Source organism: Chlorocebus sabaeus, chromosome 12, assembly GCF_047675955.1.
Source record: "Chlorocebus sabaeus isolate Y175 chromosome 12, mChlSab1.0.hap1, whole genome shotgun sequence".
NCBI lineage: Eukaryota > Metazoa > Chordata > Mammalia > Primates > Cercopithecidae > Chlorocebus > Chlorocebus sabaeus.
In genome coordinates, this window is record NC_132915.1 from 31165672 (window position 1) to 31454029 (window position 288358).

The 288358-nt window shown below is 40.1% G+C and overlaps 1 protein-coding gene and 1 non-coding gene across 15 annotated transcripts; one reads left to right on the plus strand and one right to left on the minus strand.

Moving 5' to 3' along the window:
• The first annotated feature begins 28175 nt into the window (after positions 1-28175).
• On the plus strand, positions 28176-210225 carry SMARCA2 (SWI/SNF related BAF chromatin remodeling complex subunit ATPase 2). 14 transcript variants are annotated; one of them, XM_037998454.2, is made up of 34 exons: positions 28176-28300; positions 42500-42760; positions 46712-46841; positions 53910-54329; positions 61803-62058; positions 69150-69276; positions 71200-71373; positions 72825-72998; positions 75326-75496; positions 84633-84686; positions 87419-87549; positions 87773-87830; positions 90501-90601; positions 91903-92050; positions 96139-96302; positions 97623-97689; positions 98354-98464; positions 101083-101325; positions 102765-102878; positions 111998-112105; positions 112713-112799; positions 117237-117283; positions 119675-119841; positions 125969-126132; positions 131505-131732; positions 135194-135271; positions 139807-140025; positions 177848-178065; positions 186639-186692; positions 198517-198622; positions 199082-199183; positions 202647-202779; positions 207883-208025; positions 209346-210225. In XM_037998454.2, the coding sequence occupies exons 2-34, from the start codon at positions 42536-42538 to the stop codon at positions 209379-209381; spliced, it is 4758 nt and encodes a 1585-aa protein (XP_037854382.1). In that variant the 5' UTR covers positions 28176-28300; positions 42500-42535; the 3' UTR covers positions 209382-210225. The 14 variants fall into 14 exon arrangements, with proteins under 14 accessions (XP_037854382.1, XP_007967571.2, XP_037854385.1 ...); XM_037998457.2 differs by lacking the exon at positions 28176-28300 and adding an exon at positions 29018-29038; XM_073021544.1 differs by lacking the exon at positions 28176-28300 and adding an exon at positions 29094-29108.
• Positions 178931-179121, minus strand: LOC119624505 (U2 spliceosomal RNA). Its single transcript, XR_005240680.1, has one exon. It is a non-coding gene; the product is annotated as a U2 spliceosomal RNA (small nuclear RNA).
• Positions 210226-288358: the final 78133 nt, after the last annotated feature.

Below are 288358 nucleotides of genomic sequence, written 5' to 3' on the forward strand. Positions count from 1 at the left end.
CATATCTATTCACAATACCATCCCTAAATTCCCCCATCATCAATGTAAATATCTTTAATCTGTCTTTACTTGTGACTGTCCTCAAATATTCAATGAAATATGTTGATGGGCTGTCTTCATTTCTTCTATCACATTCCCTTTTCTCTAAGAAGAGACATCAATATGTACCATTAAACACCATGTATTTTTATCCTTTCGCCCTTCCTCCTTCCCTTTATCCCTCCTTTTCTTCTTTCCAATATCTACGTCGTGCAATGCATGGTATATTCCATAGACTCCATCTTAACTACACTAAAAAAAATAATTATTGAACAGGTACTGCTAGAAGCACTGAAAAGAAGAGTGTGGAAAGTGACTCAAGGTGAAGGGAGGATATATCATTTTCTTCTGTCTTTTGTCACCGATGTTGAGGATGGCAGCTACTACCCATCATATTTCCTAGAGGGGAATAGTGATTACCAAACTCCTCCTGGTTTTAAGGGTGAAGTTAAAGTAACTGGGATAAAATAAAATAAATTAATTATTGAACAGGTACTGCTAGAAGCACTGAAAAGAAGAATAAAAGGATGTGAAAGTCAATAGTGTTATATATTAGAGAAAATATGTAACACTACTGACTTTCACATCCTTTCATTCTAAATTGAATACTGCATGTGAATACTGCTATTAATGACATTCTCTTCTACCTGTTGTGCCCAAGAGTCTACAAGTCCTTTTTACATGTATAATATCTCATACAATCCTCTAAACCTTTGCTTCTCAAATGTGGTCCTCAAACCAGCAGCACTAGCATCTCCTGGGAGTTACTAGAAATGCAGAATCTCAGGCTCCGCTGCAAGCCTCCTGAACCAGACTGCATTACAACAAGGTCTTCGGGTGCTTTGTGCACACGCAGAAGTTTGAGAATCCCTGCTTCAAATCATCCTGAGAGGCAATTAAAAATTCCCTTTCACATTTTACAGATTAAACACACACACACAAAAACTCAGTTTCAGAGATGTTTAATTAGCAAGTAGGCAGCAGGACGTGCAAAGGCCAATATTCTTTCCACTACACTATGCTCCCTCTTTGGATGCTACTGGAAAAAAACTACCGCATACCTCTTTTGGCGTCTGACGTCACCGAGGCCAGTATTTCATAAGGAGCATTTACACAATAATTATAGCCTGATATTGTCCCCTGGTGGTAAGTGGGCCGATGCTAATCTCTTGCTGGATCATACATTCCTTATATAGGCTATTCTTCCCTTCTGTTGCCTAAAAGGCCTCAGGTTAATTACATGAAACAACTTCGTATTTAGAACGCTATCCAATTTTCTGTAATTACTTACCAAAGAACTGTTTCACTGGTTAACAATTTTTGAGTTTTCCATTGCAAATTTTCTTTCCAAAGCAGACTTTTAAGTGATATATCTGACCACCTTAAAATGAAAGGGAAAGGCAACTAACATGTAGCAAGCATTTCCTTGTTTACCCAGCTTGGTGCTTTGTATGTGTTATCTCTTGATCTTTACAGAGACTTATCCATTTTACAGATGTGGAAGTCGAGATTCAAAGATGACACAGGTAGCAATGCTGGGCATCAAGCTAAAGTGTCATCCACGCTGGCCTCTTCCTAAAAGTAAGTCTTGCCTGAATTAGCATGGAAAATGACTCAAGGTGAAGGGAGGATATATCATTTCCTTCTGTCTTTTGTCACCATTGTTGAGATGGCAGCTACTACCCATCATATTTGCTAAAGAGGAAAAGTGACTTTTTAAAACCTCCTGGTTTTAAGGGTGAAGTTAAGTAACTGGAATAAAGTAAAAACAGAGAAGAACCAACTAGAAGGACACAAACTGAATATGCAGAATCACCCAAAAAAGATTAATCAGCAGAGGAATGTTGCTGGGTAATATACTTTGAAAATGCCATATCAACACCATATACATTGGCTAAAATCCAGACATATAATCTAAGCAAGACCCTCTAAACTGGTGAGTTTTAAATTCTTTATGTTTAACAGAGAAGCAGCAGGAGGCCGCTTTATTCTTTAAGAAAGAGGAGGAATGAATAGATTTCTCCCTGATAGAGCTGAGAAAGGCATCTCCTAGGCTCTTGCATCACTTGTGTTAATATGCAGGTCCTCAGAGCTGCAGCTTTCTCATGAACATTGTACTGGAACGTTCTCCTCTGTTACTCTCTGGGAATCTGCAGACAGTTCATGTGGAAGTCTCTCTCCCAGTCTGAAAGAATTAAATAGAATATTATAATTACTCAGAGTTTAATATATGCTACAACTGTTTTTGCTGGCTTGGCGTTTAAAGATGCAAATGTTCCAATCGCTTCTAGAAACATGACATTATAAAAGGGACTACTGTAATTAGGAATAAAACTGTTCAGTCCTCATTAACCAGAAAAGCAGTTTCTAAACCCAGGGAGGCTCTACTTTTATTCCAAGAAAAGTCAGGAAGATGGCGCCGCAAGAGCCTAATAAAGATTTTGGGTCAACTTGTGTTCACTGCAATTGACTAGGATCCATGTGAAATGATTTTTAAAAGGCAATGAACAACAAATACTTCTAACAGAAGAAAACTAATCAGAGAAAAGCCTGAAGAATCATCTTAAGCACACTCTTCTTTAAAGTTTCACTATTATTTTATTCTTGATTGCCCAGATTCATTCAGCCTTAATGCATTGTTAAAGAGTCTGTCTTATTAGACAAGGATGTTATGGTAACTGGTTGTAAGGCTACTGTTCTCCTGGTTACAACATGTGACTAGAAAAATGCTTTCTTAATTGAGGCTTAGAGTGATAAGTCCCTGGTGACTCAAAACAGTTAAGGAGTGTGTATAAAACTGAGCACAGGCTAACCTTGAAAATGATGGCAGCCTTTACTTTGGTTCTTTAATCTCCACATCCATTTCTGTCCTGCCAGAACTGTCTACACTGACGACTCACTGTGGCATTAGTCATGGTAAGAGCCAAATGTGTTCTAAGCCTATGCCTTTTTATACCTGTCGAAGGGAATTTGGTCACTGAAATCACAAGTGAGCCATGTTATAAGGTGTTTAACTGTGAGGTAGTCTCCCACATAGGACGAAGGCAAGAACATTTGGAAGGAACGTGATTTATTTATGTTTTCTGCATAGATACTTGCAACGTGTCTGCTTCTGAGAAAAGCAACATCCATAGATTGCAGATAGCGCATTATCTAGGCCTCATTCTTTCTTTTAGCTGAAGTTCTTATCACCCATGTTTCAAAACCTAATTAAGCGATGGTTCATTCATAACTAAAGGACACTGGACAGGAATTAGGCTCCAGTCTCTTCTTTGTCACTAACCAGCTCTGTGGCTCTCAGCAAATTAGCTCTCCAGTGGGACTCTGTTGCTTTGTCTTGTAATAATAACAGCTCTATTTATTAAACACTTTTTCTGCAGTAGGGCTTTAATAAGCACTTTAACTGGATTATTTCATTTAAACCTCATAATAACCCAATGGGTAGGTTCTATTTTAACCTACATTCTGCAGATGAGGGAGTTGAGGCATAGAAAGCCGAAGAATTTGTCTAAGGTGACACAACTTGGATGTGAAAGAGCCAGGATTTGGTTACGTTTCTGCTGAACCTACAGACTACATGTTTATTTTATTACCAGACTACTCCACCCAAGAATTGATGGAGCAGGGAGATTTTCCTGCTCCACAAATTCTTAATTGTACTTAGAAATGAGTTGGCTTAGGCTGGGCGCAGTGGCTCAAGCCTGTAATCCCAGCACTTTGGGAGGCTGAGACGGGCGGATCACGAGGTCAGGAGATCGAGACCATCCTGGCTAACACGGTTGAAACCCCGTCTCTACTCAAAAATACAAAAAACTAGCCAGGTGAGGTGGTGGGTGCCTGAAGTCCCAGCTACTCAGGAGGCTGAGGCAGGAGAATGGCATAAACCCGGGAGGTGGAGCTTGCAGTGAGCTGAGATCGGGCCACTGCACTCCAGCCTGGGTAACAGAGCGAGACTCCGTCTCAAAAAAAAAAAAAAGAAAAGAAAAGAAAGAAATGAGTTGGCTTAACTCATGTAGCATGTCTGTGCTGCTATATGTAATTTGATTTTTTCATTTTTTAAATGTTTTCGTCTTGTTTTCCCAGCCAGAGTAAAATGTCCAGATGAGTTAGTAGAAAGACTACTTTCTATAGGATAATGAGTGAGGTTATCTGCCCTTATAAATTCCTTCCTTTATTAATAGAGATAATACTGCCTGGCTTATAATGTTTCGATACTTTAAGTACAAAATGGCTATAAGGTGGATAGCAGCACTATATAAAGAGAAATCGTTTCTAGTATTTTAAAATATTAGCTCTCTCTCAGGAAAGACTCCTTCTTAAACAATGTATTTGCCAGGTCATGTCATGTTGTGAGATGCTAAAGTAGACGCGTTGATCATTACTTTGTGTTTTTTTCAATTTAGAAAAGAATTCTTAAACACACTGTTATTTATCTTCGCACTATTAATTAACGTAACAGGAAGAACAGTTTAATGGTGAATGTGAAACCTTTATTGAGTACCTGAATTTGTCTTAAATGTTATCTCACTGAATTCTCACCATTGCTCTATGAGAAAAATGTGAGAAAACCGAGACTCAGAGATGTTAGGTAACTTCCCTAGGACATACAGCCTTTTGTTGAGAACTGGCACTGAGTCAGAGCTTTAGCTCTCTCCAGAGACCAGAGTTTCCACCATGTCATACTGAAGATATGAATATTCATTAAGATTTTTGTGCTTAAATATCTGTGTGTGTATTGTTCATGTACCATTTTATTAAAATATCCAACTGAATAGCCAACATTTTCATAATAAATATTATGGTGATAGAACATTATAACTTAAAATCATGAAAGTACATATTGGAAAAGACCTTAAAATCAGCAAGCTCAACAAGTGATTCATTGCTTTTCCAGCTGCTGCTTGAACATTGCCTGCAATGTGGAACTCACTGCCTCAGGGGCAAACAATTTCGTCTTTAACGCGTAGAAAGTGTTACCACTAGACTGTCCATCAGGCATCTCAAATCTAACATGTCCAATACTTAATTCATAAAGTTGTTTCATAATTTTGTTTATAGTCAATTGAGGAGCGGGGCTTACCAGAGAAGAGCGGGCGCTAATGAGGATAACATTATTCCATCAATAATTAACCACAGATGATATGTTAAGCATTCATTTTTATTTTATTACTAAGACCAAAGAAAGAGGTCAGTAAAAATTGTTACCTTATCTCCTTGGGATTTTCCAAGATCACCTTGTTACAGCTTAATGCTCCATTTATGTTAGAAGACAATTGCGTCAGTCAGAGTTCCAAGCAAAAAGCAGCCGGTACATTCAAAAGGGTTTGAGGCATGTTAATGAAGGGACATTTACAAAGGTATGGGCAGAGTTCAAGGAAATCAACAGAGTAGTCCTTCACCACTGCAAGCATTTCAAGGATAGCAATAGTAAAGAACCATTCGCAGCTGTAGGCATGAGAGAGTGAGGAAGGAGCAGGTTTCACGGGGCAAGTGACGATACAAGATGACACCCCTTCCCCTACCTCCAGAGAAACTGTGGCCTCAGGTGGAGGCATGCTGCCTGGAAGCTCAACCAGGAGAACCGATGCCCTGACCCCACTGTCTCTACCACCCGCAGAGCTCCTGTTGGTGGCTGAGTTCTCGCTCCTACTAATTGGAAGACAGAAGACAAGATTCCTTACTAACACGGCCCAGGACACAATATTACATGTCGTCCAATACATTACCTGAGTCTTTTCTCTTCCTACTCCTCTCTGGACACTTATCCTTACCATATTCTCCCACTTCTATCTCCTAAATCAGCAACAGGAAGGCCAACTAGTAGATCATGAAGGGAAATGATAATCCTACAGCTCTAGGAGGTTTTGCCATGTGACACTGTTAGCATGTATCTCTTGGATTGTACAAATTAATTCTAAAAGAAATTTTATGACCTTTCTTCCATATTTTTGTATCATAGTTAGCAGACCAAACTGGCTGATAGGCATGTATAAATTTTATACGCATACCGATGTATATTTAGAGACTATTTAGTGTTCACATATCAAATAAACTTTTTTCTTTTGCTCTGATTCCTTTCTGAGACTTATCTAACCGCTCTTTGTTAAAGCCTTTATTAAGCTTTAGACACTGGTAATGTAAGTTCTAATCTCTGAATTACTATTCTAATTGCTTTAACCCTATCCCCAATATCTTCAAAGCCTTGCCTTTCGGGAATTATGTCTTAGCTAAAAGTTTTCTGAGACCAAAATTTTCTGAGCAAGCAGTCTCAGAACCAGATTTTCCAATGGGATCTGCTTACATCATTGAAGATAGGAGGTCTGATAAATATAATTTATATCAGACAAGCCAGGTACATTGCGAGAAAAAAGGCCATCCTTTATTTTATTGTAGAACTCTTGAGCTGGAGTTGACACACTTGAAAGACAAGTTCAAATAAACTTTTGGACCCATTTTTCTTGAATATTGATGTGACAGTCTCTTCATAGGTATTTTGAGCTTGAGATAGCTTTTTAAATTCATTTAAATCACATATTGGTTTACCCCACTGTGCACATTACAACAGATCTGACAGTGGAACATCAGTCAAAACCGACACATCTTAGTGATAAGAATGACAGATTTTTGGCTGGGCGCGGTGACTCATGCCTGTAATCCCAGCACTTTGGGAGGCTGAGGCAGGCGGATCACGAGGTCGGGGGATTGATACCATCCTCGCTAACACGGTGAAACCCCGTCTCTACTAAAAATACAAAAAAAAAAAAAAAAAAATTAGCTGGGTATGGTGGCGGGCACCTCTAGTCCCAGCTACTCAGGAGGCTGAGGCAGGAGAATGGCGAGAACCCGGGAGGCGGAGCTTGCAGTGAGCCGAGATCGTGCCACTGCACTCTAGCCTGTGCAACAGAGCAAGACTCCGTTTCAAAAAAAAAAAAAAAAAGAGTGACAGATTTTTATGCGCATGAGCAGAATGAGGGCAATAGTTTGTCTTAAAAAATAGCTAAGACATCAGCAAGTTAGGCAGTGAGGTCTTCAGAGTTCCATAATTCTGTAACATGTGTTTATTTTTACCCCTTGATGTTAGTAGTGTGGCGGGTACACTGAGAAGTAAGCCTTTTAAAGTCATATACTTTATTCAAGTATTTATTGAACCTCTTCTTTGAGGTAAACATGGCAACAGAGGTGGGACATGAAATAAGAAATAAAACATCATCCCTCTCCTTAAAGAACTTGTAGTTTAGATGGGTGACAGTGTCACAACAAAATGAGGGGAACTTCTGGAAGCAGAATGTTGTCAGAGGCTCTGTTCCAAAGGCGTCTTTTCATTTGTTTAGTGCCATAGTCACTAAGCAGGCAAGTACCCATGAGACATTAGGTAAGAAGATACTGGGGTTATACATGTACCATGGGCTTAATAAATCACGACTATTGTGATTACCAATTGGTCCTGTCTCAAAAGTAGTATCACATGCATCTCATTCTCCCATCCTCATGACACTGTGTTGTCCAGATCCTCATTAGTTCTGAGGTTGAGCAGTTGCAACCGACCCCTATCCAGCTTCCTGGTTTAATATTCAAGATTACTTTCTATTTACTCTTCTTAAATCTATTCTCTGCCACCTTTGTAAAATGTGAATCTGGTAGTTACATTTCCCTTCTTAAATGGCTTTACAATTTCCCACGTCCACGAAGATAAGGTCCAAACTTGCCAATGAGCTCCACGGTGATCTGATTCCTGTCGATTGCTCCAACGCCTTCCCACGGCCTTTCCATGGATCCGGCTGTAGTGACCTAAGGGTTCGCCAAACTCAACTTCTGCTTCATGCTCTAATGCCTCCATGTCTCTGTGCATGGTGTTGGTTTGCCTGGGCCAGTCTTCCCCTTTCCTTCTTTAACTCTACTCCTGTTCTAGAGGTCTAGCTCAATTTCTCCCCATCTCTATCACCACCTCTCAAACACCATCATCTATTTCTGCAAAAGCTTCCTAACTTCTACTTCACTCCACAACCACTCTTGCCCCTTCCAGTCCATTCTTGACTGCTAGGATAAAGATAACCATTATCCATCCCTAATCCTATCATCCATAGGATAAAGAGCAATATTCTTATCAGGGCCTATGTAGGGGGCCCTACCAGGCCCTGCTTGTCTCTCCAGTCTCATCTCCTCTTTATGCAGCTTGCTCCAACCACAACTACCTTATTGCATGTGCTTGAATGCCGTTGAATGTCATGTTTCCTCTGCCATAGGCTTTGCACATGCTGGTCTCTCTTCTTAGATTGCTTGCCCACCTCTCCTACCCATTCCACAGATCTCAGCTCAAAAATTGCTCTGAGAAGCAAGCCTTCTCTGAACCTTAGTCTAGATTAAGTTTCTTTATTCTGCGTTTTCATAGAAAAGTGTTTCTTTACTTCATAGAATTCACCTCAGTCTGCAGTTGGGTGATGACTTGGTTAGTGTCTATCTCCATCCCAAAGTCAAGTTTCACGAAAGACGAACAGCATCTGTTTTTGTCCGTCATTGAATTCCTAGCCTAGCACAGTGCCAGTCACAAAAGGGGCACTCAAAAAAAATTTAAACAGTGAATCAATCAATCCACTAAGGCTCTTCCTCAGTTGCTTCATTTGAAAAGCCTTGATACCATCATCACCACTATTATCTTACATATCTTCTTTGGAAAAATGTCTATTCAATTTCTTTACATATTTTTTAAGTGGATTGTTTTTATCTTTTTGCTGTTGAGTAGTAAGAGTTCTTTTATATTCTGGATACTGGGCTCTTACCAAATAAATGATTTGCAAATATTATCTCCTATTCCATGGACTGTCTTTTCACTTTCTTGATAATATCCTTTGAAGCATAAAAATGTTTAATTTTGATGAAGTCCCACTTACTCCTTTTTTCTTTTCTTGTTTGTGTTTTTTGTGTCGTATCTAAGAAACCATTGCCAAATTCAAGATCATGAAAATTTACCCCAATGTTTTTGATCCATAAAGTTCTTTTGACTTTTAAAATTCTATAAGATAAGTCATTACTGGTCACCTATTACACACAAAGAACTATTGGGATTTCAGGGGAAACTGGATATTGGAGACTCAAGCATCAGAATGGATAGGGCATCATTTTAGTGTTAGAATTAGGTCCCAAGATTGAAACTTCAGAAGTGCCAGGATGTGACTGAGTTATATGTAGACAGAGATTTGGGATAGAAGTCTTTAAATATAGATTCCAAGGTAACTTAAGAGGACCTCTAATTAAAACAGTTAAAGCAGCATTCCAAAATACATAAAGGCAAATAATAAGCTCTGAAGAAAACTGGAAAAAAATCTGACAAATTCTAAGCCTTGCTTGAACTAAAGAACACAATGCTATTTGTGTAGAGGGAAAATGTTAACAAATGCTACATAAAGTTGTGGCCTGAATATAGAAAAAGTCATCCTAGATAGTGCAGGAAAAGGAAAAAACTTAGTTTCTAATTTAGCTCTAAGCAAGATAAGAAAAAGACTTGTCTGATACATATTAAATGCTAAGTAAAGAGTTTGTTGGATGTAAAATAAAATTGCTGAAAGAATAATGGAATATCCTGTGAAGAAGAAATGCTCAATAATGTATTTGTTGAATTAAAAAAACTACTCATAGAAAATAAGTGAATTTGATGTGACCAATATAAATGCTCTTCCACTGAGAAATGACATTTTAAAGTAAATTGTTAATCAAGAATAAGTAAATAACCACATTTCAGAGAGTAGCATCTCTGAAAAGAAACAAAAAGAAAGGAAGGAAGAAAGCAAGCAAGTAACTAATCTATAGACACGATATTAGCAAAAAAAAAAAAAAAAGACAAAAAAGAAAACTGTCTCGTAAAAGATAAATTATTCAGACCACAGGGATATAGCCATTTACTATAGGAGGAGGAAAAAACAAAATCATAATAATAGTCTAGTGTTATTCTTATTTAAATATGTTAATTTAAAATAAACATACTATTTCCTCCTTGCTTCCCTGCTCTCCTGTCCTCTCCTATGGGCTCCTCTCCACACCTTTTCTATCTCCCTTTTGTACTCTAAATAATCTTTTAGCAATAACAGGACAAGGATACAGATATGGGAGTGATATTGTTTATTACCTGTGAACAGTAGTTTATACTACTGTTAATAATAGTGTATATATACCAGGTTTCTGTTTTGTTGAAATTAATTAAGACAGAGAAGTCAAATAATAACCCCTTAAAACATTCTATACCATAACTATGGTGGTGGTTTCAATACTCCATACATTGTCAGAACTCATCAAATTTTACACTTAATTACATATTATACCTCAATAAAGCTGACAAAAAGGAAATAGAAAGGTCAACCATAAGCAGTTTAATTGTGCAGGGGAAGTGGCCTACTGCCCTCCAGCTGGAGAAGTGTTACCAAGCCTAGACGGTCCAGCAGGATGGCATTTACCGTGGAAAAAGTAGAGAGATGTTATTAACAAGTACATCACAGAATTCAAATAGATTTTATAGTCTCTGATTTGGTCTTGGAAACCAAGTCATGTGCCTTAGCACAAAAATGAAAATGGCAGTAACAACCAGAATTCAAGGGATTTTGAAAATTATGAGCATAGGATCAACATGGTAAATGATAGAATTTTGACATTTAGCTTTCTGCTTAAAAACATTCTGGTTTTTAACGAAGATCAGTAATATAAAAATGGTAGATGATACCATCTCATACCCAATAGAATGGCTACTATCAATTAAAAAAATAAAAACCAGAAACCAGAAAATAACAAGTGCTGAAAGGATGTGGAGAAATTGGGAACCCTTGTGTACTGGAGGTAGGAATATATAGTGGTATGACCATTATGAAAAACAGTATGGCAGTTCCTCAAAACATTAAAAATAGAATTATGATACGATCCAGAGATTTCACTTCCAGGTTTACACCCAAAAGAATTGATAGCAGGAAGCAGAACAGATATCTGTATACCTATGTTCATAGCAGCAGTATTATGTGCAATTGCCAAAAAATAAAAGCAACCCAGTATTTATTAACAGATGAAGAGGTAAGCACAAGGTTGTATATACATAGAATGGAATGTTATTCAGCCTTAAAAAGGAAGAAAACCCTGTCATATGCTACAATATACAAGAAACTTGAAGGGATTATGCTCAGGGAAATAATCCACTCACAGAAAGACAAATACTCTATGATTCCACTTACATGACATACCTAGAGTAGTCAAAATCACAGAGACGGAAAATGGAAAGGTGATTGCCAGTGTTGCTGTAGGGGAGGGGGAGACATGGGAGACAGAAGATTGGAAGAGACTTCTGTTTTCTCTAGAGAGGGAGGAGTCAAGCAGGTGGCTTGCATGGGATTGCAGACTCAACTTTTCAGTGTCTCTTCCATTCCTCCAATGATAAAAGGAGGCGCTTGGTAATTAAAAGACTCCCTAGCTGTTGAACAGAAGTAACAAATAGCAACATGAGGAAAGGAACAATGAGGAAAGTGGCTGAGAACAGCGGAAGTTCACAAAAGCAAAGTTGCAAACCATTTTATAAGTGGGAGAAGGAAATGGTGAATTCGAAAGTTGTAAAACAAAGGAGTGACAAAACACCTGAGCAAGAAAGAGCAAGATACTCTACAGAAATGTGCTAGGGTCTGGGGTTTTTAGCTGATGAGCAGAGCTATTGACTGGCCAACATTTGGTTGAAAAACACCATGTTTTCCATAGGTATCCAATGTTTATTGCCTAAGTGTTAGTTCTGAGGAAACACCCAGCAAATTATAATATTCATAAGCAGATATTTTATAAGTAGAAGTCATGGATATGCCCACAGAAATAAAAAAAACAGAAAGCCACACTGTTCAGATTAATATATTTTGAGATTCTTTTTAATGAAAATTCTTATTTATTTTGTGTCAGAAGAACACCGGGGAATAAAATTATTTTGAGAAGAGGCTAAGTGGAGTATAATTCATAGTCTCCCTCAAAATGGGGAAAAAAGTAATTGTATCCAAAAAAATTTTTATATCTAGTTATTTGAGGTGGTACTTAAGTCTTTCCTAAAATGATTATTCAGGGAAAATTACTCGGTTGGGATTATCCTTACTTTCTATAACTCCTTTATTTTTTTTCCTGGTACGTGGCTTTAAGCCAGTACTCTGATTCTTAGAATGCTCAAAAAAAAAAAAAGAATTAAGGAAAAGGAAAGAAAATTCAAATAAGTCAATGGGGCTGCTTGGCAGTAGTGAACATAAAGCATGTGATGAGGAAGGGGCTGAAATGAACTAAAAGCAAGGCAACTGCTTTTTTCAATAATACTATTTCTATCCTCCATTTCCATAGAAGAAAGCAAGCTAAAATGGTATGACAAAAATAGTGAATATTTATCAGACTGAGTATATGGTGTGCCAAGGCCAGTCCTAAGTGCTTTGTATGTACAAACTCATGTAATATTCACAGCAACCCTGTAAGGAAGATATCAGTAAGAGCCGATTGTTACACTTTCAGGAATTTGGTGAGCCTGTTGGTAGCTTGAAATCAGCCATTGCGGCAATACTTACATCATGGAAATTAAAAATATGCTACAAATCAGAGACTTCAGGGTGAGAGCCGTTTGTTAAACATTTTCCAGAAGAAAACTGCGACTGTCTTCGTTCACAGATGGGTAAACTGGGGCACAGAAAAATGGAGTGATTTGCCCATAATCATGCAACTAGTAGTTGGTGGAGTTGAAATTTTATCCCAGGCAACACCACCTGGGAGCCCAAGCTTTCAGTCATCATGTTATACTGCTTATGATTTGACTAAAATGCATTGGCTGGATTTACAAAGCCTGGGTCCCAATTTGGATTCGTCTGCTACTCACTGTTAAAGCTGTCTGAGTCTGAAGACATTTCATAATAGAATGCTTCACATTTATCTTTGCTATATCATAAATAAAATATATTATGTGAAAATGCAAAATAAGCCTTCTTTTCATTCCTTTCTTTCTTCCCTTTTCCTTTCTTCTTCTTTCTCCTTCCCTTCCCTTCTCTTTCTTTCCCTCCCTCCCTCTCTCCTACCCTCCCTCTTTTCTTTCCTTCTTTTCTTTCCTTTTCCTCCCTCCCTCCCTCCCTCCCTTCTTTCCTTTCTCCCTCCCTCCCTCCCTCCCTCCCTCCCTTCCTTCCTTCCTTCCTTCCTTCCTTCCTTCCTTCCTTCCTTCCTTCCTTCCTTCCTTCCTCCCTTCCTTCCTTCCTTCCTCCCTTCCTCCATGGATGATGTCTAAGGTATTGAGTAGGATGTATGTGAATCTTATGGGACTTTTGGCAGCATTTAAGGAGGACTGGAGTGTTTTTTTCTCCCTAATGCTTTCTCATTATCATAGAAAGCAGAACAGCTGTGCTGACAATGGGCACCATCATCATCATTAATAAATATTTATTGAGCACTCCCTTTGTCCTGAACTCTGAGGACATATTAAGGTAGAAGATATGGTCTTGGAGCTTGTCAAATGAGTATCTCAGGTATTAAAACAAGTGGAAATTGTTCAAAAGAGAGAAGAGAGTAACTACAATGGGTGGGGCAGCTGGGGAAGCCTCGGGGAGTGTGAGGGGGAGGAATAGAACAGCACCTGTACTAAAAGAAGCATAAAAGGGGAAGTGGGCATTACAGGTGGGAGGAATGGTTTGAAGGAAAGCACTAAGGCAATTAACATTTTGGTGTTTGGAATAAATCGGTAGTAGAGTTTGGCCTACATAGAAGAAGAGGCTAAAAAGAATGGATTCCTGTTTGAGGAGGTCCTCTGGTGCTTGACTAAGGAGCCGAGTCTTCATTTTCTGAGCAGTAAAGAATCACCCAAGGTTCTTGGCTGGGTGTGGTGGCTCATGCCTATAATGCCAGCACTTCGGGAGGCTGAGGTGGGTGGATCATTTGAGGTCATGAGTTTGAGACTAGCCTGGCCAACATGGTGAAACCCCATCTCTACTAAAAATACAAAAATTAACTGGGTGTGGTGGCACATGCCTGTAATCCCAGCTACTCAGGAGGCTGAGGTGGGAGGATTGCTTGAACTCGGGAGGCAAGGGCTGCAGTGAGCCAAGACTGTGCCACTGCACTCCAGCCTGGGTGACAGAGATGCCCCTGAAAAAAAAAAAATCCCCCAAGGTTCTTGAGTACATGAAAGATGCATAAAACAATGCTGTGAATAAGATTAAAGTTAGTCAGACATGTAGATTGAACTGGGGGACAGAATTACTAGAAACAGAGAGAATAGTTATACAATAATCTATTATGAAGGCTTTAACAATGAAAATCCTTAGGGAATACTTAGAATTATAAGCAAGATACAATGGAAATTGTAAACTGTGATTATGGTACAAAAAATACATGATGAAAAAGATTGGAAAGAACTACAATTAAATTAGCACAGTGATTAGGTTGAGCCCGTGGAATTTAGGATGATTTTTTTCTTTAATCAAATATTTGGTAATATAATTTGTCAGTACAAAAAATACATGCAAATAATAAGAGTTATTGACAACAAAAGAGATGCTTGCACAAGACACTAAATTTTAGGTAAAATGAGGAATTATGCTTTAGACATGGTAAAATGAAGGAAAAGCATTCAAACATGCATGACTTCGGGCAGTTGGAGATATTGAACTAAAATCTGGGGGGAGTAGTGAAGATTTGACACCTTGTTTTCTGAGCATGGGAGTGACCAAGAGTTCTGAAAGGGCATTCAAAGGAAGATGGACTGAGCAAGAAGGCCTAAAATGTGGGGATTTGGCCAAGAAGGTGCAGAAGGGCAAGTGGAAGTGAAGTCCATGGAAGGAACTGATCATAATTTACCTTAGAAAAAGGAGAAGTATTAAGTTAGGACAAAAAGACCAATGCAATTTAGTAGATTAAAAAGTAATTGACTTCTAAGAGTTAAAAAAAATTAGAACAGATAATAATCATTCTTTGTAACTTCTTAGACAGATGGAACTAAAAAAAAAGAAAATAGTAGCTTGATTTACTGAGTGTTTCCCTGTGTTGGAAGCGTAATATGTGCATTAAATCTATTGTCTTATGGCCGGGCGGGGTGGCTCAAGCCTGTAATCCCAGCACTTTGGGAGGCCGAGACGGGCGGATCACAAGGTCAGGAGATCGAGACCATCCTGGCTAACACAGTGAAACCCAGTCTCTACTAAAAAATGCAAAAAAACTAGCCCGGCGGGTTGGCGGGCGCCTGTAGTCCCAGCTACTCAGGGGGCTGAGGTAGGAGAATGGCATAAACCCGGGAGGCGGAGCTTGCAGTGAGCTGAGATCTGGCCACTGCACCCCAGCCTGGGCGACAGAGCAAGACTCCGTCTCAAAAAAAAAAAAATCGATTGTCTTTTATAATCCTCATAACAATGCATTGTGTTAGGTGCCATTGTAATAACCCCCATCTTCAGATGAGGAAACTGAGACAGAGTTTAAGATAGCCAGAAAGTTAGAAATGTTTTGGAGCACATTCTCTCATGTTATGAATGAAGATAAAAGGGTTCACAGGTGATCTGCCATGTCCAAGGTCACTTGACTTGCCCAAGATGGAACTTCATTTGATGAAATGGAGTTCACATTCTCTTTTGTTGATGGTCAACCCATCTCCTAGTGTTGCTGAGCCCTGCCATCAATAAGCATGTTATGGATTATTTCCAAAATTGATATGGAAAGGACTTCAGCAGTATTTCCTCATACATACTTTCCACATTTTCTCAATATATACGTTGTCAAAGGTGCAAAGGTTTTTTTTTTTTAAATGAGCTTTTTGAAAACTATTTATTTAAGAGACAAGGCCTTGCTCTGTTGCCTAAGCTGGAGTGCAGTGGTGCAGTCGTAATCTAGACTGAAGCCTAGAACTCATGAACTCAAGCAATCTTCTTGTCTCAGCCTCCCAAAGTGTTAAGATTACAAGCGTGAGCCACTGCACCAAACTTAAATGTGCAAATGTTGATGCTTACATCACTCAGTGTTCTTTGGTTTTTCCAAGTAGCTTTCCTTTTTCATTATTGGCAACATTATTTCAGATGCCACATATGGCAACTCTTTTTAAGCCTAGCAGTGCATCCATCACTAAAGTGAATTTTCTTTTTTCCTGGAGAAAGGGCATGGTGGATGTTATTCAGGAAAGAGGAACAGTTGTGATGACTCAGAACACTGATTAAAAGTTTAATTAAGTCCTAGCTAATGCAATAAGACAAGAAAAAGAAGTAAAAGGTATACAGATTGAGAAGGAAGTAATAAAATGGTCTTTGTTCACAGATGACATAATCATCTATATAGAAAATCTGAAAGAATCACAAAAATCCTCCTGGAACTGACAAGCAATTACAGCAAAATTGCAGGATACAGGTTAATATACAAAAGTTAATTACTTTACTATACACCAGCAATGAATAAGTAAAATTTTAAATTAAAAAGACAATACCATTTACATTAACACACCCCAAAATGAAATACTTAAGTATAAATCTAACAAAATAGGTACAAAATATATGTGAAGAAAATTATAAAATTCTGATGAAAGAATTCAAAAAGGAATTAAATAAATGGAGATATATTGTATGTTCATAAATAGGATGACTCAATATTATCAAGATGTCAGTTCTTCTCAACTTGGTCTATATATTTAATGTAATGCTAACAAAAAGCTCAGCAAGTTGTTTTGTAGGTAATGACAAACTGATTCTAAGGTTTATGTGAAGAAGCAAAAGACTCAGAATAGCCAATACAATATTGAAGGAGAAGAACACAGTTGGAAGACTGACACTACCTGACCTCAAGATTTACCATAAAGTTATGGTAATCAAGACAGTACGATATTAGTGCAACAGTAAACAAATAGATCAAAGGAACGCAATAAAGAGCCCAGAAGTGAATCCATATAAGTATAGACAACTGATCATAAAAAAAATAAATAAAAATAAAGGAATCTGGGCACAGAGCTTCACAAAAATTAACTCAAAATATACCATACACCTAAATGTAAAACACAAAACTATAAAACTCTTGAAAGATAACATAGGATAAAATCTAAATGATGTTGGGTTTGGCTCTTTAGATATAGAGGTACAATCCATAAAAGAAATAATTGATAAGCTGAATTTATTAAAATTGAAAACTTCTGGTCTGCGAAAAGACAATGTCAAGAGAATGAGAAGACAAGCCACAGACTGGGAGAAAAATTTGCAAAAGCCCTGATAAAGGAGTGTTATCCAAAATATACAGAGAACTCTTTTTTTTTTTTTTTTTTTTTCCCGAGACGGAGTCTTGCTGTGTCGCCCAGGCTGGAGTGCAGTGGCCAGATCTCAGCTCACTGCAAGCTCCGCCTCCCGGGTTTACACCATTCTCCTGCCTCAGCCTCCAGAGTAGCTGGGACTACAGGTGCCCGCCACCACGCCCGGCTAATTTTTTGTATTTTTAGTAGAGACTGGGTTTCACCATGTTAGCCAGGATGGTCTTGATCTCCTGACCTTGTGATCCGCCCGTCTCGGCCTCCCAAAGTCCTGGGATTACAAGCTTGAGCCACCACGCCCGGCCTACAGAGAACTCTTAAAACTCAACAAGAAGACACAAACAACCCAATTTAAAAATGGCCCAAAGAACTTAACAGACACCTCACTAAAGAAGATATACAGATGGCAAATAAACATATGAAAACATATGCCACATCATATTTCACAGGGAAATGCAAATTAAAACAACAGTGAGATACTGCTACATACCTATTAGAATGACCAGAATCCAGAACACTGACAGTAGCAAATGCTGGTGAAGCTGTGGAGCAATGGGAACACCCATTCACTGCTGGTGGAAATGCAAAATGTTACAGCCACTTTGAAACATAGTTGGTGATTTCTAGCAAAACGAAATATATTCTTACCATACAATCCAGCAATCACACTTCCTGGTATTTACTTAAAGGAGTTGAAAACTACTGTTCACACAAAAATGTGCACACCAGAAGTTTATTGGAACCTTATTCGTAACTGTCAAAACTTGGAAGCAACCAAGATGTCCTTCAGTTAAGTGAAGGACATCTTGGACATATATAAACCATTGTCTGGATATACATAAACTATGGTATATCCAGACAGTGGAATATTATTCAGCACTAAAAGTAAATGAGTTAGGAAGCCATGAAAAAACATGGAGGGAACTTAAATGCATATTACTTAGTAAAAGAAGCCAATCTGAAAAAGCTGCTTTATTTTTTCTGAAATACCTACTGTATTATTCCAACTATATGACATTCTGGAAAAGGCAAAATTATGAAGAAAATAAAAGATCACTGGTTACCAATGGTTGAGGCAAAGGGGATGAATATACAGAGCACAGAGGATTTTTAGGGCAGTGAAAATACTCTGTATGATACTATACTGGTAGATAAATGTAATTATACGTTTGTCCAAACCCATAGAATGCATAGCACTAACTGTGAATATTAATTAAACTATGAACTTTGGATGATAATGATGTGTCAGTGGAGGTTCATCAGTTGTAAAAAATGTACCACTTTGGTATGGGATGTTAATAATGGGGGAAGCTAAGCATGTGTTGGGGAACAGACGGTATATAGGAAATCACTGTACCTTCCTTTCCTTTCAATTCCACTGTAAACCTAAAACTGCTCTGAAAAAGTCTTAAAAAGAGTGTCATTAATGTCATGAATTGACAATTCAACCCTACAAAAGAAGCTGTTTAGGTTATAAGTTGCCTAAGTGGTCTTACCTTTCAATGTTTATGCAATACTTTAAGTCTCAGATGGAGACAGTTTCTAGATATTTTTTCCTGGTTTTCAAAAATGCCCTGAATACTATATTGCAAATCAGCAAAGACCAGATACTGTACCTTTGACTATGACCAGAAACTAACAAATCCATCATGACACTACTAAAACATTAGGCCCTATAAGTGTTAAGAGCAAATTTCACAGTCGAAACTCTCACCAAGGTGGGGAATTTTATAAATTTTGCTGTTAGCATATGTGACATAAAAATGAAAATATAATTATTAACAAAAATTTTCACTGTCATTAATTTGAATTAGGTAAGTGTGTCCACTTTACTACATTTCCAAAAGTCTGAAATTATTGCATATGCAATTTTAGATATTCATTGTTAATTTGCTTTCAATTTTTGTTAAATTGTTACATTTAATATATTTGCATAGTCGTGGGGGCATGTTCACATATGCTAATTGTGGTTTGTATATTACCAGTATCCTTGTAAAAATGACTTACAAAGAATGATTCTATTAGAAAGTCGTAACTACTATTGAATTATTTTGATGTCCATGGATTCAAAATAGAAATAATTGATAGATATTCATAATATCTGGCTATTTGTCGATTGTGGAAAAAGAAGAACCAAGACTGGCTTGTATGTTTTATTGTCATCCATCATTAACTGTTACTCATTTATCAAAAAAGATAGTTCAAATACAGGAACCCATTAGAAATTTTTATTTGAATAAGAATCATGGAATATGACCCATAAACTCCTGATCATAAGACCCATGTTTTAATAACCTGCTCTAAAAGCAGAATATTTAGGTGAGGGCAAGAAATTTCTAACCTGTGTATCCCCTGTTGGCTCAAAGAATGTTTTTTTAACTCATTATGAGTTAAAAGCCATGGTGAGTTGTGTCCAAAAAAAGAAGAAGAAATAGAATAGAAAATATTAACTTCAGAGGGCATTGTATTTAGTCAGGATAAGTATTGTTTTAGAAAACCTCATTTTAGTTACTGCGTGTTGGCTCTCAGATTCATACCTCATTTTTCCTTCGGCTCTGCTCTATAAGGCAGAGGGAGGGTGACGCTTGTGGGCTACACTTCCCATCTTCCTGTGTCAGCTGCAGTCAGGGCTGACTTCTAAGAGATGCTTACAAGCAAGAGATGGGACAGCTGGAACACAGGAAGAAGGCAGAAGGCGGAGTGTTCTCCTCTTCTCTTTCTGCCTCTAGCTGCATCTCTACCAACAGTTGTACCTCCATCGCCCTAACTCCGAGAATCATCATGGTTTCAGGTTTCACTAGGCTACTCCGGTCTCTGGGCTTCATTAATTATCTCTTGGTTTCTCAAAGCCTAGAGGGGATAACTGATTTCTTACTGTTGCTACTCAATTCTTTATTTAAGTTCTTAGCTCTTTCATCATCTATGTAACCAATTCCCTGAATTAAATTCCTTCTGTTTTCCTGGTCGGACCCTGACTAATACAATTCACTGTGTGAGTATGTTGAGTATGTGTATAACAGGTCATGATACATAATACATTTCTTACTGCGAGCAGTTTTGCACGTTAGCATGCAATGGATGGTGCTGAGGTATTTCTTTAGTTGGTCACTGATGGTTATCATTGAGTTGCAGAACATGATCTTGGAGCATTTTTCCTCTTCTTTTAAGGGTGACTATTGTATAGTAGATGATCTACTGACTGGGAATGTGGACACTACCATTCTAATCTTAGTGGGTGATCTTGGGTAATCCATTCAAACATGTGTTCTAGTGTATTATGTTTACTTTATGCATGGAACCAGAGGTTCTGAGATTGATATATATTTTTTAAACCAGTGGTTATTTTAAGTTTCAATGGTACCATTTTAAGTAAGACTGATACATAGTCTGTAATAGCTTAAAGACCAGTGATGATAGCATTTGAAGACTGTTTAAAAGAATAGTCATTTATTTAGAACATTAAATTATGCTTTCACTATTATTTTCCTCAATTAGTAAGTAGTTTTTTATTATATTAGCATTAGAAATAATAGCTCAACATTCTGGTCTTAAGTTCTTGGGAACATAATTGACATTGATATGGGCCAAGAGAACTGCAGACTATTAGGTAACTGTGGTTACAGGTAATGTCAGTTGATAAATCATACCATAAAATCCACCCCGATAAGTGGATATATTTTTAAAGTATTTTAATAAAATATAGGTAAAGGGTGAGATCAACCTCTTTAAGATTCAAATATACCCTCAAACCTAAGTCCTAAGTATTAAACAACCACCAAACAGTTGTATATTGTGATGTTTTTAATCTGATCAGAGAATTCCTTGTTTTCCCCCATATTTAAGGAAAGTCTGCTATTGAAAGGTACCAAGTAGTCTTCTTAATAGTAAAATTCCAACAGGTATCACAATGTCTCTGGTAAGATGAGCAATTGAATATGCACAGTTCCAGATCAAATGTGAGCTTTTCCTTTAGGCCCAACACTCAGTGAAGTCAGTGACTGTTCAGTTGAGTTTATCTGGAGGGGAGATAAAAGCTTCCTGCCCAGCATTAAACTTGCCCCATGCAGAATCCAGATGCTTGCAACTCTTTCCTGAAACTTCTTGTATTTGTTTTATATATTCATCACTTTCTGGCTGGTAACACCATTGAAAACTAAAATAAAGTCATACCATTGTGGAATGTATTTTGTCCCTACCTGTGGAGAAACTAACTTTATTTTTCTCTAAAGCAGAATATTTATTTTGGGTTTCTAAAGAGTCATCTAATGTAATTTCAATAGTTGTATCCGCTTTGATATATTCCTGGCTTATTTTCTACTCATCTCTTGAATTTACATAGAACTTCAAGTGTAGAAAACAGGATTGAAAAAAGACAATAGTGAATTGTGCTTTTGTGTACTGAACTTGAAGTAAGAATCTGGTGAGTGACACAACATAAGCCAAGCTGGAAAAGGGTCACACACCAACAAAAAGCAATGAATAGTAACCGAAAAGATAAGCCCAATAATAGCTGAAGGTGGTCAAAAAGTAAAATACTGTAATAAAATCTCACATAACAGCATGGGAGAGGAATACACGGATTTAGCTGACGGGCTTAGAGGTAAGCTACAGTGTTACATTGGTACCAAAGCACATTATCAATCAGAGAAGCACAGTACAGAACAAAGGGTAGCAGGTGCAATGGCTGGCCAAACAAAAGTGAAAATAGCTGAACAATTTACAACAGAAAATTTGAGAACCTGAATTCATGTTCTGATTTCCTCATGTACAACTGCCCCCAAAGATGTGTCAAAACCTCAAAGACATATTGATGACAACACAAAAAAATCTTTCTAGTCTAGTCAACAATATATAATGCAGTACTATTGAGAAAATGCTTTAGAATAAACTTATCCTCAGAAAGCCCATCTCTAGAGACAAATGGAGTCCTTCTTTGGGCAGTTAGAGTGCATTTGGTTTATCTAAAAACACTGAGTTAGGATTTTAAAGGGTAGATATGTTTGGATATATAAAATGTGCACACTTAGTTTTATAAAAGTTATGGAGAGGATTAATTTCTTATCAGAAAATTATCCTAGGTTACTGAGGCTGCTGATACCTCTGGGTCAGTGATTCTTACCCCTTTCGGGGAAGATCCCCTTGAGAATCTGATGAAATGTAGAGACTCTGTCTGCAGAAAGCGTACATTAACATGATCCTAGAATTTTGAACACAGTTTCAGGGAATTCTTAGAAGCCCCAAAGATCATTTGTATTCCACCCCCATCAACCCTCCATCATGGATTAAGAACCCTGTACTGATGACAAATTCTGGGGCAGTTTTTACATGAGCAACACAGATTACTCTGAGTCTTGAGTTCTACCAAGCTTAGTTAAAAATTCTGATTTCATCATTTAGTCATCTCCAAGCTGTTTAATCACATCCCCCTTACAGTTAAAAAGCAAAAAAAAAAAAAAAAAGAGCATGATTTATGTATATTTATTCATAACACATGTATTCAATATTAATATATTATATACATTAAAAACATACACAAAATAGAAATTATAAAATAATAAGATGAATATAATAGAAAATTTTCAATTATCTTGCTAATCATGCTATCATACAATCAATAGTATCTCATGGAAAAATACATGCTTAGATCAGAATTCATCATTCATGAAAGTTAATATAAATCCAAATTTCAAATAGTCCTGGAAAATTGTGAATGTTTTTGACCTATTTCTTGTTAGATCTAATTAGGCTGTCATTGTTTTACTCCTCAACTTGACTGGAAAAGAGTTCTTAGAGGTTAAACTGGCAAATTTGATCCTGATTTTCACCTGTGCTTATATTACTGGTATTATCTCAATCTTCTCTTTCTTCACAGAAATTGTTTTTTAAGCCACTTGCTCTCCAAATAAGAGAGTTGATTGGTTAAAACTACATGATATAATCTTATGAATTTATTTAACGTGGAACCTGCAAACTTGAGGCAATATCAATGCTTAAAAAGATGTCAATGACAATGAAAGAACCAGAAGGTGCCAGTATCACCCCTCTGCCTGTGGCGCTTTTTGTTTTTCAGTACTCTTCAGCTGCACTACATGACACATGACCAGTTTACTTAGGGACCATGTAAAGACTCTAGGGTCAAGGGTCAATCAGTATAATAAATACACATAAAGCTCTTTTTTTTTTTTTGTCCTGGCATCATTACTTTTTTTAATTATCAAAGAAAAAAAGAAACAATTTCTTCTGCTCTTCCTATATCACAATGAATTGTCTTGGTCACTCCACTTTGGAGATCCTTGCCTTAGACAAATTACTTCCTGATTCTCAGTTTCCTCACCTGTAAAATGGAGATGAAGTCATAGATCTCATAGGGTTAAATGGATTAAACAACATATGTACAAGTCTCTGCACAACTTCAGGCATGTAATTTAAAACAGAAATGAAAAGGAGCTGCAATTATAATTATTATTACTGTATTAAACAATTGCCATGTATGCATTCATGTTACTCCTATCCTAATTTAAAAACAAACAAACAAAACCACTTGTCAGTGCTCTTTCTATGACTATAAGAGCTGTAGCTTCTCCTCATCTTCCCACATCCGCCCTCCCCAAAACAAAATAAAACAAAAACCAAAAACATTTTCCAAGCCTTTTCAAGCCTTGGCAGAGAATGTAAAGATTCGGAACACTTATTGATGTTGTTCATTAGCATGATAATTACTAATAGTGAAGACCTGCTAAATTTTCTATGTCAGGTAATTTTATTATCTATCTCTCATCCTTTCCTTCAACAAAGTTGTTTTTTTTTTTTTTTTTTTTTTTTTAAATACAATGTCCTAGGTATCAGGCTAATTGCTGAGGTTTCAAAGATGAATCGAAACACCCTTCAGGCACTAACCATCTAGAGGACAACACCAAACGAATAATTGCATCCAAGTGATAAGTGCTATAATGGAGGTGCACACTGGTTGCTATGGGAGCAGAGTAGGACAAGCAGCTTCCTCTGCCTGGGGAGAACAGGGAAGACCACTAGAAAGATTCTGGGTCACAGTTGAGTCTTGAGGATGTGGGTTGAGGACCTGCACTTTAGTCAGAGGGGAAAATGTCCAATGTGGTCACTTAGGAACCAAACGGTAGACAGGTTTTCCCTGAGCCCAAGCATTTTGGCAGCGGGGTCTACAACGCTGGTAGAGACCTGTCCATGCACAGCCTAGGATTAACATGTGAAGGAGTTTGAAACTTATCGTAAAATGGATTGGGGACAAAGGATTTTAAGCTAAAGAACGATATAATCATAAAGAGAATTGGGGGTGGTATCTTAGGGGAATGATTGTGAAAAACATAATTTATTGAACATGCCCATTAGAAAAAAAGAGATAGCGGGGTGTGGTGGCTCACACCTGTAATCCTAGCACTTTGGGAGGCAGAGGCAGATAGATCACTTGAGGTCAGGAGTTCCAGATCAGCCTGGCCAACATGGTGAAACCCTGTCTCTACAAAAATTACAAAAATTAGCTGGGTGTGGTGGTGGGCACCTGTAATCCTAGCTAATTGGGAAGCTGAGGTTCGAGATTCCCTTGAACCTGGGAGGCGGAGGTTGCAGTGAGCCAAGATCCCGCCACTGCACTCCAGCCTGGGCAACAGAGCGAGACTCTGACTCAAAAAGAAAAAAAAGAAAAAAGGAGAGAGAGGAGTGTTGATTTCTGTAATAAATTTACTTGCTAATTCTAAACTATTCTTTAAATTAAATGTCAGCTGATTCAATTTGTCAAAGCTTGGTTTCCATTACTGAAGATGAAATACTCACTGCCTAAATGGTCTTACCTGCTTATGTTTGAAGCTAGGCAACATTTCAGGCAGCATTAGCAGTTTGTCTGTTGGGACTAGAAGCTTCCTAACGTTGTGCATGGAATTATTCTTTATGAGGGTGTTGTATCCAGATATCAAGTTTGAAACCCAATATCTCCTCTATACAGAATGCCAACCAAAGCAGACTTACATAACAAGTGAACGTGGCCATACAGACATGAAAAAGTGACTTCTATCTTTTGATACCAAACTAGAAAGAGAAAAGCAAGTTCAGAGAACACATTATGACTCATCAAAGTCCAAAAAGAAAAGCTTCGTGTGAATGTAGCACTCTGTGCAGCCTCCTGGAGTCCTTTTACCCTCCAACCACATTTGCTTTTGTATGATTTTCTGCAAAACAAAACAAAAAACCCCATCATTTTCCTCCTTAACTTCAATTGTTAAATTTCGTTTTACCTCAGAGGTGAAACTCATGCTATATGTTCTACAATCTTCTTTTTGTACCAAGTGAATGATGCTGCCTTTTCATTTCTCCTGAGTTTAGGCCTTATTTTATAAAATTCCTAACTGCTGGGGTACAAACTACAAACAAGATGAATTTTTAGAGGAAAGACTTGAAGGGTGATGGGGGAAGATGGTGCTTTCTTAGACCAATGTGAAGGAAGAGGGAGATGCAATATCTATATTTAATCTCTGTTCCCAATGATATATTTTATTTTCAATTCCCATAGCTGTGCATATACAATACATGGACACCAACGCCTCCAAGGACAACATCAAAATTTTGTATGAGCTGAAGAATATACACATATAACAAAGGGAATGTTTTCTTCTTTACTTTCCCTCTGACAAAATGCCAGAAGGAATGGACAGTTTCTTCTCCAGGGACTTACTAATTGATTGGGTTTTGTTTTTGTTTTTTGAGGATTTGCATGGCAAGTGGAGGTAGAATCTTAAGGAGATAAAGGGCATTTATTCACAAGGGAATGAAAGTGAAGTTATCAATTTCTGAAAATTGGCATGTGAGGTTGGCATGCCAGGGAAACAAATTAAGACCCTAAAAAATTAAAACCTAATACTCTCAATGTAATAAGCATTGCTATTAGGTTAAATCTCTTTATTAGAGACAGCTAGGTCATCCGGTTATATTATTAGTTGCGACTTATTAGGCAGTTAGAAGTTAGTATTTATGTTACACTTTTACTACACTACTAATTTTGCTTAAAATTTCTCACTATATATTTCTCAGTTAATAGTTACACCGGCATATCCTCAGGCAGAAAAGCAAGTTCTTACAACGGATCCTTCAGGGCGCACTATATTCTATTTCTCTTAGCCGTATTATCTTTTGTTGTCTTGAGGTTCACTTCAAGATAGACAGAAAATGATGAAGCTAAAGTTAACAAGCAAGTAACAAGACCTTAGAAAGCTATAGGGTGGGTGATCACCAACACTCCTAGCCATCATGAAAATGGTGCCCTGGTGGGCTCTCCTTCAGCCAGCAGTGGACTAGTGATATAAACAATTCTTGCTTCTTAATTACTACATGGCAGCATTTGGCGTTCTTTCCATTACTTCTTGTCTTCAACTTATCCAGCTTGAAGTTTTAAGCATCCTAGAACTGCATTTCAGACCCAGTTGCTCAAATGGAGTCAATTTTGCAACAGTAAAATGGTCTTAAAATAGGATTTTACTCTAGGGGGAAAAATCCTCAACCAGATAGTCACAGTGCACTTTGAATGACTAATTTAAGCCATTACATTACGAAATAAGGGATAAATCATACTTTTCATAACACTACTGCATAGGAACAGTTTTAATTTTAAGAGTCAAGCACCTACATTAATCTGAGTCTAAAATAATAGGGCCCTGATTTAAAATCTCCTAACATTCTTTCACACTTCATAAAACTAAAAATAAAATTGTCTCACCAAACACTGACCTACTGGTCCGGCCAAAGTACTGTATTTCAAGGAAAATTGGAGCAAAGAGGTCTCAAAACTGCGACTTGCCAGCAGATTACAATTTGTAGCCTTAATTGGTCTTAAATGCGGGGTGAGAGGGAAGAGACTACGGTCTGCAGAGAATGAGAGATTTATTCCTCTTTTTAAATCAAAACCAGATTCCATGCTTCAGCCACCCCCTAACCCGCCAGCCCCGCCCCCAGGGATTGTTTTTCCGTAATTTTGTAAATATTTTAGCGAAGATGGCAGGTGAGGGGAGGTTATAGTGCTGTGTCTAGTCCACGAGGTAAACAGAGAGGTTAGGGTGGGTTTACTTATTTATAAGGCGTTCAGCCTCTCAGCTGTTTCTCCCTCGTTGGCATTTGGAAGCTTGCAGTCCTTCAGGGAAGAGACAGATTTGGCAGGAATGTTCTTTGTGCCCGCCTCCTTTTTTTATTTTATTTTATTTTATTTTTTTTTTTACGGGGAATAGGGGGCAGATTTATAATGACAGCCTTGGGGAAGGAGGAGAAAAAGTTTCAGCCGGCACGACAATGCCCGTTTTTTCCACAGTCAACACTGTGCCACAAACAGCTTTGGTGCCACTCGGAGCCCTCCCCCCCATCCCCTCCCTTTCTCTCTGCAGGCTCGCACTGGCAGGCGGAGGCACAGTTAAATTCCAGCACCTTCTCCACATACCCCCAAACTACTACGCGCTATTACTACGGCTGCCCTCCCTTTTTGCTTCGCTTCCTCCCCTTCCCCAGTCTCCCTGGAGGAGCCCCGCAGCGCCCGCAGAAGAGGACTCCCAGGGAAGGGATAGCGGGCGCCCAACTCCAGCAGGGCTTGGGGCTTTCTGCATCCTGCGCAGTTTCTCTGCTCCAGGCACAAACACCGCCCGAGAGCCGGCGCCTTGCAGACACACACGGATCCACGCATACAGTAGAGCTGTCTCGATCCACATTCTTGCACACCGCCCACTCCTCCCCCCGCGCTCCCGGAGTCGCTGAGCTGGGCGAGTGACAGGCGCGTCCCGCCAACCGGCGCCCGGGGGGGCAGGGAGGAGCGGCGCGCGGAGCCAACTGCGGCGCGTCTTCCGGCGCCCGCGGAGGAGGCGAGGGTGGGACGCTGGGCGGAGCCCGAGTTTAGGAAGAGGAGGGGACGGCTGTCATCAATGAAGTCATATTCATAATCTAGTCTTCTCTCCCTCGTTTCTGTACTCTGGGTGACTCAGAGAGGGAAGAGATTCAGCCAGCACACTCCTCGCGAGCAAGGTAAATATAACTTACAACTCTTTTCTCCTCTTTCCCCTCCCTTCGGCCGCCCAGCTGCAGCCGCCGCGCAAACCCCTCCAGCACCGCGCCGCCTTCGCCCGGGATTATTCATTATTATCCTAATTATTATTTATTGTGCATGCAAGGAGACCAAAACAAACAGGCGGGCCAACCGCCACAACAAAAAAAGCCCGCCTCCTCCCCGCGGGCCTCAGGTGGAATGCTGTAACGACAGCTCCCAGGCGGCCGTGGAAGAAACGAGAAAGTTTCATCCGAACCTTGCTGTTCTAATAATAACAGTAATAATTACTACTTCAAGGGGGCAAAGGAGGAAAAAAATCCCAACAAACCACAGCCTTGATCCTGAGTAGGCAGTCAGATGCGCTGCCAACTCAAGGTTGCAACACACACATTCGGCCAGGTTGCAATACCCCCCATCCCCTTAAAAGCGAGGCGGGGGGAGGGGGGTGGCAGCTGGAGGGGGAAGGCCTGGGGTACAGGGGAGGAGGATGGAAACGCTTCTGTTCATCCCGAGGTACCCTCCCCGGAAGAGTTGGAAGGGGAATGGGAAAGGAGGGCGAGCAGCCCAGGCTGGCGGCGAGGCGCCAGCGAACACTGCTGCCACCCGCTTCCCAGGGACTTGTTTAAAGGGCTCCGGCTGCGGAGACGTGAGCGGATCGCAGCGGGAGAAGCCCGAGCTGACGCGCAGAGGAGGCGGCGGCCACTGCCGCGGGGCCGGTGCGTGCCTGATCGGAGGTGTCACCTCCACTTTCCGCGTTTCCTCCGGCGTGGATGGGGACGCTGATTGGTAGGCAGGCCTTTAGGCAAAGGGGCTGACAGGGGGCTGCGCCCCGGGCGCTGCGGACGTCCCTGCCCCTGTACCTGGCGGCAGCGCAGGCTCGGGTGTTGAAGTTCGGGATGTCCGGCCCGGGCCGCACTGCTGGAGGGGAGGGAGGAGGCCCCCAAGGAGGTCGGGCACGGAGGTGCCCGCCAGGCTCCGTTACCCTGCCCTTCCTCTCCCTGGGTCTGTGTTCTTTTGCTTCGCGTCTTCCCCTTGCTAGCGCCGCGGGAGCTGCGGGCGTGGGGCGCCTGCGATCGTCCGGGTGCTAGAGGCGCGCCGGGACCGGGGAGAGCCACGGCGGCTGCGGGCCAGGGAGGCCATGATCCGGATAATCTTCTCTGCCTGACTGTCACAAACAGGACCCGCGCACCATCGGGCAGCGGCGGTGTCATTCGCCCGGGAAGGGGAAGGGCTGCGGTGGGGAGGGAATAGGGGGGTGGCGAGGGCGGGAGGCGGGGAGACCGAGTAGGAGCCTCCTCTTAACGATGACACGCACTCCTTCCTTCTCGCTCCCTGCTCAGGAGTTTGCTTTATTCCCATCCCAATCTGGTTTACCCCTTCCTTTGCTCTCCCCCTCCACCCGGCCGTCCTCCCTCCTCCCGTTTGCGTTGCAAAACACGGCCATGCCATCTGCAAAGGTGTCGCGATGCACTTCCCTAAATAACCGGTCCGGCGCGCCAGCCCCTCGGCGCCCTCCGGTCGCAGGGCTCACACGGAGCTCCGTGCTCTCAGTGCCCCGCACCAGGCCTCGCAGCCTGGGCGCAGTTACACCGCGCAGGGCGGGGCTCGGCAGTGCGGGCTCCAGGGGACACCCGCGCCTTGGCCGGGGCACTTGGGCCGGTTTCCGGTACACGCGGGGAAATCGCCTCCTGCCAGTGTCTGATCGCTCGCCTCCGCCTCCGCCGCCTGGATTGCATTATTATTTTTATCCGGGTTGCCGTTTGCTGCGGATGGTGGTGAGCGCGGGGCTGGCTGGGCTGCTTGGGGGGTGGGGTGGAGGGAAGTTGGACGTGGATCAGGCAGGAAAAAAAAAGTTTGGCAGGGCGGCTAAGTAGGGTGGAGGGGTGGGAGGGGGCGGCGAGCTCCCGCGGCTCGAGCCTCCGCGCCCTCCCGGCCGGCGCGAGTGTGTCTACTGGTGAGTGTGAGTGTGAGTGTGTGTTGTGCGCGCAGGAGCCAGTGCGTCGGGAGCAGCGGCTCGGGCAGCTGCTCCTGCCCGCACCCTCCCCTGGAGCCCGGGAAGGACTAGGCGAGGTTTGGTGGCGAGGGCTGGTGGGGGTGGCGTGTGCGTGTGGTTGTGAATGTGTGTGTGTGCGCGCGCGAGCGGCGGAGAATCAGGAAGTCACAGCAACGAAGCGCACACAGCACACAGACATGTTTGATTGCCGTGACATGACGCGCGCGAGGGAGGAAGCGGCGGCGGCGGGGGCCGGGCCGCGGGCTGTGGCGCGGGCCTAGAGCTGCGGCTCGGAGACCGGTTCCTGTCCGCCGGCCGCGCCGCCACCCCAAGCTCCGCGAACCCCGCGCCCCTTTTTGTTCCGCGTTCTCCAGGTAAGGAGCCTGCGCAGCCCTGCCGCCGGCTGTGTGCGGAGCTTTCCAGTTTTTTCCCTGCCAGCCCCCTCCGGTCTCCCGGCTCGCCTTTCCTGCAAAGTCAGGCAGGCGGGGGAAATGGGCTCCTTGTCCTCGGATCGATTGCGTGGAAAACTTTCCAGCGGGAGGCACCATGAGGGGGAAGAAGGCCTTGCTGGCTGCTGTTGCTTGTCAGTTCTTTCTCCTCCGGGTCCGGAGAGTGTGAGTCGCTGCGCCCCGGGGCTGTTGCACATTCAAACTTCGGGCCTAAACGTACCTCCAACTCTCGCAGGATTTACTCCAGCAATAAAATAAATATTCAAAGTCGTCCACTAGCTCTTGCCAGGCGTTTGGATTTTTTAAGGGAATGAGGAAAGCTTGGGAGCCGAGGGAGTGGGGGTGTTGTGCAGAATCCATTCCTTATTCAATGTCTGCACCGGGTGTTATGTAATTTTAGTAGCACATGGGTGCAAAGCCTAGACTGGGCTTCTCCCCTCCTTTGTTTATATAACTTTTGGGTGAGTTTTGCAAGGTTGTCTCTTTTTTTTTTTTCCTCCTCCCTAACCTGATGGAGGTTGGTGCTTTGGAAAAAGCAAAGCGACTTGGGCTAGTAATTTTTTGGAGAGGTGTCATCATTGTCTCCTTTCTGGTCGTCATGTAGGCATGTATGACTTTATAGGTGTACTCTTAGAGCACAAGGAAGACCTTAAGGATACACAGTTTGTTTACTGCATTGAGTGGTTATTTTTAACATTTCTGCCTTACCAATAGCGAGTTAAATTTCAAACTTCCATTTCAAAAGACTTAAAATTTACACCTGGTTCTGTGCCTTGCTTGTCTGAAGAGAGAATGCTTGCATAAATAATGAGATTGTTGCTTGGGTGTTGAGTAGCAGAAAATTTCTATCTAACCACCAAAGACTCAGAAACCATTGAGAACCCTAATAATAATTTAAAAAGCCATACCCAATGTTATGTATGTGTATACTTACATATTAACATTCAAATACTTTCAGTAATATTTTCCATCTGCTATCTGGGGGGCCACTACCAGAAGCTTGTTGGCCAGCATTGGCGTTTTAGGCTTCCAGGCTACCTCTAGCACACTGGTGAAGTGTTAAGAGGCGTGGCAGATTTGAATCCTAGTTGCTGCATTGTTATGCAAAATGAGACACACTTTTTCTTTTAGGAATCTAATTGCTCTTTTATTCTCCTGGACTTGCTTTCTTTTTTTCCTCAAATGCTTCTTTACAATGCAAATGTTTGCTATTGTAAAGAGGGGATTTAGAGACACCTGTTAGGTCCAAAAGATACTTATTGCGGTAGACTGAGGGGAAAAAATAAAATAAAAACAACCCAGTAGATCAGAGGTCCATCTACCTTGGGGGCATCAGAGAGATGCCATTTTTGTAAAGAACATTTAAAATGAATGAGGAATGTGGGGTATCAGAACCCTTGAAGAGGGTGTGGGGAGGGAGGGCTTCCTTCAATGCAGCCTTTCTCTTATGACTTATATCAGTTACAGCCCAGCATCAGGACTAGCTGCACTGTGGTGTTTCACAGAAAATATTCACCACAAGAGCATGTTCAAAGCAGCCTTAGATCTTTTCTTTTGTTCGTTTGTAAAGTGGTTTTTGAGCATTTCTCGTCAAGTTTCTTGAAAAGTGCTTTGACCAACACCTGAGGCTTAGAATTGATAAAAAAAAAAAAAAAAAAAAGAAGAAGTGCCTCGGCTTGTATTATATTGTTAATGCTTGAATTCTGTTTAAAGTATTCCTGACATGGTATAACTAGAAAGTAACACTTTTGCAGATAAGTATTTAAAATATTTTTCTTTGATTAAGTTTAAGATAAATCATTCTACAGGCCAGTATAAAAGCATATCACATCCTTTTCTAAAAGTTAATTGTGATGCTTCTTCTATTACTGTAATATTTTGACATTTATTATTATGCATTACAGCAAGAGCATAAAAAAAGAAGACTTTTATAAATTATAAAAGTGGTGCTGTCCTCCAGTGTTTTCTTGTTTTTTTTTTTTCTCCTTTAGAAGTCTTCCTTTGTAAACAAGGCCTTTGTCAAACTCTCTTAGGTCAGCAGCTTTTTGATACCCCAGAGAAATAATAAATCACTATTTATGACATCTTGACATGCTGCCATGAGGACAACCGAATTGTCACAAATGTAATACTAAGAACTATTTCCCAGTATTTGCAAGTGGAAGGAGTATTGGTAGGACCTGATTTAACCACTTTAAGATTTGATTCTTATTGTTTCTGGTCAAGACGATTTTAAGGGACAGTAGGGACAAATTCTTTGGTTAACGTGAGTGACCTTAGAAAACTATATGAGTTACATTTCTCTTCTGCTGTATTTCTTGTGAGCAGATGAGAACATTTCCGTAGTATGAAAACAACATTTGGGGGCTATTTCTGATTTCTCCTTTTTAATGTAAAATAATTATCTTCTAAATTGTTTTTTTCCCCTTAAATGTTGTGTTTTGGAGATGTTTTTGGCCAATAGAGGATGTGAATTTTCTGTCACTTTTGGAAGGGTTCTTATTAGGGGACTCTGACCTTTAGCCGGTTAATAAAGTCATGGGTCATTCCCTAAGTAGTTGTGGGTAGAAAATACACATGGTGGTAATTTATTTGATAGCATATTTAGGAAGGCCTGGAGTGATTATTTTTTCTATATAGAATCTTACGACTTTATACTTACAAGGGAGTATAGGAGTCTAAAACTATGTTCTGCCAGAGTCATTATGAAAGAGAACATATTTATTTACATAAGATATTTATCATTAAGTTAAATGGGATCTTGCAACCTGGATTTGTACAACTGCAGCTTTCTTACTGTTTATTATGACTTTATTATTACCCATGTTAATATAGCACTTTTTCTTGAAAGTGTAGGATATGTGAGAGAGAGAGCTTTTAAGTAGTAAAAGTTGTAAAGATATCGTTAAAGATGCTTGAAAAATTATACCTCAGAAAAACATAGACTAGAGTCAGTGAAATTCAGGAACAAAATAGCTGGTCTTTTGAATGTTTGATATAACCACCTCATTAATTTACACATTTGGAATGATGCTTTAGATACGGAATACAAGATTTTGGCCTGAAACTCTGACATAATGTCCTTTTGGATTTCTGGGTTTGTAATACATTATTATATAATTGAAGCCTAGTATGAATTAGGATATTTTGTTAGATAGCTAGGACTTCCAGAATATTTGAACAATTATAATCTGGCTATATACCTGTAAGATTTAAAACATTTTTAAAAATCACAATATTCTATAGTATTTTTAGGTGGATTAGTATCAATTTAAGTATCAATCTTTTTTTTTTTTTTTTTGAGATGGAGTCTAGCTCTGTCGCCCAGGCTGGAGTGCAGTGGCCGGATCTCAGCTCACTGCAAGCTCCGCCTCCAGGGTTCACTCCATTCTCCTGCCTCAGCCTCCCGAGTAGCTGGGACTACAGGCGCCCGCCACCTCGCCCGGCTAGTTTTTTGTATTTTTAGTAGAGACAGGGTTTCACCGTGTTAGCCAGGATAGTCTCGATCTCCTGACCTCGTGATCCGCCCGTCTCGGCCTCCCAAAGTGCTGGGATTACAGGCTTGAGCTACTGCGCCTGGCCTTAAGTATCAATCTTTTGCCAATATATCATCTACATCTGTGCAAGCACTAATATTTTAGAAACTTTTTAGAAACCGGCCTAATTTAAATATGGGCTGGCCGTTTTGTAAGTTGATGAATGGGGCCCACAGAAGTTGAAATAATATTTAAAGTTCGAAAACCGTTAAATATAATTGAAACTCCCTCCTTTAAAAAAAAACAAAAACAAAAACGACTAAATTCAGAATTTGGAATTCAAAATTCCTTAAAAATGGTAAAAATCTCTAACCAAAAAGAAACATCATATATTGGCTTACAGGTTATCCAAGGGAAATTCTATACCAGTTTTCACTTAAAATGCGTTTTTCTGGTTCAGGATGATTCTACATTTCTTTACCTACTTGATGTGGTATATTTCAGTTTTTACCATCCCACTGGGAGATGCGTTATCACACATGGAAACTGGATGTCCTGAAGGAAAGCCCTCTCCCGTCTTCCCCCTCTGCTTTGTTGAACTGGGCGTGTAATAAATGGCTTCGCAAATATTCACAATTATTTTGTGGCTTGCTGTTGTGCTATACTAAAAGACCATTAGGCAAAGTCCAAAATTCTGTAAAAAACAGATGATCTGTAATTGATAATTTATGTGTTTTGAAGAATGTACCTGAACATTTAATATTGTATTTATAATAGCATGTTGAATACAAATAACAAATGGTAAAGTGCATGGGCCGTGTGATACACAGAGAGAGAGATCAGGATGAGCTTTCTTGAGTTGATGGGGTAGATAAGGTCTTTGAGATGGGATAAGGTTGCTGTAGGGGGAGGGCAGAGGTGGGGGTGGTGGCATCTGAGCATCCCAGATCAGAAGAAAGCCCTGAGATCACAGAGACCCGGCCTGAAGGAACGTGGAAAGACCAATGTACCTGTTTTGACCTGGTTGCCTGGAGCAAGAAGTTCCAGTTGGGGAGAATTTTCAGAAGATAAAGTCGGAGATTGTGGAAAGACTTGACTTGCAGGCTAAAGCATGAATCTTTTATCCAATCTGTATTGGAGGCTTGTCTCAGAAGTTTTGAGCAAGGGAATACATGAACAAAGCAATATTTTAGATTAATCTGGCAAATTGTGGATTCAAGTCCGGAGTGGGAATTAAGCTGTTAGAAGGATCCTGGCAATAATGCGAGCATATGATAGCTCACAAGGCATCTTTATATCTCACATTTTATTTGATTCGTATCAAAATTGAAGTTGTAGTCAACTACTATTATCTCTATTTTATAGGTAAGGAGCTTGAAACTCAAGTTAAATGAACTCATTTGTTGATTTTTTAAAAGGCATATTAACATCATTAATGGCTGTTACCTATTTTAACTGCAATGAACTTGGAGTTCATTGTTGAATTGTTGCTACTATGAAAGTCAGGGCCAGTTGACATTTAATGAGTGCCTATCATATAACTTTATTTCATTCAACATATGATGGTTGAGTTTTACTCTTCAATAAAAATGTGCCATTTCAACCAGAGGTTTTTAAAGTATGTATTTCAGACTCTTCTTTTTATATGTTTAAAGTATAAATAAACTTATCTTGGCAGACAGAAAAGGAAGTGGCTATTGTTGATTCTTATCAACATCCAGAATGAGGTTGCTTTGCAAAAGGGCCTAACCTAGGAGAGAGAGGCATATGTGTAAACGTACATGACCTACTACCTTTCAGAGTGTCATGATTTGAAACTTTTTTTTTTTAGTTTGTTAGGTTTTGTTTTGACCAGTTTGCCCAGCAGTTTGGGTTCCACTGAATTTTAAAAGTGATAGTCATCTGTGATTACCTTTATAACTATTAATGGACATGAGTCTTAGAGTAGAGGATGCTTTGCTAAAGGGTTTCTAACACTTTGGGTTTTCTCGTAAATTCCCTTTTTAAAACAATTTTTCCTTTGTGGGACCATTGTCAGTCCTCATGGAAAGACCATGAAATTGCATCACAGGTAGACTCTTTTGAGATGGCAACTCATGGTATCTATAGGGGTGGTAATGTTAAGAGGCAGGATCCTATTAAGGCAGTGTCTGAGGTTCATGGGGGACTAATTAGCTGCTGCCCGAGTTTGTTGTTATCTTCTGTTGTGCACAGAGCTGCCTCACAGCCTTTGCCAGGTCTGACTCTGGGCAAGGACGGTTCCCAAGGCAGTTTATTTAAAGTGAGGGCAGCACTCACACACATCCTAATTTGTTTCCCTGATTGAAAGATGAAGGAAAGTTCACAGAAGCCCAAGGAACAGAGGAAAGTTTTAATCCAACAACTTTTAAAAAACATATTTGACTTTGAAACGAATGGGAAAGTGTCGTGAATAACCACAAAAATGCTGAAGAAATGTTTTCAATGATTTTCTAGGGTCTTGATGGAGGAACTTATAATGTTAACTTTAAAACCAAGTGCGATTTTTATCTGTGGTACAAATCACATTATGCATTGTTTAAAGTTGCACAGCTCAGACCAAGAAGCAGTGTGGGCCTTGGTAATGTTTCACCGCTTATCCCGACAACCTTGGCCTCTAAAAAAGAAACTTCGGGTAGATTTATTTCCTTTATCTGCATTGCTGTTCTCCTTACCCCCGCACTGCTTCCCCATTAAGAATAGCAGTGCTTGAGGCCCAGTTCTAAAGATGTTGCTACTTCTTGTGGGTGTATTATCAATTCCTTTATAGAGAAAGCCACATAGAAAACAAGAGGCAGCCCTTCAGGTCAGGGGAGATGTTCTGAATCAGCAAACAGACATAAAAAGAACTCTTATCTTAACTATCTCCTGAACCTTGCAGTTCTCCTGTAACAGCCAGAACGCTAATAAGACTGGGATCTTCTTAGAGATGTGGACTGGGCCTAACTTTTATTTCTGATATTCCACCTTTAACCTGGACCTCAAAGTTTTTCTGTAACGTGAGCAGTGAAAAAAGACAGGCTGGAGATCCAAGATTTCCTTGTGCTTTCTTATGAAGTTTGGTGAAGAGCAATTTAAGAGATATTGTCAAGGTTGCTGTGCTTCCCTAAACTCTGTGACTAGAAACTAAAAGTTTCTAGGGAACTTTTTTTTTTTTAACGTAAAGGCCTTGCTGAAATGCTACCTTCTCCATTACACTTTACCTAATTCCTTTCTCTCCTCTACCCTCTGAGCTAAAAGTAACATCTCCCACTCTATGGCTATGTTGGATAGTTTAGCTGTGCCCCTCCGTGTCCTATAGGATCTTTCAATATTTTTCTCTTGTTGCTACTTATACACAAGTCTCATTTCCCTATCAGACTTCCAGAGTTGTGGGGTAAGCCTTCTCTTCATTTTTGTACCCCCTGCATGCCTTGTACCTGGTAGATACTCGGTATAGTAGGGAATAAGTAACTAAAACATCATCGACCTTTTCAGTTTATGACATTGTCTTCATTTCACATTTCAGGGCTTCTCTTTACTTCTCTAGCCTGTGATAAGTTAATATATGATTACAGCCAAAGCCTAGTCCTTGCAAGATATCCTTCCCATTGTTTCTGACATCTTTTTCTTTGTCTTCTACTTTCTAACCCTGCACATCGCTCTGGCCTGGTGAAAACTCTGGTGGAAACATTTCTTGCTTGATCCGTGTAATAGCTCAGTGTTGGACTGGGAGTCAAGAGATAAAAGGTTCTGCCTGAGATTTCTCTCCTGTTGCAGATGTTACTTTGGGGAAGCTATGTTTTCCCTTTCTGCCTTACTGCTCTCATCTTTTCAATGGGGGTGTGGCGAAATGTCTCTTCAAGTCACCAGAATTATTAGGAAACACACATAGGTGTGTTCAAATATTACTCTACATGTGGGGGTCTTTGGAGTTTCTGTTGATTACAATTAGACTGTAAGACACAAGTTTTGGAGTGGTGACCCTTAAAATTCCATGAAGTCGAACTTTTAATATGCGGATGACTGTGCTGAGCCTTTCAGCTAAGGGCAGAGGATGGAGATTTGACCGAGGGAGGATGACTGTGGTGTTTGGAGCTCTGGAGAGTTCCTCTGGGGCCTCTTCTTTTTAAAAACACACAGTCTCTAGTTGTGAATGTGGGAAAGTGGGAAGTAAGGATGAAATCAAGACAGAGTATACTGCTGAGAAATTCTTGCCTAAGAACATAGTGGTTTGGCCCTTGGGGAGTCCTGGTCTAGGGGAAGATGGGGACCAGCAATGCATGTGTATGGGGAGGTTGCTGTGTCCCCCTCTCCCCAGATACATTTTTGTCATTATGTTGTTAGCCACATACAGATACTTGTGGAGCAGGTTGTTCTTTTCTGTGACAATGTGAAACTCCCTCCTTCTCCCAACACAAAATAAAAATAGATTTTGTGTGTTATTATGTGAGTAGACCTACCACTGCCCTGTGAAGTCCATCTGGGCCCTCTCCTCCAGCCTACCCTACTATGCTTACTGCTCTCATCACCACCCTATCTCTATTGTCTCATTAGTGCTTTGGAGAAGAAAGGGGCAGAGAGTCCAGGGGATACCAGCAGGGCTGGTGAGGGAGAAGCGGAGTTGACTAATACTGGACTTTAAACCTTAATCATACTAACTTAGTAATGATGTGCTGCTTGAGACTAGCACCTCTTTCTAATTTATTTCCCCAGGTTTCTTCATACTGTGGGAAAGTTTAATTATATACTTGAACTGTAAAATAAAGTTGCCACCTGAAATGAAGAGGAAGAATAAGAGGCCAGGATTATAGACCTCATCTTTGAGAGTCCTCCCCTTGGGTATACTTGGGTGATGGTAGCCACAGCAGATCCTAGGGCAGCCCTGATTTTGCCTTGGGAGTCCATTAATGGACTTTCCAACACACAGATTTGGATGAAGTCTTCAAGATGCTCTGGAGGCAGCAGGCATCAAGTCATGGATGGACAGCTGGAAGGGTCCTTTGAGATACTCCTATCCTCAGCCTAGAGGAAGTCAAGACCCCAGAGGAAAGGCACTTTTCCCAGGGCCCCAGAGTTGGTGGTGACCCTGAGACCAGAACCCAGGTCTCTCAGCTCCCAGTGGGACATCAGTGAATATCACATCAAGTTCTATGAGAGTCCAGATCTCTGCCATTCATTAGTTATATGGCACAGGCTAAGTTTCTTCATTTGTTAAACTTTACTGTTAGTCTGAGCCACACACATTCATTGAAGTCCAGGCATCTGAGGTTCTCTTCTTATTAGTTTCCATATAACATGTTTCTATATTAACATTCCAATTATATGCCCGTAATTTTCCACTTCCCTTGTAACATGTTCTCCCTCTAAGACATTTTTAATAGTTTCCTTCAACAAAAAAATGAGAAGCATTTTTATGGGACTATATATGAGTAATTACAGCATTCTCTGAGATTCCCAGGTGGAAATGATAATGCAAGCGGAAAGTAGCATTATGGGCTAATATATATTAGAATTTCATATTTAATACGCATCACTTATATTAAAAGTAGGAATATCAGCCTAACTTACTTCAGTATTTGTATCTTCATTGTTCAAACTCTTGGTATATTACTGTAATACCTATTGAAGCTGATTTCAGTGTAAACCGTAACAGGAAGTAAGCAATTTCCTTTTATTCACTAAAAAATAAAAGGGTGTATTAACATGCTGATATACATGAAAGAATATTATATCTTGTAGTAGCACTGAATTGACGTCAGCTTCCTAAATTTAAAATGCTGACTGAACCTGTGTGAGGTGGTGGAAAGCAAAAAAAAAAAAAAAAAAAAGTTACTTCCGTCTGCTTTGTTCATCACAAAGAATAAATAATAACATGGGGCTCTCTAGTGAATTCAAGGCTGTAATTCACTGTTGAGGCTCCTCTGTTGTTTAGAAGCCACTTGTACTGGGTTCCCTTTGTCCTGTTTTGATACCCTGCTTATGATCACTCTGAAGTAGCCTTTGACTGCTTTGCGTTTTAGCTCTAATTTATTTGTCAAAATGGCCTAAATTCTTGCCTACACTTTAAGGATATCTTTATGGGAACACAACTCAAACACTGACCGCTCTGTGGTTTTTATTTATAAAATTAACTGAAGCCGGCTGCAGTGGCTCACACCTGTAATCCCAGTGGTTTGGGAGGCCAAGGTGGGAGGATCACTTGAGGCCAGGAGTTCAGGACCAGCCTGGGCAATATAGTGAGACTCTGTCTTTACAAAAGATAAAAAAAATTAGCTTGGCATGGTGGTGCCGCCTGTAGTCCTAGCTACTTGGGAGGCTGGTGGGGGAGGATCACTTGAACCTAGGAGTTTTGAGGCTGCAGTGAGCCATGAGCTCTCCACTGTCCTCCAGCCTGGGCAATAGAGAGAAGCCCTGTCTCTAAAAATATGAAAAATTAAGGTTAAAATTAAGGAGTTGATTTTATTAATAGTTGGCCCTTGAAATTTCCTCTGCAGTGGATTCATCAGATAATTTTTGAGCTATGACTGTATGCTGGTTGAGGTGCTGGGAATGCGGAAGGGAAACCACACATGCCCTGCCTTCATGGCCCTCATACTCTAGAGATTCAGTGCGAGCGATGGGTCGCTAGGAATGGAAAGAATGTGTTTTTTGTACTGCCCCTCCAGCCCGTCATTCCCCTGTGGGTAAAGAGCCCTGCTGTGGTGACTAGGCCACCACAGTCTCATTCCATCTCTGCCACTAAATAATGGGTAAGCAAATCACTTAGGGTATGTATTCTGTACTTTGTGAGGTTGACAGCAAGAACTTTCTCCATGTATAGGTGTGTGCCTCCAAGGTAACATCATAATATAGAAGGATTACTGTTGCTAGTGGTATTCAGCTATCTTGCTGGCATCATTGATCTCTATCAGAATGTGAAAAACAGCTTATTTACTCATTCTGGCTCATATCCAAGATGCAGTTGTACCCACTCTATGAGGCATTTCCAATGGGGATGCCAAGAAGCCTTAGAGTGTGGGTGGTGGAATATAGTTTTGCTGAAATTGTAGAACCAGAATTTCCACACCTCATCTGTGGTGAGCTCTGATCCAGTAGTCATGGATGACTTCTCTCAAGATTCTTGACCAGGGCCAGGTCTGGGACAAATCCCTGTTTTTTTTTTGTTTTTTTTTTTTTTTTTGAGATGGAGTCTCGCTCTGTTGCCCAGGCTGGAGTGCCGTGGTGTGATCTCAGCTCACTGCGTTCTTGCCATTCTCCTGCCTCAGCCTCCCAAGTAACTGGGACTACAGGCGCCCGCCACCACTCCTGGCTAATTTTTTTGTATTTTTAGTAGAGACGGGGTTTCACCATGTTAGCCAGGATGATCTCGAACTCCTGACCTTGTGATCCACCTGCCTCAGCCTCCCAAACTGCTGGGATTACAGGCGTGAGCCACTGCACCCAGCCAAATCCCTGGTTTTAACTGTCCGAGGGGTCTCTGCTTCAATTAATTAGCTGGCAAGAGGATCACATCTTAAACTGTCCCTCCTGATCACTTCTGGTAGAGTGGAGTTGGTGGGGAAAGCAGTGCTAAGTAAGGGTGGCCATTTGTTGTGCTGAGACTACAGCTGGGTTTTTCACACGTGTCATTGCATTGAAATCTCAAAAGAAGAACCATTAAATAAAGTAGCTAGTAGTTATATATATGAGTATTTGAACCCATATTTGTCTGATTCCTGTAGCCTTTGCTTTTTTCATGATTGGGACTTCTCTTTCATTCTCAGATTAGAAGATTGTATTTTTCCCCGTTTAACTATCTTGAAGTTTTGAATGCCCACTCACTTATGAAAATGAGTCTTGGTTGGATACTTTTGAAAGGGTTCTGTATTTTAATGGGTTTGTGGGGGTTAATGACTTGTAAGGTGTCCAAGGCAGTAAGTAATGGAGAGCATCTGTTGACTTCAGTAATAAATTTCAAACTTGTTTAGAATTCTGCTTATGTGTTAAATTTGAGTTTCTCCAGTGAGTCTTTTTGTATCTTAGATGATTTATATTTTTCTGGGGAATCATTTAGTGTGTGCGTTTTTTTAAACAAGTGGTCTTCATAAAGACTAGGGCAGACGGATGTATATCATACTCACTCAAACATCTGGAATAGACAGGGCAGCTCTGTTTGATGTTTGTTACAGAAATGGCACCATCAAATGCTAACAACTGTTTTATTCTGATCTTAACATCATGTTTAAAACATGCCTTCCTTTTTTCTGCTTTTCAACTTAGCATTACTCTACTGACTGGCAGAGACAGGAGAAGTAGATGTCCACGCCCACAGACCCTGGTGCGATGCCCCACCCAGGGCCTTCGCCAGGGCCTGGGCCTTCCCCTGGGCCAATTCTTGGGCCCAGTCCAGGACCTGGACCTTCCCCAGGTTCCGTCCACAGCATGATGGGGCCAAGTCCTGGACCTCCGAGTGTCTCCCATCCTATGCCGACGATGGGGTCCACAGACTTCCCACAGGAAAGCATGCATCAAATGCATAAGGTAAGAGTTTGTTCTCCCATTCAAACTCGACTTCTGATAAGTGGATGGCTAATATTTCTGATAACCCCATCCCCCTTTCTACTGTTGTTGACAAGAAAATCAAGCAAGATCTTTGTCTTATATATCTCATATATTATTAAAAACGCATATTGTGAGGTACTTTTGTTGTTACAGATGTTGCACCAGTTACGAAGATCAGATGTTGACTTTTTAAAATACTGAGATAGACTATGCAGTTCTGACAAGTAGATCCTGTGATTTGTGGGTTGAAGGTATTTTTGTCTTGGCGAATTAGTGTATTAGTCTATAAGTCTTATTTTTTCCTATCTGTGTTAAGTAACTTATCCACTAATGAACATACTGAAAATTATTCTTTCCTAAAAAGGTTGACATTTATTAACAAAAATTAGATCCCAAAGAGTAAAAGGAAAAAGTCTTTATCTAAAGGATTTTTGGAAAAGGACTTTATTGAAATTAAATAGTTTCTAGGGAATCCTTAAAATGCACATTGCTGTCTCTCTGGGAAGCAGTTTTATTCTGGTTTTGGAAGAATGTTCTGATTTTTGCAGAGCTCACGTCCAGCTGTTTGTTTCTGGACTAAGGTTATAATTATCCTTTATTTATGAGGCTTGGATTGTTGCTGTGGGGATGATCATATCTGTACCATTTGGCATTATGCCTTCACAGGAGATGCAAAGAAGAGAGAACAGCCTTTTGAGAAAGTAAACAAGATCCTCTGTGACAGTTTGCTTTGAAAGTAAGCAGTAGCCAGGAAAAATCTATGAGGACATTACATACTATCTGAAGGTTTTGTCTAATGAGACACATAGAGGTTTTACACTCCTTGGGATGATATCACAGGTGTATAGGGTGGCAGGGCTGCTTCTTGACATTAAGTAGGTGTATTCATTAGGATTCTCCAGAGAAACAGAACCAATAGGAGATAGAGATATATGTAACAAGAGACTTATTATGAGGAATTGGCTTACACAGTTATGGAAGCCGAGAGTCTATTATCTGCAGTCACCGAGCTGGAGACCCAGCAGAACCTGTGGTATATTTCCAGTCTGAGTGTACAGGCCTAAGAACCAGGAGAACTGATGATGTGCATTCCAGTCTGAGTCCAAAGAGCCCGAAGAGTCAATGTAGTAAGTTCAAGTCTGAGGGCAGGAGAAGACCCAGCTTAAGCAGTCAGGCAGAGAGAAAGCTTCTCCTTTCCTCTAGCTTTTTTTTTTTTTTTTTTTTCCCCCCCTATTCAGGCCCTCCATGGATTTTGGATGAGGCCCACGACATTGCTGGAGGCAATCTGATTTATTCAGTCTAAGAATTCAAATGATAATCTCATCCAGGAATACCCTGACAGACATACCCAGAAATAATGTTTAATCGAATATCTAGGCACCTGAGGCCCAGTCAAGTTGACACATAAAATGAACCATTACAGTAGACAAGCTGTGGAAGATCCTGGCTTAAAAGGAAAAGATTACCACAGAAAAGAGCAAGTCTTTCCTCTAGTTACGTAGGACTTCAGGTCAGTTTTAGGGTGGGCCATCAGAGCCCAAAAGGGAAGATCCTTTTGTTAAAAATGTTGTAATTTGATGATTTTCAAATCAGGAAAGTAATATATGATTATTTTGAAAAGGAAAACAATACTGACATAAACAGATAATCCTACCTTTACTCCAAGTAATAGCTTGTTGTACATGCTTTTTCTATCTTACTTTTCTGTATGTTCATTAAAAATACTGTATAAGCACAGATATGTATATATTGGTGTAATTTTTTTGTTACTTTTACTATTATAGAATCATATTGTCAATGTTACTTACTCTGAAACTTCCTTTTTGTCATTTAACAATGTATTATGGGTATCCCTATAACACTTCCTAGTTTCTGTCTCCTTTTTTAACAGATAAATTTGTTAGCTTGTCAGAGCTCTAGAGAAATAAAGCTGCTTGTTTTCCGTGTCATATTTTTCAGGGAACCTATTGAACGTATTGACATATGCAAGTCCTGAAATTGTTTTGTGTTGAGATTAAATTAATTTGGGAGCTATATTCTAGATCTGATCAATGACTTGTAAACCTTCCTCTAAGTGGCTTACGTAATTTCAGAATAATTTGAAGATATCTCACCTTCAAAATGAAAGATAAAATGTGAGGGAAATACTTAGCTAAATTTTATTGTTCTTTAGCACTTAAAAATTCATTGTGTGAGTGTTGGGTCAGTTTTGTGTTTTTCTCCTGGATCGTTTGTATTTATTTATTTATTTTTGAGACGGAGTCTTGCTCTGTCTCCCAGGCTGGAGTGCAGTGGAGCGATCTCAGCTCACTGCACGCTCCACCTCCTGGGTTCACGCCATTCTCCTGCCTCAGCCTCCAGAGGAGCTGGGACTACAGGTACCTGCCACCACGTCCGGCTAATTTTTTGTATTTTTAGTAGAGACGGGGTTTCACCATATTAGCCTGGATGGTTTCGATCTCCTGACCTCATGATCCACCGGCCTCGGCCTCCCAAAGTTTTGGGATTACAGGCCTGAGCCACCGCGCCCGGCCTCTCCTGGATCGTTTTTATTGTTATCTCTTTTGATCCCTTCATTTTATGTCCTAGCATTTTTATTACACTTTCTTATATTCTCTCTACCCTCTTAAATACTCCCTTTTTTTGTATTGCTTTGCTCGCATTCTGTGAGGTTTGCATTTTTTGCCATCCTGCTTCTTAGCCCCAGCCCCTCAGATAGTTCCCTGCATGAGGATCTGGGTGAGGGTGTAGAGCTCACACCTGCTGACCAGATGCCTTCACTTTTTTCCATTCTTTTTATAGGCAGCTTTATTTCTTCTCTTATTCTTCCTTCTCCCTCTGAGGCTTCAGCTTTTTGCTTTTCAACATTACTGGAAATAAATAAACAAGTGGCCTAAATACATCTGCTGTGTTGCTTTGATTTCCTCTCTATTATTACTATTTAACAGACTCAGTGACACTCTTTATACCAGATTCTTCCCATTTTTCTTCTGAAATCCTCTTTATGATACATTTTTCTTCTTTTCAAGTGCATACTTTTGACTCTGCAGAAATTAACTTTCTTTTCTCCAAAACTGCAAACACTCGTACTTTCTTGCTTGAAGTCATTTGGTTTCTATAAACTCCTGGAAATATTTCTTTCAGGCTGTTTTGAAAATTGCTATTACAGTTTGAGGAGGAATAGACTTTTCCTTTTTCAAACACATGCTCCATTGCCCAATTCTGGATTGGATTCGATTCAATAGCTGTTTATTGCATGTCTGTCACATATTATGCCTCAAGTTTTGGGTCCAGCCCGTGTGTTCATTATTTATTTCCAAACCGTGCCTTTAACCTTTTCCATTCCTCTTCCCTCTGTAGTATAGCTTTATCTGTTGCACACTCTTTCCCTTTCAGTATTCACCTCCGTTCACAGCTCTGTCCTGTCTGTTCCTCTCTTTCCAACTGCCATGGAACCCTGTGGTTTCAACTTTTAAACTTTCCATCGTTCCTTTCCTTCCAATGGAGAAAAATTACCAAAAACTGGATCATCACAGATGTGTCCAACAGCCTTCCTTCAGACTTCAGACTAACTTCAACATATAACAGGTTTCAAGATTACTTACCAGGGTATGGAAAAATAGCCTATATTTGTCTACCTTGTGACCAGGGCTTCATTTTCATTGCCCGTTTCGATATTACAAAACAAAACAAAACAAAACAAAACAAAACAAAACAAAAGAAAAAAAATCCACTGTTTAAAGACTTAACATTTGACTTACAGATAGTTTGCTGATCCTTTTGGTCTAGTCTCCTTCTTTTTTTAACTCTAGAACAGGTAGTAAATGATTGTGCCACACTTTTGAAGAACTTAGGAAGGGGTCTGAAAACTCCAAATAGAAATGTTTTCCCTTATAGAGGTGTCTAACTGATGTCCTTTAAATGTTTCAGCCCATCGATGGGATACACGACAAGGGGATTGTAGAAGACATCCATTGTGGATCCATGAAGGGCACTGGTATGCGACCACCTCACCCAGGCATGGGCCCTCCCCAGAGTCCAATGGATCAACACAGCCAAGGTTTGTGTCAGCTACACACCTGATACTGGTTCCCCAGCATAGTCTTTCGGTCTTTCCTGTTGGATGTTTTAATTATGACTTCCAAAGAATGTGTCTAAGGAAGATCAAATCCAGCAGGGTTTCTTTTCCTTATAGAAATCTACCTCCATCCTCACCAATACAATCTGATGATTTGTATGGGAAATTTTATTTCTGAAGTCCTAGTAATTTTACTAGCCATCATGTGTGCAAGCAGTCTGCAACGTGCTCTGTGTACTTTATCCAGAATCTTTATCGTAATCTTTTAAGGTGAATTATGTTATCCCAGTTTTATAGATGGAGAAGATAAAGCTGGACAATTTACTTTGTTTTGCTAAGTTTACATGTCCAGTCGGTGAGAGGGCCAGAAAGAGAATCTAGGCCTGCTTCCCAGCAACAGTGTAGATGTGAAGGTAAGGTGAACCACCTGTGTCCCTTAAATTGCATGCTTATCCATTGTCTATAAGGCAGCTTTATCTGGCAGTGAAATTACGTGTCATTTCTGGTGGGTGGCTAGGCCTGTCATAGCAAATTACCACAAACAGAAATGTATTCTCTTATATAATTCTGGAGGCTAAGTCTGAAATCGAAGCATCAGCAGGGCCATGCTCTCTCTGAAGGCTTTGGAGAAGAATCCTTCCTTGCTTCTTCCTGGTTTCTGGTGGTTGCCAACAATCCTTGGCATTCCTGGACTTGCAGATGCATCACTGCAATCTCTGCCTTAGTATCCACATGATTTTTTTCCTGTGTGTCTGTCCGTGTCCAGATTTTCTTCTTTTTTTTGAGACGGAGTCTTGCTCTGTCGCCCATGTTGGAGTACAGTGGCACATCTCTGCTCACTGCAAGCTCTGCCTCCCGGGTTCACACCATTCTCCTGCCTTAGCCTCCCGTGTAGCTGGGACTACTGGCGCCCGCCACCACGCTCGGCTTCTCTTGCCTTAGCCTCCCATGTAGCTGGGACTACAGGCTCCTGCCACCACGCTTGGCTAATTTTTTGTATTTTTTTTAGTAGAGATGGGGTTTCACTGTGTTAGCCAGGATGGTCTCGATCTCCTGACCTCTTCATCCGCCTACCTCGGCCTCCCAAAGTGCTGGGATTATAGGTGTGAGCCACTGTGCCCGACCCAGATTTTCTTCTTTTTATGGGGACCATTCATTGGATTAGGGCCTTCCCTAATGCAGTATGGCCTCATCTTAACGTGATTACAGCTACAAAAATACTGTTTCAGGCCGGGCCTGGTGGCTCAAGCCTGTAATCCTAGCGCTTTGGGAGGCTGAAGTGGGCAGATCACGAGATCAAGAGATTGAGACCATCCTGGTCAACATGGTGAAACCCCGTCTCTACTAAACATACAAAAATTAGCTGGGCGTGGTGGTGCGTGCCTGTAGTCCCAGCTACTCGGGAGGCTGAGGCACGAGAATCGCTTGAACCCGGGGGCAGAGGTTGCAGTGAGCCGATGATATTGCACCATTGCACTCCAGCCTGGCGACAGAGCAAGACTCCATCTCAAAAAAAAAAAAAAAAAAAAAAAAAGAAACAGAATACTATTTCAAAGTAAGGCACATTCCCAGGTACTAGGGGTTAGGACTTCAACATATTTGGAGGAGGGGGAACACAATTCAATTCAACTCACAACAATGGCTAAAAGAAATACGGCATATTTCTTTTCTTCTTCATACGTAACAAGTCCTCTTTCTTTTCCTCACTGTTGAAAACTATTCAGGTACCTCAAAGCCTTTTAATACAATGTAGCCTGATTTCAGAGTCATTATGTAGTCATTTCAACATGTGACGGGCATGAGTTAATCTAGCACTAATTGACATTAATATGTAGATATTCTAATTCAAGGTTTATGGTTTATGTGTTGCTATATATAATCTTGTGTAATTAATGTGTGTGTTTCCTCCATCCATGATCAGATATCCATCTACCTGAGGGAAGACTTTTGGCTGTGAGGATTTAGAGAAGTCTAAGCACAGTTGTTTTCTTTTTGAAATATAAATAGTCAAGTCGTGGAGGCATAGGAGTGCCTCCCCACTAATATTTGAACAGGCTTTTGAACATCCCAGACTCTTATCTGAATTTTAGTGGCAGGCAGGCATAATTGTTGCAGATAACTCATAGAATCTTGACCATGTCAGAAGAGCAGCCTAAAGCTCTGGGACTTTTTGCTGTATAAGAAGAAAAAATTTGACTCATTCACTGTTATGAGTGAAGTAAGACAGTATTTCCAGGCTTATCATTTAAATTTGAAGGGGCCAAGTATATTCATGGAGCTAATATAAACCTTTATATATATATATATATATATATATATATATATATATATATATATTTTTTTTTTTTTTTTTTTTTTTTTTTGAGGCACAGTCTCCCTCTGTTGCCCAGGCTGCAGTGCAGTGGCGTGATCTCAGCTCACTGCAACCTCTGCCTCCCAGGTTCAAGCGATTCTTCTGCCTCAGCCTCCTGAGTAGCTGGAACTACAGGCGTGTGCCACCACACCCAGCTAATTTTTGTATTTTTAATAGAGACAGGGTTTCACCATGTTGCCCAGGCTGGTCTTGAACTCCTGACCTCAAGTGATCCACCCTCCTCAGCCTCCCAAAGTGCTGGGATTACAAGCATGAGCCACCATGCCTGGACTTAAACCTTTATTTTTAATACCTGGGAGGTATAGATGAGTAATATTTAGTGATTCTTAAAGCCAGGTGCTTACTTTTTCTGCTCCAGTCATTGCAGTAACTCTTAATAGTGGAGTCCTAGGAAAACCTGAAAACTAAAACCACTTCAAATGCACAAATCGTAATTGAGAGCATTTTTACTTTTATTTCTGTGATCACTTGGCTCCTCTCTTCAACACAAGAATGATGTCTTATTTATCTTGGAATCCACAACACTTGACATGATATCTAGCACATGGCTATATAGATATTAGTAAATTTTGTTCAATTAGGTGTGGAAGTTTGTGTATTAAAGAGTCAACAGTTTAAAATGATCTCAACTTTTATGTAATTTCAATGAAGTATAATAACTTTAAATGCAAAGGTCTGTATTAAAGGGAATCAGAATTAACGTGTAATATTCTCTAAAATAGTAAAGTGCATTGTAGGCTGAGGAATGAGTTATTTTAGGGTATATTTTTGAATAAAGCAGTATTAGTATAATGCAGTCCTATTTTATATAATGATCTAAAAAGAATTTAGACTTGGTAATAGCACGTGTCTTTAAAAAACTCATTGTGAAAAGCCACTTATTAATATAAAAACACAGGAACAGAGAGATGTGGTATTGATTGGAAGGCTGCGAGCTTTAACTACCTAGCAACCTATTAGGTTATTTTAGGGTGTTGGTCAAGAAGCAAAGCCATTTCCTTCAATAAATACCGAATTGTGTACCTTATGGTCCCAATGATAACACTGTTTATTTTTAGTCCATTGGATAGAAACCTTTCAAAGGCAGTTATATATTTAAGTTTTGTGTGTGTGTGCATGTGTGTAGAGAAAATTCATATAATATTGGCACGTAGAAGTTCTAGATCATTAATAGGAGAAAGGTTATTGCATCTCTCTGAGGCAAGGTGAAACTGGGGAGATAATAGCCCTTGAAAACTAGGGAAAGAAAATTGCCACTTTTGACTACTTCCAAACAAGCAAATCATACAGGATTCCAAAAAGAGCGGAATCTGCATCAACATTGTCATCCTACTGACAAATGTATATTCACTCTCGGGCAATTTCTTCACTCTGTTTTCTCAACTAAAGATAATTACCAAAATATGTGATGTTGTTGTATCACTTAGATTCTGTTTTTCTTCAAGTTTTATGGAATGCTATTCATGTAGAAATAAAAATCTCTATTTTTAATAAAATACTGTGACAGAATGATTCCATTCACATCCCTACAAATTCTGGGAAATAACTCTCACTTCCGTTTTCTTCTGATCAAATTTGAGGTGAAATTTTGTTGTACTGACTAACTCAAAAATAATTTTTATTTCACTCTCAATTTTTTTGATCAAATTTGAGGTAAGTTTTTTTTTTTTTGTATTGATTTTCCAGTGACCAGGTTCTTTTTTTCAGAGTTTATTTTTGTTGTTGTTGTTGTTTTTTTTTTTTTTTTTTTTTTTTGAGACGGAGTCTCGCTCTGTCGCCCAGGCTGGAGTGCAGTGGCAAGATCTCGGCTCACTGCAAGCTCCGCCTCCCGGGTTCACGCCATTCTCCTGCCTCAGCCTCCCGAGTAGCTGGGACTACAGGCGCCCGCCACTGCACCCAGCTAATTTTTTGTATTTTTAGTAGAGACGGGGTTTCACCATGGTCTCGATCTCCTGACCTTGTGATCCGCCCGCCTCGGCCTCCCAAAGTGCTGGGATTACAGGCGTGAGCCACCGCGCCCGGCCAGAGTTTAAATTGTTATGTTTAATGTAACTGTCTCACCTTCATAATGTTGCCTTGTTCATAGTTTCGAAGAGTAATGTAAGACATAGTGTTACACATGAATTTAGACTAGATTGCCTAATATTTTGGTTCATTGTATTAGGCATCTTGTGATTTGCCATGAGTGAGATTCTAATTGATGACCCTGGGAAATAGGAAAGACCGGAAATCAGGAAACGTATGACTAATTTTAATTTTCACTCTTCTACTGTGAAAATGTTAGCAGGTTTGGTAGGAAGATTTTCCTCCTGTGGTAAACTCAGGGCTGGCCAGAAAGACATCATAATGAATAGACTACCAGTTTGTACTAGCATTACAATTAAGGGGCTAATGTAAGCCTTCTTAAAGAAGCATGTTAATGCTGAAGTTAAGTGTCTGTTATTGATATTCTCTAAGTGTTTATTGTTGTAATAACAACATGTTGGGATTTAAATTTCTGCTAGTCTTGCAGGCTTTCAAGGGAATTTTCTTGGCTATTTTATATAACCAACTCAAACCCTAAACTGCATGGTGTGTGTGCTTCCTCACGGAGTAGGGATTTGTGGAATGAAATTTAGCAATTCTTCTATTTACCTTTAGGGCAGGATTTCCCTGAATAGAGTTCTACTTTTCATCACTTGGTGGAGTAAAACCCATTCTTGGTTTAGGGGATCACGCTAAATTTGCCTCCCTCTCCAAATGACAGTTGGAGATAAAAGTAACTGAATCTTTTATTGTCTTTGGGCTTGTGAATTATGAGGGTGAATCCCCAGTTGGGGGCAGTCATATATTCTCGGGCCTCTGTGATTCTGCAGATGCACAGAGCTCTTTCAGTTCAAACTTTTCTTAGGTTTGAGCATGCAGCAGGAATTTAATAAACACTTATGTGATGACCTTTGTGAGAACTGTGACACGATTACATTTATTAAAGGGCAGAGACTTTTCATCCATCTATGTATGTAATGCTGTGTTCTGGGACACCTTTGACTTGATTAATTGGTACTTTGTTTCAGCTCAAGGACACGTTTTGGATTGCTTTAGGCCACTTTGTTCTCTCCTTCATCTTGGATCTCCCTCCAGCAATGTTCAGTCATGCTTTTCAAGGAATTCTATGGCCAAGCTATGCAGATCATCTCCTGAAATAAGTCCCTTGAGGTTTTTTAGTGCATTTTGATTTTTCTTCCCCAGAAAAGTGTTCTTAAATTTCCCATTTAGATGTCTTAGAAACCAAACAGTTTACTCTCATTTGTATGTTATATCACAAGTGGTTCTAGAAGGTTTTTGAAACTTTCAAATCCCTGACTTATTTTCATATAACCAAATTTATATGAGATCATGGAAAGGGCATACCTTGGTTTAAATCTTGAAGCTGCCAAGAGTTAATTGTGTGACTTTGGGTAACTGGTTTACTCTCTGAGCCTCATTTTCCTCATTTTAAAAAATGTGGTAACAGTATATATCTTTTAGGGTTGTTGTAAGGCTTGAAGAAATAATGTATGTTCTACCCATATCTTCTTGATTCCCGTTACCATTTCTATACTCCCACCAGCCTGATTTCCTGTGCCCACAATCAGTGTCTTGCTTCACTTCCATCTACCTTTCCCACATATGGCAAAGTCTCTGAAGAACAATAATCTTTAGAGCATTAGTCATGACCAGTGACTTAACCAGTGACTGCTGATTGCAGGAGTGTAAATACCCTAGCTTCTTTACCCCTTTCCTGGAATAATTTGGAGGCAAGTTATTTACCATATATTCCAAAGTTTCTGCACTGAATTAATCTTCAGATACCCACTGCAGCAGCTGGCTTGATAATACTCCCCCTTATTGGCTGCCTTCCCTTCCTTATATTACCTTTTCATACCCCTATTAGTGTCCACGCACCTTCCCAGTAAATTGCCGGTACTCAATCCTTAAATAAGGCTCTGCTACTAGGGAGAACCCAACTGTGATAGTTGAGTGCAAGTCAACTCCTTGCATAGTACCCACAACATGTAGGCACTCAATAATTGCAAGTTATTCATAACATGCATAACAATAAACCAAGTGTTCGCTCTCCACCTGAGACATTCTTTATTCCCCATTGAGATGTATCAGGTGCCATCAGGTTTTGTTCTCGCAGTTGGAGCTACTTTTACCATTCAGTACTGTCCCTTGGTGCCTTTCCTTTAGGTGAACAACAACCACTAACAGTTTACCTTCTAGGACTATTGATGTGTCTATTGATCACTTGAAGTGTGGTTAGTTCGAATTGAGATGTGCTTTAAGTATAAAATATTTAGCAGATTTCAAAGTCTTAGTATGAAAAAAAAGAACGTAGAATATCTCACTAACAATTTTTATGTTTTAAAATGATGTTTTGGATATGTCGGTTTAAATAAAATACATTTAAATTAACTTCATCTGCTTTTTTTTTTTAACATTTTTAAAGTGGCTACCAGAAAATTTTAAATTTTACATATATATAAAGCACATATTACTATATTAAAATCTTAAACTACATATAATTAATAAATGATATGTCATTTAAATTTCTATCAGACAGTTGCTGCAGACAATTATTAGAGTATTCAGGGATATCTCTCTTTCAGGGTTGTCAGGGGCAGCCTGTGATTTTCTTTTGTGCTTTCTTTTAGGTTATATGTCACCACATCCATCTCCATTAGGAGCCCCAGAGCACGTCTCCAGCCCTATGTCTGGAGGAGGCCCAACTCCACCTCAGATGCCACCAAGCCAGCCAGGGGCCCTCATCCCAGGTGATCCGCAGGCCATGAGCCAGCCCAACAGAGGTCCCTCACCTTTCAGTCCCGTCCAGCTGCATCAGCTTCGAGCTCAGATTTTAGCTTATAAAATGCTGGCCCGGGGCCAGCCCCTTCCCGAAACGCTGCAGCTTGCAGTCCAGGGGAAAAGGACGTTGCCTGGCATGCAGCAACAACAGCAGCAGCAACAGCCGCCGCCGCAGCAGCAGCAGCAACAGCCGCCGCAGCAGCAGCCACCGCAACCACAGACGCAGCAACAACAGCAGCCGGCCCTTGTTAACTACAACAGACCATCTGGTAGGTTAATACGCAACCAAATGAATAATGCCATGGTCCAACTCGGATAAGAAAGACTGCTCACACACCAAAACACTGGGTTGGTACAAGCCCAGGGCTGACATAGCCTTTTGTTATACCCCACTGGCTCTCTATCCTTGCTCCACTCAGATGGCCAAGATTCTTGGTCTTCCTCTGCTGTTGAGACCTAGGGCAGTGTTTCTTAACCTTAAGAGGTGCTTGTGCAAGCTGGAGACCCGGGGAAAAAGCACCCGTGATTTTGCATTCTCTTTCAAGAGGTTCAAGGTTTCTTGGAAGCGCGTCCACACACCCAAGGTTAAGAACCTCTGGACTTAGTGCATTTCATCCCCAAAACTCACTGCTCAAATCAGTCCCACTAGAGCCATTTTATAATTTGTTGATTTGTTTATTTCTATCCCTTTTTGTTATGAAGAACATCTGGAGAGGCTTACAAGAAGCATGCCTGTTGTAAAATAATTATGAGTAGAAAAATCAGAAACAAGGGAAAATAGAAAAAAAAGTAAGAAATGGAGGTAAGCAAGTAGGGCTGCAAAAGCTCTCACAGTTGCTATATTTGCTTCAAAGATGACTTGAGTTTCTTAACAATCAGAGCCAAAAGGAGACAAAATCCTGTGTCTAAGTCTCACCATTTGGAAGGAAGTTCTTAACAATTTCTCAGAAAAAGGCATTTTTAGCATGAGAGTATAGAATTGATTTCCCACATGGGATTTTTAAAAAATTATTATCATAATCATTATTGTAAGAGGCACTGCATGATAGAAACATCAATAGCATTTGTTCATAATAGACTAACAGATTCAACATGGCCTATTTCTTATACACCTTGGGATGAAATCTGAAGCTATGACATTATACAATGGGTAGAAATGATATAATCCTTTGGCCTCTTGGTCCTCTGTCCTGATCCCATTGATAGACTTCAGAGGTGCAGGGGACTGTGGACTGTGGACTGTGGAGTAATCTTCCATGAAGGTTGTTTTCTCTAGGAAGCGTTTTGTTAAAGAACTGGAAAAGCAGAGAGTTTATGGGTCTATTCTAATGAAAGCTTTGGATTCTAGGGAATGAAGTACTTCCTTGACATTGATACCATTTCCTCTGAGTGGTTTCCATTCATTTAGGCAAGTTCTGACACGCAGGTTGTTGCAAACAATTAGTTTGGGATATTGGTACTCTTCCTGGGTTTTGGGCCTTATACCATGGGAGAGAGTTCAGATTAGTATTTTTTTTATTAATATTCTGCCTATTGAGTTTGTATATGTTTATTTTCTGGTAGAGGCAGCTCCAAGAGTAGGCTTACCTAAGAGATACTCATCTTATTAATTGTTATAGCTTTAAGAATGGATGTCTTAGTAAGTCTGAGCTGCTATAATGAAAGGTCATCAACTGGGTGGCTGATAAACAGCGAATTTATTTCTTACAGTTCTGAATGCTGGGAATTCCAACTTCAAAACACCAGCAGATTCAGTGTCTGGTGAGGGCCTGCTTCCTGATTTATAGATGGCTTCCTTCTCACTGTGTCCTCACATGGCAGAAGAGACAAGGCAGCTCTCTGGAGCCTCTTTTATAAGGGCACGAATCCCAATTATGAGGACTCTACCCTCATCAAGTACTCACCTCCCAAAGGCCTCACCTTCTAATATCATCTCCCTGGGAATTAGGATTTTAACATATGAATTTTGAGGGGACCATAAACTTTCATACCATGGCAGTAGGTTTTAAAAGGGCAAGAAAATATTTCATCTCCAGATTTCTGTGTGGCTACCATGGAGGCATTTGGTAGGTGGAGGATCATAGAGGACTGAGCTTTGGGAACTGGAAAATTTATACAGGAAACTGCAGAAAAAGGCAGTTTGAACCCTAAAAGTATTTAGAGGTTTTAAAACTGCAAAACTCCAGCTCTTGAGAATGCAGCCAGATAGAAGAAAAAAGCACATATGTATATGTGTGTGTGTGGCTTATCCTCACTGAGTGCCTGCTGGCCTACTCGTGCCGTTCTCAGTGATAAGTCCTTTGCATGTGTCACACAACTAATGATGGAGAGTCGGGATTCAGACCCCAGCAATTTGACTTGAGAACTAATGTTCTTAACCACTTTCCCATATTGGCTCCTTCGTGGCAAAAAGGCTCATGACAAGGGAAAAAACCTATCACAAAGTCTGGGTACCAAGATGCATTTTACTTCTGTGTGTAAAGAGACAGTATCTGTACACCTTACTTCAAGGCTGTGAGCCTTTTCCCTCTTACTCTGGGACACAGTATCAACAAAATTAGTAATCTTTTACCGGCCCAAGCATTGGTATTTTAAAGGATGATCTAGACTCAGTAGTAAAAGATTCCAAGATATCATTTAAGAATGTAGGAAGTGGGCCGAGAACAGTGGCTCACGCCTGTAATCCTAGCACTTTGGGAGGCTGAGGCGGGCAGATCACGAGGTCAGGAGATCGAGACCATCCTGGCTAACAAGGTGAAACCCCATCTCTACTAAAAATACAAAAAAATCAGCTGGGCGTGGTGGCGGATACCTGTAGTCCCAGCTACTCTGGAGGCTGAGGCAGGAGAATGGTGTGAACCCGGGAGGCGGAGCTTGCAGTGAGCCGAGATCTTGCCACTGCACTCCAGCCTGGGTGACAGAGCAAGACTCTGTCTCAAAAAAAAAAAAAAAGAATATAGGAAGCAGAATGATTTGTTTGAGAAACCTTTTTAATCCAAGGTTAAAATAATATGACTGAACAAAGTAGTAAAATTTAAAGGATGAAGTTCCATTTATCTGGATACTTATACACAATAAATGCTTCATGTCCTAATAAACCCAATCCTGAGTTCATTTTCTGGATAATTTTCAGAAGAGAGGGCTCTATTCCTTTTTTTTTTTTTTTTTTTTTTTTTAACCTGGCTCCAGAACCTATGTCTTCCGTCATCAGGTACCTGTCATTAAAGGGAATTCATTTTATTACTCACTGCTCATGTCTTTTTAAATTGTCAACAGTCGGAGCTTCGTTAGAAATGACAATATTTGGGCAGGTAGGGTTTTATGGAAGAGTGGAAAGGAGACACGAATGAAGGAGGAAAGAAGATATCTCCTTCAAGTAGAATGAGCCCATTCTGTCACTGAGAGGGCACTTCCATTTGACAGCATTGCTGAACTTGTCCCCACATCACAGGTTTCATGAGGGAAACAGATAACCTTACTTGCAAAAAATAATTGTTTTTTTAGATTGGCTTTTAGAAAAGTAAAAATAAGGCATGACTTTCTTTTTAAAGTTAATATTAGTTTATTTATTATTTATCTCCTTTTTATAAAATAATTACTTTTAAACACCCCTGCTAATATTTCAGGGTGTTATTCACTTATGTAGAGGTAGTTGTGTTCCCATTTTGCTTCTGTTCCATTTCCTAGTGTTATTCATGTGTGAAGAGAATCTTTTTGGCTGGGGTGGTCTGCCTCAAATCTACTCCAAAGTTATAATTCACCAAAAGTGACATCATCCTAGCGAACACCAAAGAATTATGGTTGGAGTTGAGGCATTGCACATGGAACACATAACTCTGCAGTGGTTTCTCCTACAAAATGTCAGCCACTGTTATGATGGAATGTGCCCTTGCCTGCTGTGGGCACCACTCAAATCTAACCCATCATTTTTCTTTTCATTTTGATTCACTTTTCCTTTCAGAGATTCAAGTGAAAAGAAAAATGGGAACTGAAAAAATTTGGTGTTTTTGAGGGGTGAGGGAGAGACCTTCTGGTAGAAAATAAAGTGTTTTGATATCTGAAATTTTATATGCTCAATTTAAATATGTTTTATTGCATTTGTTTTTTCCAACCTGTGGAAACCACTTAAATTCCTATTGAATGCATAGATCTTTTATTTGCATGAATGTCCTGTATGCTGGAAACTAAGTGGGAGCTCTGAATGCTTAGAAGTTCTGTGCCTGTGAGACTTGGGTATTTTAATACCTTTGTTGCCCTATTGCTTCAAATTAGGCATAGGGATGCATGCAGTAAAGACTGTCTCCCTCCCTGCTTAGCGGCCCGGGACTCCCTTCTGGAGGGCCAGAGTTTCTACTTTGTTTCTACTTTGACTCCTAAAGTGAGGACTGAAGGGAAAGCAGATGGCATTTTGTACTTCTGACAATGAAGCCTAAATTGTTTATGTTGGAGAGGGAGCAAGAGATAAACTAAAGAATGTGATTTGTCTTCCATTTGAAGATACCAGAGAAAAGTCTTGTCAAGTAGCAGACCACCAGTGTCTGGTGTAGAGGAGATAATTTCTGTGGATAGAGAGCAAAGTCAGCCAGGCAAACGAACCCGTAAGCCGCCTGAGGGACAGACAGGCATACAACCTAATGAATAGGTAGTTAGACTTTGGGCAAGGCTAATTGCAGGAAGCTGTGTTAGTTCCCCAGCCTCTGTAAGTAGTCGTTTTTATACAATCTGTCAGAGGGAGGAGGAAATAGACCCACACAGTAAATGGACTTGTGGTGTTTAGCTAGGAAGTGGAGTTTGATCTAAGTCGCTCTGGTAGCAGACTCCCAAGGAGCACATGGCAGGCGGACTCATCTGAATATCTGTGCTGAGGAGTTGTATGAAACTGTTGAAACACTTTGAAATTGCTTTAGAAAAAGAGTACTCCCAAAGTTGCCAGCTAATATGGTATCGAATTTCCTGAAAGACTTTTCTTTTGCCGTGTGGTTTTTTTTATAAAGCTGAGTCAATTAGGCTTCTTTACCTCCTTATCCTTGGTGGCAATAAAACGACAAGAGCTGAGGATTGAGGGTTGAGCATGTAGACACTATTATCTCATTGGATGTTTACCACTGCCCTATGAGGTGGCTGTTGTTACTCTCCGCATTCTATAGATGAGCACACTGAGCCACAGATTGGTTGAGTAACTTGCTCAGGCTCACACAAACAGCAGGTGATACAGCTGAGGTGAAAGAGCATTTTTTCTGGAAAGATACAGGGTGTTTAAATGTACCTGTTTAGTGCACAGCAAGTTGTAGTACTTTTAAATTGGAGACTGGAATATATAAGTAGATGTTTGAATCTCTCTGTGTCTCTCAGTGTTACGGGTGAATCAACAAAATTAGAATGTCTTTCTATTTAGTGACTGAAGAAGGCTGTCCATGCATGTATCAGGTCTAGTTTGGAGTCACAGACTAGATTCTGGACCAGAGAAGACACATAAGCTTTGGGTACCTTTCTTTGATTAAATGTAGTTTTAAAAATAATGACTTGACTATATCTCAGGGAGTCTTCATAGTCTTCTGCATGGGTATTTCTAGACAATAATGCTAAAGAGGAGAGTGCCAGTACAAGTGAAATTATAACACGATTGTAGTGTTATGGCTTTTGTTGATGAATTATTTGAACTGGGAAGAAAAACTTTGAGAACTAAATTTAAAGTAATTCTTCCGATATTATCAGTAAGACCTAAAGGTATTTGCTTTTAGAGGACCTAATTGTATTAAATTCCTGATTTAGCGTGCTTATACCAAGTCTTCAAATACGTTAAATTCTACCAGCTTCTTGAGCTTCTTAAGGAGAGTCATAGAATCATAGGGAATTAAAATAAATGTTAGATCTGTATCTCTTCTTACTTGACTGGATCACATCTAGAGCAACCCAAATGAAAAATGTGCCTTGTTTTAAAGATCTCCAGGGAAAAATATTCTAAAACTTCCCCCAATAATTTATTCCAATGCATAGTAACCCTGAGACTTAATATTTAGAAATTGGTTTCTTATATATGGATGAAAGGAACTCTAAGAAGGTATGCATTACATAAAAGACCTTTTATACAGGAAAAAAAAGTACTCAGATGAAAAAACTTCTTAATTATGGGGGTACAATACCTAAAATTAAAAATAAAACGAAGTGCATTTTCCACCTCAGATTTTTTCATCAACCCCTAGAACCACTGCTGGAAATTACCTCATGAAGAAATCTTACCTAGCTCTGTATCTTTTGGAAATGTTTTACCTAATTTTAGAAAGAGGGGAAAAGAACAGTAACATCACACACACACCCACACACACACACACACACACACACACACACACGACATGAACACAGACACACACTGTAGTTTCCTAAGCAGTTTGTTCTAATTCTTCACATTCCCCCTGTCAAAATGTTTGCTTATAACTTTCTTTGTATTGTCATTTAAGCCCATTTCTAATTGGTGATTGTTGGAAATTGAATAAATGTGTTCAGTTTTTCATAATGTATGTCGTTGTATGGTTAATTATTAAATCGCTCTGAAGTATATATACTATTATTTTTGTTACCATTTAATAGCTATTTTTTCTTAGAAAGGATATAGAAAAATTTGGAAGAATGCTCTGGACTTTAACATCTGCTTACTGAGATTCTTTTAAAAAAATTTACTAACTCATCTGGTATCATCACTAAAATTATTTATAATTTTAAGGCAACTAAAAATTCATCTAGGAGGAGAAGTGGAACATTTAAAAATTTAAGTCTGTACCTAGTAATTAACTTAAACTCCTGAAGTTCAATGTGGAAAATTATTTTAAATTAACTTATTCAATGCACTTTGACAAGCTTGCAGATTACATATTATTTTATTCTGATAACATGGGATAATGATCCCTTGAATCCTAATATTTGCTAATTTTTATTAGGTGGAATGAGCAGATTTTTTTTTTTTTTTTGGCTAACAACGAATGTTTTAAGAAATATTTTCTAATAGGTAGTAAGAAAAAATTTAAGTTCCCAAAATTCACTGATTAAACCTGAAATATGCTTTATAGGCCTTAAAAGAAAAAGTGTGTGCAGCTTGTAGTTCACATCAGAAGACTGATAAACTCGTTGCTCTGTTTGTAAAGCATGGGTTCTAACAGCAGGGCTATTCCAGACTGGGATAGAGGTCTGTCCTAAAAGGGCTTGAGGTGCAATTTGCAAGATGTGATTTTAGGACCATACCGAAATTGCATCTGACTGTTGCGTGACTCCCCTTCTTTTTTGAACTCTGCGTGCACCTGTAATTAAAAAAAAGAAAGAAAGGAAAAGAAGGAAAGAAAGAAAGAAAAAAAAGAGAAAGCAAGCAACCCATTGTAGAGTTACATTAAAAGCTGGCGGTAGTTTCCTTAATCAATTGTATTAAGTCGCAGTCATTTTCGGATCATTTGCACCCGTGTTCGTTAGTGAATGCTATTTCCCTATGGGGATAGATGCCAGATTCTTTTTTCTTTCTGTGTCTTTTTCCTTCTCCGTTTTCTTTTTCCTTTTACCCCGTTCCCTGCCTTGCCCTCCTCTCCCTCCCTCCTCCTCTTCCTTCTTGCCCTCCTTTTTTTTTTTCTTCTCTTCCCTTAGGTGTTTAAGACACTTAATGGTCCCCAGCACTGGGCCCCGGGGGGCGGCGGGCAGGCCGGGTGTGGCCCGCGGGGCGCCGTCCCGCCCGAGCTGCCCATGTCGCTCTTGTCCCGCAGGCCCGGGGCCGGAGCTGAGCGGCCCGAGCACCCCGCAGAAGCTGCCGGTGCCCGCGCCCAGCGGCCGGCCCTCGCCCGCGCCCCCCGCAGCCGCGCAGCCGCCCGCGGCCGCAGTGCCCGGGCCCTCGGTGCCGCAGCCGGCCCCGGGGCAGCCCTCGCCCATCCTTCAGCTGCAGCAGAAGCAGAGCCGTATCAGCCCCATCCAGAAACCGCAAGGCCTGGACCCCGTGGAAATTCTGCAGGAGCGGGAATACAGGTAATGCATCCCACCAGAAAGGGGCTCACCTCCTATGTTCTAGCAAGTGCCACCAAGCCTAGGGGGGTGAGGTGCCTGCCCATTGGTTGGCCAAACTGTGATTTTCACCCATTCAGTCAGAAAACTTTTATCCACCCCTGTGGCCTGCCAGGTGCCGAGGTAGGCACTGGGGTTTTGAAGATCAAAAGCCGCCGGGGACTTCCTGTAGACCCAAGAAAGTGATCATCTCACACTTCGATTATGGAATACATTGTCATTGTTTGTACTTGTGTCGTTGAATAATGACTGAGGTGGTGGGATGTTGAGTGTGTTGTGCTGGCCTGACTTTCATGTTAATTCTACATTTCTACTCAAACATACTTTGGTAGCTTTGTATAAACTTTGTTTTAATTCACGTGTGTCTATGGTGTGATCCAGCCTTATGGGTACACCCTGTGCAAGTGTCTTTATACAAAGTACTTATTTAAATTATTACTCCAGAAATTTAATTTTTACCTGATTCAGCCCATTTATCAGAATCAGGGGTTGGCAAACCCTTTCTGTAAAGAGCCAGATGGTCAATATTTTATGCATTGTGGGGCCATACGATCTCTGTCACAACTCACCCCTACCCTTGTAGTGCGAAAACAGGAAAACAGCCGTGGACAATAATGGGCTGGTTGCCTTTCAGTAAACTTTACAAAAACAGGCTGGAGGCAGGATTTGGCCTGCAGGCTGTAGTTAGAAGACCCTTGATGTAAATGGTTAATGTCAACCCAAAAGGGAGTCCAGCAAGTATTAAGTCAAGATAAAATAAAGCTAAGATTGTGGATTCTGGAGTCTGCCAGAAAGCATACTGTGTCATTAGTAACTTCTTAACCATGGTCAAGTTATGTCTCTTTTCTGTGACTCAGTTTCCTCCTAGGCTAAAAGAAGGTACCTCTCATAGTGTTGGGAAGATAAAATGATACTGAAACATTCAATAAATAATAGCTATTATTATTTCCCAAATACTTCTTAATTTTAAGGAAAATTAAAGTTTAAAAATATAGAGAACGTTGGTAAACCATGTCTGGGCTCCCTTTTAAAACATTACCTTAATCTTTATCGAAAAGCACATCACTCATTTGTTGTTACACTAAGTTACCAGCTTTGAGAGGTACTCTGAAAGAAATCAGGATTACTTGCTATTAGATGTGTTTATTTTTTTGGATGAAGAGTGTAACTTTACTCTCATTACTGTTAATAATCATCTGTTAAGATATTTTATCTTGCTATTTCCAACATTTCATGTATTCCCAGAGAACTAGATACTCATTGTCAATTGATATTTCAGTGCTGATAGGCAGATTCTGCTGGGTGAATAATTGCTGTGTGTTATAAAGTCAAATGCTAGCATATTCCTCTGTTCATGTGCAGTAGACTAATGTGCAGTACATTCTGTATGTTGCTGTTGAATTTTTAAAAAACTAAAAGTATTAGAAAAAGTCAGTAATAGAATGGAGAAATACAATGTGGATGCTCTAAAATTCTGACTTCCTAAGAGCTAGTATTTTTTTTCCTACCCTCGTAAAGGAAAAAGCTCTGTACAAGCTCCCTAGTTAAAACATTTTTTTCCCATTTGAATTACCAGTACCTTTGTTAAACTATGTGAACTACCCTTAGAAGAGAGATGCTTTCTATAGCTAGAAATTTTTACATATGTCTAGACTTTTTGCCTTTTTCAGCCTTGTATGTGTGTATGCACAAGTGTGTTTTAACTTTTTATTTTGCTAGCTCCTAAATGTTCTTGATCACTTTTTCTGGAATTTTCATTGCAGGACTTTCTTGTAATAAGTTTATTTTAGGAACTTTTTTGGAGATTACCTTAATGGATGGTCTTCCAAAGTACACAGTATTAAGTAGTACTATTTCCAATGTATAAAAAGATTTTGTTCTGCACTCCTATGTCAATAAAAAATGCTGTCAGTATCTTTTAACTTATGTGCATTGCAAAATGTGGAGAATGGCTGTTTTTCATAGTATTATTATTGCTTTATAAATGCCTACTCCTTTGTAAAGCCATGTGGCTTTTGAAATGACTGATCTGGACAACCCTGAATCCGGAAAGGTTGTGGGTCCCTTGGCCTGAATTTCCCCATGGCCACCTGGAGAAGAAGCATAGTTTTGTAGTGACAACATTATGGGGCATGTTTTGTATTCTTTGGTTACAGAGCAGTAACTGTCTTCTGCCTATATGAAGATAAGTTGTTCAACTGCAGAGATTACATTTATCCCTTAAAAGGGTGAAATTAGGTCCCTTAGGCACTTGCAAAGGACAACAAATAAACTTTTTTTTTTTTCTTCTTTTGACCCTTTGTGATAGAATGGCTTATCAGCCTTTAGCATTGATAACTGTTAGGATCCAGTGCATCTTTATCATCTGATCAAAGATTAGAGAAAGGTCTAAAAAACCTCTTTTACAATTTGATAAACTTAGTTTGAGCAAAAATCATCTGTCAAATTCTTGAACAGATGTTAATTTCTTTGGGTCTTGTAATATCATTTACCTTGTCTATGAAATTTGACAGGAAATTTTCAGAATCTTACATTTTTTTAACATTTAAGTCAGTTGGCTGCTTTTCCTTGTTCATCATAAAAGCAGAACGTTGACAAATTGACCTTCCTTTTCATTCATAGCATAAATAGATGTCTGCCTATGAGCACTTTGCTGCAGCTTTGTACGAACTCTCTAGTTGAAACATTTTTCCCGCTTAAATTGGATCCTTTCCTTTTGACCATCTTTCTCTTGTAATGGAACTTTATTACTTCCATAGTAAGTGTCAGAGAGATATTTCCCTGGACTGCTTTTTTTTCTTTTTTTCTTTTTGGCACACTTTTGTTGGCTTCTCATTGTGCCTAACTTCGCTTTCTTCTATTTAGAATTAGATGTCTTGTCAAAAGTACCTCAGGAATCATCACATTGGCATGTAAACTAATTCCGCAGATGTTTGCATGGAAGATGTATTTCACACTTGAAGGAGTTTATTTGGGAAGAACATCTCTGAATTACATCAGCCCTCTTTGGAATAAAGTCAGAATTTAGTATGAAAAGAGCGGTATACACTGCTTATCAGGAAGCAGACATAGGCTGCTTACCTGTGATTTTTTTTTTTTTGTCCTGCCCTTGTCGCCATTGCAGTCCTGAAAATTCCTTCTCAAAAATTACCAATAGCTGCTTTACCTGCAGAGTTACAAAAAGTCACACACACTCTCTTTTTAAAGTGTCACTCAGTTCCTTGAAGGAACAAAATGTACCAGTGTCATTTTCTGTTCAAATAACTCTCCTACAGGAATCATAAACTTCTCCTCTGGACCTGAACAAATATCTGTTGCCTTTAATGGAACTCTTTTTCTTGCCAGAACAGTAACCCCTCTTGATTTACTGTTCAATCTGTATGAAAAACCTGTGTGACCTAATTCTGCATCAATTTTCTGTACTCGTGAGGACACTAAATGAGTCTCCTGCAGTTATGCAGTATGACATCTTGTTGTTGTTTCAGGAAGTTTAGAATCCTGAATCTCTTTATCGGACTACCTGCTGAATCTCACTGATGGGGATATGAAATTGTCTGGAGAGGAGCATTATTTAAAATGAAGATTTCTATTAACAACAACAACAACAAAGATACAATCTTCTGTGTTAAAGAAGCCCCTCCTATACCTTTGCTACTCACCCCCCATGTGCTGAATCAAATGCATATAATTTTACTATGGAATCTCCCTTTCCTCTTCTCCTAGAGTTTGCACTTTGTACTTCTTGCCTCCTTTCCATGAAGAGGGATTCTTTTGTGCCAGGGAATCAGATTCACTGACAAATACTAGGCTTCTTGGAGAAGTAGTCATTTCAGGGAGAAGTGCAACCCCCTCGCTCCTACCCTGTCTCGCCAGTGCCTTAGTCACACAGTGCCCCATCTACCCAGGGTTCCCACTCCCCACCTCCTCATTTTCCCTACACTTCCCTACTTTCCGCCGTCCAGTTCAGTGTGATGTAATCTCTACCCTATCAACCCAGTTGTCCTACGATTATTTATTTAGTCCTAGTTCCATGGTTGTTTGGAAGATTAAGTAGGAATTCCTCTAATTTAGCATCTGACCCACTTTGTCAAAGAGAGTAAATCAGAATACCAAGGGATAGTTTGAGTTCTAGGACATTCAAATAAGAAAGATCTGCAAGGAATCTAGAACCAAGGAATTGGAGTAACCAAATCATTGGCCATGATCTCACGCCACTATAATATTTAACTTTCCTTTGGTATGACCTTAACCTGTAAAAGCAAAGTTGTCTCAGTTTTATTTTTTCCCTTTAAATTCTATATTTCAAAAAAATCAATAGTGGATTTTTTTCTTTACATCTTAATTGTTAAGATGCAACATCTGTTGCTGTATCCAGATATTTGGGGCTATGTAGATGTTTTAGAAAATGAGTAAATGAAGTAGATGTCTGTTTCATATAGTGAAAAGTAATAATCTCATGCGTATCACTAGTAAAAGGAATGTGGAAGAAAGTTGGGAGAATTTGAACAATTTTGCCAAAAGAGTAAAATGATGAATTTATTATTGTGCATGAAATACAAAACTTTCGGTCTTTTGAATGATTAAACCATTTTAAAATGCTGTTGTTTGTGTTGGTATGCACAGTTAAAACAGCAGCATGGGCCAGGCATGGTGGCTCACGCCTGTCATCCCAGCACTTTGGGAGGCTGATGCCTGCGGATCACCTGAGGTGAGGAATTTGAGACCAGCCTGGCCAACATGGCAAAACCCCATCTCTACTAAAAATACAAAAAGTAGCCAGGCGTGGTGGCACGTGCCTGTAGCCCCAGCTACATGGGAGACTGAGGCAGGAGACTTGCTTGAACCCAGGAGGCGGAGATTGCAGTGAGCCGAGATAGTGCCACTGCACTCCAGCCTGGCCAACAGAGTGAGACTCCCTCTCAAACAAACAAATAAACAAAAAATAACAACAGCATGGTAGCAGTGATAATATTAACACATTATAATGACAAATCATTTAATAAATTAGAATGAATAACATGTATATAGCAAATAAAATAAGAATCAGTCGTAGATATTATTTTTAGTGAAGTCCCTGAAAAATAGTTTTCCTTACCACCATTTAAAAATTTTTAAAAATGATGACATTTTATTTCCCTTCCAAACTAAGCAACTGTAGGTTTTTAAAAAAATCACTCATTTTGATATTTGGCTATATGAAGTATTAGATCTTCTACAGCATTTAGGTCCAGGAGGTTTTACTTTTTCATGTTAATGAAAATGATGGCTGTCATCATCAGCATCTTGGCAAGGAAGACAAATGGCCTGGTTGCCTTAGGACAGAACTAGAAGTTAGAAAGAAAAAAAGTCTGTCCTCTCAGCTCTGTACTCTGGCAACACCATCATGTTTGGAAAAAACTATAATATTCATTTTTTAAGATAATTTTGACTTTTATTTTAGATTCAGGGGATGCATGAATAGGTTTTTTAACATGGGTGTATTGCATGATGCTGAGGTTTGGGGTGCAATGGATCCCATCATTCAGCTAATGAGCATAGTACCTAAAAGTTTTTCAACCCTTGCTGCCCTCCCTCCCTCCCCCGTTTAGTAGTCGCCAGTGTGTATTGTTGCCATCTTTATGTCCATGAATACCCAATGTTTAGCAGCCACTTAAAAGTGAGAACATGCGGTATTTGGTTTTCTGTTCCTGCATTAATTTGCTTAGGATAATGGCCTCCAGCTGCATCCATGTTGCTGCAAAGGACATGATTTGGTTGTTTTTTTTTTTAATGGCTGTGCATAATTTTAAACAGAATTCTTAATTTTCAACTTTTATAGTTGAGGTCCAGGAAGGTTCTCAGAAAGTATATTTTAATTATCTACCGTTTCATTGCAGTGGTTTTGGTATCAGGAAAATTGAGGTTCCAGTCTTGGCCCCCTTCTTTACTAGCTCTGTGGTATCCCCAGGTGTCTTCAGTTTTCCTCATCACTAACATGGGACCATTATAACATTTACCTTATAGAGAGAGGTGTGTCTGTGTGTGTAAGAGAGAGACAATTAAATAAAATTATGCATTAAAGGCACTTAGTGCTGTTAATATTAACCTAGTTTAACTTATTACTCATTTTATTATTTTTCTTTCTTTGTTGAAATCTAGTTCAGTACAGTTTGCCTCAAATTTAGGGGATGTAGTTCTAAAAACAGGCTTAAATGGCATATAATTATTTGTCAGAATAGGATTCACGTGAACTCTAAAACCAGCCGTTTATATATCTAACAGTAATAGTATCCCAAGTGAATGGCTAAAGTGAGAGGTCTTTTATTTTCTACTCTGCCTTTATTATGTGGAAGTACATGCAGTTATATTTTTGATGGTGTGTAAAACGAGAATCCTCAACATCCTTTTCTAGAAACTCTTGGTTTTTGAGTACTATTTACTGCTGGCCCTGATTTTTTAAAAACAGCCTCATTTGTATTTTCTTTTCTCAAGCAAGCTCTGCTCACGGAGGAAGTGGCTGTGGCTGGCAGAGCGCTTTCTGAATGTTTAGGGTTGGCTGATTTCTGTGGCATCAGCACCTAAAACCGTTCTTGCTCTCTCCGCTTTAATGGCTGTTCGTCATCAGCATCTTGGCAAAGAAGACAAATGGTCCGGTTGCCTTAGGACAGAACTAGAAGTTAGAAAAAAGTCTGTCCTCTCAGCTCTGCGTTCTGTCCGGCTGGGAGTTAGGAAGCGAGTCAGTTGTTTCTGTCTCTCATTTTCTCTCTCTGCTAAGAGCGAGCAAGGACATTTGACTTCCCCACTAGATACAGGGTGAACCTTCTTTCCCTGGTGTTAGATAGGGGTTATGGAGGAAGCCACATTGTTAAGTTAACATATACCTGTCTGCATTAATACAAAGGTAGCTTTTCTCTGCTTAACATCAAAAATTCTAGTTGGGTGTCAGAAACCAACTATCAGTATCTGGAATATGTTTTGCCCTGAACTTAAACCTGATGTCATTGTTTATCATGTAAGATTAAATTGTAATGTGTTTTTCCACTGCCCCCTTTTCCCCGTTTTATTGTTTCCTTCAGACTTCAGGCCCGCATAGCTCATAGGATACAAGAACTGGAAAATCTGCCTGGCTCTTTGCCACCAGATTTACGAACCAAAGCAACCGTGGAACTAAAAGCACTTCGGTTACTCAATTTCCAGCGTCAGGTAATACCTTTTCCCCAGTGAATCTGAGATGTAGGAAATAAATGTAATTGTTCCTAAAGTGTTATCTGTGTTGCCTTTAGTCTATTCGATATTGTTATAAAGATAGAAACATAGTAAAATAGTGAATCTTTTAGACCAACAGCTTACAACTAAAAATAATGAAAATGAACTGCTTATTATTCTGGTTTTCTCTTCTGTATATGGGAAAGAGTTTTTCCTCCTGTACTATGGTTTACAAAGTCAAGAGTTACGGCATTTTGTTACCATGGATGAAAAACCTTGGGAACAAGTGGGGTAGCTCATGTTTGCCTTTATGACTCCAGGGAAAAACCAGAAGGTAGTAGATTGGAGCTTCTTTGTAAGCACAGATGTTAAGTGCTAGCCACGACTGTGAAAAGAATTTTAACAAATATGATAGCCACTCTACTGAATTAGTAGTTCATCATTTGTAGAAATACATAAAACAGTGTCTTATAGCTTATTTATTCACCAATATCTAAGTTTGGAGTGTTTGATCATATTAGGCTCATACAGTGACTAATCTGTAAATTATCTGTTCTTGTCATTACAGTAGTTATTAAAAGCCAGTATAATGACCTATTTTCTGATTTCTAAATTAGTAAGAGACTAGTGGAATGAGTTAGAGCTAATTTTCACTTTGGTGAGTTTTGCCTTGTGGACTCAGAATGTTCAAGTTTGCTAGTCCACAGATTGCCTCACTAAGCCAAAGGGGATAAGGAGCCTTTCATTGTTAGTCAGATGGGTTTGTTTTGTTAAAGCCTGGAACATGCAAAATGAATGATTAATGAGTAAAAGTAGTTTGGAAGTATTGACTTGGTCTGTTGGAGGATGTGAGTAAAATCACAGGCCATTCCCCTTGCTATTGTAGGAATTTGGGTGTATATTGCCTTACTGGCTATAATATCACAGATGGACATTAGTGGTGAGTAGGTGCTACTTGGCCCTTGGTTTGTGAGAGTGATTTCAGCTTAAATTTTAAAAAGGAGGGAAAATTCTCTGAGTTCTGTTTACTTCTTTCTTATTGGTGACCTCACAAGATGAATTAATAAAGTGCTGGATAAAATCTCACTAAATGTATATTTTCAGGAATAAGTTTATGTTCAAATTAGCATTGCTGTGCTGGATTCTTATTGGTTTCTGATTTTTGTTTGATATTATTTTAAAAATCTGTTATTTATGAAGCTTCCCAATTAAATTAACTGTAACTAATGATGATTTCAGATTCAGTGGAATGATTATTTAATGTGTATTCTCCAGTCCCTACCCCCTACCACCACATAGCATGCAATACAGATAAAAGTATTACATTTGTGATGATCTAAAATAAGTTCATGATATAATACAAAATGTAGCTCTCTTGGAAAGAATATTATTATTGGAGTGGGAAGAAGCCAAAACTCATATTTCCCATCCTTTGTATGAGACTGTGAATTAACGTTGGTGGAGTACCTGCTGCTACCATACGTGAAAGTAATTCTTTTATTCTTTTTTTGGAGCATCATTAAAATTAATCTTTAAACACAAAGAGAATGTTAACATGACATTTAAAACAAAGTGAAAAATTTAAAAAGCTTATTAGCTAATTAGTATCATTAGAATAATTAGATAAAATGAAGTTATTTAAAAGGCAAGACAACATCTTTTCTTTCTTTTACTGTTACAGTACTATAATTGCTTTTGATTTGAATTATTTGGGGGAAAAAATCTTGTACCATCCTTGAAAATATTGCATACATTTGGCGTGATTTCAGTTCCTTCATTTAATACAAACCAAAGATGATTGAGAAGCTTGTAGAGATTCCCTGCCCCACTCTGTTCCATTAAGTGCAACCTAGAGAAGGCCAGGGTTCGGGAACCTAGCTTCTGTTTGAGAAGGCTCTCTAACTGCTCTCGTCTTGACAGCTGAGACAGGAGGTGGTGGCCTGCATGCGCAGGGACACAACCCTGGAGACGGCTCTCAACTCCAAAGCATACAAACGGAGCAAGCGCCAGACTCTGAGAGAAGCTCGCATGACTGAGAAGCTGGAGAAGCAGCAGAAGATTGAGCAGGAGAGGAAACGCCGTCAGAAACACCAGGTTCTTAGACCCTGGGCTTTGCTCACCCTCACTTTGACAGAGCTGTCCAATAAGTCATTGAATGGGGTCAGAATGACTGAAAAATGGACCCTTGTAGGTGGTGGGTACATCACAGAACAGAACGGTTCCTTGACATTTACATAATCCAGCCACATCATTTTATAGGCAAGGACGCTTAGGCCAGGACATATAAATGACCTGCCCAAGGTCATACAATTGCTCAGCAGCAGAATGAGGTTTAGTACTGTCTTAGTGTGTTTGGGCTGCTATAAAAAAAAATAGCATAAACTGGATGGTTGATGAGCAACAGAAATTTATTTTTCTCCGTTCTGGAAACTGGAAGCCCAAGATCAGGGTACTAGCATAGCCGGGGTCTGGTGAGGGTCTTCTGCTGGGTTGCAAACTGCTAACTTCTTGTTTTCTTATGTAGTGGAAGCAGACCAAGAAAGTTCTCTGGGGTTCCTTTATAAGGGGACTAATCCCATTCATAAGGGCTCCACCCTCATGACCTTATCACCTCCCAAAGGCCCCACCTCCTAATACCATTACATTGGGAGTTAGCATTTCAATATATACATTTTGGGAGGACACAAACGTTCAGTCCATAAAAGGTGTCATGTTCATAATCCCATGGAAAGTTTTTGAATGGGTGGGCATAGGTGGGTTTCCTAGAGCAAAATTCTGGGAGCAGGAACTTGGAAAAGGAAAGTAGAGAGCAAAAAGTTATTTTCATAACAAATATAATAGTATCCTGGCCTCTTTGAAGGGACTAGTTGAATATTTCACAGAGGCAAATATTTAAAAACATTCCTTTCTGGGGGTTTGGAAATATTTTGATGTAGAATTTGATTTCCTGTCATAGTCCTATAAATTGTATTTGTTTTCCTGTGCTTAATTTAGTGCTTAGCTTAGTTTCCTTTTGAAAAAAATGTGGGATTTTAGTGTAAATAGAGATATATTTAAAAAGTGGATACAAATTCTGCATGGCAATTTTAACTTTGTATCAGCTTACTTTGGGTCATAATCTAGGGTAGTTAAATTAGAGCAGAAAAACATTACTTTTATGACATACTTTTTGCTAGAACTGCCCATGTTTCTCAGGTTTATTTTGGAGTGAATGAGTGGTTTGCAGCACATTTTATCATTGCCGTTTTGTAGGTCTCCTTCAGTCTTTGATCTTTCCCTTCTCATGTGGCCACACCCTCAAGGCTGAGGAGGCTTCTCCTGCAAAAGCTTGCAACAAAAGGAACCTAAAGAGGCCATCTTTCCCACTAGCCCCATGGCCCACACCTCAACTGCGGAGACATACTAGGGCATCTATCCCCAAACAGATTCTAGTCTTCCCATGCTATTAAACACACACTAAGAGTTTTCTTGGACACATTGATAGCTCAGAGGACATTGGGCAATGGATTTTAAGTATCCTTTTCTTCCCGTTTTGGATCCTCTAGGAATACCTGAACAGTATTTTGCAACATGCAAAAGATTTTAAGGAATATCATCGGTCTGTGGCCGGAAAGATCCAGAAGCTCTCCAAAGCAGTGGCAACTTGGCATGCCAACACTGAAAGAGAGCAGAAGAAGGAGACAGAGCGGATTGAAAAGGAGAGAATGCGGCGACTGATGGTAAGGAACTCCCTGCAGGAGCCCGGGAAACCACTCAACCCACATCCGTCTGCAATGAGACCATTAAATATGGTGGTAGTAGAAGGAAAAAGTGAAAACTGCTTATCAAAAATTTTAATAAATTTATTCAAACCTTAGGGAGATGAAGTAAAAACTTTTTCTCTTTCCTGGACAGCATATGCCAAAAATCTAGGGGGATGACTGATGAGTATAGTATTTCTGTGTCCTGGGGTGGCATTGCAGTACAGATTACAGCTTCTCTCATAAAAGCAGGTACTATATTTTGCATGCGTTTGATAACCAAATCTGGATGGATGGCAAATGCAGTTCTTTAAAAAATATGGCCTCTTTGAGATGAATGACCATGTTTTTTGGAATGAATAACACATTAAGTCGTGTCTTCAAATCTAAGGAGGTCTGTATTTTGAAGCTTCTGGTGCTTATCTTTCTTTTTTAATGGGAGAAATTATTCTGTAACAGTGTAATAAGTGATTTTAAGTTGATTTTGAAATGTTGCCTTTTTTGTGATAGCCATGTTATGGTCAAAGGTTATTCATGGATCATTACATTTGCACTATTATTTTTTAATGGGTATATAAATATAAGCACAGAAGAGATAGGTTTATATCATTGGCCTGAGTATTTGTTTTTATTGACCATTTATTTTTGGAATTGGACCTCAGAGCACACTGTGGATTTTAGAAAAACGTGTGCTGATGTTATAATTATAGGAGACTTGCAGGTTCTATCTAGGACATAATGCCTGCGTAGATGAAGATAAGGTCATTAGTCTTAGCCCATAATTATGTTCCTGAAAAATTCTAAGTGACACTGTCTTCCTTGCTGGTATTGCAGTTTGCATTTTTTTCATTTTTTGAATTCCAGAGAGTAAACACCATGTTTTAAAAGCCTCTGTGTCCAGGTACTACCACATCTTACTGCCCTATCCTGCCTCCCTCTCCATGGTGGGGAGAGAGGGGACTGTCCAAGAGGTTTCTGACGACCATTTTTATAGTAATTTGATCACTAAGCAGTCAAATTTGTCTGACTCAACTGAAGTGAAACTATATTAGAACTTCAGTAACAGATTGGTTTGACACTAATGATTAGGCATTTGCAAATCATTAATTTTTGCAATTAAATGATGGAATATACAGATAATAGAGAAACTGAAGTTTTTTATCACTCTTTCTTCAAGTGAGTTCAACCATAACCAAAAGCAATTAGAGTTATAATAGCATTTGAGGCTCTTGCTCATCCACAGGGCAGACGGCAGCTAGACTGAGTGATGAAGCTGCTGTCACTCAGGCAGATGCTAGAGTGACACCCCTGGACAGAAGATCCCAAGTTTTTGTTTTTGTTTTTGCAATGGAGTTGCCGCTTAAAGATTTTGCAGCTTGTTCCTTTTATCGTGGCATTACATGATAAAAATAATTTGGAGTGTCCTTTTATTGGGATACACAAAGACATTTCTCTCAGAATGGCTCAGAGTACATCAGAATTTTATTCCGTTTAACCTCATCATGTTGCTTAATGGGAGGTGGAAGTGGAAATTACTGTATCTGTTTTATTGCTCAGCAGTACCAGACTTCAGGTGCTAAGTGACTTGTCTCCAGTCACCTGGGCCCATTACTCAGTTCAGATCTGTGTGGGAAAAAAAAAATCCCCCAAATTTGATCTTTCCTATCAACCACAAAGTTTGTAAGGCCAAAAAGAAAAACTTTTTAAAATACAAGACATTATTTGTTAAAAGCCCATTTGATTCATTGCCTTTAGTAGTACTTATTGAAATATTTATGAATGAAAGGATATTATGTCTGGAATTTGCTTCAAGACAATTCAGTTTGGGTTTAGGGGAAGAGTAGTAATGAAACAGGAATCACCACAAGTTACTTTTTGTTGTTTGGAGTTGGTTATAGGAGAAATTATACTATTCTCTCTGCTTTTGATTATATTTGAAAATTTCTGACATGTAGAGTTAAAGATAAACTTTAGATCATGAGTCATCAAATTCTAAAATCTTTTTGTACAGTTAAAGCAACACAGAAAACAAAGAACTGGCTCAGAGTGCTTAATCACACCACACGAACAGCGTGGCTTTGTGCCCGGACTTTGCTGTAAACTCCAGTGTCCTGAGATGCAGGCGTCACACTTCTGTGTGTTTGCCCTGCTTCAAACTCTGTGCAATGGCTTGAACAGCCCAACTCATCCAGTTTGCTACACTCCTACCAGTCAAAGTGCAGACAGTCAAGGGGAGGACAGAGTGGAGAGTGGAGTTGTCTGCATGCTTATTTTATGCTCTCATTGTACTCTTCTTTCCTTAATAGGCTGAAGATGAGGAAGGCTATAGAAAACTGATTGATCAAAAGAAAGACAGGCGTTTAGCTTACCTTTTGCAGCAGACCGATGAGTATGTAGCCAATCTGACCAACCTGGTTTGGGAGCACAAGCAAGCCCAAGCAGCCAAAGAGAAGAAGAAGAGAAGGAGGAGGAAGAAGGTGTGTATCCTAGTGGTGGCAGCTGAGTCCCGGGTGTATGGGCAGGGATAAGTTTAAGGCGAGTATTGCTCTTTAAGTACTACTTCTTAAACTGGTGAAAGTTTAGATGACTGAATTGTGAAAATTGCGTAAATGGGTATGGCATGAAAGTGTTGATTAGGTATACCAGACAACTATTGGAGGTAAGGGCGTAATAATAGGATGTACTAAACTAAAACAGTGTTCATAAATCATTGTTTAATAGATTTTAAATTAAGTACATACAGTTAATTGGGAAACGAAAAACAGATACAAATAAATGTTTGCTTAAGTTTAATGCTAGTATGACAGGGGATTACTCAATTATGAAAGAAATTTAAGAAGAAAATGCAGTGTACAGGTTGGAAGAAGCCAGAGGAAGATACAGGCGATAGTTACTTGGACAGATGGCAGTGCCAAAGTTCATTCAGTTCTGTCCCTGTGTCGCAGTGAGGTGAGTGTGCACATTGGGGTTTTAGGTAATCACATAAAAAAAGAGTCCCTATGTGAAATATTTCCTAATTATCATGAGAAATGAAGGGTAAGATTTAGAATCTCTACAGATACTGTATCTCAATTCAAGAGTAACCTGCTGAGGATAGGCCTGTGAATATGATCCTTTGAAGCCTAAATCGTCCAGTCATCTAGTTCTTGGTTGATACTGTGTTTTCATGATAAATTCTGTTTAGGCCAGGCACAAACATCAACAGGAAGTCACAATTGTAAAGGTTGAGGATTGGTAGCATTTAATCATTCATTCTGTACACTGAATAACTGAACAAATTGCTTTTCAAAAACTAATTAATTTCATGGCCCCTGAATCCTCATACCTGAGGAAAAATTATGTTTCATAATTAAGGAGGAGGAATAAGTGATTAAGAAGGTGCCTTCTTGCACTGATTTCTTTAGTATAAGATAGCTTACCTCATTGTGAAGATGAACGAGAGATGACTCAGGGCTTGTGTTTAGACATTTTGTTGGTGAGGAATACCTCATTTTCTTGTCAGTGTAGCATTATAGACTGTGCAAAACTCCAGCTCCAATCCTACCTTAAAAAGATGTTTTCAGAATTAGTGAGGAACATATAGGTAAGAGGGAGGGAAGGATGATGGGGAAAGAAATCATATAAATGTAGTTATTACCACTGAACTGTAGATTGAAGAATGATAAAGATGGTACATTTTTTATGTCTATTTGACTTCCATAAAAAATGTTTAAAAATTAAAAAGAAATTACTGACATATTGATAGCAGAGAAAGATGGAATTCTGGAATATTCTGTAAGTGGATCCCATTAAATAGCAGTTTTTAGTTTTTCCTAATTCAGCCATGTGTTCTGCAGAGGTTATCACTGCTAGTGTTTCTAGTATTAAAATTTGTGTTTTACATTTCTTATGATTAAAAACTAATGACCCAGATTTGAGATTATGGCTTACAATTAATAGATTTCTGCCATGGTGTTAGATAGCTGCATCATCATAGGCAGAGAAAGATACACAATTGAGTGTTGATGATTATGCCTATATTTGTGTGTTCATCTGTACAGAACAGGGACCTGTCACAATTATTTTTCAGGTGTTACTCTGCATGATCTGTAAGTTGGCACGCCCCTTTCAAACCCTTGCCTTCGATTTGGTAATAGCACTTATTCTTTGTGTCTTACGCTTTCACTCAACATATGCTAACTGAACACTTACTATGAGCTAGGTCATGTGCTAGAATGCTGGGAGAAGGAGGGTACAATGATGAGGAAAACATCCTGCCTTCTCCCACAATTTAATCAGAGAGAGAAAAAGAGAGGCTAGACAGATATTAATCCAACATGCACCCAAATATACAATTACAAGCTGGGATGAATGTTGTGGAGGGAAACTGTTTCCAGTTGAAAGTGGGGCCTGATTTCTTGGCAAATGAGTAATAGATGTCAAAGCAACTATTGTCTACCTTACAGATATCTTTGAGTATCTCCCATTAATTATCTCACATGATCAATGTGCAGAGTTTTTACTTTATGGTCAGCCATCTGTCCGTCCTTGCATGCTCTTGGGTGCCTAGCATTTGAGCACTCCCTGCCCTCAGCAGGGCTAAGTTGGAGGGGCTCTGTTTCCTTCCAGGGTATCTTACTGGGAGAAGTGGGACAAAGAAAGGAGGAAAAAAAAAAAAAAGAAACTGAGGCCCTTAGCCCTTCCTGGTACCTGTCTCTTTTGCGGGGCTTTAAGACTTCATTCAGAGTGAATTATCCAGTTCCAGATGCACCTTTATTCAAGTGCAAAGGAAGGGAATGCTTTGAAAAGCTGATTTGACATTTTGGATTATCTGTAGTTCTTCTTCCCTCCGTGAGAGTGAATGATTGGGAGTTGCTTATTCCAGCTTCTCTGTGGTGGAGGAAAACTTCTGTGTCCATGAGCATAAAAATCTCTGCTATCCTTTTTAGCACTTTTCTATGGTATTAAATATTATGCTGTACCTATCAATATTTTTTAAATTAACATACTTCAATAAACCTTTGTTTTGAGAAAACGTACTTTACTCAGTGAGCTAATAGCTAATAGCACTAAGTTTGAAGTACAACTAAGCTACAGATAACTCTAAGAAATGTGCTATTAAACATGAATATGGTTGACTTTTTCACTTAATTTAATCTGAAAAGGATTACCTTTTATTTTCAGCATTAAACTAGTGTACAATTTTTTTTTTTTTTAATTTCGTAGAAGAACAGAGGCCTCAGTCTTTCTTTGGGAGTTTATTGTGTTTACTTGTTGCTCGTGAATAATAGGGTAGGTTTCCTTTAACCCGTTATGACCTTGTTTAATTTTCTCATCATTACAGACATTTTTTGAAGTACACATTTATACATCATTTTGAAACTTCTCATTCTCAGCCTTGTCTTCCATTAAAGCCCTTGAAATGGAAGAAAAAGAAGTGAACTACATGTATCTCCTTAAGTGTCAGAGGAGGAATAATTTTTAAAGTATTGAAAACCTAGTTATATGAAACTAATTTCTTTGGTGTTCAAGATGAATGTGCTATAATGTGCGTTTTTCATGACCTTGAGGTTTCCTACAGGGTACAAAAGAGAATGGGTCTAGATAAAGGCACCAGGGCATGTACAACTAGGCGTGAACTTGGCTAAATTAGTGAATTGAGTCGTGTTAGCAGGTAATCTTTTAAAATCAGAACTACATAAGAAAATATATATACTAATTTGCTGTTATTCTCTTGTAGGCTATTTCATTAAAAGATCTATTACCATAGTGCTTCTGTCCCATGATCTGTAAGAAGGCAACAGGAACATTATCTACCCCATAGATTTGTAGTGAGGATTACATGGGAAAGTTTATCTAAAGCATGTAGAATATACCCTAACATATAGTAAGTGCTCAGTAAACATTATTTCATCAAGCAATTCTATGATACGAAAGTGGGATCATAATTGTAATGTGGTTATGTTTTTCTGAAAATAAATCTTTTTTTAAACCTTTACTGCATATTCTTTGTGGTGTTGAATCAGTAATAATTGGTCACCACTTCTTGTCTAGTTGGAAATCAGTTGAATATTAGTGTGTAGGTTATCTTTGAGGACAATGGCAGATTCTTTAAATATTGAGGCATGCAGAAGAGAAATGAGGATTTATCACAGGTGATAACTTCTGCCTACCACCCTGTTCCCCCAACTCCTACAAAGAGAATTTTCTAATTACATGGCCTCTAATTTACAAGGGTTCCTGGTGATTATGAGGCATCTCTCACAGTACTTTAGGGTACATTTTTCCTTAAGCTGTGGTTAGGAGCCCATACCAGGAGCACCCCTGCCTGTTGCTTAAAAATCTAGCCATCGGCCAGGTGCGGTGGCTCACGCCTGTAATCCCAGCAGTTTGGGAGGCTGGGGTGGGTGGATCATGAGGTCAGGAGATCGAGACCATCCTGGCTAACACGGTGAAACCCTGTCTCTATTAAAAAATAAAAAAAAATTAGCTGGGCATGGTGGCGGGCACATGTAGTCCCATCTACTCAGGAGGCTGAGGTAGGAGAATGGTGTGAACCCAAGAGGCAGAGCTTTCAGTGAGCCGAGATGGCACCACTGCACTCTAGCCTGGGCAACAGAGCGAGACTCTTGTCTCAAAAAAAAAAAAAAAAAAAAAGTCTAGCTATTTCAGGGGTTCAGTTTCCAGAGCTGTTGACATCAGCCAAAACTAAATATTTAATTCTCCCTTCCACATCTTTCAGTGGGATGTATACCAGCAGAACTATTCTTGTGTTATTTATTTGTGACGTTTTTTGGAAACATATGATACTAATGGGCCCATACTCAGAATCTCTGAGGCAACACTAGGCCAGATATAGTCTACATTGGAGGGTTCGCTTTTCTTTCTAAAAGTTCTTTTATCCTGTCTCTCTCTCTCTCTCTTTTTCCTTACCAACCACTTATTATAAGTAAATCTCAGGACTGTGATATTTTGCAGGTCGAACCTTCCTGGCATAATGTATTGGCCAATATAGTGGTAGGAAATGTGTTTTTATCCTGTTTAGATACCAGAATGTCAGAACAGCCTGCTGTTGGCACAATTTTCAGTAAAAAGAGCTTGAAAAGCAAAGCAGTAATATTATTGAGACATTTATTTTAAATTCAAGCTACTCCCTGATTCTTCTCAGTTTTTTTTTTTTTATCTCTTATAGTTTCCCCAAAGATTATATACTTTATTACAGCTTTCCTCTACAAGATTTTCACAGATGAAAGAAAGGTTCTAATGTAATTCTGGACATTCAAGTGTAGGAACTATTGTAAGGATAAGTGAACACAATGCCACAGTGATTAGATTTATTTGATTAGTTCAGTGTCAAAATGGGTGAGACTAGAAGTTTAGAGCAAAGTCCTGTTTAACTGGATTGACCAGTTACTTGAGTCAAAATGTTTGAATTAATTTTCTCTATAAGAAACAACCCAAGTAATTTGCAAATGCCTGTTAATTTGATATTCCTGGGCATTTTAAAAAATTACCCGATTACCTATCTTAAGGTCCGCTTAAATGACAGTAAAAATAACTCAAGTGGTTTTGGAAAGCTTAGGTTTCCAGCGAAACAGAATGAGTCCTTCAGATACCAGCACATTTGAATGTTGTTTCAGTATATTATAATAACATCCACTGGGGGATAAAGTACATTCATTTTATAATAGAGATTGTAAAATATTTTATTTAAAACTGTTTCTTTATGTAATGAGACTGTTTATAGCCTATGTTATAGTAATCTAAATAAAATGGCCTACTGAAGTCTTCTGTTGAGTTCAGCTTACACAGGATTTTCATGTTTAGAGATTTCTTTCCTTCCTCAGCCCTGTTGCTGATTACTTTTTATACCTTCTGCAAGGAAGATGGGTAGCCGTGCACATACCTTTGTTTGTGAACATTGCTAAATGGAAGATATGAATTGACATTGGCCTTGGAAATTGGGAACACACATTGTCTTTAGTTTGAGTAATTTTTAGTTATGAGTAATCTTTAGTTATGAATAATTCCTATCATGTCCCCTTACATGATTAGGTTAATTATACTCCTCCCTTCCTACATAAGCATAATTAGTTCTAAACTCTTTTTGCATGTAGGAAGAAGCCAGTACAAAGTTTCTTGTTCAGTGTTTTGTTTTGTTTTCAATCAATGGAAATAAGTGCCAGCATCAACTGTTAATATTGATAGCATGCATTTGCAATTATACGATGCAGATAACTACATATGAAAATTTCTCAGGTGGCAGAAGACACTGTACCAGCTGCTGCATCCACACCAGGACATTTCCTCAGGTGCTTAGAGACTGTCCGAAGTCAGCTCAAACAGTAGACTGATCACAAGCTTTTGGGTGTTAATTTTGAACCAAAAAAAGGGACAGTTGTGTTTGTTTTGCTTTGTTTTTTCAACTTTTGAGGCACAGCATGAGGTTGATGTGAGTACATGGGCTTACGAAAGCGCACCAACCAGGAATGTCATCAAACTGAAGGAATCCAAAGTATGATGGGAGAAATTGACATCTTTTGCCATAGAGTAGACTGCCACCTGGCCTCTCTCTCTTAGAATAACATGGCAGAATTCGGTTCAAGGACAGGGCATGCTTGCGAGGGAAGTCACACAGAGCACCAATTCAATGGCTAATTGTGTATGTGCTCTTAACTATTTTATGACTTGCAAATGTATTGGCACCTATTTATGATAATAATAATTTAATGAGCATATGCTAAGTGGAAAGCATTGCTCTTTGTGCTTTCATTCATTCCTTCAATCACCAAATATTTATTTAGTGCCTTTTAAATGCCCTTGTAGGTGTGGGAATGCATCAGTGAACGAAACAGACAAAAATCCCTCACCTCGTAGGCTTATGAAGCAGTTTTCAGGAAATGCTACAGCCAGTCTTAATTAGAGACATAAAAGAATAGTCTTTGGACTATCGCTGACTCTTGTACAATGTGGAGATTGAGGCTGGCAGCATATATATTAATTGTGACACTGGATTGTACATGTTGAAACAGTGACCAGTCCTGCAGAAGCCCTAGGATATAGGTACTGTTTGTTACCATTCCTGTTTTATGCAAGAGGGAACTAAGACGCAAAGAGAAAATGATTTGCTCAAGATCATACAACTAAGATCTCTTGCACTTAATTACGGAGAGCTAAGATTCAAACATAGTTTGTCTAATTCCAGAACTCAACTGTCTTAAATCTAATATTACTCCGTCTCTCAGATTCAATACCTAATAGAATTTTAAAAAATAGTTTGGGAGATTTTAAGTAATGGAAGGGCCTGACTATGAGACAGTTTTTAGATAACAATCTAGCTAGTGTATAGTATATTCATAGGAAAGTGTCCTTTAGAATAGTTTTGATTATATTAATATATGATGCTTCAAGCTTTTTAATGTACTATTCATTGAAATGGTGATCCAATTCCACTTGCTAGATATTTGAAATTGGCTTATTCATTGTCTCATTTGATTTTCTTTGTTGGCCAAATTTGTAGCTTATTTCTGATTTGTATGGAAAGAATGGTGGGATTAATTGACTTTCCCCCATTAATTAAAATAGTCCCCTGAGTATAGATTCTGAGAATTCCAAAAATGGAACCTTCAGTGACTGGTAGCAGGGATGGTTTCTTTTCTGAATACAGGGGTTCTGTTATTGTTCTCTGTGTCACTAGCATAGATATAGAGCCTGATGCTCTTCCAAGCTGATCATTTCTTTTGAGCTTATAAGTATTTTCGCTCTGGGGTGACAAAAATAGAAATTTAATTTCTTGGAAAATCATAACCAAAGGGAGTATTTTATTTCCTACTGTTTGGTAGAAGCTGCATTTGTTTAATGCCTTGTGCTTTGGCATACATACATACATGTATTTTTGGTAAGAAAATTGCATTGTAAAAGAACTTCAGAAATTTCAAATGCTGATGGAACTGCCTTTCTTCACTATGAATAAAAGTGGATTTTAAACTTTAAGTGTTTTCTTAAAAGCTATTTTGTCAAAAGACAGTTGAGTTATTTTCTAGAAGGCAAAAACGTATTATATAATCGATATCTTAAGTAAACAAAGTTGAGTTCATATTGATTGTGTATCATCATTTTTTATTTTTAATTAACTAAAGAGCCCAAGGGAGGAAAGCTCATTTTCTCAAGCATCTTGGCAAAGGAAATGACTAAAGTTTTTTTTTTCTCATTATACTATGCAGAAATAGTACAGCTTTCCAGCAGTAACTTTAAAATAGGGATTCTATAGAGGTGATTTTAAAGATTTCACTTGTCAGAGAGGTTATCATAAGTGGAAGAAATTTTACATTATTTTGCGTATATTACAGATGAGACTTTCTTGGATATGTACAAGATATGACATAATCTTTTTCTTTTTCTTTTTTTTTTTTTTTTTTTGAGACGGAGTCTCACTATGTCACCCAGACTGGAGTGCAGTGGGAGTGCAGTGGTGCGGTCTTGGCTCACTGCAAGCTCCGCCTCCTGGGTTCATGCCATTCTCCTGCCTCAGCCTCCTGAGTAGCTGGGACTACAGGCGCCCGCCACCACGCCCAGCTAATTTTTTGTATTTTTAGTAGAGATGGGGTTTCACTGTGTTAACCAGGATGGTCTCGATCTCCTGACCTTGTGATCCGCCCCCCTTGGCCTCCCAAAGTGCTGGGATTACAGGCATGAGCCACCGTACCTGGCTGATATGACATATTCTTAACTTTTTATTTAGGTTGTTTTTGAGGCACATAGAAGTTAATGGACTAAGATATTGGGATATGTAAGAAATGTAGATAACAGAATTCTTCATGGGACAACAGTATCTGCATCAAATTTTCCCATATACACATGGTAGAAATACTATATATTATGAAAGAAATTTAGGTGGAATTAAAAACATCCAGGGAACTCATAAAGTTTTATATTATGTTTTTATGCCCATGGAGTGGTTCATAGCTTATTCTTTTTATTGAGAATCCTATTTTATTTTATTTTTATTATTTCAACTTTTATTTTAGATTCAGGGGATACATGTGCAAGTTTATTACCTGGGTATATTGCGCGATGCTGAGGTTTGTGTTACAGTTGATCCTGTCACCCAGGTAGAGATCATCGTACCCAATAATTATTTCACCTCTTGCCCCACTCCCTCCTTCCCCCCTCTAGCAGTCCCCAGTGTCTATTGTTGCTATCAGAGCTTATTCTTGACGGACAGTTTTAGAATGTTCTTCACTGCTGAAGAAAACTTGCTTAGGGGATAGGAAAGTTGAGCTAATTATGTCAGGATTTGTCTTCACACTCCCAAACATGAGAAGAACATTTCAGATTCTGACCACTGTCTTGATGCTGCCCTATCTTAAGCTCTTTGGGTCCCTGAAAACACAATCTACAAATCTCTAGTGTGCTGGTCTCAGATCATATCTGGCTTTAAGTGACTCTCTACAAGTTGCTCATAAAATACATGTTTTGTCTCAGCAAAGAGAAATGAACATAAAAGGCATTAACACTTAAGCTCTGTTAGATAATAATGGGGTAACAATGAAATTCTATTACATACCAGAGAGTTACCAGGAAGTCCTGTACCCCATCGTGTTGGTTACATATAACATTTTTGTTGTTTTGCAGAAGGCTGAAGAGAATGCAGAGGGTGGGGAGTCTGCCCTGGGACCGGATGGAGAGGTAAGGGATTGTCATCCTTTCCACTGTGTTCTGCTGAATGGAGTCCGTGCCATATACATACTATTTTTTCTTATTCTGCTATTTATTTTAAGTAAAAATAGTAATACATTAGCATAGTAGAACATTAGAATGATACAAAAGGGATACAGTGAAAAATAATCTACTTGCGTGTCAGACTGTCAATCAACTGATATTAAATATATTGCATACTGTTTCAGAATTTTTTGTGCACATATAATCATATATTTACAAATATATAGGGTGTGTAAGAATCTTAAATGATTCTATAATTATCTTGCCCAGTAAATGATACAGAAGCATAACATAGGACCCAGTTTCTCTAGTTTATTATTAGTTTGAAATTATAAAAATATATAAACTAAAGAAGTCACGTATTTGGTTAACTTATTTTTGAAATTTTTAATAGGCTTGCCGTATAGCTTCTATATGTATATTCATCAGCCTAGTCCTAAAATTCATTTCCTAGTAGTTCTAGTATTCTCCTGAATTATGAGGATACCATTTATTTATTGGATTTTTTTTTCTGAAGAATTTAAGGTTCCCTGCCAGCGATTCACAGTGAGGAGGCACACTCCCAGAGCAGGATGGGAAGGGAGTTTGTTTCAAATGATCTTCATTTTGTCTTATAAATTCTGATAAACCTACTTGGCGGATCGGAGTGGGTGGGAGGTTGCCACTTCCCATTCTGGTATCGCTCTGCACACAGTTGTATTGTGAACTCAAACAGCAGAGATGCAGAAAAAGAGATTGAACCACTATTCTATGCAGAAACCTCTTGAACAATAAATGTTACTTAACCACTATAATCCATCACAAGGAAAGAAAGGATCAGGATAAATGTCTGATATGTAAGAAACTCCGTGGGCTGTTATGGGAAAAGAATACTATATATTAGAGCACTTAGAAACAACTCTAATTTGCAAAAGCCCAGCCTTACCTAAGTATGCCTCCCATTGGTCTACAATTAACAAGCACACAGGGAGAGATTTAACATGTTAGCTTAATAGTGTTCTTACATCTTACTGTCTGTTGGGAAAATTAGCTACTGATCTTGGGCTTGTGACATACATCTTTTTTTCTTTTAGTCTTAACACATGTGTCCTGTTTGCTAAGGCTTGCAACATGGACATCTTGCTCTGTTTTGAAATAATGTTCTTATTATTATGCTCTTCTGTTCTCATTCAGTGCTTTTGCCAAGGTTCTAATTCTATCTACAGTGATTTCCAATTTTCTTAGAGGCATGACATGAGCACAAAAACAAGCTATATTATAATGGTTCATGATAACAGAATATGAGTTTTCCAAGGGAAATGATAGCAAATTGTAGATTTTCTTCTTTATCTCTTGAGTATATAGATGACCTTTTACATTAATGAGGAAGAAGTGTCATGTTGGCGTGCAAAGTAATGATGTTCAAAACCATTGCTTTAGCACACACAAAAGAGAAAAACGACAACCTGGAGTAAGCCTTTTCTCTTTTTAAGGTTATTTTTGTGGATAATTGCTAATATATTGTTTCTTATGCTGACAGTGCTTTGTTGAGGGTGTAAGGGGAAAGAACCTTTGGCTATGTGTTTTTTGTTTTGTTTTGTTTTTTGGTCATTTCCTATAAGATATGGAAGATAAACTATAGCATACTGTAGGTTATCCTATCATTTCTGCTTAATTCCAATTGAAAGGAATTTAGAAATAATTTTGGAATTCTTGAATTGTCTAAAAATTCAATTGTATTACTTTTCAGGAGATAGATAACTTGAACCACTCACAAATCAAACATTTCCAAATAAACATTTTACTTAGGGATCTGCTTCTAGAAGTACAGGTCACCCTGTAATCAGGAGCAGTCATTCGCTACTGATTATATGCAAGTGTGATTCTTGTGTTCCTTGGATATAGTAGTCTAGTAATGAACTTTAGCTTAATCTTGGTCAATTTGCCAGATTTCAGAGGAGCAGAGCTTTTTTCTTTGTCACACTCAAAGATACCAATAGTTGGGTTAGATACCTGGGGGGTTAGTTTTGGAAAAAGGACACCGGTTCTGCAGAGACCAAACCAGCCACTCATGAGATGACATGGGTTATAATACCTTTTCTGTTTTTCATTCTCTGTGAAACCATGACTTTGCAGTAGTTGTTATCTGGAAAGTATTAGTTGAGGAATCGGGGGTTGTTAGTTACAAATGACCGAAATCAACTCTGCCTGATTTAAATAAAAAGGGAATATATTGATAGGATACCGGGCAACTCATCAGATCTCCAGGGTTTCTGAAGAACCTGACTCAGGGCTATCCCCAATATTATGCTCTACAACTGGTCCAGTGAGGACAGGCTGTGGTTGGGAGCAGGCAGAAGCTTGACAGAGCCATTACCACTTTCCTGGCATTGTTGCTACTGTGGTCTGCCCTGCACCAGTGTACCTGTTGGTTTCCACACCCTGGCACTTCTAGCTCCTAACTCACAGCCTTGGTGATGTATCTGGTTGCTGGAGCTGAGGTTTGTGCCTGTATCTTAGCTGCCAGGGAGGCAGCATTTTCAGTTTTTTTAGTGGGAGGTAGCCTCTCGCCTCCCACCAAAACTCATTAGGTAGTGAAATTTCCAAATACAGAATAAGGTTTCAGATGCTGGGCAGCAAAAAATGCTGAGAAACATCCAGTAAAGAACTGGGAGAAGGTCTTAACATCAAGCCATGACATGATTTTCTCTCCTTTGTAGCCCATAGATGAGAGCAGCCAGATGAGTGACCTCCCTGTCAAAGTGACTCACACAGAAACCGGCAAGGTTCTGTTCGGACCAGAAGCACCCAAAGCAAGTCAGCTGGACGCCTGGCTGGAAATGAATCCTGGGTAAGGCATGAAAGCAGCATTCATGGTGTTCTTTTAGCTTTTTAGATTTTGGTAATCTTGTACAATCTCGAAACTAAAACTACACAGCCTTTGCTGAGATGGTTGAAGTTGTTATTTGGATTTGTCTTTTACACATAGAATGTGCTATTAAGTCATGTGTGTCTTTATTGTTTGAGAATTTAAAAAACTAAGTCCCCTCCTCTTCCTCACTCTTTTTCCTTAGTTATGAAGTTGCCCCTAGATCCGACAGTGAAGAGAGTGATTCTGATTACGAGGAGGAGGTATGTGTGTATCTCTGTTTGGGGTTTATTGGTTTGAAAGTTGTCAGAGGAAGAAACTTCTTCCTGAATGTAAGCCCGGGCCTCGTGTCCTTCTATCGATTCTTCCTCCTGGATTGGCCTTCAGGTGACAGCTGGAGCTAAGGATTTACAAATGCTTTGATGGTGTATGCCTAGAGGTACAGTGATCTCTTGGGAGGCCCCGGCTAATGGGGAAACTTGGCACATTCTAAATTCACTTGTAACCAAGAAAAGAGAAGCTGGCATTAACTTGGAGATGATGAAGTGGTCTTTTGGGGGAGAATTGGAGATGGATTACTTTGGGAAAGGCCATGCCATACCTCTAAGTGGTTCACACTGAGAATTAGCTGCCAAAAAGTTCTGAAGTCCTTCAGGCCTTAGAGTCTGTTTGCAATTCTGAGTCTGGAAACTTGGACAAAAAAGGGCAACATGGGCTTGGTTTAATGAGTTTATTGATCCTCTTGATTTCTCTCCAAATGTGATTCTTGTTTGAATTCCTTAAATATACTTGTTACCCAAAGAGAAGCGCTCAGTCTCTTGGAAGAAATACTTAGTATAACTAGAACCTAAAATGGAAATCTTGGGTACTTTTAATAGAAATTGAGAAATAATAAAATATTTGTTAAGTCAGCTGCAAAATGTTTAATGTAATAATTAAAAATAGAAGTATTAAAAGAAGTTTTGATTTCCTTTATTAGAGCATTGTTAATATACATTAGTTAATATATACTAAGTCATTAGATCTGATATTTTTGAGAGTGCCGTAGTATAGGTGCCGAGGACCAGGTAAAGCATCCTTACCCATAATAGCTGACTAGGATCTCAAGACTATAGCTGTTTTCCTTCTATTTGTAGACTTGTGTTTTCCAAATTAGTCTTCCATGAGCACTTAATGCTTTTGTAAAAAGGAAGAATAATAAGAGTTACATTATATTCATATATAATATATGATGCATATATATTCATATATATATTATTCATATATAATGTATGATCGTTAAAAAGCAAACATGATTGGGCATGGTGACTCATGCCTGTAATCCCAGCATTTTGGGAAGCTGAGGTGGGAGAATTGCTTGAGTCCAGGAGTTCGAGACCAGCCTGGGCAACATGGTGAAACCCTGTTTCTACAAAAAATACAAAAATCAGCAGGGTGTGGTGACGCATGCCTGCAGTTCCAGCTACTCAGGAGGCTGAGGTAGGAGGATAGCTTGAGCCCTGGGCAGAGGCTGCAGTGAGCTGAGGTCATGCGACTGCACTCCAGCCTGGGTGACAGAGCAAGATCCTGTTTTTTTTTTTAACAAAAAAGCAAATACTTTTTGGGGGATGCTATTTTTTCCCCCAGCTACTCTATCTCTAAGATATTTAAAGGTGGTTTGTTTACTTGGATGAATGGGCTTATAAATGACCTACTGAAAGAATCTTCTCTTCGAGTTAAGAGAGCCAGAGAGGGCAGAGATAAGATAAAGTAGGCCGCCTAGCTGGCAGGTGCCAACCTGAGGATGACAGGCACAGACAGCCCTTGTCCCTGGGCCCATCGCATGGGTTTGCTGCAGGTGAGCCTGAGTGACATGTGGAGAGTCATGTCCCCTCTCAGCGTTTTATTTCCTGGCCTGGAAGATGAAGGAGTTGTGCCAAGGCGTTAGCTTACTCCCTGCTTCTAAATGATCTGCTATCGTAAGGTTTGATTTTTCTCCTTGATAGTATGTCAGTTCATACTTTGTTATTTAAGATTTATGGAAAAGCATGGTTCTCTTTAAATCTGCTTTTCAAGGAAATTCTACTGGATTGTCTGGAAAGATTTAGCCTTCTGCACCAGGTTAGTAGTGGACACAATGGACATTTATTTAGTGATGCTTTCAAATGGGTCAGCTGGATGTAGTACTCAGTTGAGAAGGGAGAGGTGTTGAATCCTTTGCCAAGTTATTGAGAGTTTTTAATCTCAGTACTCTGTGATGTGTGATGTGAATCAGCCACAGAAAGCAGTGTGCTTGCAAGATCCAGGTCCTCTGCGGTGGACATGTATGGGGCCATCCAAGTCCCATGGGCATTATCAGAGAGTGGATTTTTTTGTTTTGTTTTATATTTTGTTTTGTTTGGAGACAGAGTTTCACTCTTGTTGCCCAGGCTGGAGTGCAGTGGCGTGATCTTGGCTCACCGCAACCTTTGCCTCCTGGGTTCAAGCGATTCTCCTGCCTCAGTCTCCCAAGTAGCTGGGATTACAGGCATAAGCCACTGCGCCCAGCCATCAGAGAGAGTGTTTGTATGAGAAGGAGGATCCTAATATCTCTACAATATGGCTTTAGAGAGAATGCTACTGAGTGAAAGCAGACATGCTCTACAGGACTCTGATAACCAAATAATGATAAATATTTATGTTTCTGGCATGATGTTTACATACTCATTCTTGGGGGCGAGGGTTCTAGGGGATTCTCAGAGAGTTTCCTTCATTCTCTCATTCATGATTTCGACAGCAATGGAATGGGGGTATTGCCTCACTTAAGTAGATGTTAAATTTACTTCCTCCCTGAATTTTATGATCTTACTTCATTTGTGAAGTTGAATACTAGTTCATGTCTTTTCAGAAAATGTCAATCATAGAGATTTTCTTGTTAAGATATAATTTCCTCCCTATCTTTGTTCCTTCTCCAGGATGAGGAAGAAGAGTCCAGTAGGCAGGAAACCGAAGAGAAAATACTTCTGGATCCAAATAGCGAAGAAGTTTCTGAGAAGGATGCTAAGCAGATCATTGAGTGTGTATTGAGTTTTTCCCTTGGAAATGCATTGCCTGAGGATGATGCTTGATGAATTTTCTTTTAGGAAATTTTGTTTAAGGAAGGCAACTAACTTCACGCCTACACTCTGCTTGAAACTGCTCTTAGAGGTCACCACTGAGTTCTGGGTTCCCAAGTCTCGGGGTTTCATGTTGATTCTCCCTCCTTCCCTCCCTTCCTCCCTTCCTTCCTTCCTTTTCTTCCTCACCTCCTTCCTCTTCTCTCTCCTTAATCCCCTCCTCCAGCTCAGGCTCACTCCTGAGCGTCACACCTGTCGTCTGCACTTCAATCCCAGACTGAACTAATGAGACTTACCTCCCTAACTGGCTGCTTCGCTCCCTTTCCTGCCTCCCTTTATGACATCAGCACTCTCCCTGAAACCCAAGTGAGAGACACCATTCCTGTCTTCCTCCTGCTGCCATTGCCAAGTTGACCACCAACTCCCGCCCAGTCCCTGAACCCTCTCCAACCCTCTGAGTGTCCTGGCTCTGTGTCTCATCCATTCCTGTGGGCCCTCTACATCAAGGGTTTGCACATTTCTTTGCTTGTATAGCTCGACTATTAAAAGAAAACTGTTGTGAAACAACATACAACAGAGAAAATTTTAAAAGATGAGGTATTTTAAATACCAGAAATAGACATCCTCATACTCCTCCCTTTTAGGGACCCACTTCAGGGACCCTTCCTCTTACCAGTCTGCCCTGATCCTTCCCTGAAGGTGTTAGGAATCCCCCTCAGTGGTTCCTCATTGCCTATAGAATAACAGACTAGCTCATGAACAAGGCACAGAAGATAGAAGCCTGCCTTTCCTCCTTCCTACCCCTTTAATGTTGGGTTGCCCTCTCCCCCTGCCCTCCCAGCTTTAGCCAGTGTTCTGTGAACAGGATTTATCTTTGTATTTAACAGTCTAGGACAGCTTTGTCGGCAAAGTGTTCAACTGCAGGTGTAGGTTTCTGGCTTCTATCTGTCTTTCGGGTCAAGGGGACCTGCATTTGAATCCTGGTTTCACTACCTTTTATGAGATTCAAACAAATGAAGTAACCTCTGTAAGCCTCAGGTTCTCCACCTGCATAAAATGGGGATGATCATCATCATGCCTTTTATGCTTGCTTTTTGTGAGGATTACAGATAGTGTATATTAACTGCATGGCAAGTAGTGGTTGATATATAAAACACACTTATTGCAGCTATTTTAGGTTCTCAAATCATTTTTTGAGTGAAGTAAAACAACACAGGCACACACATGTCTGTGTGTGATTCTCCACTTTTTCCTTTCCCAGGACAGCTAAGCAAGACGTGGATGATGAATACAGCATGCAGTACAGTGCCAGGGGCTCCCAGTCCTACTACACCGTGGCTCATGCCATCTCGGAGAGGGTGGAGAAACAATCCGCCCTCCTCATTAACGGAACCCTAAAGCATTACCAGGTAATTGGTGTGGTTTGTGTTTCCTTGGCAAGTCGTAACCATTTGCCTAATTTTGATTGAAGTATGTCATGCACATGTTAACTAAAGGCTTTTGATGACGAGACATTTTAGGCCACATCACTTATAATACTGAGATTCCTTTCATTGTGCCTATAATTCTTCTTTTAGAGTACTCCATGTTACTATCTTTACTAGGGCATGCCATACCCATTTTCTCTTTTATGCTTTTGGGATGTATTTTAAGTGATCTCTGCAAAATGGGAAACCCAGCCACATTCTATTAAACTGGAGAACATCCACGCCTCATCTTGAAGCAGATGAAGTATTTCTTTAAAATCTGTAGGTGTGGCTGTGGTTTTATGCCATGGATTCAACCCGCCTAGGAGTAGCCGTCTACTACATTTATGCTTTTTCTTAAGACACAATAGGCCAGGCGAGGTGGCTCACTCCTGTAATCCCCATCACTTTGGGAGGCTGAGGTGGCTGGATCACTTGAGGTCAGGAGTTCGAGACTAGCCTGGCCAACATGGTGAAATCCTGTCTCTACTAAAAATACAAAAATTAGCTGGGTGTGATGGCACACGCCTGTAATCCCAGCTACTCCGGAGGCTGAGGCAGGAGAATCGCTTGAGCCTGGGAGGCGGATGTTGCAGTGAGCCAAGATCATGCCACCGCACTCCAGCCTGGGTGACAAAGTGAAACTCATCTAAAAAAAGAAAAAAAAAAAAAAAGATGCAATAAAATTGTGAGCATCTGTGCTTTGATTAAAAATTAGGCCAATGTTTTATTTGACCTGTAATTGAGGCTAATTCCTGTGTTCTACCTTCTACCACTTTGTGATGTTTCCCAAAGTGTGTTCCATGAGACATTTGTTCTATGAATTGCTCCTTAAAAATTAAAAAAAAGAGACCAGGTGTGGTAGCTCACATCTGTAATCCCAGCACTTGGGGAGGCTGAAGCAGGCGGAGTATGAGGTCAGGAGATGGAGACCACCCTGGCTAACACGGTGAAACCCCGTCTCTACTAAAAACAAAAAAAAATTAGCTGGGGGTGGTGGTGGGCGCCTGTAGTCCCAGCTACTCAGCCTCAGCCTCAGGAAGCTGAGGCAGGAGAATGGCATGAGCCTGGGAGCGCAGCTTGCAGTGAGCCAAGATAGCACCACTGCACTCCAGCCTGGGTGACAGCGAGACTCTGTCTCAAAAAAAAAAAAAAAAAAAAAAAATTAAAAAAAGAAGTTTATGGCCAAATATTGTAACTAAGATTAACATATAAATTACTATTTCTAAATTGAATACTTGTGAATGAGTTGATAGTCTCATTATTGATAATAGGCGTAACCCTGGACTGTCCCTTGACAACAACCAGATACGGTCACTCTGGCAGTGACACCTCCTGTTAATTCACGTGCCCATCAGCACACTTAGGACTCTGTGGAAATCAACATGTAACCATAATGCACATCAGCATCCTGCAGTAAAATCACTTATTTAACATTGTTTAACTTTGTATTTCCCAAACTTCTTTGACTACCAAGCCCTATTTTTATATCACCAATTAACATCCTGTAAGACTAGCATCTTCTAGAATATACTTTAGGAAGTGTACTTGTTGGCATCAGGTCCTCTCCACTCTTAACACTTGGCACTGTGTCTGCTGCCCTTGCATAGGAGTGCAGAATACAATGACTGCGAGTACAGTACTGCCTTGATTTGTGCTAAAGCACTAGCAGTTTTTACCTACCATTGCTTTTACATCATCAGTGCAGATGTCAACACAGTAAAAATGACAAGTGATGCCTTAGTATTGTCATGCAAATCATTTTGACCTTGTAGATCTCCTGCCAAGGTCTTGGGGGCCCCCTGAGAATCCCTGGAGCACATTCTGAGGACCACTGCTCTGGCCTTAGTAAGGTCATGTGTTCTCCAAAGACCATGTCATAGTCATGAGATCCAAAGCAGGTTTCATCTTATTTGGCCTACCTGACATAGATGTTAACTCACAGCATGCTCTAATAAACTTTTGTATATCTGTATATGGGAGATCCATCTTTTGAATTATTTGTAAATATCTTTTAATGCCACATAGATTTTCTTCTGTCATCCAACACCCTTCTAAGCACTCTTCATCACTCTCTTTTCAAAGCCAGCTTCTACTTCCATATGTGAGTTTTATGCCTCTGTGTTGCTGAGCTGCTGTACATTCCCTGAACATGCCTTGCAGTGTCTCTCTGGGTTTATACCTCATGAAGTGTCTTCTTCCTGGAATCTTGACTAGCCGTATCTGCCTGATGAGATCTCACAAACCACTTCAAGTTGTGGCTCAAAGCCTTCCCTGATCATTTCTCACAAACCAATTCAAGTTGTGGCTCAAAGCCTTCCCTGATCATTCTCTCCATAAGTAAGCTTTCTACCTTCTTGCTTCTTGACAGGTTTTTGTGTCATTAATATTTATTTAACCTTGACATGGCTGAGGTCTTCCTGCTACTCCTAGAGAGCCACATAAGCTTAGTTCGACATGTGATCCTCCCCCTGGGCAATTCTGCCAGTTTCCAGCCTGAGAAAACCTAAATTACTTCCCACAATTTTTGTGAATTTCTGGTCTCTGTTGCTAGTTTCTGCTTCTGTTTTGTATTGAATTAGCGCAAATGCAAAATTCAGCCCTTTATCAATTTTCACTTAAAAAAAAAAAAAAAAATTTATCCTACAGAGTATCCAGAATGTTTCTTGTATTTAGTTGACTTTTCTAAAAGTCTAGTGGTTTCAGGGACACATTGCAGGCAGACAGCTTCTCCTGTCTACCACTGTTTGTTTTACAATAATTTCCACTCTTTCCCTCTATCTTTTGCCCATTCTCTTGGAGGCTCTTCCTGTTTCTCTGCTTATCTCTTGGTGTTGCTGTAGTTCTGCAGAAACCTTTAGGATGACTTTGGAATCTTGCATGGTACAAAGTATCTCAAGTGCCTTATGGAAGTATTGCTTCAAACCAATGTAGTGTCTCCCTAAGAAAAATTCTTGTCAATACAGTTTTATATGTATACATATACATTGGCACTGTCAACCACTTCTTGGTATATGTGTATACGTGCCTCATTCATTGTTCTCTTTGATTTGAGCTTCCGAAGGGAGGCATGCATCTTACAGACCTTGGTATCTATCTGCTACAGCTCCTTGCATGGCCCCTTGCACAGAATAGTCATTTAATAAATATTTTAAATAAACTAATTACTTGCTTTGTTCTTACATAAAAAATTAACATTTCCCTAAGCATAACATCATTAGCAAGCTGAATTGACTTTAGCAAATATATATATAATTGATCCTATCATTTAAATCCAGCATCTGTGGTATGATGGTGGAAGGGAATTGTTGATTGGGGGATGGAGGTTTAACAACTTTTTATTTTCACCCAACCTTACTTTTGTACTTAATGTGGGGAATCTCTGGTGCTGTGTTTTTTTACTTCAGAAATATGTCGAGCGTGTTTCCAGTCACCAGCTTCCAGTGTGCAGCCTTTGGGGAGTACTCACATTGCAAAGTTTCCATGTGTTGCCTGGGAACTTCCTCCCTGCCAGGAAGAGAAATGTCCTCCTGTGGTCCCAGCAGAGTGTCCCTGGCTTCCTGGTCACTCCACCTTCTCACCGAGGGGACCTCACCCTGGGGGTAGCCTTTTTATTACCAAAAAGGCTGTTTCTAATGTGTGCCAAATCTGCCTTCACATTGGCTTTTTATTCTTGGAGTGGTTGGATTAGATTTTGGTTTGGGCTTTTTTCATTTATAGTAATTCTAGAATGTCATATACTGTGAAATACTAAGTATGGATGAGCGGCAAAGCTGCTTTAAAACTCACCAGTATGCTGCAGCCCATCATTTCTAAATCTGATTAACACTCAGCACCTGCCAAGCAGCAGGAATGATTACAGGCTCATATTTTACATTCTTTTTGCATTGGTGCTTTCCCCCATTTTCCTACTGTGGGAGACCCAACATATAGCACTGAGGAGTTAAGAAGTCACAGCCTCGCTTGAGTTGTATTAGTATTAATTACCTGTGCAGATCTTGGATAATTGAAGCAATTACTCTTCATTTCAGCTCCAGGGCCTGGAATGGATGGTTTCCCTGTATAATAACAATTTGAACGGAATCTTAGCTGATGAAATGGGGCTAGGAAAGACCATACAGACCATTGCACTCATCACTTATCTGATGGAGCACAAAAGACTCAATGGCCCCTATCTCATCATTGTTCCCCTTTCGTAAGTAAAGTCATTTATTCCACAGTCATCGTTCTGTATGTTGATTAGTAGCTTATCCTTGTTTTTTACTTAAGGCAGAATTGTAGCATGTAGTAACCTAAATCCAGATTACCAAGAGCATGTAATCTGGATTTAGGTTTTAATTTCCCACCCCTCCCCATCCTAGCCTGTTTGATTGGCTATATAAGCAGGGGACCAAGTGATTTTATCAGCCATTAGCATTACAGGTCTACACAGCCTGAACACTGCATAGTGAGTCTTGCTCATCATTATTCCTTAAGTGGCTCACAAAGGGGAAAGTTTGTGTGTGTGTGTGTGTGGGTGTGTGAGGTTTCTTTGATTTTTTTTTCCTTATTCCATTTCCAAAAGATTATATATTCTTAAATCTTCCTTTTAAAGCGGAATATAAATCAAAATCACAACTACGAATTTTGCATTAAAATAACCTTAGTTTATGCACTGAGGTTATATTTCAATGAGTTTGCTGCTTAGTAAGGACAGGCCTTTGCTGTTCACCATTACGTTCCCAGTGCCTCACCCACTGGGTGGTTCTTAGAAGGTCCTAAGTGGACAATACTGAGTGAGGGCATAATGATTCACAAGCACCCTCCCTGGGAATTCAGTGTGTCTGCCTGTGGGTGTTAGGTTGCAGCTTTATTCACTGAGGTCTTATTATAGATCTCGATGCTGATAGGAACTTGGACCTTCAGTAAGAAGAAGGATTCTATTAATATTATTGTGTTTTCTTTGAATTTTTTCTAATGAAGACTATTTGCAGTCCTTTTTGTATGAATTATCTGTATCTATAATATTTAGGCATCTTTTGCATTTAATCTGTATTTTGCACGTTCTGAATCATATATACAGTGACACTTTCAGGACTTGAAAAAAAAGTCATTCAATATTTCTTCCCCTGTTCCCTCTTGACAGATTTATTTTATGTTTTCATGTGGTTTTGTAATTTCTTTTTCCTGACTCACCTTTTTTCTGAACTTATATGACTGTTTATGAAGACTCCTAAAATTATTCTGGCAATTGCTTTTTAAAAATATCATATTACAGTTTAGTTTTTTGCTCTCTATGTATTCTCTAGTTTTTTTCTTACAAGATTTTTTTTATGAACTACAAACTTGTCATGTTTTGTGACAGTTTATTTTGAACTTATCTCTTATTTCCACACCTTTAAAATATGTTGTTGAGATATGTTATATCCTGTAGCCCCTTTCAAGGTGAGGCCTGAAAATGAATAAGAACATCTTTTTAACCATTGATTTTTATACAAATGTCTTTTTTCTGTGTATTTTTTTTGTTGTTCCATAGGACTCTATCTAACTGGACATATGAATTTGACAAATGGGCTCCTTCTGTGGTGAAAATTTCTTACAAGGTTTGGAATGCTGTATTTATATATAAATGTGGAAAAGCAAAAAATAGACCCTATTTTCTTCATTCCATATGCACATCTGTGAACTGTATTTGGTTGTAAAGTTTTGTCATGTACATCATGTACTAAACCGTGAGAGTTAATCATCCCAAGAAGATTACTGTAATAAACCATAATTACTTTCAGATAGTGAAATCCAAAAGAAAATTGTTAATTATCATATTGCAAGGTTTCTGATGAGAGTAATACAAATGACAAATATCACACATTCTGCGTGCTGCTGACTGGCTCGCTGTGGGCTGCTACTGTGCCGACTGTTCCTGCAAAGTCAGGCAGTTACCCGGGTGCCCGGGCTGCCTGCTGTACTTTCTCAAAAGAACTGGAGCCTTTCAGCAGAGCAGTGGGTTCTCTACTACCACAAAGTCACTGTCATTTCTCTTTGCCCTCCCACTATCTTTGGTGGGAAAACCTTTCTAAAAAAGATCTGAAAAGGGTCAAGACATGTAATTTAGCCAAAACTTCCTCGTGTATAATAGATCAGTCTATGAGAATGTGTGTCTGTGCATTCTTCAGTCACATGTCTGGGCATCATTAAGCTATGAATAGTGAGAAATAACACACATATACGTCCATAGGATCATGCATATACTTTTTTCTTTCCATTCAGGGTACTCCTGCCATGCGTCGCTCCCTTGTCCCCCAGCTACGGAGTGGCAAATTCAATGTCCTCTTGACTACTTATGAATATATTATAAAAGACAAGCACATTCTTGCAAAGGTATGTTTCTAAAAAATTATTTTCTCTCTAATTATGGACCATCACACTGGAATGTGAAGTATTGCCCAAATCAATAGTATAATTAGATCCTTAGATGGCTTGTCACTTTCTTTATTTTTTAAAAATTTTGTCAGAGTTTGATGTATTTAGGTCATGGATTTGATTTCATGCTTGCTATTTGTGTGTGTGTGTGTGTGTGTGTGTGTGTGTGTGTATGATTGATCCTGGAGTGGCTCTTGCCTATCCTCTCAGAGTTGATGAGTTTACATCTCTTAAAAAAGTTCACCTGGTTGCTTCTGCAACTCTTTTCTCTCCAACAGCTTTGAACATTCTCGGGAGAGAAATAATTGTTTTTGTTGCCCTGAGATATTGTCAGTGTAACTTCATTCCTCTTGTGCCTTTGTTTCTCCAATGATCAGCCAGACACCTCTGCATAGGGTCTCCACCATATGAACGTTTATCCAAGCATTGGCTTTTGTGGTAGTCTCGTTTCAGGTTTTTCCTGGTGAAATAATAGACTATCATTGTTTGAATTACTCAAGGCTGTTTCTGTGACTATTTATTTGAAACTGAGAAAGAGGTGTTTCTGTGACTTACATGTCTCCTAATTTGTGTGTCCTAAGTTGTTCCTCAGCCACAAAGTAGAAATTTTTACTCCCGTTTATATCCTCTTGTCTTCTAGTACATTCATGTAGAAAGATGGAAGTACTCTCTCTCATGGAACAAATAATGAAAACTCATTTTTTTTCTCTTTAGTAATTTTTTTTTTACCCCATGATGTTTTGAAAGCACTATAATCTGAAACTAAGTTATGTCCAAAATTGAATAGAATCTCTATTTCTGGGGTCTCTTCTATCTCTGCATTAAACTCTTGCTCTGGGAACTGAGAGTTCCCTTCATGGCATCATAGGAAATAACAAAAAGGAAATGTGTTCCCAGGGGAGGTTTAATAATTGAGATGGCACTGGCAACAATGTTGTGTTCCACCTCCTCACACTCAGAGATGAATTTGGCAGTGTCAAAAATGATGTGTTTTCAATATTACTATGGGAATGTATTTGTACATTTGAGATCCTTTTAAAAAAATTCATATTGTGTCATCTGCATGTGTATTTCAAGATTCATTGGAGATGCCTGGTAATGAGATGCATTGCTTTTATTTGTTACGGGAGAAATGGAGCTATAGAAAGGGGTAGTAATTTTGTCCAAGTGGAAGACCTAATTAGTAGTAGACCCAATAGCAAAATCAAAGGCCTCTGATTCTTTATTACTTCATAAGCTAAATTAGGCAAGAAAGTAGATTTAGGATATTTATTTAAATATGTTTTTATCTGCTTACCTCTTTTCATGCTATTGGTAAGTTTGAGGCGGTTGATTGTACGGTTTTAATTATCCTTTAAGCACTTTCCTTAGAGGTGGTGGAGGAAGGAAGAAAAATTGAGGTAGGTTTTTTGTTTGTTTACCTATACATCCCAGCCTGACTGATAATTTTATTCCTTTTCCCCTGGCATGTCTGATGCTTCTAATGAGGAAGGCAAGGACTGTATAGAATACTTCCCTCATCTCCCTTCTGTCTCTAGGAGCTTTGCAGCAGGATCTGGGGACATCTGATCACCAGATGTTTTTCTTGGCCATAGCCACTGTTTTGTAGAGAATGGATAGGCTTAGTGGAACATTCCTCATTGTTCTCACTTTAAGAAACTGAACAGTGCTCTTAAGAGGACTGAAGGGTAAGGCATGAGAGAGGAAAGGGACTGTGTAGACAGGATAGAGGACTGGGCCATTTAAGCATTCTGCACGTTTTACGCAATAGTCATGTTGGGGAAGTATGCTGTATTTAATTCTGCAGTTTTGGCATAAATAGAGGAATGATATTTTTGCACTGCCCTTTCTGCCAGTGAGTATATACTTTTATTTTAGATAAAAGAGGGGTCCTAGATCTGGCAGGTAAGGAATGTGCGTGTATTGAGGGAGCTTGGTTGTCAGACCTAATTTTTGAAGAGCTGTATGTACAAATTTAATGTGAAATGGTCCAACTTTTAAATGTTAGCAACCAGTCCAAACAAAACAAAACACACTTCCCAGCCAAGCCCTAAAGGTAGTAACCAGCCAGGCTAATAGAAAAGAAGGTATGGAGCCAGGAATATCTCAGCTGTAGAACCTGCTAGGGCCATCTGGGAAAAATCAGTCATTAACCTCTGCTTCAGGTGGGTACCTATATTCTGCACCTGTCATGAGCCGAAATAGCATGACAATGAAATCTGGGATAGCTGTCATGATACAGTATTAACAGAAGGGGCATTGGATGGGGAGATGCAGGATCCACATGCAGGAACAACCATGTCATTCTGAACCCAAATTTCCGTCTTTGTAAAAAGTTGATTTGGAATTATATGGTCTGTAAGGAACATTGTTGCTTTAACATTCTTTTATTACAGGATGTCTTATGCGGCCTATCAGGCATGAGACATTGTTGAGATTCTCTTGTCTCAAAGGTAATCACAGCATATCATATACCAAGGATGGGTTCTTTGGTTTCCCGTACCACTACTTGCTTGTTGGAAATAGTTGTATTTTCCCTTGCTTACTACATGTCCGTCCTTCCTCTTATGTTATAGATTCGGTGGAAATACATGATAGTAGATGAAGGCCACCGAATGAAGAATCACCACTGCAAGCTGACTCAGGTCTTGAACACTCACTATGTGGCCCCCAGAAGGATCCTCTTGACTGGGACCCCGCTGCAGAATAAGCTCCCTGAACTCTGGGCCCTCCTCAACTTCCTGCTCCCCACAATTTTTAAGAGCTGCAGCACATTTGAACAATGGTTCAATGCTCCATTTGCCATGACTGGTGAAAGGGTACTGGTCTGACTTCTGTTTTTTCTACTGCATGACAATGACATGAAATGAAAGGCCCTAAAGCTGGGAACATTACTGCCACAGAACACCCGCAGGGTGGTTTACAATGTTGTTTATTTTATGAAACCCATCGGTGGGTGGACATGGTCTCGTGGTGGGGTTATTTTCCCCTCCTAGGAAAATGGATCTAGTGGTACACGGGGCATCTAACCCCTTTGTCTTTTGCCATCATGTTTACCAGATGTCTTTTGCCATCATGTTTACTACCAGAAAAGAGTCCCTACTGGTGGAACCAGTGGGTCACAGGGAGGATGAACATGGAGATATTTTGCTGAATTAATTTAACCAGACCAAATTAACAACTAAATACAAGCTTTAAACAAATCTTTCCTTGTTATAAACTTGGAGTTCCCTTTGAAATATTTCCACATGAAGAGTTTGTGTGTAAAACAGAACTAGTTTTCACTAATTTTCTGCACACCTTTTTTTTTTTTTTCTTTTTAGGTTTTAATGTGAGTTTCAGTTTTGTGTGTACATAAATTGTCTTCCTGGAGTAGCCATTTATTTTCCAGTTTCTTGTTGTTCTTTCCACTGTCTTCTCTTAAGACCTCATTTGTGAAAGGAAGACAATGGGCCATTGCAAGAAAAGAAATGGGCACATGTCATTTTCATAGTGGTTCCTCATTCACAGGAATGAAAAGCCACTAAAAATGCTTTAGTAAAATTTCGGTTTGAATTATTTGGCCCTTTGATTTTGAGGTACATGGACCCCTCCTCAGTGGTTAACTCACTGGCTTGCCCATTTGTAGAAAGTAGTGTCAATCAACTCTGCCCCCTAGAGGTTAACAGGAGAAGGTGAAAGAGAAAGCCGGGAAATTTTTAAGTTTGGCTAAATCTGAACTAGATAGGGCTGAGAAAAGGAAAGGAGTGAAGTTAGAGGGACTTAGAGGTCCACCAGCATAAACTGGATTGACTCTTATTCCTCTTCTTTATATGTGCAAGCCCCTGTTCTTTTAGTGTGTTTCTGTGTCTGAGACAACCAAGACGAAGGGCCTAACTTAAGGCTGCCACTTTAAATAGGGAACATACTAACTATTGCCCCTCTTCTCCCATTCTATCTCAATCTTCAGTCCATCTTCATTGACAGTCATATTCCATACAATTTGGGGCTGTTGACACTACTGATAAAAACTGGTGGCTTTTGGACTCTTTTCCGTAGAACTCAGCATTAAGACAAAGATCTATTTAGAGGTCATTTTGTTACCGCTTGGTAGGCAGGTGGGAAGATAATTCAGAGGTAGATATGATAGGCTTAAACCTGGCTTTAATGCATGTAAAATGTCAATCATATATTGATCCATATAAGTGTAACATAAAGCTTTATTGTGTGAAACATCCTTTTCTTTAAAACATCAAATTCATATAAGCCTCTCTTACAGGTGGATTTAAATGAAGAAGAAACTATATTGATCATCAGACGTCTACATAAGGTGTTAAGACCATTTTTACTAAGGAGACTGAAGAAAGAAGTTGAATCCCAGCTTCCAGAAAAAGTATGTCGCACAGTCAAAAGTTGTGGGGTTTTTTTTCCTCCAGCAAATATATTTGAAGTACCTGCCTCTGAAATTGTGTTTCTGAAACAGCAGACTCATATTGTAGTTATAAGTATCTTGAAAATATCTTAAAGTGCTTTTTTGTTTGATAGGGCTAGAGAGAGAAGGGAAATTATAGTATTTGCAGCCTGTTTTCCAAAAGTGTTTGAGCGGATTTTATAAAATCATCAAATTCATTGAGTCTCATTTGCATTTTAGTTTTAGATTTTTTTAAGTGACTGGCCTCATTGAGTTCACTGTTGCAGGCACTGTAGAATTGTTCTGCTTATAAGTGAATGGAAGATTTGACTTTGGGGACTTGTGTCATCATTGAAGGGGATGGGAAACATTTGCAGGTTTTCTAGAAATGTGTTTAGCATTTGATGTTTGTGATGTCACCATTCTGACAGTAAGTGAAAAAACAAGAGTTTCTGCAAATTACAGACACATCATCTAATTATTCGGGGACATTATTTTTGTTCCGTGCCATAAAAATTAAGTTCCTGTGAACATGTTAAGCCAGTATTTTTCAGACTAACTTTTGGAAACTTAGTTTGCGGTGCTTTAGAACAGCTTTTGAGCCGTTCGCTCCATGTTCGGGGTTGGATTTGAGTATTAGTTTACTATGTTTCTGATCATATTTTGGAACCATGCATATTTGAATTCTAAGTTTCATTCTCTTGAAGATAGTTTAGCATTGTATACTATTTGTTGCACGAGGTATTTTGATTGGAGTTTTTTCTTTAGAAGAGCCAATTCTGAGATGTTTTATTTTTTGCATGATTGTGGTTTTTCTGGGTAACAACTCTATTTTTGGACAGATCAGTTCCTCCTGTTCATTTTTAAGTGGGAGTTGTCAAGATGGTATACAAAGTTGATCACTTTGTTAAGAGAGAATTTTACGCCCTAATCCTGTATGCATTGACAGTCGGAAAAAAAATTAAAAATTATTTTTATACCATGCATGTCTCAGTGAAAGTCTAAGTATTTAAGTATTTTATTCTGCTGGTGAATGCATCTTGGGTGTAGAATGCTGTTGATATTCCCTTGGACTTCCTGTGGTCTTGGCCTCTGGGTAGCACCCTTTCTGTTCAAGATGGAATTTAGTTACTGAGTAGATAAATTGGTAAATGGGTATAGTGGCCATGTGGGTGCCTTGAATTACTTCCTAGCATACAGTTACCGTGATTCTGCAAGTGATAGAGATGGAATGTTAATTATTTTAATTTATCACATAATTTCTTTTTTTTTCTTTAGAAGAGGTATAAAATAAAAGGCAATTAACTGAAGACTTTCATTTATTCATTCCATGAAACTTCTTAATCTTGTTCATTCATTTCTAAGACTGGCTAATACAGATAGATTTTTAAAAATATATTGCAAGTTGAAAGTATGTTATGTTTTAAGAAAATCCACTAGAGAAAAATTGAAATTTTTGCAGCTTAAGAATTATGAAGTGATTAATTATATCACAAAGGAATTCTGTGCTTTACAGAAATATTTATTTTATGGTTCTTTCTATAAGAGAAGTTCCTGAGTATACTTGAAGGATGATAAAATTTTTAAAAAATGTGTTTACCCTCAAATTGTCAAGAGTATGTCTCCTGCGTAAAGTATACATGTACTCCTTAGCACCCAGAGTATTATATTTGAGATATGTAAAATAGTCAGTGTGTGGTGTTATATATGGCTACCTTTAGAGGTATCTGTATCTTTAAAGGCAGCCATGTTATCTTTTCCTGGAGGAACTTGGTGGAGTGGAAATCATGGGCTCTGCTTGTCAGAGTAGGCATGGGTTTCACCACATTCTCCATCTCTTACTATGTGAACTTGGGCAAGTCATCTAAACTAAACGGGTCTTAGTGTTCTTATCAGTGATCTGGAAGAAAAATGACTCTACCTTATGGAGTTCTGAGGATTAAAGGGATGTAGGGCTCCTAATACCATGCCAGGCACATGGTAGGCACCCAACCAGTGACAGCTGCTTCTGCGTATTCCTTATTTTCTACTCATGTTGCTGTCTCTGTTATTAATGGGACTTCCATTTTCCTATTCTTCAAGCTCTTTCTCACTGTTCTCTTGTCTTTGCTATCCTTCCAGTAGTCCCCCTACATCTCTCTCTGTAAACTTTTCAAGTGCTTTGTGTGTGTATGTGGTTGTTGTTGATATGGCTGGGCTGATGTTCATTTTCTACTTTTTCAGCCTTGTTAGGGTTTTTTTTTTTTTTTTTTTAACCTGGGAAAGTTGGAAATCTCATTGCCATCTTAGAGGGTAAAGAAGTTTCTTTTACCAACACTGCTTACAGCCACAAACAATATGTATGTCTTACTTAGCCTGAATGAAGAATCCAGAAAGGAACTATGGCAGATGGAGGAAAAGGCTAAATACTTTCACAGGAGTAATTCTCAAATGTTTTTATGAAAAAAGAACCATATAGGAAAGAGGCTTTTACTTTGATTTTTTAAATTTATGTATAGTAAAATTTGCTTCTTTTGGTGTATAGTTTTATGAGTTTTGACAAATGAAGAGTTGTGTTAACCGTGCCCACAACAAAAATTCAAAATAATGTAATCATCCACCCCTTCAAAAAAAATTCCCTGGTATTCCCTGGTACTACTTCTTTTCAGTCAAACCCTCCCTCGACTCTTAGCCTCATGCAGCCACTAATCTGTTCTCCATCCCTGTCTATAGCTTTGTCTTTTCCAAAATGTCATATAAGTAGAATAAGACAATATATAACCTTTTGCATCCGTTTCTTTTTTTATTTGGCAAAATGTGTTTCATATTCATCCATGTTGTTGCATGTATCAATAGTTGGTTCATTTTTATTGTTGAATAATATTCCATTATATGGATGCAGCGCAGTTTGTTTGACATTTGGGTCATTTCTAGTTTTTGACAATTATGAATAGAGCTGCTATATACCTTCATGTGCAGGTCGTTGTGTGAACATAGGTTTTCATTTCACTTGAGTAAACGCCTTAGGTATATGACTGCTTGATCGAATGGTCAGTGTATACACAGATTTATAAGAAACTTCTGCATTGTTTCTTAGATTGTCTGAACCACTGGGTAGTCCCACCAGAAATATATGACCATTCCGCTTCCTCCACATTCTCATTAGTGCTTGGTATTGTCAGTTTTTCAAGATTTTTAGCCATTCAATAGGTGCATAGTGGCGTCTTGTAACTTTAATTTGCATTCTCAAATGTCTAATATCGTTGAGCATCTTTTCATGTGCTTTCTCAGGTGAAACTAAAGCAGGTATATGAAGGCCACAATTTTGTAAATGCAGGTCAACCACATAGGAAAATTAGCTTTAATATTAGTCTAATGAAACACTTAATGAGCAAGGGAATATACCCACCCCCAAACCACCAACACCGCCCAGCTATTGGCATAAAATCCATTTCTTACGCGTGGGAAAGAATGCCAAATAGAAAGGGGATTATATAAGAACAACTTAAGCTAAATAAAAATTGATTTTTCTATTTAGCTCCCATTTAAGGTTATCTGTGCTGACTCTTTTGTTAATTCATATCATCAAGAACCAACTATATGTGTAATTGGCTGGGTATTTCTTTATGTCTAAATATGCTAAAATATGTATATAATGTCTGAGGTTAACTAGAGGTTGACCTACCTAAAGTCAGTCCTGATTCTGATATAGTTTGTGTAAAACACCAAAAAAGCTTTGCTTACATTGGCAATTTGTGTATTCATTATATAAAATTTTGGAATGCTTAGCAGAATTAGTCATTACTTTGTTCCTCTCTCATGCCATAGAGTTTAGAACCTGAGACTTTCATAAATTGAATCATATTGTTTAAAAATCTCAGTTCACAAAGCAGTGATATATCACATGTAGTTTAGGTTTATTATTCCAATAATACATCCTTTAGGAAGGGGAATTATAAATGAAGAATAGTATTCAGGCAGAAGCTATGAACAAAGTTCAAACACTTCTACAGGGTTATATAAGAGGAAATGCTGGGGCAGTATAGTGACCTGACTTGCCTACTTTTAGGGACCAGTTAGGCCATTTACTAACATAAGAATGCTTAGGAGATAAGTACCAAATACATGAGGTCAGCACCTCAGTTTTACGTATAATTTAAACGAAAATAGCTCCAGTGGCTCTCACAAGTCCTAACTTACTGGGAGAATCACCCCCGTGAAGAAGTCACAAGTTTCATTTGCTATAGCACCAGTATATTTTGAGGAGCTTTCACATGCATGCTCTAAACAGATGCCATCACATTTTTTTGGGGGGCGAACTCAGACTCAACCGAGTTGGAGTTGGCACGATTATTATAAAAACTTCTTGCGTCACTGTGATTCAGTGTGGTGGCTTTAGAATTGTTCAGCCCATCCCTTTTCTTGATACATACCTGTTGATTGCCTGCTCTGTACATTGTGCTGCACTCAGGCCAGGTGGGAGGCATAATACACCAGAAATGGGAGGCATGATGTGAGAAGTCAACAGACTTGGCTGTGGAGGTGAGGGCTACTCACACTGAATAATGGCGTGGCAATGCAAGGCAACATCATCCCACCAATCAGAATGAATGACTCAGGAATTCCGGTGGTTTAGGACAGGGGTACGCAGTATGTACACATGGGTGTATGTGTTGGGGAATGCTTATTAGTAATCCACTGGGTGGAGAAAGGTGTTAGAACAATCATATATATTGATCTTTCTCTTAAAAAAATCTTTACTGATATTTTAACATGCAAATTGACACTGGTACCTTTGTGATAGGTAGGTATGTGTGTCTGAAAGCCAGTCATGTGCTGGGAGTACACTGTGTAGGTTATCCCAGGGGAAGCGTGAGAGTGATCTCCACCACTGGGAGCATCTGACAGTCCATTCATCCTTGCTGCCTGGTTCATTTACTTTCTGCCAATGGTAAGGCATTATGGGTCTCCCTGTGCCCAGGTAAGGAGATTTAGTATGATCTGATTTTAACTAAACTACCACCCCTGGTCCCCAGAAGGGTTTAAAAGGATTCTGCAAAGGAGTGCAGGTTGAAATCACATAAGCATAGATGAACAACGGGAAAAAGGCCGTCCTGTCTCTTCTCCCATTCCTAGTGTTGGTGTTCAACAGCTGCATCATGGTACTTGGGCTGGAGTTGACGAAAAATATTAGATATCATCAAATTGGCGGCTTTAAATAGGGATATAAATCAACTTCCTTTAACATTGACCCATGCCCTGAAAGTAACTCATATCTTGAGACATTAATATTAGTGCATGCATATAGTAATTCATAAATAAATATGTAGATGTGTATTGGGAAAATGAGCTTTAGCATGTCTTCTTGTTTTTCTTCTCCATTATCAAAAAAGCTTACTGACAAACTTCTTTGAGAGAAATGAAAGGGAAATTGGCTTTGGCTGATAGTGTGATTGGGAAAGATCTTAAAAAGGGTCCTCAGGGTAGAGTAGAGTTAGAAAGGAGCCTTAAGACTAAGTAAGGACATCCCAGGCCTGGGAAAAAGTACAAAAACAAACCAAGTGGCATGGAGTTGTTTAAGAAGGCTCTGGGAGCAAACATAAAATACAGTTGTGAAGCTTATGTGATTTTGATCATGTGTATTAAATCCCCTAATTGTGTGAGGAAAGAGACTCTGCCTTTCAAGAGCAGCCATCAGGTCCTGGAGAGCAGCTTGCCTCTCTGCGGACTTGATCTCTTTGAGGATGCTTGCATCCCTGTCTCCATGGCATCACCATGCGTGCCTCCTGCTTTGCAAACTCCTTCACCTCCAGCCCTTAGCAGTGGCTGACTGATAGGAAGGTGCTTGAGTGTTCTTTCCTGAATTCTGGATCTGCCTTCCCCAAATGCATAAGCATCAGCCTTGCCTTCTACATTCAGGAAGGTTTGATCAAGCCAGGAGGGAGGTGCAGGTGAAGGTGAACCTCAGGCAGAGCTAGGAAGCCTGAAAATCTCCTTCGTCATCCTAACATGGAGCTTGAAAGAGTGGATTCTATTTCAAATCCTAACTGTGCCATTGAATAGCTATATCTTTGGGCCTGTAGCTAAATGTCTGTGGTGCTCAGATTCCTAATCTATAAAATGAGAAGGCTAAATGTAGCTATCTCAGTAGAGCTCTTTTGTGTGTTATATGAGGGAAGGCACAGAAAGCGCTTTGCACTTTGCACAGGGCCTTTTTTATGGAAAGAGCCCAGTAATATTAGTCCTTGATATCATTTTACCATTATACTTGTTAAAGTCTAACGTCGTTCAACATTTTTCTTTACCATTATCAAATGTCATTGTGAGTTAACAGCTCTTGAGAAAGTAGAAGGCTGGGTTAATCACTTCACAATGTATGTGTATATCAAGATATCACAGACATACCTTAAATATATATAATTTGTGTTTCTATATATTATACCTTTTTAAAATATTATACCTTGATACAATTATACCTCAGTAAAGCTGAAAAAAATTAGAATTTTAAAAAATTATACTTTAAGTTCTAGGGTACATGTGCACAGTGTGCAGGTTTGTTACTTATGTATACATGTGCCATGTTGGTGTGCTGCACCCAGTAACTCGTCATTTACATTAGGTGTATCTCCTAATGCTATCCCTCCCCCATCCCCCTACCCCATGACAGGCCCTGGTGTGTGATGTTCCCCCACCCTGTGTCCAAGTGTTCTCATTGTTCAGTTCCCACCTGTGAGTGAGAATGTGCAGTGTTTGGTTTTCTGTCCTTGCGACAGTTTGTTCAAAATGATGGTTTCCAGCTTCATCCATGTCCCTACAAAGGACATGAACTCATTCCTTTTTTATGGCTGCATAGTATTCCACAGTGTATATGTGCCACATTTTCTTAATCCAGTCTATCATTGATGGACATTTGGGTTGGTTCCAAGTCTTTGCTATTGTGAATAGTGCCGCAATAAACATACATGTGCATGTGTCTTTATAGCAGCATGATTTCTAATCCTTTGGGTATATACCCAGCAATGGGATGGCTGGGTCAAATGGTATTTCTAGTTCTAGATCCTTGAGGAATTACCACACTGTCTTCCACAATGGTTGAACTAGTTTACAGTCCCACCAACAGTGTAAAAGTGTTCCTGTTTCTCCACATCCTCTCCAGCACCTGTTGTTTCCTGACTTTTTTATGATCGCCATTCTAACTGGTGTGAGATGGTATCTCCTTGTGGTTTTCATTTGCATTTCTCTGATGGCTAGTGATGATGAGCATTTTTTCATGTGTCTGTTGGCTGCATAAATGTCTTCTTTTGAGAAGTGTCTGTTCATATCCTTCACCCACTTTTTGATGGGGTTGTTTGATTTTTTCTTGTAAATTTAAGTTATTTGTAGATTCTGGATATTAGCCCTTTGTCAGATGAGAAGATTGCAAAAATTTTCTCCCATCCTGTAGGTTGCCTGTTCACTCTGATGGTAGTTTCTTTTGCTGTGCAGAAGCTCTTTAGTTTGATTAGGTCCCATTTGTCAATTTTGGCTTTTGTTGGCATTGCTTTTGGTGTTTTAGACATGAAGTCCTTGCCCACGCCTATGTCCTGAATGAGTGTCACTCTGTCACTCCAGTGCAGTGGCACGATCTCGGCTCATTGCAACCTCTGCCTCTTGGGTTCCAGCGATTCTCCTGCCTCAGCCTCCTGAATAGCTGGGATTATAGGCGCACACCACCACGCCTGGCTAATTTTTGTATTTTTAGTAGAGATGGGGTTTCATCATGTTGGTCAGGCTGGGCGGGAACTCCTGACCTCGTGATCTGCCCACCTCGCCCTCCCAAAGTGCTGGGACTGCAGGCATGAGTCACCACACCGGGCCAAATTATAGAAATTTTTTATATTAAAAGAAAAAGACAAGTACTTTAAACATATAACATGATCAGTTTTCTAAAACACAAAGCCTGTGTTAAATGCATACTTATTTATTAATCTTGGAGATTTTTCTTTCACCTGGCCAAGAAGGTCATTAAAAACTGAAGCATGTTTTTGGAGGGTTACTTACACTTCTCCACTTTTCTGTAAAAGAGCGAGCTTTTCGCTAATCTCATTTCATGCATCAAAATGTGTGGCCAAAAACTATTAATTGTGGTTCCATTTGGTCTGACAGGTTCCTTCTAAAGCAACAATTGAATGAATATTCAAGTTCTTTGTGACCTGTTCTCCCTGGCCTTCAGAGCTGCAAATAATCTGATCATTTTAAATCAGTTTATTAAACATTAGCTTGCTGATTTACTTTTAATCACATTCTGCATATTTCTAGACATTAATCTGATGTTTATTATGAAAATTGAGCATTTGTATTCTTGGGATTCTTTTTTAAATAAAAACAATGCTAGGAAATAAGGCAGATTTTATGTATTAGGAGTATGATAAAGTATGCAGGTGTGTGATAAACCATGAGCATGTGAATTCCCCTTAACTTTGTAAAATTGGATTTTGATGGTATTTCAACTGGAAGCACAGGAGGCCTTGTCCTCCTTTCGATGGCCATAAAGTAGTGTCCAATTGTGGATTAATTTCTCTCTTCCACCTGTTCTCACTAGGTTGCATCCTGCCATTTCTCAAGAGTAGAAGTTAATGGTAGTCACCCTAGGGATGTTATAAATCTCACTTTTAGACTAGTATTAGAGATACCACATGTGACCCTTTAAAAATGTTTCACGAAGAAAATCACAGGATATTTGTCAGTCACTGCTTTTCCTAAAACCGTTCTGTTCATAGGAAAGGCAGTATAATTGGGAAGTGAAGGAAATACTAAAAATACCCCATATTGAACATTTTTGAATTTGAACAGTTTGTAAGCCACTCTCTCTCTCAAATTTAGAACCAAGTCCAGAAATTTCAGAAAACATGACCCCAGCATCAATTACATATAACCTTTGGAAGCCCCCACCATCATAATAGTACCTTTAACAATGATGACTCTGGTCTCTTCTAACACCCCCATCTCACCCCGCACTCCATGAATCCAAGAAAGAGTGAGACACCTTTGTGCTTCCAGGAGTGACACTGATTCAGCAGTCTTCTTAGAACAGGCGCCTTCTCCTTCCTGCTCTTGCCTACTTACTGTTCTCTTTTCCGCAGGTGGAATATGTGATCAAGTGTGACATGTCAGCTCTGCAGAAGATTCTGTATCGCCATATGCAGGCTAAGGGGATCCTTCTCACAGATGGTTCTGAGAAAGATAAGAAGGTATGTTGCGGAAGATGATGCAACTCAAGGTGCTGTGATATGTCTTCTCATGGCTGTGACACTGAATATTCACAGGAAGCATCCCTGCTAATGCTGATTTGTTAAAGTAAATCACTGGACCTCCTTGGAGCTATTATAGCTGCCAAAGATAATCTCTTCACCTCTTAGCTGCATTGGGGCAGGAAGAAAGAAGGAATATGTTCACATTACCAAAATAGTTAGCTCTGCTTATGTCAATTTTGCAGCAAATATATTCTGCCTAAATGTGGGGTGGCATTTTAGAAGGTTTAAAAATCCAGTTTCCCTCCCTGGGCATCTGTTCTGTGCTTCTGTGTTCTGGAGTCCTACGGAATAGACAGTCATGTCACAAAGCCATTGACTACACATAATTCTTCAAGGTTCACTTTTTTGGTAGGATAAGTTAATCACAAGAAAGACATTATATCTAACTCAGGAACTGCTAATAATTAAAGAAGCTTTGAACCACAAGGTGTGTAGGTGACTGAGAAAACCTTTGGTCCTTTGTGTAAGAAGCCCTGTTTAAAAGATCTGAAATGTCTGACCAGTGAATAATTAGTTTTATTTTTCTCTTTCCACTGATTCTTAGGGGAAAGGAGGTGCTAAGACACTTATGAACACTATCATGCAGTTGAGAAAAATCTGCAACCACCCATATATGTTTCAGCACATTGAGGTAAGTCTATATTGTGTGTGTTCAGCCTGATTGTGCTAATATACTAATGCTAGTTAAAAAAAATGAACAAACAAAACAAAAACCAAAATAGGTTTAAAACATGTTGGTGGAAGTTGAGATGACATGATCTGATAGCTCGACAAGCGGAATTAACAAACAAGAGTATTCTGGTTATGGGTTCTCATTGGCACCAAGCATTTGAGCATCTGGAATTTTATAACCAAGAGTTTAAAGTGGAGAGAAAATGTTGTAAGCAGTGGCTCACTTGTGTGGGTTTGGGTAAGTACTGTGAATTACCTTGTTATAGTAGGAGCTCTGAAATTGAAGATAATGATAAATACATTCAGCTTCCTCGGAAGAATGCTGTGAAAAATATTAAAATAACATATTTATGACTGCTAAAGAGAAAGATTTTCTTTAAATATTTTCTTTGTAAAAGACACTGGCTTTAGTCTGTTACTTTGATTTACATTTTTCCTTTCTTGTTTCTGTCGTGATGATGTAAATCCGTGCTTTCATCCTGATGCTCAGGTCTCTAGAAAGCTATTTTGCAGGGAGAGGACATTTTCTGCCATGTTCACTCCATGTGAATAAGTTTCCTAAATTGACAGTGTTTCACCCCAGTCAGAGCAATTGGCTGGAGCAGGAATGAAAAGGAGCCACAATTGTATTCCCCATTTGTCATTGCTGCTGCTGAGGCAAATGGTCCTGGTGGCAATTATTTGCCAGGGTAGTGCCTACTTTCTACTGCAAAATGGGCAGGAGACATAGAGAACATCACTGCAGGGCTCCAGTGTCTGCATCAGTTTATTTAAAAAAATACATAGAAACTTCTGGAGAGTTAAAACTTAATCACGGTATAAAAATTGAGTTGGAGCACTCATCTTTTCGAATATTCTTTTTTCTCCCTTATTTTTGGCAGTTGTACCTGTCAGGTCAGAGTATTCATTGCACACCATATCCGCATGCCAGAATTTTTTTCTAGCTGTGCTGGATAATTGGAAAGATTTCTGACACTGCTATTGCCTTCACGTCCATAGGAGAAAGTATCCATAGATACTGGGGAGAGTACCCACAGCCATAGGAGAGAGTGTAGGGCCGTAGAGGAGAATATCCATAGGCATAGGGGAAAGTATCTACACATCGAAGTAAAACGACAACAACAACAACACTTAAAGAATCTCAGGGCTGGGTGCGGTGGCTCACTCCTGTAATCCCAGCACTTTGGTAGGCTGAGGCAGGCAGATCACCTGAGGTCAGGAGTTCGAGACCGGCCTGGCCAACATGGTAAAACCCTGTCTAAAACTACAAAATTACAAAACTACAGAATTGTAAAACTACAAAAATTAGCTGGGCGTCATGTCAGGTGCCTGTAATCCCAGCTACACAGGAGGCTGAGGAAACAGAATTGCTTGAACCTGGGAGGTGGAGGTTGCAGTGAGCCAAGATCATGCCATTGCACTCCAGCCTGAGTAACAAGAGCGAAAGTCGGTCTCAAAAAAAAGAAAAAAAAAAAAAAAGTCTCACTAGTAAGTCATAATTATTTACATGTATTATTGAAGGGGAATGCAATGGCCAATAATGAGTTCATATCCACCAGGTCACTTTGTGAACTGGGGTCACTCACTCAGATTCTCCATGCTATAATGTGTTTGATTTGTAAACAGGGGTAATAATAGATTATAGGACTGGCAGGAGGACCAGCTTTTAAACAATAACATGCGAAGCATCTTGTAAACTGATGTCGTGTTGTATCAGATGTAAGGTACCAATGAATTGGTAGTGGGTGTAGGTTGGGTTGAAAGGAGCTGGGAAAAAAAAAGTCTAATGATGAAACTGTCTGGGGTTTTGTTAGTCTAACCTGTTGCCCACTGTCCCATTTTTTTCTGAAAACAATTTTTTTTTTTTTTTTTGAGATGGAGTCTTGCTCTGTCGCCTGGGCTGGAGTGCAGTGGCCGGATCTCAGCTCACTGCAAGCTCCGCCTCCCGGGTTTACGCCATTCTCCTGCCTCAGCCTCCCGAGTAGCTGGGACTACAGGCGCCTGCCACCTCGCCCGGCTAGTTTTTTGTTTTTTTTTTAGTAGAGACGGGGTTTCACCGCGTTAGCCAGGATGGTCTCGATCTCCTGACCTCGTGATCCGCCCGTCTCGGCCTCCCAAAGTGCTGGGATTACAGGCTTGAGCCACCGCGCCCGGCCCTCTGAAAACAATTTTAAGACATGTATGGTAATCTGTGAGGGCCTTGGGGGACTTAGGAATTTTGAAGATTAAGCAGCAATCTTACTTCGTTTTGGTTATCATAAAAGAAATGATCCCTTCAGCCATGCTGGGCTAAGTAGGGAAGGAAGGGAGATGATGCCTTCTATCCTCCAGCTTCAGTCTGGAGGGTGGGAAAGGATAGAGGAGGAGTGGGATCATGAAGGAAGCGAAGTTTAAGGTGCATGCCCTTCGGTACCTACATATTGACATTTTAAGTAGCAGTTAGTAGAAAGGCAGACTTTGATTTGCAATTTTTTTTTAAACAGAAAAACTCTCAGGAGTCTATTCCTAGAAACGAGATCCACAGTTATGGCAAATCTAGTGACAACTATGGAACAGAGGTGGTGTGTGAATTTGCCTTTGTTGTATTTCGTTTGCCACACACCCTTTGTTCATACTAAATCCTGCCAGATGCTCAGCCTCAAAATGGGTCTCACTGCCTCCCTGGGGACCTTCAAACTCAAGAAATGAAAACAGTATTTTTAACACGATGCTGTTACCTAATCTCCAACAGCATCCATTGACACCCTCTCTTTGGTTTTCACAATCCTGCTTGGAGACAGGGACGGGGCCTAATTGAGACTATGGGCTTGGTTCTAGGGGATGGAGGTGAGGTATTGGCCACAGTCTATCATGTTAATTTTGCCACAGGACTGGAGCTTACCATAGATGATGAGCATATTTGAGAGTACTGTTGAGCCCAGAGGGAAAGATCTGGTGCCATTGGAGGAAACGCTGCAGGGATCCAGGGAGGAGGGAAGGCAGAAAAGGGAGACAGCCGGTGGCTGATGTGAAGGTGTAACCTGCTCTCCATTCCCACCAATGGTTGCCATTCCCATAAAGTCAGAATGGAAAAATGTATGGAGAACAGTCATGTATTTCTTCCTGTGAATCAGAAAGGAGGGAGTTAGAGTTATGTGATTACACTCTGTATTCTGAAAACAGAAGCCAGACACCTGAGGGATGCTGTACATCTAGGACCTTATTTGTAACAGAGGAAAGCACAGTATAGAAGAGATGTTAGGATTTCACCAAACTGACCAGGCATGGTGGCTCATGTCAGTAAGCCTAGCACTTTGGGAGGCCAAGGCGGTCAGGTCACTTGAGGTAAGGAGTTCAAGACCAGTGTGGCCAATGTGGTGAAACCCTGTCTGTACTAAAAATACAGAAAATTAGCCAGGTGTAGTGGCACATGCGGTAGTCCCAACTATTCAGGAGTCTGAGGCAGGAGAATTGCTTCAACCTGGGAGGCGGAGGTTTGCAATGAGCTAAGACCGCACCACTGCACTCCAGCCTGGGCAACAGAGTGAGACTCTGTCTCAAAAAAAAAAAAAAAGAAAAGATTTCACCAAACTAAGAATTAGAATATGTAATCACCATTATTTTTATTGCTAAATTTTTCCACAATGCATATTGTATTAGTCTGTTTTCATGCTGCTGATAAAGGCATACCTGAGACTGGGCAATTTGTAAAGAAAAAAGGTTTAATGAACTCACATATTTCACATGGTTGGGGAGGCCTCACAATCATGGCAGAAGGTGAAAGGAACATCTTACATGGTGGCAGGCAAGAGAGAGTGAGAGCCAAGTGAAAACGGAAACCCCTTATAAAGCCACCAGATCTCATGAGACTTACAACCACGAGAACGGCTTGGGGGAAGCCTTCCTGATGCTTCAATTGATTCCCCCAGGGTCCCTCCCGCAACACACGGTAATTATGGGAGCTACAATTCAAGATGAGATTTCAGTGGGGACACAGCCAAGCCCTATCACATGTATTTATATATACATATTAATTCTGATTTGCTTGTATTGTGCTCTTATAGTCTAGACTCTGAACTCTTGAGTTCAGATCCACCCTAGAGGGTGGATCTCCAAAAACAACTATTGGCTCAGCTATGGGCCAGTGGGTGCACAGTGACTGTGTGATGGGTAAACTAACTCTGTTATCTGAGAGTCTAGAGACTAGAAGAAACTCACAGGATACATTTCTGGTGGAACAAAAGTCTGCATGCAATATACTGAATTTCTCGTTCATTATATATGTAAGTTTTTTTGCTTATTCCTTAATTATTTTGTTTTAACTATAGAAATAGGTAGGATAACCTCACTAAAAGAGTAATCATTAAGTTAATAATTACATTTTTTAAATCGTTTTTTTTTCCTCTCTCTTTTAAAGGAATCCTTTGCTGAACACCTAGGCTATTCAAATGGGGTCATCAATGGGTAAATCTCAAATTTTTTTTTCTTTTAAAAAAAATGTTGTTGGCCTTACATAAACTCCTCCTCTCTACAGTGTTTCCTCTTGTGCAAATACATACTTCCAGCCCTCTAAGTGCTCTTCAGTGGAGAAGTTAACCAAAACGATATCAGCATTCTCTTTTACTTTACTAGCATAAATTATTACTTGCCTTAAGCAAGTGGCTATTCAAAGGACATAGATCTTATTTAATAGACTTAATAGTATCCTAGTGTTCAAAAAATGTTGTTGAAGTTTCAGAGGTTTGTTATTTATAGCCAAAAGTATAGCCTAGGCTTGAAGAGAATTTATCTTATTAAATTTCACATTGACATTTGATATTAATGTACATGAGAAGAAATTTCTCATCTGCTGTAAATGTTTACAGTTTTTTAGTCATTTGTTAGAGTATGGTCTGTGTAAGAAATGTTTTTCATTAGCAATGGATGTTAAAGAGAATCTTGACTTGCAACAACAAAAATGAACACTGCCTTAACAGAAAGTCTATGTGTGTGTGTGTGTGTGTGTGTGTGTGTGCGCGCGCGCATGTGTGTGTTGCAAATTTGAAAAATTTATTATTAGGATATAGTCATCATTCTTGGATCCCAAGGGCAGACAGTTTCACTGGGCTAAGAACCAGAAACTATAACCTATCCAGAAGCAGTGCTGCTAAGCTTTCCCTGCCTCTTCTTGCCTCTCTCTTCTCTGTGTTCTGTGGTTACTCCTGCTCCCATCAGCTTGGCCAGGGTTGCGTGGTGAAAACACGGCTATGGGGTATTTGGAGAACAGTTCTCAGAGTGGGGAATGGACATCAGGAAGACATACGTTTGAAAATGTGTCTGTTAGAAATAACATATCCTGTGTCATAAAATCAACTACCAGATGATACATTCCAGTACTATAGATTACATGTGCACTGGCAAGTTTTCTAAACAGTATCGCCTAGAATTCAGTTTTAATTGTATAACACAGCTCTGTTGATAAAAGAAAAATAAGGGTGAACTGTAGAGGGAAAAGGCCCTACTTTAGCCTTTCTTCATATCACGGCGTCTTCTCCATCTCATATTCCCATCGTGTTTTTGACTTGTACTTCTACAGTAATCCAAGACTTGTCCTCCCCCAGTCCATTCTTACATGATGTCCATAGTGATCTTATAAAAAGGTATGCCAGACCTCATCACTCCCCTGCTTAAAACCCATTGATGGCTTTTCATTGCACTGAAAATGAAAATGTTCAGTGTAGCTCATAGAGCCCTACAGAGTCTATTCCTAATCTCATCCTCCACCTGTCTGTCTTCATCTCCCAGTATTCTGTCCTCACTTCTGTTTAAGCCATGCTCACCGGTTTGTTTGTTTGTTTGTTTTTCAATTTCTCAAATCCTTCTGTCTCCTTTACCCCTCAGGACCTTTATGCATGCTCTTTCCTCGCCCTGGAATCTCCTCCTCTCCACCCCAGTGCCCCCGTTCTTCACCTGGATGCCTTTTTACTCATTATTTCAGGTTTTAGCTAAAATGTTATCTCTTCAGGGAGGTCACCTCCGACACTCTAAACCAGTGGTTGGCAAACTTTTTCTGTAAAGAGCCAGATTGTAAATATTTTCAGCTTTGTGGGCCATAAAGTGTCTGCCACACCTGCTCAGCACAGCCTCTGTAGCAAGAAAGCAGCCAGAAAACAGAGATGAGTGAGTGTGGCTGTGTCTGTTTTTATTTATAAAAACAGACAGCAGACTGGGGCCAAAGGTTGCCAAACTGCTCTGATCTAAAGAAGGCATCACATGTTGCTGTGGGTTTTCTCATTGGAATTTGTTATTTTTATAGTATTTATTATAACTTGTAATTATCCATTTAGTAAAATGAGACTCTGTTTTGCTTATTATTATATACATGGCTAGCACTGTGCTTGGTACATAGTAGGTGATCAATAAGTATTTAGATGAATCTTAAGTGCCCTGAATTAAAATTTAAAAATATATATAATTAATAAGGAGGGATTTACAGAAACATGGCATATATGCACGCACACGCGCGTGTGTGTGAGAGAGAGAGAGAAAAAGAGAGGGCAACGAGAAAGAATAAGTTGAGAGAGAGACTGTGAAAGTATTAAGAACATGAAAGTGGTTCCTTTTCTTTCTAGAACCTGTAATCATACCTGGTATATGCAATGTACTTTTCATGGGTTTTATAGGAATATATTTTCTTTTTCTGCTAAATATTCTCATTGCTTTGGAGTTCATATTCATTCATTCATTCATTCATTTCACAGTCACTTATTGAATGTTTACTGTGTGCAAAGGATTATATGAAAAACAAAGCAATGCTGGATTTTTCAAGAAGACAGAAGTAATACTGTCTTCTTGTTTTGCATTTTTTGGGTTCAGGGCTGAACTGTATCGGGCCTCAGGAAAGTTTGAGCTACTTGATCGTATTCTGCCAAAATTGAGAGCGACTAATCACCGAGTGCTGCTTTTCTGCCAGATGACATCTCTCATGACCATCATGGAGGATTATTTTGCTTTTCGGAACTTCCTTTACCTACGCCTTGATGGTAAGTGCATAAGGCATTAGGCTCAGAAGCCATACTACTGAAAATGAAGGGATAATGGGCACTTAGATCCATTCTCAGCCAAAAAGAAGGGGTAAAATTGAAGAATTGACTAGCAGCATCGGGTGCAGATTTTCTAGATAGCAATTTTTTGCATCCTTAAGCTTTAAATAAGCTGACCTCATTTGTGCAGCTGCATAGCCCACATATAAACCAACACAAATGAGTTTAGAGTCACTTATGAGTATCTAAATAAAATTAAACTAAACTAAAATTTTGAAATCTTCCTTGCTCTTAAAATTGATTGTTACCTATGTGCCAAACATATAGAATACGTTGACACACCTTTAACTTTTTCAGTTAAAGGCATATTTTAAGGGGATAAAGGCTATGTCACTTTTCTTTGTAACAGTACAATCATTCAGTTAAGATTATGTTTACCATTAAAGCGCCTCTCTTTCTAAATAAGACATATCCACATATTATATTGTTAAGAGACGTGACTTCATTGTTTCCTGGATTTTGCAAGCTATGTAAAATACTTGCCTGGTTTTAAGAGTGAAATTTAAATACCATGTCCTAAAAATTAGTAAGAAAAAATATTAGTGGAAGAAAATATGATTTTAGGGATAATCCCTAAATTATTTTACGATTTGGATATCAGCCATAATATATTAGAGGTTGAAAGTATCAGCATTTATACACAATGGCAGGGCATAAATATGGCATTCAAAGAGTGGTAAGTAAGAATAGAAGTTAATTTACAGTCAGGATGCTATTTAATCCCTGAGTAGAAAAGAGGATACTACTAATACCGGTATTTATCTAATGCAGTATTACTGTTGTTAAATGGGAAATTTAAAGTTTATGTTTCATTAAAAGACTTTATTTTCAATCCAACATTTTGTTTCCCTTTTGCCCTTAATTGAATGTAATTGGTTATAAACCAAACTCAGACTTGCCGTATGTTCTCTGACTTAAGGTTTTAGGTGAATTCTCTTTATGGTCTTCCTCTTAGGGTATTATTAATTAATTTTCAAATTAATTATACCATTTGACAAACTTGATTATTTATTTTATTTTATTTTATTTTATTTTATTTTATTTTATTTTATTTTATTGTTTTTATTGAGACAGAGTCTCACTCTATCACCCAGGCTGGAATCCAGTAGCATGATCTCAGCTTACTGCAACCTCCGCCACCCGGGTTCAGGTGATTCACCTGCCTCAGCCTCCTGAGTAGCTGGGATTACAGGCATGTGCCACCATGCCTGGCTAATTTTTTTGTGTGTATTGTTAGTAGAGATGGGGTTTCACCATGTTGCCCAGGCTGGTCTCGAACTCCTGACCTCAAGTGATCCACCTGCCTTGGCCCCCCAAAGTGCTGGGATTACAGGCGTGAAAATTGATTATTTAAACCCCTTTACCTCTCCCCTCCAAATTACTTAACCAATGAATGGTTAAGTAAATGTGAATTCTGAGTTCACAAATACAGTCCTATTAGGCACAGTGTTTCTCTGTTGGCAAATTTCCTTTATTGTCTCTTCTTCTTTGACTGGATCCCTGCCTCTGGAAAGAGGGGAAAATTCAGCACTCTTCCTTCAAAAGATAAACTGTCCTTTACCTACTGCTCAAGTGAGGGGCTGTGGGGCTCTATTTTCCCCTGAACTGACAGCCCCACACAGGTGTCCTGCGTAACTATCACTTGCTACTTTGTGGCATTTCATTTCCAATCTCAGGTCTCTGAGGACTGCTCCTTTGGAATATTTGCATCTATCAGACTGGTAAGAGTGACTTCCTGGAAACAAATTGCTTTCATGTTTTCTTGTCAGCCCGAGAGGTTCTCTTTAATCATTTGTTGGCTGCTGTCCTTTTGTTATTAATAATAATAGTCACAACAGTTAACATGTATGGAACACCTACTCTGTGTGGGACTCTGGGCCAAGCATTTCATGTGCATTATTAATTTGATTTTCTCAATAAATAAGCTACTGTTACCCTGTCAACCAGTGTGCCATTATGATGCCCATTTAATAGATGAGAAAACAAGGTATATGGTGAAACCAGGTTCTAACTTGGATCTCTTTGATTCCAGATTAGCTCAGTTTTAGCAGATCCAGAGAGGTGTACCCCATCTCTGAAAATACAGGCTGCTTCTCTAGCTACAACATTTTAAGAATGATTTTGAACTTATTTAAAATTTTCAGTTGAGTAATTGCAAACCACCATGCACTAGAGATACAGGATGGATGAACTATTCACTGTTTCTGCTCTCAGAGTCCTTAGCATTAGGTGGAAGGAGACAGACAAGCAAATTGCCTAACATATTACAGATGGAATTGAAAAGGCATATTTCCGTAAGAAAGAGCAGCCATTCCTTTTAAGGGTGGACAGAACTAATGGACAAACAATCAGTATACACACAGATAAGTTAGTACACACACTTCCAGCTGAACCCCCTTCTGTCCTCCATCCCACCACCCAATTATTAAAATGACTTCAGATTTTCACTGCTGAATTTGATGTCTCAAATTTTGACTTTAGGGGACAAAAATCACTTGACAAGAGCTAAGTAGAAATTTTCTGCAAAGATTATGGTTGCATGAATAGATTTAGCTAATACTCCATTATAGTTTTTATTTTTACTGGAAATGATTTTTGAGTGAGAGCAAGTGGTGCTCTCACTTGTTTTATCCCAGAAGACAATACTTTCTAAAAGTCACTGAAACTAAGTTAAAATTAGTCATCATGAAAGTCTGACAGTGTGTTCCTTCTGGTAAATTCTGTAATTTTCAACACACTTGCCCTATTAATTGTGTTCTTATAATTGGTTATGTATCAAAGTCTGAAAGACCATGAAACTGATGTTAGTATTGAGCATGTTAAATCTTGTGCCACTTGCAAAGAGTGTCTGCCTTTAGATAGATTCTTACATGGTAGTTTGAATCTCCCTGGACAATATTAAAAAGATTGCTGATGATCAGCAAAGATCTTGACTTGGAAATCTTTGACGGAAGTGGTTTTCTAGCAAATTCCAAACCTTGTGATGAGAAATGCCATTGTTTTGTATGAAAAATGACTTAATCTTTTTTATTGTTTTTTGTAATTTGTCAAGTTCCCAGCTATTTATATAGTTTATTTTATTTTATTTTTTATTTTATATTTTATTTTATTTTATTTTATTTTATTTTATTTATTTTATTTTATTCGAGACGAAGCCTCACTCTGTCGCCCAGGCTGGAGTGCATCTCAGCTCACTGCAACCTCCACTTCCTGGGTTCAAGCGATTCTTGTGCCCCACCCTCTCGAGTAGCTGGGATTACAGATGTGTGCCACCATGCCCAGCTAATTTTTGTATTTTTAGTAGGGATGGGGTTTTATCATGTTGGCCAGGCTAGTCTTGAACTCCTGACCTCAGGTAGTCCACCCACCTTGGCTTCCCAAAGTGCTGGGATTACAGGCGTGAGCCACCGTGCCTGGCCTATACAGTTTAAATACATACCAGATATATGGTTGGCCTATTGGCTTGAGGTATCTGGTATAGGGTCTGAAAACTCCTTTGACCAAATAATTTTATTTGGATATTCCTTTTGTTTTTCAGTGCTTTATTTTGCATATAAGGTTATTTCATCCCAGTAGGCATTGGTTGTATTTATATCTTATGTTACTGGTGAGATCCACGTCTGTTCTGCCCACGTGCAGTAAATCAATCACTGTGACACAGGTTTTGCAAAGGAGAAAAGATTTATTCACAAGGGAACCAAGCAAAAAGATAGAAGAACAGCCCTCAACTCTACCTCCCTGAAGATAAGGCTTAGGGATATTTATGGGGTAAGGAAGTGGGGTGGTGTAAGGCACAGGGAAAGGTGATTGGCAGTGGGGAAAAATGAAGTCACAGGTTCATTCTACACAAGCATAGCCGGGGTTCATGGCATTTCCGAGGACATACATGCAGAAAATGGCAGTGTTAGCGTGATCTGATGGTGGAGTTCTTGGCTCTCCGACATCAAACGGCCATCTCTTGGGCACTTGCGCTCAGGCCTAGTTTAAGGGTCAGTGGTGTCAACCAGTTTGAAGTGGACAGAGCTGGCCAAAGCTCCTGAAAAACAACTGAAGTAACCATTGCCATGGTGACATATGCATGTTATCTGTAAAGTAGCCAGTGAAGGTCAAGTTTGAGCATTTAGCAGCAAGACCTTCAGCTACCGCAGCCTTCAGCTTCACGGAAAAAGAGAAAACAAAAATAACCAAAAGCAAGAAACCAAAAGCATGCAGGGCAGGCAGACCTGATGAGATTAACACTTTGGTTTCATTAATCCATGTGATTATCAGCTGGTTCATTTTCAGTTAATCAGAAACGGTTGAACTTCTATCCTGAGAGTATAGATGTATAGTTTTGTACCCAGTTGTCAGAAACACAGATGCCATGATCTCTTCTTTCCCCATTTTAGAAGGAATTTTTGGTTTCTGTGGCTTTTCATTCAGTTTAAGGCAGAGGAGAAATATGTGAACCATTAATCCATGTGAGTAATTTTTAAAAAAGTTCTTGCAGCTGGAAAGATGATAGAGGTTTCACAGCAGAACAGAACACATCTTCCTTTAGCATCGTGAACAGATAGTTCACCATGATCTCAGAAAGCCAATTCTGAAAATAAAAGAAAAAAGAGCCTCACACTTGAAAGCTCACTCATCAAAGCATGTTTAGTGCTCCTCCTCCAAAATCGAAACTCAGACAACTGATTGTGTCGGACCCCACCAGTTCACTAAACTCGAAACCTAACGTAGAAAGTAAATTGGGTCTAAAGAATGTGACTCCATTAAATGAGGAGAGCCCCCAAACCCCTCATTCCTAATCCTTGTTTGCTGTATGCAGGGAAGTGATTTGTCTTCTCCCTCCTCAAATAACAAATGTCCAGGAGGACATTTGTTATTTTTATTAAATGTGAAAAACAGATTGTCCCCAATTTTGAGAACTTGGCCCTCATAGTAACTTGATTCATTAGCTGTAGTCACTTAAATGTTTTAATCCTCTGAAATAAATTGCTGGTATGTTTTCATCCTTAAAAAAAGAACAGCATGTAAGAATAAAATTTGAATAGCAGCCGGTCAGGGACTATCATGTAACATGCATACATATTTCCCAACAACCTAAAGCCTTTTTTCAAAATTCAGCGTCTAAGTGTTTCTGGTGAAGTATGTTCAGATGAAATACTGGTGTTTTTTTTTTTTTCTCCCCTTCCACAATGCACTTCATGAAATGGCTGGGTAAATACATTACACATACATAATATGTGATTGAGTGGCTCATCCGAAATGCAAGAATGCCCCAAAAGTGAGCACCAGACTCTAAGGTTTGGTCCTCTCTGCTTATTCACTCTTTTGGAGCCTTCTCAGACCCCATGGGGCAAACCACACCCAGGTGTTTAACATGCTGCTCTGTTTAGTTGGTTTTGATTTAGCATGCTTTGAACTCAACAGAGCGGGATGTTAACGTGAGAAACAGACTAAGAGATTTCTTGTTTTTTGTTGGGGGGGGGGATTATTGTGGCTTTAAGTCTTGCTAAAAAGGATAAAATTATTCCATTTGCAAAAAAAAAAAATTTCATTCATAATTTGTGTTTTTACCAAATGGACCATACTTCAATCGAAATGATAAAGCAGTAGAAAAGAACTTTCCTTTTTTTTTCTATTTTCTTGGCATAAAAAAGTCCTTGCTTTAATGCCTATTGGCAAAGTTTCTTTAAGCCATTATTACAGTTTTAAGTGCACGTGTGTGTGAGAGAGAGTGAGAGGGAGAGAGAGGAAGTGTGTGTGTTCTTAAAATTATTTGTTGTTATAAATCACAGAAATAAATCCAAAAAATGTTTTCATTGTTTTAGGTGAAAGTAAGGATTTTGTAAAATGTGTAAAGTTACAAAGATGCCTCGTCAGAAATGTGTAAGCTCTATCTTTTTTTGTAATTGCAAAATGTTCGAAGTTTTTTCCCAGAAGTACAAAGCCCTGGAAATTACCTCATCAGTGTTAGGAGGAGTCTGGGTATATTTCTCGAAGGAAGCAAGCTTTTTTGTCTCGTTCTGTGCCATTTTCAGACAAGAGTTAATTGGCAAATTAATTTTTCTGATCCCCTTAGGCACCACCAAGTCTGAAGATCGTGCTGCTTTGCTGAAGAAATTCAATGAACCTGGATCGCAGTATTTCATTTTCTTGCTGAGCACCAGAGCTGGTGGCCTGGGCTTAAATCTTCAGGCAGCTGATACAGTGGTCATCTTTGACAGCGACTGGAATCCTCATCAGGTCTGTATGTCCCACTCAGGTATCCAGGCCTCCCTCTGGAGAGCAGCTAAAAGATGATCAGTTTCATTATTCACATTTACAGGACAGAGCAAATATCTAGACGAGTGGGCCGCTGCTTTCTTGGAGCCAATTCTGGCTGTTTTCTCATCTCCCTTAGAGCATAGATACGAGGTCCCACATATGCCTTTGAAGAGCTGAAGTTTGAGGTAGAAAAACTTAGTTTCTGCTTAGTTTTAATCCCATCTCTTGGGATTGCCATTGAACAAAGTATATTTAATGAAGGATAAATCAAAAATGTTGTAAAATCATAGCAATAAGAACAATAGCAACCATCATTTATGAGCCCCTTAATCTGTGTCAGCCTCTTGGGCATTTTTCATTCAGTTTCACAACAACCCTGTCAGACAGTTAATATGATTTGAATCTTTGCAGTCAAGGAAACTGAATCCTAGGCAGGGTGGGGGTAACTTCCCCAAGGCCAGTTAGTACTATGGTAGTTAACCTTTTATTTTGTGTTTTGTTTAAAGTCATCATCAAAACATATTCTAATGAGCATTTATTGTTGTAAAGCTCTTTTAGCCAGGTAAGTTCAGGGCTATCCTATTAAAGCAGTACTTTGATTTTTTTTTTTTCTTCAATTGAGTGGGTCTCTTATGGCACTGGTTTTCTAAATTACTCTGGGAGGTGAGGCATCTGCCTGTAGGATATTGGGTAGGATGATATTGGTCAAGTTTTGATTCATACTGGAGCAAATGTTGAATTCAAAACAGTAAAAATGAAGACCAGGTGTGGTGGCTCACGCCTGTAATCCCAGGACTTTGGGAGGTCGAGGCAGGAGGATTGCTTGAGTCCAGGAATTTGAGACCAGCCTGGGCAACATGGTGAAACCCTGTCTCTACAAAAAAATATAAAAATTAGCTGGGCGCAGTGGCACTTATACCTGTAGTCCCAAGTTCCTCAGGAGGCTGAGGTGGGAGGATTGCTTGAACCTGGGAGGCAGAGGCTGTAGTGAGCTGTGATCGTACCACTGCCCTCCAGCCTGGGCGACAAAGCAAGACCGTGTCTCAAAAAAAAGCAAAAAGAAAATGGCAACTCTCACATAGGAGTATGAATTCTACATCAGCTTTTCCTAGGCTCCTCACTGAGCCCTGGTTTTCTCAACAGTAACACTATCTCACTGGGTTGCGAAGACTGAGTGGCAATGCCATATAGCGTCACTTTTGGCAGGAAACAGAGTTCAGGGGTACATTAGGATTCTAAGGGAGCTTTTAAAAAACATACATGCCTGCTTTCTGTTCCCTCCCACCCCACCCTAGTTTTCTTATTCAGTGGAGCTAGCTGCTTCCTTTGAGCGCTCCCAGGAGATTCTGAAATAGATTCTCATACAGATGAGGACCACTGATTTAAAGACTCAACTGTGGGTCCAAACCACCAACACTGGGCCACTGCGTGTACTTACCTTTCTCTGTAGGTGAATAAATTAAGGCGACTGTTAAAATTTTCTTATCTTGAAAAGGATTGGGAACCACCAGCACAGAATATATTAGTTCTAAGTCTTCAGGAAATATGGTTACATATTTTTATCAATATATAAAAGTGTTCCATTCCAAGGCTCAGGTAGAATTTATATTGATGTGAGAGATCTGCAGTATTTCTTCCGTAAACATTTATTGAGTGTCTGTTATGCAGCAGGCACTGAGCTAGGCTGGGTATCTAAGGGGGAGGAAGGAAGATGTGATGTGACTCTTTGACTCCTCTCCTCCTGGTGTGCTCAATGTGATTGGATGTTTAGATTATCCTTCTTGCTGGTACCTAAGTATTGAGGACCATCTATAGGTGAGTGGAGAGTTTGCTTGTATTCTGTCTTCGGAGGTAAGCATTTCCACTGACTCTTAGATGTTTACCTTCACTGGCACAGTATAAATTCTAAAAGCCACTGTTCCAGGAAATGCTAATTTAACCTGGAAAATAACTCTGGAACATCTTTATGATGTTCTACCCCACCCCACCTCTCATTTTTTTTTTTTCTTTCTTTCTCTCTAGCTCTGTTAAAAACTTTGAGTTCTAGAATCAAAGTAAATTACAGTAACACGAAATAGTTCCCTCTTAACTACACGTGAACTAAAGCTTCGGCAGCAAAACACAGGATCCCAGATTTTCTCTGGTTGAATTTACCACAGGTCCCTCACGCTGGGCCTCTGCAAGTATTTCTAGCTGCCACAGGTAGATTTGCTTCCACCTGATTGAATAAACAGAGCTGACCAGATTTTTCATCTGTCGCTGAACATGACCATTAGTTTGGTCCAATTTTTCTTTTTCAGGAATCAGTGATTTTAGAGTGATAAAGATCCATCTGAGTTTTCATTTAAAAGGTACAGAACTCTGCTAAATATTGTTAGGCACTTTGCATACCTCACCTCAAGTAATCCTCAGAATATCTTATACATAAGGAAACCAGTCAATGTTAGCTTGCTCATGAGCGCCCCATCAGGATCATTCACACCCACGTCTGTTTAGGTTTCAGTTTGAATCCTGGGTTTGAGCTCTTTCTGCCTTGCACCCTAGCGTATAGATTGCATAGCCCCCAAAATGAAAACTGTGGAGGTGTTTTTATCAGGTTAATTTCGGCATGCATTGAAGAGAAATTTCTGTAAGTATACATTATCATATTGAATCAAAATTAAGACACATTGGTGAAAACAGGGGATTAATTTGACATAGGTTGACAGATAGAGGCCTTAATGTTGCTAATTGAGGACCCTACCTAGAAGCAAAAATAGAACTCAGGATTGTGGAATTAACAAAAAAATCACTACAGGTTGCCAAGACTCTCATTTCCAAACTGTTGATTAGAAACATGGGTAGGTGCTTGTGTTTTTTACCCGTGGAGCTGCAACTCTGTTGCTATTACGGAATGGTCAACCACATTTAGCTTGCAGACCCTCTTCTCAGATCAGGCTCTTGGCTTCTAGTATTATCAGACCTAAGTCAGTGTGATGAAGTTTCAGACCACCTAATTGAGATTTCAGAAATATTGAGTAATCCATCCAATAATTACAGCGCTTCTTTGTCACAATATTTCCCCCCACACGTCAGCTTAGAGACTCACAAGTTCACATTGCATTACACTTCTCCACCTAGAAATATTAGCTTGTGTGACCTTCCAATTAGATGGGTGATCTGAAACACACAAACACACATCACTGCCACCACCACCAAACAAAACTAATTGCAGCAAATTCTCAAGGATTCTGTAATGTCTTACCTTGTTCGTATGTTGTCTGTGTGCTCTGCTTCCTCACCTACTCTATTCATATTCTGCTGCCCCCTGCAATTAGTATTTTTGTGGTTTTGTCAGCATCTTCTTGGACAAGGGTCAGCAATCTACTCACGGGCTCAGTCTGACCTGCCACTTGTTTTTGCACCCCTGCAGGTGAAGAAGGGTCTTCACTTTTTAAAGTATAAATTAGAAAATGGTGGGAAAAAAGAATATCAGCCTTCTGGTGAGAACAGTTGTTCAATTTTTGCTTCGGGGCCAGACAGCCTAGAATGTTTACTAGTGCGCCCGTTTTAGAGACTGTTTGTTGGCCTCTGTTCCAGGAGATAGTGAAAAGCCTGATGACCCAGAGCTTGTCATCTTGACTGCTGTTAGCAGTTCTGGTGAAGATATGTTGAGAGGGACGGTTGAACTAAAAGCTTAAAAAGGAACTTTAGGGTGTTTTAGAGTTTTTTGTCCCCTTTGGATTTGAATGATCCACCTCACATTCTCCTCTTTAGAAAATAATCTAATGTAGATGGGTCCCAGCTGTTTTCATGGCTTAGCACTATGATATTGATATTAACTTATTCAGATATCTGCCGAGGAAAAGCTTTTGCCTAATTGGCTACTTAATTTTAAAGGTTCCTGCAGCAAAAACAAATCTCCAGGGCAACATTTTGCCTGCTGCCTTCTTGTGCTACAACAGGTGACCAGGAGACTTGTCTGGTCAAGAAGATGGGTTTACAGCTGTTGAGCATCAGCTCTGTACAAACTATGGTGCCAGGGCTGTGGGATACAGAAAACAGACCTTTGCCCTAAAAATCTATACAGCCTAGTGGGAGACATGTGTAAACAACTAATTAGCATCAACCCAGATAACATCACCTGGACTACAATGAATAAAAGCCATATGCCAAGAAGTTTTTATTATGTAGCTGTAAAATTAGGTAACTCTGCTTCATGGGCTCATGAAGGTTTTTATTTAAAGATTTCATGAAAGCTTTTTTCTTATTATTAATATATGAGTAACATTTAAAGCAGAAAAAAACAAAACGTAAGCAAAGTGAAGAAAATGAAATAACACCTATAATCTTATCACCTGGAGATTTATGTTGTTGGCATGTTGGTGTTTGTCCTCCTACCTTTTTCTTGATATAGATAAATTTGCACATGTAAGATCAGAATGCACACGGTTCTTTTTAACTTGTTTTCACTTATTATAGCTTTGTGTCATTAAATCTCCTACAATATAATTTTTATGATACTTTGTTGATACGTACATATAGTAGGATACTATAATTTATTTAACCAATTCATTATTGTTGAATGTTTAATTCTTTAAAAAAAATTAGAGATAACAAATTATTCTGAGAGGGTACATCCTTATTTCTAAATCTTTGTGCATAGCTATGATTATTAGGATACATTTCCAGAAGTGATATTTCTGAGTCAGAGACGTAGACAGTTTTAACACTTCTAAGAGGTGGTGACAAATTTCTGTCCCCAAAAGTTCACAAGTTGACTACCCAACTAGCAATCCTTTTCATTTCCCAAATTGAAGAGTGAGTCTTTGATAAGGTTAGGTTCTAGGAAATTGACTACCTGAGCAATCACTGTGTGTGTGTGTGTGTGTGTGTATAGTAAGATATATATATGTATAATACCTGAATGTACAACAACTCAGTGATATTTTTAAAATAATCGTCAACACATCACACCAAAGAAAAGGCGTTTCTTGCAACTTAAGGTTAGTTGTAGGTGATATGTAAGTCATAATTCTGACATTGGACATTGGTGTCTTGTTTTATGTTTTAGATAGGGACTAAATCTGATGGGGAACCTAGAGACAGATAAAAACAATATGATAACCTGGATTTCAAAACCCGAGATTTATTTCAGTTGGCTTGGTTAATTTAAACTCAGGTTTCTTCAACTAGGAATGACATTGAATTTTTCCAAACGTAGCTTGTGTATTTTTAAAATGTGAGCAAAATCTTGCTTTAGTGAAGGTGAAATACATAACCCTTCCATATTTCCCCCTGGGATGGGGTCTGGTTTGGGATTCCTATGCCAGGCACCTCAGTCCTCATAGCATATTGTTCCCCCCAAACAGGATCTGCAGGCCCAAGACCGAGCTCACCGCATCGGGCAGCAGAATGAGGTCCGGGTGCTGAGGCTCTGTACGGTGAACAGCGTGGAGGAAAAGATCCTCGCGGCTGCAAAATACAAGCTGAACGTGGATCAGAAAGTGATCCAGGCAGGCATGTTTGACCAAAAGTCTTCAAGCCATGAGCGGAGGGCATTCTTGCAGGCCATCTTGGAGCATGAAGAGGAAAATGAGGTATTACAGAAAGCCCCAAGTTTATGAAATCAAACAGTGGCCCTTTGTCTCTGAAGGACTAAGAATAATCCCTTTGTTTAAAGAACTTCCTGGGCTGGTGTTAATGAAAATGAATAAATAAACTGCTGTTTTAGATCCCAACCACAGAAAGCCTCTGAAAGTTATCCAAAATGAGTGTCTTAAGAGCTATTGCTGGAGGAACCTCAAGGCTTGGCCTGTGGGTGCTCCCTCCTTTTTTCCAGGGTGGGAAACCCGCTGCTTTATTGTACCATCAGTGCTGCCTTCTGTAGGGCAGATGCAGAACTGCAGAGAGGATACTTTAGGGACAGAATCAGCTGGACGAGACGAGACGAGATATTTGTATGGAAGGGGGCCTCTTTCTCCCATCCTCCAGAGCCCTCTGTCTCTTTCGTCTTTTGATCAGGGATTGCAGAGCTTCAACGTGTTTGTAGGACAAACCTTCATAGCCATCTTCTGCCCATTTAGCTATACTTGCCCTTAGAAAGCATGACCTTAACCTGTACTTCAAATTTTTCTTTAAGAGCTGTCTGAAGGTTGGGAACAATACTGGTTAAACAGTCTTTATTTGTCAGGGTTGTATGAAGAATGCATTGATTAGGTTTTTATTAGGGGAATGTTGGGTTGTCATTTGTATTATTTTTAGATTGCCAGTGTTAGTAATTTTATAATATTCATTCCAAAATAGATTTGAAATAGATTTTTAAACATATGTGTATAGTGTAGCAAACTACAGAATATCAGCAGCAGTCCTTATCATAAAACTGACTGGGGATGAACATATTTTTTGTGTGTGCCCATTCTTATAAATTGAAGAGGAAGTTTACCTTACATATTCATGTGGAATACTGTTTTCATTGCATATATTAGATATAATTTGATTTTTGCCTTAAATAGGATACGTGTTTTTTCAGTCTTCTGTAAATTATGAACCTGAGTCTTTTAAGTCTTATACACAAATACTCCTCAACTTACAATAGTGTTATATCCCGACAAACCCATCATAATTTGAAAATATCAGGACTTGGCCCCATCTTAAGTCTAGTGGAGTACTGAATGTGCATCCCTTCTGCACCATCATAAAGTTGAAAAATCCTAAGTTCAACCATTGTTAAGCCAGAGACTGACTGTATATATATATATATATATATGTTTTGAAATGAATCTAAATGTGAAGTAGAGCTTGATATTTAAAGGAATCCTGAGATGAACCCATTTGCAAATTGAAGAGCACTTTTGTATTATGCCTCCTAATTTGTCGGTCTTATATTTTTGATTAGCTATCCACTGAGTTTCATGAAAATGATGAAAAATACATATGCACATGCACTCACGATCCACACACATTTGAAAAATTTTTATCTCAATTTATAATTTCTGATTCTAGAAATTGAATATTTGATACAGATATGGAGTCAGATTGTCAGGTGATTTTTTGTTGTTGTTGTTTATACACTTGGACATTTCCAAAAGAACAATATGGCGAATGATCTATACTGTGACCAAGCAGATGTGAGCAGAGCTGACACTCAGCCCGTCGTCTCCTCTACATTTTTGCTTATTTGTTTTGTGTAGGCCTTGTGAAAATAGTACCTGATCTGGTTGAGAATCAAGGAAGCCTGGAGTTTTCCAGCCTTCCTAAGTTGCAGAGAGATGCTGATCTCTCCTGAGCCCGAGGGCTGCCAGGTGGGGCCTGAAGTGCACTCCCCTCCCAGTTGTCCTGCCAGCAAGGCTAGCTGTGAGCAGCCTTGCTGAGGCTCCATGTCCCTTCTTGGCTACCAGTGTGTCAGACAAATGTTACCATTTTCAGGGGGGCCCGTGTCCTGATGTAAAGATGTTTGAAAACACTGAGAGACTGCCGTCAAAGGCTCTGGTCCTGAAAGATCAGGACAACGTAGGCTGGCATCACTGTGGTTGACGTGACCATGAAGTGCTGGGGCACAAAGAACCCAGGAAGATGCATTGTGCACTTCCAGCCATTTGGTTTTCCATGAAGGTCATAAACGGGCAGGCTTCTTGCCACTTTACAAGAGAATCTTTTCACCTTGGGCATGTGGTCGTCTAAGCCCCTCATTGTACAGGTGATGAGAGGGTAACGTGTGGTTCTAGGAAGAAAGTAGGCAAAGCGGGACATCTGTTCACCAGAAAAGACATTACCAGATATGTTGTACTGTGAAATCTGAACCCACTCCCAGCTAGTCTGTGTCCTTGTCAGATGAAATGTAATATTTAGACAAATTGACTGTAATCAATCTGGAGGTGAACTAGAATAGGTTTTTCAGAAATAATGATTATCTTGAATTGTAGATTTTTTACTTTATTGGATTGCATTCATTTCTAACACTTATTAAGTTCCTGCAGTGCGGAAGGCATTATCTTGGGAGCCGACATAGTCATCTCATTTGAGCTGCTAGTACACTCATACTCTTTCTCTAAAACAAGTTGCTTCTTTTTGAACATACAGTTTGTGAAATTGGATGTTCGAAGTTCTGTGTTTTCCCCTTTCTTCCCTCAGCTGATACACTGAAATTCCCTGTTTGATTTTTAACAAGCCCACTCAGCATATTATAAAAATAATTTAGGAAGATAAGTCCTGTAGCATATGCCCAACTTTTAGAATCATTTTTTGAAAGTGTGGAAGTCATCCCATAACATTGCTGAAAATCCTGAGAACTGTTGGTTTTTGGGGAATTAGCAGAGAGATAATATACCTTTGTTTGACATAATATAAAATGAAAATTTTAGCCCATATGTAATTGCTTTCTCTGCTTCATTTAAATTATTTTAATTAAGTATAATTTTGAAGGTTTTTTTTTTGCTATTGATACCTTTTTAGTTATCCCATCCATAGCTCCAATCATCAACAATAATAATGCCCAAAGAAATATATTAAACACACTTCAAAGGCTATGTATTTGGCACATATATGTGGTTTTTATCATCTTAGTGCCTAGTAACAAGGTTTCCCATACTTATATTTTTTGTAAGGATTTGAAAATAAGCATTTATATTTGGCATAAGGTAAATGGAGTTAAAAGAATTAATGTCAGGTACTTTTTCATATGGATTTCCTTATTAAAATCTTAATCCCCCTGTGAAGTAGATGTCATACCTATATGACCAATGAGGTCACTGAAGCGGGGAGACATGAAGTAACTTGTTTTAAAAGTAACAGAATCAAGATACACACCCAGGAGAACTCATATTTCTTATAGTGCACCACATTTCCAGCCTGAACAGATTTTGCTCTGGGAAGATGGTTTTAATAGCTCGTAAAATAATAATGGCAAGTACTAAATCCAGCAACCCCTTCCCTTTTCTTTCTGGCTTGAGAAATGGGACCCCTCTGGTCTGGAGGACAGATCACTTACTTGTTTGTACCTTGCCCCAGCTGTCCAGGCTCTCTCCTAGAACCTGTTAAATCACTCTGTTTTTAACCCCAGGAAGAAGATGAAGTACCGGACGATGAGACTCTGAACCAAATGATTGCTCGACGAGAAGAAGAATTTGACCTTTTTATGGTAATGTTACAGAAACTCATGAAAACAAATGCTTTATTCCTCTGCCCTTTTTTTCTGTTAAGTAGAATGTCTGGAGCCTGCGTGCCTGGCAGAACTTCATTCGTAAAGCCTATGCCTTTCCTTCAGTTCAGAGGCTGCAAACTGGCTGGAGTTAGCCCGCAGACATATTTTGTTTGGCCCATGCAGCATTTTTAAAAATTTCCCATTCATTGCCAACATAAAAAAGAATCCTGATTTCTGGCTTCTCTTGAAAAATGAGATCGGGCAGTACCAGGCCCACATCTTTGTGTGGAAACAGTTGGCCAGGGCTGAGTAGCAGCTGCACTCTCTGGACAGGCCTTGTGGTCTACAGCTTACCACAAACCCCCTCCTGCTCCCAGTTCGTTTCTAATCCCAGGCCAATGTCATTCAGGAAGCCTACCTGGCTCCTATAGGCATTGGAACTTACCATGTCCTTATAGGATCAAAGCAAACATGCTCCTTAGGGAGATAGGTGGACAACAACAGCTAAAACAGCACAGGTGTGCCTCTTCAAATTGTTGACGAGAGCCTGCTTCAATGAATGGGAACCTTCAAGGTGTGCATAAAGGTGTAGCTTTCATTTAAGGATCACAACCAGTTGGATTTCCCTCCAGTATCTTCAATCATTTTTATCTTCATCAAAGACTGATTACAGAGGGAGTAAATAGAAACCATAACTTTGGTGGATGAATGCTGCAGAACCCTAAAGTTAGAGGCCCCAAATTTGAGTGCCATCAGATCTTACATGAGTGATTTGCATGTGTGAAGCAAGTGGGCAGAGGTAGGTGTACTGGAGATGCTTTGTCTATGGGAGCACAGAGCTGCAAGGTAGAAATGTGAGACCTGTGTCGCCAGAAATGACAAATTTTCAAGGGGAGCTGGAAGTATAGTCTTTTATATGTGATCTCTAGATTTTAAAACATTGCAACGAAATTCAACTTTTTAAGTCATTATATAACACTGCATGCCAAACAAAACACAACTGTGGGCCAAATATGATCCACAGGGTTTGCAATCTCCACCTTTTTAGCTGAGACAGAATGGAACTCTAGCTGTTTGGAGAGGCTTACGTTATTTTGGGGTTTTGTGTGTGTGGCTTTTTTTCTGGGAACATTGATTGTAGGTAATGATCCACAATAAAAAAAAGTACGTAATTCTTTCTCAGAAAAAGGCAGGTAGCTGTGGGAATAACTCCTAAACTGGAATATGCACTTCCCTTTCTCCCTCCATCCCCAAAATGAACCACCCTTCCCAAGTAAAGCTATTTCAGAGAGGAATGGCGGTAAGAAAGACTTAACAGCATGGTCAATGTAGGGCATTCATAAAATCTAAATTTCTTAACTCACACTGGTCCCATAATCAAAGATGACAATATTCTCTATTTAGGGAGGTTAAGGATATACATCCGAAATAGACATCCTCTCTCTCCTTGAAGAACTAATTAAAAGGCAGGTTACTGGGGAACACCCAAGCAAGAGGCCCTCAGGTGATCACTCTTAGGCAATAATTCAGCACTGCTAAAGCCTCAGATACTCTCAAGACACTGGAGGGGACAAGCTGCTTGCCATTACACAAATTAGATTAGGCCCAGAAATGGAGAATTCCATCAGCACCCCTGAAGTAAGGGGGTAAGTGTACTTTTCTGCCTTACTTTGGGCTATTTGTAGAAATTGAAAACCTCAGAAACAATCTGAATGTCTCGAAAGGCACAGCCTTCTTTTAACTTGGGACTGTTTTACCACTCAAAGAACAGGCTTGTAACACAGGTGAGGCTGGCTAGGGAACACTTTTTGTAGGCACTTTGATTTTGTGAATTTTCTGCTTGTTTCTTAAAGGCTGGCTTCTATTTTGAGGATTAGATAGATTTTAGGTTTGGTTTAGTTTCTTCTAATCCACTGGCCGCCTTTGGCCAATTCACTATTCCTTAGCATGTCTACCTGGGGCCAGGAAATAAAATTTGAATCTATATCAGCTACAGATTAAAAAGTTTGGTGAGAAACAAGAATGGAATGTGAGCTAGGATAAATCTATGGATTTTAAATATTTAAACTCTTTATCCTTTATTAGAAAAGAATGAGTTCTCTGTAAAATTAATGCAAACTTATTTGATTTTATATCATAGATGCTGTGGTTTACGCTTGATAAGCAGTTTCTTTAAAATAAAACCTTTTTTAAAAAGCATGTCTTGCTTTCTCCTTCTCAAAATGTAACTTCAGAAAAAGTGATCTTTTATACCAATTACTTAGGAATTTTACCAAAAAGATCTTTGGCAGCTCAAGATATGTATCTGAAACGTTTTGCTAACATACAAACATTAAGCTTGTAGATGCTATGTTCTCTACAAAGGGAAAAAGCACTTTTAAAACTAATTGTACTTGTAAGTATAAGGTTAATAATCAGATCTCAAGCCCAATTATTCACAAAGTAACTACATAGTAAGTTTGACTTTTGCCTTAATGTTGACTTAAGATTCTATATTGGTATTTTGTGGGTAGAAATCTCTAGGGAGAGATGCAGTTGTTAAGACTTTAAGCTTATCTTATTTAATCGAATCTACCTTTCCTAAAAGAAAAAAGAAACAAGTGCATAATTTCCTTTTCTGTCAGAAAAGATTTATTTTCTCAATTGTGGACAAATATATTAGCAATAATAATGCCTATAGAAATATATTGATTAAACATACCTCAAAGGCTATTTTTTGGCATAGATAGTAGTAGCAGTAAAACCAAAGACTGAAATGGCAATATTTTGTCATCTCAGTACAGGACATTAACAAAAAAGTTTTTTTCTTACTAGCTATCTAATAACTATTACGAGGTTGCCTCATGAAGCCCCTCTCTAGATACTGCTATAAACAAGGCAACCTCTGTGTGCCAATTAGGAAGGTTTGGTGGATCCCATTTCTGATACCAAAGCATTGGAAGACAAGATTAAGCATCGTGAGCTAATTATAGCACATGACAGAGCAGGGTGCCCACATTTATCAACCAATGGGACTTCACCCGTCTCCCAAGCCTACCAGATTCTGGAAATGTAATGACTTCCAAAAATGTGAAGAAGCGTAGTTTAAAGGGCTTTGACCACTAATTTTAAAACAGGTTCTAAGGCTGGGCGCTGTGGCTCAAGCCTGTAATCCCAGCACTTTGGGAGGCCGAGATGGGCGGATCACGAGGTCAGGAGATCGAGACCATCCTGGCTAACATGGTGAAACCCCATCTCTATGAAAAAATACAAAAAAAAAAAAAAAAAAAAAAAAAAGTAGTCGGGCGAGGTGGCAGGTGCCTGCAGTCCCAGCTACTCGGGAGGCTGAGGCAGGAGAATGGCGTAAACCCAGGAGGCGGAGTTTGCAGTGAGCCAAGATCGCGCCACTGCACTACAGCCTAGTGACAGAGCGAGACTCCGTCTCAAAAAAATAAATAAATAAATAAAAATAAAATAGGTTCTAGAGGTCATATTTGGGTATGCATAGATATTTATTTACATTTTATCAGTTTTAGCTTTTAAGAAAACATTATATTGAATCCCGATTTCAGTACGGTAGAACCAAAGGAAGAGGGAAAAGGTAAATAACAATGATTGATGGTCCATTTCATTGTGGAAATGACACATCTAGCTAGTGTTTATACAGAACTAATGTCGATGGAAATGTAGTGGCAGATTATTTTTTTAAAATCCATCGTATTGTTTAGTTATAGATTAAAGCCAAGTGTGTGGCCCTAAGTTTATTTACAAGTGAACTGGATTATTAAAAAGAGAGAAGGTGGGGAAGTAGGCATTTTGAAGGCTCTGAAAGGAAGCCATTTTGCTTACAACTAGACCAGTTGGAACGCGGTTACCTCTGAGCTCTCTGTGGTATAATACTTTTGTAAGAGCACAAAGTTTAAAATGTAAAGAATTCAAGAGCATTCCTCCCATGAGCAGTGCCCACAAGGTATTGAAAATTTAGTATATTCATGACCAATGGACTAGTGAAACCATTTATGTCTCTTCCACATGTCCAGCTGTGGTTAGCTATTCTGTACTGATACCTTGGGTCACCGTTTTTTTTATTCCTGATTGTTCAATTCAAAGCACAACCCCTACTGAATAAAAGGAAACTTTCTTAAAGATCTTTCTTTTCCATACTCAAAGAATAAATTTCTTCCAGGGAAGCAATGAGGTGTATAGCCAAGAGGTCATATTTTTAAAATGCATTCCCAATTTGAGTTTTTCCACTATTACTTGAAAGGGGAAGCTTTGTACACACACAGACTAAGAAAAGGAAATTCTTAAAGAGTACTTTTTAAATGTGTGAATAAGTTTCAAAAGATGGGTACAGAGGAAGGGAAGAGATTTTCCTTAGTGGAATCTCTCCCTAGATATTTAGGGATGAGCTAGAACAAGTCAACCAGGATGAGAGAGGTTGAAAGGGACCCTGCAGCCATAGGGAATGACTTGGGGAAGTTGTATGTACTGTAAAGTCTGTACCATACAGAAGCCCTGACTTTCGGTGACCCTCTTATTAATGTCTCCAGCGGATGGACATGGACCGGCGGAGGGAAGATGCCCGGAACCCGAAACGCAAGCCACGCTTAATGGAGGAAGATGAGCTGCCCTCCTGGATCATTAAGGATGACGCCGAAGTAGAAAGGCTCACCTGTGAAGAAGAAGAGGAGAAAATATTTGGGAGGGGGTCTCGCCAGCGCCGTGACGTGGACTACAGTGACGCCCTCACAGAGAAGCAGTGGCTAAGGGTGAGTGTGGCTTTTCTAACCTGTTCTCACTAGCTGGAGTGTTTTTGGTGGCTTGGAGAAACTAGGGGCCTAGAGCTGGAATTTTCTGAGGAGGATAAGTTTGCAATCAAATCGAATTTTCTGAGGAGGATGAGTTCGCAATCAAAGGGAAGGAGCTTCTGAACACAGAAGATAAAGTCATTCTACTGTTGCGTGAAAAGATAGTCATTCTGCATTCCAAGGCAGTGCTTGGAAAAAATATGCAGAATTTTTTTGCTAGAGCAGAACTGGCCATTGGAAGCACAGGATTATGAGAGCTATGAGACCCACTAATGTTTTATGACCAATTGCCTGGTCATGCCTCACTCTCCAACTGAGAATCAAAATGTGGAAGGGCACCTTAGAGATCTTTTTAATTGTTCCCCCTCACTTCATGGTCTTTAATCGAGGTTTTACTTCTGCAGGGTCTGCACAGATCTTTCAGGGATAGCAGAGTTTTTGCTAATTGTGTTGTTATGGTGTAGACCCATAGTACTTTTAGAGCTGGAAGGTGCCTTTGTACTTGCTTGGTTTGATGAAGAAATTGAGGCCCAGAGAGGTGACATGGCTATGCAGGACACACAGCTGGTTAGAAAGCACAGAATCGGTGGGTGCTTATGTATCTGCATGCTTGATTTCGGCTTGACCTGATCTGTCCCTCACAAACACAGACTAGAGCCTGGGACTTGGGTCACGATGCTTGGAAATGTTATTTGGGAGTTTGGTTATGTTGTTTCCCCTTTGGAAAATGGTGATTTCTCATTTTGACTGAGGACTGAAATCTCAGAATGTTCCCTGGGCAGCACAGAAATATCAAAATGCTCTTAAGAGTCGCATGTGTGAACGCTGAGGCCCGGGTGACTGTTCCATTTGAAGGGTTAGCTCTACTTCCCATTTTTGGGAGTAGACTTAGTACCTAGAAAGGCACAGCAACCTGGGACATGCAGTCCAGACACAGCCAGTAAATGCATGCTGGAAATAGTAAGTGCAGTTGGGTAAACACCAAGCAAAACAAAAGCTTCGGGAAGTTGTTCGTTTTATCCAAAGGGAATACAGTTCCCAAGCTTTGTGAAACATGGATTTTAGGACCAGGTTTTAAGTAGGTAGGTGGGTAGAAAGGCAATGGGCAGAATTTTGAGATTATATATCGATGGTGAACAGGTCTTGTCACCGCTTGAGATGTGATTTACTCAGGATGTTGTATGATGAGAGGGATGTGACCCGAATTTTGAAAAGATGGGGGAGCCTGTGATTCTGAAAAGCACTGCTCATTACTTGTGGTTGAACAATTGTGTATAAAACATAACATTTGTGTGATTAGTTTATTGTCATATCCAGTCAAATATTCCAGTGACCTCAGAATATGATTTTATGAATTTTGTTTCACTATTGAGATTATAGTTATGTAATTAGGATTCATTCTATAATATGAAGAGTTTTTTGGTTAATATATATTTCTGAGCTTGGGGAAACTTTTATTTAAGCAATAAATTGAGTACCTGGAGTATTATTACAGCAGATGGGACAATAATGATCTGGGCCACCCTTTTTTTTTTTTTTTTAAGACAGAGTCTCTCTCTGTCACCTAGGCTATAGTGCAATGGTGCGGTCTCAGCTCACTGCAACCTCTGCTTCCCGGGTTCAAGTGATTCTCCTGCTTCAGCCTCCCCAGTGGCTGAGACTACAGGAGCACGTTACCATGGCCGGCTAATTTTTATATTTTTAGTAGAGATGGGGTTTCACTGTGTTGGTCAGGCTGGTCTCAAACTCCTGAGCTCAGGTGATCTACCTGCTCAGCCTCCCAAAGTGCTGGGATTACAGGCGTGAGCCACTGTGCCTGGCTGGGCAAAATTTTTAAAGCTAAGCTTTGATATGTTTACTCTCCAGACATTAAAAGCAAAATAACCTTGTTTATTGGGCAAGAATGTAGCTGAACTTACTTTTTAAAAATAATCATTGGGAATTGCCCTTAAGAAAAACAACATTATGAATCTCAGGAAGTTTTCCAGTTTAAGACATCTTTTTTTTTTTTTTTTTTCTCTTTTTCATTCAGTTTCTACCCCTGATGATTAACACAGTGCCTAGCATAAAGACTCAGTGAGTGTTTGTGAAAATGAAAGTACAAACTTAAGAGGAAAGGGAAAGTGACTAACTTATCAGCAGTGTTAGGAGAGCATTTCTCTTTTTAGTGCATCTAGTAGACTTCTTTTATCTACAGCACACACATTTAAATATGGAAAATTAGTTTGTTTTACAAAACTACACTGTGAAAATTGGTTTTTATAATTGTAATTCTACAATGCCTTGCAACATACTAAGTCATCCAAGAAGGACGAAACTATTCTCAAAACAGCTTTATTGTAACATATCTTTTTGTAATCTAAGCCTTTGAAAACTGCATGCCCATATTTGGTATGAAACTGGCAACTTGCTATTAACTAGGACATGCAATGGATGCAACATGCCCCATGGCCTAAACATGCAAAGTAGATGCTTCCTGTCATTGGTGTTCACCAGCAGCAATCCTATTTAATATTAGCCTGTTAAGCTTTTTTGATGATAAAATGATATTGAAGGGGTTCTCATGGGCCTGGATGTGAAGAGATGTTCTCTACTGGCTTATGATTTAACACATTGCGTGAACCCAGCCAACATGGCCTTGAAAGGGAGTTTGGCAAGGACCGTTGTGTAAGAAATGCTGTAACAGGGCTAAAATAATTCCTCCTTTTCCTGGCAATGTTTTACAAAGCCTGCTTGGCAGAGACATCGAAGATACATAGCATTGCAGAGCTGCAAGGCAGTTGAATGGAACAGCTTCCCATCCCTTGCTTAAATCACATTCTCTGCAATCTCTGTGCCAGGAGGCTGGCCATCCCTAAAAGGAAAAACTACCTTTTTTTCTGTGTAGCCCCTGCAGTTCATGGTCAGCTCTGATGAATAGTTCTTCTTCCCTTTGAATAGAATCTTCTTTCCTTGTAGCTTCTCCTTACAGGCCTTGATTCTTCTCCCTGGGGTGAACAGAACAATATTTTTTTCTGTCTTTAGCATCACAGCCCCATGGATAAAATGTTTGCAAACTCATGGTAAGTCTGGATTGAACTTTTCTACCTGCCTCTTTCTCTTGAACTTTCCTCCTCCTTCAAGGCCCAGTTCACTTACTCCCCACTGTGTGGCGCCTTCACAGATAAATATTCATTGCACTTTTCATTGTCCTCTTCACATTTCTTTGCTTGTCCTTCAGTTACAGTTTCCTAGTATTCTTGGTAGTTGCCAACCTGCCTGCTTTCCTGACTAGTTGATAAGCTGGCTCTGTATCTTGTTAGAATTTAGGACTTCTGTGTACAAATACTAAGTGCCCATCAATTGCCAAATTGAAATAGCACTGGAGTGACAGATAAGGGTATAGATAGATGTGGGTAATGTTCACTGCTGCAACAGATGGACCTCAACATGCCCTGTCTGTGGACCTATCCAGAAAAATAAATAAAAGTTGATTTGTCACTTCCATGAAAGTCCATAGTACGTGTTCTTGATTGGTGAGGACACCTGTTCTCCATAGGGTCATTCAGGGATCCAGGCTGACAGAACCTCTGCCAACTTGGTCATCTCCATCCACTTGAGCTGGAAGTGGGGAAAATAACATGAAGTAGTGAGTATGGAAGTCTAATGGGCCCTGCCTAAATGGTTATAATTCCATTGGCTAGAATTTGGTTATGTGGCCACTCCAGCTGCAAAAGAGACGGAAATGTGGTCTGGCTGTGAGCCCAGGAAAACAAAATTTTGGTGAATATTTAGCTATCCCTGCCTCAGCACACTTAGGTTAAATTTAAGTGTTATGGTCACTTTCTTTGCAAATGGTGTTATGGTTTCATTGTAAACAGGTTTTATTTTGTAATCATGGCATGCTAAAAATTCCTACAGTGTCCTTTAGAGAATCTGTTTAGTTGGTGGAATTTAAAATTTTTTCTGCATTCATAATGTTGTTTTTAATCAGGAGGATCACAATTTCAAACACAGTTCAGTTTTTTTTTTTAAAGGTATTTTATGTTGTTTTGAAATTCCTCTTTCCACTGAGGAAACTTAAACATCTTTAGTGTTAGCTGGTCTCGAGTTAGTGTCATCTTTTTGTGGTAGTCAGTTCAACATTCACTTACCCTCTGGGCTGTTTCTCTCTTCCCCTTGGGGCTCCCATCCCATCTTCCTCTCCAAGGTGACATCTGGATAAAGATGTGGTGTTTAAGCATGGCATTGGGGGCGAGCATCCTGGTTCTCCTGCTCCCCATGGGTCTCCACTGACCTCAGCATACAGCTGCTGGTCTGCTCCTGTCCTGGGAGGTCTTTACATGCAGCTGGTTTCATCTCATTGTTTTAGAGACCTTGATGACATGTGCTATTGAAATCTGGAGCCTGGCCACAGGCACTGGTTAGAAGGTGTCCTCCATTCTCACATCTCATAAGACCTCTGGCCTCTTTGGCCTCATGGTGCTCTTAGCTCTTTTGTGTTCTGTTTGGAAGTCTGCAAACCCTCCTTGACTGATTTCTCCAAACTGTGCCAGAACATGCAAGGTGCAGTGAAACTGGCCCTTTCCTCAACAGTTGCTAAGTCACCATCAGGGGTTTTCAAACCTGAAGCTTCTAGAATCTGATGGTTGGGTGGGTCCTAGAGCTTTTTAAAGAAAGCAATTCAAAAATGTTTTAAGTTTGCAAATTGTATAAAAGTATATAACTATATTTGGGATCACATAGTGAGGGGTCCTCCCAGAGCTTTGGAAGGAGCTTGTGAGTGAGAGGCCTAAAGCCCAAGCTTCATTAGCTTTCCAATAAATCCACCTTTAGCAGTTTTAGTGCCTCATTCTCTTCCTCTCCACTCAACCTCTGCCTCCAAACACCCCAGACTTGGATTCTGAAGGGGGAGTATTGCATTTCAACCCAGCTGCAATTCAGTGCTGGCACAAACTAGCCAGACTTAGCACAGACTCCATAAGTTGAAGGGCACAGTCCCCAACAAGACTTCCCTGACTTCAGACACCAGCCACACTTTGGGGGTCCTGAGGCCCCCCCACCCTTTTAACTGACTATAAATCCAGGGGCTCATGAACACTTTGGGTTTGATAATTTGCTAGACTAACTCACAGAACTCAGGAAAGTGCCATTAGCAACCGATTCAAATTCTTTATGAAGTATACAAATCAAGAGAACTAGGCCAGACACTGTGGCTCATGCCTGTAATCCCAGCACTTTGGGAGGGCGAGGCAGGTGGATCATGAGGTCGGGAGATCGAGACCATCCTGGCTAACATGGTGAAACCCCATCTCTACTAAAAGTACAAAAAATTAGCCAGGTGTGGTGGCACGTGCTTGTAATCCCAGCTACTGGGGAGGCTGAGGCAGGGGAATCGCTTGAACCCAGGAGGTGGAGGTTGCAATGAGCCGAGATGGCACCATTGCACTCCAGCCTAGGCGACAGAGCGAGACTCTATCTCGAAAAAAGAGGACTAGCCAAATCAATGGAGGCACAAGATGCAGTCTGGGAGGAAACCTGGTCTCCTCTGTCTGCTCCTCGTGGAGTCAGCGTCCATCAGTCTTCCAGCTCATCAGTGTGTTCACTAACCAGGGAGTGCTACTGGGCCTAGATGTCCAGAGTTTTCAGTGGGGTTTCATAATGTATAGGCATGATTGATTAGATCATTGACCACATGCTTGAACTCATTCCCCAGCCTCTCTGCCCTCCCTGTGAGGTCAGACTAGCTCAAAACCCCAACCCTCTAGTCATGTGGTTGGTCTTTCTGGTGACCAGTGCCCATCGGTGCCATTTAGGGGCCTATCACACAGGACAGCTCATTATTTGAACAAAGTTATTCCTGTCACTATGGAGATGTCAAACATTGTAGAAACTCCATGCTAGGAACCCAGGACAAAGACCAGACAAATTCTTTTTTTTGAGGCAGGATCTCACTCTGTTATCTAGGCCAGAGTGTAGTGGTATAATCTTGGCTCACAGCAGCCTTGACCTCCCAGGCTCTAGCAATCCTCCTACCTCAGCCTCCTGAGTATCTAGGACTATAGGTGCACGCCACCATGCCCAGCTAATTTTTGTATTTTTTGTAGAGTCGGGATTTTGCCCCATTTGCCAGGCTGATCCCGAACTCCTAAGCTCCAGTGATCTGCCTGCCTTCATCTCCCAAAGTGTTGAGATTGCAGGCATAAGCCACCACGCCTGGCCTGACAGAGTCTTTATTATGTAATAGGTAGTTAGTAGTATATTCAGTCCTGACCGTACTACTCTTCCTCTTGACTCCCATTTCCTCCATGGAAGAAGGCTTACCTCCTTGCCTTCCTGTCATGTTCTCGAGTGATTGCACCATGTGCTGTGGCTTCTGGTGCCATTCTGAGACTCCCAGTCCACCAGGTTTGCCTCTTGATTGTAAAGGTGGTGAAGGGAATTCACGACCCTATTTTGGAAGTCAAAGGTGTTGTCATTTTTGTCTTTGCATACCAACTTTATCCTAATTCTGCTCAAGGCAATGAGTAACTACTCGAACAAGGGATGGCTCTTTTAGAAAGTGTGAAAGAGAATATTAACATGGTTAACAAATATTCCATCCATTACAATTTTGTAACTTTCCCATGGTGTGTCCAAAGTGATAACAGTGCTATATTACAGATTACATATATATGTGTGTGTGTGTGTGTGTAATTGCGCATGCACAAGAAATCACCCATCTTGGTTGTGTCTTAGAAACATATATTTGCTTCTTTATATGTGAGAGCAGGCATTCCATCTACCTAAATTCTGACAAGGCCAGTGGGCCGGGGTTTTCTGGTTTAATGTCAGCCCTGTGTACACTGGCTGTGCTGTTTCTAGCACCATAAGGCAGTCATCATTATTGAGCCAGGGGCTCTGCAAAATTGGGGTGATTGCAGAGCCAAAAAGCAGGATAGAGGGTGGTGGTGGTTTCTGGAATTTGTTTTACTATTCTTCCTGTTCCTTTGCTCTTTCTGCCAACTTCAGAATCCTTCCCTTCCTTAAAACATTTAGTGATATCCATGAATTTATTTAATTGCTGCATGAGTGAGTTTTGCCCCACAGCACTTGAAGATAATTGGAATGCATTCTAGCTCATGTGCTCTAGATAATATGCAATTGCCAGCCAGCTGGAGAGTAGTATGCCTTTGTCTCACAATGTCTTAAGACTGTAATTTTAAAAAGTTTCTCCTATTTGCTGGTGTCTCTTGTTACCTTTCTTACGGCATCATATATCTACTATGGGGTCCTTTTGTCTGAATGTGTAGACACTTCTTGTGGTATACTGAATAAGCTCCTGGCGATGAGGGAAGACTCCACTTTGTTTTGTGATGTCCTGTGCAGTTGGGCCCTAATAAATGCTTTGTAAATGATGGTAATGAGACTTACGTCTTTAGATCTTTAAACGTGGCGATAGATAACAGCAAGTTTTAGAAGCCATAGAATTTCAAGAGGAGCCTTGCAGAAAGACAGAACACCCTCCTCTTCCTTGACCGGTCTGTCACCAGGTGAGAGCCTGAGCTTCCCATGGTGAACGTGCCTAAATGGGGTTCCCGTCATCATGTCTGCTGACTACTAAAATGATTTTGGGTTTTTCTTCTGCCCAAAGTCTAATAAAGTAGAAAAAACAAAATGAGGCTGGGTGCGGTGGCTCACACCTATAATCCCAGCACTTTGAGAGGTTGAGGCGGGCAGATCACCTGAGGCCAAGAGTTCAAGACCAGCCTGGCCAACATGGCGAAACCCTGTCTCTATGGAAAATGCGAAAATTAGCTGGATGTGGTTGTGGGTGCCTGTCATCCCAGCTACTCAGGAGGCTGAGGCAGGAGAATCACTTGAACCAGGAAGTGGAGGCTGCAGTGAGCCGAGATCACACCACTGCACTCCAGCCTGGCGACAGAGCAAAACTCCATCTAAAAAAAAAAAAAAAAGAAAGAAACAAAATGAGAGATTCTTAACATTTATAATATTAGGGGCTAATCAGTAAAGTAAAATGTGATACATCTCAAGAGAATTTACTTTAGTGTCTTTAAAAAACTATATAATACCAAGCTGCAAATATAGGATAAGCTCTCTGAGTTGGCCTCTCATCACGGGAAGCCAAACTGCTACACTCCACACAGGAAAAGGCAGACAAATCCATGGTGAATTAGTCACAAAGAACTGGGGAAAATATGAAGAAAGGTTAAAGAACAAGATATTTGACATTCTATGGAAAGACACAATGAGAAATAAAATATTTCCTCACATGTATGAAAAGGTGGGCTGTGGATTTTTCTCTCCCTAGAAATCTTTCAAACAAGCTAATGCCTCCTCTGGGCTGGATTAAGTATGATCCAGCCTGAAATCACAGACAGGGGCCGGAATCACTCGGCTCTATTTCAGCTGAGAGCATTAGTGATTCTCGTAGATGTACTTTTCCCCTAAAATATTTTATTTTATACTGGCAAAATTTTTTTGTGGGTGGGGGAGGATCCTTTTTCTGAAGCATAATGTGCATCATCTTTGTAATATTTGGCTGCTTTTGTTTTGTCATTTAAAATCCTTTCTTGCTTTGTCTGTAAGATGTGAGAAGCTTTGTAAACGTGGACCTTTTTTTCTTTTATCAAATGGCACTTTAGCTTTTAAAATTGGGTCATCAGATTTACTGGGGCAAAATTTTCTAGCAAGCTGCATTTCCGTTTTTATACACAAGGGAGAGCTAAGGACCTAGAAAATAGATTTGGATTTTGCCAAATTCCAGGTTCTTCAATACTTCAGGGTGGAAGTAACGAACTAATTAAGAGCGGTAACAGTTTTGAATTATTTGGAAAAATACTTGATAGTAATAAAATAATTTTAAGAACTTTGTATAATTTTTATTTTTTTCTGAAATCCAGTGACTAGATTGCTTTAACAGCCTGTTGGACTTAATATTTCTCATTTTATATAATTTGGGAGAATAAATTTAATAGGATAGTCCTCAGAGGTGCAACTGAAATACACTAAAATAAATATTAAAGATTGAGGAGCGAGAGGGAATTGTTTTGATTTTAAAACTTTGATGCTTGGAATTTCTGGTCTTGAGTTTTGTCCTTTGAAATCGGGGTTCAGCTCTGAAATCAAACTCAGTCGTCGAAAGGAACCATGGGAAACTGAATTTGGCCTACAGATACTAAGGAGCCCCAATAATTTCACATTATCTTTTAATGGAGCAAACTATTACAGAGAAATCAGAGAAATAATATTTTAGGAATTTGTACTATATTTTAGAAACAATCTTTTAGGAATATGTCCATTTGAATCAAGCTTCAGTTTTTGTTGTTTTTTGCATTTTTACTTTTATTTAAGAAACAGGGTCTCACTCTGTCACCCAGGCTCACTGCAGCCTCGAACTCCTGGGCTCAAGCAATCTTCCTGCCTCAGCCTTTTGAGTAGCTGAGACTACAGGCACGCATCGCCACACCCAGCTAAGTTTTGTATTTTTTTTTGTACAGGCAGGATGTCACTCTATTGCCTAGGCTGGTCTTGAACTCGTGCCCTTAAGTGATCCTCTTGCCTCAGCCCTGCAAAGTGTTGGGATTACAGGAATGAGCCACCACACCTGGCCAGTTTTTGTTTTGTTTTGTTTTTAATCAATAAGGCTACATGTTTCAGTCAGTGTCAGAATTAAAAAACAAAAAAAGCTACATGAAGAAAAATTTCATTAAGGGGTGCAGGTGGGAAGAGTACAGTTTAGGAAGTAGAGACAGGGCAAGGTGGCTTCATCATCACTATGCCTCAGGGTTCGGTTAAGCATCAGAAAAGTAACTGTGACTTTTGATGGCTCTCTATATGGAGAATTTAGGATAGTGATTAAGAGCACATGCCTTGAAATCTGATGAACCGAGAGATTCAGATTCCGCCTCTACCTAATTAGCTCTGTGACCTTGGGGACCTTGTGTCACCTCTCATAGCTTTGCTTTCCTCTTAGGGAAAATCATAGAACCTACTCGATAGGGTATTCTGAGGATTAAATGTGAGTAACATAGAATCCAGCATATAAGAAGGATTCAAAAATACATATTAGCTATTACGAAAAAGTTTCAAATTATTTCAAAGAAGATCTAATGGATAATAGAAAAAGAAGAAATTACGTTCTCTTTTGTGTGTTGATGACAAGGCTTGGGGTGACAAGAGAAAGGTAAAACTGGGAATCAAGAAGCTCCTTTCACTTACTCACTAATGGAATTAAAAGAGAACAATATGTTTACTTGCTGAATATGTTACAGGACCACAGGTTTATTCCTCTCAAGCACTCCAGCTTTTATACTCACTCGGCTATTAACTCTCTTTACCCTGGTTTTCTACCTAGCTATACACCAACCTATGCTCCCTCAGTTATTAACTCTCTTTACCCTGACTTTCTACCTAACTCTCTTTACCCTGACTTTCTACCTAGCTGCCTGCCAACCTATACTCACAAGGCTATTAACTGTCTTTACTCTGGTGTTCTCTGTAACCCTGCATGCCTGCAGGAAGAACACTGGGGCTAGCACTCAGGAGCCTGGAATGTGGGTTCTGGCACTGCTACCAGATAAGTATGTGATCTTGGACAGGTCTCCTGGCCTTCCTTGGTTGTTGTGGACTGATGTTTATGTCCTGCAAGATGCATATGTTGAAATCCTAACCCCCAATGTGATAGTAGGAGGTGGGCCCTTGGAAGGTTATTATATCATGACAGCCCTCATGAATGGAATTAGTGCTCTTATAAAGGGGACCCTAGAGAGCCCCCTAGCTCTTTCTACAACAGGAAGTCAGCAATCTGCAAGCTGTAAGAGGACTCTCACAGACTCCAACCATGCTCTACCCTATCCTCAGACTTCCAGCCTCCGAAACTGAGAAATGTATGTTATTTATAAGCTGCATTAGGGTTATCCACAGAAACAGAACCAATGGGGTATGTGGAGACATGTATAAGAGGAGATATATTATGGGCCTTAACTCATGCAAGAAATCCCATGAGATGCCACCTGCAAGCTGGAGACCCAGGAAATCCAATGGTATAATTCAGTCCAAATCTGAAGGCCTGAGAACCAGAGCAGGGACCACCACTGGTATCAATCCTGGATTACAAAATCCTGAGAATTAGGAGCTCCAGTGTCTGAGGGCAGGAGAAGATGGATGTCACAGCTCAAGAAAAATCACCTTTCCTTTGCCTTTTTGTTTCAGTCCAGCCCTCAATGGAGTGGATGATTCCTACCTACGTGGGTGAGGGTGAATCTTCTTTACTCAGTATGTAGATTAAAATGCTAATCTCTTCCAGAAACAACCTCACAGACACATCCCCAAATAATATTTTACCAACTATCTGGGCATCTCTTAGCCCAGTCAAGTTGACACACAACATTAACCGTCACATCAGTCACCCAGTCGATAGTATTTTGTTATAGCAGCCTGAACTAAGACATGGGTTGAGTTATATTATCTTTAATTTGCAGGTTCCCTTCCACCTATGTAACAATAACCTCTAAAATCACCTGAAGCAGCTATTGTGGAGTGCAGTGATACAATCTTGGCTCACTGCAACCACTGCCTCCTGGGTTCAAGCAGTTAATCCTACTTTAGCCTCCCAAGTAGCTGGGATTAAAGGTGTGTGCCACCATGCCTGGCTAATTTTTTTGTATTTTTAGTAGAGATGGGGTTTCACCATGTTGGTCAGCCTGGTGTTGAACTCCTGACCTCAGGTGATCTGCCTGCCTTGGCATCCCAAAGTGCTGGGATTGCAGGTGTGAGCCACCACGCCCAGCAACTTTTACTTTTTTTTTTTTTTTTTTTTGAGATGGAGTCTCTCTCTGTCTCCCAGGCTGGAGTGCAATGGCATAATCTTGGCTCATTGCAACCTCTGCCACTCGGGTTCAAGCGATCCTTCTGCCTCAGTCTCCCAAGTAGCTGGGACTATAGGTGAGTGCCACCACGCCCAGCTAATTTTTGTATTTTTAGTAGAGATGGGGTTTCGCCATATTGGCCAGGCTAGTCTCAAACTCCTGACCTTGTGATCCACCCACCTCAGCCTCCCAGAGTACGGGATTACAAGCATGAGCCACTGCACCTGGCAACTTTTACTTTTTACTGTGGTTTTTAATAATAATTATCCCCTGCTTTTAAGATACAGTTTCAATCTGTTGCCCCGGGTGGAGTGCAGTGGCACGATCTCAGCTCACTGCAACCTCCGCTTCTCAGGTTCAAGCAGTTCTTGCGCCTCAGCCTCCTGAGTAGCTGGGATTATGGGCATGTGCCACCACCCCTGGCTAATTTTTGTATTATTAGTAGAGATGGGGTTTTGCCATTTTGGTCAATCTGGTCTCAAACTCCTGACCTCAAGTGATATGCCCACCTCTGCCTCCCAAAGTGCTGGGATTACAGGCATGAACCACTGTGCCTGGCCTGTTGTCTACTTTCTTATCAGTGAGTCCATTTATGGAGACTGTTTAAAAGCAAGTTCAGTTCAACATCCATTTGTCGAACATTGATTAGGTTGAGCAACACACTGTGCTTGGCCTGGGGAAAGCAGTATTGTTTGGATTCCTTACAGCATGGCAGGCCCACCTTATTAGTGCAATTAGGAGCCAGGTTTGAGAGAGACTGTTATTAGAGGTAATATTGCACAGTTAGCCACCTTGAAGAGCTTGTTAAGAACAGGTCTCCAAGTAGACACAGATGGAAATTAATACAGATTAAAATAAACCATGAGATGCTCTGACTTGTAGGGTTTTAAACTGTTCAGGAAATCAGTTTAAACAACACATATTTTACTTAATGCTAGACTGTTAGTGTCGTTTCTCTACATGTTATTTGCAATTTTCCCTTCCACCATCCTCAAACACCCAGAGGAGGAAAGGGCCACTGTCTCTGGCCAAACAGTCTGGCCTCCAGACACGGCAAGCAACCGGGTTTATCTTCCTGGCTACTGCTAGGAGACTCAAACCTTCTTAATAACACCTCCAGTGTTCGTGTGGTTTCTACCAACCCTACTTGGCCCAAAATGAAAAATATATACAGCACGGCCCATTCATTCACCTTTGAGAAAAGAAGGATTCAGGGTTTTAGATGCCAAAGTAATAAGCATCTGGAGTGTGTAACATTTGCAGATTTTTGGCATTTTGGAGGATAGCTTTCTTCTTTGTTCACAACAGTTCAGGTGGCTACCCAGAGAGGTCAGTGGGAACTTACCAAAAATCAGCCCTGATGACCACTCCTGCATTGGGTTCTCCAGTGGCCTTCCATTGTGAGTGTAATTAAATCCAAACACTTGAACGTGGTCTGTAAGGCCACAATCACCAGGCCTCTGCCTGGCACCGGATTCCCGCCTCCTTGCCTTCATCTCTGGGTGGCTGCTCCACTGAATTCTCCTTCTAGTCCTTGGCACTTCTAGAAGTCTTTCTCCCAGGTCTTCATATGACTGTCTCCTCCTTGTCCCAATGATCTCCTTCCAGAGAGACCCTTCCTGGCCAACCTAGCTGAAATAGATAGCCCCTGGCAGCAAGTCACATAACCTATGTTAACTTGCTTCATGGCATTTTCCACTATCTAAAAGCTATGTCACCACTGTTCCTCTCCACTGGTATTAAGCTCCAAGAAAGCCAGGGCCTTTGCCTGTCTTCTTCACTGCTATGTCCTGGTACCTGCAACAGGACTTTACTCATGGTAAGCACTCTTTAAATAGGTGTGAATAAGTGAATATGCTAGGTAGAAATGAGGGCTAGGAGAGATTCGGTTGCAACCCCATATCCTTCTGGCAAAGTCAATAGAATCATGTTTTTGTAATTAAGATGAGTCAAGGTAGAAATTGTCATTCTCTCCTGTTAGATTCCAGTGATCTGTATCTTCTTGTAAAGATTTCTTAAAATAATTCTAAAGGCACACATTTTTGATATAACAGTGCTTTCAAGCTTTAAGAATTTGAGACTTCCATTCTAATTTCAGAACATATTAATGAAGATTTAAATATGCATTAAAAAGTACAAGCATTGCTTCAACCCAGCTATTTCTCAGAAATTCTCATTGATTTTATAACATCTGTCTTCTAGCTTGAACCTTCTAATTTCTTCAGCAAAAAAACAGATTAATACATCTAACTTAAAATTAAGACAAAAAGAATTAATTGGATTTTCAGTTTTGTGTGTTTTCCATATTTAAAATGTGATGCCACATGCCTTTTAGATAGATGGCTTCCCTTCTTATTTTCTGTTAAAGAATGAATTGTCAGAATCATGGAAAATTGTAGATGACCCTTCCTTGAGGCAAAACTTGATTCTTATTCTGTCACTCCTATTTCAATACTATTGAAATATAGTATTTAAGGTCACTATGCTCATAGGAAAGCATATTCCTAACATACTATGCTGTTTTGAAAAATATCTTTCCCTTGGACCTTTGTAGAACCTTTTTCCAAAGATTATTTTAAATATCATCCTCAAAAGTTGAGCTTTATCAAGACTGCCTGTGATCTATTCTTTTCCACAGATGCCTCTGATAACTTATGAAAGATGGGCTCCTGGATAAATCACTTTACCTCCCAGAGCTTCAGTTTCCATCTCTACATTGGAGTCATGAAATGGGAAAAGGGGTGGGGAAGAGAGCACCATCTCTCTTGCCCTGTCATTCTCCAGCTTTGCCTTTGGCGGCCCTCGAAAGAACAATGTGGGTTTGCCCTGGTTTGGCTCCAGCTCTGAGAACTCAGCTCTTAGGAACTGAAACTCAGAGGGGTGTGGGTGGGAGATTTTTCTCCCTGTCCTTAGACGGAGTTTCTTTCAAAAATCCAGGCCTGACAACAAAGGGTTCCCTAGCATATCTGTAGCTTAGTAACTGGTCAAATGTGTAGAGCTTTTGGGCACTCACCTGTAGCATCTGAAGAGTTGAGATGATTCTTGTGTGCTGGCAGGATGTGATGGACAGGACACCAGTGTGGTGGAGTCAGTAAAAGGAGCACCTACCTGCCACAGGGGGCTCCTGTAATCACCCGACAGGTTCTTCCTTCTGGCTGCACAGACAAAGCCAGTCCACTGAGACCGTGGCATTAAATAAAGAGTTTAATTGATGTGAGGCCAGTCACACCATCTGGGAGATGGAGTTATTACTCAAATCAATCTCCCCTGAGACTGTAGGTTTGGGTTTTTCAAGGATTGTTTCATGGGCAGGGGGGTTAGAGAATGGGGAATGCTGATTAATTGGGGATGCCATCACAGAAGTGTGGAAAATGGTCCTCATGTGCTAAGTTAGCCTTTGGGTTGGGGAGCCGTAAGACTGGTCGAGTCACCAACACTGGTGTGATATTTTGAAGTCCAGTAGACTAGAGTGACAACATTCCAGGAAGATCACTAAAATGAACATTTGTTCTGCAAGATAATGAATAAGTCCAGCATAGGGGTTACTGGTATATATATATTTTTTGCTGCCATTTTATCTGATGATTGACTGTTTTGTTCTGTTTTTCTACATTTTTATAATCACTACCCCCAATATAATCACTACTCCTGGTGGAGTCAGCTGGTCATCAGAAATGCAGAAGTCTGAAAAGACATCTCAAGACACCAATCTTAGGTTCTATGATAGTAATATTGTCTACAGGAGTAACTGGGGAAGTCACAAATCTTGTGACATCAGGGAATATACCTGGTTATTGTTTAATTCCACCTACATACATCTTAGCAGAATTCAGGCCCCTCTCATAGTCCTAACCTGTGGACTTTCATTAGTTTTACAAAGCTGGTTTAGCTTTGGGAAGGGATATTATCATCCTGGCATGAAGGTTAAACTACAAACTAAACTTCTCCCAAAGTTAACTTGACCTATACCCGGGAATGACTAAGGACAGCTTGGCGGGCGGAAGCAAGGTGGAGTCAACTATGTCAGATTTCTCTTACTGTCGTAATTTGCAAAGGCGGTTTTGCTACTTTCCTTACAAGTTAGTTGGGGACTTCAGCAATTCTGCGTAGACCAAGACCAAGAGTTTTCTTGTACTCTCATTAGGAAGTCACCTACTCTGGTCCCATTTTAAATCCCCTGCATACTACCTAGCAGAATATATAACAGATGCAAATTGGATCCATTTTGTTCATTGAAATATATCAACTTTTCTCCAGATTTTCAAGACCATCTTCATTTGCATTTAATTTTAAAATGTCAGTACACTGATGTCATGGTATATCATTTGAAGGCACAGGGAAGGATATTGTGAAGTCCAGCAGACTACTGTGTCAGTATTCCAGGGAGATCACCAAAACGAACATTTGTTCTCAAAGAGAATTAATAAGCCCAGCATAGGGGTTCACTGGTATATATTTTTATTTGCCATCATTTTATCTGATGATTGACTGTTCTATCTTTCTGCATTTTTATAATCACAACCCCCAAACACCTGAAGCTTGGGGTTTTTGTGTAAAGTGTAAAGTAGAATTTATTTGGAGACACTTCCCTGTCATAAAAGCATAATGAAAAATACAGAGGAGTGAAGAAAGAAACCAGAATCACCTATAATCTCATTGACCTTCATGTATCCCGGGTTGGAGAAGGAGCCAAGAAAAATCATGGACAGAGGTTATTTTGGTGCCATTACCTTCAAAATTATTTTTAACCTGTTGTGAGGCTCAGCTCTTTTGTAGTAGCTTCAGTAAGTCCTAACCCATGATGCACACCGAGCCCCTGCCTGTTAGTGGTAATGTGCATGTCTTTCCATTTGGTCTTGAGGACACCTTGCTGTACTGGGCACTTGGTCCCAGAGAACTTTTTTTTTAAAGGACCATTAAGGGATACATGGAGACCTGCCTTCTCACACTGGCGCAGTGATTTTTGCTTCCTCTCTGAACAGGCCTTTGGTATTTCACAGGCTGAACCCTTCTCTTTTAAAGTGACCTGTCACCTCTCATGTAGTCAGTGCTTTTTTACTGCCACCAAGTTGGCAAGCGTCATGCCATTCTCCTCCCCCGGAGAGAGAATTCCTAATCCAAATTTATTCCCATAGGATTTTCAGGACTTTTCCTGAGCCAAATTAGACCCTTTCTCTCAGTATATCTACTATCTCCTCCTTTCCCTGTATTGGCCAGTGCTAGACTGGAAGCTATGAATATACAGCACCTTTTAATCCCCTGAAAGACTTGGAGTATTATTTCTCCCATTCCACAGGTGAGGAACTAAGCCTCACAGGTAGGGAGTGTGGTTTTTGGATTTAGCATTTAGTTCATGACAGGTGTATTTGTTTAGTGAATGTTGAATGTAGAGTTTTATCTTCTTTCATATATTGAAGATACACATCTATGCAAGTCTGTGCATAATGTCATGGCACAATGTAATGGCACCAATGGCCTCCTATAAATTTTATTTAGTAGCCTGTAGAATTGAACGTCTTCAAGCCGTTTAACTCTCAAAGCTAAAATAAGAAGATTGTATAATTACTAGTTAAAATAAAGCAGTTTAAAGAGGTGGGGCTGGAGTAGGGTGAACTGAGAGCAAAGGTCTTCATTTTGCTCCATTTCTCTGGCCTAGTTTTATTCACCCTGTAGTTGTGTGGCCCTCCCTTGCGCAGTAACCATCCAAGCCGTCCATACAAGTCTGTGCATAGATGTGCATCTTCAATATGTAAAAACACTATGGGACTATGGGAGTTTGGTGAAAGTTAATCACATTTTGGTTTACAGCCCCTTTGCCCACTGAGCTGACCTCCTGGCTTGTGAATTCTGGCCTCTTCTTGAAAAGGTGCAGGAGCGTGTCAGATCAGCAACAGGTGGTCTAGCTGGCCCTGGGAGGACTTATGCAGAATTGAAGACAGCCTTCTAGGGGGAGGTGCTGAGACCTGCCCGTGGAGGCTGTTAACCTGGCTGCTCCTACAGTAGGGGTCCCCTTAGTGGACTTCCTTCTGCCAAGCAGTTAGGACCTACAGGTTAGTTTCCCTTCCCTTGGTTGTCTCTGTTTCTCGAGAAGGTAGGGACCGTATCTCTATCAGTCAAGTTGCAGATACTGCTCCACCTTTGAGATAATGTGTGTTGGTCTTCATTGCTCCTCGTCTCAGGGGTGACATTGGACAATCTTTTTTACTTCGTCAAAAGACAAAATAACATCAAATTTAAAGTTTTTAATTGGCTTTTGCCGTTGTAGAATCAGACAACCTCAAGCAAAGGAGGTTGGCTTAATAGGGTAGAGGAAAGCAGAAATAGAACAAAAAGCATATTGGTTGTTTCAAAGTTAATTTTCCTTTTAAAGGTTAAAGCAGAGACTTCCTTAGGCTTGCTCAAACTGGCCTGTTTGGGGATTTGGTATTCTCTCTCTCTCCTGATTTCTCAGGTCAGATAAACAGCTTGGTTTTAGTGGTATGTAACTTCAGCAACGGTGATTCCATTTGGGCTTGGCCTGTTGAGTCTAGAGCAGGAGCTCAGTCCAAACCAGTGGCGTCCTATAAATTTTATTTAATTTAATAGCCTGTAGAGTTGAACGTCTTCAAGCCGTTTAACTCTCAAAGCCAAAAGAAGAAGATTGTATAGTTACCAGTTAAAATAAAGGCAGTTTAAAGAGGTGGGGCTGGAGTAGGGCGAACTGAGAACAAAGGTCTTCATTTTGCTCCATTTCTCTGGCCTATTTTTATTCACCGTGTACTTGTGTGGCCCTCCCTTGAGCAGTAACCATCCAAGCCAGTTGTTAGACCGTGCTTCCCTAGCATGCCCTGTCATCCTGAGAAGGCAGAGGGGTAAACAATAAAGACTTAATTGTATCTCACCAACATTTTTGGGTCCCATTGGTGAGTAAGGCATCAATTTAAGTGCCTTTGGAAGCAATTTTGATTAAAATGATTTTTTTTTTTTTTTAACAGTTCTTAAATAGATTTTGGGATGATAGGAGATTGGGACATATTTAAAAAAAAAAAAAAAACAAGCAGAATTAAACAACCTGAATAAAAGTACCTGTAATGTATTGTGCTCGTACAGGGGAAGGAGGGAATGCGGTAGGACGTTATAAAAGAAATGGTATTTTAGCCTGTTCTTAAAAGATGAGGATGCTTTAGGACAGGGGGAATCAGGAGAGTTCCAAGCCAAGGGAAGCATACGAAGGCTTGGAAATACGTGACCCCTGCTTACTGTGACCGTGTGTTTGGAGCAGAGTTTTTACAGGAATAGACGTGGGGAGGAAAAGTCAGGCTAGGGCCGGACCCTGGAGGCTATGCATGACCAAAGAATCTGGGCTTTATTCTATTTCATAGAAAGAGTTCAAAGCCTGAGCATATTTGAAATGAGAGAATGAATGATGTGTCCTTCTGTTTAAGCAGAGAGAAGATACCATTTGTATTGAAAAAATTTAATTGAAAAGGCCAAAGAGAGGGCAGGGAAAACCCACAAGGGAGGCCATTTAAATGTGACCTGTGAGAGAGGAGACCCGTCTGAGAGCAGGGAGACCAGGGGGAAATGATTGCTTCTGAACTATTTCAGAGGTAAACTATGTGATGACAAAATAGGACTGCAGGGATGTGATAAGGGAAACTGATCATTTTAAAGATTTCCAGCAGAGATAATTGGGAAATGATGCTACCTTTAGATGAGACAGGATCCAGAAAGAGAAATATTTGCTTGGTTGAAGGAAAAGTGATAAACTTGATTTGTGATGTTTGGTAGGACTGTGGAATTCCCAATTGGTGACTCCAAAAAGAAGCACAGGTTAGAGAGAGAATTTTTGAAGCCGTATGCATTGAGGGGGTAGCGGCCAAGGGAGAACTTCCCCCTTTCCCCTCTGAAGGTTCGTTGAGAATCATCTGACAAAGGCAGGTTAATAGGAGAAAAGACATACAAAATGTTAACAGGCATAGCACGGGGAACTCACAGGAGGATGATTACCCAATAACCTAGTGCAATATAGAATCGTACATACCTTTCTCATAGGGGCGTGGGGAGATGGGGGGGGGGTGTAGGCAGTTCTTTTGAGGGGGCAGTCAATCAGAGGAAATGAATGGACGGAAATCAGCTTGGAAATGATTTTTTTTTTTTTTGAAATATGAGCCCAAGAGTCAGGTATTATCTTGTGAAGGAGTCTTTTCAGATGTGGCTGCATTCCTCAGTCTTCTTTTCTGAGAAAATTAAATTTCAGGGAGGAGAGGAAGGCAGTCATGTTTCTGTTGGTGACCCCTGTGTACTGTGACTGTGAAACTTTCTTGGCCAGAGGAGGAAATTCCAGAGCAAGTCCCTGCTTGTGTCCTGCGCTGGGTTGGGGTGGGACAAGAACAGGTTAGAGGGACCTTGATTCTGAGGCAGCTTCTAAGGCCTCTAAGCATATCAAGGCACCAATCTTTGGGGTATCACTTTCTGAGTCCCAACAAGGTCATATTTGAAGCCATAGAGGCAGGTAGGATCCCCGTGGCAGTTTTTACACCCAGGAGGAGTGCTTAGATTCCTCTCAGGTACCTCCCATCAGTAGTTAGGGGCTGCTCAGAAAGCACTCACCATATTGAGGACTGGCGTCTATGATCCAGGCTGCTCAGCAGGAGTCCACAAAAGAGCTCCCTCTCTAGGAACAGTAAAGTTAACAGCTTTCCTGAATTATGCCTTTTGTCCCCCTCCGGGGGGCAGTAGTGAAGTTCTCTAGCAGTGAGGCCTCCGGGGATCATTAAGAGACTCACCTATTGCTGATCACAACTCATCTCACCTGTTGCTGCTGAGGCCCTCCAGACTTAGTGGTGCCTGGTGTGTACTCAGAAAGGGTAATTGCCCACATTTGGCTGCGTATTCACAATCTGTGAATGAAAAAGACAAAAGTTGGGAAATCTACATTTAAGAAGAGAAAAATGTGGTTAGTAAAGGTAGGGAAACCCTCTGGGCACGGTGACTCACACCTGTAATCCCAGCATTTTGGGAGGCCTAGGTGGGCAGATCACTTGAGGTCAGGAGTTTGAAAACAGCCTGGCCAACATGGTGAAACCCGTCTCTACTAATAATACAAAAATTAGCCGGGCATAGTGGTGCATGTCTGTAGTCTCTCTCAACTACTTGGGAGGCTGAGGCAAGAGAATCATCCAAACTCAGGAGGCAGAGGTTGCAGTGAGCCGAGACTGTGACACTGCACTCCAGCTTGGGTGACAGAGTGAAGACTCTGTCTCAAAAAAAGGAAACCAAGCACTATAGGAAGGAGAGATAATTTTAAGTAAGAAGCAATGGAGGAGAAAGTAAATAAAATAGAGTTTAGACAAGACTAAGATGTGGGAATTAGAAAGCTTTTGGCAACTTTTTTTAAAGTATTAATGTCCTTCTGGGTGCTAAAGAATTTTATTGTGTGGTCAGGCGGTAGAATCATCAGTAAAGGTGACCCTTGAAGCTTGACAATAAAGGGGAAGTGAGGAATGGCTGATGTAGGGAAGATGCAGAGAGTTTGATGCTAGAGTTTATCCTTTAGTACTTGAAGATTGACATTAAAATATCTAGAACAAATACATTTGGATTTCGTGTTTCATAAATGGGTATATACCTAAGAGCAGTTTTCCCAGGGAACCCTATCTAATAGTTGAATTTGTACTCAACAGTTTTTACAGTATGTAGTTTCCCTCCCTCATTATTGTGCTATGTACTCTAGGGGAATTGAGAAGAATGAAGGTATTGTTTCTGTAAGAAGAAAAAGTCAAAATGATCTGGCACACCTGGAAGGGTGGTAGAATGGGAGTTGATCAGTGAACATGCATACAGTGTGCATAGGTACAGGGGTTTGGGAAGGACACCCCAGGTGAGAAGTAAGAGTAATCACATAAGTGGGAATAAATATGGCATGCTACAGTGTGGCATGGGGTTTGTGTTCCTATTATTTGCAGAATGTTCGCATAGCTGGTGTCTTAGTCTGGGGTGCAATACCAAAATACCATAGACTGGTTTATAGGCAGAAATTTATTTCTCACAGTTCTAGAGGCTGGGAAGTCCAAGATCAAGCCCCAGCAGATTCCATGTCTGGTGATTCTGCTTCCTGGTTCATAGACAGTGTTGTCTTGCTGTGTCTTCACGTGGTAGAAGGGACATGGGAGCTCTCTGGGATCTTTTTAAATAAGGGCACTAATCCCTATCATGACCTAATCACCTCCCAAAGGCCCCACCTCCTAATACCATCACCTTGTGGGCTAGGATTTCAACACAGGAATTCTAGGGGAACACACTCATTTAGTCCATAGCAATAAGAAATATGGGAAATCAGAACGGGTAGGATCAAAATCATAGGTTTATCTAGATTCTGTTACTGGATCCCACTACTTACTCAGCCTTTGGATCGGGGGTTTCCTCAGTATTGTGGCTTTGTGGTCAACAGAAAGATGTTGCTGAAAGGGGGTCCTGATCCAGACCCTAAGAGAGGGTTCTTGGATATCGCACAAGAAAGAATTTGAGGAAAATCCATACAGTAAAGTGAAAGCAAGTTTATTAGGAAAGTAAAGGAACAAAGAATGGCTACTCCATAGGCAGAGCAGCTTCGAGGGCTGCTGCTTGCCCATTTTTGTGGTTATTTTTTGATGATATGCTAAATAAAGTGTGGATTTTTCATGCCTCCCCTTTTTAGACCACATAGAGTAACTTCCTGATGTTGCCAAGGCATTTGTAAATGTCATGGCATTGGCGGGAGTGTAGCAGTGAGGGCCACCAGAGGTCACTCTCATCACCATCTTGGTTTTGGTGGGTTTTGGCCAGCTTCTTTACTGCAACCTGTTTTATCAGCAAGGTCTTTATCACCTGTATCTTGTGCTGACCTCCCATCTCATCCTGTGACTGAGAATGCCTTAACTGTCTGAGAAGGAAGGCAGCCCAGTAGGTTTCAGCTTTATTTTACCTATCCCCTATTCAAGATGGAGTTACTCTGGTTCAAACACCTCTGACAGTTCCATACAGGCAGGCTTGGAATTGATATACTGAGGATAATTTAGGAAACTGAGTTGTGCAGTAGTCTCATGACAGAAGTGTTTAAGATCCGAGCAGTAGGGTACAGCTCGTAACTAGAAAAAAGTACAGAATCGAGCTATTAAGTATTATTACAGGGAAAACATGGACTGAGTGACCAAATAAAAGAAAAAAAAAAAAAGACCAAGCAAGGTACTATGACCTTCTTTATGACCCCCATTCCAAAAAGATGGAAGAGCAGATGCCTTCTTAAATAATCAGAACCAGTGGTGCATTGGTCAATGAAAACATTAATTAAGGTGAGAAAATAATATGTCACTTATATGTTGATATAATTTTTAATTAAAAGCATATGTGTTTGCCACATCTTTCATTGTAAGGCTGAGGTTGCCTCTTTGAGTAAACTGACTAGAACACATAAATGACACATAATCTTTCTCACAGAAATAACACCTATAATGTTTCACTTAGGATTTCCAGTTTTGGTGTTCTTAGAGAGAACCTTTTTTTTTTTTTTTTTTTTTTTTTAAAGAAACAGGGCCTCTGCTGGGCGCAGTGGCTCATGCCTGTAATCCCAGCACTTTGGGAGGCCAAGGCAGGAGTATCAGCTGAGGTAGGGAGTTCGAGACCAGCCTGACCAACATGGCAAAACTCGGTCTCCCCTAAAAATATAAAACTTAGCTGGGCATGGTGGCAGGCACTTGTAATCCCAGCTACTCGGGAGGCTGAGGCAGGGAAAATTGCTTGAACCCGGGAGGCAGAGGTTGCAATGAGCCGAGATCACACCATTGCACTCTAGGCTGGGCGACAGAGCCAGACTCCGTCTCAAAAAGAAAAAAAAAGTAGGGCCTCACCCGGGCTGTAGTGCAGTGGCATGATCACAGCTCACTACAGCCTCCCTCAAACTCCTGGTGTCAAGTGATTCTCGCACCTCAGCCTCCCAAAGTGCTGGGATTACAGGTGTGAGCCACTATACCCAGCCGTGAATGAGAATCCTAATATTAACAAAGCATGCTGTGAGTGTACACTTGCCTCCAAGTTATAACAGTCTAGCCCTCACCAAATACAACAGCATTTTTGTTGCTGCTGCTGTTTTTAAAGAAACTCACCCTTTTGGAGTCTTGTATTGTTCATGCTGTTCGTAGAACTAAGAACCCAATTTCTTTTCACAGTTACATTATGTTCATTTATGTAATTAATAGCTAATTGAATTAATGTAGCTCCAGTAATAAGTATAACTAGCATCAATATATTTGGGAATACAGCTGATCATTGGTATTTGAGCCAAATGGCAAGAGCAGAGTGGCCCAGACAAGGAGGGTCTCTGCAGTGGGCAGAGTCATAAGTAGAGGTCAGTTGAGTGAGCCTCTTAATTTCCTTCAGATTTATTAACTGTCAGTTGTGTACCCTCTAAAATTTTCTCTAGATACTCCATTTCTGGAACACATTGTAGAGATGTTTCTTTCTTTTTCTTTTTTCTGAGACACAAGCACATGCCACCACACCCAACTAATTTTTTTATTTTCTGTAGGGACAGAGTTTTGCCATGTTGCCCAGGCTGGTCTCTAACTCATGGCCTCTAGTAATCCTTCCGCCTCAGCCTCCCAAAGCACTGAGATTACAAGCATGAGCCACTGTGCCCAGCTTGTTTTCTATATATCTTGCCATTGCCCATTAGAGCAGTTCGTGTTTGTCTCTTCTGAGCAAATCTTTGACTGTGCTTCAGTTAACCTGGTCTCTTGGTGTCTCCTTCTCTGCCACCGACTCTGTTCATGTTGATTTCAGCCATGTATTACCAGCAAAACAGCTAGTCCTGGCTTGGAATACCAAAAAGCTATGGAAGCTATGCAAGGCCAGAATACAACTTAGTGTGTTTATTAGTAAAACCTGTCTGTATTAGTCTATTTTCACGTTGCTGATAAAGACATACCTGAGACTGGGAAGAAAAGGTGGTTTAATTGGACTTACAGTTCCACATGGCTGGGGAGTCCTCAGAATCATGGTGGGAGACAAAAGACACTTCTTACGTGGTGGCGGCAAGAGAAAATGAGACAGATGCAAAAGTGGAAACCCCTGGCCGGGCGTGGTGACTCACATCTGTAATCCCAGCACTTTGGGATTGGGAGGCTGAGGAGGGCAGATCACCTGAGGTCGGGAGTTCAAGACCAGCCTGGCCAACATGGTGAAACCTTGTCTCTACAAAAATACAAAAAAATTAGCTGGGCATGATGGTGGGTGCCTGTAATCCCAGCTACTCGGGAGGCTGAGGCAGGAGAATCGCTTGAACCTGGGAAGCGGAGGTTGCAGTGAGCCGAGAACACGCCATTGCACTCCAGCCTGGGCGACAGAGCGAGACTCGGTCTCAAAACAACAACAACAACAACAACAACAACAAAAAATGGAAATCCCCGGCCAGGTGCCGTGGCTCACACCTGTAATCCCAGCACTTTGGGAGGCCAAGGTGGTAGATCACAAGGGCAGGAGATCGAGACCAGGCTGGCTAACACAGTGAAACCCCATCTCTACTAAAAATACAAAAAAATTAGCCAAGAGTGATGGCGGGCACCTGTAGTAGCACAGACAGTAGTACTCAGGAGGCTGAGGCAGGAGAATGGCGTGAACCCAGGAGGCGGAGCTTGTAGTGAGCCGAGATCCTGCCACTGCACTCCAGCCTGGATGACAGAGCGAGACTCCGCCTCCAAAAAAAAAGAAACCCCTTATAAAACTATCAGATCTTGTAAGACTTATTCACTACCACGAGAACAGTATGAGAGAAACCGCTCCCATAATTCAAATGATCTCCCACCGAGTCCCTCCGACAACATGCAGGAGTTATGGCAGTACAATTCAAGATGAGATTTGGGTGGGAACATAGCCAAACCATATCACTGGCCATATTCACCTTTGTTCTTATTGTTTTGTGCTTTAGAGATTTGTTTTAGAGTTTATTGTATAGCAAATTGTGTTTGCCACATATATGTAGCTCTTAGCTAACCAAAACTCAGAATTTTGTTTTGCATTTTAGCTTTATTAAATAAAGTGGGATAGACATACTTGACAAATAACCTTTTATATACTTAGCAACAGCATGCAGACTAGATCTGAAATTATTGTACGTTTCCAAGTTGGCTTCTGAAATTTAACTAGAACTGGACAGCTCTCTACTGACACTCTAATAATATGTGTGCATCTATATGTATTTATGTGTACGTACATGTATGTGAGTACATGTGTATGTCTCTATAGCCTAACCAAATACTTGTGTGTGAGTATAAGGAATTAGAACCTCCCTGGGCTGAGCTAGTCTTCTCCTTCACACGGTATACTTTTTGCATATCTCCTGTTGGCCTCTGCTTATTCATGGCTGCTACTCATAACATCCCTGGCATAATGCTACCTCATGACCTTTACTCAACTTCTGCCATACCAACTGGACATGTTCTTTCACACTGCAACTCAAATTCTTAACAGAAGTGAACTGACTGGCTCAGCCAATCACTCTGGCTGTGCTTGTGCAGAGACCCTCATGCCAGGCCCCACACAAGCTTAGAGACAGGGTACTCAGAGAACGGGGGACCATTCCCATCTCCATCAGGTGAGATTAAGACAGGTAGCAGCTGCCTGATACAGAAGATGGCAGTGCAGGCAGCAGATGCCGTGGGTAGAGCAGTTTCCCTTAGATTATAGGATGGCAGGAAAGAGAAAGGCTGCCATTGTTTACTCCAAGGGGTGTGTTGTAAGTGCATACAAGCAGCCTTGCTTTGCACCATTCCGTATGTACACATTCCCATCACTGGATATAGTTAAACACAAATCCCTCAATGACAAATTTTAGTTACCCTATGTAATAGTTTGCTAGGACTGCCATTACAAAATACCACAGTTTGGTGGCTTAAACAACAGAGATTTATTATCTCATGGTGTGGAGGCTGGAAGTCTGAGATCAAGGTGTCAGCAGGTTTGGTTTCTTCTGAGGCCTCTCGCCTTGGCATGTAATTGGCTACCTCCTTGGCATGTGTATACGGAGTTGTTCCTCTATGTGCGTCTGTGTCTTAACTGCCTTTTCTTGAGCCACTGTGCCCAGTCTCAATCTGGTTTGTACTGTAGCTTCATGCAGGCCTGGGTCTTGTGCTATCTTCATTTTCCTATTGCCATTTTCACATCTAATCACAACAAATTTCACTTCCTTCATTATTACTACTTGTTTCTTTGCAGCACTTTATAGAAAGACAGCAGTCATATAGGCCTAGGGCCCTTTCAACTCTTTAAAGGCCCTATCTCAAAATACAGTCACAATGTAAAGTCTTGGGTTTTAGGACCTCAATGTATGAATTTTAGAGGGATGCAGTTCAGCCCATAACACTATAGTATAGCAATTGTGAGTCACTGCACATAAAACACAGACTTTGGGGCTACCTCTTCACAAATCACTGTGTACATAACACATGTACATTTTGATCAATAATATCACTTCTCTCAGAGTCTGGTGGTGATTTGTCAGTGAGTGTCTGTTCAGTTCATGCACAGACAGCAAAGCATGTAGTTGTGTTGCCGCCTTCTTAGTGAAAACATGACATTAAAAAAAAGTAGTTCATTAGGAGAGGGAATTGGCCACCAAAGATGAAAGTGCTGCAAAGAAACAAGTAGTAATAATGAAGGAAGTGAAATTTGATGTGATTAGATGTGAAAATGGCAATAGGAAAATGAAGATAGCACAAGACCCAGGCCTGCATGAAGCTACAGTACAAACCAGATTGAGACTGGGCACAGTGGCTCATGCCTGTAATCCCAACACTTTGGGAGGATGAGGTGGTTGGATCACTTGAGGCCACGAATTTGAGACCAGCCCGGTCAACACAGTGAAACCCCGTCTTTACTAAAAATACAAAAAATTGGCTGGGCACAGTGGTGCTGCATACCTGTAATCCCAGCTATTGGTAGGCTGAGACATGAGAATCTCTTGAACCCAGGAGGTGGAGGTTGCAGTGAGCCAAGATTGTACCACTGCATTCCAGCCTGGGTGACAGAGCGAGACTTTGTCTCAAAAATTAAAAAAATAAATGAATTAAAAAATATATAAACCACACTGAAAATGTACAATGAATATAAAAAAGACAAGGTAAAGTCATCTCAATATATTTTAGCTTAAATTGCACTAGGAACAAATAACCACTTATTATTGAAATTGAGTATTTTTTTTTTTTTAGACGGAGTTTCGCTCTTGTTGCCCAGGCTGGAGTGCAGTGGTGCGATCTCCACTCACCGTAACCTCTGCCTCCCGGGTTTACACCATTCTCCTGCCTCAGCCTCCCGAGTAGCTGGGACTACAGGCGTCTGCCACCATGCCCAGCTAATGTTTTGTATTTTTTAGTAGAGACGGGGTTTCACCATGTTAGGCAGGGTGGTCTCAATCTCCTGACCTCGTGATCCACCTGCCTCGGCCTCCTAAGGTGCTGGAATTACAGGCATGAGCCACCGCGCCCAGCAACCATAATAGTTTTTTAAAATCCTGCTTAGTTTGACTAGTATTCAGGCCAAAGTGTTGAAGTTAGTTTCTATATTAAAAGAAAATGGTGATTACATGGAGACTATAGGAGGACTTTTGACTGCCAGTAAAGCTGGTTTCATTGTCTCATAAGTCAGCATGAACTGGTGAATGTTAAATGGTCTGATGACACCACTAGTGTAAATAAGGATGCCGCTGTGAAATTTCACCCCGAATCCCAAGATGGAGGCAGGTTTATGATGATCCTGGAATATTTCATGCTGATGAGATAGATCTTTTGGAAGACAACTGTATCAAGCACTTAAGTGAAGAAAGGCTGAGTGCCACTGCTCATACCTGTAATCCCAGCACTTTGGGAGGCTGGGGCAGGTGGATCACCTGAGGTCAAGAGAGTTCAAGACCAGCCTGGTCAACATGGTGAAACCCCATCTTTACTAAAAATACAAGATTAGCCAGGTGTGGTGGCTCGTGCCTGTAATCCCAGCTACTTGGAAGGCTGAGGCAGGAGAATCGCTTGAACCTGGGAGGCGGAGGCTGCAGTGAGCCAAGATCACGCCACTGCACTCCAGCCTGGGCAGCAGAGCTAGTGAGACTCTGTCTCAAAAAATAAAAATAAAAGAATTTATAAAAAAGAAAAAGAATTTATGTGAAGAAAGATGTAGGATCACTAAGTGGCCATACAGGAGAGATTCTAGATATTCAGCCAGGGAACATGGTGAAGGTAAACTTACCCACATAAATGAGGGATGGATGGGGTTATCAAGAAAAGGATGAAGATGACCCAGAGGAAGTGATACTGGCAAAAACAAAGTCACCCTGAAGGAACTCAGCTATTTCACGACATCGAAATGGCAAAGGATGAAATGTTGGAAGCCAATCCAAATTTAGGAGTATGGCAGTTTTCCAAGGCATAGAAAAGATGTTTATTCTATATCATAAGTTATTTGACAAGGAGAAGACAAGCACTGTTCAAAATGCCCTGGATAGGCCAGGCGTGATCTCTCGCTCCTGTAATCCCAACACTTTGGGAGGCCAAAGCAGGCAGATTGCTTGAGCCCAGGAGTTCAAGACCAGTGTAAGCAACATTGTCTAACCCGGTGTCTACAAAAAAGAAAATAGCCAGGTGTGATGGTGTGCACCTATAGTCCCAGCTCTCAGGAGGGTGAGGTGGGAGGATTGCTTGAGCCCACGATGTTGAGGCTGTAGTGAGCTGTGATTGATTACACCATGGCATTCCAGCCTGGGCAACAAAATGAGGCCCTATCTCAAAGCAAAGCAAAATATTCTGGATAGAGTTTTTTTTTTTTTTTTAAACAGAGAAATGAAACATTTTAATGCTCCATGTTTCTAATATTTTAAATTAGTGTACTAAGCAAATGCTTATTTTACTTTTTTGTTTTTCCTCTACAAGTATAAGAGTTTTTAATGTTTTGACATAAATTTTTTAAAGTTGTGGAACAATAATTTCCCATTGACTATTAAAATAACTGTACTTTGATGGTTACTTTTATGGTTCCACACTTCTATGCAAAGGAGTGTGTATGAGAGAGAGAGAGAGATCTTTGCTGGCAGTGTGTATATCTGTGTGTGATCTTTGCTGAAAGTCTTCCTAAGATGTATCATGTTATGTTTTTACTTGAATTATTCACCTAAGCCTGGCAAGCATAAGTTAGCATTTTCCTGATGGTATAGTCGTCATTAATAATGTTATTGTTTTCTGCTATAACGTAGAATAGTTTGGTAGTTAAGGGCGTGGTTTATGCAGCCAGACTTCGAGTTCAAATACTGAGTCGTTGTCTTTCTTTTATATGATCTGGAAGAAGGTGTTATCTCTCTCTGTGCCTCAGTTTCCTCATCTGCAAAATGCAGAGTGTAAGAGTGCCTACCTTTTTAGGGTTGTTGTGAGGTTTAAATGACTAAATGTGCTCAAAGCACAGAGTAGCTGGCAACACAGTGAACACTATGTGTTAGCCAATGCTGCTGCTGCTGCTGCTGGCAGGGACAATGGTGGTAGTAGTAGTAGCTGCATCAGTAGTAGTAGAAGTATTAATGATTCTGTGTGTCTGAAGATTTATTAAAAGTTAGGGCTATTTTTTTTTCTATATTAGAGAGCCTCAAACTACTGTGCTTTTGATTTCTTCTGTTGCTTTATTTACATGTTTTCCTCTCTCATTATTGGGCTATTAATGGACATTCTTTGCATTGGCTTCAGGCAGAACAACTACCTCATTCTCATCAGTATCTGATAAATTTGCTGTTCTTAATCACTATGGGTGTAATGACCAGAAAGTCTGACTTCTTGCAGTATCATGGAACCCTGGATCGTGGCTCAGTTCCTCATGGACAGCCTGTCACAGGGAAGCCCAGAAAAGAACCATTTATTTTGCTCAGGCCTCACGTTCATAAGAAGGTGCCTCTAAGCTGCCATTTGACACCATCTCCAAATGAGGTTATGCTCTTAATAGTTGTATTTTATCTGTCTTGAAAGCATTAAGTTATTCTTTGTGAGCATTAAAACTGTATTAGTTTGTTACCCTCTTTTGGCATTTCATTTTTAATATACTGAGAACCTTGAAGTACAGAAGTGGCCCAGGCCCTTCTGAGGAGCCCTGCTCAACAGACAAGCGGGTGGAGTTCCTGACTCTGTTAAGAGTAGATAGTAACTTGATTGATGATCTCAGGATAGGAAAGCCGAACTGTATTTGTTGCAGTTCTCCATTGTTTCTCTAAGTCTCTTGCAGGCTCTCAAATTCTCTCAGGTTTTTTGATTCTACCCAAGGAAGCTGAACATAGCATGTACCCAACTTGTAAGAACAAAGGTGTCAATATTTCACATTTATAGTTTGGTAGGGTCCTCAGGGCCAGATGTTTTGTGGGCCAACCTCTACTAAATCTTAAAATCATTCTCCAAATAGAGTATATTGTGTTTAATACTGCTTAAAAGGTATCAGTCACATGGGTTCTTAGTGGAACTCATGGCTAAAATAATTTTTAAACTCATTTTTCTTTTTATTTTTTTGAGACTGAGTCTGGCTCTGTTGCCCAGGCTAGAGTGCAGTGGGGTGATCTTGGTTCACTGCAACCTCCGCCTCCCAGGTTCAAGCAATTCTACTGCCTCAGCCTCCCGAGTAGCTGGGACTATAGGCACATGCCACCACACCTGGATAATGTTTGTATTTTTAGTAGAGACAGAGTTTCACCATATTGGCCAGGCTGGGCTTGAACTCCTGACCTTGTGATCTGCCCACCTCGGCCTCCCAAAGTGCTGGGATTACAGGCGTGAGCCACTGCGCCCAGCCATTTTCCTTAGCCCAACCAAATTGCTTTTAACTAAAATAGTGTGTTAATTGACCTTGTCTCAGATGTGTAAGCCATAGCTCCCCTTTTCCCTTCCTCACCCACCTCCGTGTGCTTATGGCATATGGGAAAACAGAAAACCCCCTTTTTTTTTTTTGCAAAAGTGATCTGAGGTTATTGATCAGTAAACTAGAAAACCCACTGTACCAGAAATTCGAGTAAACTGTGGCTCAATTTTCTTCCCCTTTATGGTCAGCTTGGTACATTTCAGTCCCAACTCAGGGAGAGCCGGGAGTGCAGTTGGCATCCAAGTTGCCTGACAGATGAATGAAATAAGAAACAGAGTCCGTTGAGTTAATGTCATCAGTCATCAGTTTATTGCACCATGGGGTGGGGGGGGGGGAGGGTGGAATCTATATCCAAACAAGTTCTTACCCTTCAGACCAACTCCTCTCTTGAATATGGGAAGCATTTATTAACAAAAGTATAAGGTTTGTGAATAGTTATGTCCTATATACATTTATTTTCTTACATCATGGATATTTCCTTAATAACCTTTGAAAGAATAAATGGGGATTTTTGAAAAGTTCTAGCCATTGGCCAGGGCAAGACTGAACGTGCTATCTATTGAAATGTTAAAAGGGTTGAATTCTGAAGGAAAGCTAGCAAGATTTCGCTAGTATTATGTGCTGTGTGTTGAGGTGGTAAGAACACGTATGAACCTGCAGTTGTTGGGGTTTAATTGGGGTTAAGTTGTTCCTTAATTTAGAGAATTTGATTTCTTTTCAGGGACTTTTTTTCTTGTGGCAAAATACACACAAAATTTACTGTTTTTGCCTTTTTTGTTTCTCTCTCTCTCTTTTTTTTTTTTTTTGAGACAGAGGTTTGCTCTTGTTGCCCAGGCTGGAGTGCAATGGCACAATCTTGACTAATTGCAACTCTGCCTCCCAGGTTCAAGCAATTCTCCTGCCTCAGCCTCCTGAGTAGCTGGGATTACAGGGCATGCACCACCATGCCCGGCTAATTTTGTATTTTTAGTAGAGATGGGGCTTCTCCATGTTGGTTAGGCTGGTCTCAAACTCCCGAACTCAGGTGTGATCCACCTGCCTTGGCCTCCCAAAGTGCTGGGATTACAGGCATGAGCCACCACACCCAGCCCATGTTAGCCGTTTTAAGTGTACATTTCAGTAACATTAAGTACATTTACATTGCTGTGCAACTGTCACCAACATCCCATCTTCAGAACTTTTCCATTATCTCAAACTGAAATTTTGACCTCATTAAGCATTAACTCCCCAGCCCTCTTCCCTTAGCCCCTGGTAAACACTGTTCTCTTTTCTCATCTCTGAAATCATACAGTATTTGCCCTTTTGTGTTTAGATTATTTCACTTTAGGGAATTTGATTTTATGCCAGTTTTTCTAACATGTTGCTTTTGGAGACAGTAATAATCAAAAACTTACTCTCCAAAGCCCTGAGTCTGAAATTCTGCATCCAAAAGTGCTACAGTGTGCATTAAACTGATTAAAATAATGTGGCATCTTTGAGGATGAGCTCTATGTTCAACTTGGTTGTTGTTTAAGATTTATATTGTAAGAAAATCTCTCATACATGAAAATGTAAATATAAAATTCCACTATTTTGTTGGCATTGCTTTTCTTGTTTGGGGGATCTTTACCTGTATTATTGGCTTCCAGGGTCTCAGCAGGGCACAAGGGATATTTAGCCTGTCTGAATTTTGGAATCAAGTTTGGTGATATGTGAGCCCTCCCAAGAAAGCACTAGTATAATGTAATGCTCTTAACCTGCATTCTTTAATGCTTAGCCCTGGGCTCTGTAACCCCACCCCCATGCCCAGCAGCATCCCAGGGTCCTCTTCTGGAATCCAACTAGAGTTCCTAAGGGAGGAGGATCCCCAGAGGGAGAAAGAGAAAGTGTCAGCGGACAGAAATATGATACTGAAATAGCAGAGTTAGTGTTTGAGTACTGACTTTCCCGTTTTACGTGGAAGAAATTTCCATGCCTTGTCTGGATATCTTTAGAATTGCGCCTTTCAGTGTTAAGATGGTTTGTTCCACTGTAAGGGCTGTGCCACATGGCTTGGTGGACTTGGAGAGGCGGAGGTGGAAACAATGCGCAGGAGTTGGCCTGGGGCTTTTTGTTTGCGTGTCCCTCTTTACCTATTCATAATCATGGATCCCCTCTGCTTTGTGATATTGTGAACCACGCATAACAGCGCCTCTTCACACCACCGGGTTGAGAAGAAGGCGCCTGAGGCTGACTTTCTGGACCTTCCGTCACGCAGTAAAAGATGTGGTTGGTGTGTGTCAGGATGAGAGGGCCACAACTGGACCCACGTGTGGCCGCTTCCCGGGTCTGCCATGTGCTTTGCTAGCTGCAAAGTGTTTCCTCTAAAACAGCTAATCCTGCATGACTGTCTCCTGCATTTTGTTGTCAGAACGTGCACGCTGCTTTCATAAGAACTAATTGAAGAGGGAGCTAGTTTGCATCTCGTTCTTGCATACCCTGAGTCATGAAAAACATTTTCTCTTAAGCAAAATTGAAAGAAAGAAAAGAGAGAAAGAGGGCCAAAAAAAAAAAAAAAAAAAAAGAAAGAAAGAAAAAAAAAGGTTGCCATCCAGTGGAGGAAGGAGTAATTCCCAGCTTCATTCAGGAAAAACGCAGGCTGAAATATGCTTAACTGTTTTAACTTGACTGGGGATTTTTACCACCATATGGGTTTTTTTTTCGTGACATCCGGAGCCAAATGGGTGCAGTATGCCTTTAAGAAAAGAGGTGCCTCACTAAACTTCGCTGTAGTTGTGTTTCACCGTTTCGGTAGGGAAGGAAAGTGTTAATTTCTTATTTGTACACTTTTTTTCCCCGACTTCCTTCCTATTCACTTCATTAAATCTAGAGGCAGTTCAGCATGGGAGCCGTCTGTATGTTGAATTAGGGCTCGCACTCTTGCGCAACACGTCACCAGTCGGAAACTGGGGGTTTGCTTCTGTGATTTATTTCATTATTGTGCTGGTAAAAGGTTTGGAAGGGAATTCTTTTTGGGGGTAGTACTTTAGCATTGTGTAGCAAGTTTTTGGTTTTTTTTTTTGTGTGTGCCCCCCAACCCCCAGCGCTGAGTTTGAGTCAGTTGAGCCAGTTTAATAAATAATTTTTTAAAATAAAAGAACAGTTTAAAATCTCCATGAATAATTTTACTTACATGCAGGAGTAATCTTACTCTACTCTTTATGTGCGAAAAGCATTGGGAAGTATTTAGTGAATTGATTTCCATTAGAAAAAGACCCTTAGAAATCACAGAACATAAAGCACTGCATATGGATGTGTTTGGGGTCTTTGGGGAGGAGGGAAGATGTTTTGTAGCTCTCTGCATTCCTGCATAAAACCTTAGTTTAAGGGGAATAATGGTCAGTACTTTGTGTGTTTCCTTGTAATTCCAGAACCTAAATTTAATAAGAATCTGCACGTATTAGCAATTGTAATAAAAATTGTTTCAGTTGTTCTGTTTGCAATTTAATTTGTTTTCGCTTCTTAGCTACTCACAGATTTAGAGATTTAAAACTCCAAATATCACAAGCTTATGCTTTTTCCCTCTTTTCAAAAATTGAGGGGGGTGAGAGTAGAAATATCCTTTTTACAACTCCCCCCAACTTCATTTATCCCACTGAGAAGAAAAACAATGAAAAATTTTACAGCATGAAACTGAAAGTGAAGTGTTACAGTTGTTCTGGATTTTCTTTAAAGAGCAGAATTACATATTATATTAAAATATTTGAACCTTAGAACATGCACATTGCTTTTATTTACATGCATTTAATTTTTTAAAAAATTGTCTTCTATTTTAAAAATCATTTCGACTGCTCCAAACCATGCTGCTATTTTTTTTAAAATAAGGTATAAAATACCAAAAAAGCATACCTTGTTTTAATTGTTTAAAATAAATTTGAATATTAATTTGTTTTCTTACTGGCTTAATTGTTAAAATGCGAGCAAGAATCAGAAACCACCTGAGCTAAAATCTCTAATTCTGCTGCCTGGAATAATAAGGGGAAAAAATATGATAAGTAGTTGTCAATATTAAAACAGGCTGAAGGAGGAAGCCTTCGGGCCTTGTAGTAGGTAGAATGAAACAGCAGATTTGAGTATCCACAATCCTTTCAGTATTAAATTTTCAGTAAAATAAAATTACTTGTATATGAAAACATAGCCTTTCCCCAGCTCTCTTTTTTTTCCTGATCAGCTGATGAAGAGACTAGCAGCTCGCTGCTTTGCTGGCTTGTTAATTTTATCCCCACTAACTGTGATTTCCGATAGCCGGCCTGCTGATAGTGGTAAGGTAAATATCCTTTTTCGTTGCCGTCTTGAAGATTCAGTAGAACTACATCCCAGGCATGTGTAGGTGTGTAACACATCAAAAGCCGGTGTTCTCCGTATTTCTGTGTGCAACTGGGTGCTTGAGGAGAGCAATACCATTAACTGTTGACAGCCTTGCATGCTGTATTTATTATTAGCATGTTCAGCCTCCAAGATATGCGGGACAATTTCCTTTTCTTAATCTTCGCTTAGCTGCAGTGTGTTTAGCTGTATAGTGGGTGTCCTGCTTTTTAGGCAAATGAATATTAATGCAATAATGTGAAGCTTTTTTTTTTTTCCTTTTCCTTTTTCCTCATAACTCATCAGATCTCGCCTCCTTCATAGTGGTTATCTGAACACTGTAGGATCGTGATGGAAATTGTCTTTTGATTATTAAGGCCTGGGCTCAGACTGTCCCTTAGGAATCTGTCTGTGTGCATGTTGCTTCTATGGATTTGCACATTGGAGGATGCATAGAAAACATATTTTTTTAAAAATCCCACTGGCATTTTTAACATGCCAGGTTGTTTTGTGTTCTGCACCAGGTTTTCTTCACAAAACCTTTCTTTTTCAGGAAGCATTGTACATAAGTGAAAGAAATTATGTCTGAGCTGTAATCACTCTTTATATTGATTGTTATACTCACATGATCATAAATATTAGCCATGTTTGGTGCTGTGGAGAAATGAAGGTAATTGCCTTATGATTAGAGCTCTTTCAGCTACGAGAAAGGATTGATTATCATTTGCATACTGGAGGCAATATTGAGAGGCAGGAGGAACAAATAACAACATTAGTTATTTTGTGTGAGAGAGCAATCTCAAAATATAATTTAAATATTTTTTTAGAACATTTTTATGTTCAAATTTTATGTTCTTTTTTTTTTTTTTTCCTTTGCAGTATTTTTCCTCTATTTTTCTTCTTTCGAGTTTTGAGATTTACCAGGAAAAAAAAAAAGTTTAAACTTCTGGGTCTGTCACATGGATCTTTTAGCCCTTTATGAACAGGTTTCTTTTATACCTGGTTGTTTTTATAGCTATTTTATTATCTCTCTGCATTAGTGCTGCTGGCTCTGGTTTAAAGCAAGCGTTTGCAGGTAATTGGAAAAAAGTGTTTATTGTTTGTGAGTGTGTGTGTTCTTTATCGAATGATTTAAGTGCGTTTACCAAGGAATGTGGCTTTGTACTTTCCCGTTTCCTTGTTTACTAATTGCCACGTTAGAACAAAAATCTAGATGGAATTTTGATTTATATTGTTAATCATGAATAAATTGATGCAAAACCTCAAGAAAAGGTCAAAGCTTATATGCTCGTGTGGATGTATTCTTAGGGATTTTTTTTTCATAACCCACCCCTCGTTTTGTTTACCTTTTCCTTCCCTTACAGTAATGAGAAAATTAGGGTCATGTTCTTAAACTGAGCTAAAATTTCATCTGGATTCAGTTATCATCAAACACTTGAATTTATAGATCTTTTAATATTTGTCATATTCTTCTTTACTGTGAGTGTTTTGGGCCTTCAGTGTGTTTTGCTCATGAAACAGACTTGAGTTAAAGATGCATTTATCCAATATGGTAGCATTCCTTTTTTCTTCTTCCTCCACTGATTACTGTTAAATTTTACTTCTTTTTTTTTGGTTAATTTTTCATTTTATTCTAATTGTTGAAGCTATATATAAATATACACATACTTTTTTTGTCTTGGTTATTTTCTTGTCTTGAATTTTTCCCCTTTGTTTTCAATGAACAGGCCATTGAAGACGGCAATTTGGAGGAAATGGAAGAGGAAGTACGGCTTAAGAAGCGAAAAAGACGAAGAAATGTGGATAAAGATCCTGCGAAAGAAGATGTGGAAAAAGCTAAGAAGAGAAGAGGCCGCCCTCCTGCTGAGAAACTGTCACCAAATCCCCCCAAACTGACAAAGCAGATGAACGCTATCATCGATACTGTGATAAACTACAAAGATAGGTGAGTATTTGGTTCCTTCACCTTGATCATCTCTCACCAAGATGCCGAATGGTGCTACCTAAGGAGGGAGCAGTTGTTAAGTTATGCACTTAGGTTCTATTAAGGTTCTTTCTAGTTTGTGTTTTATAGCTTGCTTTCTTTGTACCTGTTTAAAATGGCCACTATTGCTATTTTGTGTGATGTTTCATCATGTATTATTTAAGATAGTTGAAAATTGAGTTCAGATTACAAATTTTTTTTTTAAATCTAAATTAGAAAAGGATTCTTCAGGCACTCTGAAATACCATCTGAAAATGAAGATATTTCAGATGAAAGGGATTGGAATGATGGAGTAAAATTATTTTTTTGAATTGAATTGTTAGAGAAAGAAGAATCCTAATATATTTAAGGTAAATATTTCATGTTAAGACTGTTTAAAGCAAAATAGATGCTTCCTAGTAAATACAGTTTCTTCTTTCCTTCCAGCACTTGAATTTCTGAGCTCTTGTTTGAGTTCTCTCTTTCTTCCTAATACCACATAGTCAGCACGGTCTTTCGGCAAACTTACCTTTTTCATGGGATTTTTGGATACCGACTTTGAGAAAGCTGTGTTGGACACTCCTCCCAGGCCATTTTAAACAATGAATAATTATTTGAAAACCAAAGACACTGTAGGGTGTCAGTCAGACGCATATAGTAGATGAACTAGTTAGGCTACACTTTGGTTAGTTGACTTGGTTTCCACTTTATTATCACGTGGTAATGTTTGCATTTGAAGATGGCTTCTAGTTTCAGTTGATAATTTGACGGGAAACAGGCATTTTCACTCAGTTGCATAGTGGTATTAATCGGTTTTTAATTACCAGTTGAAAAAATTTTTTTCTCAAGGGGGTACATCATTCCTGAAGTTACTGCAGTACCAGGTCGATGTGTGGAGTTGATGGAGCAAGCTCCTGTTCTAGCTCCCTGCTTCCAAAATCCACTTAACATGTTGTCCTCGGATAGAGGAGGAATCAGATATTAAGCATGTAACAACAGATACTACCCTTGATCTTAGCCAAAAGGCTGAGAAGCAGTTAGTTACCAGAAATGTTTGACATTAACTAGGGTTGCTCTGTACCCCTGTGTTTAATATGAATAACTACATTGTGTTTTTAGTTTTTCATTATGGGTTTGCTGAATACATCATAGCAGGAAGGAAAAATTATTATAAAAATTAAGTAGTATAAATAGCAAGAAATTTTCCAGCGTGGGGTTTTGCTGTTAAGCCTTTCTTATCTATAAGGAGTTTTCAGAAATGGGGAAAGAGGAGTAGGTGGAGATGTTTGTAAAAAGGCCAGAATTTCTTGCTCCATTTTGCCCACCAGGTCTGTCAGATTTTGTGCTTACTATTTTCCTTTTTTCAAAAAATAAATAAATAATTGCATCCCCTTTGAGGCTTCTGAAGTGGCCACGAAAGGCAACCCCATTCTCTTGGGTTTGGACCAGCTGTTCATTAACGAAGGGGAATGACAGCAATCCAGGAAGGAAATTTTGACCACAAATCCATGCTTTGTCCAGAGTGAACATGAAAACTTCCTTGTAAACCATGAATCAGTAACTCTCACGTTTCTATTCACCCCCCAGCTCCCCTTGTATATTTGCCATAGAAAGGGACGGTATTCTAGAAGCCAGCTTGGATTATGATGCCTTATTTTCTCAGTCCCTGGTTTAAAGCAAAATATTACTAAGTAGAGAGCATCACCCTGCATATACATCAAACTTTTTTGCCTTTGTCTCAGGAGAGTGTAACATCTGTTTCTCTGACCAGATGTGCTGTGATGTGTGACAGGCATTTTGTTCATTACTCGCTGAGTGAGTCGAGGGCTGTTGTAACACTGAAAAGGGCCAGGAAAGTCCTTGGAGGTTGAGAACCTAGGCCTTTCGTTCTAAGGTGATGGCTGTGTCTTTCTCTAGTGACATAAAAGAAGTCACCAACAGGTGGACTACATACTGCCAGCAGATTTATGTGGTTTTATGTTGTTTTTTTGAGGGGTGGGGGTCAGCAATACATAAACCTGGAGAGATTGCTTGCAAAAATTTCCCTCCCACCCCCCACCCTTTTGAAAAACCTGAAACTCTGGTGGCACATTGCCCAGCTCTCCTAAGGTAGCAATCAGTAGGCACGAACAAGTGGCCATCCTTTCATTGGCAGCATCGCGCTCTAGGTTGCTGCAGTCCCCATCACTCCCTATCATCTCTTCAATATGGAGTGGGTTACCATTTACCATCACGCTTTTTACGCCTGGCTCACTTCATTCATTTGTATTACCTGCAGGCTCCATAGCCTTTGAGTTTATGACTTCCTGGTGTCCGTGGCTTATGGGCTGACCACTTTCCTAGAAACCATCCAAAAATACACAGTGGTAGGAGATTATATGCCTTAAACCTCAGCTAAGCATTGCACAGTGGTTTAGAGTACAGACTCTTGTCTTGATTTAACCGCCTGCATTTGAATCCTGACTCTGGCATTCACTAGCTTGGGGACAGTTGAGTAATTTACTTAATCTCCCTGAGCCTCAGTTTGCCCATCCAAAAAAATGGGATTCATTACTGTGCCTGCCTCTAGAGTCCTTATGAGTCATCAAGGAGTTAATGTAACTCAGGTTCTTTGAACAGTTTCATTATTAATAATCAGCCTTTCAGACTTTGAGGCTGATCAGGTAGGTGAATGGACCTCTGAGCACCGGAAAGAAAGTGTCCTTGCTGATGCTGGTTTCTGTGGTTTTATTTCTAGAAACAGAAAATGCAGTTTCAATGGTACTGCTTATTGAGTACATCTTTAGTTGTACTGTAGGTAAAGGGTATTTAAATATTTCAGCATGCAGATATTGAGTAGTTTTTTCTTTTTCACTTTTCCTTGTTTTATTTGCTTGCTTACTTTTGCTTAAAAAGTGTCCTGGTAAGATACATTCTATTAGCTCCCACATTTAGATGCTTTCTGGGGAGTATGTACTAAATTTCCCACCACTGAATGTTTCATATACATTTCATGTTGGTAATCCTCTAGAAAAAGCACTAACTATTTATATTTTGTATTTCTCTTTAACTTGGTACTCAAGTAGGAGGCACTCAAATTAGGAGAGCCTTAATTAGATACAGTATCATATTTTTGGTTGGTTTTAGAAAATGCTGCTGGGAGATGTACATTTCACTGTGTTGAGATTTTTGCACCATTAAAGTCAGTTACTTAAATAGTAACTCAACCCACCTGTGAAAGAAATACCACCTGTGCTAACCTCCTTCCCATCACTTTGGTCAAATGTTAGGGCTCTGACGTTCATGTAGATTAACAGCATATTAAATAAGAACTGCCATTTATATTTAACTGATATATAAGAAGAATTAATTAGCTCTCATGAGACAGTTGTTTAAAGTTCATGCATGATTCTGGGGCAGATGTATCTTGATATTTTCATAAAGAACTAAGATCATTTATATGTGCATTTATTGCTTTTTAGTCAGTGATAGGACTTGTTTTTTAAAAGGAGGGTACTTTCTAAAAATCTGACCCTGAAGAGCCAGATATTGTGTGATTCATAAATGTAAAAATCTTTCTGCAGTAACTGCTATTCAGAGGTAGTACTGGTCTGCCGCTACTGGCCCCCATCATTTTATTTGCACAAATAGAAAACTTTACATCAAGTAGTATTAGAAGGCTTTGTTTTGACCAGTTAAGCATGCTTTGTTTTCTGCTTATTTAGAAGCTTTTAGAAACTCATATTCTCAATTTATGTAATATTTAGCCTAAGACTGTTCTTTGAGAAGGGATTCATCCTGTTTGCATTTGTACCTTTGAAGATTGCCCCTGGGATGAGACGTAGAATTAGATGGTGAAGAGTAGAGTCTATGGAGCTGTTCCAACTCTAGAGGCTTTTAGCTACTTGGATAAAGAAGAGAGAGAGAGATTCCTAGAGACATTCTTAAAGTTGGAAGGGACATTTAGCTCTGCCTGGCCCAACTTCCCACAACACAAATAAGTCCCCCTGTACCACCTCTGGCATGTGGTCATCCACCTCCATGTGGACCCTCCAGTGTGAGCTCCCTGCTTCAGAGCAGTTCTTGGCACCGAAAGACAGTTGTAAACACATCGCCATTTCCTACATTAAAAGGGATGCAGCCCTCTGACCCCTAGCTATTTGTTCTACTTGAAACCTCGGAGAATAAATCTGCTGTCATTCTGAGAAATATCCTTTAAAATGTATCAACAAGCGTATCTACGTCAGGACATTCTTCTTCAGGTTGGAATACTTCACTTTGCTCTCTGAGTGATGCCTAGACATCAGCCACATTCCAGTCTCCTAGTGTCCCATTTAAAACATGGCACCCAGAACTCCAATGGCGTATTCTGATCATTAATTGCAGGGTAGTTAGCTTCCTTATTCTGGACACCAGAATTCTGTTAGCATAACTGAAGAGTATGTTTACTTTTTCCAGCAACCTTGACAGAGTTAACTCATTGAATATGTGACTTGTTGAAATAAACCCCACTCCCCACCCCAAAACACACATACACGGCACTGATTTCATATGAATACTACCAAGGTTAGCTTTCAACTAAGCCTAATGTTTTTGAACCTATACCCGTTGACTGTATTCTCATCCCTGTGTAGTTCCAGCCTTACTACTTTTCATCCCATCATCCTTGCATGTTGCTGTACCCCTAAATTTTTATTTTTGTAAAAATTACATTTACGTATCTTAAGTTTTTGTCATCCAAAGATTTAATATGAGCTATTGCTTAGAAACTTAGACAAAGGACAGGTCTCTGTGACATACCCCTGAAAATCACTTCAGGTTGACATGAATATATTAACCAGTAATCCTTAAGGTTGGTTACCCATCAATGAACTCATATAGCCATGCTCTCATGTCACCCACATTTATCCTTTCTCAGCATTATCAAGAAAGGCTAAAACCATGATACACCATGGCTATAGCCTTTCCAATCTATCAGCCTAGAAACCCTGCCGAAAAAGTGAAATGAGGTTAGCTTGCCGTGGCTTTTTCTAAGAGACCTCCTGCTGTCACTTAATGATGTTATTTATCTTTTCTAAATAGCCTTGTGGCATCTGAATGATTTCTTCTAAATTTTTACCAAGGGTCAACATCAAGCGTAACAGTCTCAAGTTTTCTTTCTTATATTAAAATTGGGACATGTGCTTATCTCTAGTCTTCTGATTCCATTTTTATGCTCTTGTGATTTCCTAAATGTTATTAGCAGAAGCAATCTACATGCTTTTCCAGGATGTAATTAGTTTGCAACTGGACACTTGAACTTACTTGAAGTGGCTTGATATGCTCTTTCTATCAACTCTCCTATCAGGAGCTTTTGTTCACCATTTATTGTGCCTTGCTTTTCAAATATGAGCATTGTTCTCATTCCTGAAGAATCTGGAAACAGAAAGTGAGTAGGGTGTCATCACCTCCTCCCTCTCTATCGGTTGTTTGAAGACAATTCTTTCAGAAGCAGTCCGCAGGAAGACTAGCCCTGCTGTCTTTAAAAGGGTTTGGACATCAGGTCTAGCCTTGAAGATGGATGCAGTAAAACGGTGGAGGAGGCAGCAGATACCTTCCTGGTCAGAACCTGGTCAGTCCAATTGGTGAACACAGCCCTGGTGCACAGTGGAGTGACAGCCATGTGGCTCCTGCCTCCCTCTTTAGTCTCTGCTGTCTTCCCCCAGCTGGGCATATGTTCTTCTTGCCCCTAAATTTAATAAGCCTTTGTGGTATCTCTGGGAATTGTGGTAAGACTCAGCTTGTCCTGAATTTTTAGTTCTCATATTGGAGAAAATCATTCATTCTTTCTAGAAATATTACCATCATTTTTTTCTTATTTCCAGCACCATACTGTTGAATATAATTATAAGGTGAAAATTCCAAGTACTTACCCCCACTGGCTCATCGTGCAGTGGAAGAGATAGCTTTCCTGTGGGATATTACTGAAGAGGTGGCTGGCCTGGGGAATTCAGGGAAGTAGGGGTCATATGAGCCCCATTATCTGAGGATACAATGACATTACCTGGTGCTTATAATCAGTTTAGGACATTATAATAACATTTACCTGGAAAAATGAGTCTTTTTTTTTTTTTTTTTTTTTTTTTTTGAGATGGAGTTTCGCTCTTGTTGCCCAGGCTGGAGTGCAATGGCACAATCTCAGCTCACAGCAACTTCCGCCTCCCGGGTTCAAGCAATTCTCCTGCCTTAGCCTCCGGAGTTGCTGGGAGTACAGGCGTGCACCACCACACCTGGCTAATTTTGTATTTTTAGTAGAGACAGGGTTTCGCCATGTTGGTCAGGCTGGTCTCGAACTCCTCACCTCAGGTGATCTGCCTTTCTCAGCCTCCCAAAGTGCTGGGATTATAGGCATGAGCCACCATGCCCGGCAAGTGATCTGATATGTTATTACATTATAGCACCTTTCTAAGAATTTGGTAAACTACAAACCTGTGGACTAATTGTACTTAATTCCTATACGTACTGAAAAGTAATTTGCAGCATTTTTCTCATTTTGAGTAGGACTGAAACTCTGTTGAAGGCCCACATATAATCAGCCCATTCTCCAGAAGGGCAGGGCTCTTATTTTAAAATGTTGCCTTGTTCCAAGGCTTTCTCTGCCTTGGAAGTTCTTTATTTGAGGTGTGTTAGGTATTTACTGTGTCAAAGGCTTTCCCACACTGATTATCATCTCAAGGCTTCATCAAACCAATGGATCTTTACACTGGCATTCATACTGTCTTTCTAAAATAAGTTTTAGTATCATACATTTTAAACCAAATCCATGTCATTGTGTAGTATTATTTTTTGTTGCTTTGTTTTAGGGTTTTAAAAATTTGTATTTTTTCCCCCAAGCCAATCAGATGGCTGACCTGCATGGACTCCTTATCAGAATGATATGAAATTATTCTACTGGGATCTTTGGTTGTTCAGAACCCATTGAGTTGTCATCTCTGTCAGTCTTAGATGACAGAGCCACGCCTAGCTCTCTGAATTATTGACAGTCTACTCTGTAGAGTGTCTAAGGTAGTACTTGTTGTTTTCAGGTTTTCCTCCCATCACTTTTGCACATTCGGGGATGATATGGTCTGCTTAAGCTTCTGTGTCTCCTTGGTCAGCACCATTGAGACACTGGTGTCTTACTTGGTCAGTAATTCTCAGTTGGAAATAGAAGGAAACAGGTCATTAGCCCAAGGTCCTAAATGTGAAATAATAAACACTTTCCCAATTCTCTGCCTTACTGCTGACACTCAAATACAGAGTGCCCTCAACATGCTTCTAATTGTCCCCGCAAGACACCCGTTCATCTGCCTCCTCACACCCTGTCTGCCTGAGGCCCTTGCACTGCTGGCCTGGCCTGGCAAGCTGCAGGGTGGACTGTGTGCCCTGCCTCCAGTCTCTTCCTCCTGGCTTCTTTCTGAGGCACCTAACTGGTCATTTCCTATTGTAACTTTAGAACTCTTCACAGCGGCCTCTTGCCTACCCGATGATGACCAGACTTCTTAGCATGGGAGAACTGTTATCTTCCACAGTCTGAACCTTCAGATCTTCCCAACTTTTTTTTCCAATGCACCCCTCCCAGCTCTCCTTATATTTCAGACATCCCAAATATTTCTGTATATTTTGAAGACAGCACATGCACTTCCACCCCTCTGTTGATTGGTTTATGGGTTTATGCTTTTCCCTCTCTGCAACGCCCTGACTCTCAGCTGACTCTAAAGCAGAATGTGGCAGTGACTCTGAGAAGGGATTTATACATGGACAGGCATAGGCTGTGAATGCCAAAGGGTGCTGTCTACACCTAGGGAGATCTAGAGGGTATGGAGGTCTTCCCAGGGTCTGTGAACCCTGGCAGCTGCTTCCCTGCCACCACACAAAGGGACACCAACATAGCAGTTTCAAAAATCCTCAACTGAAGAGGCTTTTCTAGAGGCTTGTAGAAGTGCCCGAGACCCCAGGTAGTGGTTTATTTTCACTTCCCACAGAAGATCATGAATTCAGCGATCTATTGAAAGGGAATAGAGCTCTTGGAAGCAGAGCTGACTAATTAGATGGTGTTCAGACCCAAACTGGCTGACGCTTGAAATACCTTCTATGTGCGGGCTACTGTAACAAAGCACTTTATCCTATTTGATTTTTATACCTTTCTGAGGTAAGTATTTTCCCCATTTTACAAATGAGGGGCTAAACTCAGACTAGCACTCCCTTCCCAAGATCACACGCACCTCTAGCCAGCGGCTGCCTGTCTTCCACCTTCTGGAACAGTGACTGGAACATGTATGGAGGGAACAGGGTAACAGGAATTTCTGTGTGTTAGGAAAATGCCAGAAAGGTTAGGAAGTCCACTTCCCCCCGATTTTTGGAGAACTGTGTTATTCTTCCGAATGAGGTTCCAGACATAACCCCGTGTAATCTTCTTAACAAGGCAGGTTGGTGAGGAGACTGAGGCTTGGAGAGTAAAATGACTTAGGCCAGGTCGCCCAGCCTAGGAAGAAGGAGCCGGGTGGGGACGAGAACCCAGGTCTTCTGACTCTAGTGTTCTTTCTACTCTACTGCAGGTGTAACGTGGAGAAGGTGCCCAGTAATTCTCAGTTGGAAATAGAAGGAAACAGGTCAGGATCTGTCTTGTATTCCCCTATCTCTAAATACAGGTATTCCCTTGGTACATGAAACAGATTGAATCCTAGAATCGGCCTTTGGAAGCAAATGTCTTCGGTCACCTCCTGATCACCCCTACTTGGAGTGCGGGATAGAGGCACAGATACTCTTGAACACCTGTCATGGCTTCTGAAGTTGTTTGTGCTGTATTTTAATCTGGCTGTGTCCATTCTATACATGTACTTCTTACAAGGGTATTGGGAGCTCCTGGAAAGCCCGCCCTAACTGCAGCATCTTGGAGATGGGTTTCTGTTGCTTCCCCCTCCCTTCCAGCGCAGCTTCTGTTGTATGTTCCTTGGGCCTCTTTAACTCTGTGCTGTCTTGGTTTAGAAGCTTAATGCAAAGCACCTGTAGTGACTTGATCTCCTGCGAGACATGAAGAAGCGTGCATGTTCACGCTGTGCCTGCATTCCGGAGTTGATCATGGCATGCAGAGGGCAGTTGCTGAGTTGTCTCTTGTTTGTGTGATGGGTTGGGTTTCAGGGTGTGACTCCTGGGCCTACCTGTTGTGTGTAGTCCCAAGCATCTGAAGCCAGTCTCTTTCAACCTCTGTGTGCCTTTGCTTCTGTTGGGTAGAAAGCAGAAATGCTTTTCTCCTAGAGATAGTGTGAACGTTAGATGACATTGGTTGAGCTGGAGAGATGGATGTGCATGATACGCCAAGGCTAGGAGCTCTTACTCTTATAAGAGAGATAACATTTCTTTCTTCCTTTCAGTCAACCTGTACTTAAAAAAAATGTTGATACAGTGCTTTACCATCCATATTTCAATTTTTTCAGCTGACCCAATAATATCCTTTACAACATTTTTTCCGCCAGCATAGGATCCAATCTAGGACTGGAGAGAGAGAATTGAGGATGTATCCTGTATTTCAGAATGAACACAGATCACTGGTTGTGGCATTCTTCTTTATATAAGGAAATTAAAAACTAGGGGTGATTTATACTTACCCATTTTTGTGTGGAGATGAAACTGTTGGGCAAGATTGTCAATTTTTGATATTTCTTGTTGCAGTTCAATAAACAATGACTAATCCTGGGAACCAGGCACATAAACTATAGTGTCCACTGAGAAACATCAGGAATTTTGTTCTGTATTTGTCATTATGAGAAAGAACTCAGCCTGGATTCTGACTTGGAGATTGAAACAACAAATAGTTGACTTTATAAGTTTGGGCAGTTTAAATAAAGGAGGCCTTATGGCGAAATGGCATGATGTAAGCTAAATGCCCCGCCCAGGAAACAGGGACAGGCAGGAGCTCCTTTCCCTCTTTCCCCTCTTCTGTCAAGATGGTCATGTGACCATGAAAAGTAGATCAATAACTTTAAAGGCTATTTATTGCAAGTCCCCAGTGCCATACCCGGGCTTTTTGAGGGGAGATGATATGACGGTATATGGTTAGGAACTAGATAAATTCATTTTCACTAAAGATACATTTAAACTGTAATTTCCAGAGGCATAGCAAGGGGCTTGGTGTTTGCTTCCTCAGGGCTCTCTGGAGTCTGTCTTGTCCCTTGCTGTCTGTCACACACACACTTCCTTGTCTGTAAGCCCGAGCTGACAGCATGGTGTTTGGAGATTGTATTACGATGAATTTACCCTTTCTTCAGAAGACTTTTTAAAAAATCCTTTCTTCAGTGGTCGAAAGAGGCTCTTTGTAAGTATTGAAAATGGAAAAAAAAAATGAATTAAATGGAGATATTTAAAGCACAATTGGAAAGAGCTATGTCAACAAATAATGCAAGTACCTGGTATGAAATCCACATACACACAGGGTGGGATGGGAAGGGATGGGGCAGGAGTGGAGAGCGCTTCTAACTGGCTGTGAGCAGAGTGGGAATTTCTCGAACAGATGGGTGAAGGGAGGATGGGTGGGAGGGGCAGAGTTTGTGGTGGTGTGTGCGGGAATGGGGATGTAGCCATGGAGGCATGGAAAGCAGGCCCCCTCTAGAGACTGCACCAGTGTGACCAGCTCATTGGAGACAAGGGAAGACCGGGACAGCCCGAGTGAGGCTGGAGAAGCCTCAGCTCAGATCCCAGAGGGTCTTGAACACCAAGCTGAGGAGGAATTTTAATATACTCTTCTAGGAGTGGGGTCTTGAGGGCAGTCTGTAGTCATCGCAGTGACTATTAGGAGCACTGTTTCAAGGAGACCAACGGAGAGCACACCTGAGTTCTGGGCGTGAGCGTGCAGGGACCAGTGTGTGATGTCTGTCATGTGGGAGAGGGGAGGCGACACCCAGGGAGCCGAGATCAGCCCTGCAGTGGAAAGTAAAGAGCCAAGAGAGGATCATGGGGAAACAGTGAGATTTGTGTTCGGAAATGTCACTGATAGTCTGTGAAGGATGGATCGAAGGAGGCATACATTAGGAGAATGTTGTCAGGTAGTGGAGGAAGATAGTCCTTAAAATAAGGAAGTGGCAGTAGGTAGGAAGACAAGGGAATAAATACCCAGAGGGAGGATTGACAAGACTTAGGGGCAGTCTGGATGTGTGAGGAGGAGAGGAGGAAGAGGAGGAAGAGGAAGAGAACTCACATAGCTCTTGGATCTCTGCCCTGAGTGATCGGTGAACGGCGGTGCCATTTACAGAAATGCAGGTGGCAGGAAAGTTGGTGTGCGTGAAGGCACTTATATGTATGTGTGTGTGCACATGTACATGTATGTAGTTACCTGGCCCTGCATACACTATCACAGGACAGCTGAACTCTCTACTCGGCCATTAGCAGCCCTTGACATTGTGATTATGTTGTTAGTATTGACCGCTCTTTCAGGACCAGCCAACAGGCTCTTTTAGGCAAAATTTATTTTTAGTACCAGACATGTTGTGTTGCTTTAAATGAGAGCGAGAGGCTGTAATGATAGCTCTCAAGCCCAAGCACCTCTGCATTTTAGTGGCTGTAATTTCATTATAGAGAATTACCATGAAATAGCACTGTGACCAAGTAGATGCACTTTTAGGAAATTTTAGGTGTAGGTGAAGCACCTTCATTCATTCATTCTCTGTTTCTGATAGTTTGGACCCAGAATCAAGCTTGACAGTTTATCTTGTAGAGTAGCAGCCTCCTGAGGTCAGAGCCTCATGCATTGTCTGGTGCATGAGCATTTCATGATGCTTCCCAGAGTGAGGTCTTCCAACTCTAGCCTTTCTACTACTTGGAGATTCCCAGTATAGCCAGAGGCCCTGGGAGGTCTTGCTATAAAGTCAGCTGTTTAACTGCTTAACCCAGCATCTCCCAAACTTATTTGACCAAAGAATCCCCTTTTCACAGGACACTGTTATCATCTATTAAGCTAGTGTTCTGTGGAGCACACTTTGAGAAATGCTGAATTAGAGCCCAAATATTACATTTAGTGCAGAGAGAATCTGCTCAGGGAGATGTGGACTCCAGTGCTTTATTTTGCCCTCATTACAAATATTGATACTTTAAACGTTTGCTTAGACTCCTGGTGACTCGATCTTATTTGTGGTGCTCAGCCAGTTATGCCCACATACAGCAGGTGGGCAGCCCACAAATAAACTTAGTCTGTCTGTTTTCCAAGACACAGAGTGCTCCCCCTTATCTTCCAGCATTAGCCTGGCCCTGAAGCCCCTCTTTCCAGGGTCTCTGCCTCTCAAGCTCCAGGCCAACACCAGTATAAAGGACCCCTCTCTGAGGGAAGGGAAGGAGGCTCAGCTGGAAATAACAAAATGGATTTTCTTACAGGGCTGACACACTGTTTTCCAAACCACTCTATAAACGTTTTGATTAAAAATGGATTGCTCTGAGAGATAGCAGTTATTTGGATATATATATGTCCTTGTATATTCATGGGGGAAAAAAACCGTCTCATTCCTTTAGAATCACACCTAATATGTCTTCCTTGAGAATTTATTAAAACAGCCATTGTAGGAAAAAGCAGCACTCCGGTGCCTGCCACGACCCACCCGTTTAACAAAGCAACGTGTGGGACTTGGGCACAGATGGAGAGGCATTTGATTTTGTCTGCAGAAGCTTTGTGCTTTTTAATTTGGTCACAATTCAGCCAAAAGCTTTGAAGCATTTTACCGTTAAGAAATGGGGAGGCAAAGACCAGGCACAGTGGCTCACACCTGTAATTTCCAGCAGTTTGGGAGGCCGAGGCAAGCGGATTGCTTCAGCTCAGGAGTTCGAGACCACCCTAGGCAAGATGGCAAAACCCTGTCTCTACAAAAATGCAAAAAGTAGCTGGGTGTAGTGGCATACTCCAGTAGTCCTGGCTACTTAGGGGTCTGAGATGGGAGGATTGCTTGAGCCTGGGAGGTCGAGGCTACGGTGAGCCCTGATTGTGCCACTGCAGTCCAGCCTGGGGGACAGAGTGAGACCCTCTCTCAAAAAAAAAAAAAAAAAAAAAAAAAAAAAAAAAAAGAAAAGAAAGAAATGGGGAGGCAGGAAAGGATCAGAGGACAGGCATGCTTTGAGTCATGAACAGGTCTACAAGGTGGGGTGGCAAAAACTGTAGAAAGACTTCCCAGGGCCTCTGGCTGTACTGGGAATCTTCAGGAAGCAGTAGGAAGGCTAGAGTTGGAAGACCTCACTCTGGCAAGCATCATGAAATGCTCATGCACCAGACAATGCATGAGGCTCTGACCTCAGGAGGCTGCTACTCTACAAGATAAACTGGCTAAGGAAGCTGCAGGTCATCCAGTGTCCGTCTATCATCACATTTAGTCAGATAGGCAGTGGAGTTCTGTACCTGCACCCACTATTATGAAATGTCAAGTGAGAAAAAGAGGGTAGGAAAGTAGCCATCCTAAGTCAGTATTTGCAAAAGCCAAGTGATAACTGACAAATCTACTCAAAAACATTTTTTCAAAATGCTTGTCCCCCCCACCGTACACAAACAAAAACACTCTCTGGATCTTATGTCCTGTTTCAAGCACCTTTGCTTTGTAGTAATAAATGCAATGGAAGAATCCTGAAGAAATGCATAGAAACTGAACAGAAGATGCTGATGGTTGCAACATATCACATATTAAAACTTTTATGTAATAATTCTGTTTATTTGTTTGGCTTTATGTGATAGTTAAAAAGTGCCAATTGGTAAAACGTGCTGTTTGTGGTGATATAAATAAAAGTTGGTCATATGATCCTTAAACATCATTTCTTTGGAAAAATAAAATTAGATATTTGACTTACAGCATGTTTTCAATGAAAGTAACCCAATTAGGGTGTCTGTTGGGACCTACTTTATTTTTATTTATTTATTTATTTATTTATTTATTTATTTATTTTTGAGACGGAGTCTCGCTCTGTCGCCCAGGCTGGAGTGCAGTGGCCGGATCTCAGCTCACTGCAAGCTCTGCCTCCTGGGTTCACGCCATTCTCCTGCCTCAGCCTCCCGAGTAGCTGGGACTACAGGCGCCCACCACCGCGCCCAGTTGGTTTTTTGTATTTTTTAGTAGAGACGGGGTTTCACCGTGTTAGCCAGGATGGTCTCGATCTCCTGACCTCGTGATCCACCCGTCTCGGCCTCCCAAAGTGCTGGGATTACAGACTTGAGCCACCGCGCCCGGCCGGGACCTACTTTATTTATGGATAAAATGGTTCTAAATTACATTCAATCATAAATCTTCATTTTGGTGAATAAGAGTACATTATTATTTTTCATTATGCTTTGGCATACCTCCTGGGCCTTTTTCAGTGCCTTTTTTAAAACCCTGTTGAAGTTAAAGTTGTACTGCACTTACAATTTGATATCCTTTTTAAAAAATTATTTATTTATTTTTTGAGATGGGGTTTCACTCTTGTTGCCCAAGCTGGAGTGCAAATGGCACAATCTTGGCTCACTGCAACCTCCGTCTCCTGGGTTCAAGCTATTCTCCTGCCTCAGACTCCTGAGTAGCTGGGATTACAGGTGTGTGCCACCATGCCTGGCTATTTTTTATTTTTTTATTTTTAGTAAAGACGAGGTTTCTCCCTGTTGGTCAGGCTGGTCTCAAACTCCTGACCTCAGGTGATCCACCCACCTCGGCCTCCTAAAGTGCTGGGATTACAGGCATGAGCCACGGCGCCCGGCCAGTTTTGTTTTGTTTTTTTTTAAATAATGACGTAACAAGCATTTTTTTTCTTTAAAATACATAATTTTAGACTCTCTTGCATTCTATTACTTGTTCTTTCCACAACTGTTAAACATTTTGGCTGCTTTGAATTATTTATTTTAAGTAATCCTGTCATGAACATCTTGATGATTATCTGTTTCAGCCCAGAGCAGATTAGCAAATGTAAAATCATGCATCAGAGTGTGATTGTTTTTAAGACTCTGGACAAAGTCTTGGTGCCTTTCTTACTGAGCTGAGTGAACCCTTTTCAGTCTCCTAACAGGGAACTTTGTCTTGGTAACTCAGGAACATTATTTATCTATAGTCCTTTATGACTATTAGGGTGATTTTTTTTTTGGTGGTGTTGAGAGAAAGTCGACTGTATTGACCAGGCTGGACTACAGTGGCATGATCTCAGCTTGCTGCAACCTCCACCTCCTGGGCTCAAGCGATCCTCCCACCTCAGCCTCCCAAGTAGCTTGGGACTACAGGCACACACCACCATGCCTGGCTAAGTTTTTTTTTTTTTTTTTTTTTTTTTGAGGCGGAGTGTAGCTCTGTCGCCCAGGCTGGAGTGCAGTGGCCGGATCTCAGCTCACTGCAAGCTCCGCCTCCCGGGTTCACGCCATTCTCCTGCCTCAGCCTCCCGAGTAGCTGGGACTACAGGCGCCCGCCACCTCGCCCGGCTGGTTTTTTGTATTTTTTAGTAGAGACGGGGTTTCACCGTGTGAACCAGGATGGTCTCGATCTCCTGACCTCGTGATCCGCCCGTCTCGGCCTCCCAAAGTGCTGGGATTACAGGCTTGAGCCACCGCGCCCGGCCCGCCTGGCTAAGTTTTGTATTTTTTTGTAGAGATGGGGTTTCTCCATGTTGCTTGAATGCCCAAGCTCAAGTGATCAGGCTGCCTCAGCCTCCCACAGTGTGGGGATTGCAGGTGTGAGCCACTGTGCCCCACTGTTGGGGTGATGTTAACATCTACTAATTCCATGACCAAAAACAAGTCTACTCCCACCCCACCCTGTTTTGCTCTTGCTTCAAAGGTCTGGGTGATTATATTTCCAAACTGGTTAGGAATTATCAGCAATCAATATTCAATAAGGCTGAGATGAGAGATCTCAGTAGCAAATACAGAGTGCAGATGCTTGTAACACCTGCTTCATGACTGGCTCAGGTTTCTGCAGGCTCTCTTGATAAGTAGGGGCACTACTGTGGTCTAGTAAAGTCTTCAATGACATATATTAAACTTCATAGGAACCTGAACCTGAAAAGGAGCAGCATTTTTCACCTACTGCCCTGCAATGTTGACCCAGTTTTTTAAGTTTTCTTCCCAAATGATTTTGCTGTGTTTGATTCCTTTAGGATTGTGATAGCTTTTCGGTAAAATCCTTCCAACCTCAAGTGAGTATTCTAAATCATGACATCATTTTCTTATTGAGGCAAGATAGTCACATTTTTACCTTTATTAATATAAACAGAATTTATTTCAGCTATGGTTAAGATTTCTTTCTCAGCAGTATCCATTAGGTATTCTGGTCAACAGATCAGCTTGAGCAGGTGAAAAAGAAAAACCATAAAACAAAAGACCCTCACTAAATACAATTTTCATCTGGTCCTGGAAAAAAAAAAATCATTAAAAGACATAACCCGTATTGTAGAAGTAGATTTCTTTCTTTCTTTTTTTTTTTTTTTTTTTTTTTTTTTTTTTTGGAGACCGAGTTTTGCTCTTGTTGCCCAGGCTGGAGTGCAGTGGTGTGATCTCAGCTCACCACAGCCTCTGCCTCCCGGGTTCAAGCGATTCTCCTGCCTTAGCCTTCCTGAGTAGCTGGAATTACAGGCATGCGCCACCACGCCCAGCTCATTTTGTATTTTTAGTAGAGAAGGGGTTTCTCCGTGTTGTCAGGCTGGTCTCGAACTCCCGACCTCAGATAATCCACCCGCCTCCGCCTCCCAAAGTGCTGGGATTACAGGCATGAGCCACTGCGCCCGGCCAGAAGTAGATTTCTTAACTAGCATATCAGCCTTCAGCATGTCTCTAAGCTTAAAATATCAAAATTAAGCTGACATTTATATAAAGTTTATAATGTATGCAGTCACCAGTTCAGAGTCATAGTATAGATGTGGAATTATACTTTTGGTTTGTGGAAGTCATGAGAAAAATGCCTTTTGGTTTGTGGAGGTAATGAGAAAAAAACCAGTTGCCAGATGAAGCATAACGAATTAAATCTCAGTAGCGGGTGTATAATAAGCCATGCATACAGGAGTTCAAACTACCACTTGCTGCACAGTGGTATGTGGTGCTTTTCCATCTCGTGCTCTATGGTATCATGGCCATGTCGCTGTGTCTGTTCACTTCCATGGAGAGGAGAGGTACTTGTCCACAAGCACCTGTGAAATATAAGACCAGTGAGTGCCTTTAAACTTGTATTTCAGGTTGTACCTCTCCCGCACGTACCCCATGTCTTATCAGAGCCATACTTGCTGGTCTGAGGTAGATCATTATGTAAAATCCATCTGATGTCACAGGCCATCAGTGGTCTTGGGGAGGGGGTCTCATTTTTGTCTGGGAAGTAGTGCACTTTCCAAGTAGCAATTTATATTTACGCCTTAAATTGTGTAAAATGACATAATGGAAAACACCTTGGGATAGGATACACATTTTAACAGAAACAGAACACCTTCTGTAAGCACCATGGTACAATTAGACCATTGTTCTGTACTTAAAAAGGAAAAAAGCAACTTTCTGGTCGAGGGCAGGAGGGTGCATAGAAAACTACCACATTTGAAAAGGTGTATTTAAAAAACCCTTGCTCAGCTCAAATTAGAGAAAGAAATGACAAGAATTCAAAACTATCAGGCTGCTTCAGTTCCTTTTTTGTTTGTTTACTTTTGTTTAACCTGTAATTTAAGAAAAAATAAATTAGCAAGTGTTCGTGCTACCCCAATACATTCTGTAGGTGACGTGGAAGCTAGGTACTGCCCAGGACCTCCTGGCTTTGTCTGCCAAAGCTGGCCATCCAAGCCCTTGCTCTGGGAGGGAGGGGGATGAGTTTGATGTCTGTAAGCAATCCCCACCCTGTGGGGAGGAGAGAAACAATAGCACACATGGAAGAATTAGGTTCTGAGCAATGAGGGGACTGAGAGTAAGTGGAGTTGATACTTAGGAGAATTTCCTCCATTTTTATGGACAATGGGTTCTTGATCCCAGATGGATAAGGAAATATTTGAAGAAGAGAAAAAACCACAGAGAACCTTCCAGCTATGGAGTGAGAGAGAGGTCAGGCCTAGAGACCTGGAATGGGTCATAAAGAGGGGATTGGCCATGAAAGTTGGGGGTACACAGGAGAGACTCTCCTGACTCGAAGGTTGGTGGTACCAGCTGGGTTTTTAGAGAATGAGGACATATCCTGGAGGGCTTTGGAAGCCAGACTCTGAGATATTTCAATGATGACGGAAACAACATAGTCCCAAGAAGTCTTCCATAGATAACTTCTCGGTCCTCCTTTGTCCTTTATTCTTTGGAAAGAGAAAAGAAAGTGGAATAGGTATATTAAGTCCAGTGAGCCTTTATTTTTTAAACAGAATAAACGTGTTTATTTCTCATTGTACAGTATTGACCCCAAGTCTCGGAGCATTCAGCTCTCTTCTTTATGAGCATAGAGAACTCTGGACTTGTCTCCTTATGGGGTTTAGAATTTTCAGGGCCTTACTGAAGACAGAGATGTAACACCAAGATTGTTTTAGCCATTTTACCCCTTACAGTTTTGTTGCACTACTGGTCCAAACTGCTTATTTCTTATTTCACCAGTAACACAGTTGAAATTAAGAGTATGTCCATCACAGGTGTACAAAGATGTGCCTGTAATCCATCAATAGACAAATGACACCATCTGTTGGCAATGTAGAAGATGACACCATGAAGATGTCATTGAGGGAGGGTCAGGTGTTAAATCCGCGATTACAAAGAGGTCTGACTTTTGGGTTGCTGCTAGGTTATAGAGAATGCTAATTTTAAACAAGTTGCTCATAGAAACTGAACAATTCATATCTACAAATTACTGTCATTGCATTTCATGTGCACCTTTTCAAACAGGTAAAATGTTTGGGTGTATAAATCTCAGAATGGTAGAAAAAGAACAGACCAGAAATTGTGGCCCTGTGTTGAAGGTGATGGTAAATAAAATAGTTTTTGCCATATACTATTTGGCATAAGTTAGGGAAGTATGAATGCATTTCTCAACCTGGAAGAGATCCTGGAAGAGATGCGAGGGGTAGAGGTGGTTGAGAGGGTGAGAGAACACCTTGGTTCTTGCCACAGTGACCCAAAAATCCAATTCCTGAGTAAAATGCAATCTTCTTGAACCTCTTGTGTTCACCCCTGATTTTCATATTTATGAGGCCCATATGTGTATTAAAAAAATAAAACAACAGTGACCCAGTGTAGCAGAAAAACTAGCCCATCTCTTTGACAGAGGATTTTCGGTTAATTTATGCAGGCCCCTTTGCACTTCAGCATTTTTCCTGCTGGTTGCTAAGCAACCGTTTGAGTTACTGCGCATGCCTTTTTTATGATAACTGTCATTATGATTACTTTTTAATTATACAACTGGGACTATGGATTAAAACAGCATATTGTCACTGATGCTTTGCCACTGCCTTCTAGTATTCTCACAAGCTCCTTGAATCACCTTCTGAAATTTTCATGGCAGGGATTTATGATTATTTTTTGATATTTCTGGCTTCACAAAGGAAGTAGAGATGGCATCATAAGGGGAGTGAGATTTTTGTGAAAAATGACTGTATCACACACCACAAGCTGTTATTGATCTGGGTAGGCCAAATCAGATATTAGGATCTTGAACCTAAATTGTGAATTTCTTTGTGCCTTTAACCACGTCTGCTTCCAACAGTAAGTGATGTTAAAAGCTCATATTGCTTTGCAGCCTGTGTTTGAAAATTACAAAAATGCTAAGCATTCGTTGCTGTTAAACCTGCTTTCAAATAAACCTACCATGAATTTGGGGGGGAGGGTATAGCACTAATCCCAGAAACGTAAAGCATCCACACTTGCGAAACATGTTGTTCTTTCACCTAAATTGCTGCACACACATAGAAGGGCAGTTAGGCAAGATGAAGGGGTTCCTCTGGCAAATAATAATAAAGGTATGTGTGGTTTACAGTATGTAAAATACCCTAAAAGGAATAAGACCAAGAAGATGGTCAGTCACTAGGTACATACAAAAGCCTTTCACTTGAATCTCCAGAGTATATTCTAACATATTTTGAGTTACTTTCTAAATACAATGTGAATTTGAAAACAAAGGAGTATGGAAATAAAGTGTTTATATATATATACACACACACACACATATATATTTACCAATTCATTGAGAAATGAAATTTTTAGCTAACAAGGATATTTTAAATATTTCTATCAAAATAAAGAGATATATTTGCTCTGAAAGGGAAATCCACAGTGGATTTCCCATATCGTATGTGTGACAGAAGTGGGGACCAAATTGTGTTTTACTGTGATTTTGAAATTAGCACAAGGGACATTAATCTGCAGTACAGTTGTGGGATTTTTCCTGACTTAAAAAGCTCCATATCTATATGCATGGAATATAATTTGCTTTGTTGACATTTTCTGAAATAAAAATAAAACCTTTCCTCAGTAGTGTTTGATGTGGCTTGTTTTTGTTTGTTTCATCCATCCTACAGTTCAGGGCGACAGCTCAGTGAAGTCTTCATTCAGTTACCTTCAAGGAAAGAATTACCAGAATACTATGAATTAATTAGGAAGCCAGTGGATTTCAAAAAAATAAAGGTAGATATTTTGCTTACCAACTTTATTCTTCAAGTAAATAAAGGAGCAGTGTAAATTCATTGAAATGGTTGTAGTTGGAGCTGACCACCACTGATGCCCACCCAGGCCTCGCCACAGGAAAGGTTGGGATGTCCTTGTGCTTTTCTGTGAATGTTACTTAATCACGTTGAGAGCTCATGTTATATTGCATTTTATTGAAGACTTTTCAGGCTCCCTGCTCCCCCCGCCCACATTATTGCTCTTCTTATTTCCCGTCATATGCTCCTCCTTGGCAAAAGGAATGACAGTGGGAGGGTGGACTTGGTGAATGGCGCCCCCTGGGGTTGTGCAGTCCCACAGCCCTGGCAGGGCTTTATGCTGTGAAGACAAAGGGGAAATCAGGCTTTGGTAACTGAGTAATGATTGCTGAATTTTCCTCTCCCTCTTTTTTTTCTCCATCTTCTCTAAAATTTCCATTAGGAAAGGATTCGTAATCATAAGTACCGGAGCCTGGGCGACCTGGAGAAGGATGTCATGCTTCTCTGTCACAACGCTCAGACATTCAACCTGGAAGGATCCCAGGTCTGTCTTCAGTTGTCTAAAAGTTCTTAACTGTAAATGTGCCCATGTTCTTTTTAAGTAAAATATTTCATTTTCTACCTTTTGAATCATTGCTAGTGGCAGAAGAAAAATAACTAAACACCTATGTTCCTTGCCACCTATGTAAGAAAATAGAGGCTTTGACATCTTCAAATTACCTTTGTACCACAGCTGTGCTAGTGCCTACTCACACTTCTCTTCAAAGCCTATGTTCTTTTTTTTCTCTTTCCTTTTTTGAGGCAGAATTTCACTCTGTCTCCCAGGCTGGAGTACAGTGGTGCCTTCTCGGCTCATTGCAACCTCTGCCTCCCAGGTTCAAGCCATTCTTCTGCTCTCGGCCTCCCAAGTACCTGGGATTACAGGCACCCACCACCATGCCTGGCTGATTTTTGTATTTTTAGTAGAGATGGAATTTCACCATGCTGGCCAGGCTGGTCTCGAACTCCTGACCTCAGGTGATCTGCCCACCTTGGTCTCCCAAAGTGCTGGGATTACAGGTGTGCACCACTATGCTGGGCCTCAAAGCTTATATTCTAATTAGAGGAGGGATTCAAGTAAATCATTGAAGGTAATGCTGAAAGGCTGGCAGTACCATTTTTGCTTTTTTGGAGATTGTATATTTGATTATATTTACATTTATTTTTCCGATTGTACTCTTGCATCAGGAGCTGAAACTACTAGAATGTAAGACAAAACAAACTATACGGGGGAAAAAAACAAACACTGCCTCTGATTGCTTTTTAATCCTTTTTATCAGCCCAATTGCAATTCTCTTTACTCCCCTTCTCCATAGTTAACAAGTCTAAGAGTATATAAATGATCTGAATTTATTAAAATAACCAAGGGGAGAGCATTTTAATTACACCTCAATTACTGTCACATTTTGTAGGAATTTTTTCCTGTCTGTATATCTGGCCTGGTGCCTTCAGACCCATGAAGAAGAAAGAAAAAGACAAAGATGTACCCCTCAACCAATGCAATATCAAACCACCTTTAAATTCCTTAAGCCTGCACATCAATTTCAATCATCAAACAGGAGAATATAGAAATCTTCAGAATGTGCCTTGAACCAGACTTAAACAATTTCTAAGTTAATAGCAGTAGTATCTTGACCAAAACAGGAGGTCTTGAAAGCAAGCCTTCTGTTACTCAAGGCACTCTCCAAGGAAAGTTAAGCTGGAAGCCAGGACATAGAAAGTAGAAAAATCAACAAAGAAGGTTTTGTGAATGACAGTTTATTTTCGTCTCTGGATAGATATTTGGATTCTTTATGTCAATATGGCATTATTATGATATGCATCCAGTCCTTTTTTCTACAACCTTCCTATCTGTTTTCACTCTCACTGTCACAACTGAAATGAGGTGTTAAGTGGCCTCTTGACTGGTTTCTCCCCCGGGCCATCTGGACGCTAGTTTGTCTTTCTCTAGCCACCTTCCTATCCTGCTCATTTACTGCCCCTTTCCCAAGCTTTGAGGTTCCCCAAAGAATTTATCTCTGTAGACTGCTTGCAGAAGTCTAAGTCTTTAGCTTCATCTGCTACTCCTCAACCTAAACAGCCCATAGTCCATTCAGACTGATACCATAATCACCTGCTTCTCCAGTTACATTTCTTTTACTCTTTAAGATCAGAGAGATTCTGTGTACCTTTTACTTCTCAAGATGGAAACATCTTGCAAAACATAGGACAATATCTTTTTTTTTGAGATAGAGTCTCACTGTATTGCCCAGGCTGGAATGCAGTGGTGCCATCTTGACTCACTGCAGCCTCCTCCTCTCAGATTCAAGTGATTCTCCTGCCTCAGGCTCCTGAGAAGCTGGGATTAAGGCATGCACTACCATGTCTGGCTAATTTTTGTATTTTCTTTTAGTAGAGATGGGTTTTCACCATGTTGGCCAGGCTGGTCTTGAACTCCTGACCTCGTGATCAGCCCACCTCAGCCTCCTAAAGTGCTGGGATTACAGGCGTTGAGTACCACACTTGGCCCAGGACAATATCTTAACCAGGAAATTGACATCAATACAACCCCAGATGCATCTCTTTTTTTCTTGCCTCCTCATCTTTCTCATTTGTTTTCCTTTTCTAAAAAGCCCCTCTCCTTTCTCACTGCTGAAGGAATTCTTCTCACCTTTAAGATCCAGCTCAACTCTGATGCCTCTGGCAAATTCTGCCCTGATGGTCCCATCCTGTGTCTCTCTCGTGGGTATTTTGTTCTGCCATAGTCATACTCACTGCCTATATTGTTCATTTGGTGCATACCACAATTTGCCCGATCACTCTTTTGAACGTGTAGGTCTTCTTTACAATAAAAGGAATATGTTCCTAAAGAGCAGGGGTTGTTTTATTTTCCTTTAAATTTTTAAAAAGTTGTGATAAAAAGACATAACAAAATTTATCATAATCATGTTTAAGTATACAGTTCAGTAGTGTTAAGTATATTCACATTGATGGGCAACAGACTTTTAGAACTTTGTTGTCTTGCAACTCAAACGGTGTGCCTATTAATAACTATCATCTCCTCCTTCCCCCAGCCCCTAGCAACCACCGTGGCACTGTTTCTATGAATGTGCCTATTTTAGATACTTCATATAAGTAGAATCATAGAGTACTTGTCTTTTTGTGACTGGCTTATGCACTTATGGACTTAGCGTAATATCCTCCAGTGTAATCCATGTTACAGGATTTCCTTCCTTTTAAAGACTGAATAATATTCCATTAAATGTATAGCCCACACCTGCTTATCCACTTACTCGTTGGTGGGCCCGTGGGTTGCCTCCACCTCTTGGCTATTGTGAATGCTGCTGCTAGGAACATGGGTGTGCTAATGTCTTTTCAAGACCCCTCTTGTGATTCTTTATATACCCAGAAGTGGGGCTTATGGATCATATGGTAGTTCTATTTTCAATTTTTTTGAGGAAAAGGACCATTTTTGAACTTTTATCTTTCAGCACCTACCCAGGGCCATGCTCAGATAGGTGTATCCATTAAAAATTAAGTGTTAATTGGATGAGTATTGGCTGCTATGATAAACTCAGTAATAAGGAATAGCCCTCACTTGCTAGGGGCTTTGCATTTTTAAAGAAGATTGCTTTACCACTGTCTTACCACAGTATTTGGTAGAACAATCCAAATAAGAAATGTGGTTTTTTAAAATACCATTTTTGTGGTCCAATATGAGGATATTTTATCTACTCTTCTCCTCCAAGCATCCATGCACTTTGAAATAATTTCAGCTGCATTTGGACTTTGTATATGAATGTGTATGTCTGTATTTGAGCATGGCGTCTTGCTCTTGGGTTTTCATGTGGGCATAAAAGCTAACGGTGACATTTCTACTGAGATTCATGTAAAGTAAGCTGGGGTGTTGCGTCAGGAAGGGTTCGCCGCCATTGTAAATCTTCGGCCCTCAGCTTGCAGTTTTAACTGATGCCCCTTTGACTATTTAGATCTATGAAGACTCCATCGTCTTACAGTCAGTGTTTAAGAGTGCCCGGCAGAAAATTGCCAAAGAGGAAGAGAGTGAGGATGAAAGCAATGAAGAGGAGGAAGAGGAAGAGGAAGAAGAGTCAGAGTCCGAGGGTAAGCCAGACGTTCAGGTGCTCTGCATCTTTGCCCTCCTCACCTGCATAGCTGTCTCCACAAACGCTCGCAGAACAGACTTGAGAATGGGGCAGATCTGGATGGGAGCCCTTAGTCCACTTTGTCCTTGCTGGGCAACCGGGGACCACGTACTTAACCCTGCTCATGCTCAGTTTTCTCATCTGTAAAACTGAGGTCCTAAAAATGACCTCCAAGCATGTAAAATGTTTAGCATAGGCCGGGCTCGTAGCAAACACTTTGTTTGTTTATTTTTTTGAGACAGGATCTCACTCTGTCACCCAGGCTGGAATGCAGCGGCATGATCTTAGCTGACTGCAACCTCCATCTCCAGGGTTCAAGTGATTCTCCTGCCTCAGCCTCCTGAGTAGCTGGGATTACAGGCATGTGCCACGACATCTGGCTAATTTTTATATTTTTAGTAGAGATGGGGTGTCACCACGTTGGCCAGGCTAGTCTCAAGTGATCCACCCACCTTGGCCTCCCAAAGTGCTGGGATGACAGGCGCAAGCCACCACACCTGACCTGCAAACACTTTCTGAATGTTGCCTTTGAATACTGCTGTTAATGCCACCTATCTTCTATTCTTTACCATAGTGGTTCTAAAACCTGGAGGGATTGAAGAGTATGTCAGTGTTTGACCCAGCAGCCTGTGGTGGGGCCTGAGAGTCCACATTTCTGGCAAAGTCCCAGGGGAACTGATGATGTTAGGCCAAGGACCACACTTTGAGAATCACAGATTTAGAAAATAATTGTCAAACTGAGTTGGAACTGTGAATTTTGCATAGAATTTTTTTTTTTTTTTTGCCAGGGGAAGCGGGGTGATGACAGGGTACTGTCTTTATTTAAAATGTTGATATTTTATCATGGATTTGTGGGGGCATTAATTTAAGTTTTTAAAAGATCACCTTTTAGGATATTAGTTGATTACTGGGGTTTGGTGCTCCCTTCAATTTTACACCCAAGGTGAGTACCTCCATTGTTTTACCCTAGTTCCAGCCCTGACTGATAACCCAAATATTCCAAAGGTTAAGGGTGCTGTCAGAAGTCGAAAATTTCTTATTAGGGCATAGTGGCTCACAACTATAATCCAAACACTTTGGGAGGCTGAGGTAGAAGGATAGCTTGAGGCTAGGAGTTCAAGACCAACCTGGATAACATAGCAAGACCCTACCTCTACAAAAAATTTTATAAAAAGAAATAGCCAAGTGTGGTGGCACGTGTCTATAGTCCCAGCTACTCAGGAGGCTGAGGCAGGAGGATCGCTTAGTCTAGGAGTTCAAGGCTGCAGTGAGCAATGATCACACCACTGCCCTCCAGCCTGGGCAACAGAGCAAAATCCTACCAAAAAAACACAATTAAATATTTAAAAACTATAAAATTTCTTCTTTCCTATGTGTGTCTTCACCCTGTACCACTCAAAGTAATAAAACCTAGTAGTTATGGGCTACTATGTACAACAGTATAAGCCAGGCCCGGTGTCTCACACCTGTAATCCCAGCACTTCGGGAGGCTGAGGCGGGTGGATCACTTGAGTTTGAGACCAGCCTGATCAACATGGTGAAACTTCATCTTTACTAAAAATACAAAAATTAGCAAGGTGTGGTGGCGGGCACCTGTAGTCCCAGCTACTTGGGAGACTGAGGCAGTACAATCGCTTGAACCCAGAAAGCAGAGGTTGGAGTGAGCTGAGATCATGTCACTCAGCCTGGGCAACAGAGTGAGACTCTGTCTCCAAAACAAAAAAGTATAGACATGCTTTTAAAAAATTATTAGGTTTCTAATTACATATTAATACAGATGACTTGGAAAATAGATTTTCAAAGGTAAAAAATGTGTAATTCTGTATCTCAACATACATGTCATATTTTGAGAAGTTACCTTCAATTTTTTTCTATACATAAAAAACGTAGCACACTGTTTTGTGCCATGATTTTTGTACTTACTATGAACACTTCCCATGGCAATGAGGGTTTTACAGCAACATATATTAACATGTATATTATATATTAACATTAAGGAATGTACTAAAACGTGTTAATTATACTCTGTTCATCAGGCTGTTTCCCAATAATGCTGTCCTGAGCATTTTACCCATAGATTATTGAAAAGATGTAAAATGTATGTGATGCATACACATTGCCACAGAGAATGGAGTTTCCATTCTTGCCCTCAACATCCATAAGTGACTCTTTCCCAACATCCTTTTCTGGTCTCTCAATATTCTAGTTAGTGATTCTGCCTTTTATGAATTTAAACTTTCCCAAATTCATGTAGTTATTCCTTTGTTCTAGCATTTGAATACATCTGCATCATCTATCTTAGCTATATATTTCATTATTTTAGAGCCAAATTTCTAATCTCTTCAAAGAGCTGCTCTCTTACCCCATCTATCAATTTAATTTCTCAAGCCTTGGTATATTAATTTTCTCTTGCTGCTATAACATTAGTGGCTTTAATACAACACAAACTTATTACCTCATGGTTCTGTGGGTCACAGATTCAGCATGAGTCTCCCTGGACTAAGATCAATATGTCAGCATCCTGCGTTCCTTTCTGGATGCTCTAGATGGGCATCCCATTTCCTTGTTCATGCTGGTTCTTAGCAGAGTTCAATTTCCTGTGTTTGTAAAAGCAAAGTTCCCACTCTCTTGCTGGCTGCCAGTGGAAGGCTGTTCCCAACAGTGTTCTTTAGCTCATTGCCACCACCCCCCCCCACCACCTCCACCCCTTGCTTCAACTTTAAAGCCAGCAATGACAGGTACAGTCCTTCTCATGTTGTGTCTCCATGAATCTCTCTTCCACTTATAAGGATGCAGGTGATTAGATCGGGCCCACCTCAATAATCCACAATAATTTTCCCATCTCAGGGTCAGACAATTAACAACCTATAATCCCTTTTGCCATGTAATATAACATATTCAAAGGTTCTGGGATTCAGATATGGACATCTTGTGAGGAGACAATATTCTACCCACCACACTTGGTAGCTAGAACTTTTCATAGGTGCATATGGTTGTATCATAAAACCTTAGAAAGCTGTTTACAGGGCTCACCTAATGGTCCAGTTTATTAACCTGCTTGTCCATAGTCTGTCAGGTGGGTTTTTTGGAGAAACATATCCACTGACGCGTGCCTGACAGCATTAGAGTGCACCACACTCCAAAGCGCATTTAGATTATGCTCTCAAGGATACATTTTCTTACCCCTGTTGCCCGTCTTCTACCTGTTCATTTTCCGTACTCCTGTGTCAGGGAGAGCCCACACCTGGATAAATGGACATATTTCACTTTGCCTTTCCACATTGTTTAGAAATGCCCATTGTGGCTGGCTTCTGGCATCTATTTCTTTAGATATCCCACATCTTTCCATTTGCATTAATAGATAGGCTTTTTCATCTCCAGTCTCCTCTTCTTGTCCTAAGTTACCCCACCCAAAGCAAAGGGCCCCACCTCATCGCTTGTTAAGCAGCAGACATTGGGTATAATAGATAGAAGGCTTGGCTAGGAGTACTATTTTGTGTACTAGAATTTGCCAGCCTTTGGCCCGTTTGGGATGGAGGAAAGGCAAATGCTACCACCACACTTGAGTACAAAACAGCACAGCTCTCATCTCTTCTGTTAGCTTATGTTTCTGTGGGAGATTTTAGTTTTGGAAATATTTTGTGGGTCCCTCTACTTCACAAAAGAAGTCTGGAACATTCTCCTCTCCAAGATTCCTTCTGGAACTAGGATTCCCTCTGTGACAACATCTATTTCTAGATGCCTTGAGACCCACCAGACATGGTAGTCTAGCAAAGCTGGCTTGAATGAGAGACCCACATTTTCAGTGCCTTCATCATCAAATACCAAAAATGGTATTCTATGGATATCTATCCCAAATAGCTACCGTGGAGCAGATTGTCTTTGATTGTCTTTGTTCCTTGGGAGAGGTACCTATATTTATGATATTGTACCTTGAACTCTTCCAAGTGTTTTCACTTGTATCCCCAGAATAGTCTTGTGAAGGTGGAAATGGTTGCGATCTTTCTGAAGGCTAATCTGGCAGAGCACTGTTAGAAATTTACCATATGGACATGTCCACCATACCTCCCTCAAATTCTGCCAAGATACATTGAAATAGGTTCACAGCAGCTTTGTTTATACTGGCAAAAAAAAAAAAAAAAAAAAGCAGGAAACTTCAGCCCTCGTCATATGAGACTGATTAAGTAAATTATAGTATACCATACGATGGAAAATTTTCAGGTATTTAAAAGAATTACAGGTATGTATGAGCCTTTACCTATAAATATCCCGCATATGTGAGTAAACAGTCAAGTGTACAATATGGATGTGTATAAAGATCCCTTTGGGATAACTATATAAAGAATTCAAGTACATATGTGTATATATACACATACTTGAATTCTTTATGTTCTATAAAGACTTTTATAGAATATGTAGAATTATACATACACAGAGAGAGAGAGAGAGAAGAATGGATGTACGTACTTGCAGGTATGGACATAAACATTTGTTTTCCTGGAAATAATTACCAGAAAGAGAGTTGTAGGGAGAGAAACTAGGAATAGGGGGAAATGAAGCATTCGAAAGTGTTTTCTTTATACTTTCCATTTTTTACTTTTATGTTAAAAATGTTATTGAACTATTTGAATTTTCTTTTTAAGTCAACTGGAGTTATCTACATAGTAAAATTATTGGCCTTTAAAAAACTCTTTATATTTTTAATGTAAAAGTTCTATTAAATGATTGCCCAAACACCTCCACAAAATGGGAAACACTTCCCCTCATTATCCTTGGTCGGCCATTGGGAGACAGGTAAAGGACCCAGCCCCGCTGTCCTCCGTGAGACCTCGGTCCCTCTTGTTGCCTGTGACTATATAATTTACCTTCCAAAGGGAGACAGGTTGACAAGTGGAAGGGCTCGCTGACTAGACAGAACCACACAGAACAGGCATAATCCAGGAATGTTCTGGGCACTCTGGGATGTTTGTGTTGTCTGTAGGTTGGTGATAGTCTTATCACCTATACAAAGATCTCCCTTGTGATTACTCATTGCTATCTATTTCATTTGCTTTGGTTTTAGCAAAATCAGTCAAGGTGAAAATTAAGCTCAATAAAAAAGATGAGAAAGGCCGGGACAAAGGAAAAGGCAAGAAAAGGCCAAATCGAGGAAAAGCCAAACCTGTAGTGAGCGATTTTGACAGCGATGAGGAGCAGGATGAACGTGTAAGTGTAGCTCATTGGGACTGAAGGCAGAGGCGCCCTCTCCACTGCTTGCTGGCCTCTTGCATTTCCATGCCCCTTCAGCCTTTTCACTTTATTACCTAGAAGTGGAAATGTCAGGATTTAGTGAGATTTCATTATTGAGGGATGTGAATGGAGCTGTATGATTTAGAACAAAGAGTTGGGGGCTTTGTTTATTGCTTTTTTAATAGTCTTCAAAAATGAAAAACTACTAAATCAAACTCTCTTTTCCTCCTTTTTAATCTTCCCACATGCTTGCTTATAAATATGGTTTTCCCCATAGCCAGTTAATATTTTATATCTATCACACTCAGCATAGCGCCTGGTACATAGCAGTAGATTAGATGGAAGAATGAGAAAAAGTGATATGACGTCAGAGTTACTGGCTCGAGTTGCTACTTAAGGGACCATGTAAAAACTCAAATGGCTTTCTTAAGTACCTAGGGGTGTTATTTTTAATATTTGAAAAATGCAGTGAGCATCTATTGAGCCAGGCCTTGTAATATAGGTACCTCACTGTGTGGTAGCATATTAAATACTGATGTCAGCATCATGAGATAGATGTCACTCTCAAAAAACATGTTACAGAAATGGTTAGGTTATGTGTGTTTTGCTGCAGATCATGTAGCAGAGGTGGGATGCGGACCCAAGTAGAATAACTCAGTCTAGTGTGCTGTGCCTGACTGGGCAGCAAGGTAGAAGAGTGGGCAGAAGCTCCTAATACCTTGCCTTTTGAAATACCCTTCATTTCATCCATTCACTTTCCAGAAGATGGCTTCCTGGCACCCACATTCTTTGCTTTCTGGAAAGATAAATTTCCCTTTTTGTGTATGTGCTACTTTGATTTTCCTTCAACACATTACCATTTTGGTAAAATTTCAGAATTATGATCTCACCCCAGCCTTAACCCTTGATGCAAACATTTTCAAATACATTTAAAATACTGTATTTTCTTTAGGAGATATCAAATGCAGGGTATTTTTTTCTCCCATGAATTTTCTAAAACCTAGGACTGAAAAAGAGAAAGTATTAGCCATAAACCTTTCAAGCCAAAGTGAAAGGGCACAAACACCAGCTTAGAGGGTGGGCTTTGCTTTGAGGTTTTCAGTAAGAAAAACTTCTCAGCTTCGAGGCTGTCGATGCCTCTTTAATGTGTTTCTGTCCTCCCACGGAAAGAGATTTGGCGGGTTGTTTCCAAAATGTCATTTTTTTTCCTAATAGCCTCTTGATGGTTTGTTTTGTTGTATGTATTCTTTTTCTTGCATGTGATGTTACTTCATTTTATCTTATTTTTACTTTTAGGAACAGTCAGAAGGAAGTGGGACGGATGATGAGTGATCAATATGGACGTTTTTCCTTGGTAGAACTGAATTCCTTCCTCCCCTGTCTCATTTCTACCCAGTGAGTTCATTTGTCATATAGGCACTGGGTTGTTTCTATATCATCATCGTCTATAAACTAGCTTTAGGATAGTGCCAGACAAACATATGATATCATGGTGTAAAAAAAAAAACACACATACACAAATATTTGTAACATATTGTGACCAAATGGGCCTCAAAGATTCAAAGATTGAAACAAACAAAAAAGCTTTTGATGGAAAATATGTGGGTGGATAGTATATTTCTATGGGTGGGTCTAATTTGGTAACGGTTTGATTGTGCCTGGTTTTATCACCTGTTCAGATGAGAAGATTTTTGTCTTTTGTAGCACTGATAACCAGGAGAAGCCATTAAAAGCCACTGGTTATTTTATTTTTCATCAGGCAATTTTCAAGGTTTTTATTTGTTCGGTATTGTTTTTTTACACTGTGGTACATATAAGCAACTTTAATAGGTGATAAATGTACAGTAGTTAGATTTCACCTGCATATACATTTTTCCATTTTATGCTCTATGATCTGAACAAAAGCTTTTTGAATTGTATAAGATTTATGTCTACTGTAAACATTGCTTAATTTTTTTGCTCTTGATTTTTAAAAAAGTTTTGTTGAAAGCGCTATTGAATATTGCAATCTATATAGTGTATTGGATGGCTTCTTTTGTCACCCTGATCTCCTATGTTACCAATGTGTATCGTCTCCTTCTCCCTAAAGTGTACTTAATCTTTGCTTTCTTTGCACAATGTCTTTGGTTGCAAGTCATAAGCCTGAGGCAAATAAAATTCCAGTAATTTCGAAGAATGTGGTGTTGGTGCTTTCCTAATAAAGAGATAATTTAGCTCGACAAATGCAGCCTGTTTCTTTGAATTCTTGAGGATTGAAACCCTTGTGCCTGAAGTGGCAGTTTTCTGTAGAGGGCTGGGCAGGCTCTTGCTACAGAACACTTGATAGGGAAAAAGAGAGCTTGAGAGAGCCAGTCTCCTTGGTGTGGTCCAGCTGTGTCACCAGGGGCACCTTTTGCACCCATGGCTTTAAACTGTTAAACAGCAGAAGAGATGCTGCCATGGGCCAAGCCATATGAAGTCCCTACTCAGCCTTAAATTCTGTTTCTTAGTTGGAAAATCTATATTGCTATTTATGTCTTTTGATTTTGAAAGATTTCAAAAATATTCCATTGAAAGACTGGTTCAGTGAACACCTATATACCCTCCACCTGAGATTCAACAATAATATTTCATCCTTACCCTATTTTAATAAACCATTGGAAAATAAGTTGCCGTCATTATGATACTTTGCACCTAATATTTCAGCACAGATCTAAGAATAAGGGTATCTCATAGCCAACCACAGTCCTATAGCATACCAAAAGGAATAAACAATAGTTCCCTGATATCTAAGAGACAAGCCATAGTCGCATTTTCCCAGATGTCCTAACATTATCTTCTATTTGTTTGGTTTTAGCCAGGATCTTTTCAAGGCTCACACTTTGTGTTTGATTGTAACATTTCTCAATATCTTTTTTAAAGTTCTCAAAAAAAAAAAAAAAAGGTAGCACAAAGATGGGCACATTCTTTAAGAAGCTGGTGATGATAGGATCAAAATGGGAGTGTTTTCCTTCAACACTACTAGATTGACGAAAGCTTCCTTTTTTAGAATTATCTAAGGAGAACTCCAGGATCTTTGCTTTTGTATATATTTGCCAATGCTGTATCCTGCTTTGAATCTTAAAGGAAATTTGATCCACACAGAGTACAGTCCTCCTGAGAAACCTCTTTGTCTCTCTAAATAGCAATTCATGTATTAATTTCCAGTTAGTCCGAGCATTCAGGAGGAGGAGTTTCCCTTCTTGGTTGGTTTCTCGGACTTGCTAACCACAATAGGATTGGAGACCTCCACGGAAGAGTATACCCATACTAGTTTCTCATACTGAGATGCTTTGGTATCAGTTCAAAGAAAACATTCGTCTTTCCCTGCTTCTATTTCTATATTTTCTATATTTTTGTGCTCTTTGCAATCTCTCCGTGGCTTCAGAAGCATTGCTATTGCTAAAGCCCTCCAAACCACTGTCTTCGTGGTTCAGGATTTCTGTTGTGTGAAGAATGTTCTCTGATCCTTCTGTTGCTGTGTTTGGTGTAGTATTCTCCTTGGCTATAACGGAAATGAGAGCCAGGGATGATCGTTGAGAACAGGAGTCTCTTCTCCTTCGGCGGTGGGGGACTGGTGGTGAACAGTTCAGCTGATGATCTTCCCGGTGTGAGGTGGCAGCAGAGTGAGCATGCAGTAACAAGAAGGCGGGCCATCCTAAGCATGTGCATATGCGGAACTGTTTACCACGTTGTGGCAGCCATCTTGTTCAGCTCTAGTTGCTGAGCCCATCAGCCTAGTTCTTTCCAAGGTCAAAGATTTTTTAGGAACAGAGGAAGGAAGCTAAGAGTATCAGGCTATGTACTGATTGCATTATTTTATTCAATTACAAGAACCATGTGAGGAAGGCGTAGTTCTTGTTCCCATTTTACAAATAAAGATAACGCAAAGAAGAGATTGAAGAGCAAAGAGCTGTGCACCAAAAGTTGAATTTGTTTGACTCCAGACCCCATATTCCTTGGAGCTTCCCCTCTTCCCCTCAGTGAGTGAGGCCCGGAACTGATCTGTTGATAAGCTTCAGGCACCCATTTACCTGGCACTTGCTGACATTCTTGGCCTTACAGACAAATCCTGGCTCAAGTTTCTAGTTCCCGTGGCTGAGCCTTTCCACTGAGACCCAGTTTTCTTGGCTGGGCCCTGCTACTCTGGCTCTTCCTTCACAGTCCTCTGCAAGGGCCAGAACAGGGCCCTTAGGTCCCAGCTACTCATGTTTCCTAAAGGCTACTGACTTAGATATCACTACTACCATCAGATATAATGCCATACGTATACGTAGTGACCAAGTTCATGTTTGCCCCACGCACTGATAAGACCAAGAGTTTTCTGAGAAAGAGGTTTTTACACCTCATCATCTCTGTAGGTGCTGGACAGAGTATGCTTAGTGTGCAATTTTCTCTTCAAGTCCTCCAGTTCCATATCCAACCAGACTGGCATTCCTAAGCACTTCCCATGTGGAAAGGGTAGAGCCACCACCAGTGCCACCTGAAGGAACAGACTCCTGACTGCCCCCTATCCCAGCCTGGCCTCTTAGCTCTAGTGTCAGTCTGCTATGTGGACCAGAGTTGGCACACATCACGGCTGGGTCTGCCTGAGTTATGCCGCCAGAAACATGATTCTCAGACTATTTTCACAGGTCACAGCCTTAAAATGGGGTGTTTTAAATATGAACCTCTTAATTTCCCATTAGAGATATAGCCAGAATATACTGGAACCAGATATACTGTAGCAGGAATGTAAAGGGTTTAAAAGACGTTTTTCCCTCTAAGGCCGCTTATTTATCTTTAAGTATAATTATTCAGATGAGAAATTAGGATCATGGCCCTGAATTGGGAGTCAAATGTGTGGGTTATTCTGGATTTTGCCGCAGCCTTATTTGAGTTTTGATTTCCTCTATAAAACGTGAAGAATAAGTGAGTCGTCCTGTAATTGCAAGCTATGTAGTTGAGACATACTGTTGTGTTGTCAAAGGTTTGCATTATGTTAGAAAAAATGACTTGTAAATTAAATGTCATTAAAACATTCAGAAAGATTCTCAAAGTCAAGAAATAGACTGGAGATGGCTTTTAAGGGCCCTTCAAGCATTGACAGTTTTGAAATCAGTGTTTGTCTCAAAGTGTGGTCTCCAAACTAGCAGCATCAGCACAGCTTGCAAACGGAAATTCAAATTCTCATGCCTCATCCCAGACCTACTGAATCAGAAACTCTGAGGGTGGGGCCCCCAATAGAACATGCCCTCCAGGTGATTGTGATACATGCTCAAGTTTGAGAACCACTAGTCTATCAGGCTTTTAATCATCTCTATTATTTCATTCCTGAGGAACAATATGAGGCCATACTGGTCTTGATTCAGATCATTGGTTCAAGCATATATACCCAGCACACAATTGTCATTCTTGTAAAAAGAAAGTCAACATCAATGGGAATAACAGGAAAGGCTGAATATTTTTTTTCTCTCTCTGAAATGGCTTTTCTGTCGCCTACATTACAAGGTCATTGAGAGTGATGTGGTGTAATGCTTGGGGGAAATATCATTGGTTTACTTAGCAGAAAGGTAGAGACATACTCTCCCTTTATAAATAAATGTTTTTCCCATAAGAATTTTATATTGGGAGTCAATCTTACTCTTAAAGAAATGGGCAAATCTAATCCTTTTCTTAAAATGTACTGAGTAAGAGCCCACATTGAACTAGATAAAATATAATTTCTGTTCTTATTTGTATATACTGTCATATAGTGTGTGAATCTGTTTTGCTTGGGGAGCAGTAATGAAAAATGATAGAGCAAAGGGTGAGGAATAATGACTGATAGGGCTAGAATGGCTAAACCTTGGTCCAGGTGAACTGTATTCGTCTCTGGTGTTGTTTAGGATACTGAGCTTCATGGAAGGCAAGTGACATGTTCCAAATGCCTGAGCCCCTTTATGCAAGAAGGTGTTTGTGTTCTGCATCAGTTTCCATAAGGGCTAAGTTGAATAATACAGGCAACTAAGTCTGGCGACTACAGGGAAGCAAGTTTTCTGTTTTTAAACACTGATTTTGTTACACACAAGAACGAGGCCTCTTTGTGAACCCAAATGCAGTTATGAAGCAAGGCTCACTGTGGGATTATAAACCTCAAAGCGAACAGACTCATAGTCCCTCAAGCAAACACATGTATTTCTTAATTCTCTTGTAAAAATTTTAATTAAATTCCTCTTCTAGGATTATAAAATGGACATGTATCCACCACAACTAGCGAAATAATACAAAGAAAATTAATTTAGCATTCACCACGCCTACCAGGCAGTCAGCTTTAATAGTCTGATGTGGTTACTTCTACACCTTTCTTCTTGCACACATTAACACATACAAGCATAGAGGCTGTCAAATGCCACTTCCCCAATTGTCTCAATACAACCTGAGACTGGTGCAGTGGATCATGCCGATAATCCCAGCATTTTGGGAGGCCAAGGCAGGTGGATCACTTGAGGTAAAGAGTTAAAGACCAGCCTGGCCAGCATGGTGAAACCCCATCTCTCCTAAAAATACAAAAATTAGTCAGGCATGTTGGTACACGCCTGTAATCCCAGCTACTTGAGAGGCTGAGGCACGAGAATTGCTCAAACCCAGGATGCAGAGGTTGCAGTGAGCTGAGATCACACCACTGCACTCCAGCCTTGGCAACACAGTGAGACTCCATCTCAACAACAACAAAAAAACAATAACATATAACCTGATAATAAGATTAAGTTGAATTTATTGTTTGCTGTGGTAAGGGAGGCCACCACCTTGATGGAGTCTGGTAGTTTCTTTGAAGGAGGTCAAGATCAGATTTTATTGAAATTTAAAGTGTGTCAATACAGGAATTTGGCTAGGGCAGGTCATTATATAGTTTAAAATTTGTGGAAATAGCAAGGTGAGAATTTTGAGAACAACTTGCCTAAGTAATAGTCTCCTGGAATAGTATAATAATAAAGACAATGGAATAGGAAAGTAATTTTAATGTAGCCAGTAAACTTTGTGAGGGTAGATGGCTTTAGCTCTCAGCTCTACTTTAAGGATGTTTCAGGGTTTTATTCCTTTTTTTTAAGTGCTATACTATTCTCTGCAGCTTGCCTTTCCCGCTTAACAGTACATTGATTATTTTCCTCCAAGTCAACAGATAGAGATTGAACTCACTGTTTTTTTTCTTTCTCTATTATAAAGAACACTTTAACTTTTTAATTGTAAAATGGATTATAGAAAAGATGGAAAGTAAGAAAAGTACAAAGAAAAAAATTTACTCATAATATTACCACTCAGAATCACTCATATTACTACTCAGAGAGAAAAGATTGAAAGAAAAGTACAAAGGAAAAAAATAATATTACCACTCAGAGAGAATCACTGGGGACTTCCAGTTTTGGGTACAGCTTGTATGGAACTTGGAAGTTATCTCTCACATACAACAAGTACAACAAGAAAAAAAGCTGAATGAACTGAAAATTAACAACTCTTGTGAGATTTATCAAAGAACTGAGTTCACAGGGCAAACCACTGCCCCCAAAGCAGAAGAGACAGTCAGGCAGTATATTAGTCCATTCCTGCAGTGCTATGAAGAACCACCTGGAATGGGGTAATTCATAAAGAAAAGGGGCTGAAATTGGCTCACCCTTTCACAGGCTGTACAGGAAGCATGACTGAGAAGGCCTCAGGAAACATATAATCATGGTGGACGGTGAAGGGGAAACAGGCACATCTTACATGGCAGAAACAGGAGGAAGAGAGCAAAGGGGAAGGTGCTACCTTCCCATACAACCAGATCCAGTGAGAACTCACTATCATGAGAACAGCAAGGGGAAAATCTGCCCCCATGATTCAATCACCTCCCACCAAGGTTCTCCTCCAAAATTGGGAATTATAATTTGACATGAGATTTGGGCAGGGAAACAAATCCAAACCATATAAATCCACCCCCAACCCCTCTCAAATCTCATGTCCTCCTCACATTTCAAAATATAATCCTCTCAACAGTCCCTCAAAGTCTTAATTCATTTCAGCATTAACTCAAAAGTCCACAGTCCAAAGTCTCTCTAAGACAAGTAAAATAAAAAACAAGTTAGTTACTTCCAAGATACAGTGGAGGTACAGGCATTGGCTTAATACTCCCATTCCAAATAGGAGAAATTAGCCAAAACAAAGGGGTTACAGGACCCATGCAAATCCAAAACCCAGCAGAATAGTCATTAAATCTTAAGCTCCAAAATAATTTCCTTTGACTTCATGTCTATATCCAGGCCACACCAATGCAAGGGATGGTCTCTTAAGGCCTTGGGCAGCCCCGCCCCTGTGGCTCTGCAGTACTCAGCTCCCATGGCTGCTCTCAGGTGCTGCCATTGAGTACCTGTGGCTTTTCCAGGTGCACAGTTCAAGCTGTCCGTGGGTCTACCATTCTGGGGTCTGGAGAACGGTTGCCCTCTTCTCACAGCCCCACTAGGCAGTGCCCCAGTGGGGACTCTAAGTGGGGGTTCCAACCCCACATTTCCCCTCTGCACTGCCCTAGTAGAGGTTGTCCATAAGGGCTCTACTCCTGCAGCAAACTTCTGCCTGAACATCCAGACATTTTCATATATCCTCTGAAATCTAGGCAGAGGCTCCCAAGCCTCAACTCTTGTCCTCTGTGTACCTGCAGGCTTAACACCACATGAAAGCCACCAAGGCTTATGGCTTGCACCCTCTGGAGCACCAGACTGAGACATATCTGGGGCCCTTTTAGCCATGGCTGGAGCTGGAGCAGCTGGGATGTAGGCAGCAGTGTCCTGAGATGGGGCAGGGTATCAGGGCCCTGGGCCTGACCCATGAAATCATTCTTCCCTTCTAGGCCTCTTGGCCTGTGATGGGAGGGGCTGCCACAAAGGTCTCTGAAATGCCTTCAAGCATTTTCTCCATGGTCTTGGCTGTTAACATTCAGCTCCTCTTTACTTATGCAGATTTCTGCAGCTGGCTTGAATTCCTCCCCAGAAAATGGGTTTTTCTTTTCTACCACATGGTCCCGCTGAAGCAGAAGAGACAGTTTAGAAAACTTTTCTAAACTTTTATGCTCTGCTTCCCTTTTAAGTTCCAGTTTCAGATCATCTCTTTGTATACACATATGCACATGTGCTGTTAGAAGCAGCCAAGCCACTTCTTGAATGCCTTGCTGCTTAGAAATGTCTTCTGCCAGATACCCTAAATCATCTCTCTCAAGTTCAAAGCTCCACAAATCCCCAGATCAGGGGCACAGTGCCACTAGTCTTTTGCTACAGCGTAGCAAGAGTGACCTTTACTTCAGTTCCCAGTTTGTTCCTCATCTTCATTGGAGACAACCTCAGCCTGGACTTCATTGTCCATATCACTATTAGCATTTTTGTTTCAACAATTTAACAAGTCTCTAGGAAGTTCCATACTTTTTTTTATCTTCCTGTCTCCTTCTGAGCCCTCTGAGCTGTTCCAACATCTGCCCATTACCCAGTTTCAAGGTCACTTGCACATTTTCATGTATCTTTATATTAATACCCCACTCTCCGTACCAATTTTCTGTATTAGTTTGTTCTCACACTGCTATTGAGAACTATCTAAGACTGGTCATTTATAAGAAAAGGGGTTTAATTGGCTCATGATTCCACAGGCTATACAGGAAGCATGGCTGAGGAAGCCTCAGGAAACTTACAATTATGGCAGGTGGTGAAGGGGAAGCAAGCATGTCTCACATGGCAGAAGCAGGAGCAAGAGAGTGAGTGGGATGGTGCTACACACTTTGAAACATCCAAATCTTGTGAGAACTCACTCACTATCATGAGAACTCCAAGGGGGAAATCCACTCGCAAGATCCAGCCACCTCCCACCAGGCCCCTTCTCCAACATTGGAGATTACAATTTGACATGAGATTTGGACACAAACCCAAACCATATCAGGTGGATACATAGAATCATGACCTACAGGAGCAGAAGTCCAAGAACAGCAAACTCAACAATGCCAGAGGAGGAAAACTTAATCTATAACTAATGAATTGCTGGAGGTTCTGTGTGGACAGTTTGAGAGTAAAAAACTCCAGGGGATCCATCCTTTGTGAGCTTTACCCCCAGGAGCCTTATTAGATTCTCATAGAAGATTAGAACAGTATCACTTTGTATTTCCAGCAGTGGGAAGGGAAAAGCAAACATTTAAACATACACCAGAATATTCTGTTCTTCTTAACAGGCCTGCCTTCAAGAGAAACTATTGTACCAGAGCCTAACCCATGTGGAGGAAGGGAAATCCCAACTAGAGTATTATCTAGCCTTCCTGTCTCTCTTACAGGGGCAAAACAAAAAAACAAAACTGAGAAGCACTCATGAAGGTCACAACCCAGGTGCACAGGCTCACTAAGAGACTGAGACCTAATTATAAGACAGTCAAATGCTTTTTCTCCTCCTAACGCCTCGTCACCACATCAATAGGGCTCCTGTATAATAACAGGGCAATACAATGGAAAGGACTATACATCGCAGGTGATATTTTTAAAATCTCTAAAGAAACTCAAAAGCAACAAGAAAGACAAAAACAAGGACACCAGAGGAAAGTTTAACTTCAGATACTTATAGCTACAGCAACCAGTAAAAACAGCCTAACCCCCAGCCAGATAAACATAAAACCTCACACTAAGGCCTATTTATCTCAGTTCTTTCTACCCTGTACATCCTGTGTGGCTTGAAACAAAAAATTACACTAAAAAAAAAAAAAAAGATAAAAACCCATATTTTGAGGAGACAGAGCAAGCATCAGAACCAGACTCAGATATGGCAGAGATGTTAACCATAAATTTAAAACAACTATAATTAATATGCTACGTGTTCTAATGAAAAGATAAACAACATCATGAAAGAACAGATGGGTAATGCAAACAGGTAAATGAAGACTCTAAGAATCAAAAGGAAATGCTAGAAATCAAAATTACCGTAACAAAAATAAAGACTGTCTCTGCTGAGCCCATTAGTAGGCTGGACACAGCCAAGGAAAGAATTAGGAACTCCCAAAACTGAAAAAAAAAAAAAAAAAAAAAAAAAAAAATCCCAAAAAGGCAAAAAAAAGAACAGAACATCCAAGAACAGTAGAACAAATATAACAGGGATAACATATGCATAATGGATATACCAGAAGGAGAAAGAAAAAGGAACAGAATATTTGAATCACTAGTGTCTGAGAATTTCCCATACTAATGATAAATACCAAACTACAGATCCACAAAGCTCAGAGGACACCAAGATAAACAGGAAAAAAAAAATAATAAAAATAAAAAAATAAATAAATAAAAATTCTACATCTAGGCATATCATAATTAAACTGCAGAAAATCAAAGAAATAGAAAAAATATTGAAGGAAGCCAAAGCGGGGAAAATGCCTTACCTATAGAGGAGCAAGTGTAAGAATTACATTAGACTTATCTTCAGAAACCATGCAAGCAAGAAGAGAGTGGAATAAAACACTTAGTGTTGAAAGAATCACCAACCAAGAATTCTATACCCAGAGAAGTTATCCTTCAAAAGTGAAGGAAAAATAAAAACTTTCTCAAACAAAAACTGAGGGAATTTATCACCAGTAAACCTGCCTTGCAAGAAATGTTAAGTTTCCTTTAGAAAACAGGAAAATGCTATAGGTCAGAAACTTGAATCTAGGTAAAGAAAGGAAGTATTAGAGAAGAAATACAGTAAAATAAAACCGTTTATTTCTCTTATTCCTAAGAGACAGGTAACAGTTTGTTCAAAATAATAATAGCAATAATGTATTCCATGATGTTAGCTTATGGATAAATGAATGACAACAGTGTTATAAGGGATGGACAGTGGCAGATGGGAACACTTTATTATAAGGTACTTAAACTGCCCATGTAGTTGTCTAGTATTATCTGAAAGTGAAATTGGAATAGTTGTATATTGAAAACTCTAGAGCAACCACTAAAAAAGCAATAATAAAAAATGTGTAATTCACATGCTAAGATGAGAGAAAAAGAGAATTATAAAAAATAGTCAAAACCAGAGGAGGCAGAAAAAGTAGAAGACAAAAAGAGAAAAAACAAGGGCAACAACTGGAAAACAGTAACAAATATGGTAGGTATTAATCCAACTGTATCAATAATCACTGAAACAACACTTTATTTATTTATTTACTTAATTTTTTGAGGCAGGGTCTCACTCTCTCACCCAGGTTGGGGTAAAGTGGTGCGATCATGGCTTACTGTAGCCTTGACCTCCTGGGCTCAAGTGATCCTCCCACCTCAGCCTCCTGAGTAGCTGGGACTACAGGCGCGTGCCACCACACTGAGCTAATTTTTAAAACCTTTTGTGGAGACAAAGTCTCATTTTATTTCCCAGGCTGCTCTTGAATTCCTGGGCTCAAGCAATCCACTGGCCTCAAGCTTCCCAAAATGCTGGGATTACAGGGGTGAGCCACTGCACTGACCTAAAACGTTACTTTAAATATACCACATTAAAAGACACAAACTGTCAAAGTATACCAAAAAACAGGACTCAGAAACTCACCTTAAATATAAAGATATGTATAGATTAAAAGCAAAAGGATGGTGAATGATCTACCATGCTAACATTAATCAAAAGAAAGCTGGAGTAACTGTATTAATATCAGACAAACCAGACTTCGGAACAAAGAAAATTATCAGGAAGAGGTGCATTACATAATGCAAAAAGAGTTAATTCTCCAGAAAGAATCACTCTTTAATATTTTAATTTACTTCCTTTCCATTCTCTTCTTGATATGTATCTTTGCCCCAGGTTAAGACATAATTCCCAAACAATAAAATGTGTTTATTGTAAAAGTAGAGTTATGGTACTGTGTACAGTAACATAAGATATAGAGCATTTCAACACCCTAAAAGGTATACTCATACCCCTTTGCAGTCAGGCTCTTTCCCTCACTCCCAACCTCAGGCAACCACTGATCTGCTTTCTGTCACTGTAGTTTTACTTTTTCTAGGACCTCATATACATGGAATCACACATTATGTAGTCTTTTGTGTCTGATTTCTTTCAATTAACATAAAGTTTTTGAAATTCATTTCTGTTACGGTATTTTTATGCCTTTTCTAAATGTTGTTTCCAGCTCTTGGCTATTGAAAATAAGGCTGCTGTGAACATTGACACACAAATCTTTGTGTGAACATGTTTTCAATCCTCTTAGGTGAATACTGACAAATGAGATTTCTATATATGGTAAGGATTTAGCTTTATACGATGATAGCAACTGAATATCTATATGGGAATAAAAATGAACCTCAACCTTTACCTCATACCATGCACAAAAGCTAACTTAAAATGAATAAAAATGGATCATAAAATTAAGAGACAAAAGATTACATTTCTAGAAAAAATATAGGAGAAAATTTTTGTGGTATTGAATTAGATAAAGATTTCTTAAACAGGACACAAAAACATGAACCATTAAAGAAAATGTTGATAAAATATACTTCTTCAAGATTAAAAACCTTTGCTCTTTGAAGGAGATGGTTAAGAAAATGACAAGGCAAGCCAAAGACTAGGAAAAAATATTCACAGCATATATCTGAAAAAGGGCTTGTCCCTTGAATTTTTTATATGTAAAGATCTCTTACAATTCAACAAACAAACAAACAAGCTATGCAATAAAACTATGGGCAAAAGATTTGAACAGACACTTTACAAAGGAAGATATATGAATGGCCAAGAAGCACATGTAAAGATGTTCAACATCTCTCATCAGAGAAAAGCAAGATAAAGCCACAGTGAAATACTGCTACATAGCTACTAGAATGGCTACAGTTAAAAAGATTGACAGTAGAGAAGGTTAACAAGAATGAAGCAACTGGAATTTATACATTGCTGGTGGGCATGCAAAGGGGTATAATCACTTTGAAACTCATTCTTTTTAATAGCTGTATGATATTCCAGTGTGTAAGTGTGTCATGATTTAGATAACCTTTGCTCTTCTAACAGAGATTTGGGGTGACACCAATTGGGGTTCTTCCCTTCCATTATAAATAATTCTCACAAATAACTGAAACCCATTCTTGCTACAATTTTTGTGTCTATTTTTTTAAACAATAAGCCAATTTTCGTTTTCTTTCTTTCTTTCTTTTTTTTTTTTGAGGCAGAGTCTCACTGTGTTGCCCAGGCTGGAGTTCAGTGTCAGGATCTTGGTTCACTGCATCCTCCACCTCCCGGGTACAAGTGATTCTCATGCCACAGTCTCCCAAGTAGCTGGGTTTACAGTCATGCGCCACCATGCCAGGCTAAATTTTGTATTTTTAGTAGAGTTAGGGTTTCACCATGTTGGCTTAAATGCCTAGCCTCAAGTGATCCGCCCACCTCAGCCTCCCAAAGTGTTGGGATTACAGCCATAAGCCACCCCATCTGGCCCCAATTTACCTTTATATCATTGCTGGAAACATTGTATTTCCAATTACAGTGGATTTAAAAAAAAAAAAAAAAAAAAAAAAAAAAAAACTAACAATGGTTGCTTTTTTCCTCAATCATGTTTATGCTTGGTTAAAGCTTCCGGATACTTATTTTCTTAAAAAGTCCATCTTCCTCTTCTTTTACAGAGGACCTGGAAATTTATGTTCCTTGTGTTCTTTTCCTTTAAGCCCCTGATTTGTTAAAGGAGATACTGAGTTTTCTCTCAGCTGCTTCTGCTCCTTAATTTCCTTGCACATAGAAAGGGTTTCTTCAGAAAGCAAGGAACCTGTATTTTCCCTACCATTCAACTTTGTAAAATGGTCAGTGTGCTTCTGGAAAGCAACGTTTTCAAATAGCAGGGCCTTGAGCCTAGTTCTTTGCCAGCATCTACCATGCTAACATGAATCAAAAGAAAGCTGGAATAGCTGTATTAATATCAGACAAAGCAGACTTCAGAGCAAAGAAAATTATCAGGAATAAAGAGGTCCATTACATAATGCAAAAAGAGTTCTCCAGAAAGAATCGCTCTTTAATATTTAATTTACTTCCTTTCCATTTTCTCCTGGTTATGTACCTTTGTCCCAGGTTGATTAAGATATAATTCCCAAACAATAACATTTGTTTATTGTAAAAGTAGTGTTATGGTACTTGTGTACAGTAACATAAGATATAGAGCAGACAGGAAGAATCTTAAGAAAAAATACAGGCTTTTTCTTCAGCCCTAGGCTTCTGGAGAAATTTCCTCAGGCTGGTAGTGTTTGGAAAAACTGGCCCATAAAGGTGATACCAGTTTAAATTACCTCTCTGTGGTGAGGATACTAGTTTGCTGTTTGCTAAGGTTTCATAGAAATACCATTATTTCACTCATTTTGAGTAGGTTTGGCATGTGGAATATTTGGAGTAAGTGTGACTGCAAGTGAATATGTCTCTGGAGAGGGACAGCCTCATAGTAATAATGTACATTTAAATCAGTCCAGATAATTTACACTCATTATATATTTTTAAGCTGGTTGATTTGGAGATGTAGGCTCTATTTAAGAGCATTCAACATTACACAGATTCAAGCATGAGCCCCACATATAAATAACTGCTACTTCCAGGAAAGGACCACCCTAATGGACTGTCAGAAAACGCAGTGCAGTTTCTTAGTCCTAAAAGAGCATTAGAGAGGGATTGCACTATATTTGCAGGCCACAATGTATTCCAGGTATGTAATTCTGAACATACTTTCATCAGTGGGCATCTGAATCAGCCAACCTAGCAGAATTTCTTCTTCTTTTAAAAAAAACAAAAACAGAGTTTTGCTCTGTTGCCCAGGCTGGAGTACAATGGTGTGATCTTGGCTCACAGAAACCTCTGCATCCTGGGTTCAAGTGATTCTCGTGCCTCACCCTCCAAAGTAATGGGATTACAAGCGTGCAACACCACGCAGGCTAATTTGTATATTTTTAGTAGAGATGGGATTTCACCATGTTGCCCAGCCTGGTCTTGAACTCCTGACCTCAGGTGATCCATGCACTTCGACTTCCCAAAGTACTGGGATTACAGGCATGAGCCACTGCGCCCAACCAACCTATATTCTACATTACTGGAATGTAGAAATTCCAGTAATTTCTACAGACTTACTGGAAACATCACCGGGAGTCCAGTTTCTTAATAAATACCAAAATAGGGACAGTTTCTCTAAGGTTGAATATCAGTTTCCATTGCTTTCAAAGTCTGTTCCCAACTTCCAGCCTGTTTCTCTCCTTTAATGATCTTCCTTTTAAAAACATATTGAGGGTACCCCATGCCATGTCCTTTGCTCAAAACTGGGGAAAAAAACCAAGGCTAGTAAACTCAGTAGCTGCATCTCCTGAGAATCACAAAGAACCCCTCTCCCTGCCCATTCCAGTACACTCCTCTCCAAAGCCAAAGCCAACTTTTTTTTTTTTTTGAGATGGGGTCTCACTCTGTCACCCAGAGTGGAGTGCAGTGTTGCAATCACGGCTCACTGTAATCTTGACATCCCTGGGCCAAAAAGGTGATCCCCCACTTCAGCCTCCCATGTAGCTGGGACTACAGGAGCATGCCACCATTCTTGGATAATATTTTTTGTATTTTTGTAGAGGATGGGGTCTCACTATGTTGCCCAGGTTGGTCTTGAACTCCTAGGCTCAAGCAATCTGCCTGCCCTGACCTCCCAAAGTGCTGGGATTACAGGCATGAGCCGCCGCGCCTGGTCTCAACATTCTTATTGAAAGGAAAATCTGATGTGGTAACTACCTAGCTTAAGACCGTTGCAGTGGGGTCTCATCACCCAATGAGTACCAAACTCTTTTACTTGCTTTATAAAGCTGAGCAAGTGTAAACCACAGCATCTGGCCTTGGTTACAGAATGGATGATAATCACAACTTGGATTAGGTTCAAAGTTGTTTCACTTCCGTTAACTTCCAAGCAAGCAAGCAAGCAGTCTAAAGGTTGTACACCAGATAAGGATACTAGTACATCAGAACTCCAGGCAAAGATACCAGTATGTGACATGCTACTCTGCAGCCTCCCGTCAGCAGCTTACAGAGGGATATTTATAGTCAGCACAGCCCACACAGAATGAAAAGCCCACTGGGTCAGAGCAGGTCAGTCCCCAAAAGATCTTACAGGATGTGAGAACTGGAGATACACCATATAAGCCAGTATAAATACACTAAACCCACATATTTTTACATCTTTGAAAAACATCAATGCCTTTCAATCTATGATGCCATAATTTTAATTGGCAACAATGGTTCCTTTCTTAGTAAAAAAATAAAAACACGTTTATAATTTATGGTGCCTTAGATTGTGGTTTTCTTTTCCTTTTTAAACACAGATTTTATGTAGCATAATATACGCACTTTCCTGCACCTTACTTTTTTCACATAATTTACCTTATTGAACGTTCATATCAGTGCATAAAGAGCTGGCTCATTCTTCCTAACCACCGCATGTATTTCATTGTATTGACAGTTCCACATTGATGGGACAGTCTGGTCATTTGTAGTATGTGTTTATTTATTGCTGCTGCAAAGGATGAATGCTATATGGAAGTGAGAGCCAAGTGCAATGAGGACAGAGAGACTAGGGGTGAGGACTTGAAGGTTTTGTTGTAGATGTAAAATCAGGTTTGAGACTGGAGGGAGCGGGAGACATGAGACAGGACAAACTGTTCTTGAAATTTTCATCTTGGTAGGCCATCAGAAAGTAACTCACCATCTGTCTTTGAAAAAGTGGGCTTAGAATGTGCAGCTTTCAAACAATTCGCATGAAATGTCTGCTCAAAGCTTCTCTTATCTGCTCAAAGCCCATTTGGCAATCATGGAAGATGAATCCTTATCTCCCTATCTTCAGATGGTATTGGAAATGGTCATTACTCATTTCCTTCATCAGGCTGACAAAGGACATGCGGAAATAGATCTGAAAGGGGAAATAGTGAAGGGCTTTATTTGATGATGATGATGATGATTTGAACAAGACTGAGAAACTTGTGGTGGGCTCTTGGACAGAAGTGAAAGCATGAGTGCTGAAGAATGCAGGTTGGGGTAAAATAAACTGACAAAATGAAAAAACTTATCAAAGTGACCCCAGCCTGAAGAAACTCTAGCCATCCTGTTCTTGTTCATTCCGATTCAGGAATAGCAGCGTTTTAAAACACCACCACACCAGCAGAGTAAAGGCTGGCTAATTCCTTAACTTCGCTCCTTCTTCCTACTCTAGTTCCACTTGGATTGTGATAAAAATGGCAACACACACACACACACACGCACACACTTATTTAAGTCTTTGCAATAGATTTATGAGGTAGACACTATTACTATTTCTCTTCTACAGACAAGAAAGTGGAGGCTTAGAGAAGTTAAGTCACTTGCCCATGGTCACTCAGCTAGTAAATAATCGACCTGGGATACAAACTCCAGGCAGACCAGCTCCAGGGTCCTTGCTCCTAACTAATACTTCAATTAGAACTCCAAGCTGCCTCCAAGGGTTTTCTGTACTAGACTATACACTCCTTTGAGGACACAGACTGTGTTATTCCTGTTTGGGTGAACCTTCCCCCTTCACCCAGCTAAGTAATATGCACTGAATAAATACATTAATTGAATATACAGAACATCAACACCAGTCCAGCATCTTCCCGCTGGATTATTCCATCTGGTTTCAGTGTGTGTAATCTGGCACCCCTTCACTGTATGAGACATACTCCAGTCAGTGTTTGTCTAAAACATCAATCTGATCTGACTTGTCATCCTACTTAGATCATTTTGAGGGTTTTTTTTTTTTCCTTGCTCTCAAGATAAAGCATAGGTCTTTAACATGACCTACAAAGTCTTGTAAGGCTTGTTGTTCACTGCCTCACAAAATATACTCTAGACTAGCACTCGGCAATGGAAATAAAACACACGTAATTTTGAGTTTTCTAGTAGACAAATTTTTAAAAATAAAAGAAACAGATGAAATCAATTTCAGTTATATATTTTACTTAACCCAATACATTCAAAATATAATTTCAGCATATAATCAATATAAACATATTATTGAGATAGTTTACATTTTGTTCATACAAAATCTTTGAAAACCAGTATGTATTTCACATGTGGTGCATGTCTCAGTGTGGAGAAGCAACATTTCAGGTATTTAATGGCCCATGTGGCTACCATATTGAATAGCACAGCTTTAAGCCTATGGGTCTCAAACTTTAGCTGCATCAGAATCACCGGGAGGGCTGATTAAATCACAGATTGCTGGGCCACCCACAGCATTTTTGATTCATTAGGTGTGAGGTGGACACTGAGGATCTGCATTTCTGAGAAGCTCACAGGTGATACCGGTGCTAGTCTCTGAACCCCACTTGGAGAATCATTGCTCTAGATCAGAGATTATCAGCTAATAGCCATAGGTTGGATCCAGTTGGCAGACCATGTTATTGGACCACACTGTGTTTAAAAAGTTTCCTAATAACCAACATTTAAAAATTGGCCAATTTCTTTTAAAAATCCAGACTCCAAGTTTCTGTTGGAAAATTTGTAAATATAATAATATAGGGCTATCCTTCTGCCTGGTAGTAAGCAGCAGGAGCCAACTTGCAGGCGCCCTTTCTTGAAAGGTCATGAAGGCCCACTTTACTTACTCACATTACTGAGGCCCCTGTTGTAACTGAGCCTCCATTCCAAACCCTAGACCTTCTGGGCTCCTTTCACTTCCTAAATACATCAAGGTCTCTCTCTTGCCTCTGGGACTTTGCACATGTGGTTTTCTCTATCCTGGCTAACTCAGCCCTCTGGCTTCAGAACAGATACCACTCTCCAGAAAGCCTTCCCTGCTGTCTTCATGATTGAGTGTAAATGCTTCTTCTGTGCGTTTCCACAGAAGCCCTGAGTTTCTCCCATCAAAGCCATCACACCTTACTATAATGTCTCAGTGACTTACCTGCCCTCCCCATCATTCTGAGTTTTGCCATCATTATGAGTTTTCTGAAGGAAGGGAACCACTTCTTTCTTATTCACCACTGTATATTCATAGTACCTAGTCCAGTAACAGACTGTCACATGGCAGGTGTTCAATAAAGACTTTTTGACCAAATGGATGAAGATATAAAACAGCTAGAAGAGGTCTTTAAATAACACTGCCCAACCTTTGACTTTCTCCTAGGTGGCTGCAATGGAATCTCAGTTTTAATCCTAATTCTAGAAGCAACAATAACAAAAAGCAAATTGCAAATTTTAATTAAATTACTCTTAAAACTGAAGCGCAAGAAGAAAAATGAATTTAAACTCCTTAATTACTTAAAATATTCCACAAGTTTGAGCTTGAGCTTTATTTCACCCTGCTTGGATTTACTTAAAGCCAAAAATAAAGAAATGCAGTATAATACCATTACATGATCGAGTTGCAGACTCCTCCTGCATATCAGCTGCACTGCCCCATCATCTTACCAGTTTAAAATTAACAGAAAACTATTTCCTCAGAATAGAAGAGTTAATATTATTTTAGAGACTTGGAAAAAGTTTAGAGGGGCAGGGGAGAAGAAATAAGGGAAAGAAATCGAGATTCTATGTCTGCACTAACATAGTCAGTGTAATAAGCACTTAGGGAATTGGAAAGATATTAAAGAAATTCTCCTCTTAAGGAGCTCATTGTCTACTAGAGGTGATAAGACATGGACCCAAGTTAATGTAATATAAGATGGGAAGAGGCAAGTGTTATGTGATAGGTGAAGAATGTCTTATGGGAATTCAGAGAGAAAGGCTCTTCCTGCCTGGGGAGAGAGTTGGAAATTTTGCCTGGTGTATGTCACATTTGACCTGGTCTTGCAATAAAATTTAAAATATACATGTCCTTCAGGAAATTAGATTTCTTGTCAAGTACATTCAAACATATTTTTTTCAAAATGTAAAGTGTATGAGAAAGTAGGTTAGCTTAAGTAAAAAGAACACTGTACAGAGGCCCTGGGAAGTGAGATTTTAGACCCAGATCTTTCTAGGCCTGAGTTTTCTCATCTGTAAGCTGAGCTGATAATAAATTATCTCTAAAGTCCTTTCTGGTGCTGTCATTCAGTGAGTGTCTATGTTCTATTGTTTATGCTGATCAGACTTTTGTGGTTAAATGCAATTAGTTTTGCTATGTGCTTCACAATAAATCCAGGTTTTTGGAATCCTTCATTATGCACAGAGGCAGTCGTGTCTTATTGCTTAGGAGAAAAATGAATTGTCAACTTTATTCTGAAGAAAATGATTAGAGATTATGTGTCTGGAGGGGAAAAGCAATTCTTATTCAAAAGTGAAATAATAACTTCAGATCTTGCAAAAATACTGAATGTTTGGAGTCAGATAATTAAAGAAAAAAGATTGCATGCTTAAATTCCCATGTGCAATGGAAATAGGTAATGCATATGTCATTAAATACGTGGTATTTTATTAGTCTTGACTAGGTAAGGAGAGCAAAGGAAAAAAGAACTTGCTGATATATTTTGTCCAGTTTATTAAATCCTGAAAAATTGCACTCAGTCTATTGCAAGAAAAGCCTTTGCTAATGAGCATGACCAGAATTTGCATACTTCCTTGTTTACATAACACTTATTCTTTGCTAGTGGCCATATTTGCTTATAAGCTATTAAGCAGGGTATTGAAAGGCCTCTATGCAACTTCACTTACCAGTGATATTTTGCTTAACCTAACTACATGCCAGGTATATAGTTCAGTGACACTTAAGGACAAAGGTGGAGTCACTCCCCAAACTTAACATCAAAACAGCTCTCTAAGAAGCAAGGCTGTGGACATAAGAAACCTCAGATTGATTTGTTATTTTGAAAAGTCACTTGCTTCACTGAAATTTAGGAACACAGGGAAGATTCCCCAACTATGGGATGCCTAAAGCAATACTGACGCAGCATCTCTCCTTTGGAGCCACAGTAAAAATATAGTCTTCTCTCCGACACATGGAATGAAAACAAGTCAAAGGCAAGCGGAAGTATACACAGCTCAGGGCACACCCAGGGGCCTGGACTCCCTGTTCATCCCAGCTCAGGCACTAGTTTAGCTGCTTCACAATGGATTTGGCAGTTGAAGCACCATGGCCAACAGGGTCCAGAGTTAGGGAGAAACAGAACTGAGATAGGGAGAAACCAAACCGGGACACTGAGGGGCATGAGTATCTGGATCTAATCTTAGATGAGTCTGTCCCACGAGAAAAGAAAAGAGAACTAAGGTGGAAAACAGGAAGAGATAGAGGGCCAGAGAGGGCCAGAGAGGTCACTCAAGGTCACAATGACCGGGCAAACTCAAATCCACAGTCATGCCTTCTTACACTTCTTACACAGTTTACTGGATAAAGTTGGGCAGGAATTTTGTTTTATTTGGGAGAGAGAGTGGGACAGCAAGATTTGGACTGTGCAGATCTGGATTGAATGCCATGAACTGTGTGAGTTAATAAGGCAATTTCCATAAAGTACCTGGCATGTAGATGACCCTCAACAAGGGCTGGTTTTCTTCTTTTGCCCCCTCACCCCCATCTATCTGTGTAATGGCAAACCTTACTCATAAGTATTTTCCATTTTCACTACAAGGTTTAAGAATTATCTTTCTTGACAATATGCAAGCACGTGGAAAAAGCAGTTGATGTTTACTAGCGATTGATGTATTATTTTTAGGGTTTTCATCTACTTCTTACTAAATGACTATAATACTTGCTAACTTTATGGTGACTTACTATGTGCTAAGCACAGGTCTAGGTGCTGTTCTAGAAATAATCCTCAAAATGAGTCTGCAAGGCTGAGTATTATGATTTCTATTTTACAAATGAGGATAGCAGGCATGGAGGGTTAAACAACTTGTCCAAGGTCACTCAGTAAGTGGCAGTGCCAGGACTCAAGTAGACAGTGTGGTGCCAGAGCCCCTCCTTGTTTTTAATCCGTCAGGCTGCCTCCCAATGCGTACATGTCATTCTTTATTAAGTGCATAGCATCTAGATCTAAGACAATCAGACTAGAATCAACAGAAACACGAGAAACGTCTAAGCTGATTCATTATCAACCTTAGAGACAAAATTTATCCTTGGGAAACAGGATTTCAGAGTGATTACAAATCTTTAACAATGCAATGAATTAATTGACCTGTAGCTGTCAGCACCTCCCTTCTTCCTGCATATTGCTAAGTGTCCCCAGTTGAGCCTCAAGGGAAGCCAGAATTTAGCAAATCACTTTGTCCTACAAAATATCATCAATTCACTCCACAAAAGTTATTTAACTTCTAATATGAACAGAGTACAGTTGACCTTTGAACAATGCAAGGCTTAGAGGTGCCAACCCCCACACAGTTGAAAATCCATATATAGCTTTTGACCCTCCAAAAACTTTGCTTATAGCCTACTGTTGACTTTACTAGTGACAAAAATAGTCAATTAATACATATTTTTTGTTATATTTGTTATATACTCTATTCTTACAATGAAGTAAGGCCAGAGAAAAAAATGTTACTAAGAAAATCATGTAGCTGGGCACAGTGACTGATTCCTGTAATCCCAGCACTTTGAAAGACCGAGGTGGGAGGATCACCTGAAGTCAGGAGTTTGAGACCAGTCTGGCCAACATGGTGAAACCCCGTCTCTACTAAAAATACAAAAATTAGCCAGGTGTGGTGCCGCATGTCTGTAATCCCAGTTACTTGGGAGGGTGAAGCAGGAGAATTGCTTGAACACAGGAGGCGGAGGTTGCAGTGAGCCGAGATCCAGTCACTGCACTCCAGCCTGGGTGACCAAGTGAGACTCCATCTCATAACAAATAAAAAAATAAAAATAATAATGAGAAAGAGAAAACACATTTACAGTACTGTACTGTATTTATCAATACTGTAAATTTATGTTATCTGTTTACAAGATGAATTGCCTCTCTGACACAGTGGGCAACCGCAGCTGCAGACCTTAATCGATGGTACATATCAAGCAGTTCAACTTTTTCTTGTAGAGTCATGACTTTTCTCTGCTTCTTGGAAGCACTCTCAGCATCAATAGTAGCACTTTGTATGGGTTCCATAGTGTTATTCAAGGTTTATGGTATTGCTAAAAACACGATGGAAAATACCCAAGAACTTCAAGAGATTGCGTTTTACTGCAATATGCGATTTACTGCAAAAACGAATGTTCACGCAGAGATAATTAGCATCAGGGCATTTTAAGCAGACAGTCACAACACTTGAGCTCACTGCAACAGCAACAGGAGGCGGCTACAAAATCACTACAGTAGTACAGTATGTACTGCAGTTAATTTTATGCAGTTATGATTTAATAATGCATCTATTTCTGTTTGCATTTCTTTCTGCAGGGAATAGTGTCATGTATGGTCAGTAAGTGTACAAGTTTTGATACATCTTAACTTTTTATAATAGCTATGATAGTAAATGATAAAATAAACTAGTATCTACATAAATATTATGCATTTATGACATATCTATTTTTTAAATTTTTTTGATATTTCTAGGCTGTGTAGTTCATCTGTAGGTTTTTTTGAATTATCACAAATCTCCAAAATATTTTCCAATATGTTCATTGAAAAAAATCCATGTACAAGTGGACCCATGCAGTTCAAACCCTGCTGTTCAAGGGTCAACAGTATTGTGTAAGACATGCTAAGACGTTGTTAAACTAAATAGCAAAAGGCCACTGGCCTAAGGCTATCTCTGTACTTTGAGTTTCTACCTAACAAACTGCAACCCAGCTTAGTACATAAACAAACCAGAACATAACTAGGAGTACATTTTTTTGATAACAAATAGCCAGGTTTCAGCCAGTCACGAATAGACCATCTTCACCCAATCAAAGGCAGCCAGTTCATCACACCATGCACAAAGAAGGCAGAAGCCTACCTGAAGCCAATTGGGTGATTTCCCTACTTTGCTTCCATGTTTGTCCTATAAAAGGCCACTGCTCACATTGTTGAGTGGAGTGATCTAAACCTCTTCTGGTCTCCATTTTCACTATACAATTTAATAATTGTCTTTTCAACAATATGTAAGTACATGGAAAAGACAGTCTACATTTACGAGATAGCATTGTATTATTTTTTAGGGTTTTCACCTACCTTTTACTAAATGATGATAACACTTTGCTAACATTATGGCAACTCGTGTGAGTGTTGCCCAATTCATGAATTGTTCTTTGCCTGAATAACCTGTGTTAACTGTAGTGGCTCTAACCTTTTTCTTTTAATAACATGTAGGAGAAGAAAATAAACAGAAAATAAGATCATCTCTTGTAGTCTTTCAGTACTTTCATTACAGTATTAATTGGGTTCTTCCAGAAGTAGACCTGAAACAAGGTTTTCAGGGAAAGTAGTTTGTTTGAGAGGTGGTCCCAGGGAACACTGGCAGAAGAGCAGGAAATTGAAACAAGGAAGGAAAGAAAGCCAATGTAATGTGTGCGGATAAGAAGATTACTGCTGTGGGCCACTGGGATACAATCTCACTGGGGGCCTCTCCAACATGCCTCAGAGTTGTCCCATGAGAGCAGTGAGGAGCTAAGTTAGTTATCCACCAACTTCTGCCTTCCATTGTTTGAGGCTCCTCGGCAGGGATAAATAACTTCCCAACACTTTTGTCCTAGCCAGCATAGACCTCACATGCTCCTACAGCCAGAGAAAGTTCTTAAGTGGACCTTCACTAAGAAGCCATCGGCATGTAAGAATCAGGAATGCTGAGGAAATATGCATGGGGACACTGAGAGCATTTGCTATCCTCATGCATGTCCCTTTACTTAAGCTAGAGTGAGTCTCTCTTGGCAACCAAGCCATCTCTTACGAGAACAGTTCCACTGGAAAAGCCCTTGGTAGCAGAGTTCAATTCATGACATTTCTTAATTTATCTTCACTTCAAAAAACATATTTTTTATTCATACTGACTGGTTCCCCTCCAACCCCCTCAAGCCTCTACAGTCTGAATTAGTGTTATTTTATTGCATTACTGAAAGTTGATTCTACGTTGTAAAAATTTCAATAAAAAGTTACAGGAAGGGAACTGAAATTGGACTTCAATCTAACGGGCCTGACAGTTTTCTTCACTAGAAAAGTCCCTGTTCATTAATTATTTATACGCTAGTGACAATGCTGTATCACGAATTAGAATAGCTTAACAGGCTATCCATCTTTTAAACTAATACCTAATGACAAAGCAAGACCAGACAGAGATGACTAGACACCTGATATGCAAATCTCTTAATGTTTACTATTAAAAAAGTGGGATAGAAGTCAATGAAGAAAAAAGTTGATTTTCCTTTACTGAAAAATGGAAGTGACTAAAAAGGCTAGGGCTTAAGTATTGATAATTTATAGTCTTACTTCAGCATTACTCTTGCTACTAGAATGCAAACTGTCACTTAACACTACTATGTATTATTAAAGAAGCATGTTAACCCCACTATTAAATCAAGGGATGGACTTTATAAGTCATAGAATAATGATATGATTCAAGAATGGGCACGGGGAAGGCTAGGATTTACCACTGAGTAGGAGAAAGAGTTGACTATCCATTTCTTCTGACCCTGGGTTACTCTCTCTACTAGTTAGTAACAGGGTTTAAACCAAGCACCTCCAAGTGACCTGGAAGAAAACCTTCCACATTCTATCTTCAAGGGTCTCTTTATAAAAGAAACACCCAGTGTCTTCTTTAATGTCAGATTTAGAGTACTTCATCCTCTAGGTTCTAAGTTTAGTAGACCTTGTTTATGTGGCACCTCATTCTGTCCTAGGGTCTGGCCTAGTGTTTGGAACTAAGGGTGCAATGATGTGTTTGTTGACTGACTGACTGAATGACAAGTGTTAGCCTTCCAATTTAGGGAAATTTCAGTTCTAGCAAAGATAAACAATGAATAAATAAAATAAATAAAATAAAATAACAATAAAAAAATGAAGAGGCTTCCATTACATCTTTTGGAAACTGATAATATTACACTATTTTAATTCAATTATCTAGAGTCCTCAAGCATCTGAGGATTGACAAGGACCTCAGAGTGCAGAGGTAGGAAAAATCGGAGGATAAATGCTAGGCAGAATTTCGGGGTTCTAGAATAAACTTTGTTTCTAATTATGTGGGTAATCATAGATGCATCACTTCCTCTCTCTGTTGTGCTAGTTGAGCCCTGTTGATCCTTCCAGTTTTATTTACGCCAAGCTGTGTGTCATCCTGTCTATTCTTCCCCACCATTCTAGGTTAGAAGAGTCAAACATAATGAATTGAGGTATGGAGAGTCAGTGCTCAAAAGTTTACCACTAACTACTAAACTGCTGAACTGAAGGATGTTCCCTCTGGTTCTTCCCAAGACAGATGGGGACTGAAGAGTCATCTTGGTGGCTATGTCTTCCTTCAAAGAGAATTATTGAAGAGAGAAGTTTCTGGAGGCTTAGGCCTCCATTCAGCCTTAAAGCTTCTAATCACTGCTCCCAAATGGGGGAAAGGGATACTCTAGTTAAATCAGTAAAACACATTTTGAATAACTTGAAAACTAAAAGTGGTGAGAAACAGCCACTTTCAAACTTTAAGCAGGTTATCTCTTTTTCCTGATAGCTGAGTTTTGGGTTCACCTTTGTGAGCCTGCAGGGACTTTGGTGGGAAAATGGAAGGAGTGGGAAGATCATGTTTTGGGTCTTTCAGTCTTACAAAGTAAAGACCATTATCACGGCATGGTTTAGAGAATGAGAAAAGGTAAGTGTTCTCTAGGTATCATCGTGGAACATTTTTATTCTAGGTTCAGGGGAACATGTATATATAGGTTTGTTGTGTAGGTAGATAAATTATGTGTTGTGGGGGTTTGGTGTACAGATTATTTTGTCACCCAAGTAATAAGAATGGTACCTGATAAGTAGTTTTTTGATCCTCACCCTCTTCCCTCAAGTAGGCCCTGATGTCTGTTGTTCCCTTCTTTGTGTCCATATATACTCAAAGCTTAGCTTCTATTTACAGGTGAGAACATGTGGTATTTGGTTTTCTGTTCCATAGTAGAAAATTTGATCTATGGGAAGAGCTGCAGCTCTGAAATATACTTCGTTTACTTTTTATTTTTAAATAAACTTTATCTTTTAAAGGAGTTTTAGGTTCACAACAAAATTGAGAGGATGGTACAGAGATTTCCCATCTACTCCCTACACCCCCTACATACATAACCTCCCGCATTATCAACATCTTCCATCAGAGTAGTATATTTGTCATGGTTTATGAACCTACATTGACACATCATTATCACTCAAAGTCCGTAGCTTTCAGTAGGGTTCATTTTTGTTGTGGTAGTTTTGACAAACATATAATGACATATATCCACCATTATAATATCATACAGAATAATGTCAGGGGACTTCCACCCTGGAAGTCCTCTATGCCTTGTTTATTAATCCCTCTTTCCCTCATAACCCCAGGTAACCACTGATCTTTCTACTTTCTTCATAGTTTGCATTTTCCAGAGTGTCATACAGTTGGAATCATATAGTATGTAGCCTTTTTAGACTGGCTTCTTACACTTAATAATACACACTAAGTTTCATCCATGTCTTTTCTTGACTTGATAGCTCATTTATTTTAGCACCAAGTATCCCATTGTTTAGATGTACCATAGTTTATTTATCCATACACCTATTGAAAGACATCTTGGTTGCTTCCAAGTTATGACAATTATACATAAAGCTGCTATAAACACCCACGTGCATGTTTTTGTGTGGAGACAATTTTCCACTTCTTTGGGTAAATCCAAGGGGCACAGTTGCCAGGTTTTATGATAAGAATTTGTTTACTTTTGTAAGTAACTGCAAACTGTCTTCCAAAGCAGCTATACCGTTTTATATTTCCACCAACAATGAATGGGAATTCCTGTTGTTCCACATCCTTGTCAGCATTTGGGGTTGTCAGTGTTCTAGAGTTTGGCCACTCTAATAGTTGGGTAGTGGTATCTCAATGTTATTTTAATTTGCATTCCCCTGATGTCACAGGATGTGGAGCATCTTATCATGTGCTTATTTGCCATCTGTATATCTTCTTTAGCGAGATGTCAAGGTCTTTGGCTTATATTATTTTTATCAAATTGGTTTCTTATTGTTGAGTTTTAATAGTTCTTTTTGTGTTTTAGATAACAGTTCTTTATCAGATATGTCTTTTGCAAATATTTTCTCCCTGTCAGTGGCTTGTCTTCTCATTCTTTTGACAGTCATTCACAGAGCAGAAGCTTTTAATTTTAATGAAGTTCAGTGTGTCAATTATTTTTTTCATATGTTGTGTCTTTAGTGTTATATCTAAAAGGTCATCTCCAAATCCAAGGTCATGTTGATTTTCTCTTACGTTATCTTCTAGGAGTTTCATTGCTTTGTTTTACATTTAAGCCTATGATCTTTTTTTTTAGATGGAGTTTTGTTCTTGTTGACCAGGCTGGAGTACAATTGCGCTATCTCGGCTCACTGCAACCTCTGCCTCCCAGGTTCAAGTACTTCTCCTGCCTCAGCCTCCTGAGTAGCTGGGATTAGGGATTACAGACATGTGCCACCACACCCAACTAATTTTGCATTTTTAGTAGAGACGGGGTTTCTCCATGTTGGTCAGGCTGGTTTTGAAGTCCTGACCTCAGGAAATCTGCCCGCCTCAGCCTCCCAAAGTGCTGGGATTACAGGCATGAGCCACCACACCTGGCCCTATAATCCATTGTGAGTTAACTTTTGGGATGGGTATAAGGAGTCTGTATCTAGGTGCATTTTTTTTTTTTTTTTTTGCATGTAGTTGTCCAGTTGTTCCAGTACCATTAATTGAAGACTATTCTTCTCCATTGTATTGCTTTTGCTCCTTTGTCAAAGATTAATTGACTATATTATGTGGGCCCATTTCTGGACTTCCTGTTTTGTTCCACTGATCTATTTGTTTATTCTTTCACCTGTACCACACTGTCTTAGTTACTGCAACTCTATAGTAAGTCTTGAAGTCAGGTAGTGTTTGTGTTTTCACCTTTGTTTTTCTGTGCTAACACTATGTTGGCTATTCTGAGTCTTTTATCTATCCATATACTTTAGAATTCCTTTGTTGATATCAACAAAGTAACTTTCTTGGATTTTGATTGGGATCACATTGAATATATAGATGCAGTTGGGAAAAACTGAAATGTTGGTAATGTTGAGTCTTCCTGTCGTGAACATGGAACATCTCTCCATTTATTTAGTTCTTTGATTTCTTTCATCAGAGTTTTGTAGTTTTCCTCATATAGATCTTATATGTATTTTTTTAGATTTACATCTAAGCATTTTACTTTTAGGAGCGCTAATGTAAATTGTTTTCAGGTTTAAATTTCAAATTATCCTTCATTATTTTTGTTATATAGAAAAACGATTGACTTTTGTATGTTAATCTTGTATCCTGAAAACTTGCTATGATCACTTGTTAGTGCCAGGAATTTTTCTTGTTGTAGTTGTTGATTCTTTTGTCTTTTGGATTTTCTTTTTTTTGAGATGGAGTCTTGCTCTGTTGTCCAGGCTGGAGTGCAGTGGTGCGATCTCGGCTCACTGCAAGCTCCACCTCCCAGGTTCACGCCATTCTCCTGCCTCAGCCTCCTGAGTAACTGGGACCACAGGCGCCTGCCACCATACCCAGCTAATTTTATTATCTTTTTAGCAGACACAGGGTTTCACCACGTTGGCCAGGATGGTTTCAATCTCCTGACCTCGTGATCCGCCTGCCTTGGCCCCCCAAAGTGCTGGGATTACAGGTGTGAGCCACTGCGTCCGGCCAATTCTTTTGGATTTTCTCATAGACCATATGTCATCTATGAACAAAGACAGTTTTGTTTCTTCCTTCTCAATCTATAACTCTTTTATTTTCTGATCTTACTGCATTATCTAGGACTTCCAGTACAATTTGAAAAGCAGTGATGACAGGGGACATCCTTGCCTTGTTTCTGATCTTAGTGGGCAAACTTTGAGTTTCTCATCAATAGTAAAATGTTTTAGTTTTTTTTGTTGATATTATTTTTCAAGTTGAGGAAGTCCCCCTCTATTCCTAGTTGTATTAGGCCATTCTCATATTGCTGTAAAGAAACACCTGAGCTGGGTAATTTATAAAGAAGGGAGGTTTAATTGGCTCATGGTTTTGGAGGCTGTGCAGGAAGCATGATGCTGGCATCTGTTTGGCTTCTGGGGAGGCCTCAGGAAGCTTACAATCATGATGGAAGGCAAAGGGGAAACAGGCATTTCACATGGCCAGAGCAGGAGTGAGAAAAAGAGATGGGGGAGATGCCACACACTTTTGAACAACCAGATCTTGTGAGAACTCACTCACTATTGTGAGGACAGTAGCTAAGTGATGGTACTAGTAACCATTCATAAGAAACCCACCCCCATGATCCAATCACCTTCCACCAGGCCCCACATCCAACATTGGGAATTACATTTTAATATGAGATTTGAGTGGGGACACATGTCCAAACTGTATCACTGTTTACTGAGAGGTTTTTTTTTTTTAATTTATAAGTCATGAATGAATATTGATTTTGTCTATTTTTTTTTCTGTGTCTGTTGATATTTTCACGTAATTTAAAAAATTTAGCCTGTGATGTGATGGATTGCATTAATTGATTTTCAAATGTTGAGCCAGCCTTGCATACCTGGAATAAATCCCACTGGTTATGATGTATAATTATTTTTATACATTGTTGGGTTCAATTTGCCAAGATTTTATTGAGCACTTTTGCATCTGTATTTAAGAGAGATATTTTCTTGTAATATCATTGTCTAGTTTTGGTATTAGAGTAATGCTGGCCTCATAGAATAAGTTAGAAAATATTCCCTTTGTTTCTATCTTCTAAAAGAGATTGCATTAAATTGGTATAGTTCCCTTAAATGTTTAATAGAATTCACCAGTGAACCCTGATGGGCCTGCAGCTTTCTGTTTTGGAAAGTTATTAATTATTGATTCAATTTATGTAACAGATACAGAACTATTAAAGTTGTCTTTATCTTCCTGTATGAGTTTTGGCATATTGTATCTTTTAAATAATTGGTCTACTATATCTAATTCATCACATCTGTGGACACAGAGTTATTTGTAGTACCCCTTTATTTTCCTGGTAATGGCCACTGAATCTGTAGTGATGGCCCCTCTTTCATTTCTGGTATTAGTAATCCTTATTGTCTTTTTTTCTAGTTAGTTTGGCTAGAGGCTTATTGATTTCATTGATCCTTTCATTCAAACAACCAGCTTTTTGTTTTGTTGATTTTTCCTATTGACTTATTTTTAATTGTATTGATTTCTGCTCTAATTTTTATTATTTCTTTTCTTCTGCTTACTTTGAATTTAATTTTTTTGAGACAGGCTCTAACCCAGGCTGGAGCACAGTGGCATCATCATGACTCACTGCAGCCTCAAACTCCCAGGCTCAAGCAATCCTCTTGCCTCAGCCTCCCGAGTAACAGTGACTACATGCCCATGCCACCACACCCGGCTAATTTTTTATTTTTTGTAGAGATGGGGCTTCACCATGTTACCTAGGCTGGTCTTGAATGCCTGGGCTTGAGCTAGCCTCCTGCCTTGGTCTCCCAAAGTGCTGTGATTACAGGTGTGAGGCACCGCTACTTTGAATTTAATTTGCTCTTCTTTTTTCTAGTTGCTAAGGTGGAAACATTGATTATTGATTTTAGATCTTTCTTCTTTTCTAGTATGTGCATTCAATGCTGTACATTTTCCCCTAAACACTGCTTTTATTGCATCTCACAAATTTTAAAAAGTTGTATTTTAATTTCCTTTTATTCAAAATATTTTAAAATTTCTCTTGAGATATTTTTGACCTATGTGTTTTTCAGAAATGTTTTATCTAATCTCCAAATATTTCAAAACTTGTGTGCTATTTTTCTCTAATTGATTTATAGTTTATTTTCACTGGGGTCCAAGTGGAGACATTGTATGATTTGTATTATTTACAATTTGTTAAGATGTACTTTATGGTCCAGAATATGGCCTATTTTGGTGACTGTTTTACGTGAGCTTGAAAAGAATGTGTATTCTGCTTATGTTAGAGGAAACGGTCAATAATGTCAATTATATCCAGTTGATTGATAGTGCTACTGGGATCAGCTCTGTCCTTACTGATTTTCTGCCTCTAGAATCTGGTCATTTCTAGTAGAGGTGTGTTGAAACCTCCAACTATAAAAGCGGATTCATTTATTTCTTCTTGCATTTCTATCAGTTTATGCCTCATATAATTAATATTTTCACACTCTGTTGTTAGGAGCACACTCATTAAATATTATAATATTAAGTTTTCTTGGAAAATGAGCCCCTTTATCATGATATAATGTTCATCTTTATCTCTAATAACTTTCCTTGCTCTGAAGTCTGCTGTCTGAAATTAATGTAGGTGCTTCTGCTTTTTTTGATTAGTGACGGCCATGACATACCTTTCTCCATGCATTTACATTTAATTATATTTAATTTATATGTGTAATTATATATTATTTATAAACACATTATATATTATATATTATAATTTATATATACATATTATATACACATTATATATGTTATAATATATTATATGTGTATATAAATATATAATATACATTATATATTATAAATAATATATAATATACATTATATATTATAAATAATATATAATGTGTATATAAATTATATATAATATATAATGTGCATATAAATTGTATATAATATATAATATACATTATAATATATAATTTATTATATAATATATAATTTATATATTTATAATATATAATTGTAAATTATAATTTATATATAATATATAATATATAATTTATTTTTATATATTATATATAATTTGTTTTTCATCCATTTTTAAAATATATATAATATATAATATATGTTGTGTATATAGGTATATATTATATGTAATATATTATATAATATATACTTATATACACTTTATATAATATATATAATTTATATACACATACAAATTTTATATATTATATATTATTTTATATATTATAAAGTAGATTTATATACCACTTTATACATTATAAAGTGGGTTTCTTGCAGACCACATGTAGTTGGGTTTGATCCGTTCCAATAATTTTTGTCTTTCAATTGGTGTATTAAGTCCATTGACATTCAAAGGCTTTATTGATATAGTTGGATTGTTATCTACCACGTTTGTTAATATTTCCTATTCATTGCCTTTCTTCTTTGCTCCTATTTTATCTTCCACTTTTTGTCTGCCTTTTGTGGTTTTAATTGAGCATTTTAAATAATTCAATTTTCTCTCCTTTTAAAAAAAGTTTAAATTATACTTTTTATACATTTTTAGTGATTTTATACTTCTTTTTACATTTTATAAAATATTTATAACTAATCCAAGTTCATACTGAAACAAAACTATACCACTTCATAAGTAGTATACATGAAGTGAGTATACTATAATATACTAAATAATAAATAATATAATAAAAATACTAATAGAAAAAATACCACCTGAATACAATTTGGTTAAATTTATGGAAATGTAACACATACAGAAAAGTCGTACTTGAAAATTTAGCCCCATAAATTTTCACCCGATGAACACACCCAATGCTCAAATAAAAACTCCCCCACCCCTTTCCAATGACTATACTACCTCCCAAAGGGAATGGGCACTATTTTGATTTCTAACACATAAGTGCATTTTTATTTTTAAAAACTCCTGCAATTCACTTAAAGCATGATTCCCCAGTCTCCTTTCCACAATGAGTTTGGTGTGTTTTTTCTCATCCATTTTTTAAATACGTGTACATACAATGTAAGTTACCTACCTGTGGAAATGTATAGTTTTGCTTTCTCAATACATTGTAATTTTTACATTTATTTACGTACAATTTGGTTTCCTGCCTCTGCCACTAAAGTATAATCACCACAAGGAGCGAGTAAATGGTAATACCTGTACCTCGTTTTCTCCCCGGCAGCCATACATGTTCCGTAAACGTGGTAAATACACGAATGAGTCTGCCAGGTGCTGGGGCTATAGAAGTGTACAACACAAACATGTTCACTGCCCCCACCCTCTTCTGTTATACAGTGTGATTGATCAGAAATTTGTTCTAAAACCTCTCCGAATGCCCTAAAGTAATGTCCTGAAGCCACAATCTTCATCCTTCCTAGTGACGTCCCATACCTCAGCGAGCTCTTCCTTGCTGACTGACTCCCTTCCTGGGCTAATAAACGGGCCCCAGGTCAACTTCCCCATGCTTCCCACCCACCTTCACTGATCTCAGCCCCTCTGTGTATAAATATTGTCCTTCTACCTTCATTCTACAAAGCTCAACATGTCTCCTAGAACTAGCTAATAAGACAAATGTGGTGAATAGGATTTTGTACTTGAGAGTTAGAAGACATGGGTACAAGTCCTAAAGCTTTCACTCTCTGGGAGACCCTGGGCAAATCACTCCACCTGTCTGGTGTAAATTTTTATGTCTATCAAATGAAGTGATGCACTGAAAAGCTCTAGGGCTCCTTGTAGTTCTAATATTCTATGATTTTTATGATGAAAGGTACCAACACTTAAGTGCAGACAGCTCATTTTTCTACTGATAGCCTAAGTGCCAGTGATCATTTATTTCCCCTAGGGGAGGCTTTACACTTCTGAATCTCTGTTCGGCTTCTTCATTACACAGGTCTGTCTCACCCCAGCCCTCTACTTTGATAAGGCTACTGCAAGTGGCAATAGTGGAAGGTAGACAAACAGTTCTTCAAAAAGGTTGACATGGATGATCAATACTATCCTGGTGAAAATGCCAGCAAGTTTGAACACTTCTTTAAAACACATCTTCCTTTAGAAAACTGTCTTTTGAAACACCATGACCTAATTTTCAGGGAAGAACTGATTACAAAGCCTGGGGTTTCTTACTAAGGCAGTGAGTTTTTGACTCCCAATCGATGATTAAAGACTAAGGGAAAAGCAAAACAACAAGGGCCTCACATCCCTACTGATTGCATTGTGCTAGTTTGAGATCCATGGAAACTGAACTGCTATCTAGAGAAGAGGCTGGCCAATCAGCATGCACGTGGGATCAGCTGACCATGGGGACCCCAATTTCATACAAACAACACTTGGCACCTGGCAACACAAGTGCCCCCTGTTCTGAGCCATCGCAGTGTGTCTGGGTCTGCTCTAGTTCTGGGTATGAGGAATAACTCTCTAGGAGTGGGACTGGCTTGGTCTCAACTCTATTTACTGGCTGAGACAACAAGGACCCTCCAGACTTTGGAGACTGAAAACATGGGTCATATGAGCTTCTCCGGGACATTTTGAAGTTCATCTCTAAATCACTGTCTAATTTTATTCTAACAAAAGCACTCAAATTAGCCATTATTGGCCCTATTTTACAGATGAGGAAATTTAAGCCACTTGTCCAATGTCACTGGATTAGGGCAGAGCAGAATTAGTTTCATTTCACACCTTAGGATTCTTAGCCTCAAGTTACACTAAAGAAAGCTTCCAGGGACTGCAGTCTCCCCTTCCCCTGACCCCTAAATATTAGAAAAGTTTAGGGTATATGTCATTCAGGCTGGCCTCCATGGGCCCCTCAGTTCCCCTTATCTATTGGTGAGCAGGAATGAGGCCCATTGGGTACCCCTGGGGGGCGCCAAACCATCAGGTCCTGTGGGCTTTGTCCAAGGCAAAAAGCACATGGCAAAAGCACTTCCTCTGACCCTTCTTCAAAACAAAGGAAGTGATAAAGTTGGAAAGACTTGACTTTGAGTGGCTGTGAGCATGAGGCAGAAGCACACCTGGAAGTGGTTTCTGGGGAAGGAGTTCAGGGAAGAAGAAAGAGTGGAGAGTGAATTTTTGTGTGTGTGTCAGGGGACATCATTTTGTTCCAGAGTCTAGCACTGGTCTAGTGCATAGTAAGGAGAATGGGATAAACCAATAGATCAATGTGCAAACACATGTACTGATACCATGGGACAAGTACCTTGAAAGACACTGTCGGTTTCTCCTCATCCTCAACATGGCTCTATCATTTACTAATATGTTCAAGCACCCTTACCCTCAGACACACACTACGAATTCTTCACTCAACATTGCAATCACCTGGAGCTACATTTCTCTTCACCATTAAACTTTTGGAAAAGAGTAGTTTACATCTCTAGTTTCTCAGCATCACCCACTTCCTCTTTAACCTTATCAAGTATTATTTACTCTATTAGAACAGCACTGAGTCTTATCATTTTTCCATTCCCAGCACTTGGCACATATCTGATGATAGGGAGGGTTGGTTGGTTTGGAGACAGGGTCTTGCTCTGTCGCCCAGGCTGGAGTGCAATGGCACAATCCCGGCTCACTGCAACCTTGACCTCCTAAGCTTACAGTGATTCCCCTGCCTCAGCTTCCTGAGAAGCTGGGACTAAAGACATGCAACAGCATGCCTGGCTAAATTTTGTATTTTTAGTGGAAACAGGGTTTTTCCATATTGTAGGTTGGTCTCAAATTCCTAGGCTCAAGCAATCCACCTGACTTGGCCTCCCAAATGCTGGGATTATAGGCATAAGCCACCTCACCCAGCCGAGAGAGAGTTCTTGCTTTGACAGTTCCTACATTCTCTAAGTGTGTTCCTCCTGCCCCACACAGGAACTAGACATCCCTTTGTTATTTCCTCTACGTTGTTGCATTCGAATAGGCCTAGAAAGCATTTTCTTTTTCACATGAAGCCAGCTGTCTCCCTGCCCCATTCCTCCACCTGAACTAATTTGTTAGCTTCTGGGAGAGGCATTATCACAGGTATTAGGGAAATGCTAGCTAGAAAAACTGGAAGGTCTACTAAGGACTGACATTGTGACCAAAGTGCTATTTTAAGCCACTGGAGTACGATGGTGGTATCTGTAGGAACTGAAACAATTTGCTCAACGGGAAAAAGCATTTAGTAACTGTTGTATTTGTATGTTCTATGGCTTGTGAACATTAAACCAAACAAAACAGGGTTAAGGAACACTGTTGCCCTGCTAGACATCCTCTGCCTTGCTTAGACCACCAAATTTTAAAAACCGCACACACTTTGTATTCATTCTTGAACCCTCCACAGTTTGTGTCGAAGGTTCTCAGTGAATCAAATCCAAAGCAATAGCCAATCAATTATTTACTAAGTGATAGCTTTTTCCAGAGAATCCTATTTTCTATCCCAAGGCCTAGCAAGGCAAAGGAAGCATGACCTTCCTAAGAGGGAGATTTGAAATTCCTCTCAAAGGAAAAACCTGCTGATTAAAATAAAGTCCAAAATCTTATTCCAGTGGAAAAGCATTTAGCTAAATGACTTAGATCCAGGGCTGAAGCATGAGTACTTTCTTTGTCATATATGGATTCATTGTCACCCTCTGCTTGGCTTATGTGGAGGGTGAGATGACCTCCACAATTCAGGAAGGGCAAAATTCTTCAATATCAGACCAAACCCAATACAGGTTTTCCGAAAGCAGGAGTTTCTTCTTTTCCCACACCTCTGAAACAATGTATCATATCTGGAGACACCAAGGGGTAGCTTCTGGGAGAGGCATTATAACAATTTCTGTTAACCCCCAGCCTCTAAAATCTGCTCTGAATAAGCATATAAGCCAAATATAGCATGCTGGCCATGTAATTGTAGTTTCGAGTTTCCTGTTTTTATCTAACAAATGGGTTGCCACTTCTAACACTCTCTTACACAGAAATTCCAGGGGTCTCACTGCTTTAGCGGTAGTAAAAAAAAATCATTTCAAAAAATCCATAGTGTTGTAGAATAGATCCAAAAGAAATTTTAGAGATCACTGATGTTAGCCCCTACTTTTATTGGTGATGATTCTAACCTAGAACCTATTTGATTCACTAACCTGGAGAGGGCACCAAAAGGAAGTTGATCATTTGTCTTATCTTCTGCCAGTTTTGTTTCATAAGTAGTACTGTGTAGTCTTAAGTGAACAATCTCTGTGTTAGATTGCCAGGATTTGAAGCTTCTCCCTTCTGCTAATTATGTAACCCTTGTAATAGAGTGAAATAATAAAATGAGTTAATTGTTTAAGCACACTTTTGAGTGCTTAAAAATGTCTGGTACACAGTGAATGCTCATAGGATACTAGCTAATTGATCCCTCAAGGGGTTGTTTCTAGGATGAGATGACACTTACTAAAGTTTTAGCATAGTACCTGCCATATCATGCTCAATGAATGTGTCCTTACAGCCTTACAGCAAGGGTGGAAGATAGCTTTCTTGAGCTCAGGCCATTTATTGGTTAGGGAGGCTGTAGTACTAAAGGCTTTTATTTCAAAGTGAGGATATTTTGATAGTTGGAAGTACTCTTGTAATGTAGCTAATATTGAACATAGAATGATTAGCAGAAAAGCTTTGAACTATTGCTTTCTTTCTAAAGTGTGTTTAAGGGAATTCCACAAAATCTGTTATCCACACTTTTGCTTAGTTGGGGAGTCCAGACCAGAACTATCCCCTTGGCCACATTTGTTAGTTATTATCACTATTTAAGAAGGATTGAAATATTCCCATCAGAGCCCATAGTTTGGCTTTTAGTGCTCAATGAATATCTTTATGTTTAGTAAACTCCATATAACTCCCAAACAGAGTGAGAGGTCACATTTCCCTATCTCCCCCTGGGTGTTGTTTAAATACATAGTAGACTGACTGGGGCTGAGCTGAGCTGACAGTTCAAAACAAGGTTTTGGAACTCAAGCAGCAAACAAGGCCAAAAGTGCCTTCCTGATGGGACTTCTCTTTGGGTAGACTTCATGATACACAGGCCATTTAAATGTCATGCTTACAGCTATCAATCTCAGTGTAAAGAAAGCTCCTCTCTCAAGATTCCAGTAAAATTCCCATAACCCAGTTTCATTGGCCTGGCTTAGTCATGTGTCCATCCCTAATCCATGTGTCTGTGACCAGGTTGGGGTAAGAGTTTGGATAAATTACTCTGGCCAGATTGAGTCATGTCCCGACCCTTGAATCTGGAAGCATCAGTTAGTCCCATCTAAATCACATGAACAGAAGGAGGAGGAAGGAGGATACTCCAAGCAAAATCTGGGTACTATTACCAAAAGAAAGGGCTGCAAATACTGAATAGGTAAAATTCACAGCTACCTACTCCACCTGACTCTGTCACTACTCACTCTAGGATCATGAGTGAGCCATTGATCTTTTAGGGATGTAGTTTTGTCATCTATAAGATGAGAGATTTGGCTAGTAAGATCAGGGCTTCTCAAAATTTAGAGTGTCTTAGAACCCTCTGACAGCCTTAATAAAACAGTTTCTTTGACCCTGCCCCCAGAGATTCTGATTCAATAGGTCTGGAGTGGGGCCCAAGAATTTGGCTTTCTATCAAGTACCCAGATGATGTTGCTGCTGCTGATGCGGGGACCACATTTAGAATAATACTGAGCAGCTACTGCACACAATAATGCTTTGAGCAATTAAAAGTCTTCATTCTGAGGCTCAAGGTAGAGATTCTGCTTCTGTCCCCACTGTAAGAAGAGCAACATAAACCCCTGACAGAAACACAAGAATGGCAGCTCTGAATTCTCAACTCAGGCCCCATCACTGGAGGAGTAAGTCATATCCATGACTCTAGTAGTCATTCATTTGAGGTAGATCACAATGGCTAGATTGGGTGAGGCTGGACTAGGAAAGGCCTCTGACTTCTCAATTCTAGAGCTCCTGGGGACAATGTCTGTCTTCCTAATTCATGCTTGTCCTCATTCAAATCTCTGCTGAGGCAGCTCTGAGAATATGAAGGTTCCACAGGGAAGCAGAGGGCTTTTTGGTTAAGAACACAGACTTTGGTGACAGGTAGACCTGGACTGTAGTGCTTATTCGTTCACTCACTAAAGATTGTGTAACCCTAGGCCAGGTGCGGTGGCTCATGCCTGTAACCCCAGTACTTTGGGAGGCTGAGGCGGGTGGATCAACTGGGGTCGGGAGTTCAAGACCAGCCTGACCAACTTGGAGAAACCCCGTCTCTACTAAAAAATACAAAATTAGCTGAGCATGGTGCTGGGTGGCTGTAATCCCAGCTACTTGGGAGGCTGAGGCAGGAGAATCGCTTGAACCTGGGAGGTGGAGGTTGCGATGAGCCAAGATCGTGCCATTGCACTCCAGCCTGGACAACAAGAGCGAAACTCTGTGTCAAAAAAAAAAAAAAAAAAAAAAAAAAAAAAAAAGGCTGTGTAAGCTTGAGCAGATTACTTAATCTCTCTGTCCCTTAGTTGCAAAATTGGGTATATTTAGAATATGCCTCATGGAGTTATTGTAGAGATTAAAATAAAGGAGGTTATGCATAAGTGAAGGATTTAGCACAGTGCTTGGCACAGGTAAACTCAATCAATGCTATGTAACACTTTAAGTTTAGGTCCAGGATGCCCCTGCACACTCCACAGCTGAACATCATTTAACAAAGTGTACTAGCATCCATTCCTGATTATTAACAGCTTCTCAGTTAGGAATGTCCTGTTCCTCTGCTCTCTGTCTGACAGTTGTGTTTTCCCAAGGCATCTGGGTATGTTCTGGGGTCAAATGTGTTTGTAAAACGCTGGGTAAATGGATGTTTTCTTTATTGTAGGACATTTTAGAGTCTTTACTATGGTAATTCAAATTAAGAAATCTCCAAAAGGGCTATTTGGTGGTTCCCAAACCTCGTGGACCATGGAACCCTTTTTACACATATTAACATTTTTTGACATTCTGTATGCAAAATGCAGCCTTGGAAACTCTGCCCTGGAGCAAAACTCTATCCAAAAGGCTCCAGTATGCTGATGAACAGGCGTATTCAGAGATGTCCTACGGGTCCTGTGAATCAACACTGTGAACACGGTGATAAGTAATACGTCATGTTTAGCTGGGTAGTAGTTGCCATACATTGAAATGGATGAGGATGGAGGATAAAAGCTATATTTTGGCAATAATTTAGAAAATCATTTTCAACTAGAAGAGATAAACGTTTTGAAATTGAGGTGCTCATGTTCCAGTCTCTGCTCTGTTGTGATTCAAGGAGAGGGGTAGAAGTTGGGTAAGTGGTGTGTGAATGTCCTGTTCTCAGTAAAAGGAGAGCATGGAAGAGTGTTAGTGGGAGTAGGTAACACTTTATGTAAGAGTAGGGGAGGGTGGCAATGCCTCAGACAGGCTTGGGCTCAGGTAACAACTCTCATTGCTGATACCTGTTGTGGGTACTTGCAGCATTACCAGGAGGTTTTTATGTCCTAAAAAATAATTTTAGAGTGTTCTAGGTCAATAACCAACCTTAAGTGCAGTGAAGATTATACCAGATTTATCTGTTATAAAAATGTGATACCGATGATTAAATCAGGACAGAAAGTGGTTGCCTTTTTTAGAATAGTGCCTAATGCAAGTGGGATCTCTGAAAAATGCAATATAGCTGATGCTTGGGCCAGTTACTCTAATTTGAAGAGTCTCTAAGTTCAGTGAAGCTGCTATGTCAGCATACTTTCGTGAGATTATATGTGATTTGCTGAACTCTCTCAAGAATACAAAATAAATTAAATTAAAACTGCGAGACCACCATCACAACTTTTGGTTCCATACTTCACAGGTCTGGCTGTCTTACATAATTAGGAGGAGCTGAACTTTAAGGAGGCCTTGAGTATAGAAAACAGGTTGCTGGTGTTGAGGTGCTCATCATTAAAAAATAAACACATTGGCCTTACTGCTAGCAGCAAGACTGTGACTCCCCCGCCTCTCCCTGCTTCTCAGGCTCCAACTCAAACCAGCTGGCCTGTGTCATCTCTCTATTAGTGCAGGGCTTGAAAAGTTCCACCACAGATGGACTCAAGATTGGGGGATCTGCCACTTATATTTGCTGAAATGCATTACGCACATTTTTGAGAGTGTGGCACACGAGGTTGCAGACTTTTAATTGCAAGGAGTGGAAAGGGTTTTTAAGGCAGCTGGCATGTCTCATGGGAGCCCCTGCCAAGGGAGCCTCCTACAGCAAACTTTATTTACCCCAAGGCTGAGGCGACTCACGTGGCTCCTTATTAAGTCATTCTTTCAGCTGCCCCCTTCTTTCTGTGTCTGGCTTTCCTTTCTCAGGCTCCTAGATGTGCTCAAAAGCCTGCCAATGCTAAACTCGGGCTGGGCATAGACTGACTTTCCTCCCCTCTGTAGCAGGGGCTGTTGGTAACTGGATCAGTGTGGCAGGTTGTCCTCACAGCTGGGAAAAATCTTCGGCTCTCCTGCACCCAGTGTGCTGACAGCAGGTTCAGCTCATTGCATTCTCATTTCATTTCTGTGTGTCACTAAATGAGTCTTAAAAGCCGCTGCCATGGGGCTTGTAGGAGAAGGAGGGGTGAGGGCAGGAGAGCATAGAAATACTGGGATGGCCGGGCGCGGTGGCTTAAGCCTGTAATCCCAGCACTTTGGGAGGCCAAGACGGGTGGATCACGAGGTCAGGAGATCGAGACCATCCTGGATAACACGGTGAAACCCCTGTCTCTACTAAAAAATACCAAAAACTAGCCGGGCGAGGTGGCGGGCGCCTATAGTCCCAGCTACTCAGGAGGCTGAGGCAGGGGAATGGCGTAAACCCGGGAGGCGGAGCTTGCAGTGAGCAGAGATCCGGCCACTGCACTCCAGCCTGGGCCACAGAGCGAGACTCCGTCTAAAAAAAAAAAAAAAAGAAATACTGGGATGTTGGGGAGAAAAGCGGCAGCCCTGCTCTTGTGTATTATGGCAGGATTTGCCAGAGACAAACCAGAGAGAAGGTGGGAACTCGCCATTTCAGACCAGGGCTTAAGGTGACAGAGTTGGTTAAGAATGACATTGGCATGAAGAAGACCCTGGGTCTGACGAGTGCTCTGCCTCCCTCACGGGTCAATACCCATGTTCAGCTCCTCTTCCCACCAGCTAGCATGTAATTGGAATCAGGAATCTGCCAGCTCAGTGGCCCACTGAGGAGCCCACAGATCCTGCCCTCAAAGTGTTTACTTAATAAAGGACCCAGCACTGACCAATTGGTATCAGTGGACAAATGCACAGAGCACAACTGTGACATTGTTGGGATACAGCGGCAGCGCTGTGGTTACACCACCGCGTTATACTAATGCTATACCCTAGCACTGAAGATGCATCGGTGATTCCTAAACCAAAAAGACAGTGCTGAACTGCAACTACCTATTTTATACAATACTCACTGGGTCTGAATATTTGTTACTTGATCCCTATCTCTAAGCTTGTCTACCTCTTCTCCTTTCTGGGGACAAGAATCTACATGTAGTGGAAACCACCAATAAGATGTATTGGCAGGAAGGCTGTCTGTGGGATCTCACTGAGACAGAATAAGTGTCTTACTCATCTTTGGGCTCCGTGTGTTAAGGGTAGCAACTGGATTCTAGGGGACTAAAAAATATTTGTTAAGTGGCATCAGATCACCATTATCTTTCATCTGTGTAGCACCTTTCTACTTTTATAAATGAGCTTTGTTGTTGTTGTTGTTTGTTGTTAGACATAGGATCTTGCTCAGTTGCCCCAGGCTGGAGTGCAGTGGCACCATCATAGCTCACCACAGCCTACAACTCCTGGGCCCAAGTGATCTTCCCACCTCAGCCTCCAGAGTAGCTTGGACTACAGGCACACACCACCATGGCTGATTTATTTAAAAATTTATTTTTGTAGAGATGAGAGCCTTACTACGTTGCCCAGGCTGGTCCCAGTCTCAAACTTCTGGACTCAAATGATTCTCCCACCTTGGCCTCCCAAAGTGCTGGGATTACAGGCGTGAACCACTGTGCCCACCCAAAGAAACAGCTTTATATGTTTCTTCTTACTGGAAGCCTTTGTGGTAGCACAGATATTTTTCAGTTTTTCAAATGTGACGACACCAAGGCACAGACGGGTTAAGCGACTTGCCCGGGATGACAGAGCAAGTGTGCATCAGGGTTGGCACTCAAGCCAGCTGTCAAGGCCGCCTTGGGGGACACTTTGGGAAATGGAACAGAATCTCCTACATCTGTGTCCTTACCTTATTTATAAGTCTTTAAATGTGTATTTATCTGACATAATTGATAAAATACTGAGTTTTTTTCAGTTGTAAAGTAAAAGTGAAAATACATATTGAGGCCGGGTGTGGTGGCTCATGCCTGTAATCATAGCACTTTGGGAGGCTGAAGAGGGCAGATCACTTGAGGTCAGGAGTCCGAGACCAGCCTGCCCAACATGGTGGAAACCTGTCTCTACTAAAAATACAAAAATTAGCTGGGTGTGCTGATGTGTGCTTGTAATCCCAGCTTCTTGGGAGGCAGAGGCATGAAAATCGCTTGAACCTGGGAGGCTGAGGTTGTAGTGAGCTGAGATCATGCCACTGCATTCCATCCCGGGCAACAGAGCAAGACTCCATCTCAAAAACATAAAAAATACAAGTAAATAAATAAAATACATAATGATAAGGATCCCTGTAGCTTATGGATGAATAGATATCCGCTTCTAGGTTAACACTCATGCTAAGAGTTTTTTTCTTTAAGCTGGTGAGTAATAGTAAAGTATCAGACACCACCATAAAGCACAAAGCTCCATCAGAAAAAAAAAAATCAATTTTGTTAATAATAAAAAATAAAAATAATGGCTGAGTAATTGGGGATTATTTACCATAGAAACAGTTTCTTTTGCTAGGAATGTAAACATTTTCACTTCTTAGTACTTATCTACCAGCAGGGGACCATCACATCAGATAGCACCCGGTTCAATTAACAGCTTCCCTTAATTATTTCTAACATCTATTAACAACATAATCGAGTGAATCCGTGGCCACAGTGCTTAATTTTGTACCTCCACTGCTATGCTTACAGTCGCAGTTTTGCTTTCAAAGAGTAAAGTATTAACACCCGAATCTCAAACTGTACCAAGTATTATTTTTGTTACTATAAATCATTCTCTAAAAGCTATTTCTTGTTCTCTAGATCATGGATTCTCAACAGGGCCAGTATTGCTTTCAAGCGGGTGAAAATTGGTCAAGGGCTGTGGGATGGAGGGAACTGACAAAATTTTACCCTTTTTGTGTATAAAGTACAGATATACATATAGCACATAAATACATACACAGTATATCTGTGGTATTAAAATTTCATGGGGTGGCAATTGGGAAAAAATATATCTTAAAAGGATCCTGGAAAGGCTGTGGTGATGAGGGTGTGGCAATAATGAAAACGGGTTTAAGTAACACTGCCCTAACACCTATGCATCTCAAATCTGGCCTACTCATTGGAATCACCTTGAGGGTTTTGAAAAAATACGGATAACTGGGCCACTCCCAGAGTTTCTGATGTAGTTGGTTTGGGTGGTGCCTGGACTTGGTATATGTAAAAGTGCCCCAGATGAGTCCCCTTTGGGGCAGCCAAATTTGAGAACCACCACTCTAGATTGCAGATGACAGAACTATTCACCCACACCACAGCAGATGTGACTAAACTGTCATGACAGTCTTTCCTAAACCCAGGTGTGACTTTGCAATTTTTTTCCATACATCATTGCAAATTGGAATTGACATGTGAAATGAAACCAATTTGCCATTCCTGTTCTAGATGGTCCCCTGGGCTAGAACAGAATCCAAAACCATATCCTAATGTTTTAGCACCTAGAAGGTTCTCATTAAGTGTCATTATGCCTGACATTTCCTCATTATTCTTCTATTGATCAAGGAGGAGAACACAGAACAAAAATTGGTAGCGAGTGAGCAGAGAGTAAGAAGTTTGCTAAATGCCCAAATATAGTGGTACAAAGGTGTGTTTGGTCACACCTGGGTAGGGCTGGCTGATATTCTGTTTTCATTATATGTTCATTAGACATGAACAGACAAATCTACCAGGCAAAAACAAAAAACAAAAAAACCACAAAAGTTTTCATTTCATGACAGGCCCTTTTTGAAGGATATTTGTTCACCTTTATGCTAGCATATACGGTTAAGATGTATATCACTCAATAGGCATGAAGCAAATAGTTATTTTCTAAGAGCAGAGATTAATGTCAAGTTTTAGTGAAGTTAGGCAGATCTTCAAGTGGAAAGTCAAATGAAATAGTTTCAAGAGTAAGAGTTCCTAATTAGCACCCAAAGTTTTAAGAAATGATACCTGCTGAGGTAAATATAGACTAAACAACAAATGCATTTTGTAAGAAAATTTGAACACAATTTTCCTTGAATTTGGTGGTTGAATAAAACATGAAATTTGATCTATTTATTTTGATAATTTAAGGTAAACTGTTAATATACACATGCGTATGTGTGTTTGTGTGTGTGTGTGTGTGTGAGAGAGAGAGAGAGAGAAAGAGAAAGAGAGAAATAGTAATTTGTTTTTGGAAACAAAATGGCCAATACAAATATGCAAAGCTGCACACTTCATCAGTTACCTGGTAATCATCAAAACAACAAAGTCACCATATGGGCAAAAGCTAAAAAGATGAAAATAGCAAGTTTGGAGAGGAGGTAGAATAACAGAATCTCTCATACGCTCTGTTAGGGCAAGTGGGGCTGTAGATTGGATCAACTACTTTGGAAAAATAGTTTGACATTATCTAGCAAAGGTGAAGATGTACATAACCCTATACCCCAGCAATTGTACTCCTAGAGATTTCCCCTGGAGAAATGTGATTTCATATATCAGGAGACATAAACAAAAATGCTTATAGCAGCACTGTTTGTAATAGTCCCAGTGGAAACAATGCAAATGCTTGTCAGGTATGGAATGAATAAATAACTGTGATATGTTTACAAGTGGACTATCATACAGCAATAACATGGATAACCTACTTCTACACATAATAACATGGATGACTCTCACAAATATAATGTTGAGTAAAGACAAAATCCTCCTTCCTTTCACACAAATGTTAAAACAGATGAAACTAAGCACATGTGTAGGGATACATACCTCAGTGATAAAACTGTAAAGTAAAGCAAGGAAATGATGATCAAGAATGTCAGCAGAGTAGTTAGGGAAGAGCAAGTTGGTTTTATCATTAAGGAGAGGCATGCAGTGGGTTAGAGAGGGCACCCAGACTACTGATAACATTCATTTCCCAACCCAGGTAGTAAACACATATGTAACATTCACTTTATAGTTGTTCGTAATACACTTTAATGAAGTTTTCTGGGTGTATATTTCACAAAAAAATAAATTGATTTCTAAACTTGCTATTTTCTGTATGACTTGTGTATTAATATATTAATTGAAGTTAAACAAGAACAAAAAATGTTTTTTGAAGCCCACAAAATAGAGAGAAATACTCAAGAGTAGGTTTTGGAAGGTACCAACAACAGGGCGGCTGCAGGGTTCACAACCCTTAGGAACCCTGTCCTTAGGGTGTAGTTACGGGATAATTTGTTCAACCTCTTATATCCTGGGTCTCTCTATTGAAAATCCCAGTTCCTGGAAGACAGGATAGGATTGGCCTGCTCATATTCCATGTTGGTCACATGTCCTGATTTACCAGAGCCACGTGGAGTCAGAGAGGGGTCATTTTTCAAAGATCAGGGAGTGAGAGGGAAGGAAGCCTGCATGGATGAAAATAACCTACAATCTGGACACAGTCAAAGCCAACAAACAGAAAACACCAAGATCCAAGAAGGCACGCAGGTAGGAATCACTGACAAAGTCAAGACTGTTCCTGAAGAATTCATTCCACAGAAGGGCGGCAGTTAACTTGCTGCATTCTTTTGACCTTTGCATTCCAGGGCTGGAGTACATAACTAATGTAAAAGAGTGAACAATGACATATGGATGACATTCTTCCCAAGGTGCCTTAATTCGCCATATTCCCTCTGTCTGGGAAATGTGTGCCAACCCCAAATGGTCACTCTGATCACCTCTCCTGTTCAGAAAACTAGACTTCAACCATCCTTTATGATCTCTTCTCTTGTGAACTTTATGGTGGTCAGAGTCACAGCAAAGAGCTGAAAGTGGATTAAGAAAGGCCAAGAATCAGTGCTCCTGTTTGCTGGGACCAGGAGGCAGAGGACTAGACTGTCATTCACAGGTCTTCAACTTCTTCCTGGCTTCATTTATAAATTGGGGAAGTGGGTGGGGTGGTGGGAAGAAGGCAATATTGCCAGGCCAGCAGAAATCCTGATTCTCTTGGTTACTTATCCTGTACCAAGATAATTTTTGAAAGTACAGACTTGTGTGTGGAAACGTATCCTTCCCACAGCTCAACCTCAGCTTTGAAATGGTTTTCAGCAGAAAGACGGGAAACACACAGGTAAACAGTACCTTTCTGAAGCACAATGAGTGGTCTCTGCTACAGAGACCAATTTGGAAACAGCCACATAATTCAATTTAAATTAAGCATGATTATCTTTCTTTTTTTTTTTTTTTTTTGAGACAGATTCTTGCTCTGTCACCCAGGCTGGAGTGCAGTGGCACGACCTCAGCTCACTGCAACCTCCACCTTCCTGGTTCAAGTGATTCTCCTGTTTCAGCCTCCCAAGTAGCTGGGACTACAGGCATGTGCCACCACGACCGGCTAATTTTTGTATTTTTAGTAGAGAATTACAGGCGTGAGCCACCGCACCTGGCCACATGAATATCTTTATTCATGAGCCTGGATCCCTAAGAATGAGGGTGCCTGTGACTACTCTTATTTCGTTCAGCAATCACATTCATCACACAACACGCAAAGACATATTTGGTGCGCAGTTCACACCTATTTCTCTGGAGCTTTGAGCAGTTAATACACATTAGCTCGTTAGCATTAATTAAAAAGCATCTTATTACAGCAGGATCCAGAGTTACCACCTAGCCACTCTAAAAACCAGAGATCGGCTTGACTTTTAGCAAAGCCTCTTCTATTGATGGCTTCTGTGGGTGTAGCTAACATCCGCCATCCCCCATCTGATTTCATTATTTCAGATCCTTGCATGCTGGCTGGCTTTGCCTTCTCTCTCTCCTCGATCCTCCCTTTACATAAGTGCGATTGTTTCGTTGCTTCCTTCCTCGGATACCGGGTTTTGTCCAGGCTTGGCTCGGCTTGCGTGTTTAAGGACGAACGCCTAGGCCTCTGGGCAAGGGTCTAGAGCTCCCGCAGCCCTTCATCGGGTGACCTCCTCCTGTCGGGGCCATTTGTCTTGAGGGCCTGCCTGTCTTGGAGGCTCTGAACAGGACGCTCCAAGTGGGGCCCTAGCGCTTGGCAGACAAGCCCCTGGATTGTTGCTAGAGACCCCCAGGTCGCTTTGGGGCGGAGCGCGCCTTTCATGAATCCGGGAGCCTGGGATGCGCATGGCGAGGAGGGGGGAAACGTGCTGGGGAGAAGGCAGGCCTTGATGTATGTCCCGGTGGACAAAAGCTGCTAGTGTCAGCTTGATTTGCAAGATCAACATTCATGAGTTTCACCGCTTAGAAAGGGGGATTATCTGCAAACCGGAGACTGAATGGAAGCCATAAATAAGTGATTTCACACTACCAAGCAGGAATAATATTCTCCCTCCTAAATTATTCTGAACAGCATGTTCAGCGCCTTCCAGGTTCCCACCGCTAGCTAGCCCTCAGGGGTGGTGTGCGCAAAAGGCGGACCTTTTGGCGTCTAAGAGACCGGGTGCTGAGCCCGGGAGCAGCGCCCGCTTTACTTCCAAAGATCCACTCCGGGTTTTGCCTAGCACTGCTCCGGGAACCCATTCCAGACGCAGGTAACGCCAGGCAACGTTTTCCTTCTCACCCGCCCACAGCCAGCCCCTAGCCGCCGGCGTTCCCAGGCCCAACACATCACAGATGCACGTTTCAAAATGTGTTCGAATATGCAGCCTGCATCAAAGACATTGGGAGGGTCTTTCATCCTTTCAGCTGCCTAAGTAGAGACATGCTCCTAGCTACCCTCATTTGTGGCTGGGTTTATTCTGGAATGAAAATGTACCTCTGGATGCAAAAAGGAACGGTGGAAGGTTTTTTCCCCTACTCCTTGCACCCGATTTCTCATTTTGCCTCGCCCTCATCCTCATCCTTTGTTTACGCCAGGCTGTGTTAACCCTATGAGGACCCCCGTGGCTTGTTCTTTTCTTTCTTCCTTACGGTTGTCATCCGGTTTGTAGCCTGACTTCTTCGGGCTGTCACGTACCCCCCTTCCTTTTCCTGGAAGTGGTTTTGTTGTAGGACAGCCACAGGTGGACCTTACCAAGCTTTGAAGGGCGGGGACGGGGGAAGGCAAAACCCGGGAAGGCTCTGGCTGTTGCCAGAGGACGGGGCGGAGCAACCACAGTCACTGTGGTTATTATGTACAGCCTCCTGGGACCTCCACTTAGCTTGGCTGGCACCCTGTCCCCGCCCGCACCTCCCCAGCTGCTGATGTCGGGAGGCAGCCCTCCCTGAAGGGCTGAGGGCAGGACCCTGGCGAGCGGAAGTGAAGGGTTTAAGAGCCATCCCGCTACTAGAATGCTGCCCTGATGTTTAATGGCACATTACCCAGCAAGCACCTATTTTTAAAACTTTCACCTCTTTTCCTTGGGACCCCCCCCCCCCCACCCACTGTTTTGGAAAATTTAAGACTTTCAAGAAAACACGTGTGTGTTTGCGTGCGCATGAGCACGAGAAAGAGAGAGAGAAGAGATAGTTGCTGAGGTAAGGTGAGAGATGGAGGGGAGGGGAAGGAGTTGAGCATCATGAAGTAGTATAGGAGGAAGCTTTGTTCCTGGAGGATTGATTTTGTGAGGCAAGGCAGAACCAGACAACAAGGAGAATTTAGATAATATGTCTGTACTCCGAAAAGATTAGGGTCTACAACAGTCATCTAAGGCAGTGACAGACAAGGGTCTGCACATTGAAACCACAGGGTGTCAACACGGCACAGAAAAGAGTGCAATGTAGAGCGCTGCCTTTTGGCTGGGCAAGGCATGAAGCATTCCTGAGAAAGGTCTATACTATGAAGCCAGCTCACTGTAGGCTTGGGACTCACTGATCAGCTTTGGCTCTCCGTGGAGACTCAGGTGTTGCTGAATGAACCTAAGATACTGTGGAGAAGGCTGCTAATCTCCAAAGCTCATGGAAAGTGTTTCTTCCTAACTGCAAAAGAGTAGATATATACTGTGCTAACCTTTGTGATGAAAAGGAAAAATGGGAGAAATACATGTACCTGCATATCTTTCAAAAAAAGAGAAATATAGGAGGAATAAACCAGTAAAGAATGAAGTGAGATGAAGCAGGTCACCTAACAAGAAGGTGGGAAACAGGGTGGAAGGAATATGAGAGGGAGAAACACTTCTATGGTATAGCTCTTTGTATTATTTTTAATTTGGGGAAGTTTATTAATGTTCTATTTATTTAAAAGATTAAACCGACAAGGATGGGAAGGGAGAAAAAACTAAAAACCAAACTGAAAAAAATAAACCCAGTTGTATTTCAAATGAATAACCACACTGAAAGGGGGGGGGGAAAGAAATCTAAGTAGTTTATGAATGCAGGTTAGACCATATTCCATTAGACTTAGGTAGCGTGGGAGTTGGGGAGGATTAAAGAAACACAAAACTCTTTTTACTGGGTTTGTTTTTGTAGTAGCATGGACAAAGAAGGATTCTGAAATGATTTTAGGTATTTCATAGTATTGAGCAAATCAGTGAATACATTGATGTTGACAGCCAGTGAATACATTGATGTTTCTTCATTGTGGAGAAGAAAGTTACAAATATAGAAAGAGAAGAGCTGGATGTAACAAGAATGGATTGCAATTGGAGGTATTGCTGTGGACTCATAATTTCTGAAATGTGTATATATGCATGTGTATGCATTAATGTGATATATATATATCTATATATATTTAGATAGATAGATAGATAGATAGATATCTCCTGGCTTTGCCCACTGAAGCAGAAATCTTGGTAAGAGTCATCCCTAACAGCCACACCTTGCTTTTGAATGTAGTGTTCTAACTAAGAGGAACAAGGGATCCTTAGAGAAAAAATGTTTCCAGGGCAGAGGCAGGAAATATGCAAGATAAGCCTGGAACTTTTTTTTTAATCGAGGTGAAATTCACATAACAAAATCAATCATGTTAAAGTGTATAATCCCGTGGCATTTAGTACATTCCCAGGGTTGTGCAACCACCTCCTCTATTTAGTGAGAGCCTGAAATATCTTGTTATTCCAGGATGTAAGGAATTGTACAAAACATACTAGGGGCATATCATGAGGACAGAGGAACCAGGCTGGAGCGGCTTCCCCTGCCCATGTCTGGGACAGTTTGAACACCAAAATAATTATTGGTAGTAACAAATTATAAACCATTGAAAAAGAAAAGTATATAGAATCCATTCAATATACTCATAAGCATAGAAATAAATAAGTAAATGTATGAGAAGGATGGCTCTTTTTACAGCAGAATACTGTTATAAACAGAATCGTGTCCTCCTAAAATGCATATGTTAAATCTGTAACCCCTAATGTGACTGTATTTGGAGATAGGGCCTTTAAGGAGGTAAGTAGCGTTAAATGGGGTCAATAGGGTGGGGCCCACATCCAATAAAACTAGTATCCTCAAAGGAAGAGGAAGAGACACCTGGGGCATGTACACAGAGAAAGACCAGTGAGGGCACAGCAAGAAAGATGTCATTTACAAACTAAAGAGAGAGGTTCAAGAAAAACCTACTGGGCTGGCACCTTGATCTTGGATGTCCAGCCTCTGAACTGTGAGAAATAAATGTCTGATGCTGAAGTCACCCAGTATGTGGTATTTTGTTATGGCAGCCTGAGCAGGCTAATACAAATACCTAGTGTCAACTGGTAGATGTGGCAGGAGAGCTGGAGTTGGGGAAAAAAATTATTTTACCACCATTGTGTACTTAAGATTGTTTGTGGCAAGAGTCACCCGATGTTCAATCTAGATAAAATTTTGGTGATGAATGAGCAATTTACATGTTCTTAAAGTGTCTCCCCATTGATTGCCTTTTGGTTGCAAGTGAAAAAAATAGTAATTATACAGTAGAGAAATCAGATACCCCTTTGACTAGTGATTGAAACAAACATCACCAATAAAGGACAGACAGACATCATGTGCTTCTGGATATGATGGCCTAAAGAGGAGATACTACTACTTTTGTACTATTTAACTGGAAATGCATAGCCTGAATTTAATAATGAGGAAGCATTATAGAAACCCCAAACAAGGAACATTCCATCTTACAAACAGAAACTGTTTTTTTAAATGTCAGTATCATAAAGAAGAAAAAAAATCTAAAGAGATATGTTAACTATGATATATGATGTTAGACTGAATCCCGTACTGAAAAAAATTACTGGGTCTGGTAGGCAGCCACTAAAATGGTCCCACTTCCTGATATTTGCCCCTTTGTATAATCATTTCTCTTCAATGTGGGCTGAACTAACGACTTACTGACTTGCTTTTAATGAATAGAAGATAGCAGAAGTAATAGAATGTCACTTCAAATATAAGGTTACAGAGAATTGCTGGAAGTTTCCATTTGTGTGGCTTGTTCCCTCACTTATTCTAAGGTACTAGTCGCCATGCTGTGAGCAGCCCTAAAGAAAGGATCATGGGGTGAAGAGATGAGAGAAACTCCTGGTCAACAGCCAGTGAAGCACTGAATCCTGCCAACAACCACATGAGTGAGCAGGAAAATGGATCCTCCCCACATTGAGCCTTCAGATGAGACCACAGCCGTAGCCTACACATTGATTATAACCTGGTCAAAGGACCCAGTCAGGCCACGCGCAGACACCTGACGTACAGAAACTGAGATCATAAATGTTTGCCATTTTCAACTGCTAAGTTTTGGAGTAATTTGTTATGCAGCTATAGATAACTAACATACCATGTTCCTTGACAAAATTGGAAGCTGGATAGTAGATTATATTAAAGTATTATATCAATGTTAAATTTCCTGAAGTTGGTAATCTTACTCTGGATATGTAACACTGTAAGATGGTATTCTTATTCTTAGGAAATATACACTGCACATTGATAAATTAGGTACAGGGACATAATATTTCCAACTTTCAAATATGTATTATCTGTCTCAAATGTTATATACTGAGATAGATATTTGAGATATATGTAAATATAAATACATTTATATAGAGAGAGAGAGAAGAGAGAGAAAGGGGAGAAGAAAGAGAAAGGGGATGGAGGGGATGGAAAGAAGGGAGGAAGGGATAAGAAAGGAAGAGAGACAGCACAAGCACAAATGATAAAGTACAACACAGTGTATAGATGAGTGTTCTCTGTACTATTCTTATATCTTTTCTGTATGTTTGAAATTATTTCTAAATACTTTTTTTTTTTTTTGAGACGGAGTTTTGCTCTTGTTGTCCAGGCTGGAGTGCAATGGTGCAATCTAAGCTCACTGCAACTTCCGCCTCCCAGGTTCAAGTGCTTCTCCTGCCTCAGCCTCCCAAGTAACTGGGATTACAGGCATGTGCCACCATGCCCAGCTAATTTTGTATTTCTAGTAGAGACGAGGTTTCTCTATGTTGGTCATGCTGGTCTCGAACTCCTGACCTCAGGCGATCTGCCCATTTCGGCCTCCCAAAGTGCTGGGATTACAGGCGTGAGCCACCACACCCAGCTCTAAATAAGTTTTTTTTTTTTTTTTTTTTAAAAAGGATCAGACTTTGATATATCTTTAACAAGGCATTTACAAATAATAATTCCATGCCTTTAAGTTATCAATGTAAAATGACACGTAACACTCCATTTTCACCCTTATTTCAGGTGTATCTTATAGGATTTGTTTTTAATTCTTTACACAACATTAAGAGAAACAAAACTCAAGACAGAATCTTGTTTCTATGAATCTCCTATATTTTGCCCATTTATTTTCTTCATTTCTCAGGTGTCTGTTTTGTAATTGTACTCCTAGGAGTTAGCATTCTTAGCAACTTTGAGAGAGCTCTTCATTCTAGGCTTTTTCTTTAACAACTTTATTAAGATACAATTACTGTACCATAAAATTTATCTTTTTAAATAGATACATACTGTGTACAATTTAAAGTGTACAATTCAGTGATTTTTTTTTTTTAGTATATTCACCAAGTTGTACAACCATCACCACTCTCTCATTTTGGAACATTTTTATCACTCTCCCAAAAAACCTCATCTGAACCTGTTAAGCAGTCACTCCCTGTTCTCTGCTCTCTCCAACCCCTGGGGATCACTAGTCTGTTTTCTGTTTGTATGGATTTGTCCATTCTGAATATTTTATATGAATAGAGTCATGTAATATGTCATCTTTTGAGTATGACTTCTTTCACTTAGCATAATGTTTTCAGACTTCATCTGTGTAGAGTACGTGTCAGTAGATTATTCCTTTTCCTTGTTCAGTAACATTACCTTGTATGGATATAACAATTTGTTCATTCATCAAGTGATAGACATTTAAATTGTTCCCACTTTTTGGCTATTGTGAGTAATGCCACTATGAGCACTCATGTACAAGTTTTTGGGAGGACATATGTTTTCAGTTATTTTCAGTATATACATGTGAGTGAAATTTCTGGGTCACCTAGTAACTTTATCTTCAATATTTTTAAATTCTTGCCAGGGTTTAATATACTTTTAAGTTATGTTATTTTTTCTAGCAGTGCCTTGGCCCATTTTACAGCATTGCTGTCCTATGTATATATGTTTCCTAAATTTCTCTTCATGGATTTATGGTAAGTATACTTCATTGTGAATTAAAATGGTTTACAAACAAAGACCCCACAGGTACTAGCACGTCCTTCCTCATCAATGAATCCCATTGCAGCCCACCCTTGTTTTCTCTTCTAACAAATGACTGTTTAGACTCTGCAAACCATTCAGGCGCTTGTATTTCCTGCCTAGGAATATTTAAACATTTTAAATATTTCAAGTGCATGTCTTTTATTTCCCACAAAACCATGAGGTCTTAGAAAGCCAGGTCCATGTATTATCTTTCTTTCATGTCTTTCACCACCCTTAGTCAAATATGTAAGTTAATGAGATGCTGAATGCTAAGTAGGGACTATCTGTTATACTTATTTAATGTCCTTCATAGCACTTAGCTGAGGAATGGTATCTAGAAGGTGTTTATTTAATTCTAAATAAATGGATTTTAAGTTCCTAAGACTTTACCCTAAAACTATTTTTATTTTTGGGTTTCTTAGCATGACTCCCATTTGACAAATATAGGTATGGCAACCAGCATGTTCCCTCCCCCGGTACCCAGAAAAGATGTTCATTTCTCTACAAAGACGCTGCCAACACATTAAATACCAGTCTTCTAGTATGTTTGGAGGGGAAAAGAGAGAGAAATGGGCAAGGCACTTCCCTCTTTTCTCCCGCTCCATAGCAACTTCTCTGAGGCAGATCTGCCCCCTCTTTTCTCAACTTTTTCTCATGGTACCATTTCTCAGCAAGATTTTCACCATTTTGCTGGAAACCAAGAAAGAGAAGAGGGAAAATACTAAATAAAAGTGGTATTCTGGAGACCTAAAAACACGGACTTCAGCTCTAACACTACCATGACAAATGAGCTCTCATATATCCCCTTTCCTTTTCCCACCTGTTTCAAACCAAGACATCTTGTCTTGCTATCTAGGAAAAAAAAAACTTGCTTGAAAAATTATTTGTTCTGGTATATCCTAGTTAATGATTATTCAGGTTACTCAAGCCTTACCACATACACGATATCTGGCTCATCGTTTTAAAAGAACTAGAATACATAGCATACTCAACACCACAGCTATCCTGACAAAATTTAAGCCCATTTTGATGATTCAAAGTATTTTAGGATTTCCATGACATTTAATTATTTCAGTGCATATGTGCAAGAGTGCCAAAGAACAGAGCCTTGTGGGGAGAGGAATTCCAGATTACAGAAGAATTCCCATATTCAAACATGATGTCCATCGTACATTCCTTGCTCATCATGAAGAATAGAACAATGACAAGGACCAAGCAAAATCAGAAGGTGGGAATGGGACAGCTCTGACAATCGCCATCTTTTTTTTTTTTTTTGACAGAGTCTTGCTCTGTTGCCCAGGCTGGAGTGCGGTGGCATGATCTCAGCTCACAGCAACCTCCGCCTCCCAGGTTCAAGTGATTCTCCTGCCTCAGGCTCCCAAGTAGCTGGGTTTACAGGCACGCGCCACCACACCTGGCTAATTTTGCCTTTTTAATAGAGATGGGGTTTCGCCATGTTGACCATAGCTGGTCTTGAACCCCTGACGTCAGGTGATCCACCCGCCTCTGCCTCCCAAAGTGCTGGGATTACAAGCGTGAGCCACCGCGCCCAGCCCACAGTCACCATATTGAAAAGTCGTACCTTTCTTATCATGGAGTTCCCAGTTCTCCCTGTAATGAGATTTCTTTCTGTTCAAAAATAAAATAAAATAAAATAAATTAGTGAAACTTGGTTTGTTTGTTGAAACAAAATACAGTGAAAAAGCATAAGACAGTTTTCTCTGGGTTTTGCGATTTATATTCAAAAAGTTATTCTTCACATTTACCTTTGCGAAGATCCTTCTATTTGAATCACTCACCTATCTTTAGAACTGTGCCATAGCTTGTCAAGCTTCAACTGCACATTCCTCAGTCTAACAAAGGGGCGATTTGTTTCAAGGGTTCCTCCCCTAGTGGGATGATTATTTAGACAGAAGTTGTCCCCCTGAGTGTCTCCTCAAGAAATTTGAAACATAAAGACTACTACAAGGTTGAACTTTGTCTTCAATCAGCTATAAACGTTCTTTGTTCCTCTTCCACATGCAAATTGTTTACATGTCAGTAATTTTTTTAAATTTTATTTTTAAAGGGACTATGAGAATGTATCTATGTGTTAAGACTGGATTTGAATTCCTTACTCATTAAAAAACTTTTTTTTTTTTTTTTTAAGTAATCTACCATTCAATAAATTGAACAGCCACATTCTTGAATGCATTTGGCTACTGAAGTCATTAGACAATGGAAACATTTAGGCCAGGTTTGCAAACCTTATCTGCATGGTTCACTCTCTTGCTGCATTCAGATCTCTGTTGAGATGTCACATGCTTTAGGAAGCCTCCCTTGATCATCCTCTCTAAACTAATTATCCTTATCACACTTTATTTTCTTATTCCGCTTGATTGTTCTTTCTAGTGCTTATTGCTATCTAATATAATAGCATATACGCAGCCTGAACAACAAAGCAAGACCCCAGCTCCACAAAAAAATTAAAAAAAACTAGCCAAGTATAGTGGTGCATGCCTGTAGTCCCAGATACTTGGGAGGCTGAGATGGGAGGATGCTTGAGTCCAGGAGGTGAAGGCTGCAGTGAATCATGATCACACCATGTACTCCATCCTGAACAACAGAGTGAGACCCTGCCTCAAAAAAAAAGGTATGTTTTATTTGTCATCTTTATCTTCCAGAATGGAAACTTCCTAAAAATAGAAATTTATTTTGCTTGTTGCCGATCCCTGGAGCCTAGCACTTAGTAGATGCTCAATTAATTTTTTTTTTTTTTTGAGACAGAGTCTCGCTCTGTTGCCCAGGTTGGAGTACAGTGGCACAATCTTGGCTCACTGCAACCTCTGCCTCTCGAGTTCAAGTGATTCTCCTGCCTCAGCCTCCCGAGTAGCTGGGATTACAGGCATGTACCACCATGCCTGACTGATTTTTGTATTTTTAGTAGAGACAGGGTTTCACCATGTTAGCCAGGCTGGTCTCAAACTCCTGACCTCAAATGATCTGCCCACCTCGACCTCCCAAAGTGCTGGGATTACAGGAATGAGCCACCACACACAGCCAATAAACATTTGTTGAATGAATAATTATTTCAGTCTTATTAATTAACCTATATTTCAGAAATTCCTAGTTGATGCTAGAAGCAGCAATTTCTTTTTTAAACACCACAGAGTTTAATTGAAAACAATGTGCTAGCCAGTAGAAAGGGTTCAAGAAACAGGCTGAATCCTCCAGGCACGAAAATCTAATACATGACATGTGATAGATCTACCTATCAATATGATCAATAGCAAAGCCAGAAGCCATTTTCCAAATACTGGTTAGCCCTACACAATGTAAGAATTCAGAAGATTTTTTTTTTAAATTGAGGTAGTCAGGAAAGGTTTCCTGGAGGCAGGGTTGAATTGCATCTTGAAAGGGTGCAAAAGTTGACTAACTGCAAAGTTAGGGGAACAGCTCACATAGGACTACACTCTTCTGAAATCAACTACGAGTTCAAGGTGTTCCCAAAACCACCCAACAGAGCAAGGTTTTGATAACTCATTAGAAAGACTCTCAGATGTCACCGAAAGCTATTTTATACTCATGGTTATGGCTTATTACAAGGAAAAGATGCAGATTAAAATTAGCCAAGGGAAGAAGTAAGTCATAGGGCAGAGTCAAGGAAAGGTAGCTGAAAGTGGAGTTTCTAATTATTCTCTCCCCATGGAGTAAGGAAAGTGCTATTTCAAAGCACTGATGTGTGACAATGTGCATGGAGTATTGCCAACAAGGGAAGCTTGCTAAGCCTTGATATCCAGAATTCTCACTGGGGCTCCATCACGTAGGCACGGTCAACTGCCCACAGGATTTTTCTCAACGTTTAGCCCCACAGGAAGTCAAGCTGATACTACACAACCCAAAACTCCCACCCTAAATCACAGTGTTGTTGTGGCTCAGGGCTCCTACCTTAAAACACATGGTCACTACATGGCTGACCCAAGACACCCAGACAAACAAAGACACTCCTATCCAGCATGATAATTCAAGGACTTAGAGATTACCTCCCACAATCTGTCTTCAGGCTGGGTTAAATTCTTTACTACACAGGGAAAGAGTTTAGATAAACCAATGATCAGAACAATAGTAAATTACCCAATAATAAATGATCAGTAAGCCTGTGACTATATTGTTCCAGGATAATTCTGTCAGAATTTGTCAGTTTTACACATAATTTTTATAAAAATAATTGCTTTTGAGAAATGAAGGTGGGTATTCAGAGCGAGCATGTATGAAGGAATCAAATTGTTTGACAGATTGTTTACATTTTCTAAATAATGTCTCCAATCCTCTAACGTTGTCTCAAAGATTTAGTAAATGGGAATACTTCATTGATTGAATATTTTTTGTAATTGAATATGATTTTCTTGATTTCTCAGATGAATCAAGCACTAAACTAGAAATGAATCCTATGGCAGTTATCTATTGCTATGTAACAAACCACTCCATAATTTAATGGCTTAAAACAACCAAGTATCTTATTTGCTTATGATTCTCTGGGTCAGTGCTTTGGGCTAGGCTCAGGTAGATGGTTTGATATGGTTTGGCTGTGTCCCCACCCAAATCTCATCTTGAATTCCCATGTGTTGTGGGAGGGACCTGGTGGGAGGTAATTGAATCATGGGGGCAAGTCTTTCCTGTGCTTTTCTCATGATAGTGAATAAGTCTCACAAGAGTCAGTGCTTCTATAAAGAGGAGTTCCCCTGCACAAGCTCTCTCTTTGCCTGCCACCATCCATGTAAGACATGACTTCCTCCTCCTTGCCTTCCGCCATGATTGTGAGGCCTCCCCAGCCATGTGGAACTGTAAGTCAATTAAACCTCTTTCTTTTGTAAACTGCCAGTCTTGGGCATGTCTTTATCAGCGCATGAAAACAGACTAATACATGGTTCTGCTGCTTTAGCCTGAGGTCACTTAGGCAGCTGCAGCCATCTGTGATTTGACAGGGGCTGGGTGGTTTAAGAAGGCCTCACTCACATTACTGGTGGTTGGTGACATTAATCAGGCTGCCTCAGTTCTCTTCCATCTGGTCCCCCCAGCAGACCAGCTCAGACTTGTTCATACTGGGCAATATCCAAGAGGGTGAGAGAAGAAGCTACAGGCCTCTGGAAGCCAAGATGAAGAAGTCTCACAACTTCACTTCCAATGCATTCTGTTAGCCAAAGCAATCTTCAAGACCAGTCTAGATTTAAGAGCAGGGGAAACAAACTTCACCTCTTGATAGGAGTAGCTACAAAGAATATGTAGCCATTAAAAAATGTCACAAGTCCTAAACACAACTTCTTTTTCTTCATTCTTTATTACAGCTTTGTAAGTAGATGGCTAGGCCCTCCCTTCCCTATAAAAAGATGAGTGTTAATCCTGCATAAGTAGAAGACAACATTGGTTTGACTTCTCTAAGTTGTCATTTAAAAACACTTTCAAAAGCATTTGAATGACTGTTTAATTTGTAGTGTTATTTTCTGAGTTGTTACCAATTGGTAAAAGGTTATTTTTCTTTTCTTCTTCTTTTTTTAAATTTGGTATTTTACTCAGGCAGAGTTTTCCATGGTAGAGAAACTTGCATCTTTTAGATCTTTTATAAAACAACTCCTCATCCTGTCCATAATGAACACACCCACCTTCAGAGCCTGGCTAATGGGGCTGCCCTGAAATGCTGAACACCTGTGGGGAGGCCACTTCCCTAGAGAACAGGCTTCTGAAAGTAATCCCCTTCCCTGTGGGAAAGGCTTCCTGGAAACAACTGGAGCCACTCTATAGAGAAAAAATATTTAATAGATGTTGCAGCTGGGCTGTCAGAGGAGTTTAATTCCAAAGGAAGAAGTGACTTGAGGATGAAATAGATGCACAGAGTTGAGTGAGGTGCTGGGTTGTGCCGTGGCTTTTACCAAGGCTTTGTGCACTGCGATTTCCCCCAGTGCCTTGAGACTTGCATTTCTGGAGAAGTAAAAATTAGTCACTCATAGAACAGAACTAAAATTTCAAACAGTGTAAGTTGTCACCAGTGATCTTTATCAATGCAGACCTGAGTCTTATAACAAAATGCTTTATTCCCTCTGTGGTTATTAAAATTTCATTGCTCCAAATGACACTTCCCTTTTCTGGCTCCCCTGGGGAATCAACTGTATTTGACTTCATGGTCAGTGGTCAGCTGGATGGCTATGTTTTCTGATGTCTACTTATTCATATTTCTCTTTCCTGCTGCCTGAAAGCAAGGCTCAATCTGCCCTGGTGCAGAGGAAGTGATTAGGAATGTAGAGGAACCACCCTGCTCATATCAGCAGTGAAATATTTTCCAGGAATTGACCTTGGAGTTTCTGCCAGTTGGAAACCATGGTAACCACTGCTTGCCCCTGGAAAATTATTTCTCCTCACAGCATCCCTGTCAATCAGCACATGCTTCCTCCAACCTTCAAAGCTGTGATCCTTAAAAAGGATATCGCAGCTAAAACCTATGATTCAAAAATGTGGATGACCCTTGGTGTTTGAGACCCAGGGAGGCACAAGTGCTTCGTGCTCCAACTCAGAGGCCTTAGGCAAATAATAGTAGCTAGTATTTATATGGGACTGAATATCCAGCTAGAACTTTTAAAATAATTTTATACATGCTGTATTAGCTCATTTAATGCTTACAATCTCCTAAAAGAGGTGTGATTTTCTTCATTTTGCATGTGAGGAAACACGGCACACAGATGAGAACGCTGACATGGGATCAGTGAGGCAGGCTATCTAACCCAGGCAGCCTGCTCGGGAATCCATGTAAAAATCACTGTTTTGCCTATCATTAAAGAGAGTAAACCATTTCTGGGTTGAGAGGAGATAGCAACCCTTTGCCAATGAGTTTTCCCTTTTGGAACATATCACTCTTTGCCACCTCATCATCCTGGCTGTTAAGACCCTTGTATTCATCTGGGTCTAAACAGAAAAACAAACCAAAAAACCCTTCAAGTATTTATAAAAGAAGAAATTTACTACAAAGCCATTGGTTACCCAGGTGATAGAGGAGTTGAAAGCCAAATATGGGATGACAAAATAACCTAAAACTAGTGACAGCAGGCTACAAAGCCAGAGGAAAGGGGTAGTGTTTCAGGACCCCAGCCGCTGATGTCACCTAGCTAAACCTGGAACCACAGCAATATCTTCTGAAGGCAGCTGGAGCCACAGAAGAGTCTCTCAACTCCTTCTTTCCAGTTTATTATCCACATTGCTGCCAGGTTGGCCCTTCTAATCTCAGATCTAATCCTGTCATGTCCTGACGCCATAGTGTACAAACATCTGATACTTCTGCCCCATCAGAGAGCGCCTTATACTACAGAATCTCTGAACCCTACAATGGCTCCCAAACACATTGTACGTTTTTGCACTCTTTGTCTCTGATCTGTTTGTCCACTCATTCTCAAATGCTGCATTAGCCAGAGTACCAACTGGGATAAGCTAGCACACCCAAAATGACATCTAAAGGGATTTATGTATAAAGGGAAACTTTCACAGGAGGGGGAATGCAGGGAGCAGAACCTCAAAGGCTGATGCAGTAACATAGGGTCAGCCACAGTGGAGACATTACCATTCATGTGCTGGAAGGGAAGAGGGGAGAATATTTACTGGGACTCAAAAAGAGAGGTTCCTGTAGGGTCACTTTGAGAGGAGCCACGTCCTTTGATTTAGAAACAGCCAGCCTGAAGCAACTTCTCAGCAATGAAACCAGGGGAATAAAATATCCTGACCTCACTCTCCTCTTCCACCAATTGCCTGTTTGGGCTTCCTGTTCACCATCATAACTTAAAGCCAAAGGGTTCAAGAACCTGTCGATATGATTCATTCAGGTCAGAAGTGTGGGATCTGGAGGGGCAAACAGGATGCCTAGCACACATGCCTTTTCCTGACATTTCCACTGCACATTTTTGCCATCCATTCTGGAAGACAAAGCCCACATGTTACCTCTTAGTGCTACCTCCAGCTCTCCCTAGCTAAGACAGTTACTCGTGTCTCCCATAGTCTTTCTCACCTCTTGTGTCTGCATTATAGATGGTATACATTCAGGGTATGTTCGTCTCCCTGTTTATTAGACAATGAGTGCCTTGAGCACATACACCATCTCTATTTATATCCACAATATCTGCACCTAATGCTAGGGCATTTTTTGCACTGAAAAACATTGTGGTTGAAGAAATAAGTGAATGAATGAGCCATCTACAATAATTGGTTCTACACAGATGACACATTCCATTAGCTCTGAGAACAGGGCATCTTCTTTCACACAGGGGTGTCACATCTTTATACGGGTTTTTATGCACTCAGTTAAAAAAATTCTTAAGAACCAGACAACTAAATTTTTTTTCTATGTAAACCCATCCAGATTTGATTAACCATGAACATTATCCACCTTAACTGGCCATTATATTTACAGAAGAAAGGCGCCAATAAAAACTCCAATTCTTACTCCTCATCCTCCTAAGGAGATGTCAATGTTTCAAGACGAGATTTCATGTCACTTCTCTTCTAGAAGCCTTAGATAACTGGGATATGTAGAGTTTAATATGATTCTCATGTGCAATTAATAATGTTTTTCAGACCGGGCATAGTGGCTCACGTCTGTCATCTGAGCCCTTTGGGAGGACAAGGCGGGCGGATCACCTAAGGTCAGGAGTTTTAGACCAGCCTAGTCAATATGGCGAAACCCCATCTCTATTAAAAATACAAAAATTAGCTGGGTGTGGTGGTGGGAGCCTGTAATTCCAGCTACTTGGGAGGCTGAGGCAGGAGAATCACTTGAACCCAGGAGGCGGAGGTTGCAGTGTGCCAAGATTATACCACTGTACTCCAGCGTGGGTGACAAAGCAAGACTCTGTCTCAAAAAAAAAAAAAAAAAAAAAAAAAAAGGATTTTTTTCAACAAAGCCTTGCATTCAGCTCTAGCATAGGTATCTGTTCAAAGCTATTTTTTGTTTGATTTAACATTACATATCAGTAAACCAGCAAGTTAGGAGCAAGGAGATTTGTGACTACATTACAAACAAAATCTTTCTGAGGAAGAGGATTCCAACTAAGAACCTGGGTGTTCCTAGTGTCCACCAGTCAAATAAAAACTCTATTCTCTCCTTGTCACTGTGCTGATTAAGACAGATCACTAATGAAACAAAATTATGAGTTTAATCCCAGTGTGAGGCAGGTGGTTTTGTGTTTATAGATTTGAAATGTCTGAGCTAGAAGGGGTCATAGAGGTCATCTAATTCAATTCTTTCCTTTTATAAATTGGAAATAACAACAACAAAAACAACAAAACCAAAATGAAAGTCAGAAAGGTTAAGTGACTAGCTCCTTGTCATAATTATGTCTGCAGACTGCTTTTAACCCTGGCTCATCACACAGCCCATCACTTTTGGAGAAAAACAATTTGAAAGCACATCTCTATAATGGTGTGCATCCGATGTCTCATCATTCAGCGAGAAGGATAACACATTGCTCTGGGGAAAGATTTTAAGGGCTTACATAGAATGGGAAGAGGTACCGAAGCAACATCCCGACCATGTTAATTTCTTTTTGACTCCCTTACATCTTGTTTCTTCAGTATGTCTACTGATAAAGGGGCTCATAGCCCCCACACATTGTGTTGCTTTAATGCTCTGAGAGTTCAATGGTAAGCAATGACAAACATGTGATGCCCTGGCTGTTTCCTCTGAGAGCGCATTGGGTTGAAAAAATGTTCAATCATCAGCACGCTTCCTCTTTCTTGCACCTGCTGACAAACCCCAGGAGCACCTGTCTGCTGATGGACGCTAAGATTCACAGATAATGCTTTAATCTTACTTTAGCTACTAGGAAGCATGGCTACTCTATATATCACTCATTTTATTCATACTCTTTGCTTAAGGTGATTTTAATGAGAGAGAAGAGAGGATAGGAAGAGAGGGAGAGGGATAGAGGATTTGTATAGAAGATCTGGAAAAGGAAAGGGGGTTGTGAATTAAATATTTTATTGTCCTGGTCTGTCAGTTTTGTAATTTTGAGAATTTTAAAAAATCATTTGTGTCTCAGTTTCCCTATCTATAAAATGGGACAGATTGGACTAGGTAAATTTAGTTAAAAACCCTTTTTTAATTATAATACTCTGTATTTTTCCTTTAGAAAAGAGGATAGCAGCAATAAGTCAGATTCTTCCATAGGTTGCACTGATGACCTGGAGGAGGAAACGCCTTGACTCTAGTTTCCATTTTAATAAAGGGAACTGTAGCTATTCTGCAGTCCTTCTCTACCTCTCTTAATCAAGCACTAGGTACATATGATTAATGACTTTTGTTATTCTTTTAAGGCTATCTTCACACTAGAGGCTTGGACAGCAACAGAAGCCTATCAGATGGTAGAAGAAAACTAGAAGTGACCTGCAGCAAGACAATAAAACCTTGGCTCTGTAGACTGCAGTGTCTACAACACACATGGAAAAAAGTAAATGTCAAGTGCCATATTTTGGACTGCTTTGCCTTGTGCATCATCTTGCTCACCATGCAGTTTTTAGCAATTGAAATCAGTTGGCCTTTTCTGTGGAATACCTACGTTTCCATATCTGCTATCTTGGCAGGCCTCAGTTTCTTCTGGCAAGTAGAACTAGGTATCTTCCTCCCCACCGCCCACCCTATAACTATTTGTATCTACTCCCTATCCACAGAGACTTCTGGTCTTTGGGTAAGGAGGAAGGAGACATTTTGAGGTAGAGGTGCCTGGGGAAGAAAGAGAGATAGGACGAAGGCCACAAAGAAGATGACATGGGAAGGGCCTTTTTGAGCCTGCCCACACCTGTCTTCATTCCTGTGGGACAGAGTAAGGAATTGAGGAGACTCACAAAGACGCTGGGAGGCTCTAGGCACAGGACTGGTACATCTAGGCTTGAAGTCAAGTATGATGCAGAGCTGGGGAAAGGGATGTTTTGCCCACTCCTCCCAGGATTCTGCCTTTTGGCACCCTGACCGTACAGACATCCTGTCACAGAAGACAGCCTTGCTTAACACCAGGCACACGGGCAGCTACAAGGCACCTGATGAGCCCAGCAGAGAAGAACATAGGCACATTAGTCCCAGAGGTCACGGAGATAACGGCCAATGTTCGGACTTTGCAGCAAGACTGAGGTGCTGTCATTAAACAGATCTAGGCTTGGAGCTACTAAAAATTGGCAACTAATGGGATCACATGTATACATGGAAGCTGCTTAGTGCTTACCAAGTGTTCTATGAATGCCCCTACACTTCCCAGTTTCATTTGAAGTTGCACCATGGGACTAGTTAAAGCCAGTGAGCTGTGGGCAGAAGTGAGATGTGCAATTTCTGGGTCAAATGTTAAGAGCTGGTGTCTTTCCTCCATCTCTGTCTTCCCTTTCTGTAGGAAATCACAGAGACCAGGCATTGGAGATGAAGGGTCAGTAGATGGATAAGGCTGCTCTGCTTGAATCATGTGGGACTTAATGTGAACCCAAAATAAGCCTTTCTTGTGTTAAGCTATTTAGATTTAGGGGTTATTATAGCATATGCTGGAAATTAAACTATTACAACTGGGTGCCAGGCCTATAAAGGCAAGACCCTCTTCTCTTTGGAATGTAATTCCTGCCTCAATATATCATCGGTACCCAAGAGCCACCAATTTTACCTTTCCAGAGTTTCCATTCCCATGCCACAATGTGTTAGGGACCTCATACAATAACCTCCTAAAACGATTCTCCCTACCTCTAATCTCCCCCTACCTGTAAGTCATTCTTTATCCCACTATTGGAATTATCTTTGTAAAACATTGCCTATAGTGTAAAACACAAACCCATTAGGTACACAAAGTCACCTTGGAGGAGCCCAGGAACCAGGGTGGCAGGTAAATGGAACAGCCTCTCAGCACATTGTCTCTGTGCATGTCTGCCAGTGGTCCCACTCTCTGGATTCTGAAGTGACTTCCTTGATCACTACAAATAGCTTTCTTGAGTTCAGAGATCAGGAGTCCAAATTCTAGTTAAGTGAATCAAGACAATCTCATATTCTAACTCAATTAAATATTTAAGAAAATAACTTCAATTCCCTGTCTCTTCTTTACATAAATATTTTTCTCACTGAAGCAAATTATATTTACACTTGGTATTTAAACTTAAGTGTTTTTAAATAACGATTTTGGTTTTTAACCCACTCGTCAAGCATTTGTCTGCATTTGGGTAGCTTCAGATCGTATGCAAAGGGGGAGGGCAACAAACAGGTTATTTTTTAAAAATAGGTCTATATATGTTTGTGTGCATGTATGTACACAGGTATGTGTATGTACATCCATGTGTATGTGTTCTTTAATTATTGCCATGCCAGCAATGATCTTGCTCCTCTCTGTATAATCTACTGTCCTGTCAGTGATAGTCCTTCATAAGACAGCATTTCATTAGCATATGTTTAAGAGATTACTAAAATAACTCACTGTGCTTCTTCTCACACTGCAAATGTGTGTGGCCTGCCTCTCTGTAGTGTCCCGGTGGGGGGCATTTATGGGCCATATCTGTACTTGTGGCTCTGCCTCTTTGTCCCCTAGAGCTTCTGATGTGCTTTTGCTCAAAATGGCTGATGGCCAGCTAAGCCAGTCCACCATTGTCCCTCCTCAGCTGCCTGTAGCCACAGCCACTTGTCATGTGGCTTAGTGTTCTACTTCAGTGCATCCTTGCACTATCCGTTTGCCCCCTTTGCTTTGGCAGCAACTGGCTGTATTTTATCAATTAAATGTAGCAGGGCTTTACACAGCACTTTCCCCCCTCTGAGTCACCCTGCATGAAAGAAGGGATGAATCAGAGATGACAACACAGTTTCAGGCAGGAGCTGACTGGCACAGAACAAAGGGACCATGCCATACTTTAGGGAGGTCTCTTTTGCCTGGTGATTTGGCCCCTTGGGGACAGGCTATTTCTTGTTTCTGAGTCAGTGACAGTTATTTTGTTGAACTAGAGGTGTTCTGTTCAGTCCCTGGTGACATGAAATCAATGAATCTCCAGATTTGGGGCAGGCTCTAAGGCTTGCCACATCAGAGGAAAACACTGTTTAAGGATTAATGTGATCTGGGGAACACCCAAGTGCAAACAACAGCATTGACACAGTGCCAATATGTGCTTTGGTTACCCAGCAGCATTCTGGGATCCACTGAGAGCTGGGGCTCTTTGATTTCTAACCTTTGAAGGGTGGGGGGAAAAAGACTTGCTGGAAAGCCTTGATTCATGCTGTGGGTGGTGGTAATAAGTTCAGGATCAAATGACCACTTCATCTTCAAAGACTCCTGAGGCCATGCAGCACTGAAGGAGTCTGGGGTAGGAAGTGTTATTTTAATAGTGATTCGATCAAGGGCTCAAGTAACTTGTTCTAAGTGCCTTGTACCAAGTGGATAGTGGATCTATCTTCTTTGTATACACCCCAGAACTGTCCAGCTGGAGAAATTCCAACCCAATTCATTAAGAATTGTCCTAGGACTCAATGAAGAAGCTTCCCTCCTGAATATGGACATGCTTGTGAGCACCTCAGTAACATGTCTTCAAACATCTGTTATGCACACCAAAGGTGTAAGCTCACATATCACATGTCCTCTCTTCCTCCTTCCACGTGCTCTTGAAGTGATGTCAGATTATTTGGAGATCCATGCTTTCCTTTCTGACTTTTGAGCAGCTATAAGTGAACAACAGAGGTCTCAGAAAATGGTCCTGAAGTGGCATTCAGGATACCTTTTCATTCTGAGGAGGTGCATCCAGGCCTTCACTGGAAGATAATTTTATTGACATAACATTTTTCAGATAAGTTGCCTTCATTCTTTATAGAAGACTCCTAGTGCTTTTTAAATTCTTGATATTATGCCAGGAGGAAAACATCATATAGATGCTTATATCTATTAACATCCCTCTTTGATCACTTGCTAATCTCCTCCTCCAGCTCAGGACTGTCTGTGGACATCAAAGAATAAGAAATAGTAAACACTGGGATCTGGTAATCCTGACCCCTGTGCACCAGGAGGATCCTGCAGAATTTGGAATGGATTTGATAAATGTTCTTTCTCCTTCTTTTTCTAATTTCATTACTTTAAGAAAGCAACTATTTATTTGACTTTCACTCAGTTTTCTCACCTGAAAAATGAACAGGTTAGGCCAGAAGGTCCCTAAGTATTTTTCCAGTTCTAAACACTCTTAGCATTTTCTACTGAGCATTATTCCTCAGTTGTCACAATCTGCAATATTTGCAACATTCTTAAGGCAAATAATAAAAACTGAAATTGTCCTCAGGACTCTTCAATTTAAAAAGCTTATTTATACATGTAATTTCATTTGTTCGTTCCCCAAAGTCATGTCCGGTAGGTTGCATAGGTATTACTATCTTCCCCACTTACAGATGGAGAAAGTCAGGCTCAGAGAAGTCAAATGATTGGCCTCAGACCCTGCCTCTGAGAAGCAGAATAAGAACTGGAATCAAGTGATCTAACAAGCAGAATTGAGGCCGCCTCTTCTCTGTGCAGCTGTGTCTTGGCTGACAGAGGTTGCCTCTATCAGTCTTGTCTATTCCTTAACTTTGTGGGAGAGCGTCATGACCTACTTGATCATTTTACACATGAACTAAAACTTGATTGTTAAGAGCCTGGGAAATTATAAAAGGGATGCTAAAATATTCCATAACATCAATTCACTGTACAGTCTGTCAATCCCATATTGCATCTTCCATGCCAGATCTTTTTGTTAGGTTTTGTTAGGTGAGGGAAGTGGAGAAAAAGCTAAAGCTATCATCTTATTCCCTTTCCTTTAGCAACTGCCTGCAGCCTCCTGGGCTTTCCCTTTAAAAACAAAATCATCCACAAGGCAGAAGCAGTTTGTCATCTTAAGACCTTTGGAAGAATTGCTTGGAAAATGAACTTTGACAGCTCTGCAGGCACACTCCTGCAACAGGCTGCTGCACTGTTCTCCTCCATCAACCTTGCTTTCTTCCAGAACAAAGCCTCAACAGTTGGAGAAAGAGGGGCTTGAGCCAATATAAATAACCACGACCTATTCACAGGCCTAGGAGGTTACTCTGGGTTTCTCAACGCTTTGCCACTTAGAGAAGACTATTTAGGGAAGAGAGGTGGAAAGTGATTATACCAGGGCTTGGATAAAACTTGGGCACCAGGTGGGTCAGCATGCAGAGAACTGTACTGGGCTCAGGCTCTTGAAATGGGGGATAAGGTTTAATCTCAGGCATGCTTGTAGAATGGAAAGTAGTCTAAAATGTCACTAGTCCCTAAGTAGTCTAATTGCAAATCTGGACTCTGAAGTCAGCACCAAGAGTTCTGGTCTGCAAAAACCATCTGTGAGCTGAGCACAGCTCTGCCATTAAACTTATTTTTCTGGTCTTCCTTTTTCTCCCTCTCATCTGTGAAAGTAGGGTTTCTAACTAGCATTCAACCAACGACTATGAGCCTTCAACTAACTGTAAGACACTGTGTGCCCTCCACTGTGCCAAACACTGATGATACAAAATGGACAATAAATAAGCTCATTTGTTAGTGAATTCATGTCTGCATGTTTTGTTATTGTCATGCATTTTGATTCTACATGTGTTTTAAACCCCACTATCATTATTGTTTAAGACAGTCTATTGTGATTTAAAATTATCCATTTTTTTTCTTTTTCATTGATCTTTATCACAGCCTGCATTTCTGTAATTCCTTTTGAGTACAACTTTCCTCTTGCCGAAGAAACCTCCCTTCCTCTTTTTTTTTCTCCCTTTTGTAAGTGCAGTTCTGCAAGGGGTAAAATTCTCTCCATTTTTATTTGACTAGAAAGGTCTTCATTTTACTTTCATTTTGGAACGCTGTTTTCTCAGGTGATAGATGCTAGAGTGGCAAGCATTTTCTCTCTACACTTTAAAGACGTCATTCTTTTGTCTTTTAGCTTCCATTGTTTCTCTGTGGAAGTCTTCTGTTTGCCTAATTTTTGCTCCTATGTTATAATGAGTCTTTGGATCAGGCAGCTTTTAAAATTTCCTTTACTGTTTGGTAGTTTTATTATGATGTGTCTAGGTGTGGTTTCCTTTATATTGAGCCTGTTTATTAGGGTATAGGATTTCTTGAATCAAAAGTTTTAGAAAATTATCAAACATTTTCTCTTCCAATATTGCTTCTTTCCCATTCTCATATCTCCTGTTACAGGGGTCCTTGCTTCCAGAGCTCCCAAGATGGTGGCGGGCCATGGCTGCGGGCCACTTCCAAGATGGTGGCAAAGCCTCTTGTTCTCTGACCCTGGGTTCCTGGCCTCACAGATTCCAAGAAATGGAATCTTGGGCAATGCAGTGAGTGTTATAGTCAAACAGCAGTGGTGGATGGTGAGCGAAAGCTCAGCTCCAGCCGTAACAAACACAGACCAGAAGAGTGTGTAGTTGAAAGATTCAATAGAGTGAAAACAGAGCTCCCCAAAAATGAGAGGAGACCCAAAGTGGGTAGCCGTTGCTGACTGGAATGCCTGGGTTTATATCCTGATCATTGTCCCTCCCCCTGTGCTCTCAGGTGATAGATGATTGGCTATTTTTTTTACCTCCTGTTTTTGCCTAATTACCTTTTTAGTGAGCTCTCTTTATTACCTGATTGGTCCGGTGTGAGCTAAGTTGCAAGTCCCATGTTTAAAGGTGGATGCAGTCACCTTCCCAGCTAGACTTAGGGATTCTTAGCCCTAGAAAATCCAGCTAGTCATGTCTCTCACTTCTGGTATTCCAATTATAAATATATTAGACTTTTTCCCTGTATTTTGCCTCCTGCTTTTTTCATATTCTACATTCTTTTCCCATCTCTGATTTAGCTTGGATATTTACAACTGATTCAACTTTTACTGAAGTAACCTTCAGCAATTTCAACTGTCTGTTAAATACACTTATTGAGATCTTAATACCATTTATATAATTCTCATTTAATTATTTTAAAAAATAAATTCTAGTTCTTGCTACAATTCTCCATCTTATTGTTTTTCTGAACATGGTCAAGCTGATGTTTGATAATACTAATATCGAATTCACCTGTGGGTCTGTTTCTCTTTTCTTTCTGCTTTGTCCTTCTTTTATTCCTAGTAAATTATAATTGCTTGCTGGACACATTGCATATGGAAAATTGGAGAGGCTCTGAATGACGTTATCTTCTTTCAGAGAGAATTTACCCTATCCTCTGGCAGGCTGCTAGATGAGGGACACTTGACTTCAGTACAATTAGGAACTAAGCAACCCTCAAGTTACTCCTGATTTTGCCCTACACCTAGAGGGTTCCTTCAGATGAGATCTTGGATGTATTCTATCCTGGACTCTGATTTTGGTCTCTCTGGGACTAAGAGACTGCTAAAAACTTCCCTTTGATTTTCAGATGGTATTAACCTGGTTTTTAAGCCTTTCAGTCATCAAATGCCTGCCAGGGTAAACCACCTGCACTTCTTTGCACGTCCCCTCTTTCAGAGCCTGGACTACACAAGTCCTGGATGCACTGGCAGCCACAAACTTGCATTTTTTTCCTTCCTAGTTCCAGAAGGTTGCTGAAAGCTCAGCTGGCTCCTCTTAGATGCCACCCTTTGCCTGGCTTCTGACCCATGGCAAAACATGCCAAAAAACTACATACACTCTGAGATGAATGTTGGGGTCACATCAACAAAATCCCTTCTTCCTGGGGTCTTGGCCCCTTACAGCCTAATTTTCTTGGTTACTCTGATGTTTTCAAGCAGATAAATATTTTTAGTACAACATTTCTTGATCCTTGGTTTTGCTACAAGCTACTTCATAGAAGGAAAACAAAAAGCAAAGGAGCACCTAGAAGCTTCCAAAATTAAGTATCAGGAGTGTGTGTGAGATTGTGAAAAGTAAGCATCTATAAATGTTTCGGGAAAACACAAACTTTAAGCAGGATTTTAAAGAAAAGTAGACTATTAAGCACAAGCTATAGGAGTCTTCAGTAAAGGGAAGTGTATATTCACACAAGTAGATGCTTTTTCAAAGAAACGTTTATCAAGATCTTGCTGTATGTCATCCACTGGGATAGGTGCTACCTAATACATGATAAACCTTTGGAGCTTATAGGACATGGGGTAATACAGAAGTAATCAGGAAAGTAATCAGGAAATGGCAGTATGTTATAATAAAGTATGTCAGACAAGGATCTGTTTGGTTGAAGCAATGGGGCTAGGTAGGGAAACATACAAAAAATGAGAAGATTAATAAAGAATTCGTGAGAGCAAGATACCAAGAAATGCGGTGGGATGGTGGGAGGAAATAGGTGATAGAAGATGAAGCCTGGAAGATGGCTTGGATTTGTAAGGCAGGCAGTACAGTGGCACTCCAGGTTGAGTTGGGAAGTGTATCATAGCATCATTGTCTGTAAGAAAGGCTATTCCTGATGTAAAATTTTTGGATAGACTGGCAACCAAACTAGAGAACCACAGGGATGAAGCCCCTTTGATGTTCAGAGTACAATAAAGGCATATTCTGTATCAGCACTTCCCCTACCTAGATTTGTGTGAATACTTTGGGTCCTATTCTACTTTAAAATCATGCTAAGAAGGTCCAGAAGCAACTAGGCCTCTGGCCCCACTAGAGCTAAAAACTGTGACCGTCTTAGTCCTTTGCTCCTCTTTCTCTTCTACTCTCTACCCCATATTCCTTTCCCTCTTCTCTGTCCTCACTTCTTCCCTCTTTCTTCCTCATTCCTCTTGCATTTTTTCTTTTTTCTTGCTTTATTACTTTCATTAGAAGCATCATCATTTGAGTAGTTTGAAAACCTCTACGAAAAAATATTTTGGGAACCTTTTTATCGCTTCTGGATCTTTACAAACGGCACAGGCATGCGTTAGTGGCAGCCCTCGGGATTTACTGTCTTTCGCACTCCATTTTCTTGCTTGGCTGAAAGAACAACTATTTTTGTGGTGCAGGTTTACCCTGTCTCCCTTTTTCCGTATCCCTAAAGAGAAAGAGAAAGTCCGATAACCAAGGCCATACTGCGATCCCTTCCGAGGACTGGCTGCAGCCACGTTTTGAGAATGTGTCCTCCTGGGTCTGTGTCAGCAGCTCAGTCAGCTCTGCTGGGAAGAGCATGCCAGGGTCACTCACTGTGCATTAACCTCAGTGGCTTGCTCGCTCCATCTCTCATCAGCTGTTTCTTTTCCGTGAAAAGCACACACGGTTCAGATAATTAAACACTTGTGGGGCGTTTTACATTTTCATGAATCAATCAGCAGTGAATTATTTTTGAATGTGCTCATGCAATATACTCCAAGTCTCTTAGCTATATTTTGCAGATGAACAGGAATGGATTTATCATGAAGCAAATGAGGCTTAAGTTGGCCTCTTACGTACAGGGGCCCATTTCAAGGCCCCAGGAGAATCCCTGGTGATTTCATATTTGTAATTTATACTTTTTCTAATGATACTCTTCCTTCATCCCCAACACTACTTTTACAAGCTTAAGATCCCACAGTAACTGAATCTATCCCTGGGAAAACTAAGATATTCTCATTTGGAGAATTACAAAATGAGAAGTAGCAAGACTCTCTTTCTTGTTACCAGGCTAGGTCTATCATCATGTGCATCAGATATTGCTTTGCCTTTATCACTGATTTCAGATGGACAACTTTTGCTTTGCGGGCAGTTTGTTTCTCATATGTAGGCCAGTTCACTTTTTCTAAAGATCTGTCTTCAGAGTGATGGTGACAAAAATGTGCCTGCTGAACCCAAACTACAAGGAGCTGAATTGATCAAGGGGCCAGCAGCTGAGCTCTGAAAATCTATCGCCTTATTTGTACCAAGGCAGTGCTTCCCAGGAGCTGGCTGCTCATGCAGCAGGAATACTAAGGCAGAGCTAGTCTGGGGAGATGTAGGACTCTTCTGACGGCTGGCTTTGACATAAGGACCCCCTGACAGTATTGCTGAAACCTCCTTAAACTTCATGGCAGTTTAGTAGATGCTTCTACTTAATTTTCCTTCCCTTACTCCTTCACTTGGGGTCAGACTTGCATAATGGTCTGATGGTTTTCCCTGGTTTGTCCCCATTTTCTGTCACACAGGCATTTCCTTTAATAAAATTCTTATACTCTGAATCCTGTCTTAGTGTCTGCTTTAGAAAATGCAAACTAACACACTGAGTTAATAGGAAAACCTAGGACTGGATGTTAGAATGCATTAATCAAGTCCCACTGAATTTTCAGGGATCTTAGTAAATTAAAATTTGAAAATAAAAATACTCATTGTCATGACCTCCCCATCTTTCACTTTTGCCCACACTTGAAATTTCCTTTTTTCGCTTCTATCTATATCTTGTTTATAATGTGAATCCCAGCTCCAGTCCATCTCTTCCATAGAACCTTCTTGATTTTCTCTCTTCTGAGTTCTTATGGTCCTGGCCCTATGAACTTAAACATCATGGTAATTCTTGATTTAATGGTCAAATAGTCAATCTTCAAAATCCCCCAAGGGCTAGCTCAGGCTAACAACTTCTATATGCCCTTCTTCTATAAAGCTTATAGACTAGTATTTTAAAAATTATGTTCCAGTAACAGCAATAGACTATGTATATTTTAGAAAAGAAAGGGTCCATGGTCAAATAAATTTGGAGGAAATACCCATGATGTAAATGGCCATTTCTCAGATACTTAACTGCACGCTAGTGCAGTAAAGACTTGGAAACAAACTATGGGAATGGTTTCAGTTAACTCCGTGTTCCCCAAACCTATTTGATATTGCAAACCTTTTTCCATAAAATTACTATTAACAGCCACATGGATTTATTTTTTACAACATAATTTGAAGATATGTGTTGATATTTCTGAAGATATTTCTTTCAGAGGTGCATTTGTATTAAGTCAGTCTCTGGATGTATTGAATAGGGTTAAGGAGGAGGCAAATCAATTGGCAACATTCACAGGTGGGGAAGCTTCTGCACCTCAGCCATGAGATCAAAATGAAAGAGGGCAGGGTAGACTAAAGCCTGGTGTACAAAGCAGGGACTGGGAAAGCAGGTCCAAGAATGACCTGAGCTTATTCTTACCAGTTAATGTTTAAAGGGGACAGTGACAGGTTATTTTTCTTTCTTCACAGGAATCACATAGTCAGCACCTGTAGGGAATACCCTTCAAAGATGACCCAAGAGTTTCTGGTCACTGCTTTCCTCTGCAGGCTTTCTTAGCATTTATACAGTGTCCTTTCCAGTGCGATTATAAGCCAAGATTAGGGAAAATGTCTTACCATTCTTTAATTTGCCTCAATATTTTGTATTCTTTCATTCATCCAATAAATCTTTATTATGTCACTATCGTGTGCCAGACAATGTTCTTGGTAATAGAGATATAGCAGTGAACCAAACCCAACGAGGTTCCTGTCCTCATGGAACTTACATTCTTATTGGGTAAACAGACAATAAACCCAATAAGCTGAAATACAACAAATATTAGTGGCAAGTGCTATAAAGAAAATGAAGTGGGATAAAGGATTAAAGAGCACACCAGGGACAGAGGAGACACCTAATAAATATTGATTATGTATGACTTTTGAATTGCTTCAGTGATTTTCTGCAGCCCTCAGAGAGAATGTAACAGGAGGAAAGTGCCACTGTGGCTTGCATAGGTGTGATCATTTTTAAAATGGTGACAAAACCTCAAAAGTGGGCAATACATTGATGCCTTGTCTCTGTTATTCATCAGCAGGCAAACGTTCTATCTGCAACTGTCAGAACTACATATTTATCACAGTTCCTCTTACTATTAGCGTCTTCAACATGCTGCTACCTTCCCCACACCATCCTACCCATTACCCCCTTGTAATTACTGCAATAATTTCAGATTAAGATGTTAAAGTCCAAAATGTTTGTGAAAAAAATTGGCAAGCTGTCACCTCCAAATACCCAGCTGAATTGCCAAATGAATAATAATGCACACATGCTTGCTGGAAAAATAATAAATAAAAGCTTTTTGTTGTGTAATAAATCCTTTTCTATAAACCACCCGAGGAAACTGGCTCTAGGCTTATCACATTTTCCTCCAAGTAAGCGGGCCATTTTATTTCATTCTTTTCTACACTTTATTTTTTTCCAAGAGCTGCTGTATGGTCCTACCCCATTGTTCTTCATGAAATATGAATGCCACAGGAATGTATGGGGAAAGATGCCAGCTACATGGCTGTTGATAGGAGCCACTAGTGACTAGAATAAGTGATTAGTTCAGAAAGTGGCAGCCAAATGGGAAGTGTGCATTGTGGGAAGACAGAGTTGTTTTATTAACCATTAGCCAAAAAAGAAGATTTAAAAAAAAAAAAAAAACTCTGAGGGGCTGTATTTAAGGGCATCCATCCTGCCTGTTGCAGAGCAGCTCTGCTCATGAGAAAGGGGAACAACACAAACCACTTGGGCTGGATTTGGATATTCGTGGAAGGCTCCATTATGTTTGGGGCAGACCGTGGGCAAAGCCATACCCAAGAGCTCACTGTCACACGTGAGGAATTGGCGAGGCATGAAAGATAATCAGGCAATAACTGACACTCTACATATACTACGTTATCTATGTATACAGGATTGGCACATATGTTGTCATCTCGTTTGATTCATCAAATAATCCTAGGAAACGGGATAATTTTGCCTGTCTTAAAGATGATGCCATTGAAGTTTAGAGATGTTAAGTAATTTTTTTAAGGTTACATAGCCAGCAAGTGGCAGAGCTAGAATTCAAATCCAGGTCTCTCTGACTCCCTAGTTGGGGCTTTAGCCACTCTTCAAAGTTCCCCACTCTTCTTCCCCAGATTCAGAGAAAGAGGCAGAATCTGGCAATAGACAAGGTACATCCTCCTCCTCTCCACTGGCCCCACGCTCCTACACGAGGCAAGCATTGCTGAGCCATCAAGGCCACTGACATTGGGTGAGGCCAAAGAGGCCTGGGTGACCTGCTCATCACCCACAGGGCAGGTTCACCTGCAGCCACAGTACTGGTATCCTCAAAGACACAAAAGACCTCAAAAATCTAGGAAATTTTAGCATCGAAGAAAAGTAGATGTTAGAAAAATCCGTGGAAGGCTAGGTTGAAAATTCGACTAAGGAGAATCGTTGATGGTTAATGGAGTGCTAGAGTCAATGGTGGGGAGAAAAGAGGATAGTAGGAACCTGTCCTAAAGAAATGTTTAATAATAGTTTATTGGAAAAGTAACTTCGGCATGGGACCAATAATTGAGGTTTAAAAGTATAGTGTACAAAAACAAAACAAAACATAGTACACATGAGAAGTGGGACTTGCGGGTAGAAAACAGGAAGTTCAGGCTTCTGAAATGAGACATCAGGACTGGTGCATTGTAAGTCAGGCTGGCAGCCAAATAAACAGCCAGGGAAGGTGGGTGGGAGATACTTAAGCTCCACCTTCCTCTCACCTGATTGGGCCTTGAGTGGCTAGGGGTGGGACCAAATTAACAGATGGGCATTACCTTGGCTGTATGGAAACCAACCAGAATATGTTTTGAGGCAGATTCCTTTCTTCCTCCTCCCAGATAGTCTATGTGCTCTAGTTTCCAGAGCCTCCACCTCTATGCCATGCTCAAATATTTCCTTCTATTCTGAGTCCTAAAAACTCCCCAGGTCTAATGCTAGTAGAAGTCCTTCTTCATTGCAAGAATTTCTCTCCACGTTAGCAAGAAACAAACACTTGATAACTAAGTCATACTACTGGAAGAACGATGAACATCTCCTTACTGCCGATTATGTTAACCT

Coding starts and splice junctions, on each gene's coding strand:
- SMARCA2 (XM_037998454.2), top strand. CDS start 42,536: ATGTCCACGCCCACAGACCCTGGTGCGATGCCCCACCCAGGGCCTTCG. Junction 46,842..53,909: donor AATGGATCAACACAGCCAAG/GTTTGTGTCAGC, acceptor GCTTTCTTTTAG/GTTATATGTCACCACATCCA. Junction 102,879..111,997: donor AATCCCAGCTTCCAGAAAAA/GTATGTCGCACA, acceptor TCTTTTCCGCAG/GTGGAATATGTGATCAAGTG.